Genomic DNA, 288,358 nt, shown 5'->3' on the forward strand with positions numbered 1-288,358 from the left:
TTAAAATGTTTGTCTGTAGACTGAAAAAACACACACAACGAACCACAAGCGGCACACAATAACAATTCAACTAGAAATGCAATTTCACTTGTAATATAACATCGCTTCCGCTATGTCATTTCGGCTCTGTATGCCGCGGAAGTCCTTGCCTTTATCCGTAACCTTCTTTCACTGCACATAATTGGCTATTTACAGGTCCTGGTAAGTTTGCCGAAATCCTCAGATATAGCTCATACAGGACGCGGTGATGCCTGCTTCCTTGAACGTCAGTGATACATCAGAAGACGGTAGTAGGTAAAGCCCGATAGAATGACAGTGCCCGTGACAAACAAACACTCTTTGCATGTACTTGAGAAGCCAAGTACCGTCTGTGATTGAGCTAAATAACTGTTGGCTCATAAACCTATGACAAGATCTTTTTACCCAATACAGTTAATAGGACTCATTAAATATAGTTTAGTTTGTGCCGTATACTATGACTGGCAAGTGTAATGCCGGTATCAACAACGAATTGCGGCAGCTAAACGGCGACAAACGAGGTGTTACGTCCGTAAGCACTTCATGTGAATATGCCAAATAAGCTCGGAGAGTCGCCATTTTGATTTTTGCCGCCAGCTTGAGCCGACGTTCTCGCCATTGTTATGCTACAGGACCATTCGTGTCGATTGTTGACTGGTGCCAACAGAAAGAGATGATTCCATTGTGTAGACTCAACGTGTATCACGTCCCCTGCGGTAACAATGATCATCGTCAATCAGCCATAACTAATGTGCATTAGCGTGCCCGGAGCTCTGTTGATTGATTATTACAACAATAATCAACTTCACAACGATTAGTAAGACAAAATCGCTACATAGCACATTGAAGTCTATGCAGCACTGCTCGTAACTGTTACTATAGTTCCGTTCAACAACGATGTGTTGACGGCCGACAGACGTGACAGCGTGTTATAACCGTCTTATGTATGTTAAGTGTATTCAGGTTCGCAAAAGTGCGCGGCAAAAGAAGAACAGGCCAAGAGCCAACAGGATATCGAACGGCGAAGATCGCCCAGCCGCTTGTTAACCACGGACTCGGTGGGGATGATTGAGTGAACAACACTGTAGGGTCCGAGGAGGGACGGAAGCTAAGATCACGAAGCTAGAAATCGTGGCTTGCTGGCTAAAAGAAAGAAGTACAAAAAAAAAAAGGTGGTAGATAGACACATACAGAAGAGAGGTGACTAATTCCAGTTGCAGATCCCAGCAATGGCCGAACGACTAAATAAGCCCCGTAGTCGCGTCGAGAATAACAACAAACGCGAGATTCGTTTTATTTTATCTGCTAGCATGCGTGAATTTACCGTCTGCACAGTAGTCAGTTAGACAGTGAACAGGGGAAGATAGATACACAAGAGGCAGAGACCGTTTTTGGCAGTGCAAAGGCGCGAGAGGAAGTGTCCATGTTAGTTATAAGGAATTCGTTCTACAGTTTATTTAAACACAGAACGTTATTAAGCGTATTCTGGTAATATAAGAGATGATGAAGCCACTCCTGATCATGGATGACTTAAAAACGACAACGCCCCCCTGAAGGGACTAACAGTGCAAGATATCTTATCAAACCTGCCGGTAGGCGTTACTCTCCTCCTGCGTAGCAGTGATGCTATTGCAGTTGTACGGTCAGATATCGGTTAAGACCACCCGCAACAAGTAATAGACTAGGAAAGGAAGCTTGCACAAAGTACGGTCACAGGAAGCTTCATAGACAGCGCTTCGTTTGAGATCACTTTTAAAGCCGTCAGCAGTCGCATCAAATTATGGGAGGCAGGGGTTACGCTAAATCTGCGACATAGTGATTAGGTTAACTAAAATCACACTTGGCAGTGGGGCTACGTTTGTGGAGATTATCCGCAAAAAAACATACTCAAAAGTAGATACTCCAAATACAGGTTCGTCGATCCGCAAGAGTAATTTTGCCGTTTCTTTCTCTGAACGTCAAGTAAACAGAAAAAGAGTTGAGAAACAGGCTAGGATTGACGAAGTGAGTCCAGACTGAAAGGCAAGACCCGAGAATAGGGTATAACGACGTCTGGAACTGCCTCCTTACTATTCCACGCAACGCAGCTGAAAAGCTATTGGAGCACAAGATAGCCTTTACAGGAGACTCCAGCTGCCGTTTAGAACAATGAGCATCGCGCCTTACATGCTTGAAGTTTGCTACGAGTTATCCTGTTGCTACGAGTGTAATGCGGAAGGACATGCAACTACTTCAATGTTCTGCCGGAAGTCTAAGGGAACAACCGAGATACGGAAGAAAGCGGTACAGGAAAAATCAGTATGAGGCAACAGCCAAATTAGGACAAGCGAGATAAAGCGGCAAGAGGGAAGCAACTGTGAAAAAAAGCAAATAGAGTAACGTCAGATAAATATTGGCGGTCGACCATAAAGCAATCCCTCGAGGGCAATAAAAGGATTCGCAAATGACCGGCTACCTCAAAGTGATACAGGTCAATTGGCATCGAAGCAGACCCGCCCATGCAATGGTGAATTAAATAATCGAGAAAAAAAGGTGTTAACCGGGCAAAAAGATGTCAAACTAGGCTGGGTCGCGGACTGGGAACATAATTTCTGGGCAGTTCAATTTCGATATCTCGATAAAGACAAGGAACGGATTTCGCTTGGATTGATATGAGTAAACTACGCCGTTTTTATTCGTGATATATAAGCCCAGATTGTACACAGGAAAAATTTACAACGTTTTCAGCCAGCATAACAGAATTCATAACATAAAGACGTGCCCACTTCAACTAGAATACTTATTGAGGAAGATTTCAGCACAGAAGTTAAAACCTGAGATTCTATAAAATCGACCGTTTGAAGAGCAGATAAGATGTTCTTTTTAGACCTTATCCTTATCCGCGCAGATCTAATTAAAATTAAATAATTGAATAGACTTCTACTTAGTAATAGAAGAACACAGATAGACTCCCACAAAAAAAGATTAAGACTAGTGAGCTCAAAAGTCTCTAAGAAAGTCCTACAAAGCTTACTCACTGGCTACTACCACACACCCTAAGAGGAGAAAGCTAAAACAGTAAATCTAAGGTACTTAACATTATAGTCATTTCCGGTGCTAAAAGAACAGGTTTGAGAGCTCACAGGGCTTTCCAGAAGATTAAAGAAGATAAATTAGTGATCTCTGAATTGGTGACAATATACCAAGAACAGCTAGCTATCGTGGAAAGCTCGACCGCTGGCAGTAAGAAAAGGTGCTGGAGTGAACTACTCGAAAAAAATCAGCGAAAACTTTCGGGGCCGCCTTTACAAAATCATCAGAACCGATTAAGCGATGAAACAGGATTGAAATCGTTAAGCAAGGGAAAATTCACGTTCTGTGTAGGCTACTGTGAACTTCAAATGTGAAGCATATGAAGGCATAAACAAGCCTTGATTTGGGAGATATGTTGCCCATTGCAATCAATCAGGTAGAAAAAGCGCTGCCAACCAAATTAAAATGGAAAAGGCTTTTCGTTCAAATGATACTCCATCCAAAAGTAAATTGAATTTTAGATTCTTCTGCAAATCGAAGGTAGTTGCGGACATAGAGATAAATTCTCAAGGCTGCAAGAAAGCGGAAACTTTACCAATAATAAAGGGCAGCGAGGTACACAGACCCATGTGCTTAACTAACACGAACGATTTAAAGCGCTAATAAAGGAACTATTCCGGAAATTCGCAGAAGAGTTCGGTCTGTCTCAGAACGCATTAGTCAATGCACTCAGCAATACATCGGGTGACTCACAGGGTTAATGTGGTACACAGTTGCACCTCAAAAACCCAAATAGGCTAATTGGCTGTGCTTTAATATGCCAAAAACGGTTTTTATCGTGATCAAAAAAAGGATTCTTTATATCTGTTTTGGATACCGTCAAATTATCTGCAGGACAGGAAAATCACTAGCACAAAGACCTGCGAGAACCTACAAGAATCTATTCTCGAGCCTCTCTTGTAAAATATAGCGTATGACGATATCCTTCGTGTCCAAGGACTTCTCAGGGTAGTAGAGATAATAACGTACGCGGACGATTTACTCCACGATTTACTACGATTCACTCTCCAGGTCAGGTCCGGCCTGGGGGCCAAACTTCTGGCAAATAAGACTCTGCATGCCATGTTGAACTCGACGTCGAAAACAGGCGTCGAATAGGACCCAGAGAAAGGAGAGGTGATCCTATTCACGGGAAAAGGAGTCGCCAATTAAGCTTCTTCTAACTAAATCGAAGTGGTAAGGCCACGAAATCCGCAATTCGGAATATTGGTGCAGAGGAAGAAAGCATCCAAGACGATGAAGAAGATGAATCTACTTTCCAAGACTCAGTAAATAGCCTTATATAAGTAGCTTGTACGGTCAGCACAAGAATAAACGGCCGTACCAAGGAGTAACTCCAGATCACTGGTCAGGTAGCTTACCCCGGGTATCAAGGAGTAACTGGATAGCGCGGGCGGGATATCAATTACCATTTCTTCCAAGTCGTGTTAAGACAAGGAAATTTTCAAAGAAAGCAAGGTTACTCGTTGGGAATTGGAAAGATCTTGTCGGAAATTCGCTATCTGAGGACAAACGTCGACTCAGCCCACATCTTGTTGGTCTGTCCCAAAAGAGGCCATACAAGAATTCATTGGACGTCGCATGCAGCACGTTGGGCGAACGGAAAATTAGCTCCGCGACTATAGCAGAGGTATTTGAAGAGAAAGGTCGTCAAGAACTGACGAGAAAAGCCAGATTCGGCGTAAAAGATGCAATTATCGATAAGACGTAGCGCATCAGGTAAGCTAGAGAATCTAAAGGGTGACCGCGAATTGATAGAGCCAATTGATTTCCTTTCATCGGGGCGTAGTACTGCTTACGGAAATCCGAGCTTGAATGATCGTTATAATGTGAATAATAAAAATGGAAGAAAGTTATTATTTAGTAGCTGACATTATTATGACTTAAAAAGTGGTCGCAGTTAATACAGTAGATTTTCCTCCGTCCCGTCATGGTGACATATTTTTGATGGTGAGACGTGGGGTGCGGTCTAACAGCTCAAAAGTTATTTTCCAGTACAGAAACCAGAAGCCAGTATACAGAAGTTCACTGGCTTCTGACAAATCGCCACGAATGAAGTAGCCATTCTATTTTTCAGAATCGCCGATATTGACCATACACCCTTTTGGAAAAACAATGTTTGCGAAAGCGACGTATAGTTGGCCGTTAACGAAGAGGGGTTTATTTAAATATATCCCGACCCAATTAAATGTTTATTGCTAACGCTTGTAGATTATCAGGGAGAAAACAGGGACAAAAAAGCAATTGCGTCATGGTGAATTTGAATAGTTCGCTGGCGTCAGCAGTGTGACACAATGCAAAATGCGTACGTGGAGTGGAAACTATAAGAGTTCTTCTACAGTCAGTTAACTACCATTAGCGAGACTTTAGTTGAGATTGAAGTTCCGAATGGTATCGCAGATTGTTTTTTTTGTTTGAGACGTAGCTTGCGCGGACGAACTCCCCATATCATATTTAAACTATTTAGTTAATTCAAGTGCAATACCTGCGATCTGATCTTCTCTTTCTGAAAGCTCCAGTCGGCTGACGCTTGCCAAGGTATGCAGTTTTCCTTCAAGAACGTTCATGATCACGTCATCACTAATCTTCAAAATATTTACGTGTTCGAGATTTCGAAGGGCGTGATCAGTGTGTTGATTGTTTGGATTGTAATAAAGCGATTAGTCTAATATAGCGCAACGACTGCACGGGTGTATACCTAGTACTATCGTTGTAACTAGTGTGTTTCAGAGAACGTTCTGTGTAGGTATACGAACCGTCTGTCGGATCTTCATCTATATCAATCTCGTCGCCTATCTAGGGCAACCATAGCTGAAATGAAAGCGTGTTAGTTGAGAACTCCATGTACCGATCTTGTTCGAGGAAGAAAACGACGTCGCACAATTAAACATCGACATCAAAATTCGACATTAATCTGTGTCAGCTGACGGACATCGCCTCTAAAGACAACTATTTCGTTACCAAAAAGAGGGTCGAACACCATTAAGTTTTGCATCGACCTTTCAATGGTGCGCTTAAGGTGCCTTGTAACCGATGCTGATCTCATCAATCAATAGGACCGAAATCTTAAGCGGTCGAAATCCTGACAATCTGGTTCTATTGTATTCTTTGTCATTATGTGCACACTTTAATGTGCAGGTAATCTTTAGTTGTTTCACCTGGTCCATTAGCAGGGAATGTGTGTTCTTTGTTTGTTCGTAAACTCACTGTATCGTCTTGGAGAATGCTCTTGCTAGTCGTTCAAGTTCTGTGATCGTTTTTCAAGTTCGTTCCTCGAAACAAATACTGTTTGATCATCTGGCGCCACGTAGGCGTCGAGTGCTAGAAGAGCTGGGATGGTTCCGCCTGGATGGCGGACGATAGAGGTCGCTGTTGTGCCCGTCAAAACCATAAGTAGGTGTCGGATGTGAGGAAGACTGATTTGGTGAGCGAGTTCGCATAATAAACTTCTCACAGAAATGATCGTCAAATCTATCCTATAATTGATATGCTGGTCCAGGATTGTCCGGGTTCGTAACCTTCAATACGAAGAGCTTGCGAATTTCATGCAACAGCTTGCTACATTACTGGCACAAAGCATACACAACTTTTATATACAACTGTGAACAATATCATAAATAAGCTTTAACGATGCACAAGTCATCCAGTGACCAAGGCCTGCAAGCAGCCGGAGACAATATTGGTCTAGCTCTGTCGTACTAAAATAGATAAGATGTGCCTCTAAGAGTTGGTACGTCGTATGTATCGGGCTCACCTATGGTCCTTTAGAAAATCCTTGTAGCGCATCTACATCTGCCGGGGGGTTGTAATAACTAATTGTGGTCTGACGCATACAGGGCTGTACGCTATGCACTTGTAGTGCTTGACGTGTTCAATGAGCTCATTCCGTAGCAGGGAAATCTTTCAGTTTTTCGCCCAGAGCACACGGTGTAGATGTGGGGCTGATGTGATGGTCTTTCATGTCAGCAAAATGCCATGCGAAATGGATGTATGCGGAAAAAAGAAATATTAAACAATTGCTACGTTCATCGATGAATAGTTCTGATTGCTGAATGATCGGTCTATAATTGTTACTCTAGCGCTTATTCCAGACGTGGCATCATCAGATGTGGTCGGAGAATATTCCAAATGGGTAAGTCTAGCAATTTTTGTAAAAGATTTGAGTAATATGGATCATTACTGTTGGGTTGAGTTCTATGGAAAGATATTTAGGTTTTAACCGGTGCTGCCTTGTGGGGTTTCCTGACAAATTTTTTCCTACAGCATTCAATACTTTCCTTTGAAAAATATCATCGTACGGCTATGAATCGAATGAAATGTAGTGGCTTTCCATACTATGTAGCCTATTGATCGTTGTACGAAACGCTGCTCCGGTTGCTCGTCTCATCGTGCTAAGCGTGCTGTTATTTCAGGAATGTCATACGCATTCTCTTCTCGACACTGGAATTGGTACGTGCTGCACGGTGAGCTGTGGCATTCCCCGTGCACTTTGAATCTTAACATTGTGTATTGTCATGTGCTGGTTCACTCACTCACTCAATCAATCAGTGTGTTTGCTGCTCAATATAAATTCACAAGGGATTTTGTTTGCCAGTTCGTCTCGAATTGATTGATAAGGACATTCTGTGCTTTCTGGGGAAAGTCGACATTATGGCATCTGTTAATGAACATGTTCTGTACGAAAGTAATAGTCGTGTTGCGCAACGGTGGGGCCAACCCGGTCTGATGCACCACCTATCTTACGAATTTGATACGCCATAATATAGCTATCATCATCTTCCCAACCGGAAACAAGCTGTCCGTGATCGCTTAACAACAGTCGTTTTGATTTGAGATCATTGGGAACTTGATGAGCGCACCGGCTTTGCACCAAAAATACCGATTAAATTTCTTCTATATGTCAGGATTGCAGTCAAAAGAAAATGCTAAATTTACATAAGAGTTTCATGAATTGATGTTACTGCCCGCTTATGGTCAGCGTCTAACTTGGTAACATATTCCAAGTCATAAATTGCCGTTAGTCTTATACGTCTTTTAATAGTGTTTTTTCTTTGTCTCTATTATGGCATCGCTTGCCTCTCAACATAACGTATAGATATATCTGCCAGCACTGCAGTCGGTTAATATTTATTTCAGTACTAAATAAAGTAAAGATCTAGGTAAAAATTTTTGTGTGTTTTTTTTGAAAGCACATGGATGTTGTTTGACCTCTGTATCCTTGATACCTGGCTTCTTTCTGGTTTTTCTCCCAATGTGATATTATTACGATATTAAACAAACAGAAGGGGCACAAACAGTATTGCAAAACAAATGTGTTGAAAAAGTCTCGATGTTAAACTAGTTTCCTACCGGATTATCAAGCTCTTAATTGAATACGTTTGGCACAACGTTGAGAAAGCTCGAATAGTTTGTGTTGGACATTGTTTCGAATCTATTACTCATTAAACATTCGGGTATCTCCCTTTGAAATACTCGGTTTTCCTACTTTGCTTATGGCTTCGTGTCACCAGCTAGAAAATGGCAACGGTGGCTAGCAAACGAAGGTGTTGATTCTTCTCAGTGCGAATAATCATGTCGGTTCGCATCATTGTTAGGGAACCCCTCGAAAGTCTCCGTTGACTTGACGATTAGCGACATTTTCTCTAGCGCAATAGACCTCAGCTTCAATGGGAACCTGAAGTCCTTCGATTTCTGTTGTTTATCGTAATGAATAGTGACAGTGTTGTACAACAATAGCTTGATCTGCGGAAAGTATTTTGGCGATGTGAGAAGCTCCCATTTGAACTTCGATGCGCCAGTCGACAGCAATAGCTTCTGGTGTCTAGGCTTTCTTTTAGATTAGAGCCCGTAGAATTGTTGTAATGATCAATGCGATTAATATCGTTGATCCTCTTCAACAATTACCGCTGAACTTCAGTGTTTGAATAAGTTTCTTCCAGTACCGACTGACCCAGATTCATTAAAGCTAACGTCCACGTGATCAGCTTTTTTTTTTTAATCATTAACATTAATTGTCTTAAATCACAAGAGCATCTTGACGTTTGTCATAGAAACTGCTGCCAGACCTGATGCCAAGTAGGTGTCATTCCGCAGGCTCATTTCATGTTAAAAATCAGCGTCCTTTTTCTGGCTAACTGGTCAAGCAGATAATGCGAAGGCCTGCTACGGCTGCAGCTTAAGTGAAGGACTAGCGCACTTCTAAGGCCGTCCTACTCTATCGGGAGAGAAGCTGTTATTCGGCCTTCGATGTCTCCTCCTGTCCTCCTTTGCGCTCGCGGCATCTCCGAAATCATTGTAACCTGTGGCCTGCTTTATTGAAGTGAGCTGAACCGACGGCTTGTTGGTGTCTGACCGAAGCTACTAACCAAGAAAAGTAATTTACTTCTATCTGTCGGCGCCTTTTGTTTTTGTGTCCTTGCACTTCTCAGGATCATTATTATAGCAGACAAGCCGTCCTTATTGCATTCCATGAGATCTGCAGCGATGACAGCTCCTCAACGTGACCGCCTGGTCAGTGCACTCAGACGATCTGTGGTCAGTCTTCAGGCATCACAGGGAGCATGGCACGGATCCTCACCCATTCGAACGATGGGCAGTTCTTCCTATACATAGCTTGTGCCGTGAAAGGATCTGCTGATAGCTGTCTTATAAGTAAACCACACCACATATCAGCGGCCAGTAACCTCCTGGCCAGATTTATTGACCACAAAGCTTTTCCTGATATCTCAGTCTGTTTGATAGTCGTAAAAACCGCCTCCTTCAGACTTCTAGGCAAGGGCTTGTGGTAGGCCACATTGATAGAAGTTGTCACATCGTCTTGTTTCTCGATAGTTTGTATGAAAGCCTGTGAAGTCTCTGCGCAATATTCCCTAATGCTAATCTGAGCTTCGCCGTTATGCAGGAACTTGGTTTCTGTAGCGGTGACGTTATGCCGCGCTGAATCAACGTCATGTTATAACCTACTGAGAGCCGTTGCAAAAAACCATCAAAAAATGTTACAGGACTTGACAGCTTCTCCGCAAACACGCGCTCCCTTTTATTGATTGTGATCGCCATGGATAGTACTTTGTAACGAGCCCGTATGTCCGAAATACTTCTCGAGAGCCCGTGCCTTTCTGTGCTCAAAAAGCATTAGATCGGGTCGCACAGGGTCTATTTAAAAAAACCACTTACGAGACGGACAGTTTCATTAAGAAGCTATCCGGTCTCAGTCAACGAGGCGTTCGGGATCATACAAGCTGTCACCACAACCCTATTAAAGGCACTACCACTCTTTTATCAGCACTTTATATAAACCGGACAATGGGTTGACTCACGGTTGTCTCCGCTCTAAATCCGCTGATCTGAAGGGCTGTGTCCGCCCTGACCATTTCATCCTTTTGATCACTTTGTGTCATAGTCTGAACCTGCAAGGGCTAGGGATGAAATATATCGGCGCCAAACCACCTCGTAGCGCTATGCGCTGCATCGGGCCAGTGGAAGTCCCTGAGCTGCCTAAGCGTCTCCTTTGAATTACACGCTAATAAACAAACATATCTTTAACAAAATTACCCTTCCAAACATATCGCGTCTCAGCCCTACAACGCTCTGCACACACACATACTACAAATAATAAGCAGAATGGCAAAAACAAAAAATAGATCGCATAATCGCACAAACGGGAAAACATCCACAACGCTAATAATTAGTATATACAGCTGATCGGGCTCGACAACACTAGAGAGTGTGTTTTTGTTTAACTTATATATTTGTGTACGTACACACAAGTCCTTTGCACCAAATATCACAGTGTTGTAAGATCCTGTTACATAGGCGCCAACAATTAAAGTAGAACCAATCCAATAATATGTATCAAAATATAGCTTACCTCAGCATCCACAATTCTATTCCAGTTTTTAAACGTTTACGGGGGATAATGGACGCTAGGCGGGCAAAAATTATAAAGCACCCCACTCGGCTCCATATGGACGCTGTAGTCGCCCAAGCGTGACTGTACGCACGTAACAAGTGCGCGCAACAACTTAGTGTCAATGATCTAGAGTTATCATAGCTGAAGCTTTGTCCAAGTGTTAATGTTACAATATTAACTACTAATAACACTTTTGCATCAATTTGCCTGGGGAGTTACACAATTGAATTGTAGAGTACGTTGAGGTGTATACAGTCAACGGTGATGGCGGTCCTTGTGGGGTTGTCAATCGATTGGGCTCAGGAGCCAGTCTCGAACCTTAAAATATTAGCGTCGACATCTCATTACGTGACTTTATTTGTTAGCAATAATTAATAGAAAAAGATTATCATGTTATATTGTTATTTCTGTGTATCACCTTTTCTGTAATAGCCGTGATAATCATCATAGTCTGACTGATAAAATGTTTGATTAAATATCGTGTAGTTGCGCGGCTGGCACATTGATTCAACTCATCAACAGCCTTTAATTCTTGCAAGAAGGAGCCATGTACACGAAAAAAAAAGACGTAATATGGATCGGGAAGAAATTGTGCCCAAAGGTTTCCATTAAAAATAGTTTACCCCTACAACTCGTCTACGAATATCCCTAAAAGATAATAAAGATAAGCCGGCTAAAAAGCGAGAATTTCAAAGTGACCATGGTAGGACATACACCTAGATGCTAATCATGAAGGCTGAACGTGTTTGTCCATCTAAATAGTTAAAACATAGATAGAGTTGCAAACGGCCTTGGGGGGCCAGCTCTAATTGGCGTATTTTTAGTTTGCTTGTAAATCTGTGTGCGAGTTCATGAGAGTTTTGTACAAATTTCACGAACGTGTTAACACGGCCCACATGTCAATACTGCTCTTATGTGTCTTCAACATGTGCTAAACAGTTATTCTCGACACACGCACACAACCGAGAGAACGTTATTAAATAGTTTTCCGTTTAGGGAAAGTAATACCATTTAGTTAGGAAAACAGAGTGTGCAGAAAAAATTCGCACAAAAGACTAACTTACTTCGGCCCGAACGATGTGAAACGAATTGCTACCGTGCGCCTCCACTACCGCGCAGTGACAGATATCAAATAGTTCCCTTAAGTAATCTGTATTAGCTCGCTTAGGGCAAAGCTTGAGCGTTTCTACAACAACAGTTAACTGCACGTGGATCAGGCGAAGAAGTTACGCTACCAGATGGCAGAGCACAACAATGCTCAGAGATGCCGTTCTAATACTTTTCAATGATGTCTCGGGAGAGGTCTCACTATATTTTTCAACGCCATTTTAAGCGGCCGAAATCGACTGCTGCTGCTGCTACTACTACTGCCGGCTCTGCCCCGTTTTAAGCATGAACGCGTTAATTTAGACACAGTATCATAGGGACTATTTAGATTAAACTTATCGCGAGCTTTCAACTGGCATACAGAAATACCCTTTCCACATGAATCCCGTTGCGAACGAAACGATAACAATCCGATAGACAGAGGAAAAAAAAAACCCACGAAATGTAACCTACTCTAGTTCCTACAACTCCCCCGAATACATCCCTGCAGCAGAACAACACGCGCTCTATACTCACATAGACATATATATATATAAATGAAGAAGTAGAAGATAGATAAGTAGAGAGAAAATTACGTGGGATTTGAAACCAACTCGCAAAACTCAACTAGAGCGTCACTGTGTATTTGCTTAAATCCGAATGTGCCATAAATAATAATATATATTATCCAAACACACTAGAAACAGACTGGTTGAACGGGTACGTTTTTACTGTGATAGGTAACTACATCGATTTGCTGTTAACATGAGAAAGCGCTATTTCTGAAACATTCCGCTATATTATCTACCGAACAACAAACAGCAATTTAACGAATAACAGCTTTACTAGATAATAAATAGGTTTGTCTTCAACATGATCATCCGAACTCACCATGCAAATGACACCCGTAACATGAATAGGCTATAAAAAAGGTAAAAAAAAACATTGTTCAATGATTAGACATTAATGTTTATTTTTTCGGTTTGCTTTCTTCATCTAAGCCAACATACAATTGTAGTTCTTACCCTGGCAGAACAAGAGCGGATCACCAGAGATAGTCGACTAGGCAACTTTACAGTTTTCAATGACACTGTAGAAGTTTTAGCTCGGCCTGACTGACGGCTTTTGACACTAGAACTTTTTCGCTCCTCAACTTGATAACATAAAATATTTCAAGCCTCTCTATTAGGTCAGCTCAGATCCAACCCCCCAGAATACACCCTCTACATCAGACTTATTCCGCCATGCTTAGCAACGGAAAATAATACTAAGTGTTATATATAGTTATGTAATGCTATGCACAGAAGAAGAGCTGCGCCTTCGCAACAGATGCAAGTTTTCTAGCGCAGTTTCCTAGTTTGCAGTTAACATAAATGCATGTATAAAGTTAGGAAGAGCTCTCGACAAATTCCTCTACAACGAAAGCTAGTTCACAAAAAAAATAACCTGGGCGGCGATAACTTCAGTGCACTTCAATGTATCGTTAATGCGCCCTGCGAAATTATAAAGTCTCGTCTGTGGCTAATATAAGACCCTCAGAGAGTCCTACTGGCCTATAGATGGATCGGAGGACATAGAGTTATGAACAGTCATGGAAAGTTCCACGCCCTGCAGCTCGTATCAGCATTTCTCTACGGTGCATATGCAGTACTACTCGAAATAGTCTTAGACAGTGCCAGTTGTCACTGTAGCTGGGAAGGGCAATATATTGCATAGAAGATTCTACGAGAACGAATTATTTCGGCATGCTATTAACTTTAACAACTTAAAATATCCGCGAACGCAAGGAGTACCAGCCAATTCTTATGTAGGCTCTTCGAAGGGATTCTTGGAACTCACCTTTCCAGCTTTTTTTTTCTGGTAATCGTCGGCAAGTATAGTACGTGTGCAAGGTAAAATATGAATCACTGCTAACATTAACCAAATACGCAGAGTAATATTACTGCATAACTGGTCAATTAATTTTGAAGGATACTGTGGATGTAGAACCTTCCATTGTAATTTTACGCAATCCACGAGAGACCTTTATCGATTTACACGTGCTCCTCAGTATTTCAGTTTGGCATAGGATGATCCTGCTACATGGTACGTTCAAAGGGTAGTTACTATAAATCGCATATATTATACTGAGATGTACGAATGTTTGCAATGAATCCCTTTGATATAGCGGCGAAATGGCTTAACTGCTTACAGTGCTGCTTATGGAGGTAACAAAAAAAAAATTTTTCATCTAATATACATCTGGCGTCCTCTGACGGGCTTCAATCGAAATTTTATCTGGAACTAAAATCTTATTATAAATAGCGTACAACGTGACGATCAGTGGCGTTGGCCTACTAGCTAACTAAAAGTTATTAAATTTAACAATACATTGGTCATCACTCCTCAAAATAGGCCTGGATGCATATTTCGCTTTTTCTGTAGAACGGGAACAGGTTAGCGGTGCATACAGTTCTCTGGCACCGTTTAGCTCTCTCTAATTCCCCACTTTCGTCTCGCCATTCTTATTTAGTAGAGACGTCAAGAAACCGCTTACCCTCAGGTTACTGATGAAGATGCTAAAGGGTAAATTTCGTAGCGCGTTTAGGACTTGTTTTTTTTCTGCCCACGCTATCGAGATGGCCTATAATTTGCAATTCAGTCAATGAAAGCGCATTTGGATGGCGTTATTAGTACAAATCAAGGTCGTCGATCCCTTCTTAAGCATGTCATAACGTTCGCTGGAACCTCCACGCCACAAAGTAGTATGAGCTGGACGCGAAATAGTTATTTAAAGCTATTCGCCACTTAAATTGACGCATCGCGTTAAGCGAACTTACAATAACAAGGGTTTACGTGAAACGACGCCAATAATCACTTTCACTTCCGAAGGCCATAGGTGACGGAGAAGGTGCTGTTATATTTTGAGCTTGAATGAGATGACGCCTCGTAATCCTTTATTTTTTCTCATAATAGGTTATTCCGTAACTGCTGTGGCCGCTATTCGAAAGCCGTCTTGATCTACTATGTGGCAACTGACTTATTGAATTCCAATTAGAAGTGGCGGTACCAGCAAGAGGAAAATCGAGCTAGGGTCGAACTTAAGGCTGAAGATAAATAAATTAGCAGTTATTCAATAGAAATATCGATATTTAGAATACTTGGTATATTGATTATTCTCCAGTCTCGTAGATTGTAATAAATGTTATTATTGGCATGGAATTGCACGTTGTTATTGACCGGTTGATATGTGTGTTTTTACATTTTCGAGCACAATATTATTCATAACAATTTCAATTGTAGTTTCTAGTCTTCCCTCAATGCCTAGAAGAAACATTTAATTTTTAAGCGTACCTGAAAGCGTAAAAACACTTAAGATCTACGTATGGCAATACCATAATAATCTTAGAAGTTACCAGGTCGCATTGGAGAAAATACATCTAGTAAATTTCACGATTTTTTTCTATGTAATACGTAATCAAACCTGCGCCAAATATGCGCCACCTATGCAAAACAATAGTACGCATATCTTGAACTTTAGGTAGGTTTCTATTAAGAATTTAAATTGAATAGATGCACATATTCATCAGGATAGGTTGTGTTCGATAAAACGAAAACATACACTGTGATAGTCAGGCCTATTGGTCACTTATGGTCGTTTATGCAACTATTGTCGGTATTTTGACATTGTCCTATTTTAAAATAATCAGAATACAATGGCTAACGTATGGACTCACTGCTTATCTATAGTAGTTACGCTTCCACATACGTTTTAGTGAAGCCTAATTGTTTCCTATTTGAAAGTTAAGGCGGGCCCGTTTCGTCACCTCAGCTTGAACTATAACCCAGCCCCCACTTCTGAACCAGACAGAGAGAGCGAAAGCGAGAGAAAGGGCGGAAGACAGGTTGCCTAAGAAACTTCTCCCGATAGTTATTTGCAACAGGTGGCGCCCACACGCCTTGTTGCTAGCCCAGGCGTAGTAGCCTTCCCTCTTGCGTCGTCCACTTATAAACAGTTCTAGTGCTTTAAGGCTGTAGTAAAGCAATGCTATAATTCGATTTAACTTGCTAAACTTCATTCGAACTCGGAGGGCAAACATTATTTCATTTTTACCAATTTGTGTAGGTATGCGTTTGAAGCGGTTCAACAGGGGATTTTAGCTGTTCATAAAAATCCTCGTTAACGTCTCCTCAGAATGTCTAGGTCTAATTAGCATTTAAGGGGATCTACTTCATACTATATCTTTCAACATGTTTCTTTTATGGTATCGCCTTTATTTAAATAAGCCTCACTGGTGGTTTCTGGCTTTCGGGCCAGAGAATTCGTTCAGCAACGCATAATCGTTGCGTTATAAATCGGTAGCTATTTCTCGCGATTACCATTTATCTACGAAACAAACAGACCCGTCGCAATAAGGTTTTTTAGTCACCATCCAATTGGGAAGGCACGCAGAGAACACACGGGCTTTCATAATATGGCAGTCAAGTACACCTTGTCAACATTTGCCTTTTAGGTGGGGCGTCCACGAGCGTCTGAGAGACATTATGATACTATACTATTTAACATAAGCTGGCATTTCGTCCAGCTTCCCCCGTTGTCATGGTTTCCACTACGTCAAAAGAATTACTGTAAATAGGGGTATAAGAACATGGGATCATTTATGCTGCTAATGGATGCAGGATCTTTTCAGCATTGAATACTAGCAGCGACCCATTTTGCTCTCTTGAAGTGATTTAAGTTCGATTAACCTAAGTATCTTTCGTTTAAATTTCAAGTTTTGTACGTTAAGGCTCTTGCTTTGGTCTAAGTTCTGGTAGCAAAAACTGACAGTACGTTTAACTTAAACAGAAAACCCAAATCAAATACATTTGTTACAAACTGCAGTTTAATTTCTCGTATGGATGATACGACGTAGTAGAGGAAATCGAATAAAAAATTGCACACTTGAGCAGACTACAACTGGATAAAAAGTAAGGCATCTTTGTGTCATCGAATACTAACTTAATTGTTGTCCTACGCCGACGTTTGCTTGTTAATTGAGCATGAAGTGAAATGGAAGTTGAGATTTTTTTAGTTGGCGTCGGCTCAATAGTTCTGCGCGAGGTTGGCTTCCAAAATTAACTTCGTTCCCGCAGAGGATCGTTATAACTTAAAATGGGTTGACCCATTTCACTTTCAAAAAAGTTGAAATTTACAAAATGATTTAAAATAAAATTAAGCCTTTACCTACTTGCGCAAATACAATTAGCCTGCTGGTTTAGGCCGAATCGACATCATGGACGGCCAACCGAGACCAGAAGCCTTATTTAAGTCACTCATGTATTCTGAAGCCTCCTCTGATTCATTTGCGTATAGAGCCCGAAGAACACTTAAAGGTTTATTGGCAGCTGTAGAAAAATAAGCTATCATAAGGGTTTCTGTGGCAAAAAAAAAGCACTGATGTTACTTAACATTCGTTATCATACGTTATAATATTAAAGGTTATTTAAAAAGGCAAGGGTTCAACGTTTGGAGTCGAGTTGTATTGGTTTTTATGTATAATTTTTTCAGTGCTACACCGGAGGGTTGGAATAGGGTCGGGTACAAGTCTAAACTTGAGAAGAAGTAGGCGCTAGTAAAACAAAATTATGCTTGTTATTTGAATAAGGTCTTGAAATGCAGATGTACATTTTTACCGAACTACGTTTGTGCACCCGCCCTTTATACGGTACAAAAGCACAAAATAGAAACATACAATACAAGCTGATCATATGGAGCAACATCATTACAACTTATAGATATTTGCTTTATCTTACCTGATATGACCATAGGCATAAGTTACGATAGCCATAACGTGTAATAATTCATAATTCAGTCGAGGTTTACTTTCATTTTTATGCGATACCTTCGATAAAGAATCTGACGAAGGACAGACCTGTGGCGGGCAATGACGGCTACATAAACAACGTAACTGCTCTCTTCGCTGGTTCGTGGCACTTTGCTTTTGTGTACACGCAATAGCGGACGCCTCAAGTAGCATGTGGCATGCCAGAAACATAGGTGAAGACTACTCCACAAAGTGCTTCACGAACACGTTGACGCTAGACGAGCTGATGTTACTACGGAAATATAAATATGAGGTGGTATTATCTCGTTACGGCATTCCTCTACACACAGTTTCGCGTGATTTACTATTGTTTGATATGAAAATATTTTTCTTTTAGAAAAAGCTTAAGCTGCATGAAAATAAACAAAAAGAAAAAAAAAGTAAATTTCTTCCACTTGGAACGCTCGAAAGTGAGAGATTTACTGCAGCATTTCGAATCGTTTGCCTGGGATAGAGGGGACGCGGGGGAAAGCCAACGCCTTGTAGATATTTAAGGTAATTTCTCATGAGATGCGCGAAAATGACATCTTTTATAGCTGGCTGAAGCGGTGAGCTAAGCATAAAATGCTCGCTTACTTAGGCTATGCGTGGGTGTGTTTCGCAACCTTGGACTCTTTACCTAGGACAGGTTTAGAGAGACTACCCAAAATTGACAATATTAGGTCAAACGGATTTAATATTATACACTTACAAGCTGTACATTAGTAATATGACTGGAAGAGATGAAACGAAGGGTAGACGGTCACCTTCCTGCCATAACAATTGTGATATAATGCAGTAATATTATATTACAATCGACGAAACTATTAAGGGTATGAATTCATCTAAGACTATCGTTTATATCCTTAACGTTGTATGGAAAACAATTTGTGTCGAATTATTGTGTAGGTGTTGTAACAGCCTTAATAAAGTTTCTGACACGAAGTTTAAATAATATAGTTTTTCTAACTGGAAACAAAAAATTCCGTATTTGAGTTCGACCGCTATTTTCAATGACGACGTTGTAGTGATGCCGTGAACATTGTCATCAGCCGACTATTTAGTGATTATTTCGCTTAGCCTATTTTCAAAGCCTCCCGCCTAGGCCTATTGAAGAGGCCTATGATACAAACTTGCAAATTTTAGCAAACAAAGCACAACATATCGGCGTGGCTGCACGTCAAGCACCTTCCCTAACAGGTCGAGACGAAGCCGATCTGGACGATGTTAAGTAAAGTAGGTTAGGTTCAGCAAATTTACCTGTTAAAATCAATTTATATATTCATTCATTTATTTATTTATTTTTACTTTTTTTAGGAAGATTTCGACATGGTTCGACAAAGATTTTCTTCGTTATACCTTACGTTGATAAAAAATGTAATAATTTTTATAATAATAATTTTATTGGCATAGTAAATATGTAGGCAAATATTTCGGATATTTTACAATCCACAAAAGGCATGTTGAAGTGTTTAACGATGATGCTAAGTAGAAATGAGGCAAGAACATTACATTGATTAAACTTTACAGCTGTACATCTTAAATTGTTTAGGTGTCTAAAACTCTAAGGTACATACTTAAGACAGGTAGAAGATTATAGACGTAATATACATTGTCCAATGAAGATATTAAACTAACACGTGAAATGTATGTGAAGGTCCCTTATGACGCCCCTATACTGATAGATAAAGTTTTTGTCTAAAAAAAAACCATTATAGATACTGTATATACTGGGTATTTTTTGACGTTTGACGAGCAGGAGGCCGTGAATGCGTCAGTGCTAAGGAAGATGTAGGATGTAATGAGCATTATGCATCTGTACGTCAGCACCGATCTTCTTTCACTCGTTCTGCCATTCAAGGCCTGGCGAGCCATTGTTACCTTGACATTAACCGCTTTTTCTCATAATTATCCTACTCACGCAGAAAAATAAGCGAAGCAATTTGTTTTTGATCTTTTGTTAAATTCAGTTGTCGGAGTTTAGAGATATTACACAATGACCAAGTCGGTATTTTACAACGCTACTTTACTTTAAACTAAGCAAACATATTAAGTTAATGATTAATTTCTAAATTGTATCCACAAAGCAGAGAAACTTACTTATAAAACCTTAGATATTAACAATTGAATACAATCACTAACAATTTAATACTAGTACAGTATGAACAAGCGATAATAATAGGTTGTTCAAAAAGTTATGGTAGTTTTTTTTTTCATTTAAGAGGGTCCAGCATTTGTTGCACTCCAGTTCTACCAACGAATTGACCTATTGATACCCCCCGTCGCTCATCAGTTTATTCTGTGTCGCTGCAGTAGTTCTAGATCGGTGTCGAAGAACTCATTCAGCTTCATTTTTTGAGAACCTTCTCATTGTCAAATATGCTCCTCTAGGTTTGACTCGAAAATGAAGAGAATGAGTGGAATTTGTTGATCCTTCGTGACTATGATTGGCGTACAGATACCTTCCACTCAACATGCTCTTGCATGTAGGTTTAACGTCAATCGCCATGTATAGATTGCTCGTCATTGTTGTGAGTCTGCCCGATGATGGTCCTCTTCGGATGGAGATTGAACTTGACTTCAGACTCAAGCACTTTTTTTTGGAGCCACATATTTTACTTTCAGTTGCATATCGGGGACTATTTCTTATTACCCGCAACAACCATACCAAAGAATCTGCCATTATGACTTTGTGCTGTTCGATGCCGGGCTAGGCCTCAAGAAGCAATGAGAAACCCTGTTTCTTTGTGCTCTTCATGGGGCGACCTGGTTGTAAATTGTTGAATTAATGCGAAATTAGTCGATTATCATTATTACAATCACGGCTCATCCACTCGCTCAGTTTATTGGTTTTTTGCCAACCGTTTTTTTAAAAAAATCTCTCCAGTCCCTCTTCATTGATTTCGCATGACCAACCTGGGCAGTGTATACCCTCTAGTTTTAGGATGCCACTATTGAACTCAGCCGTTGAGCAGCTCCTTTAGGTACATAGTCTTTGGTACGGATGCCCCAGGCTGCTTCGGCAGCTTCTTCACCTCAGTAAGGACTAAATATAAAGGCGTTATAATTGGAGTTTTTTCTCCCACCAATTCTTGGGTCCTAAAGTCCGTGGATCGTATAGTGAATTAACAATGGGCTTACGTAAAATAGAGAGGGAACACTTGCCGATCGCACACGACAGTAAGCAAACGCTAAATTGGCTACTCGTGGCTTACTTACTGAACAACCTAATATGAGTGTAGCTGCTGGCTCTACCTTAATACTTGATCTTGCTTATTTGTATGTAATTGAAAGCTGAAGGTTTTTTTTTAACCTGTCATCTGTTGAAACATTTTCCGATAGTACTTCGGCCTATTGGCCGATGTTGCACATGCACCAGCGATAGTGTTGATTGGCAGCCGGAACTTTGACTAAAGCTTTTTATAATATAGTTATCTGCATTAGATAAGTAACTGACGTTAAAAACAGACAACGGAGTACGCCCGATGATAGCTCGCGTAACAATCTCACCTTCTATAACCGACAATATTCTCATTGCTTTTTAATAAATCTGGCAAAATTTTTGACAAAATATCTAAAACCAAAAAAAAAAAGCTCGTCAGAGCTGCTAAGCTGTTTGCTAAGTTTAATACTTGCACTTAATAAACATTATTGATACATACACTCTCCCATCGTAATAGTAAACGTATACTTCAATAGTGTTGAGTCGGCATGAGTCGTGTCGCCAGTGAAGATCAGTTTGTAGTTGATACCGAAACGATAGTCATGCGGGCACCCAAGATTTACACCCAGAATTAAACTCATTCTAATTTTTTTTTTGCTGCGAATACATTATAGCTACCGTCGTCGTGAGGCAAGCCAATGAAAAGAATCATAACGCAGATCAGAAAGTATCGCGGATTGACTATCCGGTAATTTACAAACGTGGACCATTAGCGGTGTATGTAAATCCTTAAGCCAATGGTTCCGTTAACTATGTTGAACCGTCTATTGAATATAAATAACCGTCTATCTCTGAGGCTGATTTGGAATCGATCTTTGGTAGACCCCGTAAGTTTTAGAGATCTCAACAAAAACATTTTTTTGGAAGAGGCGCGAAACTTACATAAAATAAACTAATTTTATTATAGTTAATTAATACGAAGTCTTTCCGCGATTTACATTATTGTGTCTGTTCCCCTTATTGTTCTGCTACAACAAAACCTCTCAACAGATGTTTAGCTGAAGCTGTTAAATCATATAGATCAAATTATCAGTGAGGGCACAGAAGCCCACGTTTACAATTTGGTTTGGACGTCCGCATGACCTCGATGCATTGGTTTCCTGAAACTCATAAAAGTTAAACACTTATTATTGTAATAAAATAATAATGTACAGTATAGTGAGCTCACTTATTTGTTTTTATTATTTTATTAAATGCAACGTATGGTTCTGTTAAAAAAATATTTTTTATTAAATGATTGGAGCTACCAGATTGAATTGAGGCTCTTAACTTTCGTGGAAAAACCTATTTCACATAATACATATTCTATTTTATGACAGAGGTCTTATCTTTTGAAGAAGTGGAGTACGGCACTTAAATCGGGATTTCCTCATGCTTTGCCTCTAATAAGGTATTTTAATAGAAAGTGATATTTCAATGAAATTTTTCGTATGTGTTGAAAGAGTCACTTCTGGCGACGATTTTTATTCAACATAATCGCCATTCAAAGCGATTAAAGCCTTAATTCGATACCTAAATTATTAACTGGTCATCTTCAAAACATTCCTGCAACTAGCTTATCAATAGCAGTCATGCGTCAAGCAATAACATGTAGAAAAATTCTAACCGAATTAAATTTTGCGCTGACAGCAGGCCCAAAAAGTCCCGACTTATAAGAGTTCAAAGTGACCAAAAAGTTTAGACTATGTGGAAAGTTCAGACTATGTGGAAAGGCTTAAAGAGGCTAAGCCTATGTAGATGAATATTTTTGTTCCTAAAACGCCTATATATTTCTCTAATTAGGTGTATCAAAAATGCCTTCTGGACTCATTTTAATGAATTTCTGAGTCTTTCATAATTCGACTCTATTAGGGATCCCCAGCATCGCTTCATGAAAGCATTTTTCGAATCTTGCCAAAAGGCGTGGAAACTTGCGATAACGTAAATCGCCGACTTCGAACGCAAAAAGGAAGTTTTTAATCTCGGAGGGTTGTACAGCACGGAAAGATTGGGTAATGGCTGATCTTGACTCTTATTTTGAAAACAGCGCAGTGTAGTGGATCGTATCGAGTTTGTTGTGATGTCGTCTAGGATAAACAGCCCGTTAAATTTGTGCCATACGCTGTATTTCCATGAAGATCTCTGAGGCTGATTTGGGATCGATCTTTGGTAGACCCCGTAGGTTTTAGAGATCTCAACAAAAACCTTTTTTTGGAAGAGGCGCAAAACTTACATAAAATAAAAAATGCGGTCGTAATTTTTCTGTAGAGCTGATATTTAAAATTATTACTTTTTTGTTCATTTTCGGTGACTGGCATTGCGATGCGTAATAACCGTGCGACTTTCGCTGAGTGTACGTCTGGCAGTTTTTGCAAGATATCACGTGATAACTTCTACCTTAGTGCTTATCGTAATGCACATAAGCTTCACATTAGGTTCTGCTTTTGGAAAGAATTCATGGCAAGAAGCCAATAACTTTTAAAGGTTACATATACTTTTCAGAATCTCGGAAATATACACGACGTGAACTAACTCTCTATTGTGTGCGATAAAGATAACATTGCAGAAAATGAAATACCATATTATTGACCTTTGTATGCAAACCACCTTCATCCTTGTCCTGCTGATTTCCATCTCCATGTAGCAGACATCTCAGTACTTGACTAAGGAAGGTCAACGTTTCCAGATTTGTACGGTAGCACTGAAATAATACACAGAATGTATAAAGTTGGCAATGGCAAACGTGAGACGACAAACTGTTTTAGTAAATGTACGTAATAGGCACTTAATATCTACCTGTCACTAGCGTATATTAATAAATATGAGACAATCCTATCTTTCAATGGCTGATAAAAACGAAAGAGCGAAGCAAATTCGGGAAAGAGTTATGTGATTAGCTTAAGGAAGTTTTGTATAGTGCCCAAACACCCATAGTAGGCTGCCACATTTCTGGGCCCAAAAGAAGAATATGTTACGTTCAAGATACAAATAGAAAAAGCCCTCTACATTAGAAATCGTTGTCAATCAATAAATCAATTTTCGAATATTATCTGATCGAAATATTATTCGAACAAAATGCCAACCTTCATTTGAGATGCTATCTACAGAGGAACTGAGCCAATAAAAGGCGTCGCTTCTAGATAATACCTTTTTGTCTTGTAGTAGTGCCACAAATAGCCTTATAATAAACGGCCTTTATTTTGAATCGTACACGCACTCTGCCAGGCCAAACACGTCGCATGCCAAGGCACAGGAAATAATTCCGAAAGCGGCCAATGTTTGATTTCTCGACGCGAACGTTGCGGTGTGAACGACCCTGCTACCTATAACACGATTCGAGACCTGTTGGACCGATTGGCGCTTGAAAAGCATGTTTGCCTGAGTCTCGCTCTGTCTGGATAAGGGGCGAAGGTGGCTGGGGGGATCCGAACCCTGCATTATTTAGGACAACTATGGAAGATTTGAGCAAAGATAGGCGAGTGCAACTTGGAAATTAAAATCATAATCCTGCTGAATGGCCCGAAGAATTTTAGAGAGCCACAAGACCATCAAAATTTAACATGACCACTGATAACCCCTACAGGTGTCGATTGTCAAAAAAATGTAAAAGAAAAAACCTGATTTCGACAAACAGGGCTACGCAGTTTGGCAAATTAAGAAGAGACCCATATCAAGATTTATGATCTGTCCTATACGGGTAACGGGTGAGGATGGGACTACCAAGTCTAGGAGGGCGGTGGTTGCTGTCGACGTGAAGCAAAAGACCTCACTAAACGAGAATAAAAGCCTTATCAGAGAAACCTTTAGTTCAACAGAACGCACTTCCGAGTATGCACCTGGGAACACCGTACTATGCTGCATAAATTCGAATATGGGAAACCATAGGCTTTTCTTGAAAATTGCTCATGTTGCGGCTTACAAGATACACCTGGAGCTGATGGAAAACACAAAGGCGGTAGCCGACACTGTCCCAAACCTTATACTACTGGGAAACGCTGACAAAAGCCCCTCTTTGCCATTGTCTTGAAAAAATTTCAACGGCATGTGGTTCTGTCGCTACACAAAGTTGGAGTCACGAAAACTGAATTTTCACGAGACAGGGACTTCAGGATTGAAGTAAAAGAAGTATGCGCGCAAATATCTCAAGCTTTTGCGAAAGCTCTCGAGGGAAAAGGGATGACTTGGTATCAGTTGATGTTACCTCCCACAGGCGCTTGCTAATCAGGAATCTTGTAGAAGGAACCTCCGCGGAGGCGGTCTCTAGGGCCATCGAAGATACTGGGGTAAACAAAGATTGCTTCGTTGTCAATGAACCAATGAAGGACACCACTAACCGGTAATAGGGTAGAGCCTCCCTTACAAATCCGTCAGTGGAGAACAGAATCCTAGCATAAGGCAAATTTTACACAGCATAGGCCACTCACAGGTAACCGAATGGGTCACGGTGACGTGCTGCCTTTGATGTCAAAAGATGAAAGACAGAGTGGTCTGATTAGACAGAAACGACGAAAAAATGCCACCAATGTGTGTTCTTGGAACGTGTTTTATAGAACTGCAGAGGTAAAACCTTTTGCTGCAACTATACGGTGGACTATCCTGCAAATTCTACAAACGACCCGAGAAACTAATCAACAATCGCCGAGGAACTGGCAGGCAGATGCAGGTAAATTATGCGAGCAAATTATTTGCTTGCAAGACCCCGACACCGAAAAACGAGCAGACTGCTGAGGGCGATTCCTTCGAAATGACACAATAACGCTCCTCTTCAACTGAAACAACAGAGATAAGAGAGCGTGAGCAATGATCAGAGTCCTTCAACTGAACTATTATAAGAGCAGAACCTCTTATGATCTGCTCGAGGAGCTAGCTGGAAAGAAGAGGCTGGCTTACTAATTATTAGCAGGCCTAACATTGACCTACCGAAGAATCGCCAAATGATATGTAGCTTCAACGGCACAGCGCACATGAAGTACAGAGAATGGGTTACAACGGGAAGCAAGAAGAGTTTCTTTCGGGTCCGAACCCAGAACCTAGATGCAATTTACTCTTATTACTCAAACCCAAATAGGACTATAGAAAATTCATATGGATCCTGTCGTGAAGTCGTTGATTGAATTTGGAAATACTCAAGTTGTCATTGCGGGGTCTCCTCGGGACATATGGGGCACAAGAGCAGTAATACAAACAGTGGTCGCTAGGTGCGCTACAAGCATTTCTCAGGCAGAATACAAAAAAAATCGACTTGATCAAAGGAGTGCTTAGAAAAGATACAGAAGAACCCATGGCGTTGATCCTATAAGCTCATCACGAAGAAAGCAAACTAGAACAAGAAGGTAGTCTTTCCTGAAGAAAAGGAAGAAGGAGTGATCAATTCCTTGTCTCCTTCTGTCAGGCTTTTTGATAGAACGGAGTTTAATAACCACGATTCCCGGAGCAGTGCAACGGATAAGTGAGCGAATCGAGCTAAACAAAGCTCCTGGGGCGGATAAAATCTAGCTACAGTTACGACGACGCCCTTTAGGAAGTTTCCAGATATCCTGACTGTGTGGCAACGCATATACGTAGTTCAGGCTGTTTCCCAAGAAAGTAGAAAGAAGGGAAATGCTGCTTATTCCCAATGAAAATGAGACTTACAAACCTACATGTGTACCAGAAATACTTATAAAGGGTTTCAAGGCCGTCGTTGAGCAAATGCTTAAAACATTAATAGAAAAAAGAACCTCTGTTAAAAATCAGTTTGGGTTTCTGAAAACAAAGGTCCGTAATGTCTGCAGTTGACAGGGTCATTAGGCTAACGGTGAAAGTGAGAGAATCTACAGTAGACTTGAGCGACTTACTACTAACGATCCTTTCAAATGTTGAAAATGCTTTCAACAGCATTCGTCAATGTACAGTGCTCACTTGCCTGATTACCTGATCCCTTTGGTCTCTGACTATTTACAGGATAGATTGGTAGCCAACGGGGAGATACTTTCAATATGATTGCGTGAGTTTAGCCTCGTGATAGCGAAATGAGTAACGCAGTTGTCTACTTACCTTAGCAACACATTGTTGTCTAGGTTCGAATCCACGCATAAACAAACTTCGTTTCGTGTTGGAAGCCAGGTGTCTGGTGGTATGCCTAGCGGTGGTACCGGTCGTAAAGCTCGAAACATCTATACTAGGTCTTCAAAATTTTCAACCGAAAGCATAAATGTTTTTTCTGCAAGTAACCTTGCTGTTATTATGCGGACCAAGACACTGGAGTGACTAAATATGTACGAAATGTTACTTATTGTCGAAAATAAATGTTTCCGTCTCATGCTGATACTGTATGACGAACGGATTAGTTTTGTTAAAGAGGCAGTATACTTGGCAATTTAGTTGGACCGCTCAGTAAGGCGAGTACGCCATATCAGTCATGCTGTAGCAAAAACAATCGGAATATATATGCAAATAGCCAAAATTCTACGGAAAAAAGGAAGTGGATGCCTCTAATAGTAGTCGCAGAATGTCTTGTGCTGTTTAGATCTCCCGCCTGCACCTTGTCGGAGTCTATGGCCAACATAGTCAAAAAATTACTACACAAAGCCTAACAAGTCCAATCGTTGAGGATCGCTCGAGTAGACAAGCGTGGTCAATATAAACGCGGTCATGGTCTTAGTAATGCAACACCTAGAGACTCAAACGTAAAAGGGATACGTATATTACGGGACAACCCGACAGAGGACGTCGAAGGAAAAATATCGGTATGTGGCAAGACAAATGAGATGCTATACGAGAATTGGCCGTGGGGCCAGCATTCAGGGGCATTATCCCTAACATTGAGGCTTGGATTATACAACGTGACTGAGAAATTACCTATTGCGAATGTTTACAAGCTTTAGAGCTTTCTAAAGCCAGCTGCATAGTATAAGTAAGCCCCCTTGAGGCAGCTGTGAACCGCACATGGCCCGTCACACGCTGCGGGCATGCACGGCGCTTCCTCACATGAGGGAGCGTTTCGGAAATGCAGACATACTGCGTGCCTTCGGTGACGGAATGAAACATTTCGTATCTTACATCATCCAATCGCGTAAGGGTTAGAGTAAGGAAAGGTTTTGACTAGGGAGGTCTCAAAGAAGAAGGATTGCCTAACCAAAAAACGCCTAACCAACGTCAAAGAAGTCTTAGACGATGCGTTTTGGATCAGCTTTAGAGCATGCATTGAGAGAATATGTCATTATGCAGTGAACTAGCCCTCCTATTGGGGTGGGTAACCAGCTTAGATGCCTGCTGATCTGGCGGCGCCGGCCATTCTCTCCTATCAACTTGTAGCATTGCCAAATAAAGATATGGCTTGATTCGGAATCAAGTTTTAGAGAGAAATCAAGAATTAGTAATAATGATATAGGAAAAATAAGTGTAAGCAACGCGGCTAAGCACCATATTCGGTTTACATAAGATAGACTTGCGCTCTGATGCCCATTCATACCTGGCCTACCTTACTCAAGGCCTCTTAAAACATAAAGAAAATGTCCTTAATTGGAACTGCATCCACACAGCTGTACTTATGGAAAAGAACACGTGACTTGGCAGTCGGATAACCCAATCTCATATAAAATGTTCGCTATAATGGCAGAAGTATTACAGTGTTATCTGTCTAACACCAGTAATTATCGGCAATAGCAACTCAATCTAGTTCTTTTCTTACGAACTTGAGGTACGATCAATAACATGCTTGCTTACCCGACTTTTTCTCTGTAGGTGAACTTTGCCTCTACCTATACATCTTACAATCCGATTTTACTCTTCAAATAACGTAACGTAATCTAAAATATTTTTCCATCATTTTGATAGATAGTTTTTTAAAATTTGTTGTTTTTCATGTTAATAAGGTAGCTATTTGTTGCTCATTTACAGAAAGCAATTGCAGCCGTTTCATTCAAGTTGACTGTGTGGCTGAGTAGGGCGGCTTAATTTACCGATCGATTTTCACAATCCGAGATTCAGAACTTAAGCCCCGTTGATGAATCAGAACATGTTCTGAGCAATTAACAAGGCGCTAAAAAGCAGAGCTTTATCGTGTTTGCATGAGCAAGGAACATATTCGGTATTTCTGTCAAGTGGAGGACAATTGCCGCATACTTCGTAAATCTGGAGTCCCATGTTAGCTGTCTGAACAAAAAACGTGCCATACCGGTCAGCTTGCTATTCAATCAATGAAATTTATATTAAAAGGATCACGTACCTCGGAATCTCTCTGAAATAAGGATACGTTTTTCCGTATTCTCAAAACCTGAACAGTGTTCTCGGACGGGGTTGTGAAAGAGTACTCAAGAAATATTATATCAAGTAGAAAGATATACATGATCCATGTGTGTAATGCCCAAATAGCAAACAACTGGTAAATAGCGACTGGTTTTTTTTTCTATCCTATTGGGAAGGACTGTTGTATTGAGGACGAATTTTACTGTCTGATGTAGAATGTTTGTTTAGGCAAAAAGCCGGGTTGGTAAATGTAAAGAGCAGAACTTTAATATTTGGCTCATATCACCCAATGACCATTCCTTACCCATTCAGCCATTGTAAGTAAACTCGCAATTTAACTTAAGCAAGCAGACGTTTCATCAATATGGCGTGTGTTCTAAGGCGTACTAATGCATCCAAGACTTGTGATTATTATTCATAGTTAAGCTATGAACATGATGGGAAGTGAGCTGAACGCCGGCCTACGAAACGACAATCAGTTGGCATGAGGTGTGGCGACGGTATCTATGATGAACGCGAGGCTGTTCATGACAGGCTTCCATTTTCTGTTAGGTAGCCACGTTCTCAGTCCGTAGTAGTAATGTTATATGAAGAGTCAGAATAAGAATGATTGATTAGAAAAATAATGACAATGGAAAAGCTTACAAGAGGAAAAACTCCTAACATGGATAGACTATTAGTGATCAATGACTGTCACTTGAGCCTAGACTGGCCGTCAGTTCGCTGCCTGAACATTGCGCCGATAGTGATTTAGCCGTTTTTTATATATTATCGTGCTGTCTTCCTACCACTGTCCTTTCATACTGTCCTAGTGTCCAACCGGACATAGGTTTTTTTCACTGCACTTTTCAGTGAAAGCCACAAAATCAATTTGTGGTTCAAGTTAAATGTAGCTGACTAAAGCTAATTTTCTTTATATTCAAAAATCAAATATATCATAAATTATTCTTGACTTAATTAGACATTATCATTCAAGCGTTGCTTACTATGGCAGGTAATTAAAAATAAGTCAAAGGTTTTCGTAGGAATAGGAATGATGACTATTGGTATTTATAGAAGACTATCGGTTGTCCAATTTTATGATCTGTATGCTGTAAATCTGTACTTGAGCTGAAATTCGTAACCTAAGAAAAAAAACATACATCTATTAGAAAATTGTAGCTTTACACTCAACCAAGTACATGTTATGGTCAGTTTCATTTTATTTTATGACGCTTTTATGCAAATATTTGAATTTCCTTTTCAAATGAGAAAGTCGATTGACTCTTAATGAACCTATGCCATAGTACCGAAGCACACTTATTAATCTCAGACATCTAGAACTAACTGAATATTGTAAAAATTAAACACCATAAAAAGCGTCCTTTAAATTTATCTATCACAAAGTTGTTACGCCTTCATCTACTACTCAGTAGTGTCCAAAAACTCTGAGGGTGATTTCAAACGCGACGATGAAACGATTTTTCCTCCGGTCTAACTCTATCTTACGCGTTGTCAGTTGATGATTGATCGTTTCTACTATTTTGTACATTTAATGCTAGTTAGAGTACCGTCTGCATTATTATATTGGATAGCAACGAATAAAAAAGCAGCGAGAAATCCAGTTCACGTGGTTAATTATACACATTAACTCACAGCCGTAGCTTTTTCTTTTCAAAGACAGCTTCCTGTCCAAACTGGTTTCGGTTGCGGTGAACGGACCATGGACCGTTATTAAAAAATGGGCACCAGAACATGAATACCTAATAATTATAATATTCTGTGAGTAGATTGCGTTCATCACACTATATCCATCCATCTCCAATATTGCTTTAGCCGCAATATTAATAATAGCCATCGTACTGGAGGTTATTACGCAAATGGGCTACAACGGTTAGACCTTTTGATACTTTCTGCGCCGTTTAACCATCTTGTGTTCCTGTAATTTGCTACTTTTGGCCCCATTTTAACCCAAAAATGACCAGTTAGTAATTTAGGTCTTGTACTGGGGCTGTCATTGTAGTAAACGGAGGGTAATTGTATAGAATATGACTTGTAATAAACATGACTTGGAAATTACATTTTTACCACATACAAAAAAGTTCGTTGAAGTACCTTTTTTTTTTATTAGATATAGCCTTAGAAACAAGCCATAAGGAAAATTTTCAATTTAGACACGCCACCATATCTGGTTCATTTGCTTGTACGTTTTTCGAGTAACTATGGTAAGCACAGAAATGTGACTACTATCAACCAAGTCAAGTCAACATCGTAACTAGTTACATGGACATGATTTTATGTATTTTCTCAAAAATCGGTGTCTTCAAATTAAAAAAAAAAGACAATTGACGAGAATGGGAATCAAATGTCTGTATGGTCATATGGATTTTTTTAATATAAGGCTGTTATAGGTGAATCCGGTAGAGTTCAAAATGGAATAACTTTTAAACAACGCGCCTCTAGCAGACGAAATTTGCCTGCTAAATACTCCGATGTTCTAGAAATCTATGAATGCAAACCGGCTGAGTTTTTTTCTAGAAGAAATTAGTTCGCAAGTAAAAACATTTTTTAGCGTCGAAAATCAACTCTCAGTGGTCGAACTTTTTGTTTTTTGAAAACGACAGCGCTAAAAGTCGTCGAAAGAGGGCGAAAACATTGGATAAAGGGGTTTTAAGCGAAAGCACAGTACGCGAATGGTACGAAAATTTCAAGAACGGAGATTCGAGTGTCGAAGGTTAGCGAGAAGATGACCAAATATTGGAACTCACAAGATAAGAACGCATTGCCGTAATCAAGGAGGTTTCTTACGAAAGCATAGGTTGGAGTCTGTATGGGTCAAATGTGGAATTTCACATGTAACCTATTATAGAATTAAAATCCAAATACCAAAAACACGGAAACTGAGTAAAAATGAGTCCCTTGTAAATTGACTTTAGACCAGTTGTGTGTGGTGTATTTTACATGCACTCTGCGAAATTTTAACCAATGAAAAATACACCTGAAACCTACAATTGCCATAGGCGAGACTAAGCAAGAGAGTGGCATCACCCTGGAGAGAAATCCACTTCGATGACAGCATCGAGTAGGTTTGCGCGTATGATGGTGTTGGTACTTGCGATGGACGCTAGGAGTACCTACTACTATGAAATACGTGCCGAACATGAAACAATGAATGCAATTCCCTATTTAGAATTTCATGGGAAAGTCATAGACGTCTGGTACAGCAATCGAACGCACGAAGTCTAGTTATTCGGTGAGAACGCTAGATCTCATCGCCATACTTCAGTTGTTTGTTGGATTGAACAAACAAATATCTAACATTGTCGTGAACCTGCCTATTCGTCCGATCTAAGCCCATGATTACGGGTTTTCTATGGGCTAAAAAGAGCGATTGGTGGCCAGGCATATCCCACTATCAATTTACTTCAAGAAGCTATAGATGGAGAAATCACAAATGGGGTCGTATATGGTGAGTATATGACCCCCCAGAGACCGCTAAAACACTGGAGCCAGTGTATAAAAAATGAAGAAAAGCAGTTCTAACATACGTCAATATTCAAACTAGTTCAAAAAGTTATTCAGTTTCAAAGTTTCTCGGATTCGCTAGTAACATTCTAATACATCAGAATAATCCCAAACAAGGATAGATGTGGATAAGCTTCTAAAGCTTCATAAATAGGGGTAGTGCGCTAAATGTTGGACGTGCTAACGTTGGCGTCCTGTGTTCTTTCCCTTTTTTTGGCGGTTTGCCACGTTTGTGTATCTCTTTTGTCGCTCCTTTTATCAGTAACTAGAACAGTAGCTATGCGATACTACATTTTCATCACTACCAATGCATTTTACCTCTGTGATAAAAAAAAATGAGCGTTATTAGCGGTCTAATGCATCTTCAACTAGACAGATTATCAAAAATTAAATTACTGGATTTATATACAAGTATAAAATAAGACTACAGCAATACGGTTTTAGCTTGGCCCAACTTGCTTTCGAGTATCCGTTTCATCGCTCCATTTACAGCATCGAGAACTTCCCCGCTGATAATTCATGGGAAAAAAGATTAAAACCGTATGTAAACTTCCTGTCGAAAAAGTAGCAGTGGCTGTTGAAGCCTAGTTTTTTATTAATAGGTCATAATTATTCCATATTTGATTAAAATGTGTGCTCTACAAAAATAAAGCAAGATCCTAAATATTTTCATGAAGCATACTCAAGGTTTTTTTTACATTTAACCAAGCCTGGAACAAAAATTAGCAAAGAAATTCGCTTATTTGTTGTTGTATTCAGATCCGATTGCATATATCAGTTTTATTACAATACAATATTAAATTTTCAATGAAGTACATTTCAATGAAGCGATGAAGAATACAAAAGAATGTTCGACATAACTATTGGACATAAGCTCTTGCCAAATCTCAATTCCAAGAACCTCTGAAATGCCTTTCCCTGAATTATATTATTAATGCTACTAAAAAGCCTCTGGTTGAAAGAAACCAGATAGCGTGCCTCAAGTCTCCCCAATGGCAGAAACTACACGACTTGCATGCAAAATAGGAGCTATTTGAAAAAATTCAACCAAATTTTTTGGTGTGCAGTGAGCTCTTTGCCTAAGCATTCTAATTTTTGAGCGGTACTTTTACAATAACACAGCTTTTTTCTTCCTGATGGCCTCACATTTTACATGAGAATTTGCTTCTTGAGCCCGTCATCTCCTAATCGACGGTTATACGCCTTCGAAGATTACATCCAACAACCTTGGAAAAAGGATATCGTTTTGAATGAGCTCCGTGAAATTCGTGCCCTAAATACCTAATAAATACAGGATCATAATTAAACTGAGGACACCTCTATTTTTCTAGTATTTTTATCTAGATCTGTATGTACGGAACTAATCTGTTGAATTAGGTTTCATGTGGTAACTAGCCTTCGATTGAAAACATCAACGAGTAGCACAGTGATTATATGTGCGCCTGTATATTGACATCGCAGCATAATAAACGGAACTGAATAAATGGTATCTCATCCCCGATAAATTATCTTAGATTACCCCGATAGAGTGGATGCTATTCCACATTACGCTTTGGCTGGAGAAGGTACAATTCAAAGGTGTGCGTGTACGTAGAATCTAGAAGCCGAAGAAGGCCCGGCCTTTCTAACATGAATTTGGGCCGTCGCTCTAGGCACTTAAACATCGTATTAACCTCCCTGTATTTTGCTGTTCGTCAGGCTGATCTCCTTCGCCTTTGCTACTCTTGAGGACAAAACTAACGTTAATCATAGATGGTCAAGCAGATTTCTTAGATGATTAATGCTATCTAGTCTTATTGGAAAGCTCGATTCTATCAGACCAATGATGCCCTAGCACAAGAATATATGTCGCATTTTACTACGGGAATGCTATTTGGATCTGTGCCATTTACCGATTAAAATTGTCTACCGAGAATCAATAATTATTGTTTAATTTTTTTTTAATCGTAAAAAGCACAGAAGTGTAAAAAAGCATTCGGGAGTATCAGAAATCGTATAGAAAATCCGTTTACTGTGGAAAGCTGGCTAGCTTCAATAGAAACTTTACAGGCCTAATTTGTATGGCCTGATTTGAAAGAGAATCCAGGCAAAACGTCTGATCGTTCTGCTCTGGAATCGTTCGATTGCTGCATGGCGTAGTTTATATAGTGATTTCCCAATAGTAAGCCTTAACAAAACATTACTATAAAAATCATTGTAAAAACGTTTCGAGGTTAATATAAATGCTTTTGATAACTGTTAACATTGTGAACAAATAGTGATACAGACGCTATTTTCAGTTTTAGGGTGTCAGCAATCGTCAAACGCTATGTGAATTGAGCTGTCCATAGGGAGTAGAGTCTTGATACAAAAATGAAAGTGTTTATCTACCTTTCGCAAATGCTCATCATAATTGCTTCCACTTTTATACGAAATTTTCGTATAAAAAATACAGTTGAAAGTAATTTCGTACGAACATAGAGGTACCTTTTTAAGTCTTGTACCTCAAGTCTAAACAGAGAATATTCTCAAAGAAACGGTAGTGTTCTGCAGTGTTAACAAGTACTGAGCGATCCACCAATTATGTCCGAAACGAATAGTTTCATTATTTTAACTGAGATTAAGAAACATGGATTAATATCTATCACAGCAGATAGCACCTTTCGATCTTACTAGGAGAAATCCAACAATCTTTTCATACGTAATTTTTATATATACACAAATATATTATCTCGAAGCTCTCCTCTGTTATTTTATCGTCATAGGAACTGAATTCATTCATCAAACGCGTACAATATATACAGGCGCTAAAATGTCGAGTTTAGATAAAGTTGGAACTATATTAGGTAAGTGTTCCTTTTCTATAAATAGAATATTAGTCCTCAAAGACTTGCATCATTCGTAAAATGAGGCCGTGTTTAAAACATTGGTGTATCACTGGATTTTTCATCGATGATATTATAAACAGTAAATTTACCTAAGACGATTCAGAAATTATTTTCTTATCGAATATCATTTCAGCTCAGTATGAAATCTTCGAAAACATAAATATCCAAACGTATGATGATTAATTAAACAGGCTTCCGTGCGCCTTTCTTCCACATTTTTGAGTACGTTGCTATGGCAACTACGAACATGTGACCATCGCTGGTTCAAATGTCAACGTCCATTACCAAATAGAAAGCGTAGCATATAATTACTATGCCGTTTCATAGGCCTGTCGGAGAAAACCAAAATAAATGCAGAAGGACCCAATTCGGCTAGATCTTCTAATGAGGGAAAATTCTTAATGGTATAACGAAAAGATTACTCCAAGGATTTGCTCACAAAATAGAAATAGCCAAAGGTGTAAAAAAAAAAACACATGGAATGGTATCCAGATAGCTATACTTGTTTACTCGGTTTCTTATCGTTCAGCAAAGCTTCACAGTGACCTTTATAGTATTCACTTCGTATCCCGTTCTATCTTGTGGATTAGATATGATAAAAATATAAATAGATAGCTTTCATTATCAAATCTGTAATGTTAGTTAATCGTTATCAAGCCATCTCAAAAGGCAAAACCAGAAAGCTTTCGAAGTTCAAACTAATAATAATATTTGCTTCACGGATATTTTAATGCCTTTTGCTAACCGAACCGTGTACGTTGATGACGATAAGTTAAACCATGATTTATGTCCTTCGCTTATGGATTTGCCAAGGATAACAAAACGCTCAAAGAATTTCTTGAAATATGCCTTTTTAAAATAGAATAGTTCTAACAATGACTTGAATTTTTCATTTCTCATACCCCCGAATCTATTTGCTTGCATCTATAGAAAAGTTGTTTAAGCCCTTCTACCTATCCTGCGAACAAGCGGCGGAAACCCTTTCTTGTTTTAGCCTTATTGCGACTCGAACTTCTTTTCGTTGCCTGGGTATACCTGCCATCGACTGCCTGTAACCGGCACCTGCGCCCGCTTTGCGCTTGGGGCATGTGCGCCATTATCACTTAACCGTTGATTACAAGAGTGAACCATAATAGCACCTTGAAAACCCCGCCATGTTAACGCAGAATGGTGTCGAGACGCGCCGTCTGGTGGCTTGGCGCCGCCAAGGGACCAGAGAGATGCGTCGCAGGACCGAATAAGTGTTCATTTTTTTAATATCTAAGACAAATTAAGATAGTTCTTTGCCTGATCCGTCCGCCCGACTAGCTAGACCCCTCTGAGTGCACGCTCTATCGACAGTACACGGCGAACCGCTTGTGCCTAAAAGGAAAAGTACGCTGCCGCGGGTAGCGGTTGCACGAGCGAGAACTTTTCAAAGTTCCAATATTATTATCCTTTGTTATTATAATTACTATGATAAGCTACGATAGTATTTGCTGCATATTTAATAAACATGGTGCGTTTCTTGTAACCTTCAATCGGAACTTTTCATATTTTTGGTAGTCGAGGCCTCAGGCCTGTGAATAGCTAATTTTTGTAGTTCTTATTTATAAGCTAATGGGGAAGTAAAAAACCTATGATTCTTTACAGGTAGATTTTCCTAGTATCTGACCTTACGTATGTTGTACTTTGCGAGTTAAATAGATTTGTAAATAGGTTGGAAAGCAGGACGAGCTCGACGTTGCCAACGTAGTCACACACACTCAATATTTAGTAAAGGTAAAAAGAAAGACATACATATTTACGAAATATATCTCTGCGCTTATTTTATGTAATTTGATGATTACATAGACAGATATACAGATGAAACATTCATGGAAACTGTGGTTCACAGAACAGTAGATATAGATTGTTTTGAGCCGTGACGTCCACACTTTAAGGCAGCACCGATTAATTACACTTAAGATGGCTGTTCCCCTTCTTTCGAAACAGTTTGTTATTACCTTTGGTATCGTAAACATCGTTCAGAGCATTCCGCTGAGTTGCGAACACAAAGTATTATACTCTGTATTTACTCGTGTCATACTTATACACCTTTAAATATAGCTCCGAACCAGTTGTATCAATTTTATCTTGGACATTAACCTTAAAAAATAAAAGACAGATTTTTAGGAGACTTTTCATATTAGAATCCAATATAAAATAGAAGATTTAAAGACCCTAAATCTAACAATGTTTGTCTGTATAAAACTTACCATTTCATAGATGATGTCTAAAAGAGGCAGACAAAAATAGTCAACTATATTGAGCAACGAAAAAAAATGCACGGGGCAACATATATGTATTTATGATAACTTGGAAATGCGATATCTTAGAGTTTCTCACTCGCCAAAGTCATTCACCGTGCCGAACGTACCAGGGCATTTTGGGACCACTCCAAGCTTTATTAAAGGAACAATCGTCCACATAAAATATCAGAGACAGCGATTGACATACACGATAAGATGTACCATAAGCTGTCGATCACGTCTACAGGGAACCCAGAGCGTCTAGATTTTCAACCATCTTTAAATTATGAATTATTCCCAAATTGAATTTGTCTTGTAGAAAAAGACATGCTTCGTTCAAGTTTACCTGCCCGCCAAATGAAATCATTTTCAAACAGTCTGATTCGAAATATTTTTTTGTTCGCATTAAAACTTTTCAGCGCTGTCAGTCGTTTTCCATAACCGTGGTAGCGAGCATCAACTAATGCCGGTTAGATCGCTTCATTTTGTTTCCATGCCAATGATGGCATAACTAGAGGATATCATGCAAGATTTAATTCTTTTATTAAGTCTGCATCTAAAAAATCAGCCGTTTCTTTACTAACTGTGTACAGGACGACTATCGCAAACAGGTCTTCATAGCAAGTTGAATGCCCTCGTACATGCATATAGGGGCTCTGAGCAGTGTATATAGCTTTAAACAATCTTCACTAAGGTTTGAATATTATTAGTATTAAATAGTTTTTCGAAACGTGGATACAGAATGTTTAGAACGATGACACCCATGCTTCATATCAACGCAGATGAATCATAAACAAAATTAAAAAACTATCGACCGCTATTGTGGTTTAACAAGGTACATGTTTTTAGAGAACAAGATCCAGTATACATAGATCAGCACTCTGATCTGCCGTCATGCAATGCCCTTTCATGTTCAAATTGTCACTCCGAAGCCAGTGAAACATACAAGTAGTTAAGTTTCTAAGGAAAAGTGGGTTCATGCAAAACCAAGACGGGCATAGCTTTTAGGTAACAACTACCAGTCGTATATTGGAAGGCTATATTTGACAAAAATCTTTTTGAATAGCATACGTGAGTGATCTTATAGTCAGAGTCCTCGCGGCTGGAGGTTTTCAGCAATGGCAAGCAGCGTCTTTTATATGGAATCGCCTGCAGGCGCAGGGAGGAAGGTAAAGAACCGCGATGTTCGCGCTTTGAATTGCCCATAACGTGGAAGAAAACGTAAAACGCGTTTTCTTTACGCACTAACAGGCAAGACGACCCCTTAGAAACGCTCAAGGCTACCATCGTGGGCGCATATTATGGCAACTGCATTAAAAGGCCAGTTTTTTTTAATTAAAGACTGCGCTAAGCTTCGGGGTCTAGTACAAGAAGGATCCATTCATGAAGACATCCATTGTGCCTTCGGTTATGGCAGGCTAAATTTAATTATGGTATTTGGTCTATTATTAGGCCATTCAAGGTATTCCTAACGTAAGTAGCGTAGGTATTGAAACGGTCAGACAACCTCGAAACTAATTATCTGAATCAGTCCGAGCTTTGCAGCAGACGATTGCGCCAACGTGTACCCTGCAAAGATCCTTCCCTTAATTCAACGCATATGCTATAGTTCCTCCTTCTTTCAATTATTGATATATAAAGTAACGACTCGTTTTGCCTTTTGCACCAGGTTTTCTTTCCGTTTGTTAGGTTAACAGAATCAAATTTTGACGCTATTTTAGGTGTATATGTGTACATATATATGTATGTATTGGAACCTCTTGAGATGGAGGTATACAAATTTGAGCAAGACAAATAGGTGCAGGTATCGTTCCTCAACTCCAACAGTATTTAGCACGATCTCTTGTGGTTTATCAGATTTCTATACATTGAGACATTCATAGTAATCATAGATGGATACTCTCCCTTTATATTCCTCTGTAGGAGATCGATATAGATATAAAACAATATTGTTCTATCAGACGTCAAGCAAGAGCTGTTTGACCGGCGTTGCTACGATTCTGACCGTTTATCACCTACAAATAAAAACTTGCGGTTCTAATACTATTTTGAAAAATAAACTGTTCTTTACTTATATAATACTGAAATTTGCATACCTACGTAGCCAATAGAAATGTCAGATTTGACGTCCTGTAGTGCAGTTAAGAATTGCTCACGACACCATAATGAGATGCCTAACCAGCTTCGCATAGGCCCCACTGCATCATCTGTTACATGCGAGACTTCTTTTTACAGACTGCTGGGTGCTGACAGTAGCTCATTTAGAAAATGAATATTTATTTGTGGCCATGTTAAATCTCAAAGGTCTAACCTGCACATCTCTATAATTTAGCTTCCGTATTCCATTTTTGCGTGCGTAAATGTCACTGTTAACTGCTCGCTTCCTCATTTACTATTATCAGATTATAAGTAGCGCCAACATCGATAGTGATGATAGTATTATAATAGAACCCACTTTGTCGTTCGTTCACATTCGCGATAAAAGTTAGAGCGATGGTCAAAATTTTTGAATGTTAACAGGGTGATAGAATATGTTTAATGTTACCTGTAGCGTTGCTTTTCTCTACTTGATGGTGGCTCCGCAATCATAGAACGCTTCAAATCGCATAACTAGGACGTACATTTAGGACGTTCCTGTGGCGGTAGTACCATAAAGTTGGTATATATAGGTAAACTTCTATCGTCATTCATTATATCAAATCAAACTTCTACTTGTACCTACTCCCATTACAACCCGGTTAGTTAAGTTTCAATGACGTAATGGGGCCAGCGTACTCAGGACGTGTCTGCTGTCTTTAACAAGGCCCATTTTCCGTTGCGTGTCTGGGGGCCGAGCTCAGAGTCGCATAGCGACGGATCCAATAAATCATTAATTTTTGAAATATAGCTCTTGTATAATATTAGAGGTATAAAAATTTGCCGTCTACCTATACCGCAAGATATATGCGAATGAGTCACTTTCGATATGATCAATGCCTCATGCATTAAACAATAGAGTCTCCTCAAGTGGGTGGCGTTTGGTGATCGTAGTGAGCCCACAAATCTTCCTTATACTTGTGTCATAAGCGAATGATATACGAGGCCATGTACGGAATCCAACATGGTTATACTTTCAGTTCTAAGAAAAACTTTCGTGGGGAAGAGGGTGCAGGCAAAGAGATGTCTCTGTGAGTTCGACATTAGTTGAAAAATAGTTGGCCATTTATTTTCACGTTGACAACAGTTCGGCGGTGAGTGCCGGACCATTGGCGAACACAGAGATTGATGTATTATTGACGCAGTCGCTGTAGAGACAACCTAAGTCAATAACGGGTTTGGCATTTGTGTCTCACCGAAAACGAAAGTCGTTCGATTGCTGCCAGTAAGATGCTCATAAACATTACTGGTGTGCTTGTTTACCGCCTTATTTAAAACATAAAGTAAATTTCTTACGGATAAATTTGTATCGGCAAAGAATGAATCTAGACTAAGCACTCGCTGCATTTTTCCGAGGAGGATAAATGCTTAAGACTTCACTAAATATTTGTGGTTTTTTTTAGTACATGATCTTTGATACTTTCGCCAAACGAATCTAGAATTGTAGCATGTGCTGCCTAAGTACACACAGGCGCGCCCGAAATTCAACTTGTAAATTATAGCTGGATTTCAGTGTTTGTCGGCGCTGTTACATATCGATCGAATTTACATATGCCCGACCTTTCGACTCTTGCAAACATAAACGTACTGTTTGTACATACGTATCGTTGCTTTAGAGTACTGTGAAATTGGGTATATGCTTCATGTATTTTACAGTGGTCACGGCTATAGGCATACGATTGCAAATATAAATTAAGATGTTGCTCTAGCGGTGAGGCCGGTGATGAGTTGTTGAAAATTGCACATATTCAGCATCACTGAATTCTAGCGACATTGTCTACTCATCTGGTCCAATGAATATAATTAGTTGTCGTGTACTCAGGTAAGAATGGTCATAGCGAAAACGGCCAGCTGGGAACCTTCCCGCGATGGTCTACTAACAAGCTTAATTTAATTTGGGAAGATGTATTAAATTTAAGTGCTGAATCCCGAGGCATGTGGTGGTTTGACTTCGAAACCGAGCGTAGAGACCTTTTACTTCGTGCTGAGAGTCAATTGTTTAAAGCAATGCTTAATGGCGGTACCGCACGTAAAATTCATCAGCGTACATTAGCGCTTATACGTGCACCTGGCTTATAATAACAATGCTTGCCAACCTTTGATCAGGTAGACGCGTTCGATGATATTTCATACAAGAATACATAGGATAGGGGCTGGCAGATGACAATTCTATTAAACGAATATTACCGACTGTTCTCGTATCTTTATTTATAAACTTAATAACTCGCCAAATGAAGCATTGCGGATATATATATATATATATATATATATATATATATATATATATATATATATACACACACACGCAAGCATTCGTCATAAAGAGGGATTAATAGAAAAAATTTGAGATAATGCTGTAAATATGGGCAGTTCTATTGCACCATTAGGGCTGCTGACATTTTTCCTAACATATCAAACCCTGAAAAAGACACTTTAATTAATCTACCAAGTTGTGATTTAAGGACAAAATTTGATATCAAGAATCTAAATCCTCTAGTTTAGCCAGAAACGCTTAGTGGAGCAATAACGTTAGTAGATGTTCAATGCTGTCGAATGTAACCCAGTGCAGTCATTATCATATTGGTATAACAATTCAACGTCCTCAGTTGTGGTCGTTTTATACTACACAATTAGGAAATGACGAAAAGGAATAAGGAAAATTCACTAGATGCTAGAAAACAGGGAATATATATATATATATATATACATATTTTTTTTTTAAACAAGAGAGGTACTTATTTAAATGTAGTCATTCTGACTGATTGCGGTTATATTCTTTACAGTAAAATGTATACACGCTCGCCGGATTAAAATTGTACTTGATATTATGGAACTAACTAATGTAATGTATCGTCTGCTATCGCAGTGCGTTAGTAAACAAAGTAAATAAATTGATTCCGTAAAGCAACACAATGAGGCGTAGTGATGTGATCCAATCCCTTTAGCAATATGTTGTATATATATATATATATATATATATATATATATATTAGTTAAAATCAGTTACGTGAGGGCTTAATTAATCTTACTATCGTGTTTGTTCTGTCCAACGACGGTAAATAAGATAATTTTTCGTTGGTGAAGTAAGCTCAAGCAGCGCCACACTGAAATTATGAACATTCTCTTTATGTGTGAACAGTGAATCATTGTCGATATCAGAAATAGGTACATATAATGATGATAAAACTCTTCCTATCAAAACCTCCGGATGCTGCCAATAGTTTGTAAATGTTTTAGAAAAACTAATGCTAAAAACAAAACTCATATCCAAAACGCACACAGTTTGAGGTGTTCGTTAATGAAGCCAAAAGTGTCTAAGAAAGTTGTTGATACCTATTTACAATGCAGATATAATATATTACATTAGAAAATGACTATAAAGTGATTGTCGCCCAGTGGTAGACACATCTTTGGCTCCCGTAGACGTTGGAGCTGAAGCATCTTATTCCAATAGGAACACACATGCCATTCAGTATAAAATGTGACATAGTTAACCTTCAACTTCTTTATTTCTTTCCAGCCCTATTGTGGATTCAATCGAATGTTGCACCATTATTATCTATGAAAATCTGTCATTTAAATAGTATCTTATTGATTCCGCTGCTAGCTAAGTGTCGTATACGAAAGCTTACAAAGGCTTGAACAACAATTTTGACATGCTGAAATCGAAAGAATTTCTTCAATAACCGGTCGAAATTCTAGAAAAGCTATTACCTATGGAGGCAGTGTCTAGCTGGTACGCTGACCGATAGAAAACCGTTAACTGTTATTCCGGCACTTCGACTACCTTGATTTTAACGTTGTCGTGCAATTGAAATGGTCTACTGCTCCTATTGTATCCTTGTTCATCATTCTGTCCTATTTTAGCGAGCCTTAGCTTTAATCGACAAATGAAAATTCATTAAACTATATTTGATATTCGACATAGATTTGCTTGAGGAGGCGCTTGACTGCATCCACCCACAAGTGGAACCGTCTACGATTTTAGTTTTTAATCACAGTTCTGCGATAACAATAGACAGCCGTTGTAACGTAAGAGCACAGTGAAGCAAAAGTCTCCACGTCTTTGTCTTTGTAATCCATACTCATATCAAGCGGCGACCTCATTAATTATTATATATATAATTATAGACCTCACTCATTTGACCAAGCTAAATATGTATAGTATTTAACATACATCAGAGCTGAGTGTCAACACATTTACGCTTACAGGTAAGTCGGCTTCTAGTACAACTCTTAACTTTCCGGTATTTACTTTCGCAGCGAGTTTCCCACAAGACTTATTCTCAAATAGGAAATTTCCCCGCGTTAATCTGTGCTAACTAGCGACTTACGTTTTTTCTGACAACCGAAGCTTCGCGAAATACCAGGCTGTGGAAGCCTTGTATCCGACAAAGGTTATCCGTCGCTATAATTCAAAGATCAAATCATGTTTGTAAACGATCCTTATACTCCGACCTTCAATGGCCCACTGTTAAATGTCCGAGTGAACGATCCCTCATCTCGACCGCCACTAACATCGCTCCGTCACAAAACAACGTCAGCTTGAGACATAAAATGACCGTCTGTCACGTTTCACACTGAACGTCTAATATTATAATTGAGCCAGTGTACTGCCTTGATAATTGCCACTTAGCTTCTTCCAGCTATTTTATTACTGTTTTTGATAACCCAACTGTATCATTTCATTACCATTACTTGGATTATTCCAATTTTTCTATGCCCTCAGGCCTTTCCTATTACGCAACGCTCGGCGCTCTGCTTCCGTTAACGTGTTATCATGTTGAAGGTACCACATTAGCGTGCTATGGCACTGCAGCTCTGCAATCTCACAACTTAGCTTTGGAAACTTTTCACAGAGATTCAGCCCCTGAAACAACCGGTGAAGTAGACAATATGCAAACGCCGATACGTATCGGCTCTGAGTCTGTGACCGAAATATGAAGAAATATAAGCGTTTTCGAAAATTAAATTGCAAAGGTTGAAAAAATGTTTCGTGAAAAAGGTAGATAGTACTATTAAAATCGTCAATTCGAAACCGTTGTCGAGATAAATTCAGCACACGCATACGTAACAATTCTTGCTCGTTCACGAGTATTGGATAAGATTAATTGCCGATAACAGTAAATAACTCGTGTAAAATCGTGTATTTTTTGGTATTGAACAGTGCTAATGCGATAATTTATGTTAAATATACTTTCCTTTTATCTCGATCGCAGTACTTTGAAGGGCACTCCGTTCACTAAGCAAAAGGGAATTGGGGTACGATGTGTCAAAATCAGATAAACTGCCAGTTCAGTTTACCTATCTAGCTGTAAACCCAGGGTCGCGCTCTCATTTCATCATGATTTGGTCGCAGAGATTCGGCAAATAGGGCAATAATAAAGAACACAAACGAGTCAAACTTGTGAAGGCCAGGAAGTGTGCAAGTTCTGATCATCTAAATAACTGTTATATTAAGGTTGTACCCTTAGCAATTATCAGAGTACTTTATACGGATACTTACGAATGGCTACGAATTGCGCACATAAATCAAGCTGACCTATCGAGCTTTCAATGTATGGTGGGCAGATTCTTTCCGAATATCCCAGTGACGCAAGGCTCATCCTGTTTTCGTCACCTTTCCTAATGATATAAAAAAAATATGATAAATTGATCAGAAAGAGGCAACTGAAGAACAAAAATGGCAAGAACCCAACATCCTCGAGTGAAAAGAGACCACTAGACGGTACTACGGAAAGAGGGAAAAAATCCTAGCCCAGCAAACTAGAGGTGGTATGCCCTCTAGAAGACAGTAAGCGACTAATCGTTAAGTCAAACTGTATCTGAAGGTTAATTTATATGATCTGTCATTTGCGTAGGTAAAATCATGGTACTTGACGGTATTAAAAGTTGATCGTATGTGTATAGTCAGGACAGTAACGTCCGCAAATTATATCGACAATCTGCTTGAAAAACAGTGACGCGGGTGCTACGTTCGGAAAAGCAGTATTTAAATACTTTAAATATTATCGCAGGCGCGAAATCGCCTCAATCTGTTCTTAGGTAAGAGTGTATAATGCTGGCCGGGTTAACGTACTACAATTAGGCAGTCACCTAACGGATTTAGCTAACGTCGTGTAATGGCCGAGAGTGAAGTCCTCACCGAAACATCCAATGACAAGAACAAAAATACCAGTGAAGTAGTAACCAACTCGATAAGCTTTTTTTCCGTGTACCCTTCCTTTTTCCTTGAAAGCTAATTAGTGACAACAGGTGTGACGCCAATGTGTGGTAATTAAAAAGTCGACTTTTTCGACCCTATATGCGGTTTGTGCGACAGAAGCTCGTCTTTGAATTCAAACACTGTTTGTCTCTAGAGATTACGAAACCTTACTTAAAACTTAAGAGGTTCTCTAGAACAGCAGACAAGTTTCAATTTACAGAAGGAGAGCTGTCATCGCTCTTTTTAATCATCTCCACAGACACGGTTATTAATGACTGTTGTGGAAATATCCAATTGTGCGATGTATTTGAATATTAATTTCCTACTCGCACATCAAAATAGCAGTGAGTACGCTGCTCGACACGTAAATTTCCAAAGTGTTAATGTTTGGAGTTCTATTAGTAATACCACTCGTAGATTCATGCAAATCTATGAGCAATAATTGTTTCCAGTTGTTTCGATATTTATATACGCCTGCGTGAGTCATTTATATATGTAGCTGGTCATATTGACTACTACAGCCATATAAACCGTCAACTGGAGAGCCGCTGGACACTGATAATACGGACGATGATGGTCCGTTAGGTGCAGACGCTTCACGCAAGTGTTACTGTGTGCATACATAGGAGATATGTTTACTTCGAGTGCATCCTTCTGATAGGATGCTCGGTGAAGTCCTTCCGGGAAAGTTAGGGGAAACAGCACGCATCATAACCTCCGAAATCCTTAAAGTAGGTCAAGATGTGAGTAGGTGCAGCTACTACGACTGGATGGGTTGACGAAGGATGGAAGGAGCAAAGATAGGACTCAGCTACCTAAAAGGAAAGGACACATATCAAGAATAGATCAAAAGAGATAAAGCAGTGGCCTACCGAAACAGAAAACTCAACATCTAAAAAAGCTTAAATTGTCATTTTTGATACGCTCCTCTCTTGTCTACGCCGAATTTGGAGAGGGGAATATAAAGAGAACACGACGGCCCCGATTGCCCACATCATAATACACAGTTTACCTTAGCCCCTGGTCGCCTGCCTTAGTTTGCCTGATACTCGCACGCCTCGCCCCAGTGACGCCAGGCGGCTTTCAGCGCCATCGAGATTATGAGGCAGCGAGGTTAACGATACAAACAACAGCAGTGGCGGCGACACCGACTGGTCTTGCTAAAAAAAAGGTGAGCCCTGAAGAGATATGAGAGGTTCTTTCTCTTTGGCTATGTTTTATCTTTTTGTGTGGTTATTTTTTGAGGTCAGATGCTTCGCGAGTTGCGGTTTTGTAGGATGTGAGATTTCGGGAAAGGGTGAACCGCTTGCTGCGGCCTTGTTCTGATTTGCTATACGCCTTTCTGATCAGGCCAGATAGATTACGAGCAGATGTAAACGTGGAGAGTAAGAGAAACTGGCTTCAGGAACGGTAGACCGATTCGGAGAAAATCGCTTTAGTTGAAGATCCAGCGAAGCAGTAAGTACTTACATGAACGACCTGCGTGCTAGAGTGTACGCTCAATTTACTTTATAAACTTGCTACCTGCGTCCTTTCAAGTCGTTAAAGATCATAACCAAAAATCATGTCAGAAGCTGTAGTGCACCACATTGGTCGCAACGGTGTCAGTTTTGACGTCGAATAATCAGTTGTTGTTACCATGAGCCACTTTATCAGGATAAACTAACAAAAACATATTCGAATCCGACTACTCAAGATGAAAATTTCAGACACGATGAAAGACCCCAGTCATTTCATGTGCTTTAAATAGTGTTTCTTTATTTAACCACACTTATCATGGAGTATACGAAGTGTACAAGGCTTCAATCAGGTATTTTTAATTTTTTCTAGTCAATTTTTTTCAGGTAAAACTTTTAGATTTACGTGCTTTTATGTTAACGTTGTATCCAATGTTCTGGAACGATATACATATATATATATAAAACCAAATGTTATTGTTTATGACTCTCCGGCGAACAAAACTGTGGTTAACGGAATTAGGGGACGCGAGCATTGGAGTTAACCTCATAGCTTCGATCCCTGCAACCCTTCTTAGTTATTACTATATTAGCAATTTCTCTAATATTTACTACACTTATATTACTATGGCCACTGAAAATGGTTGTGTAATAATACATTGAGTGGTATAGGCAACGAAAAACCTAAACCTTTTCACTCATCATTTCTCCTGCTTCAAAATGAAACCTTATTGATGACGGTACAGGGAAGCAGTTCTCATATCGATCGGAGTAAAAATATGTAGACACTGTGGAATAGATAGGGACAAGGTGTTACAGCGCTTTTCGGTTTTCGTCTAAGTCGCAACGGTTAGGTTTCCTGGGTTAATTTTTCTTCATTATCCTCAAAACTAATTCCTAGTGGTAGGACATTAATGCGAACAATGTGTGTGCTCGACCATCCACCTTATCTATCTAGCGACCTATGGCAGTCCAACCATTATAATCACTCATTCGAATATGAATGGCATGCCAGGTCTGGGCTTTTTATCACAGGTGCAACAATATGAGAGTCCATTGGAAACATAGACTGCCTTTGTGCAGCAAAAAGATACGGAAAATAAAGCGATTATGTCCCGTGCCATGGCATCATATTGACTTCACTCAAGATCTTACATTCATTACAATAAACGCTAGTGCAAGAAAGAATTCATCATATGAACAGTAAAAAAATGTATAATGCGCGAGTCTGCGGTTCAAATTGGTCACTTGTTAAACTACAGACGACAACTTCTATAAGTGAATTCATAAGGATTTTATGTAGCTAAAATCGAACACCCGCATCACCTCCGCTGTGCGTCTTTATGCACATCTATGGCACTACATGTTACACGTATATGATGCTCAGTCCTACTTGCGAGGCTCAAACTTACCGCTTAAGCTTACTGCTACTAATACACATAGTTTCAGTTCATAAGACAAACAGCTGGATTACTTGTCACATGAATGACAAGTTCAAGTTTCGGCTTGGATACGCCCTGAGAGAACCCATTCTGTTAGGGGGCTGCATCGGCTTCTGTCGTAGACAGCCCTTTTGGTATACAGCACGACTAATTTTTTCATCATGTCTGCCAAGTTATTTTAAGGTCAAAGAATTTTCCGATAGGATTTAGCCACCCCAGATGTTAGGTTATGCCTATTACTATTTACGTGAGGATTTTTAAATGACACATAGTTCTAATATGTGCTTCTGGTGCTTCCATGACTGGTTTCTTCAGCCTTAATATGAAAAACATATCGACTGCCGACAGATTTCTTCAATAAATCCCCTTTAAGCTCAAGAATGTTCAAGACGGTACCCAAGACAAAATTCTATATCGAGCTCTTTATTTTGTGGAATATAAAGGGTATCGCCCATTATAAAAATAAGAAAACGTTAGTTTTTCAAAGTTATAGAATAAGGACCGAGTCATTTGTGCGACTATTTTGAGCAAAAAAAACAATCAGTAGACCGTAGATAATAGACTGTATGTAAAAATGAAAAATGTTTCGCTAATTATTCGCTCATTCCTGTTTGGGTTTAACTCGTTTACCTAAAACTTAATCAGAAGTTTCAAATATCCCGCTAAATTAGCGGCCTGTCTTATCTCCTATTTATCAAACAACATGTTGCGCTCAACGGTTCCTTTTGAGTCGTTCATCATTCAGTGTTCGTCTGCGTCCACTTCCTTCCCCGTCAATTATAGCTCCTCGTCCTTTCATATACATAAATTCGCGTTGTCGCAGTGCAGTGCAAAACCATTAATTTATTCGAAATCGTTGGTAAATATGTAAGCAAACATTCATAGCAAGGTAACTCTAATTTTAGCTTAAAGCAACAGTAGTTTGCCTGTCATGAATCAGTCAATTTTGTGAAATGGGCGAAAACTGGTGACACGAGCGCGATTTATTCAAACATCACCCGTCGAAAAAATCCTAGTGTCAATTAATTACGTCCAGCAAAGTTATGGAAGCATATAAAATAAAAGCCTTGACTGTGTATACCATTGCGAGTATTAGGGCAAGTCTAGATGCGTGCAGACAACGTTCTGCCTTGCGGCTGACGTACCTTTAAGCACTCTTTAAAAAATCAATTTTTGCGCTAAATTATTATGAAATTACCTACAGTGACAAAAACATATTTGAGTCACATGTCACAACAAGAAACGGTAAACACTTATAACGAAAAATGAAATAACGAGCAGACTTCAAGTAAGGGTACCATTGAACGTCTTATAACGAAGTCAATCACGTGTATTATGAGGTCTAACACGCAGGTAAGTAAAAGCACACTATCTTGTGTAATAATGTATTAAAAAAAAATATCATAATTAAGCGGTATCCCGACCACCAGGTAGCAAGATGCGCAAACACTACTCATAGTTTGTGTAAGAGCGTTTCCATGTTGACATGTGGAATCAAATTATGTCACCTTATCCAAAAAAATACTTATAATAGCATGTGTTGCGATCGGCTAAATTTAACAGGCTGCAAAAAACCATCTGTAAGGATTGAATCTGTCCAGGTAATCCGGTATCTTCGAAAATATTTTATCTTAAAGTAGAGGCGGAGGCATCATCTTTCCAGGAGTGAGAGGAGTGGAACTAATTTATTATAGTTCCAATACAGTCTAATAGAGTTCATCCCATTCCATCCAAGCCATCTTCTGCAGCGGCTCATAATTTAAAATGAACGGCCTAGGGTCGCTTGCTAACTTCTGCGAGAAACGCAAAACGAAGATATAGATTTTTAGACGAAAAGTAGAGTTGACACATTCGAAACAATGATAGATGATATATTAGTCTCTTTGCAGGTCATAGTGCGGATAAAATCTTATATCCTTGTTCAAGTTATTAGTACATTTAAGAAGCAAGTAAGCATACGGCTAGAGCTTACCGCAAAACAAGGTTAGGACAATTTTTTTTACATATATATATATATATATATATATATATAAATATATTTTAACTCTTGTGATAGCTTCGATAATCTGAAAGTGTACTTCAGATAGTACGTAACATACATATTTTAAAGTCATGCATGTATTGAAATACTAAAGTCCGCACCAAAACATAATGCGATCGTAAGCACTATAACGGCCAGATCCGCCAAAAAAAGAGCTTAGGTGCACTAATGGCAATTCTATTACAACTAAAACAAATTAATCTTACTTATTACTTACTTTTTACATGAACTTCAAACTAAAATAGTCTTAGCTCCTTCAGCAGAAAACGTTTCGTATTACAAACGATAGTAAATTTAGGACTGCAGCAAAACATTTCACACGTTTTAATATGGGGCTCCTCGTTGAGCTGACAAATCATACGTGACAAAATGGCGAGGTTTGTCAGCTGGTCCCCCTGGTACCAGAAGTAAGGGCTGGAAATAGAGTTCAATAGTTGTTACCACAATTACCACAAACGTCACTTAATTCATCACAAGAGCCGTCTGGTATGTTCAGGCGTACTCGATAGGGCTATAGTACCTATACTTTTTGCTCAATTTTTACGCAGTATTTGGTGTAGATCATATGAAATGATTATTTCGGCATCTTCTGGACATGCTAGTTCTCATTCTGGTGATCACTCATTATTGCGCGACAAATTGATTTGGTGGACCGTCGTCTATTCAGTCGGGTAATCTACGATCTACATGCTGATATCCGTTACAATGTCCCGTGCTATCCTAGAAAAAGTACATCTGTTCAATTTCAAGTTAGTTATTGTTTTTTTTCTTTAATTCTGTATAAGTCAAGCACTAACAGTAGGATCTATGATAATTACACATTCACACAAGGGAATGCTTCTTTTTACTCAAGGCGATACTTAGCGTCTACTGGTGCAAAACATGGTTCATATAAGATCCAAACTAGTTATCAAGCTCTCAATATTAACTATTTACATACAAATTCGTCCACATAACGTTGATACTTTACAATATATATAAAAAGAAAACTAAATTTACAATTGAACAATATTTCAATCGAACAGGTAGCCGTTCCCTTAAGAATAGTTATCCCTCATCATCATTATTAATTTAAGTTCAAGTTTATTAATTCAATTAATAAAAAACAATATTCGTATGAAATACGGACGTAATTTTTAGAGCTATAGACGCTATGAGGCTTCACCTCTCTCAAAAAAAAAAATCGATTAAATGTCTCATTAGTCCCTAATATACACCATATATAACTAAAATCATTGCACGAATCAAACACTGTCAATTTTAGCAATCAAATGTTCCTTCATATCGGCTTTTTGAACTGTTTTCTATGAAGCCTACACACGTACCATTTACTTTTCAACAAACAGGAGTCGTTCCTATATTGCCTGTTAGCAAGAAGAAAAGCATATAGACATCATGAATGAGGAGGACAGTGTCCCAATCGAATCGGTCCTTCCACGCTCGGATTTTCCGCGCATATTCCCTTGAGTCATGGGCTCTTTTTTCACAGACAGTTTTGCACCGCCACAGAGCAGAAGAAAACGAAGTAGAAGGTATTCAGGACCTTTTTTCTGAAGTGAAGCGAAAATAAATGTGAACGATTTTATTTTACCTGTCTATACGTGAGCTTAGTGTATATCTCATAAAGCGCTTATATAAATCTGAATTTTTACAAAATAATAACTTATTTAGTTTGTATTGTTTCTTGCTCGAAAACATCTAGTGGAACATGTAAGTGATCGATAAAACATTTTAATTGATATCGCGACACCGTCATCGTGAAGTTGTTGGCCGTGAAGCTCAACCCGGTTGGTTCTAGGCTCGCCATGTACTTACTTTTGTGCTTCGGTGCACAATTTAATGAAAATATTAAACGAAAATTGGAACTCTGTTTTAGAAATTAACCAAAGCAACTTCGTCAATTCGAAGCCATCTAAAGCTACTATGCCGTACAGTTAGATAAAAGTGAACCCTCTACAAATTTGCTCATTGCGGCTATATATTACCCTACCTAAACCCAAGTGGTTTGTGCTAGAGAAACCTTCGTTGCTTTTATAGAAGGTATACATAGAAACGGTGAAAATCATGATGGAAGACCTACTCAGTGTTCATAATGGCGCCTAAACATTTAATTTAAAGAAAGACAGAGCGGTAGTCCTGTTTCGAGAGCTAGAAAAAGTTATCAACAGACGATTATCGTGCTAATGTTGCGGGACCAATTCTCGCGGGATGTTGATGTAAAATATTCCACGGATAGACTCAGCGTTCCGCTGGCAGGCTTTGCTCGTAGTCAATATAAACGCAAAGTAAATGAGGGAAACCCGGTGCGGTGACATAGCATAAGTGCGGGTGACAAAGCTTAAGGTTGAAAAGAGTTTTCAGTAAGGTACTGAAAGATTGCCACTTCTTTGCAAAAATTAAATATATATAGTTTAGTCGGTACTTTTCAACGTCATTTGCCAAACTGTTGTTACTCAAGTTGTGTATTCGAGTACAGGTAAATTAATTATATCCATATCTCAACAACAATCCATACCTGCGTACAATAGACGGTACAAAAAGCTCAGTAGCGAATTCGTTTTCAGTAATCGTTAGTTCAAAGAGATTCAGAGAGGGTGTGAGTAATTCGTGTAATAATGTGAGTAAAATTATCGTTCTTATCTGAAACGTTACTTCTTTTGATGTCTATTTTTTGAGGAGAACAACTAGTCGAAGCTTTCATGAGTACCGATATCTGCGCTTGATTTATGTGAGCAACCATCATTTGTCAAGCCAGTAGAGCAGTCAATCATATAAGGCATACTTTTGTGAACGGTATCAGGTCGTCTTGACCCAGTAAAACAGACTTAACAAATTCGCTGCTTCATACGATATTTTGTCATTAAAAATCCGGTTATTTCAAAGTGTTCTACTGACTCGGGCCAATATGATTAAATTAAACAATTGGAGCTGATACCTAGAATTAGCATCGGACTGCCAAATCATAGCTAACTGAAACTTTCCAGGATAATGCTTTCGACTGTTGGACATGCTCTGGACACGGAAGATGCTAGAACTAGCTATTCGGTGCGTTCAACTATGGAACTCAATAAGATCAGATGTTGTCTTCTTCACGATCGCGGTAGGAAAAGCTCTGTCAAGATAAAGACAATCGTCAGAAGTCCAACGCAAACGTGCAGTAAGCGTTCCTGCTTGTCAGTCCTGATTCAACCGCATTTTGAAGCGGACATTTTAAGGTATACAAATTACGTAACCCCACACGGCTACACGACGACGCAAAATATGGTGCAGTCGGCGCGAGAGCTCTCTGCCCAGCTAGAAGTAACCCAGCCGACTGTTCTCAATCGTTTGCTCGCAGTAGAAAAGATTCAACAAGATGAAAAGTAAGCCATGAACTCACGGAAGGTGACATCGTTAACTGTCTGACAATATGTCTTTCGTTGCGATGAAAAACAAAGTAATTTCTACAAGATCGTTTCTGGGATTTAGTTGGATCTTTTATGATACCCTGAAACCCGGAGCATATAAACTGAAATGGCGGAAAAACAACAGAATCTTTTTTGTAACTTAATAGAATCGAGCTTTCACCCATGTAAGCTCAATAAAAGCGATCGATATTTAACCGGTAGCAGGCTCTTTCAATCACCTCCCGTTTTTGTCAGTACTACTTGTATATATAAAAGGAGCGTGGCTTGCTTTGTGTTCTAGCTAGCATTATCATGGCTCTTCCCCTAGTCTCTTATTTTATCATGAGTTATGTTGGCTCTCAGTTCATCCTTGTAGAGACTGGAGAATCGTTGCTATCCAAAAATAATAGCACAAACTGCGAAATAAACAGTCTAAAGATTATACAATCAATTTACTAAAGTTTATATTTTTTGCCTAACTAGATTGTTATGTAACGATAGGCTGTGTAACGATTGTTTAGGAATTTTATATTTCGGACTTGTGTTGTAGTAAATCGTGACACGTATACCGCTTTTAGCCATTGAATGCTGGCTTATATGAGCTAGAAAGCATCATATTGACGTGAGCTTATTCCAAAATCTGCATTTATTATAGCCGTCTGCTGAATTCTGAAAGATAGAATTCGTACGATTATTGGGGCTCTATGAGGGTAGTTGAACGCAGTCAAATGCTCAACACTGAACCTCCTCTAACTAACAGAATCTACGCTCTTACTACCACCATCGATCTCCACCTAAAATGATGGCAACCGGAGAGGCTAAAAATCTCTTGATTTCTCTGAATGTTGTCTAAAACTATTATCTCAACGTGACGTTCGAACTAACTTGTCTTGAGCCGTCGACTGTGGGCCACTCGTCGCCGATCGGACCACTTACCTCGATGGCATATGGGACTCAATAGCGATAGTACCGCAATGCTGCTTGTCTTCAATCAACTGCAGCCGGTTTGTCGATGTTTTACGTTCACTTCTTTATTTTTTGGTAAGGTGAATGAACATCAGCTACGTTTCAACTGGCTATAAGGCAAGAAGATGAACGTAGCAGAAATGATCACAGACAAACGTATTCCCACATAAACACGCCGTTTCTAAGCCGCTAAGTATAATGTATATTTGTTATCAATATTAAAGATAACTAGGTACTGTATTTTACGCTCAACGTGCGAAAAACGGAATATTCATTATTAGTATTTACTCATATATATATATATATATATACATATATACCTTAAGTATGTAGTAGTGAGTGGTAGAGTATGAGAGGACATATATGTACATGTCTTCGTAACTCGGTGACACGTATCTAATCTATAACAGGGCAATGTAGTTACGTACGTTTTTAAGTACCACATATTTGCTCTGTCGATCACAAAATTGACACTTATCAAATCTTCCTTCTCATTGAATTTCCATTATTTATTATATTATTATAATCTATTTATTTATAATCTATCTAGCTATTATTATAATCTAAACAAAAAAAGAAGCATATTAGTGTCGTAAGATTTATGAAAGTGTCACACAAGCTAATTATATTGTTTAGCATTAGTTTAAGCTTTAAGCGAACACGTAACTTCAGTTTACTAGTTTTTTTTTACTCACTTATCGATTTTCTTCGAATTCAAACACGACGTGCACCATCAGTTCTAAATTGGCCTAAAAGCTATTTTCTATAGCCAATGATAATTTGTTATCATCATATTGTCACGTTTCATCGTGAATATCAAAACACCGCTCGCTTGTTAAAGAAGCTGTTTTTTTACTGGTTTTTAAAACATTCAAGACGCAACTTAAAATTACTTACTTAAGCTTCCGATAAGCCTATTTATACCGGCGTATAGATCGTTTCCACTATGACGTTTTGGAGGGGACCGATCATTTTAATAATTATAATTTTAATAAATAATAAGTGTCCAATTAGCAGGCTAAATGTGGTAAATATGTCAGCCTCGCCTTTGGGTATCTAGGGTTACAATCTCATTGGGTGTCATCAGTGTGCTTGGAAGCAAGGATATCGCTTAGTGATAGAAAGTTTTTAAATTACTGTTCTCATTAGGTTAGTATCTCGAAGATGACAACGCTGGTAGGCTTCATCAAAGACTGGCGAAGATATTGGAAAATCCTTTAACAGAATAGCCGTTTGTTACTGATATGACATAGCGAAAGTAGGAGCGTCTCAATGTCTCTAACGGAAGAACGAGTTGCTGTCTTCTAGGAGGCTTACAAGCAAAGCGAAGCGTAGAAAAACAATACGTCATTAAATTACGTGTTGTGTAACGCCAGACCAGCCTCCATGTTTCTGACTTTACGTCCAGTATTGCCATTAGATGTTCCATCAGACGGCTGACGAAAGGAATATGGCCATGTCCGGTTCGCACCTACACCACAACGTATTCCTAAGATTAGCAAAAAGCAAACACGTTTCCTATTAAGCTATCATGGGGACACGCAAGGCAAGCTTTGCATGGGGCTTTGATGCTCCAGAGTTTCGTTATTCATTGTTTTCCTCTTTGAACAAGAAAAAAAAGAGAAGCCTGCAGCTTACCTATCTACAGGACACTGCAGAATCGGTTCTCCCATTGGTGTTTGCAGATTACATTTTACTGGAATCATTCTTCGCTCTTCGAACTCTTCAAACAATCTTCAACCAGGATTGCAGTAAAATCGTTCTAATTATTTTATTGAATAATTAGGTTGCCACTGGAGTCGGAGATCACCTTTTTACTTTAAAGTGCCCGTCGGCGCGATTTTTCATACTGTATTATGTACACGAATGGACAGCGTGTATACTGTAGTTATTTATTGATATATAAGTATTTAAAGTTGATAATTTGTTACGAAACAGTCGCCAACATTCTATGCCTTGAAATGCTTCCAACATGAGTATCTACTATGCCAGATACGTTCCACAACTTCAGACGATTTCCCATTAGTTCCCTTGTATTTCTCTGCTTCGATGTGATTCGAATCAATCGTAAATAAGAGCTTACGCAGCTCAGGTTAATTCTGCGGAGGAAACAATCGATGTATAATGGTTCATGCATGTACATTGATGCATTTTTAATTTAGCCTATCAGGCCCTCAAGTCTGTATGCCTCAACAACTTAGCGACAATCAAGCTGCAAGAAGGGCCTCTAATTAGACATTTTTTTCATGAATAATCCTAAACAAATTTCACTTTGGCCTATAACGTACGTAAAAACGGCTTATTACTATCTAGCCTTATGCTGGTTTATAATTATATTAATTTTGCTACGCAATAATAAAAGCGCTACCAAGTAAAGACTTTGGTGTTTGTTTTTAAAATTACAGTAGAGATTACTACAGACGCTTCGTTCTAGCCGTTTAAGAGACGGATATCTTGCGTATGGCCTCCGTGGAATCACATGTCCATCACATCGCACTTTGGAGGACTCTAGCCAGATAGCCTAATTGAAAACACATGTATTTTTACTTGTAAACGGTTCCTTTCATGATACCGTGACGTATCTGCCTACAAACGTACTCGCTGTCGACGCGTGGCGACCAGTGAAGTTCTGCCTATGATCATTTGATAACACGTAGCTTTATATTAAATAGACGCTAAACAGAGGGAAGGGCGTGAGACATTTTGCTCGGGTAGTACCAGGGAACATCTGCAGGAAACAACCGAAGGCAACGGCAGTCTTACATTTTGATAGTACATAGTGCCTGAAAAAGGACAGGGTAATTTCGCCCCGAAAAACTTTGATTGAACGTTCAGCTTTGCCGGCAACGTTTGATGCTGCTGCTATCTTCGCTCGTTTCGTATCGTGCAAAGTCGTATCTATTTTTTTCACAATATAATATCACATATCGTAGTTTGGATAGGTAAGATACATTCATTCAATGCTGAATATTGAAAAGATGGAGAAACTTGTATCCAGGAATTTACGCAAGGTTACTTAATGGCTATTTACCTGCAAGAACACCTGTAACAACGGTCGGACCGCGTCGGATCTTTATAAAATATCTGATATACCCACTCGCTCTTACGTTGTGGTTGCTAGGATAAGTCGACTGACTACGGAAATTACTAAGCCTTTCCACTGCAGGTAAACCAGCTTTGCTAGACGCAGTTAGTATCAGCTTATATTTCTACAGCTTCTCAATTGGTGCTCTAATATTGTATTATTTCAAACAAGAAAGAAACTTTGCATAGATAATTGAGCCTTCCGCAGTTGATGAAGTTACATGAAGCTTAGTTAGTACTTTGATAATTAAACACTAGATAAGAGCGTTAACTTTTTCCAATGTTTATAGTTTGTTCTAAAGATTTAACACGTTGATAAAAAAAAAGCTGGTCATATTTCTAAAAGACGACATAAATTGTACAGTAAAACTTTATTCATACAACGCAAAATCTTTAAACGAAATGTACATAATTAGAGCGGGTGTCGTTTTTTGCTCACTACTCTCCGGTCCTATGTCCATACGATTTGATCACGGGCCGATATGCAGATATATTACTCGCTGTATAGTAAATACCATGTAGGTATAAACCGTTAGGTCCAAGGACCAGCCAATAGTGTATAGTGAGACATGTTTCGTTTTGCCTCTAACCGTCGACATGCGGCTAAAAAATAAAGGCTCGAAAGTTCGCCGAAGAATCCTGCTGATTTCAAGTGTGCTTCCAGCAATTCATCTTAACGCTTACCACATTTTCAATCCATTAATGGCTAAATGTTTTACTTGAGTGGGTTGGGTGTTCCTCAAAATTTTGTTATTAAAGCTACCAGTTATATTTTCTAACGGCTATAAAATGCTATGACGTTATTATTTTTTAACTACAAAAATCTGGGTATTTGAACCAATGTTCTATCAGTCTCGACCGAGTTTATGCACTGCACTTCGTTCCCCTGCAACTGTGGAGACTGTTCTCTTTATTGGGTAGCTTTCGTTTAGTCCCTTGGCGCGAAAACCAAAAAAGAGTAGTATCTCGCCCATTTTGCGTCCATGTTTTCCCTAAGAAAAAAGCACGAGTTCCATGGCTCGCACGTTAAGTATCAGGGTTCATTAACGCATTGCAGATATTTCAATCAAACGCAGATTGGTCTCATCTAGTGTTTTTCCGTTGGAGATTTCGCATTATTGGTAACGCCAACAGTATGGAAAAAAAGAAGATGATCTAAAGTATATTTTAAATTTTGCTAATCGAGGGCCGTACCGCGCATAAATCATTTGACGTCAGTGTCGCATTGACGAACGCATCGGCGTTAGACAAAGCACTTGACGCTGCTAAAAAAAAGCAATCGGACTCGTACAAGTTAACCTGTTCCTGAAGAATAAAACATCTATACTTCCGAGACATAACGTCTCGGATATGGATAGCCTATTATATATGAGTAACCGAGATCTGCAGAATTTTTGAAAATTCCGAACGATCAACTGCCACCATCTGTATGTATATGTGTAAGTTATATTTTTGTATTGAACGTTACATATTATGTTATGAATATTATTAAGAATGTGTAGTTTTATCCGTTCTTTATGGGTCGGTACTGTACGAGATGACATAAACAAATAATTAAAAGAAATTCCCTCCTCGAAACAAGGGCAACGAGCCCCATGAATATTCCATGTACGACACTCCCAATCTAAGTACAATACATTCCTAATAATTTCTAATAATTATGTCAGGTGTAAGAGAGCGCCAGGACCGTGGGCGTTCATTTAATGAGCAGTGAATATTATAGTGCAATTTGGTCAAAATTTACGATGACATTGTGGAAGCCCTTTTTTCAGATCCTACGAAAACACGTAAACGATTCGGTGTAGCTAAGAATTTGACTGCACAGAGATAAGTGTTCCTAGTTAGGTCGCAGTTGGCCCCTGGTGATACATAAAACCTATTTACACCCAAGAAGACAAAGCCCTATATGCCTATCAAGGGCATTCCGCAGTGTTGCCATTGCTACATTGTGATTCTACAAAAAGGTTGTCTACGGTGGCAGACCAATCAGTGTCGAAGGCAGTTATGTGACGCGTGGTAACAACAATACGACCCTAGTAAACGACATTTAACGTGTTGTTACTCGGTGTCGATGCCCTCGTCGACGCTCCCAAGCGATGAGTGGCCCAGCTGCGCTGAAAGTGACGAGTGTGTGTTTGAGGAGGCTATTGCCCGCTCCCGCTCAATAGGTGACACTGGACCATCGTCCACGTACCGCAAATTAGGGAAATGACGGATGACATACAACCTGCAATCGAGCGCAACTAGTCATAATAATTCGTTATACATTGAATGATGCTATAAAACAAAAAGGCGCGATAGAATTTACTGTAATCAAAGAAATAGGTGTTCGATAAGTGTGTGTACTAAAACCAGCTTGATCTTCTCTATGTAGAAAGATACAACGCTCAGATGTATAGCGTAGAACGTATGTCATGAGAAACACCTTCTTCGTTGACTTCCATCCTTATATCTTTCGGTTCTGAAGTATTTTATGAAGACAGAAGTATCAATTGAGCACAACAAAAATTTAAACGTATTTGCTGATGAAATGGTATTGAGCTTTCAAGTTGTGAAGTTTGCGGCCGTTTTATCTGCGTGTTTCGCGCTATACGCCTATGTGGGCTAGCAATTAGAACTAGTTCCTATGGAAATTCAATAGTGACAAGTATCGTTCACGCACGTCACGCACAATAAGCAGCAATGTCTTTTGATTGTTAAGGTTAACATTTCTATATATTCGATTGTCACAAGAGTAACCGAAGTGTTTATCCATTGTCCAGCTCCTTATTTGTTCATATCGGGTGCTACATACGACTGAAAAAGTTCATCTTCTTTGCTCTACAAGGCTATGTTAGTCGTTTACGTTAGCTGATACTATTCTACTTTGACTTCGAAGATGGCTGTATCGCAAAAGATTACACAGTTCCCTCGATAATTGTTATTCTTTTTTGCAGAAGCCAAAATACGGCCGAAACCATCCGAATAGGGGTGGAATGTCCGACCAGGCCGTTAGACTAAAAACGTTACCCAAGACGGCTTGGTAAATGAAAGAAGATTCATTTTTGATATAACTGACTGCATTTACGTCAACTTTTCAAGTTCGACGAGCATTCCTTTGAACCATATTTATAAGAGAATTGTTGTTAGGTTAGACCGTGTCCTTCAATGTTATGGAATCATCAGCGTTTGGACAACAACTCTATACTTTTATATTCTATATTGTTTCTGCAGCCGTTTGACGTTGCCAAAAGGCTTTTAATAAAAATTCGCTATATTTTCGTCAGAGACATCTTTTTCATGCTGAAACCCCGTTACCCGGACAAAATAGCGGGACCTGTGTTATAGCGATATGTGACGCTTAACCGCATCGAACAGAAAATGCAAAAATAACCCAGTAAACAATCGATACGTACGTACCAATATAATGTATTTATGTTTTCAGATTTTTCCCATGGTATTCCAAGGCCTAATTGTGAATACAGCTGCTCGCAGTGCGTTCTCTTTATGAGGCAGTCATGATTGAGTTAGCGAGAGAATATAAGAATATCTGATGATCTTTAACACACCTATATAGCTCGTTTTGCTGCTCGGTTCCACCGTTGAGGTAGTTTGGACAGAGCTCGTTGCCCATCATCGAGAGGAAGATTAGTCTGGGGCATTGCGTAGCCAGCGATGTCACGAACGGATGAAGTGACAAGATTCGGTTGAAGTTAAGTGATAGAGAACGTAGTCGTGGAAGACGCGGAAACGCAGTTAGACATTCTAGACGGTTGTGATCCAGGTTTACCGATGCGAGGCTCTCGAACTCCGATAAAAACTGTACATCTCTGCTAAGAATCGCAGTCCGTAAATTATCATCTAGACGCCATTGTGCTTAGGGAGACGGGGTGCCGGATCATTGTATGTATCATTTTCCAATAGCACTTCCCGTGTGTTTGTTACGTTTTTATGCCAATTAAGTTATTCACGTCGATTAACGGTAATCAAAGGAAGGACTTCTATCACACCACCCCCTTTTAACTTGACACTATGGAAACCTAAGTTCAAGTTATTATAAACTATCCGCTTTTGTATTTTTGCCTGATTTTTATGCAGATTAAACAGTGCGACGCACATCAAATCCACGAAAATAAAGGGGCCGTCTAGCGCACGCGACGATGCGTCACCACATAAAGTATTCAATGTTTTAGGTGAACACAGATCTTTGTGCTGGCAGTTGAAAGTCAAGGGATTCTGATCGGGATAAAGCATTGGCTAGGAAGGCATTTAGCCTGATCAATTGATTTCTGTGGAACGTTATGTGACTCTTCCTCTGGGAATTTAGGGTCATACGTTTTGATTAATGTACTGGGTGGGATGTACATTAATGTGACGGGCACCGATGAACCGGCAAAGTCCTATGCACGTTCGTAGCGCACCAAGTGCTAAATAAACAATGATTAAGTAGTTTCCTAAAATTCTAGATTTCGAATAACTGAAAATGACTGGCGTCGATGATTAATATGCAGCTAAGTCCACCAGGTAGGGTTATTAACTTATACAAAGTAATGACGAGCATTCAGTATTTGATTCTCTATAGTACAATTTTTACACCCATCCATTTGAGTTTCTATCAAAATTATTACACAATATGGGTAGAATAAATATATACCGGTTACCTGAATCGATTATTACTGAGATCAAGCGACTGGACAGTGTTGAAAAGTTGGTCAGGAATCTCTTGGATTGGTAGACTTGTTAATTCCTCAAACGCTATACTCAGGAACGTGACTGGTGAATCTGGGTCACTATTCATTCAATGAAACAAATCAACGCGCATTAGATCGTTAACCTATTATGTATTAGGTAAATAAAAAGAGAGCCCAACTTAGTTGTCAACTTTTACGAAGTATTTTGTAGCCTTTTCTTTAACAAACTTGAAAATGTTAGTAAATTAGGTTATTTGAGGGAAGTTCTGAATTATGTTTGAAGCCGTAATTAAATGTGTCGGATACGGTTGGGACCATCTGTAACAGAAGCTTTGACATTATATCTCAGAAACTGTGCAAATAGAGAACGCCGTGCATCAGCGACAGATATCGGTCTTTATACAACAGAAAGATCGCCGTTATTTACAGAATTCCTTTTTCCCCATACAGTGTATAATTTATCCCAGGCTACTATGTCGTATCGGCGTACTATTTTAGTCGAAATTTTGTATAATCAGGGGCCAAGCAAGTCGCAAGAATTAAATTGCTACATTTAACGAAAACTTCTATCAACTTCTGTGAACTTTTCGTATCCCGACGTCAAATATTTACTCCTGAACTAATATCTATCATCCCACATAAAGAAACGGCCACTGTAGATCATTGTAAAGGCAGATGATTTTGACTAACCATGTTTACGACTAAGTCTGAAAAGTTAAGCTACGTATCATTCCGCATGACCTCTCATAAGATTGGGTCTGAAAAACTACGTAGGCCTCCTAAGCTCTAAAATAATATATTTTACAAATCGTGCCATGTTTTTATAACTAGGCTGAAAGATATTGTTAAATATGTCTCATAACTAACAGGCTTATGTAGAATCGTACTATGCATTTTAAATAAGATAAAATATATAAAAGCTATGTTGAATTTTAGAAGGCAATTTCTATGTAATTATAACAGGATTAAAGAGATCACTCCTATTAAGGAGTAGCGCGAAATGGTTGGGCACTCACTCGGTTTGCCGTTCCAGCGTATAGCAAGACGCAGGGCTGTTTTCTGGTTTGCGACAATCTGGAAATTCCCTTAAAACCCTACTTGACGTGCTGAAATGAATAATAGCTGTCGAGTTATATAACGTATGGGATCGGCCGACTTACATTGAGGCATTCCTATAGGCACACTTACGTAAGTTTTAACTTCCACTGTGCCCACTATCACTAAGCGCTGCTACTTCGTTAGGTTCATGAACTTCGGCACCCAACCAGCATATATTTACGCGTGCTTTCGAACCCATAGATGTTTGGCAATTGATACCAACATTAAAGATTAACGACATCGTCATATGTTATATACGTTAATACTGTTACATGAATTGAGAAAAACGCCCATTATATTCGAAATACTTAAGTTTGTCATGAATATAAATTGTCATGCCTTACCGTTCGCTATGCAATACTTTCTAGAAATTAACACTGAAAGAAGCAACAAGCAACGAATCCATAGCTAAATTCATACGTCTGCGCTTTTCTGTTGTGGTATTGGGTTCTAGACTCGAAATGTCCTGGTTTTACATCATTTTAATCCTGGTTTAATTGGATCGTTAGCTGAGCTATATCGCATTATTTCTATGAGAAATCAAAATTAGATCACTACAGGTCTAAAGTTTGCGAGGAATTTTAATTTCATTTTACTGAACATTAAAACTGCTAAACTTGAAAGTTTGAGAAGGTATGGTCAGCTACATTAAGAGGCTTACAAGAATAAGAAAACCTATTGAGTTGAAGCTGAAAAGCATATACTAACAATGAATAGCATATCGAGCAATATTTGTCTTGTTTTATTTTTCAGAGACCTTGATTATCAGGCAAATTATGCGTTAGTAGTTGTGTAGCAAAGTCGTTCGATAGCTTATAGTACAACATGTGGGGGCCGAGATGCCCGCGAATTATTAAACGCGACATTCAGTAGATTGCAATGCGCTCACAGGTGACAGTCAGAATATCGGCAATGCTTTGTACTCGAAAAGTATTGCAGGATTGGAAGGATTATTGCTTGTTTACTCGTCACAGCTCAACCCTCCCTGTCACCTGTTTTAGCCCCATGCCTTTTTGCCCTTCAGTTTGAGCTCTTTTGTGTGTGAGGTTGCAGCATATAAAGTAGAAGAACTTTTACGCAGCCCAACTGTGTGGCGTCCATCATATTCAAGGTACCGATCTAAAATGAACATGTTTTACAGATGGGACCCGAGCTTTGCAAGGCGTACTGTATTTAAGCGAGGTTTCAATGTATTTGCGTCAGTAAACCTGTATACTTTTTACTAAGATTGGTCCGCATTTCGAAGCAGGGCTTATGGCCTGGACGTCTCCCGAACTGGCTGTGTTTCTTTGTTGATTCATGTGAACCAAACATTTTCTCACTTCACGTTCACCGTGTAGTTGGCCATTTCTGAGGATGTCTAAGTAACGGCTAAAGAACGTAGCTAAGAGTTTCTCCTATGAGAGATCCAAGGAAAATCTGGCACATATCATTCTAAAGGGTCGTTTCTTGTCTCCCAAGGATACGAGGCCAGACCTCTTGTGACACCAGTGCACTACCTCTTAGGACGAAAATGGAGTAGCTCGTTATTCTGTCCCTATGTAGGAAACACACCCTAGCCAATTCGTCTTCCGTCAGTTGACGGCTATCAGTTATGGTCGCAATACCCACAACTGTATAGGCATTGAGATGATGATGTCCTGTGACGTTCTTATTGAATGTCTGATATGAATGGCTGTGCTGGGCGATAGCAGTGCCAGAAGTACGCGAATTCTTGTACTGCCAATATATTATTAACATGTTTGTACATAGTGCTACGTGAAGACCAACACGTTGTCGAATATATGTTCGAGACAGGCGGGCTTAGAAGACGCTACAGATAACGTTTAGCTGGCTTTCGTACGTCGTTATGGAGGCGATTTAGATCATACATTTCGGAGGTTAGTAGTCCAATCCTCGAAGACAGTGAACGATAAGGCCAATGCAAATTGTCCTTGTAACACGTTTGCTAGTTGGCCAAAAATGCGGAGAGGTTTGACACGTAAAATATAATAGGCAGAGCAAAGCTCTCTCGTGGCCTAGCATACCTTTCTCCTCATAAGTGCTGAAGGAAAATCGTATGGAAGCGAAGGTCTTTATTTCATTAGATCCATTGTTCTTGTAATAATTCTTGATGCTTTACCAAGTCGTCGAGTCTTTAACACAGCGCGTCGGACAGAGGCGAGAAAACTTACGCCTGGTTTTCAGTGTTGCTCATATTAAAGTGCACTATCGCTTTCAACTGTCTAAAGTTTTAATAAATAATTATTATTCATTCTTGATACCTACTAGTAAACAGAACATCAATGTTGCTGCCTTCTTTCAGTAAGCGTGGAAGTAGATTGCATGTCTTTTGCGTTTAACTCTTCGAATTTTCCATACCGCCTGTTTCGTATAGTAAAACCCGACAATACTTATACACAAGACTGAATGTCCTTTACGAACTGTCCTGTTAGGTTGTTCCTGAGCTTCATTGTTGATACGAGCATATACAAATCGAGACGCTTCATTGGGCGCAGTACTACTCAAGGCTCAAATATGATAAATATCTTTGATGAGGACAGGCGTTGACGTGTGGCAGTGCTCTTCTTAGGGCAATATCAAGAAGATGCTGATCGAGCGAAGTTTACCTTAGATCAATGTATAGGTTAATTTTCATAACAATGCAATAACGCGGGGTCATCGTGTCGGAGCCCCATTGTGAGAGCTGAAAGGCTACAGAAAGAAGAAAACGGGCATAGGCATAGGCTGGTGAACGTAAGTAGTAGCTGGAACACCAATAAACTAAGGATTTCTAATTATCCTTCTTGTTGAAAGTATGACAGTATTTCATGGACACTAGTTCGAGATTAATTTCTACATGATGGATTTATAATTCTTTATGTGTTAAGAGATTTTAGATTTAACTAAACATAGGTCAGGACAGTATCCTGACTTACCCCCCTTAAGCGCGCATAGATATCGTAAAGCGATTTGCCACTATTGTCCGACTAACAAAAAGTACTTATATTTCAAATATTTAAGTGACATAGGGAAATTGGTCGTGTCGCAATCAGCCATTAGATTATAGGGTCTGAGCAGCGTTTCGGCCACGTAATCCGATCAAGCATTAAACTCAATTTCTCGTTGCAATGGGTGCCTGTTCCTGAAGTTAGTTCAATTCGACTAGTGCGTCGCAAGCATCCTTACAGCTCCATAGATACCTGGGATACTAACAAAGCTAACAAGAATCGTTTTTAAAGCTTCGTCTAGATAGGACACTATGCATCACATTGCAAATCATCACGATCATGGATCAGAATTTTCTATAGATAATTAGTCATCGTATAATTATGCATAATCATAATAATTATACAGGCTTCAGTGCGGTCAAATTGACACACTCCAGTCGGCCCGTACCAGTTCCTATTGTCGCTCCTTTTTTCTCGAATAAAATACAACTCCTGTATGTGCCACTACTCGCTAACTTTTGGTCTACCGCTGCGCAGCAGAAATTTATATACCTGTGATAGACAAATCATAATTTTTGACTAGCTTTAATGATAAAGCGTCGTGTTTTCTAGCGAAAGTGAAATAAGTGTTCATAATAAAAATAATCCTCTGAATGACCAAGTCCATCGCACAAAATCATTACCGACCCTAGATTATATATACCCAATAAATAAGGTTATATGAGCCAATGATATATCCGTCTTAAATTGGTATTTTTTTCCAATAATATATTAACTGTAGTAAGTTCATGTAGGCCGCTAAATAGAGCAATTTTTGGCAAATGTACGGGTATAACGTTTTGTCTTTGTGTCAGGGCTTGCTTTCAAAGGTAGCGTTAAGCAAATGTTGGTCGTAGCAGGTCGTAACCTACTTTCTCTTATCCAATTCTAGGTAGCTTATTCTTTATTAATTTGTAGTTTGAAAAGTAGATGCACTTATTTAACTTTTTACGGTTATTTATTGCTGAGCTGTTTTGAAATAGTGATAAACAAATTATTTTTTTTAATGAAACGGGCCTTATTGCTCATCCAAGGAATGTTATCTTACATTTTCCGCATTGTATGCTCCTAATTAGTAATATAGTATGTCCTAATAAAGTTGCCTGCCTTGAATTGAAGAATTGTCCTGCTACTGAGAACCTGATTATATAACTTTAGTGCAGGGCCTAAACACGCAACGTTGTGGACTTTATTATCATTATATGTTTTTAGATATATGTAAATCCAGATTTATAAATCCAATTATCTTTATAAAAGCGAGGTAACGGTCTGAGGTAGTCAGCTCTTATTGTGTTTTATTAAACAATCATTTCATCATTTTTGAAATAATAATTTTTATGAAACATCGTTGGAAACATGAAACGATACTGGAACGTATGGCTTGTATAAGCATAACCGTTATATTGTACAGCGTACAGATATCTTCTAATCTCGAATAGTTCTACATCTCTAAATTGTTTTATAAAAAATAAGTAAATACTCAAAATAGGCGGATAAACCGACCTTTACGTCGAATAACACTTAGAAGCTCTAGTTTGTATATGGTAATTACTATAATTTTACTGTTGAATGTTCTATATATATACACTGAAAATAAACTGATTTATATGTATAAATCAGTTTATTTTCACCTACCTACAGGTGCAGGAACTATCGGTAAAGTTCTACATGCTCTGAAGGACTAGAAGCACAAGCTGCTGTTTCGTTTACTTTTTAGTCAGTAGCATTCTACAAATCCAGCAAATATGAGCACTACGACCCAGATATAATAACAGACGTTTAAGAAATACCAAACCATCAAAGCTGAATCCTTCCACATGCTTTACCATGTTCATGCCCTCTGACATCTTTGTAGCCGACCATATGCGTTTTATTAGACAAACTCAACGATTGTTGCTGGATCCTACTGGTGGAATGCGTGTCGTAAGATTTGTGCTTCACAAAATAAAATCAGATACGCCAATATTTTGTAACATCCTTGAGACGGTACGTCCAATGTTCTGTCCATATTTAATGATTTCAGTCAGCACTCCTTAGGACTCCATCGATTCAACTATTCCTGAATCAAATTTACACAATCGATACCTATTATACTGCTAAAGAGAGTGCACCTTAGATATCTCGGCTCATTTTCCAATTGAAACGATGGTTCAGTAATAATAAAGCATTCGGGAAACGCCTAATGGGTTTTTGAACGAGGCAACTTCTTCATTAAATAATTGGGTGATTTATTAACTAAGGTAAAAACGGCACAACATCCAACATCAACTTAATCGACAAAACTTCACTGTCCATCGTAGTTAAAGAAAATTCCATAATTATGGCTACGTTGTATTTTTGCGACGGCCCACTGAATAGGCCATTTTGCAGGACCATTATTTGCTATCATCGGTGGACAAGAGGTTTTCACCAGATTGTCTCTTTCTTACAAACGAACCAAGCTGAATATATTCGATTAAAATATGTATTAGAAGAAAACCTTTAGGGTGTGTTTAAATAATTGGTACTGTGCAACCCCTTAAAGCTTCTAATTAACCCTGATAGAACATAAAAATATTTTTATTTAGACGTTACGAGACTAACCTTACAATATCTATATATTTTCATCATTATTGGTACTTAGGGCTTACGGTAATTAATGTTTTTCTCACCTTGTAACCAATTCCGTCCAGCCGAGTCGCCCATGTTCCGATGAAATACACTCTTTCTCGTTGTCCTTCTTTGATCTACTTGATGATGTTCCCATTGCCTGTAACCGATGCGTATACGCGATACGAACGTAAGTACGCGTAACATATCGATCTTCGCCATGACGGATGCCACGTTATCCTCCGAAATAGACGATACGAGCGATCCCGATAGAGCATGCACATACGCTCAGCGAAGCAGAAATAGTTCAGCATCGCACCTATTAGCTTCAAGATGTCTGAGTATATTTTAGTTTAATTTGAAATAAATACGCGGTACACTTGATGCTACAGACCTTAAACCCAAATAAAAAGGGTTCAGAAGATACAAAGCCGAAAATATTTGCGTTTTTGGTTGTGAATATAGCTCTAGTTATTGTTTCATAGACGCATTTATTTGTAGCGTATAATTTGCCACAGCTTTCCTTTTCTTTCTGATAGCTTATTAACATGTCGTCCATCTGACAGTAACATAATAACCCGGGAGTGTTTATATGGCTAGTCGTGGTAAGCACATATTATTTGGAATATTACTTATAGTAAAACCGGTATCCTATAATTGTAACAGGTGTCGTATAGGTGGAAACTGGCAAATGTATATTGCTCAGTCCGAATCCCGCACCGAGATCAGTTCCATAATATCTTTGTCATGTCAGGAGTGGTCTGGAACAGCTTCTTGGCATAAAAGTTATATGAAAGTAAAAAAATCTCATTTCTGTTGAAAGATACACGAATGAATTTCTACGCGGGACGTATGTTAACATTAGCCCTGATAGACTGTATAACGTTCAACATTGCTGTGCCTGATGGATTAGGCCAACTATAAGAATGGAGGCACGTACAGCCGCGATACTGCGTAACCTAGATCGGACCGTTGACTGTTAAGAACTCCAAGAATAACTGAATACAAAGCTTATATATTATGTGTTGGTAAAGAGACGACTTCGGCGATAATACTATTCATTTCAACAGCCTACAATCACTCTGAGAAAAGTTAAAAATATAAAAGTCTGAGTCGCTTTCATTTCGTGTATATTCCAGAATGTAGAAAACGATCGCCTTACGGTTCCTGATATTTTATTTTCGTGGCCTAAAATCTGCTTCGTCAAATCGCCTCAAAGTTTGGAGACTATATTAGGACAGTTCAAACAATCAGCTTGATCTTATATTCTGTTCCTAATAGAACGGTCTTCAATGAGTTAGCGATCTTAGGCCATACTATGAGACAATAGACGTAATGATGATTTGACCTCAAAGTAGGTATCCTACGAGTGCATTACTAGCAATGCCGAAATCTTTACATTTAGCTATCACAAGCCGTCATGCTAGCAAATCAAGTACGTAAAAATGATATCACTAGCAGACAAAATGGTCCGTAGAACTTTTTGTTGGAGTAGTGGGCTCAGGACTGTTTTATACGTTTTAACAGTAGCATTAATTTTTTTTTATTGAAGCCCGAAAAAAAAATGGTTTTGTCGGCCTACAAGCCATCCTTGAGCGCAAATTGTTTTAACCGGAAAATTATTTTGTGTATGTGTCGTGGAATGCAGAGCCTTTGCGGAGACGTGCGCGACGCTACAGCCGTGGAATTGGCCACCAAGACGGTGTTATTAAAACAAACAGCTTGTCTATAGATAATCATTCTTCTCCAGAAAACAGTAGTAGTAGAAGTAGTATTTAATTTCGTTGTTAACAATGCTTGTTTTGACAATTGTGGTGTTCTATATTTAGAACGATTCAATGATAGGACTGCGGTTCCCAAAGGACAGATCCGATAATTAGTGTCTACTAAGACCTGATCATGAAAAGCGTGCTATCTTATCCTAGCAATGACGCATTATTCGCTCATTTGCTAGATGGCGTGATTTGTGATATAAGTACTTTGCCATGAACCAAGAATCATATATTGTAATCAGTAATCCGTCTTCTACTGCTTGTTGCTACACGGTTTAGCCAGCTGCATTTAGATAAAACAATCACCTACTGTCATATATATATATATATTAGACGGAATAGGTTACAGCATAGTTCTGTATAAATTTACGTATACGAACGGCCTGAGGTTAGTTTGTTAACTGCGCAAGTTTCTAGCGCTGTACCTAATCCACTAGCTGGATAGTAGATATTTGAAAAGTCGTCTTAACTTAATGTACCACTTTACCAAGCATCAGCAGATAGAGACGAAATTAAAGTATTCCCAGCGACAGAAGTAAACAGTACGCTCTAGCCGTAGTGAACATCGCCCAATCAGGTCTGGCGCATAGAGAAGCGCAGGTAAAAGGAAAAATCACAACAGGCTTTAGGTGTAAGTAAGCTTTTCTTCCATCGGTTAATGCGTCGACGGCTTGTCACTCTGCCAAGAACAACATTAACTGTTGTTCCTTTTGAAACGTTACGCCGTCGATGCGTCGCCAGGATTCTGCGTTGTCATAAGGATTACCGCCATCATTTTCATTGAGACAAGAGGGCAGGATTTCTTCTAGGCGAGAAAAAGAAATGGTAATAGCGTTTACCACTTACGGATCACTGAAACAAAGGCTAATCGACATTAGAGTTGGCGGTCGTTACTGCTAGGGTGTTTACTACGCTTCATAGGTAAAACGAAACACGCTATTTACACAGAAGTTTACAAGGTACGTAATCTTCCGTTCTCTGTGAGTGCTTTCTTTACTGACATTTAATTTAGTCTGTTTATGTAGACTATTACTGCTTTAGATGCACGTTAGTAGATGAACCCCAAGTTAACACGAGCTAATTAATGTACGTAATCTGAATTCTTCCAACCCCGGACAACCGATTAGCGACTGACATTGACTATCGCTGTTAGAGGTTTGCTCCTCGAATTTTCGGTCTCGTCTACTTGGCTATGCTTTATATTATTTTGTTGTTACTAAAATCGGTTTGATATCTTTTTGATGCATACTAAAGTTTATTTTATTTCGATGAATACGCTGGAATCGTTTCTGTTCGTAGTCGCGCAATACTCGATCTCGTCTTCTCAATGGGGACTTTCTCAGTCTGCTAGCGGAGCGGGAAAATATGAACAGCAAACGTGGGGTCATCGGATGGCCGAAGGATAGACATCGGCTATGTAGCAGGATTATTTGCCTGTCCAACAAAACAAGTATCGATTAGAAACTCCTTTAATGGTGATCTGATTTCTCGCATGCCAAGCTTGCGAAACGATGGTGGTGCTACCGCTGCTTGCCCCAGCAACGAACGCCTCTCTTCGATGCAGGAACGTTTACCGCGCTTGGTTTTTTCGCCTCGTATAAACAACGCCTTTCTGGGTCACAACGTTGGGGATTACGTTCGGGTCATTATGGCCTAATTTTTGTGTTTTACTTCACATAAAACACTAACCGAACAAATTTGATAATTATCTAGGAACTAGCAAGATAGGCTAGTTCACAAAGATCAGCCTCATGATACAGGATTGTAACAAATACATTTGAAGACGTACCCTATTCTCACCGATCAGAAGTGACTCCTAGTTACCTGGAGTATCATGCCGGAAATAGCTTGCAATTGAAAAGTTTTCTTTTTTTATTGAAAAGGCGGTAATATGATGGAAATTAATGGCCGTCTGTATATCTGCCGTACATCAGACGAAACAATGACCGGTCGTATTGATAGTCATTATTTAGGATAACTAAATTCGAAAGTATTTCTCGGATTATTTTGCTAAACTTCATAAAGGTTACGAAGTGTACCAATTCGAATGACACTTCATTATTAAAACTTTTTTTTTGGCAGATTTAATGGACCGTCAACTTACTTCATTTTCTCTACACTTCCTATGGGGTCATTCATTCTTTGAGTCACGTCCCTAATTTTTTACGCTAAGCAATTCCAGTTACATTATTGGATCTACTTACTACAACTATATAAATTTATTGATTTTAATAAGTTTTTCAAATATTTACCTCCTTTTGTAGGTTTGGCACATAGTAAAAACTCATGGAAATATAATTGAGCCCAAGGCAACCAAAGGCAATAACTTTCATCAGCTAAAATAAGGAATGCTCTTATCAACAGACTTTCGATATGGGTAACATTTCAACCACAACGTATGTTCCCGTAAACGTAAAATAGGTTATTAAATAAAAAACGTAAATTCAGGTTATTTCTAAAGTTAGGTTTTTTAACTCTTTTTATACCTATCTATCTTTACCAGTCAGAGCCACTTTTAAGCCTGATGCAAAAAACTTCAGACGAGATGTAGACGGTACTAGAGCTGGTTAGCATGGGTGTTTACCATTCAATTCAATGGTTCTTGTTATGATTGTACCCTATTTTCTCGTTCGCCTTTGATATCCATAATCAACGCAAAAGCCAATTCGTTTGTTAGGGTCTGTTGTGAGTGTAGATTTGCCGGTAGTTTTACTGTCGTATATCCGTAACGGTGTAGTCAATATTATGGCACTCAACTTTGGCACTGTCACCTATGAGGGCAGATGTCAAAATAGAAATGGAGATCCGATGTAACAAGATAGCGTTTTATGAGATGTGCTTTTTATCTATTGAAAATACTCAACGAATCTCACAGACGCAAAACTGAAGTAAAGTCCGAAATAGCTGTTTGATAGATTTCGCTCAGTGTCACACTAGTAGGAGAGAAACAATGCCAAATAATGTACTTAAATGGCAAACTATTCCGTATTTTTTTTTTTTTTCGTTAATATCAGGGCTATTGATTTACTTTGTATGAGGCTCATGACAAAGAAGCATGATGGTTTTCTTCATTAATAATATTGTGTGGAAGAAAACAGCTTGATCATGCACATTTTAAAGAGACGGAGGCTTAAGTTAACTTCGCCTGACAAAACCTCTTGGTTACGAAAAAAATTTAGACCCAGTTCTATTTATAGTATAAGTTAAATCCGCTTATTAGGCGATCCTTAACGCCTCTCTCGATATTACCAACCGAGCACTTGCAGACAACAATATACTTTCCAAAATAAATAAATAAAGCTGTCACTTTGGATCTGGAAAGGGTAGGCTTGTTCTCAGTTTCACGAACTAAAATCTATAGATAGTCGAATTTATCTTCGAATATATCTAAAACAGTAGCAATTATAGTTACAACTATAGAGTCCGTAAGCCCGACTCATTATTAATCACTGATCTTTCATTCGAATACACCGATCTGTAATTTCTGCGTAAACTCGTGATGCAAGCGAATTCAGATTGGGACCCTCTCGTTAATGAGCTTCCATTCAAACATCTGATAACTACCACTTCGTAATCTAAGCTAAGGTGGACTAGTCTCCGCTACAGCTTCTTGCTCTCGCAAACAAGTAATTATTCTTCTCTGTCATAATAATATATTACGCCCTTAATGTCCGGGCTGCAGGATATCATTTTTCCAGAATAATACTGTATGCAAGATCAGGTATCTCTAGGTGGGTCTCGGTTGGGCATTTTCGACATCAGGACATCATTTTCTTGACATCTCTCACATCAATAAGCTGAAATTCTGTTTTGTGACAACAAGAAAAACAAGGAACTGTTTCTGTGAATTCCCCCTAATTGGCGTATGACAAATCCCAAACGATAGGTGTCCATTGCAATGGCATAGCTACGCTTACCAACCACGACTTTCTTGCTACTCTATATTTGGATCTCTTTAAAATATTAACTTTTCTAATTAGTTGAGACACCGACAGTCAACCGATATTTTTTTATTAATCCCTTTTCCTTACCTCCTTTATGTTATAGAATTTTGTATTCTGTACAGATGCGGTAGCTAAGGCTCTGCTTATCTTTTATAATTCTACGTTAATAAGTAGCTATATTCTGACAAAGAAGTATTTAAATTAGCCTTGATTAAGAGAAGCCATATAAGCCTGACGTAGCTAGTGACGATATTAAAAATTGCAGGAAAAATTGTAGTAGCGTGACATTCTGTAGGTTCTATGACACCTGAGGGTGTGAGGCGTGATGGCGCCCATTTGGCGACCCAGTATTGCCACACAAACGACGGCGTACTCCAGAACTATCGGTACTGGGGTGAGAGGCGCGCTCAGTGGACCGAAAAACGGATGTGACCCTTGTATGCCCACTTCTATGTGGCGTCGCGTACACAAGTGGCTATAAGAGTGACCTCAAAAGCTGATTATCTTTTGTAAATTCACACATTGAAATAATACGCTTCGTCACATTTGAATTACCACAACGGTTCTCGAGGATGCAAACGTCAGCGCTTCCCGTGCATTTGACCTCTTAGCCCGTAAACATTTTCATTACCTCGCAAACACATTGCCTACTTCCGAAATAAGTAATTAAGCTACCATCTACCATTCAAATAAAAACCAATGATATCCAAACGGCCCTGAATACGACACTGAAAATATAGGATAGAATTAGTAAAAACGTGAGGGCTTCCAGCTTGCATGAGCTTTCTAGTAACAATCTTAACAGGTCTCCATAACAATGGTAATATTATCAGATGTCACTAGAACAACAGCCCGCTTTTTCTCATATATTGTAGGAGGTGTTTCCTTGCTTATTCGTACTGCAATAATCTTCAAACATGATGACCTGATAAACTAGACCCTGACAGAACAATCTATACACATAGATGCACGTCTATATTTAATAAGCTAACACTTATGGAACAACTGCCCCAAACACAGAGTACATGTCCTTCTCTTTTTCTGGTTCTTATACATTATATACATGCACCTTTCGAACAACTGAAGGATGCAAACGACTCTACAGACAAGCAACATGCGCGTTCATCAACTTAGTAGCATAGAAGTAACATATATATATATATATATATATATATATGTTCTAATATAGTACAAGTGGAATATTTGTTCTAAAAAGTAGAATTAAATAATCCTATCGCAATGTCCTATATTTTTTTTGAAAGATTCTACTAATTCCAAATTGTTACGCAGTTTTTTTTTGCGTGAAGTACTACCACGGCAGTGCTATGGTGGACTCTGAACAACCATAGTAAGTACTCAGTGGAAAAAAAGCCGAAAAGTACAACTCGTGAATCCGGCGATTTTAGCATCGAAAATTAGAAGATTATCTTCGCACTCACACGTGAGTCGTAAGTGGGTTTTCCTTTGGCTTGCGCTCTAAGAACAGAAAAGGCACCTCGGTGCACTACACTATCCTACGCTACGTAGGAGCCAAATCGCATTAACCATGTTAGAAATGGGTGCTGACCCACCTTTGGAATAGGAAGAAACTTGAAGACCACAAAAGCCTGTTTTCAGGCCGACGAGGAACGGGACAAGCTCGATAAAGAACGATGGTAGAACATAGCAGACGAAAATGAAACATCGAGTATGTAAATAAACGTGAAGTCTAAGTGTTCCATGATATCGTCGGCGGCCTACGATAGCGGACGATTATTATCATGGTAAGATATTAAAACAGGTATATTATTCAGTTTCATGCTAAATAATTATTTTGAGTAGCTTGATTGCACTCGACGAATAGCCCTGAAGATGTTGTTGCGATATTGAAAGCGGATATTCAAAGCTAAGGAACGGTAGAACGCAACTTTGATGACCTCAAATTTCTTGTTGAGGCATTGGCTTTAGGATTACGTAACTTCTCAAACGGAATGTATCGAGTTGAAACCTTTTATGATTCAAATTGTCTCATATATTTGCGAAGATTCACTCGTCGTCAACTTCAGAGACTTTCTACTATTCTATGATAAAAGATCCGCTCTAACGCCTAGCATGAACCGGCTGCCAACATCATGACGGCCCTCAATGGTTTATTGGCTGCTTAGTACTATTATAAGCACAATCTAGATATAGCTGAATAGGAAAAAGTACCATAAGCCAATTTTGCTGTCACCCGGTACAATTAGCAAATACGCGTCTTTCTCGATTCGCGACGTAATCAGGTTGGTTCCCTTTCAATTCTAAGCCTGGCGCCCACTGTTGTTACGTTACGGCTCTTCCATCGATACCTAATAATGGAGTTAACGTATATTGTTAGCGATACAAATCGACAGCTTTAATCGCTCTAGCCGTAGCTGAGTGAAGAGCAAAAGGAAAAAAGACTAGAATAAAAAGGGAACCCGGCCCTGAGCGGATAGAGGAAAAATGGAAGAAAAGGACAATGCGATCGGCCAACGATGCCTTTACCGATAATAGGTAATAAATACCTATAATATGAATATTAATAGTCTTGATGAAAATTAAACAAAGAAAGCATTCCGCTCTGTCGTGTTTATGTGTCTGTCTACCTGTCTATGCTATGTTTGACATCGATGTAGGTAACACGGGCTCCTCTACGTTGTCTATTAGTAACAGCACCGGTAGGCGTAGTGCAAACCAATAATGAAATCCGGAATGATCATACGAAAACTGTTGGGAACGCAGATGTGGTAGAACAGACAGACCATCACATTACTACCAAAGCCTAATAATAGGACAACCTATGAATGATAACGAACAAGCGCCAAATAAGCAGATGTACTTTTCTGATAGAACCCCGTTATAGAATATCCATTTAATCCTGCATTTTGTTTTGCTTCATAAAATTGATGAAATTGTTGAATCTAGGAAGTTAATGAGTCAACATGAAAAAAGGCCGATAAGATAGGCTTAAACGGGAAAAGGCCTACTAAACAAATCGAAACTCAATGCATAGAGATTGTTTGACGCTATTTGTTACTTTTGCTTTTTTCAAAACAGCTTTAGAACGTGTCTTTTTTTCCTTGTTCGAACATCAAGTGACAATTTTGTCACTCCTGACATTTTCTTGCCATATACTATGTAAAACCAGGCCAAAACACAAACTTAAGCTGTTTGCTATGAATTTCACTACAACGTTGAGCAGAAGATACTGCAAACTGTCGCTAGAATTATTAGAACGTTCTATGATAGACCGTACCGATCTAACGACATGTCTATCGTGTGGAGGTAACAGGCATATGTGTACAGGTAGTTAGCTTTGGCCTTTTTGTAGATTTTGCTAAAGTTTGCCATTGGCAACAGGGCGACAGACGCAGTAGCCGGTTTGGCGCCAATGGGACCTCTTTCTCCCCTACGTAATTTGCAATCTCTAGGCCGACCGAAGGAAATTTGTTGAGATAAACAGAGCACCCCATTGAGACGTAGTGAACAAGCCAAACTCGATAGTCGCCTTTTCATTATACATGTTATGATTACAGTTCGTTGAATACCGCCAACAGCAAAAATCGAGATCCGCTGACACTTGCGGAAAAACAAGGAACTATTTTTCAAGCTTAATTAGCAAGCATAGCCTGGTGAAATCTGAATATAACAATATTTGACATGAACCGATATAAGCTTTGTCTACAAACTAAGGCTATTGACAAATATTATGCTTCGTAGTGTGCAAATCTATCCGAAAACGGAAAGCAAGGAGGTTTGAGTTCTGGAGAAATTTATCATTAAAAACCATGCACTATATCTTTTAAACGTGTGGTATTAGCTAGACAGCAGCTTTTCGATTTCCAGCTTTTGCCCAACTCTAGCAAAGGACGATGAGGCTTACCTCAAAATCCGTGCAACTTGGCAGGCCTTCACTAAAATACAGCGTAAATTGTAGCCACCTGGGCTAATCCACCGTTGCGTGAATTTGATCGTCACTGATAGCGTCCCTTTTGCGCTTTCTTTTTTTTAAACATATCACGATTCGTATAGATTTATGAGCAATGGTAACAGTAGTGTTCACTTAAAAGCTAACTAAGCACACTGCACTTCTCCGACAATGGCAGATTGATTTTTAATTCGAAAACTCGTGGAACTCAACGAAGTCAGATACAGATCAAAGCTTGACATACGCACGTATCGCATCACAACCACAGTCGACCAAGCTACTGCACGGGTAGAAAAATAAAATCTGCCTTTCGACAAAAGGAAGCAAGCCTTGAAAGGCTTGCAACTTCTATTGTTAGCATGAAGCGTGTGATGAACCTTTGCCTCTACATAAAGGCACTCACCCCTTATTTATATATCTATTGGGCGTAATTATCAATGTAAAAACAATGTATTCGTGTGCACGCGATTGGTGTCACTCGTTGCGGAGGGTCCGCAAACAAGGTTCAGAGGAACCGGCTTGATACCCCAACGAAACAAATGCCATTGTAGATCTCACCGATATGATGCGCTAGAGTCTCCGGTTATTCCAGATGTTGGTCGGAATGCGACTAATCGTTACATCGTGCCAGCACTGTCACTCCTAATAGGAATTTAGCCCGGCGTGGAGAATGACCCCGTAGTCTGCGACGTCTAAAGCATTACTGCTGATGGAACTACTGACAACGGCTGTCGTCTTGCCACTGCGAACGACGGCTATCGTTGGTTGGCCGTTTTTACGTCGCCTTTACCGCAACTAGGGCCGCCACTAGGTTTTTGCAGGGCCCACCGACGTCTGCCATTCAACACGGAAGAGCAAATATATGGGCAGCTAGGCAGGCGATCGGTGCAGGGAAATCTACTGGAATAGATTTTTTCTGTGCGAAAAATGTCTACATTTTTTTTAGCCGGCTCAATCAACTATGTGCTTGTCTAACTCAAGGAAACCGAACGATGCATTATTAACTAACGACGGTAACATTTGACTAAGGCTGAATGTTGTAAATGTTATTTTTTCTGTTCTATTACATTTCATTATTCAGCGTTAAAGGTGCACTTAGTTACGTGCCGCTTGTATCACAATGATTACATGTTACGTAGGAACGCTCGAATCAGTTGTTTGCTGTACTGTTAATTGTACTGAAAAAACGTTTTTATTGGTAAGCCCCCCCACAAGCAGCAAAAATTTAAAAATGACACGCTACGTAGCTTATGGACAAGAAGAATCACCCGTTTGCCCCTTGCTTTGGAGTCGCTACGACCCTTGATTTATTTGTTTTATAATGCGTTTTCAAAGAAATATGTCTGCTCAGCAACGAAATCCGGGACGTTGTCCATGATTATGCAGCATGTAATGTATATAATAAAAATGAACAGATGACGTTTGGAAGTATTGGCTATAGTAACTTTGATTTGGTTTGAAAATAATTAGGCTCTTTGAGATATCACATGCAGGTAACAAACATATCGTTTATGCAAGAAATCCGTATTTGTTGAAATGTGCCGCATATTAAAATTGTTAGCCTAAGTTTTATGTTAAAACTTTTAATGGTGAATCAGAAGAAATCTAGTTGTATTATTTTCATTCTAGAATTTTTTTTTACTTTCATTAGAAAGCTGCGGAGATCTTTTTTTACCTCACTACCCCTGAAATTGGGCTGCTTCAGCATTGCTAAAGGTAAAAAACAAACAGAGCCGCTCCAGAACTAGAGATAGCGCCGTAGCCGTTGTAGGTCACACGAGCTCTCAACTCAATAGAACAAAAGCGCGTAGAAAGAAAAAAGAGAAAGGATAAGAAGATGCGTATAGAAAGGAAAAAAAAATACGGCTGAGTGGGCAGTCTGCTCGAATGATACAATCTCCAACGAGAGAACGTGAAGGGCTATTTTGATAAGATGAGATTTAGGAGAAAGTGGCATTTACCGCTTAACTCATCACATCCTTTCCTAACATGCTACTAAGGTCTACACTTACTTCGTAGCTGTCATTGACAAACGGCAATCGCTGAAAGCATACTTCTTTCATTCCAATTCAGGGCTCGCCAGCGACGCCCCAAGAAATCGTTCTAAACAAAAGCTACGTGGGTATGGATATCGACAACAAGTGACACTGAATATAAACCCTAACTCTGCAGGAATAATCACTCCGGTAAAAAAAAATGGTCGACGGGCAAATTCTGCTTTCGTCGTGTATATTTTGACACTGCCTTTGTCCCTGGGGGGTCCGTAAGCTCTAGCTATATGTAGCTGGTCAATAAGGCACCAGGTGTAAAAGTAACCTTCACCTATCAATGCTGCCTCGGTCACCCTATATGCAAGATAATTCATATAAAACATAAAATATTTAAAGTAAGACCAAAATACTTAATCCTTTATTTACCTACTGTTGAGTACAAATTAACAATACATATGTTATAACATGACATACTGTTGTTACTATTATTATTATCATTATTTCTCTCTCATTTTCCTCTATAATTCCTTTTTTTTAGTTTCTATTGTCGACTGTTCAACATCATATGAAATGCAGAGTATCAGTACATGTTTTGAGTGTGGCTTCCCTTTCAGATCTATATATATAGATAGATAGATAGAGAATTTGGGCACATCTAATTATATAATCGCAGTTACCTTTTGTTTTCGGGTCTAGCTGTTAAGTTCTTCAATTTTAGCCAAGAACAACAACCGATCATTTATGACGAAAGTTAACTGGGTTTATATATATATATATATATATATATATATTGAGAGTTCTGTTGTTCTGGAGTTCTGTTGTTGTTGTTGTTTTGTGTATTCTTTTCAACGAATAATAGTTACCCAGTATCAAGTTGTTGTAACTTACCAAGCTATTTATGTACATCATATATCACATTTGTATAACATTATCATTATTATAGATTTAGTGTCGTACCTGTAATAACATATTTAATTGTTTCCGTCTCTTTCAATGGGTGCAACAACAGTCATCTTGTACAGTTATAGTGGTAGTACTTTTAGTAGGTAGCGAAAATTATGCGATTTCTACCTTACAATATCTGAGATAGACTTTCAGGAAGAACTTTTCCACTCCCACCTATAATATATCTACGTAAAAATAATACTACCGTCGACGGCTTTCTACCTATAATAGTAGTAAATGCCACGAGGCTTTGCAGCGACTACATAATATGTATTATTTCCGAAATAAAAGGAATAACTTAGTACAAGACTTTCTTCATTGTGCTTCAAATTTTTCATTCAAGTTGTTTTAGCATCACAAAGCAGGAAATGCAATAAATACTGCCAACAAACAGCACTGTTGAATGGTTTTTCCCTGCGTACATGGCAAAAAGTCTATGCTTCAATATTGCGTTCTTTATTCAGAAATTATTTAAAAAAAAAAAAAGCGAGTGCGGTCTCCTTTTGGACGCTAGACGAAAACAAACGACGAAGTTAAATTGAAACCGATGTCAACTGAAAACTCCTAATTTACAGCTATCGTTTTTCCAAACACTGTGTTTAACCCCATCGCTAGTTAAAAACATACGCGAAATACTATTGTCAACTTCCATATGGAAATTCTATTGGCCTGTATTATATGACCTTAAACATGAGAGACTGATTTTGTTGCGATTGATGGACCTGTCGTACGGGAACTATTGGGTTGCCTTAAACTGGAAGGTGATCAATGTAACGATGGCGGCTTTAAATAGACCTAACACAACGTCTAGTCCTTTAATCTACTCAGGACTTTAAGGCAGCTTGCTGATCTTCTGCTAAAAGCACCTGTTAGAGGTCAGTATGATAACAACCAATAGCAATACGTGATGAAAGCTGGTCCCATGAGATATTTGCTTACTATACCAATGACGCTAACTATTAAACTCTCGGATTTATGTCTTTGTCTCTTCAATCATTTTTCACTGTTTATTACAAAATGGTTTATTTTATAGAGAATCGCAACAATGTTTCGTACGAATTCAAATAGTACCGCGTTCTAACTACGTTAAGTTCAACAACTTCTTCTAGAAACGAATGCGCAGTTTATGAGATTGTATATGTATATATATATATATATATATGCGTCATATACAAAATTATATATATATATATATGTATATATATTACTATATTCCGGAGGAAGACAGATAAACATGTAAGCACTTGTCTGTTATGTGTTGCTTGTAACTTGTATGGAACAGATCCATGTGATCGTTCGTACATGATTGTGATAAATTTTAATAGAGAATGTGCTATTGTGGGTAGCTGTTAGACGATCTCTGTTCGCGCAAACGTCATTACTCGTATTCTAGATTATGGCAAATGCTTTGTTGATTTGTATTCTCTTCAATCTGTAGACTGTTCTGATCAACTGTACGGTCAGTGATTATAGTTTCCATGCCCATTTCAGTTTAATGTGGCCAATTAATAGGACAGTTGGGTTACTGTCGTTGTGAGGGTCTCTTTTGAGAATGGCTGGACACGAGCTGCCGGGTGCTCGGGATCTCATCGACTCTCTGAATGCCCAGAACGCACACCCGGGTTGCCCATATAGCCTCGCTAAGTTTGTCGGTAAATTTCTTCTCATCGATCGGTGCCAACTGACGGCGGCGTCTGCAAGGCTTTTGGCGAACCTGGTCAGAAATTTCATAAAATACAATTGTCTATTTAAGAACGGAAGTCATTTGAATCAGACGGAGCCTTGCCTAGAGCTAATGGGATCAGTTTTTATTTCATGGCTCGTATTATTATTATCGTCCCTCTATTTTGACGCCTTACAGACCACACACAATAAATACAAATATGGGTCTACAATGATCTGGGTATAACCCAGTAAAACAATACCTCAATTTTAAGTAAATCCATTTCGTATTCGATGCTTATAGTAATAATATGATAAAAACAGCAACAATTTTAGCAATTGCTTTGATAGGAACAAAATCTACATTAAAGGCCAACACATAGATCTGCGCAGTCGGGAACCAATCGAGGGAGAATAAACACGCAAACAAACTTTTAAAAATTATACCCTGCATTCTTTTCTATTTACATAAGAATATATCTTTATATCAACTGATACTATAGTTTGAAGAGCTGTAGAACTATCAGGTTATTTAGTTAAAAGTCTATTGATTATTTATCCTTATTGATGGTCGAGACATGAAAGCGAATCGTTTACTATAGGTAAGTTAAAGCCAAACATTCTGAATCTTTACCTTTTCGAGACAAGCAAAGAACGCCTTGCGGAGGGCGCATTGTGCGTTGTAGTGATCCATGCCATCGAGGTAGTCAACCAGGTTGAAAATTTTCATGAAGTTCTGTCCGCAACGACGTAGCGCTACCTTATGACAGGCGCCTGTCACTGCAATACAACAAATAGGACAAAAACAAAACCCCAGTTTTGAATCCTGGTATCCTAGAAGGCCTGGTATAGTGGCACCATTGGTGTTACCATCAAATAGTGCAAATCGCAATAATTACTATTATTACAAGTACCGAAATCAATTAGTGATTATTTCTGACTACCTTTTTTTCTTCTAACCGAAGCTCTCCAACTATCAGCAGGGTAGACCAACTGTGGTGTACAATAAAGTGGCGATATAAACGTCACTTTATTGTACACCACAGTCATACTAATATACTAACATGTATTATATATTCAGTTCACAAGATTTGAGGGTATTTAGGACGTTTGCTTGCCCTTTACTTGAAGATACTTACTTGGCATAAAAGGGTAAGGAACGTGAGTAATAAAGATACTGCGCCAATAATTAGTCGGACAAAGTGAACGAAGCATTGCTACTGTTTCTTACAAAATCACATTGAATATGTGGTCTGCCGTAGGTAAAATTATGGGGCCGATAGCGCGTTTTGCTTGAGGAAGGGTAAAGCGTCAATACTTGTGCTTGATAGTTTATGCTAGCGATGAACACCTTCCCTTGTGCTTTCTAAACGATCATTGCAAATTTCCGACGGACCATCGGCAACCTTGCCTGATGCGTCCTAGTATGCAAGCTATTCGCTCGTATCCATTGTTATTCAAAGAAAGGAAACTTCTCAACCGGATTTCCTTCTATTTTTAAAATATTATTGTATGATGATGATAACTTCATCGCCTTCGACTTATTCAGTAGCATTATGATGGTATTTGCCTTAAGTACTAATTTACTCGGAGCAGGATGCCAAAACTTTGCATATTTTTGACAATCTCTGATCTCAAAATGCTAATAAACGTTGTAGTTTCCTAACAATCTACTGGTGATTTCTGCGTTAATGGCGGTTATATTTTTATTCAATAATGACTCGATGCTGCTATGGCCTAAAATCCTTGACAACTACATAATTATGCTGCCATTGAGCATAGTTTATCCAACTAATCCTTGTCTTACAGCCGGAGCGACAAACTGAACAATTCTCACTACCAGATCTGGTGGATGCTAAGCAAGTTCTCGTACAACGGGATCGTCTTCAGAAATAATTTTCGATACATTAGCTTATGCTGTCTTCAAAGGAGTATTCTGCGTAATATTGGCTTGATACGGGGAAACCAAGAAGATTGGATTTGGAAAACCAAAGAAGTCCTATTTTGCAGCCAGATCGTTATTCGGCTATACCTCGTCTTGCGTTTTGGGGATTTTTGGCCTGCTCTCAGCCTAAAATATGATTCTTTTAGGATCTGTTTGTATTTAGTGTAGTTGAGAAACAGAGTTCTTAACTATCAATATCGTTTGGCGCACAGTTACTATTAGATAGTACAGTCGCGGTGAATGGTGGTGACTGCAGTGTAAATGAGAACGGTAATTATAGCACATTTAAAAAATTCATTTGAAATATCTGGTTTTATCCGAATACAGTCTCAGAAACAAAGCCTAAAAAAACACTTAATTTGCCGAAGTATGCATATCTTTACCTGTTTAAGAGAAGGAGATTATCGTTATTTTGCCTATTAACGGAATCACAAATATAGCATATGACAGTCGGCACATTTTGTTCTGGTCTATTATTTTCGACCACGATACAAATTTGTCACATATCTGTTTACATCTATCAACGAAGTACATCAACAAACATGTGTGTTGTCGTTAGGCTACCAAAACTGTCCTCGAACGCATCATACCGAGTTCGTTATTAGATCCTGTCTCGTTGTCCATCGGCTCGAGCGCCTGCTTCCTCTTCCTGCCTCGTTTCTCCTTAGCGGCGTCAACCGAGAGAGCCATGCAGGCCACGACAATTACCAGAAGCACAATGACCCATCTCGGATAACCTGACGACATTCTTCCTGAAGACGACAGCCTCATTCTCGTCCTGCCAAACAAAAAGAAGTGCGTATACGTAACTCTATTCTGATCGATCGATGTCCCTATCACTGATTTTTTGGCGCAAGAAATTCTGATTTCAGAGAACCATTAAGATATATCGATAGCTAACGGTCGCAATCAAAATTTACGACTAACTTGGCAAAATTCTGTATTCTGGGCTCGAACACTTATTTAGTAGATCTGAGAAACAATCAATCATCAACTGCCAGCATCGTCTGACACACAATTTCGGTAACGTTATTGGCGAAAAGAAGGAATGCCTTAAAAGTTTAGGTCCTGAATAGAAGTTGCAGTTGTGCTGAGTCGTAACTACAGTAAATCAAAATGACCGTCGGGGGTGACGATTCTAGCATATTTAGAAATTTCCGTTCAAATAACCAAACTACAGCCTGCCATATCCTACCGAAGATCATCAATCTATATAATATTACTGTTCAAACTTTGTGTATGTTTGCTTGATTACCCGGCCTAAATCGATTCGAAACCTATCTGGTCGAGGTGATTTTTGACACATCGCTAGAGCATCGTCATTTTTTTGCCGCCATTTTTACCCGAATGAAATTACGTGCAAAATCAGGCACTTGCTTGGTCCATTTCGTAATATAAATCTTGACAAATCCGTCGCAAATTTTTTGGCTTCTTTGCAAAATTTCCTTACACAGATCTGTGACAAGACTAATGGCGGCTGAGGTTAGCTATATTTTGGTGAGATTTTTCTTGCGATTTTTTCCCACTTTCAAAATGGTAGCCGAGTGTTAACACTGAAACCACTAGAAGGAGGAAAGCCTTCCTAAATACTAGAAAAAAACTTCTGATGCCTTGAATCGAAGTGCGGTACATGTCCATATACAAAAATCCCGAGTCCTCGAGTCGAAAGTGTCCTATTTGTGGATATATGTATTGGGTAGGGTATGTCACTACTTTTTAATAAAGGTAAAGAAGCCATTCTAGGAATAGAATGAATAGCCTAACCAACTGAATGAATGGCAGTACGTTGAACGCCATTATTATTTACCAAACACAGGATCAATTAGCGGTCACTAAAAGGCCCTGAAATACAGTTTAGAAATTTACAGAAGCTTACGTAACAAACTCTGGATTTGTCTCCTTTAGAATTGGTTGAGTTTCCTAGCGAACATATTCAGACAAGCTGATTAAATATAAGGTTAGTATGACAGGGTTATTTTAGGGAACTCTACGCGCTCGACCCATACTTTACGTTAGCCTAGATAGGTTAATTGTAGAAAGCAATACGATACAAAGCCCGCAGGTCCATTTAATAGCCATTAAGAATAAAGTTGCGATTGATTTTTGCACAACAGTGCGCTTCAAATTCAACTCGGAAGTGATAGTGAAGTAAACAATTAGTCTAAAAGGTCAGCAAGCCCAGAAGAGTTCGAGATCCGCCACTATGCATATTAATATGGATATTATTATATGCGACGATGCATATTAAGTAGTTTACGTCAACGAAGCTAGAATACCGCCACAGGGGCCATTTTAGCCATTAGGTAACAACATTCTGACGCTGCGTCTTGAGCGTCGAGGTTAAAAGCAGCTTTGCTGTGAGTACAACCGTAATCAGTGACCTTTCTCAGGTGGCGGGTGCCATAAGCAGCCGTGTTGTGGCAGCCATCTTCGTCGAGTATCAGACCTAAAGTGGTTCCATTCAATTCCGTCAGAAGGGGCCACGTGTTTACTCACTGGCGGTGCTCTCGACGAACAAACTGTTGTCTTGTACCTTCGACTGTTGTAGTCCTACATACGGGTCACTAGCCTCTTTAATGAGCCATAAAGGAAGCGTTCCTTTGGCAGTAATGCCATTGGAAGCTGTTTGGGAACTGCAATGCTCGGGGGCCTACCTAGCATGCCGCAAACGAGCCCCAGTATAAAGTGGGACAAAGGGGTGTGGTCTGAACGGCTCCTATGGTTTGGCGAACCTTTCGTTAATTTCGCTTTTCCCTCTGAGCCTCTGCGAAAATTACAATAGCCCGGTGGTTATACAACAAAAACATAGCTTGTTGCCTTATACAGGGCCCTTTTCAGGGCCTGCGCCATGAGAAGATCGAAGATGCTGTCAAGAGCAAGTCATTAAAAGCTAGGCTGGAAAAGGGTATCAAGGCCGGCATTCGGGGCTATGTTGGTCGACTGTCGCTCCGACACTTGCTCAGTTCCAGCCTAAGAGTGAAATAGGTAGCTGCATCAGGGGCTGTGGTTAGGCGTTATTCAAGTATGCCACAACTTCAAACCTTGGGCACAGTTGACCTTAAAATTGAACCGAAGCGTATCGTCCTAGTCACGAGTTAACCATATTGGAGTCCTTTAAAAGGAAAAATATGCTACCTATTATTCAAAGAAAGTGAAATATCAAGAAGGATCTCCGAGAGTCCACTTAAAAATCATAATACCCATTCAGGATGACAAAGTTCTTAGCGGCGTCTCTGGACGAATATCTAGGGAACACGGACGTTCAACTGAAAAGAGTAGGGAGATGCAAATTTACAGGGTGAAAAGGGATTATGTACAAGCCTTTAACGCGCGGTTGGAAAAAGCGAATCAATTAAAACTAGCTAAATATTTATAAAAAAAGAAATGCTCGCTAAGGACCGAAGAAATGACCGCTAAGGAACCACAGGCTATAGATTAGCTCTATGCATTGATTTACCAAACGGTAATAAAAGTGTTTCTAGGAATAAGCAACACTAAAAGGCTGTCCAATTGTAATTAGTATTATAATATGATTAGTAGCTTACAGTTTTAGTAAATATTGTTTCCACGCTTTATATTAGCTCTCGTGAGAAAGACAATTATCCAAATGGCAATTATTCTAATGCACAAAGTCTTCGCACGCTGCTAGATACACATACGTGTCTCATGCATGGCTTCATAGTTAATCGTGGTGGTGCGTACACGAATTTTTGCATTTGTTTGTTCCTTCTTCTATACACTTGGCGCCCTAACGGTTCTTCCCATTTCTCCCCCTTGCATTTAACGACTCTGTCGACTACGCGCACGATCATACCTAATATGATCGTGGTCTGCGTTTTCATAGCCATATGATTTTCTATACAAGAAGATGCATCTTGTAACCAACAAGTCAGTTTCTACTGAACGAGCAAGCTGTTATCCCTATTTGCCAGAAGCAGGCCGATACCGTAGCCAAGCTCGACCTTCACGTTCGCTGGGATAACTTTTCTTTAGATGCCGAATTCCAAGTAACTGCTGGCAGCTGCTGTTTTGCTGCTGTCGTTACGCCCAGTGCCGCTGTGTCCTTAAACACAGGCGGGTAGCAACGACGATAACAACAAACACTGCAATGATGTAGCGTCCATCCTGTCGCGCTTTGCACTGCCAAACGACAAGCGAGCCAGGAAAGAAGTCGACCATGGAACAAGTGACAGGAACAGCAAAAAAATCGCGGCACATCTTCTAGTAAGCTTCCTGTCCTGTTGTTCTCTCCGGAGCTTTTTTACGGTAATCTCTACGACTCTTGCTAGCCTCGCTAACAGCCGTCGTCTCATTCTCGTTCGTATAAAGCAAGCAAAAGCCCTCCGTTTCCAGTTAACTCGCATCGCAATACTTTGGCACGGATTGGAGTGGGCTTAACTGGGCTCATTAGATCAGCAGAGCGAAATACGAATTGGGATCGTCCAAGGGAAACAATAATGCTGTGAGCGTGCTGTTGTCCTCACATCATTATCAGAGCTTATCTAGTGTCGGAGATGCTTTTGTACCGGATTCCTTGGGAGCCGTTTATGTTATGCATGTGTCTACACTAAAGACTACATTTTGGATAGCTGATGGTAAAGCCGTCGTTATCTTCTTACGCTATCTTCTCAAACAAAGAATGACGGGCGATTCGAAACCCGATAATGTACTACTTTAGCATAATTAAGGCCTGTCTGGTGTGGCAGCAATCCGTCGAGGAAGCAGGCCTAAGCATGCCAGGCTCCAGTTACCGCTGCTGTAGTGAAATTCCGCTTAAAATTCAAGTGTTTTTTAAAAGGTATTCTCACGTTAAACAAGTTCCGAGGTTCAACAACCATTTCCTAGAAAATCATCGTGCTAACTACAGCTCTTTTATTACTTTTCATACTCGACGTCTTTGCAAGTCGTGTATTTATAGACCACTGCTATACATTCATGAGCCTTTTTGTTTTACTTTAAAATACGGTATGTACCTGCTGCTTTACTTGGTATAAAACGACATTGTCTAGCAGGTACTCTCATACTGTATGTTTCTATATACTCCGTACAACAGGATGCAAAATCCTGCATATTGTATTCCTTCACTTACTCAGATTGGGTATCATCTCTATTTCTATTTAAATTAGATTAGTCAGTCCTATTATTTGCCACCGTCAGGTCCAGTAAACACTACCAGAACCAAAAATGCCCGCTGTGATGGTCCCTCCTGACTGAGGAGTTATAAACGATCACCCAAGGTCCTTCTACTGAACACTATTATTTGTGCCGCTACATTGACAGGGACTACTATTTCAAGCAGGATTCTCTGAACCGGTGGAAAGGACATCACACATTGGGGACACACATCGAGGAGAAGGAGGAGGACAAACTGGACCATTAGATGTAAATAGCTTTCCTAGAATATCTCGTACTCAAACCCACGGACCCTGGTACACAGGGCAGCCAAAGAACACGAGAGGGCGACAAACGTCCCGCTCCATCTTCCGCACCAGATATAGCGCACCGCGTTATATCTGATAGTGTGTATCGGGTAACCATGCAGGCGTTAATTGTGCTATCTCGACAGACATATATATAGGTGGACATTATCACCACAGTTTGCGAAATTGTCCATAAACCAGTTGTTGGCTATTGCTTTGTGTTATCGACCGCCGTAGGCCTAATAACCATTAGTCAATGGCCATAGAGAAATCTAACTTAACTTATTCGCTTGCTTTCATCCCGACAGAATTGTAGACACGTTTAATTACGGTAACAGCGAGACCAATGATACTGTTAGAAACTAGGGTTGCACTAAACTAGGGAGGCCCGTAAAAGATATTTGTTGTGTAACAAATATCTTACCTTTACACAGCCCATTTCTAGAGCAACTCGTTGTATACGCGCATATTGAAATCGCTCATTTTTAGTTTTATCAAATATTTTAGAAGGAAGTGTTTTGTAATATTCTTTATCTTCATAATATCCCGCTCCTACACTGCAAGGTAGATATATAAATGCTCCTCGGGTCAGTAGACATGATTGTTAGAGGTTAAACCCTTTCAAATCAGTACATATAGTCATTGCTACTGTTCATTATGGAAACGTCAGATCGTGGCTGTAACCGGCAGAGTGGCGGGCGCCTGGTGACAGTTAGTTCGCCTTAAGTTTTCTCCTTCAGGAGAAAAAGGATAGGATAACTGATGATAATGACCCTGTCTTCGCTAACATCGCTGTCCCTACATAACTCTGACAATTTCCGCTAATCATTTTGCTCGGCGGTAGTTCATGGCACTATGAGCGAAGGATGGTCAGCACTCCTAGCCAAGATCGCGCTCGAGACAATTTTTCAGATAGAAGACTAACTTACCCTATGCTAGCTATCCCGCCATGTGCCATGCATCAAGAGGTAATTGTCGGGCCAATCCTTCAAACTACAGCCGGTCGACCATCCCTAATTATTGTCCTATTCTTGATCGCCAATTTTTAGAGCAATTAAGGGTTTTCATGACATCGACAATAAGGGCAAAATTGAACAACGCCGATGTGTTCGCGTGTAGCGTGTGTTCACTTATGGAGAACAGGGCTCCCCCTTATAGGGCGACCAATTTAATCGTTAGTCAAGGTGACGTACTATATGTTAGTGCCCATTTCCGTTACTCGTAAACATACCTATGCGCTGGCAATATTTAAAAGGAAAATGACAAACAATACTGGCCTTCTAGCGGACATTTTATAACGCGCCTGGGTGCTCGATGATTTTATCTCTGTTTCTATTATGCATTGTCATAACGTTGGACCTCTAACATTTGGGCTAGACAGTTAAATTACTGCAGTGTTTAAATAGCAGAATATGTGTACGGTACGAACTTCAATTTAGGCCCATCTTCGGCAACACAACCTTTCCGCCATTTTTGTTTACCGCAAACATTACGACATAGTCATCCCTTTATAGCATCAAGTAAAAACGAGTCGAGAACATAACTTTTTTACATTATCCAATCCAACCTTTATCTTAGCCAATTCGTTATCGAGGAAGTCGTACTCAAGCTCCTTATCGCAGATAGTTTAAGCTAGTGAAACAAGATAAAATGAGGACAATAGGATTCTTATAGTGCCATCGTTAACTAATATATGTAAGTGCATATACGATTTCCTAGTATATATGGCTAGCGACAATGCAATGCAGCAATTCACGCTCTAAAATTATCCGACTCCAGCTTAGAATAACAGACATCGAGGTGATCATGAACTTGTAGACTATATACCTTCTCTTGTAGACTTGTAGACTATATATATATATAGACTTGTGGACTATATACCACTTATTCAATAACTGGTATATAGTCCACAAGTCGCCTTCATCAAGAACTGCTATCAACGACTGCTTGTAAATGCGCCGAAGACCCTTCATCAATGGAATAGAAGTAGAGCTTCTGATACACTCAGGTTCACTTCAAGGACCCTTACTAAGAGACCAAGCTTTATCTCACTATTCGAATGCTTACCGAGAAAGAATTTTTTTGTCCATCGTAATGGTCGGCATTAGTTAATGATAGCAGTGCTACGATCTAACATAGTTACATAGGCGACATAGTGTGACTTAGCCCCGAGTCCAGAGCCAGTGAGTCAGATCTTCAGGGAAAATTACTTTGGGGCCTACTCGAATCCATGCTCCCAGATCCCCCTATTTGGCAATGCGAGGAAAACTGATTCATCGGTTTACGACTGTATCCTGCAGGAATGAGCCTAGTGAAGATTTGATGATTATGCTTCCATCTGATAAAGTCGCATTTACATATGTATACTCTACGCAGTCTTTGTCTTTTTCTAACATTTATCTTCCCTGTTCTAAAGTATATTCGGTCTTCTTCATCAGAACGATTATCCGATGGACAATGAAAAAAGAAACGTAGAAAAACACATACATCTTCTTCTGGAGGATGCGTATTTAGGTCTCGAATTTAGTCTTAAATTTAACATCTTTCAAGAAGCGTGTCTGCTGCTCACGTAATGTGTCATTTTTAAACTCTCACGATTAATAAACACTCAATTAAACGTGCTGGGTCGACTTCCGGAGTGGCACACGTGGAACCATGCCACATGTCACGAGCGCATGATATTACCACGTAAGCCGATGATAACAATAATAACAATCATAAGAAAGTCAATCAGCGACCAGTCACAACGAACTAAGGGAACTGATTTCTTTTTAATTACTGCTGAAACGCTTTCTTTCATTCTTGAGAATGTTCGCTCCCATAAATCGCGCCAATTGGGTCCTCTATTCATACGAAAATAACGATTGCACGAAAAACATCTTACACCTCAAAAACAATTGTTTAGGAACTGACTCCAGCTCCATGAACACTAGCCCATATAATAGTCGTTAAACTGTCACAAAGCCAGCAATGTCAACTACTTCACCCAGGAACACATGATGGCCTGGATTCAAACCCTGTTGTAGATGGGCTATTTTGCGTTCCGATTGAGGTGTTGGAAGCAAAACCTAACAGCCTAAATACCAAGCGTAAACCTCGGAATTCATAAAATCATTCCGATGGGAATTGTCGAGTGATGGCGTCCTGGATAAAATCGACAATAGTTCACAATAAAATTGCTTTCTATATTAGAAATCAGGTAGACGATAATATTGCCTATACGTGCATTATTTTCAACCATTTTCGCAACGGCGGAATTGTTTGATTGTTTTCAATTTGTTTGATTGTTTTTAATCAGTATTTACGAAAACAGAACCATTATCTAATGTGATATTTGCACGGCTAACGTTACAGTGTTTAAAACACCTGCTGTACGTTTTGCGTCGTTGCAACATATTACAAAGCTTGCAATAGGTCATCTAAACTAACGGCTACTAGAACTACAGTTCTGTGCGATCGGACGCCTACTTTTCATAGGCTCCTGCATCTTCCCGCATGTTTTTTTAGTTGTCGTCCTTGTTCAAATATTACATAACACTACACAAGGATTCTAGTGAGGTAGTGAACAAATAATATACATGACCTAAACAAAAATTATCTTTAACTCTTCTCTTCGATTCTTGTCCATGCGGCATGATAAATCCAACATGTAAACGACACATCTTCATGGCACACGGCTGATGCCAACAAAGACAATATTTGAGAACACATTTTAGATATATCGAGCAAGAGAAACAGCACCATAGACTTCCCCGACAATCGTAGAAGTAAAACGTCCAAGCGGAAATCTGCACGGCGGTTGTTGGATCGTGTTGATCGTAAAGGCAATATTAAATAATAACAACGACAACGAACGCTTCCTCCGTACCAGGCGCTGCCGAAGCTACCGCACGACATTTGCTTGATAGGTTGTCTAATAAGTAGATTTAATATTTCTTTATAACTTACGACACTGTTTAAGCATGTACATCTATAAGACGTGTCCTAAAGGGCTTGATCTCTAAGAATACTACTGCGACACATCGCCCGAGGCTCAGCGACTGATACCTTCAGTCATTTGTTATACAGGCAGGACTATCGCCGTTCAAAGTGACAATTCTGCTTGGGCTGATTGATGATATTTGCTCCGACACTGTGAGAAAAGTACTTTAAGTCTTCTAATCAAAATGAGAAAGAGTAACTTGTAATCTAGGTCATTCAACGCCCTTGGACGTGACAATCCTGCTGGTGCGAAGTCAGGGGATTAAATACGAGTCTAAAACAGCCTCGAGGTGCTGTTATGGCCTGCCAACACTCAACTATACACAGGTTCGTATTGGCTCGATGCATGCGACAAAAAAGGACGTTCATTAGAATATCAGCCAAATCTGTCGGCATCCCAAAGCAGATTACTAATTCTGAAATATGAAGTGTGAAGGCTTATTGATTTACTTGTGGCAAAAGTATTATTTCGCCAAAACTTACCCACATTGACTCTTCATCATACTATTCGTCCGGTAAGTTACCGCAGACCGATAGGCTCGTCACGCGTATATTAGATGGGTGCCGACAACTGCCATGTTATCGTGGTAGTTACTATGGGGTTCGCCAAGAAAATCACGACTGGGCCTGCGTACCCTAATATCAATGGATAAGCTCAATAGCGTCTCAGCAAAGAATCCGCTTAGCTGAAGACCTATAAAGCTTCGAAGTGTAAACGGCGAAGTTAGAATGAAAGTCCCCTCGTAAAAAAGAAAGCTCGGTTCGTTTAAGCGACCTGGCGAGCCATAAACGATGATGTATAGTGAATCGAATGTTTGGCGTTCCCGAGACACCGGTATTGTCCGATAAAGCGTACATGCCTGCCCAGTCATCGCAAGATATACATACAATCTATCTCGTGCTGTGTTGATGTGTTCCGCGAAGGAACGAAGACGAATATCGAAACAACGGAAGATTCGCCACTAACGGGGAGGAACCTGATCGGACACGCTAGGTACAAATGCTAGAGTAATATCCGACCGGTCAGTGAGCAGTCACAAAACAGAGGTAACATGCGGTACAGCATTAGCCCTCAACACGAGTTAGAACCATGAAAACTAAACAAAGTGGAGGCAACAACGATATCTAATTTTTCCCATTCGTTTTCGAAGAGCGTAGACAAATGAACGTTACGGATTCAACTCCACACGTAAGCTAGTTCGAAAATATCATTCTAATAATCCCACAGAAAACATAGACACATTCTGTCGACTGGAACATAAACAGTATTTTTTTCGATGAGAAAGACCTGCTGAAAGCCAATGTGCGATCTCGAATTGAAAATGTTATAAGTTATATTTAAGTAGAAGATATTATTAAGAGTATCCTCAATAACACGCAGCAATCTGGCATCATTTAAAGACATTGCGTCTTCGCTTCGGAGAAAGCACGGGTATTAGAAAAATTCTTAGCTCATCACCGACCATCGACCATGCCGCTATTTTCAATGCTGGAAACCACAAGAATTTGCGTCGTCTGATAACAGTAACTGAATAGAAGGATCGCACGTGCGCGTAGTATCCAGCCAAGAAAGACGCAATCGAGCTCCCGAACGGAGGAAGATGTTGTCGAAGGACGAACAAACACTTCACGCCATTCATCATTGCTGCTGTAGCTTAAGTCGATTGTCGTCCGATGTCAAAGACTCATGCGACAGATCCTTTCCAAGATCAAATGAAGCAAGAGATTGACGACATTACTAAACTGTGAACATATGCATAGGCGTTCGCGCAACGACAATTTCGAAAACAAATCGTGAATTTGGAAGTAAAGTAACGTAATTGGTGAGCATCTGGTATTTCATAAATGTATAATACCGAAACGGCCTGTATAAAACACTTCATATCAGAGGTAATTAGTAAATAAATTCCCATGAACTAATTTACTTGGGAAGTATCTGCTGATTTTACGAGTCGAGCAGAATTTCGAATTTCGGTAGCCGCATGGCCGTGATAAATTCATCACCTCGGCAAAATAGAGAATTAATAGTTGTGGACAAGAATCAATCCAAGCTACCACAGCAACGCGTCCGGGAATCACTTTGAGAATCATTAACGACAAAACGACTTTCTTTATTACTGCAAATATCGACCCGTTGTTCTTAGCAAAGTAAAAGTGTTCCGTTACGTTTATCTTACATGGAGATGTTCACAGGTTCAAATAGGGCTCTGAAAAGTAACACGTCGCCAGTTTATACGTAACTGACCTACCAACTAGGCAGCTTTCCACTTGGCCTTAATTAAATATCCAATAATTTACCTTCGGCGCAGTTTATCCCAAACTTAGAAAATTACAACTAAGTTATTAACTTGAAAATCATTATTGTCATTTAAACGCGAAACGCCAGAGTTGTGATGTCACGTTTCGTTGCTATAAAGTATAAATTGATTTTAAAAACGTATGTAGACTGAAGTTACCTCGCCTATAGACTTAACGTATACTTCATGAGGCAAATTAGAAATTTTACTCACTCCTTTCGTTGGAAAAGGCGATGATGCGTGATATGCATAAATCACATAGAATACGTTCTAAGCTTTGCAGAAGAATGAGCTGGGCTGCTAAATAGGCCTTGCCTTGCGGTAATAGTGCTGTCCATTGCTGTGCGGAAGCTCTAGAAAATGTCAACTGAATTATCACACTTTTACATATTCAGGTAACGCATCTGCTTGACCTCTGCCACGACTAGTTAGCTGGCTGGCTAGCTAAGATCCGTTTCTGTTATACAGATGAATATCTTTCGTACCTGTTTTGGTAGACATCAGAAAGCAAGATGATAATTATTTTCGTCTAAACGTGACGAAAATAGTTGTAATCATGAACGAACAAAGAGAATGAACCTCAAAAGGTTTCTACTATGCTTCGCGGTACGTTCAGTGCTTTGCAGACAGAACCGTAAGCTTAGTTCCATTTGCTACTCGTAGCACTAATCAAATATAAGAAGCAATCGATCATTGACGTACCAGGAATTAATTCCGACACCATATAGACAGAGGTGAGTTTTCGCTTTAGACACATTAAAATCTCTTCTGCTTAGCGGCCCATAGATTTCGCTGTAATTCGTCTGCTTAATCCAACAAAAGCTAAACAAACTAAGCCGATATCATCTTTATCTCTAACTTTCAGAGAGTAGATGGTCCAGTTGGTCGAAATAAAAGCCTACCCGTTCTTTTCAAGCCAAACGACAAAAAGCATCCGAAGTCTTCGAGTGAAAACGAGTCCGTGCTACTTTAAGTCGTACAAAGAAGCAACGCGTCGAAGTGTATGACCGTTTAGCCTTCGCGGAAGTAGAGGTGAAGCGTCCAGCGAGATTAGAATAGAGAAACAGAGCTCGATCGCTTTGATCAACAGCGAGGCCCCAACAGGAATTAGCATACAGTTTTTGAATCACTGGCAGGGCCGCACTGCGAACTCTCGCGTTTTCAGTCAGAGGATAGAGGTGCGTAAAGATGACAAACGAAATAAGTTGATTTAAATGCAGAAAGTAGACAAACGCGACACAGTAACGCGTGAGACTAATCTGACAACAGCGACATAGTACTAAAGTTGCATAGCAAACGAACGTTTTGCTTTTATAGTTTCGTCAAGTGCAGGTAGCTAAATTAGTCAAATGATTCTAGTTATTCAACGTATTTCTACTTCCTTGCTGGTTCATCAGAGTGGCAAATTAACGCTTCGTGATTGCCGTCAAAAGCTACGCCGACGCTATCGGACATTTCAGTTGTGCACGTATAATTGACAATTGGCTAAAGGAATTAACGTATAATTCCTAGGCCATATTAGATTTCGCTGGTCGTTTGTAACGCAGCAATTAGGTTAAGAATGGCGTGACTGGGTTTACTTCTTATACTTTTTCCTATTTGGCGCCCATGTAACGAACAGCGTCATGCAGAACGTTGTCGAAGCAAGCCACAATCTCTAGGCCTGTCACGGAGGTTTACTGAGGGTAGAGCTTGTCGCAAACAAACAGGAACTATATATTGTATATATACATATATATATATAGAAAACTAGCTATATTGTTGTCGTATGGGTGGGGTACATACAGTGTTAGCTTTTAGCCAATGAGCCACCTCATGGCGCCATCGGTTCCATGACTCACGGCGGCAGTAAGGCTTCGAAGATAACTGTGTCAGCGTCAAGATACTCGCTGTGCCCAACAAATAAATAATTGAAGATAACCAATCAGACATAAGAAATATTTTATAATAAGAGACGTCTATGAAATCTATAAATGAACAAGGATTGATAAGAGTTTAGTGGAAAGTATACGACGAATTTCTCTTAATTTTACAGTGCGTCCAGTTTAAATCAATGACACGAAGCTTCTATCCTGTTGATCAACTGATGCCAGGACACCAAGGCATGGAATTGACACTGTAGATAATATTATTTAAATACTTTTCAATAAATCGACATTTACATGAATCCCGTTGTAATAATAATACTAATAGGTTTGCACCTATGCATGTGCTCACAGGTATTTCTATGCATAACCTAATAAATACAGGGTGTTATATACACTATAAAAAATATATATACTGTATTTCAAGAATCTGTTTTACCATACAGGCGGGAAGATTTTAGGAAAAATGATAACTTTACTCCTAACAGCACTAAGCCCCGCGATAGCTTAGTAAGTAACGTATTTGCCTCCTAATCTTAAAGAGACGTTGTGGTCTAGGTTCGAACTTGGGCACAGGTAGACATTGTTTCGTGCTGGGAGTGCGCCAGCCGTCTGATGGAATCATAACGCCCTATACCGTACGTAGAACTCGAGAAACAAAGGACAGAGCGCATGTTCACCGCTGTCATAAGGCGAGAACCGAAAATAGACAAATAGGTTGATCGAAAAGGCCCGGTAGAATACGCGGATCCGAATGTCTTTCTAGAAAGATAGTCTTTTAGATAAAGTTTACAGTATAAAAGCGGAAGTCTAAGAGCCGCCTAAATGCAACACGATAAACGAAAGGCTCGTTAGCCACCAGCATCGACCATAACAGCAATCGGTACAAGCGTCTGCGCCAGGACGAAAAGTTGCGCACCCTTTGCGAATTTTTAGATATATGAAGAAGAACTGAAAGATTCGAACCGTGTCTACATTTTTTGGGACACCTATGTATGCTGGCAATAAATATTATTTTTTCATATTATGATCGAGTGCTTTAGAAAATACAAATTACTCTTAGTCACAATATGGAAGCCGGTAAATGCCCCTTCGCTTCTAGCTTCATTTTAGTGTTGTAGTTCTGACGTTTTTTTGGAAATGTTCGCCGGCGGTATATTCTAACCTTGTTCTAGGTCAAACCTCTAATTAGTTCTGCTTCGCACTGCAGGTAAATTTTGTCGAATTGGTTTTCGACCTCAATCACAGGTCATTATAGCACGCTATGCCGACAGTTCTGCACTCTAGGTAATCACGTATTATTTCTGACCAGCGCCAGCAAAATACTGCGCACAGAAGGCCCTTGAAATCGTCATCAGCTCTACTCCTGAAATATCATGGCTGGATCGATCAAAGGTTAGCTACCTGCAGTACGCGCTCTGATTCGGATCGATGATGAATCATTTGAAGTACATCGTCACCACTCATGCTATTTCGATTGGATGTGCTTTCTTTAATTTACTCTGAAGCTCGGATATAGAACATTTACCTGCTTATGTATTCTGTTGTTACTAACCGGATACAAACTAACGAACTCACAACGTAGCCTGCTTGGCCAATCTAGCTCCAATTTAGCCCGCTTGAAGAAAATACACGTGTCGCCCCACCTGTCATCCATTATTCGCTAATTTAATGTTACGAATCACGCAACCAATGGTAAATAGGTGAAGTTGCTGAGGCTAATTTAGCAAGTACCCAAAGTCAGTACGGAAAGCACTATGGAAAAACGACGTCCTGATCGTAGCTGTGTGTACTTTTCCAGATTCATATTTGTCTTCTTTCCAGCCATTATTGGCTCGTTTCATGATGACCCCATTTGAATATGTAGCTGCCTTTCCTAGCTGAATAGTTATAGCATACTGCTAATCCTATATAGCCAATAGGGAAATGAGAGGTTTAGCAAGGATGTGTTCCCTCCGCTTATGCACTGAACTACACTGACCGGTAGTTTCTTTGCCTAAAATCAGCCCTGCACCGAACACAATGATAGGCTGCTTGTTTTCAAACTTCAGACAACTAATTGTTCGTACGTTCAGTAGCAGGACGCATCCGCGTCAGTAGAAACCGGTGACTGGACAGCCACCGTGTGCTAAACACTGGGTGCGTCATTGTCATCAGCGGCCAATAGCATATATAAATTGCAGGTTTTGTGAGTAAGTCCGTGGCAGATTTCGCTGTCGTTAACAGGCAGCTATCTTTAGGGCTTGCAGATCGAAGACTTGGAGGCCATTGACTTCACTGAGAGTAGTCTTTAAGTGTACAGCACTATTTGAGCATGAAACCCCGAATCCGCCAGCCCCCCACATTCACAAAACGCAGAGCTAAGAATACCAATGGAGAACTAAGTTTGGCGATGGGCTAGCGGAGCAATAGAGCATACGCTAGTCAATACCTTTGTATATCACACACAAGAGTTCATAAAGTTCTCGCAGGTTTCGACGACCACTTTTGACTGTTAGCTCTGATGCTTCTGCCGCTGCTGTTGCCCTAAATTTAGTCATTCGTGCGCCGAGCGGGTACGGGATCAGGACCACCATTGCTTGTGCATCAATGTGAGCCTACCTAACATAACGAGAATCGCCCTAGCACTGAGCTGTCGTTGTTGCAAACAATAACGTGTGCTTAGACCATGGATCAGAATTACCAAAGTGGACAGAAAAGCGTAACCGTCTTGGGGACGATGTTGTAACATATCATTAATAAGTATGCCAGACAGATAGCTGGCCAAGGAGGTTTACTTTATATAGCGACGATATGATATGCGTAATAAACATTTTCAGTAAAAACGAACGGAAGACTATTAGCAATTGTCACAGTAAGCCTTAAACAGTAGAGGCAGCATAATGTGTTTGATAAAAGGACGTGGTCAGCTGAGGTATCGCTGAAATCTACCTCAGTGGAGGCATGAATCAACATCTAGTAGCGACCCAGCCTACAACAAACTATTTCTCTTAATACGCCGCAGTATTGCAGAAGCCGAACCAGCAATTGATGTCGCACCTCGTCCATATACACACATCATAGATACACACGCGATGGTTTGTGCAGTAGTTGTGTTTAATAACGACTATGAAATTACCTAGACCTATATATCACTTTACTTTCTTTTCGTTTGAATTATAATGAAGCATACGTTTGAAAAAATGCAGGACTCGACTTGACAACGACATATCGATTAGGGAGTTCTGTTAAATTTAATACTACGTCATGAGAAGAAGGTCAACCGGCGCGAACACGTCTGTTCTAGGTGAACAAGCGGAATCTAATGGTTGTACACAAGTATCTGTTGAAGCCGGCGCGGGAAGTGTATCCCCAGTATAACACAGAACTGGCATTAAAAAAGACTAGCACCATGGCAGAGCCTCAAATTGTAGGACGACTTAGGGATATTGTCTATGTGAGAAATGCAGCTAGGGCCTAGGAGGTCCTTTTGAAATGCAAGCTAGCGCTGTACCTATTCAAGAACATTAGGACAGTGCTTCGGATGGAAAGGATCAATATAGAGCTCTGAGTATTTGTTTGCTGATTCTGAATACCTGCCTCGCGACTAAAATTTTATAGGCTGCATTTTTAATGGCCGGTTTTTTCTTGCATTTGATAAATGGCCGTGGCGGCAATTTTAATGTGCTATCATTTTAATCATTGATGTGAGTATTCAGCCTTGAACCATTGACGGCTTAAATATTCTAGATCGTCAATGTATTCCTTAGGGGCCGTTTGCATGTAGCAAGTAGTTTACATAAAAAAAAACGAGAAGATGACATATCGAAAGTTTGGCCGTGTTAACCGTGTTTGCGGATCATCCTCAAGACTGCGAGGCAGACCGAGCGAGAATCATCGAAACTGGGTCGTTCGTACATAAGTATAATCGTATTAGTTAATATCAGCTAAAATGAAAATGGATTTTTTCCGTGCCCATATTGCATCGTGTGGATGCTGTTTATTGGACCAGCTAAGATTCATCTAGGAACTAGGTATTCTTGTTAGTTACTATAAATTCGTATAACCCTATTTTGAACAAAAGCCTAAGCCTACAAAAAAAAAAATGCTCGTTAGGATTTCTACTTTATGTGCAGTTCACCTACCGCTGACGAGAGCTAGCATATGATTATGATATACGATTCTACCAATAAACGTTCTCATCAATATCTTCTTAGTTCGCCATCGTTCCGTTAATTGCAACATGAAGATACCACTGATAATGCTAGCTAGCATCAGGCGCAAAGGAAAAACCAATATATAATCATTCCAGCAGATCGAAATTAGAGAAAAAAAAAAAACAACTAGGCCTGTAGCTAGATTGAACTTAACCAAAAGGTGCGGCCTTTTTTTCCTCTTTCTTGTATTTATCAATAGCAAACGGCATAATGAGCTATTCTATACATGTTCGAACACTGTCTTTCGTTAACCTTACGAAACCTTATCATAACCAATTTCCAACAATAATAGCGTTAAGGACGACATCAGTAACAATAATTTCCGTTGACAGGACATTAAAGAAATGCAACGTGCCCCCTTTGGTTCCCAGCCCAATCACCTGAACTGAATATTGTTGTAGACAGCAATGCAGTCAGCCGGGTAGACGACTCGTTTGCTGCCACCGTAGTAGTTTACCACTTATATCACACACTAATCACTGTAAAACACGAAATTAAATAAAGTTTTCTGTTAAAAAGTTCCGTTAAGATACTCAAACACTTTCACAAGTATCATATACGCTTCGGTGCCGTTGAGAAGTATATCTGTGATGCTGTGTCAATTTGTAAATAATTGTGATAGTTCGTTAGTTTTTAAAGGTCGAGCTAAGCTCTTGCTGTTCTTATACGACTCGTTGAACCTGGCGCGCCCACATCAGCTTTCTCGGAGGTATTCAGATTTGCTCGTTCTCTCTCTCTCTCTCTCTCGCTCGCTCTCGCTCTTAAAAGCAAAAGGCTTCGTCGCCAAACGGACGCCGCGCTCGAAGCACGTTTCGAGAAATCGAAGCGCCGAGGATGGCTTGACTGAACGCTGCCAGTCGCAGCGCGCGTTTCCCTCACTCTCTAGCGAAGAAGAGGCGAGGACCAGTTACCCTTGCCCTGGAGCGTCCTCCCCAAAAGCGCAGAATGTGTATAATCGTCGCATTCAGTAGGTCTGGCCGAAAATGGCGTCTACTGGAGAATCACGAGCTTCTTGCTGAACGTCAGATGTACAGCGTATACTGCAAGAGAAAATGATTATTTCTAGTTGAAGCAGTGTGGGATGAGATACCAAAAAATAAGTCGGTAACAATATCTCGAGACTTCAGAATCCGGCAGCTGGCTCCATTAGCTAAGAAACTAGTACCCCCATAAACTTACGAACCATAAATCGACATATGTGTGAATTAAAACTTGCATTTAAATAATTCGAATCATTTGAACATCCGCAGATCTCTCTCTCTCTCTCTCTCTCTCTCTCTCCACTAGTGACAAGTAAATACCGAAAAAAAAAAAGCTTTCACGAGCCTATAATAAAGAAATTTCATATTGAAGGCTAAGAGCTTCGGAGCGATACATTATTAATATCGAAAAACGCGTGAAAGCAACTGAAGAAATATTGCTTTCAGACAAACTAGGGCTCTATAATAGTTGCAGCCATATGGTAGTCGAAACGGATGATTCACCTCCTTAATTTGAGAAGTTCCATCTTAAATGTTTACTATCAGGTTAAATATTTGTTACTCTAATTTCTCCAAACTATGCTGTCATACAAAATAATAAACAATAAAAATAAAAAGTTTCGAGTTTCATCTGTCTGCGTCTCGAACAAATCGTCTTAATGCCACCAGATAAATCATCTCGTTTTTATCTGTTTACAAATGAACGCTCTCAAAAGGTTTCACTGTTTGCGTAACGAGAGCACTTCCATTTTTGACTGAAATAATCCCCATGAGATAGAAAATGTATAACAAATGCATAAGGTCTGCGGACGCATTTTATATTCGTAACAGCTTAAGCACACATTTAATCCTTCTCGTTTATCACTGCTTTTATAGCGGCCTTCCAACTGGGCCTTCCAATGAGCTCTTATACATTCGAGCAATTTTATAATTAAACATTAATTAGTAGACCCCAAAGTATATAGTATATGAAATATTTGAATTTTGGTGAATAGAGACAGTTGCATGCCAACGGGAGACCGACCACTCTTTTTCGGCCTCTTGCCTTTAGCTGTGAACTTAGCCAAAAAACCTCAATCTGGCTTATGTAAATTAATTAATCGTTAGTTTGTGTTGTTGAAGCTATAGGTCATTAGGCGATAGACGGGTGTCCTTAAATAGAAAAGGGTACGCCATGAAAAGGACGTCTCTATACGCTCGGCTAGCAACATGGGTAAACCTATCAATCAATATATTAACATATCTACACGTATGTGAATGTAAACTTTGCCAATATTATATGTCAGTGCAATATGCTAAATAATTAATATCGCATCTTGAATTGGCCGATAGGCACGCTTGATGTGGGTTTGGTCCTAATTAGGTGTTGTGCCTTGAGGTCGAAATTCAATTGTTATTTTAAGCGTATTCAAACACCATAACGATAGTACTATATTTCTTCTATGCAGACAAAGTGAAATTTGGCTCACCATTGACTAATCATTCACACGAAAGGCACTTTTATTGAATTTCCGCCTACCCGTATTTATTGGCACTATTTTTTAAGCAATTCTAATACCGTCGCCGGACAATTCCTTTTTTCGTTGATAACTCGCGAGAACCCGCCACAGTGGTGAGGGTCCACGTGACCGCGGCGCCACATTTGAAAGCATGCAAGAAAGTGACACGTAAAAAAATTCGGCGATGAACGTATTGAATCTACGGTCCCAAATGGATTTCGTAGCACACAGCTACCTACAATATATTGAAAACAGTCTATATTCAGTTCGATAATCTATTTCAAGCTTTGAAGAGTTTACAAAGAAGAAACAAAAGGAGACTGACCAAATGTCGACAGTTTCATAAGTAATCTTTCGTGGTGTTTGACGTGGTTTTTTTTTATATAAACGTAATTTATTATTATCGGATATAGAATATCGCATGTATAAAAGTAGAACACGAAAAAGAGATCAGCAATAGTTTGATCAATCAATAAGCTTGATTTTCCACAGATGAAACATCTTGGAATTATTTGTATTTCTAGGTTATCCATGAAATTGTTTCAAGAACGAATTTCATCTATAATCTTAGCTCGAAAGATTGCTGTGTAATTTTAATACAATTTTCTGATAACTTTGTAACCTCCACGAGGCCTCTACGAAGGCGTGCGTCATAACTATACAGTCGAACGTCTATAGTAGTGGGAAGTTGGCTGAGTACCGAACACGGAACGTCGTACAAAAAGGGTCGGATCATTTGGAAACTGGGTCTTCGTTTTTTTTTTTTTTTTTTTTTATATATGGGTAGGTTTACTCTCTCAACGAACAGCCCATTCATCGTAACAATTTCAACTTATTTTAGTATGATCTCGCAATGTGTTTTCTAGCCAGTTTCACTACGTTCGCATGCCAAACTTCAATAGAAGATATATATAACGAATTATACACCCGACTATTTGTGGTTTACCCTTTTAGCGAAATATACTGCTGTATAGAAAATGTTTCTGGCTAAGACTCCTCCATGCTACTGTGTTCGTTTTCATGCAGCGGCATCATCTTATGTATGAACACTATTTTCATACCTAAAGCACTAAAGATATCCGAAAAAAGTAAAGATACCTCTCTTTACTATTCTACGTATCTCACCATATGCGTTCTTCAGCTGCGTTTGGATGCACGAAGGAAAATGAAAGGTTAAACCGTTAGGCTATCAAAAAAAAAAAAAAAAAAAAAAAGAAAAAAAAAAGAAAAACAAAAAAATGGTCTTTGGGGGCGTTGTATCGATCTCGTAGATGTTATTTACCAATAAATAATAATAGAGAGAACTGTACATGACATACATATGTGTACATAGACATACGCACAGAGCTTGACTTTGAGGCCAGATGCCAGCGACGTGTACGCATGCATATGTATAGATCTTCCTTGCTTCACATAAGTATCTAAATATTTAAACACAATTAGCAATTGCTATTTATAAATTGGGCTAAAATTGAGCATTGTGTTTTTTTTTTCTGAGTATACCTGTATGTCACTTCTGTTAAAAGTAATATGTTCGTGGGATACATGAAACCAGTATGAGACAATAGGGAACATCGTTAAATGCAAAGATGAGTCGTATGTAATATCAATTAAGCCACACATGATCGAACCGGCGTTACGGTCTACAATTGCAAAGTGCAATTTGTAAAATCGTAGCTCTCATTACCCTGCTAACATATGACACACTGTTGCACATTTAGTAATGTGTAAACCTTCAATCATTTTACCCACTCTCAGTATATTGAGTATACGTGAGCTATAATGGTACGCAGTACTGACCTAACGACAACCTCAGTCACGTTTTCTACTGTATTTCTAGTCCGGACAGCTCACCTAAACAAACGCATGGTGTATAACGTATGTATAATGCATCCAATGGGGGGTGCTCCTTTGGTCAAGGTTCAGCGAATCGGGGGAATATATTCAGCTCAAAGGGTGTATATATATATCTATCGGCTAGTCTGTGGAGTGCCGAGTAAAGCTTCCCGTTCACCCTCTTATTCGAAATGTCTTAACTTTTAGACTTGCGCGTGTTCTTAACGAGTTATAGTCGCCGCAAGAACAAGAGGATGTTATCAAATCATAGAACTGTTTCCGATAAATTGTCGCCGTAAAGTAAATGCATATACCAAATAGCTGAATTAAATTGACCAGATTGAACGTCTCGTAGTAATATACAAAAATGCCCGTATACGATAAATTATACGCTAGCAATCTTTGTTAATATGAAACGTTCTGTTATTTACTTGTTTTTACTTTTGCTATATTTGCCTATTCCCTCTCTGACTATACGAAAAACAAGCTAAGCTCAGCGATAAACGGTTTTCGCAACAGATGAGGTAGCAGATCAGTGCTGAAGTGCTCGAAGACCTGTCCCGACTTGACTCGAATGTTTTTTTTGCTCTTTTTTTTTTTTTTTTTTTTCATAAGTTACCCTGAATCGTCACTCTTAAATTCGAACTTCTGCACAAGTACGTGCTGTATGGAGTTAAATGCAGCCATCGATATAACAGAAAAAAATTTACACCATCGGATCGTTTTTACAGCATTGAAAATATGGAAGGCCCAACGTTACAGGCACGTAATCTGAACAGGTCGTACCGTTGTAGATATCTACCAGTTTAAAAACTATACGCTAGACTATTGTCTTTAAGGTCCTTATGACAACTATGATTTTGCAGTCGTAAATGATCTTTCTTCATTTGCGTCTGATCCTGTTTGCAGGGTATTCGGGGCGCCATCCTCACGATCGCCATAGATATTCTTCTCTAATTGTATCTCTTTTGGTGAATAGTACTCTTCAGCGAAAGGGTTTCGTTTTACACCGAAGTGGGATCGAAAATCAATGTATAGACAATGAAGTGCCCACACGACAGCAGTCACTACCGATATGACCGACATGAACAAATAGAGAGGCCAATACGAGCCATCTTGAGACAAGAATCCTAGAAGAACACAAAAAGCAGTCAGTTTCAGCTAGATGCGATATCCATAGTCATATTCTTTCTATATATACAGTAAAAAGACCGAATGTGCTTTTGGTGACCTATTACAGCATTGTACCAATGTAAGCAGCAAGAACTTCACGATGAGGAGCGCTAGAAGCAAACTTAAAAAAATGTATTGATTTCTATTACTTACACATGTCATCGCAAAATTATCAAGCTTAACAAGTTCTTAAAATATGAACCAATCATAAATTCGACTACTGCGAGTGGTTGAAAATTTACATCTTTTGAATTCATAAGACAGGTGATATTCTCTTTGATATTAAAGAAATAGCACTTTTAAACCCTTTTTTTTTCATTTTGCATTCTCATCCCTTAAAAAAGTCCTTTCTGTGATCACGCATCAAATAGGATGAATACTTACGTATAAGCGCATGTCGCGGTAAAGCAGCCAGTCCGTTAACAAGACAATGTACCCCAAGGGCAAGCGGAAGATTGGCTAATCCGAGATATTCGGTAAGAAGCACAGAAAATAGGATCATCACTGAGCCTGCCGATAGGCCAAAAAGCAAGCAGAATACAAAACACGCCTCCTGAAACGAAGCATGATGGAAAACCATGAAATACCTATATCCTTAGACTTGAAGCCGAGGCTGAATATCTTATGTCGGAAGCGAGAAAATAAGCCCCAAAAATGTAAGATAAACCATGCTAGAACGGTTAGGATCCTACGTATGACAATAATCCCTATATCATTATTAGAGGCATGCGAAAATTGCATTACGTAAAGACCTACCCGATACGAAGAGATCGTCATGCCGAAGGTGGCAACGGAACCTAATAAGAAACCCAAAGCAATTACGGTACGCCGGTGAAGCCAACCCCGATCTGAAAAATACGATTCAGCATTGAATTTGGGTCTTGATCGTCTGGGATCGTGCGGTCTCCGCACAATAAGCTGTATAAAAAAAGGTCTTCATCCAGTGCTCCATGCTGATGAAGAGACTACTACTTGTATTATGTGGCTGTCACAGTTGTTCTTCACAAGGCCTGCATCTCTGTATGTTGATTTTGGCACCAATGTAGGTTCTGTATTTTCTAAAGGCAACATGTAGAAGAAAAGATTAAAAGTACTCTTATATGCTTATTATATGTGCCTATAAGGCACTGTGGGAGCATTAACCGCTCATTAGATCTTCAGTAGGTAATCTGCGAGCATTCAAACTAGCTAACTTACCCCGACTTCATGGAACCTACGTTTGCAAATGAGTCTACCGAGTCTTTAATGTTTCTACTAGAACCGTTTAGCTTGTGTAAAGTTGAAGTACTCTATATTTCTATACCGTACAATGGCAACGTGTGTACCTACCTAAGTTAGCAGCTTACGTTCATGCTGGTGACCAGCCATCAGACTCAACCCGAATGCATAGTTTAAAACATGTTTTACTCTAAACCTCTACAACGACGCAGATCTTTATTAGGAAATAATCAATTTTGTCAACAACTGTATTAACAACTGAAACACGTATACCTATTAAGTCTCGTTTGCATCTATGTATCAGTTACGTTTTTATTATTTGGAACATATGGCTTTCGTAAATATACACTAACTTTGTTTTAGAACGATTCTGGTCGTAATCCGACCCAAAGGATAAATTGTTTTTAACTTAAGACCTTTGACTAAAACAATACTAATGCCCTTACCGGATAACTGCCCGGAAAATAGCCTGCCGACGAGGTCACCCGCTGCATAAAACCACAGCGTAAGTTTGGGCTTGACAAAGCTCTTTTCTTTAGCGAATGCCACTACAGTAACATTGAATAGCACAAGGACGTATGCGAATACAATACCTGAAACCTAGAGTAAATAAACTAGACTGAGTGAAGCTACCTTGATCCGACAACATGTATCCAATTAAGAAAATCATACAAATTTTTAGTTCAGACTAATAAATTTTTCCGTACCGTACCATAATGAGGTAGAATATTGGCCGTTTCATGAATGCCAGCTGCTTGTGAGGGTTTTTCCAGATTTCAGCAAGCTGAAGAGCCGGTCTAGCTGGTTTCGACTTACCATCAGCTGCAAATTTCCATCACAATACATCCTACTATTAGTCATTAGCTCGGCTTATCGGCAGGGTACATTGTACGCAGATCGTTATATCGTTTATACGTTAGAACCACTCCTGTTCTATGAAATCGTAGAGTACGAAACGTGGCACACGTTCATCTCGTCTTTCACAAGGCGCTTTTTTTTGAATTCGCAATGCGTTCGTAATTTTTAAAATCTGAGGCTGTTCACTTGGATATCGTCATTCGGGGTTTTAGCAGGCGAGTTGTGTGAGTTAGGAAAGATAGAATCAAGTCGTTTCAACTGCAGTAGCGTTTAAGTGTTCAAGCTTTGAATTTGTTGAAGGCTCTACTACCAGGAGGACGAAGCGTTATTTCAAGGCGTCCAAGAAAATCTTGGGCTGAGAAATGGGTCTCGCGGATGATCTTCTACGAATCTGAATAAAGAAGGATTGAGAGCTATGGTTGAGGCTGGCCCATTTTCTAATTTATGCGCGTACAACTGTCAGGGCAGAAACCATGGACAGATGAATGGCGGGTGCCTTAAGCGGAAATCAAAAACCGATGTAGCTTGCTTCACGTTACAATAGTGACCCGTTCTATAATTGAAAATGTGCCTTCTGCAAATCAGCAGTTGTCAGCTGGTTACGGGTGAACCGGTGAGGCGTTACCCTAAAAAGTGGCAGCTGCTGGAGTCGATGGTGCCTGTTGCTGGCCTAATTTACCTATTGTCTACTAGAGCCTAAGAGATGAAGAAAACGCTCCGCATTACGAAGCCGGGATTAGTAAACATAAATAAGCCATTTCTATTGCACTGTGTGTAAAGGAAATCTTAGAGTTTACTACTGTTACGTTTCATACTAAACTATTTCATATATGTACATAGGCACACTGGAAAGGAATAAGGCTGAAGATAACTGAGGCCCTTGTAGATTATGGCTTACCTAGTACAGAAGTATTATTATTATTGCATAAGTTGACGTCGACTCGTTTAGGTCGAGCCGGAACCTGTAAAATAAACGCTCCGATCAGCGCGTTGAGAGTTAACCCTCCGATAATGGCAAGAGTCACTCGAAGACCGAACCTGTTTAAATGGAAGCAGGAATATGTGCTAGTAGGCCAATGGTCCTTAGTCTTGAACCAGGCGTATACCTACGTCTACTAAATAAAAAACAAACAGAATTACATATCTACATAATCATAATGATGAGGATTTATCGCATAGGCGGTCTTTGGACAACGAAAGTATTGAGTCACTTGAAAATGAGCTTTTACTGCGAAGTGAGCATGGCTGTTGATTTGTCGTTTACCTCTTCACCAGTGCCTCATATACGTCTGGCATAACAAAGGACACGAGGGTGCCTCCAACGTAGCTGACGCCCGAAGCGGTTGTACGATGCTGTTCGAAATAGGTATTGACAGCTACCATATTTGTCGGAAATATTAACGATTGTCCGATTGCTGCAACAATTAAAGTTTCCCAACTTTAGCAAAATAATGTAGACGTGTAGCATCCATAATGAATGTATATCTAATCAACGTAATTCTTTATTCAAGTTAGAATAGGGAGATAACATACATAGGTTAGATAAGTGAACGGTTAAGGTCCCTCTGAAGGTCTCAAGGCATTTGCCTTCACGAATTGAAATATTGAGTGGTGTGATTACTTCTCCAACTTTAGTCAACATACGACAAGTTGTTTGGGAGGGAATGTTTCAATCAAAGTTTATAGATGATGTTGGCGTCAAGCTTTCTTATAATTGGCGAGTGCGTCTGCTCCAAATATTAAAACACCGTTACCACCTAACGCAGTTTAGCTCAGTGGGCCTTTAAACTTTTCTAGCTGCTCAATCAGCCATGATTATTCGGTCATATATATATATATTGTCAAGGAATTTTCTCTTTTGGGAGATTTCCTACTATGGAGTGCGCGCAGCAAGAGTGCACTGTGGCGCGTCATTGCCGGTACTATTTCAGCAACGTATTTCTGTAAACGTTTTTATGATCCCCTATAAATTTCTCACTAATCGCTAACGATTTTATTGGAACGATGGATTATTATAGGTGGTTAACTAACAACTCTATATCGTCGAACGTATTACGAATTGTATACGGCGGCTTAATTGATTGTGACTGGCGTCTGATGGAACGTCTAACGGCGATACCAGATGTACAACTCGAAGCGTAGAGCGATTGGTTGTCACGATCGGGGCACTGACCGAACGTAAACTAATGAGCTGGACGAATTAGTTCCGACTGCTCGATAGGATCTATACATATATGAGTAGATGTCTATTTCGAAGCGCTTCAGAGAAACGCTTGACGAAGTCACCGTTTAGATAATGAATTAGTTCGACGACTGAACGGGGTCGTGTGACATGGACCGCTTTAGATTACGCTACAAGCCTGAATTCTCCTGCGCCTTAGGTCCACAGTGTTTTTTCAAGTCGATGTTTTATTCTCCTGTTTATGTTGAAAATACTATTTTGAGCAAGCGATTACATCTGTCTATCCTGCATCAATATACTCGATGCGGCCATTTTCTCTTCTCTACAGATAATAGTTTATCTTACCCGTGATAACTCCAATGCAGTACTTGATAGCTAACCGGTTGAAGATTGACGCCGCCAAGACGATGCCCAAGCTCGTGAGAAATGTCCCTAAGGCACTAACCCGAGGCAATGGCAACAATCGAATAAGCAGACCGCTCACAACCGCTGCGTTTAACAATCCCCATAGCAGATGCATAGAATCAAACAGAGAAAATGTATATAAAATTAATTTATATTCAGCTACTCATTCCATTGGCCTTACGTATCGTCGCCTATTTGCCAGCCCGCTAGTCACTTTCGTGCGATAAGTATTCGTATTTCTAATTTGCGTCTACTCAGTGGCTTGCAATTGAAGCAATGTCTAATCAATATTTACTCCTCGTTGCTTTATATCTATTAAAGGAAAACGCAACACGACATAAGCGTCGAAAACGCACCAGACGAAGCAGATGTCTACGTTCAAATACAAAAGTAAGTGTATTTAAACGTGGACCCCCTATAGCAGAAGAGCACGAGGTGTTGCGAAATGGATCTTGAACCATAAAGAAAGACGTTATTTATAATATATTTGAATCTACAGAAGAGTGGAGCGAACAACGATAATAAAGCAACTTTGTTCCCCTTTATTTCTCAACTCCCACTGTGCCTTCGGTAGGACGCTAAGTCTGCTTTCACTACAGCTAACGCATGCACGGAAGGGGCACGCTATTAAAAAAAAACATGTGTAAAAATTACTGATTTTAGATAGAGACAATTCAGATGAAACCTAGTAATAGATACTTTTGGAAATTGTTAGTTTTTGTTTTGTTGGAAACTTTTTTTACTGCTATAATGTATATATAAGGAAATCCATCTAACGATCGATTGACGAATGTTATCCTTTGACCTGTCCCTTTACCAGCATAGCAAAGAAAAACCACCAGTAGAATTCGGTGCGTTACGAAGCGCCATATCATTCATGTTTCGCCTAAATCGATCGCTTTCAATGTTTTTGTAATGCTAACAAAATAGGCCAACACCAATGTGGCTAGTGTATCATCGTATGTCGGTACTGGATTGCGTGGTGTCTTTAGTCAATCCGTCGAACAGTTTGGATATCTCGGATTGTCATGAACCTGCTGTAGGCCTACACGACGCGTCAAGATGTGCGACCATCTTTGAAATACTGAAATATTCAAATATGTCTTACGTTTAGAAAAATTACTTAGGTTTGAGTCGGCACACTCTTCTGTTGTCTAAATTAGAGCTTCATATTGACTCTCTGTCACGTGTCAAAGCACGATATCCGTTTGACAAACATGCGATGATCAATAACGTACATGATTATAGTATATGTTCCATAACAGTAAATCATTTTATTCGAATTAACGGAATTCTCTGGGTGAGCGTAGCTGGCCCAGAAGTTGGCCGTTCGAACTCCTCTTCACAAGTTCGATAACTTACCAAATATATTAGATACAGCTCCCAGCATAGAGAAGGGAGTGGCAGCCTCTTCTCTAGGCATCCCAAGTTCCTCATTTAGTGAAACAAATATTACACTGAAATCAAAAAAATGAAAGCCTATCGTTGATTTTGTGCAACGAAAAATTGCTTTTAGCATGACAGCGTTAAATTAGTCAGTCAGCTAACCTGTTTTTGGGCAGAAAAGACACACGTGTGATTAATGCGGTTTTAGAGATAAAATACGCAAAAATCAAAAACATTTTTCATCTAATGAAAAGGATATGTGAAATAAAAAATCAAGACCTATCGGTTTTCATTAATCATAATCATGACTCTTCTAATATCTACAATGCAAACTTAACAGCAATTCATTAAAATTCACTATTTGCTAAATGTATCCGTAAAGACAGACTAAATTCAATGCTCGGAGTTTTACTGATGGCCTTCCCAGACCCTTGTATATATCTAGGTAGGACCCTTTTTTTTTATATATATATATTTCTGGGGCCTACCACAAGGGGTTATAGACAAATCGGGATAATTCTCGCCCACTCGAATTCATAGCATCTACAATTTTTTTTTATATTATTCCTCTATTTTCAAATTGAAGTAGTCGCTAGAACAATCAAAGTAGCTAGACAATTTATTTACCTGCTAGTTCTGTTGACAAGTAACGTCCAAAACATCACCCAGGCGCAGATGACCGCAACGAGCCACGATCTCTTGCTGTCGACCTCAATCCCTCCGCCGAAAAAGCAGCCATCTTCACTGACATCACTTCTCAACTCTTTACAATTGCGAGATCGTTTCTCGCCAGCTTCCGTGACCTGTAGCTTCTCGATAACCATTATACTGCCATTCTGGCTGTCGCCCTTTGGTGTTGACAGTGGCTGGGCACCGTTTTCCTGGGGGTCGCCACATTGCGTACTAACTGCAGCACTGGCAACAGGATCGCTTAGAGGCGTTATCTCCTGAACCTCTGGTTCGTCGTCTTCCGACGATACAACAGACGGCGCCAGTGATAACTTCTTAGACATATTGTTGCTGCTGGCGCTTTCTACTTCTCGTAACTAGCTAACGAGACCTGGATTCTGAAATACAACACAATATGTCAAATGTTTAACTGCTTTCACAGCATCCATATATATATATATATATTACACTGTTCACTAGGTTCCTTGCCAGTTCCATATTCAACGTATAAGTAAAGCAAGGAACGCAAAGTTGTTGGATTTGTGGCCTACGTGTAACGCCGAAAACAGCTAGGAAGTTACATGTGCATCATAATTCAGCTAAGAAAAAATAGATAACTGTCGTCAAATCGTTTAAATCAATTCAATCAAGAGTATGAATTTATTTAAACGACTAGTTAAACTACAATTAAATAAATATTAAAAATAGTTTAATAACTAACAGTAATTAAAATTCCCATCGGCTGACCCGTATATGATAGAGTCAATTTTGACGATGTAACTTTTATTGAAGGGTCTTCCGGGATGGTCTAACTACGTCTACGCGTAGTCTTTACGTTTACGGTTTACGCGTGTAAGTAAAATTTTTTCTTTTTTTTTTTATAATAGTATAAAATAATATAATGTCCTTTGATTTTAAAAAGCTTGAAGATTAGAGCTAGACCTATATACCTCATATCAATACACTGCAACGAATATAAGTTAAGTTGTGATTTATAGGTATATAAATTAATCCAAACTGTTTCATTTTTCACGTACGTTCTTATAAACGCTTGACAACTTGCACTTGACACAACGGACTCGTCGACATGAATTGGACGGCATCGACAGAACACAATTTCTACTAGTTCGTAAACAAGCCCATCCCATGAATCAAATGGGGTACCGCGCTGTTTCCGTCGCGTAATTATTCACGAAAACCGCCGTCTTTTTTAAATCACGAATAGTTAACACAGACCTGAGCCCTAGCTTCACCGTACTCGTCAATCATATATAACTGTTTCTGACTCTTTATCGAATGCTACGAAATCACCCGTCACATCATTATGTGGTATAATGTACCCTCTCGCAGAATTCCACACCACCAGTGGAGACGTCCCTCGATACAAATGGAGAGATTCTTCTCGAGGGTTCACCGATGAAGAGATAACGCAGTGTTCGTCAACGGCGGTGGGACTCTTTGAACAGTGCGTATCCACTCGTGCCGACCAGATAACCGGACGTTTCCAAAACGTGTGCTTTATTCTACATACGTGCGCACTTATCGTACTATTTCGATGATAATCAAGCAAAAAAAAAATATATAAATATAAAAAATAATTAATCTGGAGTACACGTGTCGATCTAGTGGACTAATATTGGATTTGTACGAACCTATTTGAAATAACTAGCATGCCAAACTTCAACGAATAACTTCTTCTGTTTTGTATTTTGATAGACTACGTTCGAACTTGTCGAGCGACCGCTGAATAAAATGAAAACGAACTACTGAATAATACCAGTGCCTTCAGTGAGCAAACAGTTTTTATTCAATTTTTCTTCGAAGCGAAGCATCAGTACTCGGAAAGGTATCGTCCACTTATGTATTTTCGAGAACACATTGGTATCCCTTGGCTGGTCCACCCTTTCGGTAATACCTAGTTGGCCTTACGGAAACGTTGGTATGACAGCACACTAGATAGGTGCTAAGACGCTTGACAAGCCACATATCGTATAAAATGGAAAAACCGAAAAAAAGGCAACCTAAGTGAAAGCGACACCTAAGCAGGACCCTTGACCACGATGGGCCTGTCGCTCTTGCTAGCAGTAGCGTCTTAGCAAATTAAATAAAATAGAATGTTAAGAGATAAGGTTATCAAAGGCCAGTGGCACAGTTTGCTCTTTCCTGGTTTGATTCTGTCATTCGCCGTATCGCACACACACACACACACACACACACATAGACGGATACGTAAGTTTATGCCATAAATGAGCACTAACAGGTACTATGATAACCTAATAACCTTATATTAGCCTAGCAGCGCTTTTGGATAGCAATTTATACTGTTATATTAAAATTATAAAAACATCCTGAGCCTATAAGAAAATTCGCCTTTCAAACATTCGCTTGTTTAGAACCGACTGAACGGTTTTAATAAAATTAAGCTTTTCTCCGTTTCAGATGTACATTAAAAAAAATAAAATAAAGAAACATAAAGATCGACAAAATAGGCGTGCAGAAAAGCGGTTCACACGCTGAGGTATTAAAAATCGTTTAAACTCTAGAGGTACCTCCTCTTTGGGGTTCACGTCCACCATCCTTAAGAAAATTATGGCAATACTAAATATGTGTCAGTAACCACGAACAGCTCACCTGTGATAGATAAAAACAAATGCACAAATGATTTTACATTGAACCTGTTATATAAAAACAGGCAGTGCGTAATATAGAGCCGCTTATTATCAAGCACAGTGAATACAAATAGAATGAATTGTAATTGTTAAAACTGAACTTCAAGAATTTGTTATTGGTGCGTTTTCTAGGGAGACTTGGTCCATCTTGTTTAGGCCATTATTTGGCCATAGATACGGTTACTAGGACGATCAAAGTACACTACCTAGTATCTTTCTATATTTACATGAATAAAAACGTATTTGCCTGGCCGACCAAAACGTCTTAATGATTCTGCCACTCAGATCAGCCATTGGCAAAATCAATAGGGTTGGATGAAAGCAGGCGATGAGCCTCTTCACATGCAGTGTATTTTACCCCACGCAGAGTTTCCTATATGTGTTCCTTAAAAATTTGCCTTAATACCGATACCGATATTTAATAAATAATCACTCTCATAGTTTTGGTGCAAATGAACGAAAGCAAATTGTGACAATATTTGTTTTTAATTAGATTAGGTTGGCGCAGCTTCATAGATAATCTGGTAGTCTACAGCATCTTACGCCATTGCGCGTCAAATTAAGGCAAGGATGGCATATTATTGCTTGGTGGATCCGCATCACACACGATGCATAAAGTTCTCACTGAAAACTATTTTCTACTTACAGAATTCATGAGGATCACTTGCGAAGTAACGAGGCGCAGGTTATGGCCACTCATCCACAAATCGAGACTGGAGAAAGCAGACCCAGTGCTGTAGATACCTTAAAAGAGCTACAAAAATAAGGACAGTAAACAAGGCGTCGTCTTTTTTCTATCCTATACTGTAATGTTAATCCTTACATAACTGTTCATCTGAACCAGCTCGCTTCTGCAGCCTGGATGTCAACTTTGGAGTCCCTGCAGTCTACGGCCAGTGCATTCTGCTATTACGTTTTATAATACTCTACATAGATCGTCCATTTTTTTCGATCTTATTGGAAAAAAATCAAGTCCGGAATTTGTGAATCTTCGATGTCCTTAAGCGATGTTTAAGGGATAAGTTAGCGAAACATATGGATATTAAAGCACTTGTTACGATTGTACGAAGTTGTTGTACGAAGATACCAATAGATTATCTAACTGTATCAGCACTCAGTGCTTATTATTATTATTATTATCAATGTTCACTCATTTGTTAAAAGAATACGTAAAATCATTTCTAAAATATGACCTAAGCGAAGTCTCCAAAATTGATAGGGTAGAGACCCTAAATCCAAAAGAAGTCGGAAATCTTCGAACCCAAAAACAAGATAACTTTTTCCTTAAGTGAGCGAGTTCGAAATACAGCACAGATTAAAATCTTTCTTCATTAAATGTCATAATCAGGCAAAGATAGCCGCAATAACTGAACTCATTAGGCAGGCCCCCAGCTCCGACCTATCAATTAGGTCTACGCTAGTTCATTAGTAGCCGCGCGATAATCGCCAATAGCACCTCTACAGTGGCCGGCAATGGGCGTCTCTTAGATCATTGTAAAAAATCCTTTAATTGGGCGAGCAGCTTTACGTGGACCCGGACAGAACCCTACGGGTCCTGAAGGACAACCTAATCTAGCTCTTCGATTCCTAGGCTAAAGCGACAAATTGAGTTCAGTCACGCGACTTGCATTAACAGCACTGCAACATCAAAGAAAAATTGCAATCGAGGGAACCTGTGTCTGAAGTCGTACTTAGGACAACCCATGAACGATAGGCTTAGCAGACACAAGAGCGCATACGATTCTTGCCAAAAATATACTGCTAGAGAAGCCTCAATGTATCGTAAATGAAGGTCTAAAGCATTTGGAGAGATGTCACTTTGAACAACCAAAAATAAGGATCCGCATAAATCTGCTAAAAATCGAACAAATGTAGCTGCTGGAAGCAAAAACAAAAATCAAACCGTTGCGTTCAAACCATCCTTTCATTCTATTCCCTTGTGAGCACGTATTCGAGGCAAAAAGTTGGTAACATTTGTCGTATGTGCAGTGTCCTAATCAAAGGACCGGCTTCATTTTATTTATTCAGCTGATTTATTAGGGTCAGGTGAATGTCTTCTCGTTTAATTATGTCGGTAAGGTTGTTCGAAATTGACTATAGTCCAATTTTGAAGCAAGAAACGAGTTTAGATTCGGTAGAAGACGGCTGTGTTGCCACTAGGCAAGCACTTCGTGAACATCAATAAGTGTACTGCTTTTTAAATAAAGATTTATAAATAATCATATTCTATGGTAGACTTGTTCGTGTTTTTCCTCATAACGCCTAGTTCCAGATACTACGGTCCGTCTAAGTGACTTGAAAAGGTTTGCCTAAAGAAGAACTATGAACATATCCCTGTGCTTAAGGTACATGCTGAGTTGTAGGACATCGCCAGCTGGAACAGATGGTATCTTCTATTCTCGCTATTCATACTGGAATATAATATGACACACAGACACACTAGTTGTTCAGCAAGTTTCAATGGAGGCCAAACGACTAATAATTTACCTGTGGAGTTCAGCCTTTCGCGTGACCGCACATAAATCACACGGATCTATGTAAACAATCCCAATCCTAGTGCGTACGTAGTTTCACATAGCACCTTGAATACTATACGTAATTTATTTATATATAGAGAGAGACGAGTATGGCTTAGGTGATCATGAGATCAGATCTACGTACATATTTTATAGCCGCCCTTATTCTTAGCCTGAATATCGAATGCAACACATTATTTAGTTGAAACGACCTGAAGTTATATTTAAAAATTGTCTTATAGCTATTTTCTATTATGTTGCATCTGTGTTAGGATGTTGCTATTGGCGACGTCATCGTCTCACTGTGGTAGATCCATCTGTAACTATCGTCATCTTTGCATCGTTAGTCAACTCATTTACAAAACGCCCGGCCTACAACTGATCATATTGATTTCCGTATGTAGTAGTCTTCCTAGTTCGCCGGTACTATCTAGTTAACGTGTCGTATCATTGAAAACATGCGCATTCTGAATGGGAAAAAGAGTATGTTTCTATTCTTCTAACGCACCTTATTGCCGTATATGTTTCTACAGGTGAGTTTGTTAGTCTTCTAAAGCGCAATCCAGATGTACATTTTTGATCATATCTATTTCTGACCGCTAGACATACACAATGCCCTGGACTTCAGAAAAATCGTAAAAATTCTGATAAAAATTGGGGATTATCTGACTTTTTATGTCATGACTGTACCTATCACACCTATACCCCATCTGGAATAGGACTATTTATGCTTCTCCTTAGAGTTTTTTTTCCTGAGTCAAGAATGTCTATGGTAAACGACGTTTGCCTATTAGCAGTTTGCCTACCCGGATAAGAAACGTTACCCTTAGGACTAAATTGAGAGAATACACGTTATTACTGTGTAGATAGACGTCTGTTTGAATGTTTTACTCTCTGATTATTGAACCGTTGTTTTCCAGTCATCACACCATTGTCATCATATTCGGCCCTGATGTGATCAATACAAAATTCGAACACAGGATCTAAGCCTGTTGTTAGCTGGCAATGTTCGCTTTGCCGCATTTTCCTATTGTATATCTATATAGTTCCCAGATTTTGTCACTATTTGAAATCAGGCGGGAGGATCCTTTTTCGCTCACAGACAGGAACGTCTTTGGGGGCTGATAGGGTAATTTCCAACGCTGAAGTTCAATCGAAGTAAACAGTTCTACTGTGAATGTACAAATCTTGTTAGCCCTGTATGAAGTTGACTGTTCCCAACATGGATTCCATCTACTGTGCTTTTGTTTATTCAGCGCATTTATTTATCGTAGCACTCAAGCGTGCCATGAGCATGTGCTCTTGCATCGTTGGACGCTTCCTATTAGTCATCAAGTAGCCTTTTGCCTGTTTCGATGTATGCACATTCACAGTGTGAGAAAAACACTGGCACGTGCTGTTCATTTTAGGGATCATAATTTCTAAATTCGCTAATCCGTGCATCCTAATATAGCCGTGCATATATTTGTGATAAATCATTTATCAGAAGCGTTGAGGAAATCAGCTTCTGATTCCATAGTTAATGATTAAGGAAGCACCCAAACGTGCATCCATATTTGAATATGGCGCTCAGCGTATTGCGTTGAATTATACGTACATATATGCTGTGCATTATTATTACTTTTGCAGACGTATCTAGTGATCGATTTGCTATATTCATTGTTTCGAAGCGCAGTGTCGCAAACACATCTCGTGTTGGTTAAACCATTATCGGTAAGACACGAAATGGGAAGACGGGGACAGGGAACGAGTTGCCCGTCGGTGGGCGAGCCAGTACGAAAAATGACAACCCGTTTGCAACTCCTCTGTACGGCGATCGCGTAAATCCACCTTATTTTCCTCCCGTAGTTACCGACTTCTGTAGCAGTTCGCTTAAAACTCAAGCGCACAGACATCCACTTCTCGTCCCCGTCAAAAACGGCACTAAATATTAGATAAGGAACTCTACTAGAAATCTTAGTTCCTACTGAAACTAGCTTACCGTTCCAGTAAAATCATTGTCTAATAATAGCTAATTAAAAAAATATTTTAGAAAGTGAATAAATATTACCTATGTATGTGTGATAGACAAGAAAATTTTAAATGCTGGTTGATTTCATATAGCATTAGTGTTAGTGAACAAGCCTCCCTAGTTGGCTATGCCAGGATTTTTCCGCGACCGTTTTTTCCTTTCTTACCGTTTGCATTATAAGGTGTATGAGATAATTGAAAAACTATTGGTACCCTCAAACTACTCGGCAATTCAGGCCCACTGTATCCTTATGTGATTACATAATTTCTATACATAGACATCGGAAAAGTGGTGTAATGCAATTGGCTTATGTTCGTTTAGGTGAAAAATAAGGGCTTACGCTAAGCTGGAACGGCTCAACGGCGTTTTCGCCTAATTGACTATAACTGTTAACGGGGAGAATTCAAATGAAATGTATCAACAAACAACAATGATGATGACGATGAACAGGAGTAACATTATGTTGTATTAAAGACCTTATTGCGAGGTAAAATGTTTTAATAAATAGCTGCGGCGGTCACTGTTATCATATTATAGATATTTAAACATAAGATAACGTCTGTTTAGAGTAAGACCTTATTATAGTAGTAAATCTCATATATGAGTAATTTTTTTTTCAAATAACTGGTCGCTGTCATCTAAGTTCATTTAAAACTATTGTATTTTATGCTTATTTTGTTTGTTTGCTTTTGGTTAGGCATTTGTTAAAAGGCAACCAATCAATGTTGGTTATATTCAGAAGCGGTTTTACTTATTATATGTAATCGACCGCATTCTTCTAACAACGCTACATTCTTTCTTAGATAATAATATTTAGCTAACAAGATGAGCAGTGTTACATCAGCGATAATTAGATCTGGTTGACACATATTCAGGCACAACCTAATAATGTCTCAAAAATTTAAGCTGTCATATTAATATCAATGAAGGTACTTAGGTTTATCGCTTTATTTGAATATTTACAGTTTTTTTGTCGGTCCTCAACCATAACGTCTAAAGATATTTAGTCAAATAAGAGTCATCTGCTAGACTCATACTGAATTTAGAGACGCAGACTTGAAGAAAAATGTAAGGCGCGAGCCTCACAAGCGAAGCGAGCGCCAACGTATTTAAACTCGACCAGACAATTACATTTATTTGCTATATTTATATGTTCGTGAATTGTTGTCTCAAATATTTACTCATACACAGGCCAGCCGCTGGTGTTATTTCGAGAAGTCGCCTGCTGAGGGTGCTGAAGCCGACAATACTTCAGTAGTTAGCCTTCGTCGGCAAGAGTAATAATTTTTTTCACATATTTGCTAATATTTCTCTAATGATAGCTTTGAGATTTGGTTATTGAGATGTTATGAAACTGTGTACTACGCGGTCGAGTATAGAGAGAGGATATGTGTGGTGTTGAAATCTTTAGCTCTACTGAAGAATTTCAACACAAGTTGACTGGGGAAGCAATCTCAATATTTCTTAGCAAATTCGCAGATATAAAGGGTAGGTCGATTTATACCATACCGTCCTTCCGAGGCCGGAAGCAAGTCGCGTTGGTGGCTCTTTATCTTTCACAGTCTCTCTATCGCTATCGTTCTCTCTAGGAGGTTAGCCGATCAGGGTCAAACTCATCGAGATCTAAGTAGTAGAAAATTTTCAGAAGTGGATTATGTTAGTAGATAGTGTTAAAGTCAATGTTTTTGTGAAACCCGATTGCGGGTGTCAGCATAATGCGTCAGTTAATACATCAGCTTAATCACAATCTTCCTTTTAGTTCGGTCCACAAAGGAATAGTACAACTTTGCTAGTTACATGCAGTGGAACTACGGCAGCCTGTAGGGTTTACCGTGCCGTTGCGTCGTCAGCAGCCGAATTCGATATGTATCGGTTGTTAAAGAAATTCAATTTCCTTTAGAAGTTGTTGAGTATTGCCCCAATATAGTATTGCAATTTTATGTGTTAGGCTGAGCCTCATCACGATCGGTTATATTGAAACATACTTTCGGTAGGTATATTACACTGTGTGTGTGTTTGTGTAATGGTGGCCTCTATTGAAGGCATTTTTGTTCAACTTTTGCTTGTGCCTATTCGACATGAGTTGGAACGACTAGTATCAGAAATAACAACCAATAATTCGTATTAGGATTTAGAGTTTGGGCTTGCTCATACTCTAAAATGCATACGCAAATTGAATGTGACCCAATACGATGTCAATGAAGACACTGTTGAGAAAAAAAGTTCTGCAAAATAGATGCCTCGTCGTGCATCTATTTTGCACACACCTAAGCACGCTCATCTGATAATCTCTTGAAGTACAACGTTAAGGTTCCCTAATCTCTGAGATTTAGTTGTCGATCAATTAATTTAGTGCCAGAACTGACATATCCTACTGGGTTATCGCTCAGCCAGACACATCACAGTAGTATCAAACAGTCTTTCCTCAATTACGCTAATTAAACTGTAGTCCTTTCACGTTGGTCCTTTAAGGACAGTGTCGTAACCTGCTTCATAATAATAGAATATGATAGGATTTTCGTTCTGGTCATCTCGTTCGTCTTCTAAAACACGGCTTTGTCTGATGGAGGTTACACATTGATTAGCATTATCGCTCTGGTAGAGTCCTGATTTAATTCATTCTTTCCCAAAATATAACATGTATAGACAACGTTTTTCTCCAGAAAAGTGCTATTAAACACCTGCGTTATCATTGTTGGGCAATTTTTCCACGGAGACGGCCGATATGAGGGCGGCCCAGGTGTGTATACGGTTGGAACTACTCAATTAAACACGCCAACGCAACTGTTTAGCACGGTACTGTAAAAACGATCCTGTCCTTCTTTGGCGGTTACATTGGTACGTACCGATTTTAGGACTTCTTCGCCTTTTCAGAAGAACCGCGCAGGCCATTGTAAAGTTTTAGGCATTTTTACCGATTACATACGCAAAAGCATACACGTACTTTACACGAGAAAGACAGGGTTGACATGAGCCGTGACCACTTTTTGATATTAGCATTTATAGTTCGTATACCTATATTGAATGGCAGCTCAGTATTTTACAGTAATCCTGGTGCATTTATGGCAAAAGAGTCTTAGTCATAGTTAAACCTATGTTAATTTAGAGACACCGCAAAAAATTTACTAGAAGAAAACACTCCTTGCACCCTCTTCTATAAATTTTATTATTTATATTTATTATTATAAACGTATTGCTTTATGCCTATTTTTTCTTTCTTAAAAACTGCAACAAAAGGCATCACAGTGTATATAGAACACGTGTAGAAGCTTGACATGTCGCTGTTCCCATTTGGTTTGTGACAATCATAAAAACGCTTGATGCTTATAAACCGTGCACACAGCACGTACGCGATGCTGAATGTCCTTGTTCAAAAAAAGTAACTGATCGCTATGCACAAGGCACTTTGTAATCTAAGCTTACTCACATTGTGCCGACGTTTCAGAAACCGCTAGAAGGCTGATCGTTTTCAGTATTAACAAAGCAGAGGAAATCATTATCATAGGTTGACTAAGTCATCTTTCTCTGACTTCTCAGACGTGTTTCTTTCTTTAGGTCCAAACGATTAAATATTTGCGCTTCGTGTCGAGATTATCAACGAACAGCTGCCAGAGGAATATATGACTCGACGTTTACCGCCGCTGACTACTGTCGGGTTTTCGCTGAGTACAGCACCAAGCAAACGCAAACAAACAAATAAATGGCCGACTGGTGGACATTACTCCACGAACTCGGCAACGAGTGATCAGAAAGATGGCATATCTCATTTGTTTCAAAAAAGGACGTATTCCCTTCTGGAAACGGCGACCTACGACGCAGATCGATGGATTTAGATTACCACGTACATGTAGAAAAATTCGAAGTTAATCTAGCCGTTTTCGATCACAGAACCAGTCGAATCATTCGCTGTTTCATGTGTCATTAACCATCTGGCTGATTTCGACCAGTTTAAAACTACTTTAAGCGTGAAATACCTACTGCCCTGTATGGTACTAAATATGAGACACTGTGTCATATATTCTTAAGAATGCCATTGCGTTTCAAAATGTCACCACGATTATAAATCGTCTTTGCTTCTATGGTTGCGTACACGTATGTTGAGTGTGTTCCCTAAAAGCAATGTTGATACTGAAATTAGCTCTTAATACTGTTTCCAACACATGGCGTCACGAATTTGGTAGACTCTGGAGAAATAAAAACAAGCACAGCAAGGAATTCTTAATGAAGATTTGGATTTTGGACGCATTGTGTAATGAACTCAAAGCGACCCCACGATGGTTGGCGGGCATGATACGATAAACTTTCTTCGGAGAGCAATAGAAACAAACTAATAGCATCAGGGCTATCGATCTGTGGGCTTGGCACATTCCTGATAAGCACGGTAGGTGTTTCGAAAGTGTACCCGAAAAAACACGATTAACCCATTAACTATAAGTAGTGCCGTCTAGTTAAAGTCGATGAGTACTTCTAAACCTGAGCACTATACAAAATACATGTGTTCAATAAGATTCAGAATGTATAGTACTGGCTATTCTCTAGGGCTGCTATGTTGTATGTGGTACTATCAAAGGACGTGGGGAATAGGGTTACAGTTTTTGAAAATTCACTAATAATAATAATAGGGAATGGTAAGTCGTCGATACCATTGTAGAATAACAAACATCGCGTCTGAATGAATTCAGATAGCTCTATATATCCGTATTTTTGACGTAAATAACTTCTACATGTAGCTCTACTTCACCCCAATTGTAATCCAATGTAAACTTCTAAGAGAAAGTCCAAAAAGTGTTAACGTCACTCAGCCACATTTCTTTAAAGACGTGTTTTGTATCTATCTTAGTATTTGTTTCATTCTATGCTTGATTGACAACGGTTCTATAATATATGGACAAGCTAGCTTTTAGAAATCAGCTGTAAATGCTTTTTGGATATAGCATTTTACTATAGCGTACCTGTTGGCTTAATACATATTCCGGCCGGGAACGAATCGTGACTATTTTGTAACTCAATGGTTTAACTTTACAAAAGTTAACTGTTACAATCGAAGCCATATAGTAGCTATGCTAGAGGTCATTTAAGAATTCAGTGTATTGTGTTTCGAATAAAAGAACGTTGGCGTTCGTGTGACAAAGTATCGACGTTGACAGAAGGGGCCAACTCGAAGAGTGATCGATCGATCTACGTTTGTTAAGGCAAGTACTTTGGACCGTTTTTCTTTGCTCATTAACTGTGTGAATACAACCTATTTTGAGATCGAACGTTTTTTACTTACTCTTCGTGTGCAGCCGCGTCAAAATGGTAGCACTGCTGCCGGCCTCGCACGTACTATTCACCGTCACGAGCAGCACTGCAGGGATGGACGACCTGGAGAAAAAGCGTAACCCTTCGCGCGCGTATATCTTAAGCACTTTTTTGGACCGTGAATTGCTCTAGCACAAGCGTTCGCGGGTTTATCGTTACTTATCGAAATCAGCCCCACCACAGTGGCAAATTGCTTCAGTGCCTAAATGACTGTCGGTGGTCAATTTTGGGATTGTTTTTTTCGTCCCGAAAACTACAACACTAGAGGTCGAAGACAAACGTCTATGATGTTCGATGCTGTTTTCTCTATTGGCAATACGAACACTGTTGTACATCTTAATAAAGCAATAAACTTTTCCTCACATAGTCCGCAGTTATAGCACGACAAGTTTCTCTACGAATAGCTTCATCACGGGACATTCCACTCGCAGCGAGCAAAAATAAGAATTCGCCGGGTTGCAGCAACCATGTCCTGCTAGTGATCCTTTCTTCACTAACAATAAGCACAATGTCATATACAATACACATCTGGCCGTTGACATTGATCAACAGTAAGTAGTTTGATGTATGCGCTTGCAAAATACTGTTTCACAATACATACGAGGCTTTTAGCAGCAGCGGCAATACAAGTGCGGATAAAGATGTGGAAATGGCAGGCGGCGAACTCTCCGTTCAGTATCAGAACTTGATGCTGTTGCCCCACGGCAGATGTCGTCGTGTAAAGGTCATCATTGAACATTACCAGCATGCCGCATGTAGGCACTAGAGGCCAGCAATGCTATATCTACTGTAGCTCGACCGAACCGTCGCAACATTGAGGCAGACGGTTTACTCACATAAGTGCACACACGAAGCCCGACAGAAAGACACACACGCAGAGAACAATGTACGATATACGTTTATATGTGCGATGTCGGCGACGGGTCACTGCACATCTTCGAACGCTGAATTGACCGAAGGCACGAGCGATAGAAGCAGGCAACGGATGCGCAAGCTCAAAGGACTAGAACAGTTTCGCATACACTCTAAAGCCAGTTCTTGCGCGATTCGCCCGCCCTCCAGCGTCGAACAAACTGATCAGAGTGTTTGGTGTGGCCGATACGGCCTTCGTACAACGTTGTCGTAAGACGGTGTCCGCGACGACGGCAATACCACGAACAGTAACCACAGCGGCGAAAATGGCACCATGTCCGTTAGTACGCTGGTACACATTCATAGGTTATTAGGCAGACATACTGCTCGATCGGTCGATTACGCAGTTCGTAATTACGTTAAGTTCTCAACTAGCTCGTCATTAGCGGTATTGCCGACTATGGTAAAAACGGATGCATTTCGATAAATCATTAACATTGAAAGTTAACAGCGACAGAGATAGCGCAAGCCGCGTGAACGATTTATGTGTAACTTTGTACTGAGATACCAACGAACGTCGAATGTAGACAGCCAGCAGAAGGCAGTATACGTTGGATTGGTCGCCGATGTCACCAGAGGAACGTTCATATATCCCTGTTACACCGTCGATATGTTCTCGTTAGCTGCCTGTTTTGGCGAACTTTTCTTTTTCAGCCGAGAGAAGCAAGAACTAGTTAAACAACCTATGACTCGGCCATTTTCGCGAACTTTCCGTTTCATTTTTCCCGCACGTGTTGTCTACATTTGTTGTTGTTGGCGGTCACCACCGACTTGCAGCCAACTCGATTCGAACGGACACACTCGGTCGTTCACTCGACTCCGTGTCCGTTGTCCCTTAGTAGAAAAGCATTGATCGATGAAGAATAGCTTCAACCCGCTGCATCGTAGTACGATTGCCGTTCCTGCCTCTGGTGGTATTTATGGCGTACGTACTCCTGTTGCGGCCACCACTGCTGCTGCTGCTGCAGCTGGAGTTGCTTCCGTAAGGTGAAGCAAAGCAGCGGAAACAGCGGCGATGGCAAACACTCAGTCAACGAAAGCACTGGCAGCATCTCGTGGCAGACCGTGCCAGAGTACTAGTGCAAGTAAAGTGTAAAGAGTAGAATAGAAGGATCGAGCCGAGAGACAGCAGGCGACGAACGAAGCATCACCGCTAGACAAGCGATTCATGTAAAAGGCCAATGGCGAAGGAATAGCATCAGAACAGTATTAGCAGTAGCAGCAGCAGCAGCAGCGGCACTCAGAGAGAGCGCAATGCACAAGCACGAGACGGCTCAATATCGGTGTACTACAGTATTGCGATCATAATGTAGATACCTGGAGGGCGAGAGAAACAGATGGCGAGTCAGAGAGAGACAAAGAAAGAGAGAGTTCAGGGCAAAATCATCGTGGCCGCTGCGGCTACAATCAGAGCGCTCTCATGTTCGGTCTTTCTAAGGGAAAGGGCACTAATCCCGTGAGTGGAAAGGGAGCCTGCCGCACGGCAGGCCGAAGACTTACTCAGGCTCACGAGGCGACAGGCAAATAGCAGGGAAAAGATGTATAGTCGAGTGGGTGACTACAGCGCGAACGCCCAACTCTGCAGTCAATCGTATGGAAAAAGAATCGTATGTGCCAAAAACGTCGATAACATTGCGGGCCAGAGCCCTAAACTCCGCGGGTTACTAAAGAGGCCGAGAGTCCCTTAATAAATATTGAACGCTACGTGTGAAATCATAAGTAGCTCGAATGATGGAAGCTTTGGGCAACCGACCAGATCTGCAATAGAAGGTATTGCCATGCCGTATGCTATTAGAGCCCCCGCACTACCGACAGTGATGACATATCACCCCTTCGCCTTGTCATTCGTGTCGTGCGTCACCCGGACCAACGGGGAGATTTCGTCAGCGGATTAAGACACAGCTGACACTCAGCCAAATATATCGCGATGACAACTCAGTAGTGATCATGTCGTCTGGGCCAAAATAGGCTTACTTATTTTGGCGCGACAAGCAATGACTGGCATTGGTGACAACAATGTTGTTTGAAATTTTCTCCTCTCGATGCTCTTTGTCCTGCAAGATTCGATTCTAAAAATCTTCAAGTTTGGAAACGTCTGTGCCACTCTCCTTTTTTTTTCGCACTATGTCATTACTGATATTTTCAGAAGGTCAAGTTTACACGCGCAGAATACATATGTACTGCTACGCTTCTCCTAGTTTTCGAAGTGAAACCCAATGACTCGCCTCGTACATCTAAATTGTTTGTCCATAAGTTACATATTACGATATCTCCCTTTTTTAGCTCCATATGGCAATGCATAGAGCTATCAAATATCTAATGCACTATGTAAAGGGTTTGATAAAACGATTAATTAAAAAAAAATTATATAGACGTATTACAGATTATTGCCTGACATATACGTAGTGACTCAGTTTTTGTGTTTGCTGCTTTCTTTTATTAAAGGGAACATTTAATAAGACATATTAGCTCTGACATCAAATCATTTATGTAGAAAATAAGCTAATAATATGGCACTCAGTTATAAGATGCCGCAACTAACGTGGGCATCCGACACATTTGAATTCAAGCAAACAGCGTAACGGTACACTTAACGTAAGCATAAGATATACGACAAAATCTTGTCTGCCAACCCTATTGCAGCAATGTAATATTTCTATATATTCCCAGGAAAACAGCTTCTCGAATAACTTAACGGTGAAGAAAATTAATGTGAGCGGATTTATTGTAGCCTATAGGCGTCCACTCATAGCTGCACCCGCATGCAGCCCACCGTTGTTTGATATTCTCACGTAACAAATCAGGCTACGTGTGTCATCACCAATTAAGAAAAAATCATTATTTTTTGTCAAAGCTTTGTGACATAAATATGATAGTGAACTTTTTCATTTCCAGACAAATATTAAGAAATCGAAATATACTTTCGTACTCGTACTTCATTAACACAGATTACTGTCCAACCTCGTCACGAAAATATCACCCAATGAACAACACAATTTATTATATATAATATGGGAAACAAAAGACCTTCACTAATGTAATTCCATTTGGATGCGATCACCCTCGTTACGTTTCAGTCAGGGCGTGCAATGTCTTGTATTTGAAGGGAATACTCACTAAAAAGAGCTGCGTCAGACAGTAACCATGCAAGATAACCAAATTAGATATAAAACAATTGACAGCAAAGCCCGTTCAGCGTCATTTGAGAAGAAGTATTCTAATTCATTATACGCACGAAAGTTGTATTCAGCGGTTTTTCGAAAATTCACCATAAAAGAAATTCCCCTGTGTTGATGATTTTTGCCGATTACTACCGTCATAATGCGTCAAACATATTTAACAGCAGTTTTCTATAGAATGCGTGTATTCGGAAACTGTTTCTTTCAGTTGGATCTGATTAGGCCGACCTTGCTGTGTATGAAAGCTTACCCTAAATAAGGAGGTCTCATGAACGCGGAAGCAATTGCGCAGTTCTATAACGCCGCCACTTGGGAAATTATAGACCAGCGGTCAATACAATAACCTGAGTCTCTGTGAGAGTACTGAATATTCATAATCATCTTCAGTGGCTGCGAAAAAGCAACCTGCACGTGTATGATCCAAGAACTGGGCTTGGAAAAGTGAATCCAGTTGCTTTCCAAATAGTGAGTGGCCCACTATCTGTGTCCCAATTTATTTTTACAATGTCTCGCGCTCTTTACATCTAAAAGTGGGATGACTTCTCCGTATTTGTGTATTTACTTACTGAACCTCTAGTGTATTATACAGGCTGTCACTTAATTTTGCTATCGTTTATCAGAATATGACTTGATTCTTATTACAAATTTATAATTATTGAAAGATATCTATATATAAAACTTGGTTAGCTATCGTTTCCTTTTATAAGTAGATTCATCCGTAGTAGTAATAACAATAATAATTATGCCACCAGGGGATTCAAAAGATACATACAATTTCGCTATGAAATATGAGGGTACGATATTCACGACCGCCTAAACGCATATTATTCCTATATTTGTTTTTATGACTTGAATGCCCAGCTTTATGAAGGCTTCCTTGATTGAGGCGCGACTTTGATGCCTTATCAATCGTACCATAAGGGAGCATTTACCTTGCAAACTAGATTCTACCCATCTTTTGATCGTTCATTTGAACTTCAAGCCGCATTTTCGCTAAACCTAGCGGGTACTCCCATTATCATCGTTCGAGAAGTAAATAGGCCTAGCTTCATAGAACTTAGCTTTTTGTCCGGTTCAGCGTGAAACGAATAATGAGCGACCTGTTTAAGTTAAAATTTCGTTTGGATACATCGGAGAGGCAACACTTCTATAAAAAGCAAAATTAACATGAACGTATTTAATAGTATGGCGCCAAATTGCAAGTATTTTTTTAAGAAGACGGTATAATAAATGAACGAGCAGTAACGTATCTAAGCAATATTTTCACTACATGCATGTTGCCGTTACACTATAAACGCCGTGGTAGTCGTGTTTTAACTACTGGATTATAGTAAGATGTGGATCTGATGCGGCTTATGTATTGCGAATTGATAAATAGTCATGATCCCTTCGCTGGCCTGCCTTTTCCTTAAGCAACTAATGTAATATAAATTAGTCATGTCGTATATATGGCAGAGCCAACGGCGTTCGCAGTTTTGCATCAAACATAGCCAAAAAATATCAAGTTGCTTAAAAGTCTACTATGAGTTTATCATGATGCGTGAAAGTAACTTCGCTGGTAAGTACAACGATAGGGCTACATTTGCTGCTATTTGGTCAAGGGCAAATGCACTATTGAACATTATCGTGATACGCTTCATCTCTGCGACAATTACTGTATATATAGGAGTATCGACTGGGTGAGAACAAGTGGTAAGGGAAAGGTCCGCACTTGTAAAGCGTCGAGGTTTTATATTGAATACTAGGCACTTATTAGACAGGTGTCCTATGAGGACCTAAATAACGTCTTCCTTTACATTATTCAAAGGCGACAAACGTTTGCAGTGGCCACATAAAAACAATAGGCCGGGTTCCAGAGTCCACCTATTGGGCAGAAATTACATAAAATGTCGCAACATGATATGCTAAACGATTTTCTGAACACATTCTCTGCATATAACGGGAGCTATATAATGTTACTAGATGCTGTCCGAAGATTGTAAACTTCAATTCCAAAAGTTAAAGCCCCCGGAGCCTTTTCCATTTTTAGTTGGGAAAAATATATATTAATTATATGTAGCTCCAACTGGGACAGTGAAAATTGCAGAAATTCTACCGTAAAATTTCAAAGTGCATAGTTAACAATTTGCCTAAAGAACTCACAAGCAATCAGGATTGTATAGACCACCAGCTCGAGCGAGCGAATTTCGTTGATTCATTTGCAATAGGAATCGGGACTTTCGGACTATTACATATGCAGCGTATAATATGGGGGGTAAACAGATCTTCACATACGATAAAAAATAATTATTGTATTAAATAAAGCAATGGACTAATCACAGATGATTTCATGTTTCGGACGAGAACGAAACTGGAAATTAGTTGATGTGTGGGGCAGTCGAAAGGGAGTTTAGACAGCTGCCTTTCGACACTCTAGAGGATTTCCTGCAGCTTCTATCCAGTTTAGCACTAATGGAACATATAAACCATGTTTCCATTTCGTCGTTGTTGCGGCACTAACAAATTAACTCTTTAACAGGCAATCCGCTCGAATGAACATACTGAGGTAATACATTACTATATGTACATCATAAGATATTGCTTTCGAGGTAAATTCTCTTGAAGATAACCTTGAAAAATCCCAAGTGCTCCAGTGCGAGCCGATTATTGTAGTACAGTATAGAGTTATTATAGAGTGCTGAAAACAATTCTGCTAAAAGAGCCATTTCCGAATCGGTACAAACTACTCTTTGCAGAAAGTCTGCTATCCAATTCCAGTTTTTTAAAATTTCGTGAAATATTGCGAAGATTATAAAGGCAAGCGTACGAAATCATTTGTAATTTTTTTTTTATAAAGTATATTGGAATATAACGCGGCATCAATAAATTTCCATGAGCAGTTAAGTATTTATATATAATGTGATTTATTTGTACGCTGGAGGTTTGAACATCCTTTTTTTTCTATTTATCGAGCTATAAATCTAGTCAGTCTAGATCTTCAAGTAATAAGATTGTCAAATAGTTTTGGCTCAATTTATTATATTCCTTTAGTAATTATCATAAGGTTATTTAAACTGTCATTCAAAAAGCTATGTTTCTTTATTATCTACACTTTCGATGAGAACAACAACGATAATATTAATAATTAAACCCTGAGCGCCACCGTACCGAGTTTTGGTATTGTTATAGAATATAGACAATTTAATTAGGAAAAGATCTCGCGACAAGCGGCGTACCATTAGATATACGAGTAACGGCATCCACAATAGCCGCCATCCGGCTCAGGCTCTTATTGCCCAGCATACGCTGCTGTCAAATTCAGATATCTTCATCTCAGCATCCCCTCCCTATGTCTACACAAACTGAAAACGCTCTCACCGGCCTCATTTAACCGTACTATTTTCCAGTCTAAGCCCACAAATATGAAAGCTTCCCTAATGGTTTCAGGCACAATGAAAAGAAGTATTATGTATATATAGAAGAAAGGCTCTGTTTCCACGTTCGTCCTATAAACACTCAGGCGCAGCATTGAGAGTTGCCGCGGTGGGTGGGAAATCATTCATGTCCAGTTCCAGACAGCTTTGAGCGCGCAGCTTTCAGAGGTTATCTTGCAAAAACGATAGAAGCGTTGTCTCATAATGCTCCGAGGTGGCAAGATGGCGCAGCGAGTGTCGCTCCTGCGGATACACCTGTTAAATCAAAACAACATAAATATTAGCGAAAAAAAAAACATTAAGAGCAGTGTTCCACAAGGAAAAATATAAATTTTTTTTTGCACTGGCTCGTAAACACTTATTGCTTTGCACCTAAAGTAGGAATTTCAAAATTGAGACTGCCTATTTATATGTCGCTTGTTTATTTTGTGACAAAATCGTAGCAACAAAGAAATGCGTTCCGCATAATCTTATAGCATCTACTTTATGCTCTGATTTAGAAAAAGCGAACTGTACCTGTAGTCGATACGGCTTTCCGGCTTTCACAAGCGCCTGAACAAGTGAAGTGGTATGTGTGAAGTGGACATTCTCATCCATCAGTCCGTGAATGAGCAGCAGTCGACCCTCCTCATCAGGGAATTGACTCACATGACTTAGGACGCTACCTCGATGATAGCCTTCCCGGTTTGCTTCTGGTAGACCCATGTAACGCTCCGTGTAACCAGTATCGTACAAATTCCATTGCGTAACAGGTGCACCTGCATATTACACAAATCATAGACGCATAAACACAAGGTGAAAAACATCAGGAATGTCGGATGGTTATGATGCAAGTCCTGAGTCATAGGAACATCTAACAATGAAAAGTCATATGGCTGGAATGAGATTTCTATTACTAGTCAAAACGCAAAAACTTCACGCTCATTCGATAAGCAATTATAAACATATCATTATTAAAAGGTACTACCCGTATTACACACTATGAGAAAGATGCCGGTTTTCTATTACTAAATAGTAACTAAGGGGTACCTGCGACGGCTAATTTGAAAATGTCGGGCCTTTGCGCTAACGCCATAAGACTTAGATATCCTCCATAACTCCAACCATGAATGGCCACACGACTCATGTCCATGTATCCCCGATCCTCAGCCAGCCATTGCAATACTTCTACCTGTAAAATGTAAAAAAGAAAGTAAATAAAAGCCAAACTAAGGTTATTGATGGTGACGATGATGGCGATGATAATGATAATAATTCCTATAATTTCCTTTAGTGAATTTTATGTATTTAACATAGGTAGATTTTTCCTGACCTGATCCTGTATTTCCACTTGTCCCATGCGACCCTTCAAGTGACTTTCGAAAGCCACACCACGATTCCGAGAACCCCGGCAATCCATAGTTACCACGCAGAAATCCTCTGACGAAAGAAGATGCTGCCGTAAATGTCGCATACCCTATTGAAATGGTTGTGCCACATCGTGTGATTAGTTTCGGTCGAATAAGGTTCTTAGAATTCTTCTTAAAATCATATGCAAAGAATTAGTCTTCTGTAATTCTCCTGAGCAGCTCCGAGCGATTTATTCGTTATTTGGCGGTACTAACTAACCTTAAAACTATTTGTGACTAGTTGAACCTCCGGGCCGCCGTAAATCGTTAACACTGTCGGAAATTTATAGGGCCGACTTTCATCGAGGCTACGTGGCTTAAAAATAACTCCGAACACCGTATCTCCCGAACTGAGCTGGTGCTGAAAAAGCTCTGGAACACGATATCTTTCGTCTACACTTGCTGGTTCCATTAGGTTACCTGAGGAAATTATTTGAAAATTTTAAATTGTATACCTCACCGGAAAAAATTTGTTTCTATCCAGAATTAATAACCGATTCTATTTTTGCTTTTACCTTCTAGCATCATTCAACTTTTGCTATGCTTGATCACTCCCAGAAAGCTCACTAACCTATTAACTGCAACTGAGGCATATATTCTCGCAGTCCTCCTGGCCTTCGAATGCTGGTTGCCTCTTGCTGCTTGAGAATTACTGTGTCAGTGTCCCCTCCAGCGCAACGAACCCCGACATCGCTGTCGTTCGTAACAAGTCGATACAGTCTAGCAAAAGGTGGCTGGGCTAAATGGCTTTCAATTGTCACGACCAATGAGCATTCAGGATTTACAAATGCTTGGTAGGATGCTCCGAGCGAAGTTAAGCATTGTATTTCTCCTAGTGTTTCGTCAAGACTGACCACGTATCTATAACAGATACACGCAATCAGGGAAGCATGTAGAACAAAAATCAGCATTAGAATTCGTAATATTTAGAATAGATGCGTACTCAAAAGTAGTACAGAGAGATAAATGCCTGAGGTAATAACTACGATAATTTCTTAATTTCCAACAATCCAACAAGTCTAGAAAGTGATTTTTATTTTATTTTGACCGAGTTAGTTAACCGCTTTTACACACTGTGTCACTTACAGTTGTTTTTCCAAAGGTGAATCCTTAAGTCCGATAAAATAGACAAGTCTTCGCTGATTATCTATCCAGACGTATTTATCACTAACTTCCCAATCTCCTCCAGTCAATGGTCTTCGCTCAATGCACATCCCTGTTTCAAGGTCAATACGATATAGATACAGGTGCCGAAATCCCGTTGCTTCGCTAGCCCACACGAATTCAAGTATTTGCGGGGAAGATGATGTGCGAATCTGATTGGCTCGCTGGTGCTGCTTCTGCTGCAATTGTTGATAGCGGTCGCCTTGATCCTGGCAAGGATCTTGAGCCAACGGTGCCACGTTTGCTGTTGAATCCCAGTAGTGTTCGGCACCTAGCCCGTTCTCCATTATGGTGTCTCCTCCGTCGCACAATGGCACATCTCTGCTGCCTTCACTAGTTGGCGAAGACGATACAGTTACTCCCGACATCGTGACCGTTTGTGGCGGTAATGATTCGTTTGACAAAAAACCCAAAACATCATGCACATTTATCCAAACAGAACTTTTCTCCTCGAGTAAGAGAACCGCATGGGTTATTAAACCATCGTCATTGATTTCGGATGGTAACAAATTCATTTTTGGCTCTGTCTCCATAGCAGAAGCTCCGTAAGATGCACCAGAAGATGCCAGTTTATCGTAGGATTTCCGCTGTACTCGCACAAGCAATAGCTGCAGTGTATCCTGTTGTCGATTTAAAAGTTGAGCCCAAATGTGGCGTGCATCCGGTGTCCACCCTGCTCTAAGAACGTACTCGGCTGCGTCAATAAATGGATTCGATATCTGGGCATAGGAAATATCTACAAATGTGCCGTTCGAAGCGACTGAGAATGATACAAGACGTAAACTTGATTTGGCATTGGGTGTTCCCGCCCGCGGGAAGTGATACTCCTCAACCCCACCTGTAAGATATCATGTGGAAAAAATTACAGTTATTGTAAGATTTTAGTCGCCACTGATAGTAGATCCTGAATAGGATTCAAGTATGCTATTGAAAAGATACTACATTATCGTATGGTATATATATAAAAGACATATTTTAGAACATCTGATGAGTAAGTGCGACGCTCCTCTGTGCCCCAACCCCTCTATGATTTCGCTAATTCAAAGTTAGTAACGAAATAGCAGCTTGTCTCACATCACTTGCGTTAATGTCGAAATGTAGCAAAAACACTCTGTAGCGAAGAAATGAATTCAGTTAAATATTGTCAAAACACAAATTTGTTAGTAAACGATACTTCAGCGACAAAACAATCATTAGGGGATATGCGACACCGAAAGGAGCATGAACCATCCATCTTTTTAGGGCTTACCCGTGACAAAGCAGTTGAGGGAACCCTATTTTGATATGTACTGAACAGAAATGGGAACAGATGAACGAAAACATCAACAAGGAAAGACCGGCGCTAAGACCTCAAGAGAGTTAATTGAAATTTCATATATACAGGCAAATACACGCCGAGTCTGGAATAATATTCTAGATAATAATTTTTCAGTGCCTCATTACAATTTTGATCGTAAAGCAAACAAAAGCAATGAGAAAACTGCTTCAACCTGCAGATGTTTTCGTTAACACCAAGTTGTGGAAATGCTACGGAAAACAAGTTGTTCTAAGAGTGCTAGTGAAAATGGATGTGCCACAATAAAAGTCTTCACAGAGGCTTAGGGTCGAAAACTCTGTGTAGAGTTTTCGACCCTAAATTTTGCGTAAAAATCCCGCTTCCTCGATACTGCATCATTATAAATACAAACTATAGTTCCTGCAGCCACTGGCACAACATCTGTATAAGAAAAAGAACAACGACCATGTTTCGAAGTTTTTATGCCAGGTTTGAAAACAATGGATAGACATCAAGCCTTTTCTTTTGTTTTAACTGAAAATAAATCCCGAAAGCAGCTTTTATATGATATGAGAATAACTTTTGTGATGTTCCTAATTGCCGCTCAAAAATTTGAAACCCTATCTTGTCTTTATCATTCGATGGGAAAAAATTTCGCCGCTTTATTAGTCAACTTGCATTAAGAGACGGATGACTAAGCTAACTTTTGACATACACTAATATAATTGATACACTGATATAACGAATTTATAAAAATAAGCCAAACTTTAAAGAATACTCAATCGCGTATCGGATACATGCGCAAAAAGGCGCAAGTGCTACAGAAAGGCAAAGTAAGCGGGCTTTTGTTAACGTCAAAGGGTGTTGCGATTGACCACGGTCATCTTTTGTGACAGAATACATGAACCAGCGTAGCACACGAATGTTAGAAAAATCTGCGCTTTACTCTGTGAGCACACTATTAGATAGCTTAAGGGAACCTCAATGTTCAAAAAATGGCGAGGCTTTCAGTTTTGCTGTCAGTAATACTTAAGCAATCCAAGAGATAAAGGATTCTGGAGTATGTCAAATAACAATAAACAACCTTAGACTAAAAAACTACAACGTTGCAAAAGGCCCTTAACATCTCACTTTCATCAGATCTAAGAAATTATCATATATACTATAATGTTTATAAGGAACGGGTGACTTAAGCAGGTTACGTTTGATTCAACAGTCTTCCCTCAATCAGCTACAATTCGGATTGCAGTTTGGTGATACAAGCGCACTCTCTTACCTGATGGGCGTTCGGCATCTTCGAAACACGTTGATACGATCATACCTTTAGGAAAAAGGATCCTACAGGGACTTTGTAAAGTTGCGAAAAAAAATTTCTATGGGCAGTTCGTAATCAATGGAAGCAGGCTTAAACTATACTATGCAAAACGTTAATCTTCAACGCGATAATACATAAACAAATGGACATGGCCAGTAAGGGTGGAGCTAAGGCAGCTATTCACATAGCAAGAGTCTTCGTGATAGTTAAAGGTCCGTTTCGAGTTATAATTGAATTCGATTTTCACAACGCATATAACCTTATCCGTCGTAACTTCATGTTAGAAAAAGTAAAACCAAAAACGCCAATCCTCTTTCTCGTCGTGCGCCAGAGCTATAAGAATTCTACTCCTGTCTTAGAGTCTACATGAACTGCTTTCCTCAGTTAACAGCAATTGGTATAACAGTGTGACTAATTAGAACTAGCGATTTCTAACATTGTTATCTAGAGCTTGGTTAACATTCTTAAAGTTTCGTTCAAGGCATACAGTTTCAGAAAGGCCAATAGATGGGCCGCTACCGATATATTTAGTCTGTTTATTTGAAGATGCTGAGATGGTTTCTACATCACTATACGTGAAACCACAGAAATCAAAGGATGCCCACAGGAAAGATAAAAGGCACACAACGCTATAACAGGCATAGTCTCAGGAGATCAAGCGGCTCGGCCCAAAACGACTGGACTACCTAATAACAGCTATTGCCACATAAAATATTTTGTGGCAGAAACAAGTGTTGCTGCAGGTGCATACGTCTTCCTTTGATGGCTATTCATTCATGAGCAGCACTATGCGCTTGAAGATACAGCTTGGGTTCGCCTAAATTTATACATACATTTTCTTGGGATGAGGTAACAATGAACATCCTTAGTGAAATACTTAACGTAGGACACACATATCAGGCAGGTTTGCCTACTAGAAAAGGTAATTAAGAGTTGTCTTTTTTACTATTCAGAAAATCAAACGAAAGCGACCATGCTACATGGCTTAATTTAGTACAACAACGCGATCGACGCGATTGACGCGATCAAGACAATCGATAACGTTCAGCAGGCCTCTGTAGTGGTCCTATATTGAAGAGTAATTCCGCCTCTCGTGCTCACAGCTTTACGTGTCTGAGTTCTTGAGAACACAAATCGATTTGCTGCTTACTAAATACGACTGACAGTTGTTTGTTGGTTTGTTATAAATCTAAAAAAAAAAAACAGACACCAAGTAGTGCAGCTTATGGAGGTGGTGTTGATTATTTCATTATTCGAAAATATCTTTGGCGTAATTATTAGCATTATTTATTCTTTTGACTTTCTCATCTTCACTATTTTGATATGGAGACTTTATTGCAACAGTCATAATATTCTGCATGCTCAAAAAGTTACCAGTAGCGTTGGGGAGTTCGACGACTTCGACATCTGACTCGTCGACGACTTCATAAAGAATTGAGTACCGAATGGGTTGGTTTTCCTCCCTCGATCCTACGGGTGATCTTGTCCGTGGAGGACTTGTACTCCTCATATCGACACTATCCGCTGTGGAACGGGGAGCCCACCAGAACCCAGAAAATCTGTTGAACTCCTCTTGTGTTACATAACAGGGAATGCCTGCGCTAAGCGTTGCATCCGATTCGTGAACAGTGGTCAGACGGAGTTCATGCCCGCTCGCCCAATTATAAACCTAAAAAAAAGCAAACATTACATTAAATATATTTAATATCTTATAAATATATATCCTGTGCATCTAAACTCATTTTATAATATTAACAACGATATGTACACCTATAACCTGGCTGATCAGTAGTCCGCATTTTATTCATCCCCCGTAATAGATAAAAATCGTTTGGATTTCAATTTGGACTCAAATAACAAGTTTAACCTATGCATGTGTAAAGTTACCAATCTTTTTCAAGTCATACCTGTAAGCTTCGATCTCGGTATCACATCACTATGATGAAATTTTACACTCCTTCAGTTCAGGTTATTAAGAATAAATAATTAATTTACTTATTAATTTGCAGAAACCACTCCTTTGATTTGCACAAAAACTTACCCATATGTCATTATGTGAAATATAAGCAGTGATGTTAGGATCAAAAGGGCACATTTGTGGATCTAATCGGGTTCGTCGATTTTGTTCAGTGATTCGTACTTCTTCAGGAAATACACCCTGATCTGCGCATCCTAGGGGGAACTCATCGTGGCACCGAAACACCGAACCAGAAGAGCTAAATGCGAAATTGCCTGGAGCAACATAGTCAAAAGCTGCGATTCCGCACATCATGACACGTTTCCGTTCCAATTGCAGTTGCTCTTCCTTTGATGATCGCGCATACGAACACGACTGCGTAGAATGAAATTTGCTTTCGAACAGCATCTGACACTTCGACAGCTCGCTATAATACCATATGGAACAGAAGAAATTAACGGTATGAACTATCGTTCTGATTCAGTCCCATGCGAAACTGACAATATCCAATTACTAACTTGAATAAGAAGCTCAATTACATATCTGGCAGTGAAAAGGTCAATGTAAAGAGATAGAAGCTGAACCTGAAATCTGTCACCAAAAACACACGTGACGTCCTTACCCTTTGTCGTTGACATCAACGTAATGCAAGGTCATCTCGCGTCCGGTAGCAAGCGAGCACAGAAAGTAGATTCGAACTCCATTTTGTTTCCTACAGAAGACGACAGCCGCCGGGATTCTGCATGCTGTGTGATAAAGTCGACATCGTACATCACGCACCACCTGACGAAGTTCCGACCAAGTTTTTCGACGGTGACGCACAAAACGTGGATGCTCAGGAACGGGTGCCCCGGTGTAAATTTCACTTTCCATAGCCAACCGATAACCGTCTCTGAGCAAGACAATTTAAATTATTGTCTGTTTTGACAGGGACTTGCCTCGCAAACGAAAACCAATAAAAAAATTATTGAAATAAAATTCAACGAGCAATTCACTTCTGCAGTTTTTCTTTTTGGTTAAGTACAGAGACAGATGTCAATCCTAAAAAAAATTCGAAATAATAATATTTTCAAGCATGTTATAGCATCGTGTGTTTCATCATAATTTATGTGAGTATAAACACCAACGTAGCGTGGCGTAGTACCTTCCTCATCGACATAACCATTATTCTTTATTTATTGTCTAACTGACGTGAGAAAATAACGCATAAAATAAGACCAATGATGACATCTTAGAATGAGCAACATTTCTAAGAATACGACAACACTACCGTGGATAAAGGATAAAGAAGGTTTTATAAATTCCCTTAAAATATTAGAACAGTATTCCATATGCCATCGGATACATGAGATTGAAGTGGGTATCTCACCTTGAAGAATTCGCAACCGACATGGAGATAGTTCTAATACTACAAAAGACAATCCATTATTTTGCATTTATTCAAGTAAGACATTCCGGACAAGTACCTGAATAGTTACCAAGGTATCAACTGTCACGGCATATTATGTCAGTCATGATTGACTAATGGTGCACGCGAGTAACGCAAACCCCTCTATACTTGGCACCTACAAAATGCATAGGTTTATACAGCGAAGTCTATGCAGGCTTTACAGTTTGCCTCCCTATAAAACCCTCAAGGTAACTACGACAATTGCTACCTTGGAGGCACGCACATTCTCTGCAAGAAGTAATCATAATATATATCTAATCAAGTACAGTCAATTACCACTAAGGTGGGCTAATACTGGCAACCTTTATATATGGTGCCAAATGATTTATAACCTTGGCACATATTGAGAATCAAAGAAGCATATTGGATGATCGAGTTGTGAAGAGGTCAAATAAATATATTTTAAATAACTCTTTGGAACGTGAGCTAGGAATCGTATAAAATCGCATATTAGCACCCCATTTAATCGTTTTTCCCATAGCCATAAAGCCATGGCCGCGGTTAAACAAGAATTTTACGCCGACCTCTTTTTATAATGTCAACTGGGTTCTGAATAAATTAACTTGTTCATACAAATATCCTATTGATATGTACTGTATGGGTTAGTGCTGATTATTTGTATAATTATTTTATAAGCATGGTTCACATTCATCGCTAAATGTTAGCAATTCGACATCTCCCGTTATCAAATGTGACATGTGCTTCATTGTCGTACTTCTTCATATTAAATTCGTTGATGAAATGGCTTTTCGCAGATATCCGGCTTGTTGGTTTCATTCTCCGTATTATGTAAGTTTTTGAAAGCTATCATCTTCGCCGTAAAACCACGATATCATCAAAAAACCAAAAAGTCACAATAGGCCATGTAGAATTAAAGGCAAACTAAGCCTCAAGCTTGAATCCTACGACTAGCAAGACCGTAACAACCTTGGTTACATCGTAAAAAGAAATATTTGTAAGAAAATTGCCTGTACCAAAATTAAAGTTGTTCAACTTATACATCTTCAAATTTCGCATTTATTTTTCTGCAGGGTCTACAACACCTTCAAGGTGTGAATATATCAATGTCAAAGAAAAAAGTGGAACGAGTAGTTCAGAGCTGAAAATAATAACGAGTTCTAACTAAATCCTGAAAATAACCGGGACGAAATCTGTGCTGGCTACAGGTCCCTCATACAACTGTTATTCGTTATTGCCTCTATAGCTACCTGTGAAATCGAACCTTGCATTAGCCCTAAGGACTCATACTTGCTTTTACGGCCCTCTCACAGCGACACGCGATTTCTGGAAGATTACTTATAAACCTGTATGACCTTTTGTCTGCGGTAGTAACAAATTAATGCGAATAAATACTGATATTTTTTATATGCTATATAATATAAGATATGCTACATACAAAAAATTTCAGCGAGTTTAAGTACTGGGTTGACAGTGGGCCCACTGTCCCAGAAATGCAAAAGCTTAAAGCGGCTAATAAGTTCAAAAGGTGCAGAAAGTCTCAAAATAAAAATTGTACGGGCTCGTCTAAACGACCCAACTGTGAATTCATATTCTGAGCTTCAAAACTGCAATCGCTTCTCTAAAAAATATCAAAAATGGCTTTCTGGGTCACCTTCACAAATTTTCGATTCTTTTAAATGAAAATTCTATCAGGAGCATCCTGTATTACCTGCTAAAAATCTTTATCGGATTTTCGCATAAGTCCGCAAAAACCGCATAAAAACTGCAGTAGCGTGGACAATCATTTGTCTTTTTTTTGACATCGTAACGCTTCGCAGAGCGCGTAGACACTAAATAGTAATTGATTTTCCCTGAAACTTCGAAAACGACGTACTCTCTTTCGTTATGAAAATTTGTCTGGTTCTTAAAAAAACTGGTTTTCGCCTGGTACCAGGAGCAATAAATGGATGCATATCCGTTATGACAAACAACCCGCCAAAGTTTTCGCTATTCTAAACGCACCATCCTGTGTGCACTCAAAATTATTCTGTTTCAGCGCCTAAAAGATCACTTATTTTGCATATAAGCTATAGAGAATATTCTGTTTCACTAAGACATCACTATAATTTGCAAAAAGTCTGAGTACACCGACGGAAATTTAAAAACGAATATTATATCATGAAATGAAGCTCGTGAAGAAAAACGGTATCATGGAAAGAAATTCTAGTATTTGTATACAATGTGCCTTGACTTATCTTTTTAGCTGATAACACAAACACTTGTGATCTGAAATCAATTCGATTCTTCGATTTGGTCCAATGCTATTTACTGCTGCAGACTGACAACGTTTATTATTCAATGTATTCACGTATCAAATAATAAAAATGCTGCACTTTTCTATACATCTGGCACAATGTTTCGCTAGCGACTCTCTGTATCAACTCTGTATGAGCCAGCTTTTTCAACCTTGCCCTATGCGTAAATAGTAACTAAATTTACATATAACATACTGACCTACAATACGAACAGCAGTGTTAGTCCAGATGACCGAAGTTGATTATTAATGTGATAGATAATAGATAGTGGAGGAACGGTTTACCTCAGCTAAAAGCGAGCACACAGGCCTCTCAATTTTTGTCGAGTTTACGTCATGAGTGCAATTTTATGAATTACGAACTTTGCCAAACCAAATTCAGTCACATTGGGCACAAACTTTATCTCCTTTATACAGAGTGTGTGCGAATCTAGTCAAGATTGGCCTTGGTCGGCCACATTCATTCACGCCGCGCTCGGCTGAATCGGTCGAACACTATTCTTCAAACTGTATTCCAACTTTTCAGACTCTACCATGTAGTACTACAATTGCATCTATTGATGATATTGCGTCACGTTATTCCAATACACTATCGGGCTACTGGCTATTCACGCCACCGTTTAAAAGCGGCACAACATCCCACCAGCACCGGATCGCACAAATCACTTCTCCTCGTCGGCGCTCCCGGCTTTGCGGTAGCACCCCTTTGGCTTACACAGTAGACGGTACAACAGCTAGTAAGCGCAGTAAAGCGGCAGTAGCATTGGGTTCTTTCCATCCCGTCAACATCAACTCACACCTGTGTGTCGCCATCTTTCTTATTTACAAACACTGATGACGGTGATTTATCGGCTAATACTGATAAAATATTTTTATGAGTTCATATGTCCAACAACGTATATATACATAACGTTTTACGAGATATTCAATCCCATTCGTTAGGCTTACTGCTGGATTCCCTAAATTTTGATTCACGACAACAGGTGACCGCGTCTGCTACTAGTAAACAATCGGTCAGCACAATAACACAGTTTGCGTCGACATGATCTCATATCCATGAGAGTTATTGTGGTTACTCCTAAGACTGTCTGAATATTAGCTAGCGCTTTTCATTTGTTTTCACTGCGGGTGGTGCACCGGCTCACTGTCGTCGTGCTATTGATTGAGCTATTCAAGCCAATCGTTACCTGCAATAGATGCTATAGTTATCTACTCGGTAATTGCTACACAGTAGGGACTATAAGCTGGCCTACGAAATAAAGGCTACATTCGTAAAAATTTGATTATACCGGTGAGAGGTAATATTTTGGAATGAGCTGAATCTTTAAAGTACACCAAAACTATGTACATTACGTGCATACGAAAAAGACAAATTCGAAACAAAATGCACGTACATTCTCTAATAAATATTCTACACAGATCGTAATATAAAGGAATATAAAGGTTGGTATATCGTTGATCAATAGAGGCTTTTCTTAAATAGAATATCGTATTAATTCAACTTGCCTTAGCATCTAGACGCACTGATTTACCTCAATCACGGACAACCAGTGAATATCGAAAATCATAGTTTTATATAAAACCTTATATATAATATGACTTCAAAAAATATGATAAATAAAATATGAGCAATATGATCAAAATGCATAACAGCGTTATTACTTGTTATTTTACGAATGGTGCGTGATCAACATATTCTTTTGAAGCTTAATAAGCTCACATAAACTTCATTTAATATCCGCTTTATACCGAAATTATTTATTTGGCATTTGTTTGATTGGCCTAGTGAACTTAAACTCGTAAGATGACCAAGTATCATGCAATATGTTCCTTAAGTGTGATAAGGTTGGTAAGTGTGGTAAGAACCATCGATTGTTCTAATAGTGGCAGAAGCGGGTGCTTCAAACCATCCGCATTGTACATACCTCATTCAACTATCTATTTACTTTAATTCACAAAGCTAAAAGGCTGCGACTATCGAATAATGTACAGTTAAAGCGTGCAGGTTATAATATACGATTAACAGATAGGCAGCCACCATAAATGTAGTCGACAAATATCTCACGCTGTTTTTTTTGAACCTGAAGGTATCGTAGTAAAATGGTAAAATGTTTCAGTCTCAGAATTGTCTACACAGGTTTGTTTTCTAAATACAATCTGATCGTTAAGATTTTAGTGTCTCTATACGCCTTGAGTTGTTTCAGGTTAACTGCGAAAAAGAAGATATTCTTCGGATTCCTATCACGTCCACACTTGTAAAAGAGATGACTGACACTTAACGGTTTAATTCGTTGAGTTGAACTAAGAAGTTGTTATAATATGGCAAAAGGGGCGATGTGTATTCATCCCTTACAAAATCTACAATTCAAATCTTCAAGTGTATAATAATTTAGATGAAGGTCTGGTTCAGTGGTTTCACTTAAACAAACCTGCAGTAACGTTATATTGGCCAATTCGAAAGTTGCTAGCGTTACGCATTTGAGTTTCTCAGCTTCTTTCTATGGACAAAGATTACATTCAGAGTTATAAAACGAGCTCTTTATGTAACACCAAATAAACGTTCGAAAAAAAACGAAGATTTGATAATACTGTAATACACGCGGACTACACGGATAGTTTCCTGAATCAAATTTAAAAGAACGACTGTCAAATACTGTTTTTCAAACATCTCACTACACACATAAATGTACCGATTTATTCCGACGCTGCTTTAAGACGCACACAGCAATGAATTTTTGCATAGAGAAATTATTAGGTTGTTAAATGCTTCCATGGCAACACCCCAATTCTTAACTGTCTCAAAACGAAATAATACGATAATTGCAAAATCAGAAAGAAGAGAATGTAAAGTAGTTTTCCACACTGAAATAGACTATTATTTTTTATTTATTACTTTTTATTGCCTTTAGATTGGCTTCCGCTTCCGCCTGCAAGGGGTTTGCCATCACCATGTGTGACTCTCGACCTCAACTCGTCTTCGATCTTTGCACGAATGCTTTTCTCTAGATTACTTTTGATTTTTTGCCTCACCGTGATAGGTTTTGCCTTACGAGGTCTACTTCGATCATCTCCTGAAATAAATATTTAATACATTATTTTATCAAAACCTTCTTTGATTTTCTAATCGGCATCTAATCTGTATAAAATCGAATGTTACCAATATTAATAAACGCATTTTGAATTGAGCTAGCATGAGACGTTGACAACATGTATAACAACTGATATTCATGAATAGGTACATAAGTGCTGGTGCTTTTCAAAATATTAGATGAGGCGGATTTTATTTAACAATAAGGGAGAATCAAAGAAAGTAACAACAACTATTCAGTGTAATCATAGCGTTGTAAATGATTCGATAATTATGTAGTGTTATTTAATGAATGATTTACAAATGGATTACAATTGAAACTTAGTTTCACTGCAAAAATCGAGAAAAATGTTGAGAATTAAATCAATTGCTACGAAAAAGGTTATTTCAAGCATGCTTTGCTCTAGCATGCCTATTATTCTAGCACTTTTTTATTACCGGGAATGCACACGTAAGAGAGCTGAAAAAATTATTAAGTTCGTATCGTACTACAGAACCTGTGTGCGAGTAAAGTTACATAAACTTTCAAAGATAGCAACTCACTTTTAAGGATGATCTTTTTCTGCGCGCCTTTCGGAATCTTCGTTTTAACCTTCAGCTTCCCCTGCGACATCTCAGCGAGGCCTAACTTCACACCTATTTAATGAATAACACGCACTTATCAAGAAACGGCCCGCCGTTGGTATCTGCCACGTTAATTTGCACGTCACGGTCTGTTCTGAAAAACAATACGTTCCTTCTTTCTTGTTTACTATGCGAGCCAACTCTCGAACGAAGACCTGTGATACTGTTAGATTAAGCTCTATTTGCGAAACTTATTCCTAGCTATTTGGTAAATATTCCTTATAACCTAAGTACGTATTCGATATTAAAAAAAATACTATTTAATTATTCAGTGTCCACGTTTTAACGCTTCTAAGAAAAGAAACGTTTCAACTGTGGTGCGCCGGCGCTTGGTTATCATTTATTGTGGCTCCGCCAATCTAGCTGCGTGTCAACCACGAAAAACAATAAACCCTGTTGTGCTCCTACCGCACAACAAGTATGGCTGTAATTCGTTAGTAGAGGACACAAATTATGCACCGCGGAATTTCTGTGCTTGTAGAAATCTAACGTGCCGTCATACTAGGGGGTGAGGCAGGGGTATTCTGCGAACACCAATGCAGCCTTCGTAGCAGGCCATACAGCTGCAACTGGCTCAACTGGTTAGTGCTTCTCTACGTTCTCATCCTCTTCAAATTGTCCACTTGCGGCATCTTGTCGTACCTCCAGTACGTTCGTCCATCCGTGTGTTTAGATGTGACATATCCCCTGTGAACCGAAAGGAAGGCAGCTGCAGACGTCTATATTTTGTTAGAGCAATCTAGATCGATAGTTCAGGGCAGCTGCCTATTCTCATCATCTACTGGGTATTTCTCCTGTGAAACCAGAACGCTATGGTTCGCAGTCGATCTCGAAGCAGAGAACATCGACGGGATCGCCGAGATCGCTCGCGATCCCGCGAAGACCGCGAACGTCGGAGGCGAGAACGAGATCGTGAACCTCGCGAAGGCCGCGACCGCGACCGAATTGAACGCGATAGAGAGGAACGTTATGGCCGTAGACGGTCGCGTTCCAGAGATCGTGATGGCAGGAGAAAAGACAGGGTCTTGAGTCGTGATAGGCGTGAACGAAAAGATAAAGACGGAACTGGGCCGCCAGGACCGAAAAGAAACGCAGTACCAGACTATCTGATGGAGAAAAAACCACTTACTGAAGCGGACTTTGCCGGCAAAGACGACGAAGAAATTGAAATGATGAAAATGATGGGTTTTGGTGGGTTTGAATCTACTAAGGGACGGAAGGTCCCGGGGAATGACGTAAGTGGTGTACATGTAATTCAGAAAAGGAAGTACCGCCAGTATATGAATCGAAAGGGCGGATTTAATAGACCGCTAGATTTTGTCGTGTAAGAAATTTTTGAGACTACACACGTGGATTTCAAATAGTTAACTATGCTCGCGGAAACATTTCAGTGGAAACCGCAGGAGAATGCAGAGAAATAGGTCGGGCGGGAATCATGACAACTTGTATGTATTGTTTACACAACCTCTGAACACGTATAATAATTAATAAAGATCGATTATTTATAACGTATTTTGGACGCGTTTTAAGTACGTATAATGGGTACTAGCTTTATTCATTACCTTGCTAATTGTTGTAGTACAATATACTTAGCATTTATTCTTAATACACGTTTATTATATTAATAGCAAATGTATAGGCATAAACGTGAGCTTCTGTGTAGTGTTAAGACATTGCTGCCGAGTTGGTTCGGAATACGCTGACAAAGATACCTGTAATTGTACGGTAAAGCACAGAAAGAAGGCATGGAGTGCTTAGGTATTCCACTATGAGTACTGTGTAAGATTGCATTTTAGTTAAGTTTCAAGCATACGATTGCTATATATCCAGTAAGCCTCTTCGTTTGTAGATATTGTTTGGATTAACGATTCAGTTGTACAAAATGGCTGTTACACTGAGCGTCGCTTGCCATTCTTAGGTTTCGACGCAGGATATCTTCTGGCACTTCTCAGCTTTTCTAGAATTGTAGCATATTATGTTATTATTGTCAAAATCTAACACTAAAGCGCTAAGATAAGATTATTCTGTATCTCATTGTTCATGCAGCATACAAAATACGTGTTGGAAATTAAAATAAATTATATTTCCCTGAATCGATGAAAGCTCACACATTTTGTATAAATAACGAGTTGATTTTTACGCGCGTTTTGTTCTCATTCCACTTATGCTATAACTGAACTTGGTAATTTTTTTGGAAAAAATTACTCTGACTTACATTTCTATGATGATTGCAGGAAACAATACTGTGATAACTACTGTCTTAAACGCGTTTCTACAATTTATTGTGACGTGATAAAAGGCCGCAAACGTAACGGCAGCATGGCTGCCTCCCGGCCCCTGACCGCAAGTTGCGCCGGGGTTGGTGCAGGTGTAGTGGGAGGTGCCGGAATGGCCGAAACCCCACCGAATAACAACGGTGGACATCATGGCGATATCGAGTGCTGCGGTGGCGGCGTTGACGCGGCAAATGGTGAAAGCGGCGAGGCGGGGTGGCTAGCAGAGGGGTCCGAGTGTCTTACGCTTGATTTTGGGCCATTCGAGATAGCGCATCTTTGGGTACAGATGCCACCTTGTGAAGAGTTCGTTGGCGCCAGGTAAGCCCTGAAATTGTTTACGCGCTGAAGTTAGTAACCACGTAGCAAGCAACTTTACTAGCAAACCTTAAGGTAGTAAGTCTTTTTTATATGTCAATATCAAAAATTGTTCCAGGTTACTATTAATCGTTATGGCTTTTATTGTCTTGCTTTGTCTCATAATTGTAATTTGATTCAAACCCCAAGACGAAGTAAACATACGGCTGTTGCGTACAAAGATGCGATTTACGTATTCGGTGGAGACAACGGGAGAGAAATGCTGAACGATTTGCTACGTTTTGATGGACGAGACAGATCGTGGTCGTCATGTAGAGCGTTCTCCACTGGAGCAGCGCCAGCGCCGAGGTATTTTTAATATATGATGTTCCCTGAAAATTGGTCTCTTTCTTTCACAGAGAAACCACAGTGACTAATGATGATTACTTATAATTAATTAACATTTTAACTGAACGATTATTTCTAACAGTCGTTGATCGTATTGTTTTTTGGATTATAGGTACCATCACTCGGCCGTTGTTCATGAAAGTTCGATGTTCATCTTTGGCGGCTATACCGGTGATCTTCATTCAAATCAGAATCTCGCTAATAAAAATGATCTTCACGAGTTCCGTTTCACGAATGGTCAATGGATTGAATGGAAGTTTGAAGGGAGGTAAGTGTTAATGACAAGAACCATGAAACAGGTATAGGAATTTGGGCGATAGAAAGATCTATGGTTAAATTGATAAACGTGTATGGTTATATTAAGTTTTGATATTTTTATTTTCTACAAAGAACCTATATTGGCATATTTATTTTTTAACATTTGTTATTTCTGCTTGTAAGTGCTACCTGCTTTCTAATCCGCTTGCAGAAATGTGAGATCTTCTGTTTGCTATCTTCTGTTGTGTTAACTTTTGGGTTTGCAACCCTTAGGACTAAATAAGAAAAAAAAACATGTACGTACTAGGGTCAAATACAGAGATAAAGTAAAATTCGGATATAAAACGGAAAATAAGGAGATTTTGACAGCTAGCTAGATAGTATTTACGTTGCGCGAAAATAACGTTAAAATCTGCCAATCCGTATGTACTGTACTAGGAAAGTATTTATTTATTAATATACTAAAATACTGACGTTTCCTAACTTTAAAAAAAGCAAGTATGAAGATTGATTCTTCGCGAAAAATCTCAGGACAGTTTTCCTTATTTCAGGATGCCTGTACCACGCTCCGCTCATGGAGCGGCCGTGTACGACAAGAAATTGTGGATTTTTGCGGGTTACGATGGCAACGCTCGCCTAAATGATATGTGGTGCACATCACTCGCAAATAGCGGTCCAGGTGGTAGCGGCGCTGGGGGTCAGGCCGATCGGGGTCTTACAGAGAAAAAGACTTGGGAAGAGGTATGCACTCGATTAATTTTTGTAGTTTTCTTCTAAAATCTATTTAGATGTTACTTAAGAGATGTTCGTAATAAACAAGCTTGAACAAGAGCCTCTGAAAACTTTGATTTACACCGAAGTTCTTAGCATCAAACTGTCTAAATGCTGATTTCGGGCTTAGCTTCTAAGTTCTGCTTGTATATTCGGAAGTGAATTACATGGACAAAGTGACGTTTTAAATTATTCTCCTCTTGTGTTATAGGTTAGCATGATGCTATGTTAATGAGTGAATGCGCGGTAGCGTATGTATATAGATGTATAACAGGATAAACTTTTCTCGTCGGCTGCTGCAGGTAAACCAATTAGGCGAACGTCCGCCCACATGTTGCAATTTCCCTGTTGCTGTGGCTAGAGATTCTATGTTTGTATTCAGTGGACAGAGTGGCGCTAAGATCACAAATTCCTTGTATCAATTTCACTTCAATGAGCGCATGTAAGTTCTCTTATTATCCTGCATTTTAAGCTGTTTTGCCAAACTCTTGGTGCAAAAAAAGAACGAAAGTGATTGCTCCTGTGGCTAGGCATTTCATTCACAATGTTTTGTCTATCATTTGTAACTTGACTGAAAATTCACAGTAAATACGCGATTACAAATGCTGCCGGTACTAGGCATACCGCCCTATACTTATCGTTGAATAGGTTACAAGTTAAAATATTAACGTATTCCTTTGGATTGATTTTCGAGTTATTATTATTTTCGTCTTAGCAACTAGAATCATTGTTGCTTATGGAGTATAAAAGCGTATATGTGTATTAAACATTTGGCTGAGAAGGTGGACGAGGATCTCAACAGAACATATTCTTCGCAACGCTCCCCCACCACCGACGCGAAGATACGGGCATACGATGGTCGCATATGATAGGTATGAGTGAGCTTGAGGATATTCCAATTTGCCAACAATAACTATAGAGAAACTTGTGTAAGGAATAGTATGCTATACATGGAAACATATATCACTTGTCCCGACTATGTTTTTACATGTAGCGTATTGGTATCCTATATTCTAAAGCGTGTAGGGGTTTTTGTGTCTAAATCCGTATCATCTTAAAAATAGTTTAAACTAAAAAAAAACTTTTATATGCAATGTGGCGGGCTTACTGGAACAGTATAATGACAGGAGAACTACAAGTAGTAATAGCAACGGAACAGCACGGAGTGCTGTAACTAATAACAGGGAGTAGTGCAATAAAATTATTAAACACCTGTTACGAATTGTAGGTGGGAACAAGAACTTAGGTAGGACGCGTTTGAATTCGTTGCAAAAAGCAGTAGGACAGTGTAGGGTAGCTCCTGGTGTGAACACTCAATATGTTTAATACCTGTAATATGGATGGATATATCCATAAGCTTGTATTTGTTGGTAAAAATTGTTGCGTGTTGAACCTGTGTAGTTGCGCACGTTGTTACTTAAATGTCAATATATGTATGGATAAGTTTAGGTAAGTCGGTCTGTAGAGGAAACGCTGGAGTGAATACCCCATGGCTAGAAATCATTTTCATGTTTAAAACTACAGAAAACTATATTTATAATGAGTGGACTTTTGATGTAAATCGTACTACACGCGCTATGTGGATAACGCTGCCACTTTATTATCAATATTATATATTAAAGGGCCAACCAGGCTTGCTGCTCCATAAGTGACATGTGCGCTTAGTATTCATTTACATAGTGTAAAAGATAATATGAACACTGGCTGGCTCTCGTTGAAAAGTATGAAAACTTCTTTTGGAACAATATAGCGCATATAATATGTCGTCAATTTCATTGCTGTAATTTCTAGACACCTATACGTGTTTGGTGGCACTGCTGACAGTATTCAAAGCAACGACCTGCATTCGTTTGATCTGGACGAGAAAATGTGGAGCGTGGTGGAACCTGCCACTAGCAGCGTCGTAAGTAGCAGCGACTTAATCCTTCCGTTAGCATCAAGTGTGGATTGAAAAACGCACTCAAGTCGTGGGCCGTTTTATTGACCCCTTATAATTCTGTCTGTTTACTTTTCGATCAATATCCATTATACAGACTCTCTAAGCCCTAAAGGCTAACACCACTTCGATTTGCGCGTTAGGTTCCCTCGGGTCGCCTCTTTCATAGCGCAGCAGTTATTGGCGATGCTATGTACATCTTTGGAGGAACTAAGGATAACAATACCCGGTATGAAAACTTTTTGAATATATACAATAATAATAATAGTAATAATCACAGTAATTATTATTATATTGGGTAATTGTGTTTAGAAAGTAAATGTTATAAGAGCCTTCGAAGTCTTGCTAGCTACAAATATCGTGTAGATGATTTTAGTTATTCAGAATGTTGATTACCTTCTTGTTTACCAGTGATATGTTGTCAGTCAAAAAGTTTCTTGAAAAAACGATGTCTTGAGGTATTTGAAGTAAGTTTTAAAGGAATTTAGGGTAATCTGCTGAAATCTGTAGAGTATAACAGATTACAAATAAATTAAGTGTAAAAATTGATATGATTGCAGGTCGCGAGAGATGTATCGTTTTCAATTCTCGTCGCATCCGAAGTGCACCCTGCATGAAGACTTTAGCCGTCTTTTGCGGAATCGCTTGTTTTGCGACATTGAGTTTTTGGTAGGTCAAGAAGGTATCGTGGTACCTGCCCATATGGCATTCGTTGCAGCGAGGTCCACTTTCCTAAGGGAAAGAATTCTCAGGGCAAAGGTATTTATTTTTTTGTTATACACTCACCTGTTTTTCACCTTGTTTTTATTCCGATACATAGTAACTATACATATCTCATATAATAAAAGTTATCGATGCGTTTATCAATATGCATATAAATAGACCAAAAACTGTGTATTTTCGGTCTGAAATAGCAATCCGTGTGGATCACCTAATTTTTGCGATCTTTAACTGATTTTAAGGAGGAACAGGAAGAACGGGCTTTGCTCGAAGGGAACGGACCAAGTGACACAAATACGTGTTCGATGCTTTCGGTCCGCCTTCCGGATGTACCCCCGGAGGCGTTTCAGCTAGTCCTTACGTACATTTACACTGACTGTATTGATCCCACTGATGGTGACGTCAGTCACAAATGGGAGCCAGGCTCTAACCATATCGTTTTGCTCATGATGCAGGTACTTGTTTGTTGAAACAGATTAGTCTTTACTATTTTGTTCCATATGATATGCACCCATATCTACTATACAATAGATACCATTCAGGTGTATGGTAGGGTTTCCAGGTGATTACATGCCCTCAAACCATCTAACTCATATACGGCTTTATCGTTTTGTGATATAGGTATATCGCTTATCAGTAGAGTTTCAGATGCGACAGCTGGAACAGCTCACGGTGCAGTACCTTGAAGCAGCTATCAAGCACCGTAATGTTCTTCTAGCATTGCAAAATGCCTCACAGCTTAAACTCGACTCGATTAAGGTTAGTGAAAGCGTTACAGTTCAAAAGTATAGCTTATGCTGTTCTTCAAGGACGTTATGGTAAAATAAAAATATGTTGAGACTGTTATAAACTCAAACCCTTCATTTTACGAGCTGTCGAATCAGTTGGACCAAACTGATCCAATACACAGATACTTAATCAAAACGCACAGATAGAAACATATTTAAATAGTGAAGGTTAATTATCTAATATGACGCTAAGTGATATCATCGGTGCTGCTCTTGCGTTACAGGAGTTTTGTTTACGTTTCATTGTGAAGGAATGTAATTATAACCAGATAGTTATGTCCAAAGAGTTTGAGACCATTTCACAACCTCTCATGGTCGAAATTATTAGACGGTAAGCTGCTTAATACAGAATAGAATACTACTGCTATAAGCTAACAAGTACTATTAGTTGACCTTTAGGATATTTGTACATTTTTAATTTACTTTATTTTTCTTAGGCAGTGTATGACTTGAGTTTAAAACTGAAATGTAGATGTAGACTTTCAAACGAAATTCGTTAGGTTTTGGAGATAAATTGACTAAAAGGGCTTTGTGGCAAATTTTAACTAGCGTCTTCAATTTTTTTTATTCGTTTTTTTATTACTTCCAGTTTAATTGAATGTAACTGTCGCGTAGACTGTTGTTTGCATGAAATGAGGAATTTCCGTTTGATTTTCAGACGTCAAGCACCTCCTCATCGGGGTCCTATGATAAGTGGTGGAGTTTCGGGAAACAGCCTTGTAGGAGGAGGAAGTAGTGGCAGCAAGGGAGGGCCCGATGGGACAGTGTCGTCGTCATCTACTGCAACAAGTGCTGCTAGTGGTGGTAGTGCGGCCGGAGGTGCTGGGAGCGGGGGTTCGAACCTGGAGCAGGACATGGCTGCCCTTCTTCGAGAGGTGGGCGGGCCTGGTGGAGATTTTACAGACATCACCCTTATGCTAGATGGGCAGCCCGTTAGGGCTCACAAGTGTATTCTCGCCGCCAGGTTTGTATGGTTCTACACATATACATCTACGATAAGGATGCTATCGCTAAAAAAAATTGCTCAAGGGTCGTCTGCCAACAGTATCCAAGAGCTGGAGGATGCCCCCACTCCGGCTGGCTGAGTGAGTTTAATGACGAGCACCTGAAGACATCTTTGAGGAAATTTTGAAGAAATAGAATTTAACCAAAAGGTGTGCTACAGGCATACAAACGTCGTTGACCACCTAAAGTTTTTTTAGGTCTACACGAAGTCTTAGAGCTTGGATACCCCATTGATTCTCTCAATTCAATAAGAAATTACAGCTTTACGCTACATTTCAACATCTACGTTTTAAGTATCATACAATCACAATTACCGATTTTTGCACGGAATGGGTGGCTCCTGGAGAAACCAAGGCGCGGGGCCTAACAGGACCTTTATTCGAACGAATCTTTGCTGTCCGTTTGGGGGATTGGAAGGACCTGATTCGATGGCCATTACTTCCTATTAACCATACAGTTGATAAAAAAGTTTATTTGGTTTAGTTATATCAAACTATCTAAACTAGTCAAGAGAAGAGACCTGAAAAGCGAGGTCAGATTATTTTGCTTCATGACAATGCAAAACCACACGTTATGAAGATCGTCAATGCTCCTGAATTTCACATGAAAGGCTGTTGCAATTTTTGTATTTTTAAAATCATTCCCGTCATTTCCACACAGTCACCTTTGTTGCCTTACCTTCGACGCGGGCTAAAAACTTAAAATGTTGCTAGAAAACTTCGAGATAAAATCCGCTACTTTCTAGTGAGGAGGTGTGTATTATTAAAAGAAAAGAAACCAGAGAGTCATGAATAGTAACAGTGGATACATAACGTTATAACTTACTGTTACAAGAATAAAAACGTGATGTTATATTAAGTGATTTAAGCTTCTATCTAATTTTTAATTAATTTTTATTTAATTTAAGTCTAATTTTATAGTGGCTTATTTCCTATTATTTACTTACCATTGGCTCGGGGTAGCTGTTAAGCTTAGGTAGTGATTTTAATAATGATTGTTTGTTTCATGTTGGCAGGTGTTCGTACTTCGAAGCCATGTTCCGCTCGTTCATGCCTTCAGATAACGTTGTGAATGTCGCGATCGGCGAGATGGTTCCTTCTGCGCAAGCGTTTCACACTTTGCTCAGGTTTGTAACGAAGACTATGCTGATGGTAGGAACCTATTTATTTCGCCAATGACTATGTTGCGTTTAAATGTTGTTGCATTGCTAATCTCTTGAATGATCTTCACATTCATCCTTCGCGCATCATCAGCGCGGCTTCTCGGGTAGAGGTAAAACTTCGCTTCTGTCGCCTATGTGCCAGTAAAGAAGCCATATTAAATTCACATTTTATAATAAATAATCATAATTACATTGCAGTCATACTACAATTGAATAAAGCAAGTGCACGATGACATAACACGATGCGCACATTAAATCATGACTGATATTTAGCTGTTTTTTGTAACCTAGTCGAGTAGAGTAATATAGACGTTTGTCTCTCGATAACGGCAACTCGATTTTAGCTTAATCTATGTTCATATTCTTGAATCTCATTGTATATTTCACATTCGTTTTTGTCATGGCATCGTCTAAAGGTAGTCTATCAGTTAAAAGGGCAGATGTCTTTATATTTAACAGATTTATTTACCATGGATCGGTGGACATGCCTCCGGAGGATTCGCTTTACCTCTTTTCGGCACCGTATTTTTACGGTTTTGCGAATAATCGCCTACAGGCAGCCTGTAAGCAGAACCTCGAAAGGAATGTCACTACAGACAACGTCATTCAGGTTGGTTTGTCGATTCGTGAATTTATTTATGATTTTAGGACTCCGTTTTGTCCTTTTCGTCAGCTATCTTAATCCATGTGATCATGATGCAGTCATCTTTGGATGAATAAAAGGACATGTGGGAAAGAAACATAATTTATTATCTTACTTAAAGCTTTGTTTTAAAACTGACGCAAAAAACAAGCGTGCGTTACATTGTACTAAATGATTACTAATATGGTAACGCAATGGGCATCTTTATGGGTATTGCTAGGTTCTGGAAGCCGCCGATAAAATCCAGGCGGTGGATATGAAAAAACATGCTCTTTCGCTGATCGTGAAACAGTACCCGCGTGTGGCCAAGGTAAGAAGAGGTAGTATTGGATCGCCACTTAACGTATCCAACTGTTTGCATCATTGATGGGTACACCATTTTGATTTTTATTTATCCCACATAAAAAAATGTGTGCATCTTAGCTCTTTTTTCAGTTACTGGAAGCCCCGCCTACCTTAAGCCATTACTGATAATTTTCGACGTGCTTGGTTTTGCTTGCATTCTTACTAGGTGTCCCGCCTGCGTCAGCTGTCGCGCCATTTACTGTTGGCCATTCTCGATGCTCTGGCCGACGATATGGCTCGTTCAGGTGGCAAACTCCGACCGGACATCAGCTATTCAAATCTATGCGGAACGGAAGGCGGAGTTGGAGCCAGTAGTAACTGTGCCAGTAGCGGTGCAAGCGTCAATGGGAGTATAGCATCAGGCTCCAACTATTATTATTATACGCCTCAGCAGCAAGCATCGTCTGGTAGCAGTGGTGCGCACACCAGCTATTACCAGTTGGAGCACCTGGCTAGCAATCGGGACTGAATTATTGCTACGACGCCTCCCTGTATCCATATAAAAACTTTATAGTCGATTGATTCATCACCGAGTGCTGTCGCTAAACTAGCTCGAATATAAGGCCGTTTCGCTGTGAAACGGCCCTTAGAGAAACGTAAATTCAGTTAAGACAATAACGGCGATTAGCTACGAACTCGACTCAATTTTGCGCGTATAGACCTCGGACAACTGCTAATTTTGTTTTTAGGCATATTTCTACAAAAATATTTAGTACTAAAAGTGAAGGCGTTGGGTCGCTGTCTTCCAAGCAGATGAAAAAGAATGGGAACTGGCCAATATGTGGAAAATTCAGTTGAAAAGATAGCTGAATAGTGGTCAGACAATAGCGTGCAGGAATAGATTGTCTAACGCGACAACTAACAATTATATCGATTACGTATAAAGGATGTTGTGAAGAGACGAGGATAACATCAGCTCTGTTCGGTAGTTTGTGCTCTAGACATGACGACAAGAACAGGCTACGCGAAATGTTCCGTTGCATTTTTCGTGCATTTGTGACCTACCCTTTTGGACATCAGTGGGATCGCCGTCAATAGAGTAAGCAATAGAAGAAAGGCAGCAAAGTATTTTGGCTGGATGACTCTGCATAACGCCCATGGGAAACGTGGTGCTGCTCTTGGTTTTAAATTGCTCTTTTGGTCCACGGTTTCGTTAACATAACCACCGAAAAGGAAATTAGAGTTAGTGTCTTTAAAAAAAAACGTATATATACAAACATGTATATGAGGAGATAATTAAAGGGACATCAATAAAGCAAAGCAACTGGAATGCTGGTTCTAACATAGGGGCGTACTTCATGTGTGCACCTGAACTATTCGAGGCAGCAGTCAATAAGACGAAGCAGTTAACCTTTGCTAGTATCATTGCCATAGTATTACGAACTAATTTTGTGCAGTCTATTTTTAGAGGCAATGATACGCCATGGTTGAATCATGATATTTAAACGGTGACCTACACAGCGGTATTGGTAAATATAAGTAGAAATTAGATACTTAAATTGTTATGTTGAATTTCTAAATCTAGCATCACGTAACATAACAAGAAACGAAATGAAAAGAACAAAAAACAGAGGCTGTTTTAAAATGATAACTGCAGTGATCTGTATTGCCAATAATTGTTGTCTGTTATATTATTGACATAAACAGATTTAGCTATAATTATCATATTGATGTACTTTGAATAGGAAAGTTATAAATAAAGAAAGTTCATGTATTTATATCATTTACATGTAGCGTAATCTTTATCAAAATTCCAAAAAAGGGGAAAAGAATTGATTCGATCTTATTTGATTCGTTAGATTAACACTAAACGTACTGGCACTTGCAGAGCTATACCAATCGTGATTAATGATCGTAAATTAATCGTAGTTTTAAATTCAGTGCCGATAATATCTGAATCTCTAGAAAAATAAGAACAGTCAAAGTGACCACCAGTGGTAAGTTGTATGTTTATAAATAAATATTTAAGCTCATAACTTTATTAAAAGGTCTGGAACGAGTCAAAATTTGTAAATATTGGGTCGTTCAGTATACCACACGCGAAACCCTAAGCTCATATGTCCGAAACACGCTATTTTTTAGTGCTGCGGTATTTGGTAACTTTGCTTTGTTTTCAATTCACACTTATGTTTAGATATCGCCGAATGAGCTATGCATCCGGTGAAGTATTAAATATTAAAAACATCGTGAGTCGGTTTCAACAACTGTAAAAAAGGATTTCTGAAATCCATATTGAATCTGGTTGAGGCTTCGATCAGAAGGTAACTGTGACAAACATGCATAAGTACACGGATGTTGGCACTCAGATAGATGTGAAAATATAAGCCTTTTGTCATCCATTATACTGACCTGACATTGCTCTCGTCAGAATTTTTGTCAAGATGTTTTTCATGAGAAAATTGTTTAAATCTCAACATAGTAGTAATTGTTTTTCGACTCTATAAGCTCTTAGCCTCCAAATCCAGACAATCGTGGAGTAAATAAGTTACCATCGAAGTGGTAGAAGGCCATACATAATAATGGTGCTTATTCCAATTGAAATGAAAGTACAGTGTTTTCGAAAAATGAGATTATTATGTTCTATAAGTGCTGTTCCTTCCTAGACTGCAGATTTAATAGAGATAAAACTTGTAAAGCAAAACGTTCGCTGTGCAGCTCTGCGTATGATGGCGACGTTCAGCACACGCTTGAAAGCCGCATAACCGATTTCGAGGCCTTAATACCTAAGCACACTTCTGAACCACTCCAATTCCCTTTCATATCATGATTGGACATGTCATTTTATGAAAAAGCGCTTCTTATAGAATCTGGCCAAAAAATTTGCCAGGAACTGAATGTGACAGAGCGGCCAGTCAATGCAAGTACAGGCTGCGGCTGAAGGTGAAAGCACAGAACTGGCTATCTTGTCGTATCTCATTTCAAAGATGGAAAGTGAGCAGAGGTATTTCAGTCTTTAAAATGCTGAAATTTCACATTACAGGCAAGTATCTTTGTCATGAAACCTATATGGGCATAAGACATTCCTTCTCCAGTAAAGAAAAACATCCTGGAACACGGCTTGCACATGGTCGAACAAACGACCAGTAAAATTTCGATTTACCTCTTTTAGTCAGTATTATTGAATAATCGGAGCAAGGTTATAACAAAGATTCAAATAATGTGAAATAATTTCTATTCAAATACTATTTGTTTATTCATATAAATAAAGATTTTTATGTAAAAAAGTTGCTAAAGAAGATAATTGTTTCTTTATTTAATCATTGCTGTCATATCCTGTATATCTAAAGAGGTTAATGAAGTAATACTAAAAAAACTGAAAAAGTTGAAGGAACGTAGACCGTTTATGAGGGTAAAATGACTGAAGTGAAGTTCAATAGAACAATACAGATGACTAAAACTGGAGAATAAGGGCAGGTCAACGGCGATACACTAACGCTGGCTTTAGACTGCTACTTCAGGCCAAGCCGGTTTCTCCTCGCTTTAACTTAGATCCTGAAAATGATCAAAATAGTGTTGGATAGCGTCCAGTGTATGCAAGCAGTATGGATTACACCCGATAAATATTTATTATTGTCAGCGCGTATATGTAAAATAGGCGAATATTACATATGTGTGGCACTACTCGTCACCGAAAGAATTAAGTAATAACAACCTCCTTGCTTCGATATGAATTACTATCATAGTTTTTTGACAGTAATTTTAGATACACTGCTAAGAGAATGGCTTTTGTCGGGAAGAGAAGGCTATGGTACTGTGGAAGCTTTCTTGCTTGTCCCGATAACTTAAATACAATAGTCCCGGCTATAAAACAAATACACCAACGGGAAGTTAGTCATTGGGGTATTTAGCCTAATACAGCACAAAAACTCACAGACCTCTTTTATCAAAACCGAATCAAGTAATTTCCTCAACTTGAATAGTAAGTAAGTTTAGGTTTTTGTGAAGTGACTAAAAACATAATGATGTCATATATTCGTGCGTTAGGCATATTATGTTTAAAACAGGTGCTTCATTAGCCAAGTTGTATTCATTTATATAAGTTGTACTCCATTTTATCTTCAAGTTGCTAGCCACGCTGGACATTAAGAGAAGTCTGCTTGTGGAGCTACGATTTAAAATATAAGCTAGAGATTCTCTTTAATTAATTTTTTATTTATTATCAGTAGCGTATCGTCCAGTAAAACGTAATTCCTTTTGCTGAAAAAAAGAGTTTGTCATAAAGTAGCCCAATTGGCGATTACGATTCGCTTCTGTCACCCATTTTGAAAAAATCTATATAGCTGGTTGAATAATATTAAGAGTGGCTATTTATTTCTAACTGTTTGACGTTCATAGTATTAGAGTAGCCTGGTCATTTTGTTTTTCATATTAAAGTTGTCTATTGGTAAACGTGGTGTTTTAGATTGTTGAGTAGATAATAAAAATAGTTCCTTACTTATGTTGTTTGCTGTAGTAAAGGCGAGGAGCGTCATTTTCGTCCGGGTGCTTAACTGGATGCTGTGTTTTGATATGTAAATCTTTCTGCATTATTGTCTTCGCTTGGCTCTGCTACGTTTCATATAGCACTCAAACAGTTATATCTACTGAAACCATGAGGGTACTGCTAGGATCTACTTAGAAGCTGCAATATGTTATAACACATCGATTAACCTCTTTAAGTTATTAGGCATTCCGTGTATAAACTTGCTCAGGCGAAATTTCTGATTTAACATAAGCACAATGATGTCATAGGTTTACAAGCCTACTTAAATTCGTGGAATACGGCCCTGCACACAAGGATAGATTATACTAAGCCAGCGCAGTTTTTTTGGCAAACAGCTGGGGAATCTTATTATCTAATGAATGACATGCAGTGATGAGGGACGAAATTAGGTGACAGATTTGTATATATTAGGGATCAAAATTAGCTTTTATCTCAGCAACAAGTAAACTCATATGTACGTTCAAGATGAAGATATCATATCGATATGTTTTTTGAAGCTTACCTTTGCGTAAACAGCCTTATTGCCCATTTCATTTGAAGTCGATGAATTATAAGGATACGATAGAAGTAAAGCATAGGAAAGGAAATTTAGTTTTTTCGTGTTATCTACTAAGCTCGGAAATAGATGAATTTTTAAATAGCTGCCTTAGGTACTAGCCATGTATGCTTTCATTGTAGCACGATAAAGTTAGAACACGTATTTGTGTAATTCTGATATAGAACTAAAGTATTGTAAATAAATAACATGACGCTCGCAATAAATCTAATAATACGTCGACAAATCAAGAAAAGATCTAGAAAGGCTGGACCAAACTGGCCTATGCACTACTATACAACTATATATTACTACCAAACATGGAATAGGCTTCATCTTATTTAGCAATGACTGCTACGAACAAACAAAGCGCCGTAATACAGCATCTGTTAGAAATACGCTTTTACAATAATACTAATCTATACATTAGCTCTAGGCTGTATATGGCGCCGTGCCAATATATAACTGACTCACCATGATTACCTTGGAAAAATTTTAGATCAACAGTATATATCGTCTAGCCGGATAAAATGAAAGGTTTCGCATTAAGAAGGCTACCCACTAATGTTATTGATTATGATTCTTTGGATATGATGTTTACTTGTTAATAGGCTGCAGTAAATTGCAACGGTTCCTAAAAAACAAAGCGATTAGCGTTAGTCAAAGCTAGCTAATATGCGGTATATGCATTGTTAAAAAGTCAAAAGGTATGTATTTCTCTTTGACGACTTGAATCGGTATTAGTTGAGTTTACAAATGAGACAAATAAAATCAGAACAATCTTTATCAAATTTTAGCGGAGGTTAAAGGGGCTGCTACCTTTGCCGCCTTTTTCTTGGCACTTGATTACCAGGGCTTGTATTCACCGTTTCTTTGAGAAATCTAATTCCAAGAGGCCCAAATCAGTGACTGCTAATAAATACTATCCAATGCAAGTAAAGAAGCAATTTTAAATTTTAAACTGCTGTCCCGTAGTATATGTTTGTGTTCGGAATATATGGTTGTGCTTGGAAGTTAGTTGATCAGGTTGTATCGTTAATTCGAGTTTAAAAGCGTCGCTAATGGTATTGCTACTCGTATTCGTGTGCTTTAATCGTCGCCACTAACTTGGTAGCGTAAAATAATTAATGAATAATATAGATAATTTTTTTTGAAATAGTACTACATGAATAATACAATATAGGATTTCAAAAATAATTTATCATAATGCTTATAAAATTGAAACACGAGCACCTTTTTTAAATCCTTAATGCTTTTAAATCCTTTTTTATATCCTTAAGTCCTTAATGTTACTTTTTTTTTTAGTTCTCTACTTTTATCTCTTAATCGAACATTCTCCGTAAATGCATTGGAGTTTCATTGTGGAGTTAATGATATTTCATATCGAGCTCAGGTTTTAAAGGTGCATATGAAAAGGGTGCGTTTTAGACGCCTGCCCTACTACGCATTTTACCGAAATAAAAACAATACGAGATATTTATACCTATACAAAAAGGTTCGTTCAAAATTGTGCAAAATTAAAGGACAGCATCTTCGAACTGCGGGGTGCACATTTGTCTGACCAGCCGTGTGAGATCGATAAGGATCGAGTGAAGGTATTCTAGAGGAATATAGTGTGCGAACAATTTTTTAACTTGGACGAACTGCAGTCATATGATTATCAACAAGCACCTTAGATCTATACCTACTCAAAAATGAGGTGTCTAAGCGCTAAATAAACTAAACGAATACCACAAAGAAATGAGGCTTCCCAACATTTCGCTCGGCACTGAGACACGGACACGAAGAGAAGTTTCTCCACAGCGTGTTCACCAGTGTCGAGAAGTGGCGCTTTCACGTCAGTATAAAGCAGATAATAAAGGACAGCTTTAGAAGATACGCCAATAACTTAGCGAGATCTTTATTTCAAGAAAATTATGATTTGTATCTGGTAGAGCTAAAGGGTCTTTCTTCTCTGTTGAGAAACGTTTGACAAGACTGGTCCAGTTATATGGTCCAGTTATGTTGGGTGACCGAGGCTAACCAACACAACAAACCCAATAGACGGGGCTAAGTCATTCTTCTCAACGACAGTGCCAGGACTGCGACAGCAGCTCCGCAAAAACCTGAATGGCCAGTTTTGTACCATCCACCAGATTTTCCAGACATGAGTCCGATAGATAATTATCTTTTCGAATCAAATAAAGTTAGTAATTACACATTTTGGAGTGAAGAAGTTCTTAAAGGCTGGCTGGATGAATTTTTTAGTGCCCGACCTTAAAATTTCTGGCGGAAAGAATAAATCAATAAATGGTTTGGAAGGTGACAGATAGTTATGAGGAGTTGTGTTTGTTTGTAGTAGAATTTGAATGAAATGTTGCCTTTTTTATGACGTAAAATGAACCAGATTTTCTATGTATTTATGCTTTAACCTAATAATCACGTTACATCTAAATGAACTGTTCTACCAATAGCGTTTATTAATGATGAAGTTATTCATTAATTGTTTGTTTAGGTGCCTCTAGCAAGTCCAGTTGTGTGATTGGCGGCTGTACCACAATTGAGTGCACATCGATCCTCACAAAGGTCGTGTTATATCAACGTTTTGCGAAAACTTGAAAACGTGAGGCCATACCCACGTATTTCTGTGATCTTTAATAGGCCAGTAGAAATGTGTGAGATTGTCTGATAAACTGCTTATCGATCTCAATGTCTACTGTACAAGCTCTATCGGGCTATCAATTAATCACTAATGTGTACAACATATTAAGCTAACTCCATCAGCAGTTAAGTAAAAATTATTTAGGAACATACATACAGGTCTGAGGTCACTGATTCATACCTATTCGACCCTCACTCTCCAAAATACCTACCACATTTGTTTAACTTGATCTTCTTTAATGTTAGCAAGGTACGCGGATAAGCCTGTTTAGTACGTTTCTGCTTCAGTTATTTGCGATGTGAGATCTCATGTTTATCCAAACTCTATTACCTATAACGTTAGCGCTGTTTATAGAACACTCAAAATGTACGCTCCCTTTCCCATCTTACTTATGGGATCTTCCAGTGCTTAGCTTTACCTTCTAATTAAAAAAAAACAATTCTTAGCAACTTATAAAGCAATAACGATATTTAAGTAATATTGCGATATATATAACGATTGCGTAATATCTCCGTCCAATTCTTGTTAATGTTAGGGTTTATAAGTCCCTTTTTACTTCAGGACCATTGACCTCGATAAGTATACTGCTAGCCTTTTCCCTTTCAGTAAGTAAACTTCGTGCGAAGGCACATATCAACAGAGAACATAATAGTAGGAGTTTTCCAAGTTCATTCTTTCGTCTTGCTTTTGAATTTGCTTTCGAACAGAGTTTATCACTACGCATGATCATCTACTTGGCTACCTCCTGGTTCAAGTTGTGAGCGGTTGAAAACTTCTTATTTGTCTTGAGGTTGTTGCTTTTTTTTTGAAAAACCAGGACCGAGTGGCTCCGATAGCTCAGTCGAACCATGTTTATCTGTCCGATTTCAAGGCCTGCTCCTGCTATTTTTCGCTTTCCTGCTATAAATCAGGATTCCGCTAAGGGAGTGAATGCTTCTTTCTGCACAGCTTCGTTTCTTTCTCCCTCGTTCTTTGTCTGGACTGCCCTCTGATGATGAAATGATTGGATATAGATTTATCTGAATCGGAAAGGGCGAGTTTCCTTCTATCCTTTCCTCACAAAAGAAGCTTGTTTCGACTCACGCTCTGCAACTGCGCAACGTGTAAAACGGCCACGAGCTTGATAGAAATATTGCACATTTCGTATGCATACATCTCCCTGCCTGCCTTCACACTGGCGTAATGACAGATATTTATATGGATGGATATACCTATATATATGGAAGGACAACTTCTACGAGATAGATATCCCCTAAAAATTATCGGTTGTATTCCCGTGACTACCCAGATAAGCTAGAAAGGTGGAAACTTATTATGGGCGATATAAACATTAACGTAAGCGGCTCAGCTCGAAATTAGCTTGGGCAATCTGACCATTTAGGCGAGCTACAAATGGGCTAAACTGATGCTATCCAAAATGGCTGTCACAGCACATAGTTCTCTGTCTGCATTTAGCTTTTAATTAACATTACGCTTCGCAAGGCACCCTTTTCCATGAATAGCTCTAACTAAGCGGAGCATAGATCATTGTAATATCATGCCAAGTTGTAGCCAGCCATCTGTTTCTCGCCAGTGCTGTACATTATCATGTCAATAATGCACACTTTTAGTATTTTACCAATGCAACATGGAGCTTCAAATAAAAAACTGTGTCAACCTTTGAAACATAAACGGTTGGAACGGTTATGGTTCCGTAAAGGGATATTTATTATTTATTAAAATATAATTTATTGCATATATCTAAATATTCGTGCTGAAGTAGGAGTATTTAATGACGTATATACCTTTTGTTCCCGACTCATACAATCTAAAAGATATTCATTATAGTAGCTAAATTTGAGGATACGATCATATCAATCACGGTTTATCGGTGTTGTTAATGGTTTCAAACATCTACGTATTATATTTAAATTGTTCGATCCGAAATTTTGGAGGTAGCATGTTTGTCGTTGTTTAACAGCTAATGTTGTAGGTGCATGGATCCGCATAAAAACTTAAGAGAAACCTTTAGAGACGTGGTATAACGAATTAGGCGTTCATGCTAGCTAAAAATAGGTGAGGCATTAATATGCCCAAACACAGTTAGGTATAGCAGTTCCACTTTATATTTGATCTATGCACTCCTACCGGGCAAAATTTCCTGCACCAAGATCGTTTCGAGTGTGGAGGGTCATGATTCGCGTGATGATCGAGCTCCCAAACACGAATATTTCAGTCATTTTTAACTTGCCAGTTTATTCAAAGCAACAAGCACTTATCATACATGCTGCTCTGCTTGCTACAGTCGAGTCGTCATAGTAATGTTCTATTATGGCACTGCATAGTCATTCAACGATCCACTTCTCTGTACATGCGCCTGGTTTATTTATTCAGTGAAGTATTATTACCGTGATCACTCTAGTAAATTCCTAATTGTATCGTCACAGTGTCTGGGACAAGTTAAGGAGAAATTATCATTGCTTGTTTAGAGGCTGCATGAAGCAAAATGTTGAATTAAGCGTTTTATATATACTGACAGAGGCATCCCTTATCGACGTGTTTGGTTAACGTGACTGCCATTCATGTCGATCATGCTTTTAAATCATTGTTCAGCATTGCTTGCCTTAAACTAATCATAACAGTGGGAAAAATAACAGTGTAGACCCGTTAAGGTTTGGCCAAAATAAGCCTAGCGTAAATATTTAAATCAAACGGATTTCAAATTTGAGCTCATAGTGAGCTAAAGCTCTAAAATTTCAAGGGTACAGAAGGTGCGAAAAGGCGCATAAAAAATCTGTTGATCGTGTGCACCATTTGAACTCTTCAATTAATGATTGATACTCCCCTCTCAAAAACAATTCCTTGATCTTTGCATCGACACTATCACTACAAATAGCGTTTTTTTGGCCATTTTTAAAGGTGAATGACTTCAATCGTAGGCTTCGGGCAATTAATGAAATTCATAATCTCGACGGATAGTTCGTCCGGCGTGAGAGCACTAGACCATAATGAATCTGCGCTCATGTCCGCGTTTAGACGCGAACCTTCTGCCTTCGGAATGGTGAACTTGTGATTTTGTTTTAGAAACAACTATCTTTTAATGTTAAGAATAGCGAGCGAGTGTTTTCTGCTACGACAAATGATATGATTGCCAGTCATCTGGTCATTTATTCTACACATTCTATATATCTGTTGGTGGCCACTTCATTAAAAACGAATTTTCGAGCAATCACCAAAGATTCACCGCGTGCGATTTTATAAGGCATGGCGCAACGAGACGCTCCACGCTAACACGGGCTTAGAATTTGCATTAGTAGTTTATTTTTGCGATTGTTATCGTCAACTAAATATAGTTTATGGCCGTTGGTCTACCGGAATAATACGAGACCGATGATATATGGACAGCTCATTCAAGGGCAGAAGAACCGTTTTAATTAGCGAGATATGTTTCAAACTTGTAGGGCAGTGTACCGTGTGGAGAGACACGCAGTACAAACTACATTATTTTAAAATTGTGTAACGTTCTTGACTGAAATAGTAACAGGCGCATACTTAGAAATGCCCGTACGCTTCCGCATAAATAGTGTTTCCGTGCTAGAGAATGCTAGAGAAACGTAAAGAGCACCATTTTTAGCCTTTCGACTTTTTTAAGGTAGGTTTTTTCTAGCACATGCGAGTATTTTCTTGGGCTCCTTCTATTGAAATTCAAGTATGGCTTGAATTTTTTTTCTATTACGTAGGTAGTGTGTGCATAAGTGAACTATATATATGTGATGAATTCTACAGCTATAAGGTGACAACCGAGCTGACTTTAACAAACGAGGTGAGTCGGTTTGAGGATCACATATGAAGGCTTTCAGCTTCCAAGGATTCTTATTGATTCAAATGACCTTGACCCTGCGACGCCTCAATCGGTCCTGCATATAGCAATATGAAATCGACGGGCGACCTCAATCCAACAATATAACCATAACAAACTTCCTAATCAATATTGGGTACTAAACACCAAGACAGCACAACTGGATGACTAACTGGTTAGGTTAGGTTTGTCCAACGGTATTTAGGAATTGTTATAGTAAGTCGCCGAAATCATATTATCATTGGTGAAACTTTACGAAGGGTTCAGTCGCTGCTCGACAAGAGGAATCAGGGCAAAACAAAGTGATTCCAAAAGTTTTTCGTTTCGATCGTCCGGAACTACAGACCATGGCACTTCCATAGGGTAGCACTCCTCTCTGTAAAGCATGATGCAATCATATTCTAAAAATATATTTTCAAGCCTAATATAAAGCTGGTATAGTTCATATATCACGTAGTAACTAAAAGATTCTATAATATTAGGTAATTAAAATGCTGCTTTTCTCACTCGTTTAGACTATACGGTGCAGAAGGGCTGCACTTTGATCTCTTTCACGATGACACAAAATCAAAACAGCTTGAACATGTCTCGTCTAAGAATATTGTTCGCATAGACCTTCCGTGCTATAGAGTGTGACGATGAACCGAGAAGGTCTACTTATCATCATAGTAAATTACTATCTATCATGCGATAGAAAACGGCGCAATTTCTACAGTTCATACAATCCCTAGGCTAGAATTAGCAAAAAAAAAAAAGAAGAAACAATTAAAAAAAAAAATGTAGTATTCGTGCTATCGAGCCAATTAAGCAAATACTTAAACGAATTCATTTGTTCTAGAACAATCTATATTCTTCGGAAAAGTATTGAAAAAAAATCGCTAAATGTGGTTTGCAAAATTGCTAAGATCAATTATCGAGTTTCGTAGTGCTCATAAGCTTAAGAGCTTTAAGCTAGACTTCATTTCTCCATATGCCTATCCGGCTGTATATGTACTAATTAAGTTCGACATCCTTCAAGGGAACAACGAGAACCGCCAGTAAGAATAAACGCTAACAGAACAATGTCTAATCGGTTTTAGCGTGCAACATCAATCGCCAATCAGTTGGTAATGGGCCGAAGTTTACGGCTGTCTCTGTGACGGCCGTTTTTAGTTCTTGAAACATTTCGTCCTAAATTAGTTACAGATAACAAGATATAAGACGAGGCTTGTCTATATTAGGCCCTACTACGTATCGCTGTTTTTTAAATTTCAATCGGGTTACTTCTGTAAAAATATCCTAGTTTCTGAACCTAACCTACTTCTCAGCTCGAGTGTTTTACATGCCTCGTTTTCCAATGGATCGTGATTAAAACTATGAAGTTATCATTGAATCTGGTTGAGCAATACAAAAGGCGGTTCTAGGAACCGCAAAATGAGTAGTTCAGTCTAGATGAATCAGCGGAGTGAGTCGTGTACGAGCAGGCCGATAGCTTTCTGTTTAGGCCTAGCTTTTAGGGCAGTAAATTTGTTTCATCGCTTTTCGAAAAACAGCCACTGTTCTCCCGGTAAACGCGATTAGCCAGTATTTTTGCTTATAATGTTGGTCTTCGATTAAAGTATCGTATATGCCCACTATATTTACAAAACCTACCATGTCCTTAATGCTACCTAAAACCTCGAGAACCTCTACGCTAGTCTTACGAGTTTCTTAGCTTAATAAAGGACCTTTAAAAGGCCGAACTGTCTGAAGAACGCCAAAGCTATCAGTTTGGAACAGAAGTAATGGCGTTTGTCTTCAAATGGTCCTTTTTTTTCCTCCATTGTCTGTTTACGTTTACATCCAGGATTCAAAAGCATCCTCCTTCTCTCGCTTTCCCGTAAGCTTGTTGTTAATTTTATTGCGCACTGGGCACACCCGAACTTAAGCCTCAGAAGCATCTTCAGCACCAACCATCTGTCTATTTCGCCTTTTGCCGAAGTCGGCAAGCTGCTAAAATATACTTGTGTCATGTAAGGTGTGGACCCCCACGCCTGGAAGTTCCACTGAAAGGTGGGTTATTCAATGAAGTAATGTCGTTGTGACACTGAAGGGTGCGCCTTGCCCCGGTCGTTCGAAATCAATGAAGACCGTTTAAAGGCACTTTTACAGGAGGATATACAGGAAAGAAGATGAAAATTGCCCAAAAAATCGAGTTTTAGTCATCTGTCTATCGGCTGGCACCTTAAATCTTTGGGCCTTAGGAACTAATTTAGACATTACGAGCTTGAATGCCGCATAAACTGGGCGAAAAGCGAAGTGAAACATAACTTTCCATTGACTCTCATCTCGTCTGGCCAACAATCAACTAAAACAGGCTTATACACACACCAGAAATAGGCTAGTTTTTTTTCTTCGCAAACTTCTACGTTTAAAATAAAGATATTTACGTTTGATGTTGGGTTTTAAGGTTGCCCGAAAGTATCTTATCAAATCTTTTCATTATTCAAAGTGTCAGGTAGCAGAGAAGGCGAACGGACAATGTATTGCCAAGTTGATTATTTTCATATATGCAGAAGCTTCAATAAAACAGAAAAAATCATGTTTCAAGTTTTACTTATCAAAGTCTTAGGAATTAAAGTACACTAATATTCCATGTCGTATAACTATATAGAAATACTTAGACAACTTTCCCGTTGCTCCTGGAGCACCTAACGTGTCTCATTTTGCATCCAAGACATTACAACTTTGATTGGAACAGGTATATATATATATATATATATATATATATATATATATAGTATAACATTAATTAGTGTAATTTGTCGGTAGATAAGCACATTATGAATTTTTTCTTCATCATGATTTTGTTGGTCTATTTGTTTTTTGCCCAAGTATAATGAGCTCAGACTGCACCTAATTAATGTGTGACTTTCAAGAGGAAGTCCCCCGGTCATTTATACTATAAAACTGTTTCGTTCTGACACGCTTCTCAATTCACTCATGCGCTACGAAGAACGAAGAACAGTATTTAGGAGTAATTTCCGTACATATAATAGCGCATTTCAATGCTCTGATAATAATTAAATATAACCGCGTCGTTGACCTGTGTATGGCAAGCGTTTTTTCATTTTCTGACTATAACCTAATTGGGTTCAGGTCAGAGGATGCGTGAACGCGACCAGACCACCCGCAAGTAATCGTAACATCGCCAATGTACAGATTAATTACAAGAGTCGTCTTTTTTTTTATGTTGAGAGAAAGGCAAAAAACAGCGCAGCCGTATGGATATAAGCACCAGATAAGACGGCCAAGCTAACAAGGCTAGGCCAACGATTAGGGTTTTTTTGGCTTTCTAAGCCCTCACCATAGGCAGTGTTGCCTGTATCTGGCTTGTGCTTGCATGTATACATGCAGCGTCTATTTGGCGCGCTCTACACCCCCACTAGGGACCCGTAGAGATCTGCGCCATCTGCATTGTTGCGTTGTTGGCTGCATACAACAGCCACGGTTGATAACGTCTCTTAAACGAGTATTGATCTAAGAAGATTATGAGATGGCAATGTCTTAGGTTAACATTATCATTGCTGACATGAACGTCCTTTACGGAAAGTCTGCACGCGAGGATGTTTCGAGGCGTACCGATATAATTTAGTCCTGATACTATATAGTTAGATTACCTAGGTTACATAAGCGATATAGGAGGGATAAATTGAATTGATGTTTTTTTACCCTAATTCGTTTTCCATGTAACAGATGGCATGACATTCGCGAATAAAAAAAAAAATATTATTTTGCACCCGTGAGTGTGTTAGAGAATAAGCAAGCTAAAAGAACCACTCATTCAGTGAAATAGTAAAAATACAAAGTCATTAATATTTGTTTCCAGCTACGCTTCTACCAGGAACTTACGTATCGTATTATGGCGGAAAAAAGAAGGTGTTTCTTTTACGAAAACCGGTGCGCCGGTGACTATTTGCTTTTTCATCGAGAATGATTAGATTGACCGTTAAAGCACAAGGGTATCATTTCAAATTTGTCGTGCCCTTGTTATATAGCTTCGACCTAATTAACGAAACGCCTTGGATGAAATAACCAGAAATCTACAATGTATCTCACTATTATTTCTGAGGTTGTCGTTGGCACCCTTTCGTTAGTTCTAAGGTTTTGATCATATATGTCTACGACATGAAACGTACTATGCAGCGCTAATGAATGTTTTAACCTTAATATATTTAAGTCTCTACCTTACAATTGAGGGAGAGTGGGAGAATTTCTAGAATGCGTGTCGTAATCATCCTGTGATTTCAAATTTTTACATATAACCTTTGCTGCAGGAAATGTTTTTGGTTGCGAAAACTATAAAAAAATTGTATTATTGTGCCTCTTATGTTGTATTCATATCTTTATCTACTGATAGACCGCTTAGTTATCGAATATAGACTCGTTTCCAAAACTGAGCATCTGAAACTGAAGACCACTGAGCATCAATTGCAATACCGTATACAAACTCCTCTTTAAGTAACAAATACTTTTATACTACTGGCGAAATGGCCTAACAGTCTTGTGAGCGTTCTGTTAGCATGCGTATAGAACACGAGAACAGAAAATCTATCTATTTATTAACTATTAAATGTCTACGGTAGCAAGTCTGTCTGACACAAATAGGCCTGTTCGCGAGTGCAGATTGGACTGATTTTTTTGGTACAACGTAGTCCTGAAAAAACGTCCACAATAAGGACCTAACATAGGTCTATCTCCCCGCACAGACCACTCCTTACATCTACCACGCTATTTAACTCCACTCGATCTGATACCAGGCAATGACAGACAACAAGGCTGATCAACGTCCTGCCTACTGTGAACGTGAGGCGACGGTTGTAAGGTTGATTTTTGTAAGACTATCACTATATTGCACGGACAACTGTGCCAACTTTCGAACGCTTGCGAGAAAACTATACAGGTAGGAGTAATAGTATGTTATGTTTTGTACGAAATTTTGTTTAAAACACAGCACAGCCGCCTACATCTTCTGTCATCTAGACCGTCTAGCCATCGCTGAGCCCTTACAAGGTATATTTCATAAAGTCAATTCATATATTTGGCACTTAGCAACAGCTAAAGTCTGAGGAGACACTCGCATCATTGTTGATACTAACCGACGATTACTAGACGAGGTTGGAGCTGATCTTCTACAGAGATCCCATAAAAAAAACTTGGAGCAACTGGGAAAGAGTACTAGTTTTAACTAGAGTATGGTCCTAGGCTAAGGTGTGTAAGGCTGGAAGCTATCATACACGCACAGGCTGAGTGAAATATGCACGCTTTCTAGTAAATATGTTTAAGTTAATTTGACTTATTTCCTTGAATAAGAAGATATATGCAGTGCGTCAATGAATTATTTGGAAAAAAAAATACGCAAAAATGATAGGAAAACGACATCATTGCAGCTAGGTACCCGTTCTCTGCTAGTATAGGGTGCTATACAGTAATATTCTAGCTGGAAAGTTTCAACGGTGGACACAATTTACACAGTATGTTCTCAGGAGAGCTGGAATGTTCGATGTAACTTGTACTAAGCATTAGAGCATGTTATGGCACAACTGCAGAATCGCAGTAGGATGTTTCAATAATACAACGAAAAAAAAAGTATACGTGGAATAACTGTCACGGGATGACCATTGGTAAAAAAAAATTAAGCGAGATAGACAAAGTTGGCGTAACAGGATGATGCGTTCGGTATTGCGGGATCTCAGGAGATTTGAGCAGAGCTGCTGTAGGCTAATTTATATGGTACATACCAGATGGTGTCCGGCGAATCAGATCCGTTCAGATTACAACAGGCTGATGAAACAGTGGCTAAATACCAACGGGTTAAGCGGACAAGATAAGTGATATAGTTTGCACCAGGCTGGCTGTAGTACCAGTCGCTGACCTTTTTTTGAATTACCAGCATAATAGGCCCGACGGGAATTCGACTGGCCCGTCGAGTCAAATACACAGTCGATATTACGCTCTACTAAGTCTTAAGTAGCAGGTTTCGCCCTATTAGAAAACGCATTACGCTGATACTTCTCTTAGATAGCTCATGCTAGACGTACTTTTACGCACTCGCAGCTATCCCGTTGCATTTATTTTTCCCGTCTAGCCCATTACCCTGTAGTGTAGTTAGTAGCAGGTTAGAGTGGTCCTGTTGGGATGAGCTTATCGGTTTCTAGAGTTGTAACCTAGAAAGGTCTGCTAGGATGGTAAAGCCTACTGGATATAGCTCGCTTTTTCGTATAGCGTAATATTAATTTGGTTGGTCATAAACCAGCAACTTTTTGCCCATTTTCATATTTAAAAGCAATGACACATCAGCGTTTGCGCACACCAAGGTAGCTATCAGCATCGTCCGCGCTGATATATCAGGTTGGAAACAAGTTATTGCGTTAAAAAACTTTACCACTTTTCCTCACTTGTTATATATTTTTGGTATGCCGTTTAAAAGTAGATCTTGTGTTCTAAGTGCATTTGCGAGTCGTTTTGTACTTTGCATTTCGTTGAGACTAAAATAGCCCGGGACATTTGTCTTGTCTATGGTGATAACGCTGTCTCTAAAAGAACTGCTTAAAAGTGGTTTGCTAAATTGGAAAACGGTACCCGGGATTTAGACGGGCGGACATAATCTTTGATTTTGATGACGATCACCTCCAGTGTGATCAGAGTGATCAGCCAGGTCACTCAGGATCTGACTGATTAGATCGGCTGCAACCAAACGACAGTTGCTAATCGCCTCGAGTCCCTTGGGTTTACAAAAAAACTTAAGACTTTTATGCTTCATGAGCTCTTTGAATTAAACAAGGAATTACGCTTTAACGGTGGACACCAGCATTACATAAACGCCCGGTATTTTGAAGATCCGGATTTTTGGGTCGCTCTAAGAAAGAAGACAAAGTCTAATTAGGTCTTCCTCCAAGGAAGGTTATACTTTGCGTTTGGTGAAATCTCAACGACCTGATTTTTCTTATGAAAATTGTATGAAAATGAACCAGCAGTTTATCGGCGAATTTATTTGGTCAAATTGCATGAAGTCAACTAAGTATTTAAGAGAAAACATCCGACGGACGAATTAAATCATCCTGCTCCATGACGTCGTTAGGCCACACACAGCAAATGTTATCAAAATTGCCTTCCTGGCCTTCAATGGTAGGCAATTTGTTGCAACCTCCATATTCTTTAGAGATTACGCCTACGTAGTTCTACCTTTTCCGTTCCGTCGCCACACATCAAGAATTCAAAAGGTCGCGAGGCAACTTCTTCGAAACTAAATTTACCACCTTTTAGCGAGGCGGCACAATTTAGAAAAAAATATGGAAAGAGCTATGAACAATGACCGGAAGTACAACCATAACTTAATGTAGCAGGAATAAAAAAAATGGTCTTTTCTATTCAATAGAAGAATTTTCAGTCTTTAATAACATGATCAAACGTTTAGTGATATTATCAAACGTACAAATGTATATTTTTGTGAAAATCTGTGGTGCAAAGCCCCCAGGTCCATCTAATATATTATTAAAACTGCCTGTTCATTTGACGGTCTATTTATCCGACCCAAACGGACTACGTAGAGTGGTCAGCTTAGGCTGATTTTTTTCTTGCCGGGGGGAGTTTTTTCATTTTGTAGCGCGTAATATTAATTCGGGCAAATTGGTAGTTTTTTTGTGTATTGCTTTATAAGGATTGTGAATCTGTGAAAGGGTAAATTATCCTGCCCTTGTAGGAAAGACTTTGCTTTTCTTATAAAACGTAATGTTAATCCACTGAATGCGGCACCAGGCCGACTGAAACAACGACAATGATAAACGTGAAACGAGTTGACGGTTGAACTGTTAGATCTTTCTGTCCGTAAACCCGATTCGTGTGAATTGGGTACTCAATTGTGATCATTTGTCAAGTATCTGCAGTAGTGACGAACTTGTGTCTCATGCAAAGTCATGTTTGAATTATGCTGCGTGACCAGTTGTTTTAAGCATCCGCAGGCTATGAGGCGCAACGTTGAACTATACATAAGAATTGCTTTTGAGGAGGTTGATTATATTTACAATTGATGATGTACAGCTGCCCGCAGTAACAACATTATGTACAAGCAAAACACCTGCCGCAAAGGCTTTTCGGAAATGTATTATATAAGATAATACTGTATTTCAGATTTCGCCTTTTGGTGCCTTTCTTCTGAGGGAACGTATCCTGAGAAAATGCGTTAAGAAATTATATAGAAGGTGGTGTTTATTTTAAAATCGGGTCACTTATGCCACAAGACAAGGCGTAATTCCAATTGCTTCACCTCTATTCTATTGATAAATAAGACAGTATTGGATTCCGCCAACAAATTATCCGTCGGATAAAGAAATAGAGCCACCCTGCCAGGGTATTTGTAACGGAATGCTGGAATTAGTGTTGCAGAGTCCCAGGAGAAATGTCATGGCATACGGTAGGCTTGCAATCGGACTATAGTCCTCGTCAGGTTAGATCTGACGCGAATGAAACTCGTTTCTAATAAAACAAACCGATAAAGTAATTACAGAATGCTGCAGGGTTAGATAAGTCAAGGCACTTATGGCAACAGTTGGTGCGCAGGTTTTCAGCTGAGTGTAATACTTGACAATGGAATTAGCTAAACCAATAGTAAAAATAACGCGCGACAAGGCCCGCGAGGAAAATTTATATACAAATTGACCCCTTTGAGTGATCGGGCTGGCGAGTCGATATAGTTTCGTCAACGAAGTTTCTAATAGGTGTCAACTTAAAAGTTAAAACGGTTAATGAGGAGAATGTGTTAGCAAAATAATCCTCTGGACTACTAGAGATTTTCCGAAAGAAATACTGAAATATCAAACATTTTTCTAAAACATGTACGTTTGCTTGGCGTCAGTTATTTGCGCCACTCGACGAGCTAAGTAAAAACAGCAACACATTCTCCCATGGATAGAATTAATACTGATTTGTCAAAAAGGTCGGAAACCGAATGTACAATCAATCCTATGGGAAAAAGACACCGGAATAAAATTTAACAGGGAAACTGACATTGAGGCTACGTATTTATTGGTATCAATTAAAAGCTTTTGAAGAACTAAATCAAAATGCAGCACGTGTTCATGTACCCAAATTTCAGTTTTTAGGTCATTTGTGGGATAAAATACGCGTTTTGATGCGTTTGAAATACGCGACGGAGTACGTCGAATTTTTGATAAGTTTCAATTGGAAAGTTGAAGCGGGTAATATGGGATTAAGGTTCGAAGAAGAAAAAAATCTCCATTTTCAGAGAAATGCCAAAATTCACAAGATGTAAATATTTATTTGAAAAAAGTAAACTTTTGAAACGCCTCAGCCACAGAATCCGAAAAATATGAAATAATTTTGCCTTTATTCAATGAAGTATAATACGTAATTACTTACTGACAGAGAAAAAGTAAAAACCTAGAGAAACTGTTAAGCCTGGATCGCATTCTGAAGACAAGATCCACTCATCAATCGATGCATTTTTATCAGTGGACCAAAGCGTTCCAGGGGCAGAGTTGGTCGCCATTCTATATATTACGTAAATATTTTTTGTAACAATTATTAAACAATACTGAATGAATTTTTAGTTTTTATTAGGTTAATCAGGTAGACTAGGTCAATCGACTCGAGACTAATAAAACACTACAGGGTAATGGGCTAGATGGGAAAAATAAATGCAACGGGATAGCTGCGAGTGCGCAAAAGTACGTCTAGCATGAGCTATCTAAGAGAAGTATCAGGGTAATGCGTTTTCTAACCTGACAAACAATAACTGGTTAAATTAGTGAACTACGTAGAAATACATAGCAAGTGATTAAAAATCTGCCGAGTAAGTTTATGTACACATAACGTGATAGAAATTTTACCAAGTCGTATTCTGAGTTACTCCACATCTTTTTCGAGGTGTCTTTAGGCATCGTTTAAGGACGCGTCCCGAATTAATAAACGGGGCTTGATAAGTTTAGGTCGCACAATATCTTCTCCATTAGTCGACCGTCATTGACTGTCAATTGGGTTAGGTCAACGTATATTTAGCCAACGTATATTTGATCTACTTTAGGTTCAATATCTATAAAAAGTTTGTTCCTGAACTTCAAGATATGTGTTATCTAATCGATGTAAGTTCTGTAGAAGTCTAAGAAAATTATTTCTTTCGTAAGTATTGGCATTCGCCCTGAACCCATGGAATTCAATCCCGTTAGCAAACGACGGCAGTAAACTTTGCTGCTTAATTATCGTTTTTAAGCCTTTTATACAATCTTTTCTAGTCTCAACACAAGGACTAAAATTCCAATATAATATAGCAAATAACCTTTGACTATGTGCTTAGTGTTATACTATTTATAGAAAAGTGGCTATGCAAAAATGCAAGCCTGACTTGTACCAATGTCAATCCAGGACCTACTACGATGATTTTACTCCATATACATGTGTATATAAATTCAGCAATTGTTGGCCCATAGCTAATTTTGAAGTTCTTACGGGCGATGATTGCTTTCACAGTAAAAGTTGGGTATTGGCTTTCGTCCAATTGGTAGCAATGGCCATCCTAAGCCATTCCTTAAAACCACTCCTACTGAAAAATTTACTCGAACAGTTATAAAAACCTTCTAATTACTTATAATAGGTGATATCCTCTGGTAAAGCTGGCAGACACTCTACCCTTACAGAATTTTACCGAGCAGAAAATTAGCTTTCGAGTTAGAGGTCTTCGACGCGGCAACATTTGCGATTTATAAATATTCCTATATATATATATATATATATAAAACAGGTTTATCGGACGAATCCAGGTCGGTAGAAAACGCATTGCTACGTCCAAATGAGCTATATCTAGATTAATGTCTTTTAGTATTTGATTATATTTTGAAAACGCTGGTTTGACCATGCGATCTTCAATTTATGAATCTCTGTTTTTCTACTCCCATACATTTAATTCAATTGTTTTCATTGGGCACAATCTTTCATCAACAGAACAACACGCTTGTAAGTGCAAGACTGTTTGCTTAGATCTACAAGTTACTATGTTCTTTGGTCCGAAACGTTTCTTCTTCCGAACGACTATATACATATATAGAGGTCGGCAAATAAAAACTACAGTAGTTTTTCAGACAAACATCGCTCTTCAGGTATCGTATTAGCTTAGAGCGCTTTCGTGTTTCAAAATAAAGTACACTGAAGTCAAGCGTTCTGATAGTTTAGGAACACAAATGCTTAGATTCTTTGAAATAGGGAGGTCTTCAAGTGAGCGAGTCACGTGTTGATAGATACCCTGCATTATATCGTTGCTCTTGCACCTTTGCCTGCACTTTCTGAATACAAGTTTCGTAACTAATCGCATCACAACAAGCTCGAGCGAAATCTTACATGCTCAATTCAATATCACTTGAGCCTGTTATTCATATAGGACTCATTAGGTTGCTTGACGTGACGAGCAGGCTTCTTTATCTTAGCCTCTCACAGACCGTTTTAAGGACACTTAGGTGTCAATCAGAATCGTGTACGTTATGGCAAGGTTCCATTCTGTTAGCAAAAATTCAGAACAAATTTCGGAATACAAGGTTTATCGTTGCAGAAGTAGATCGATTATGGGAACGTTGCTGTTTCCAAATTGGACATGTATTAATATTTTACGAAAACGTAGACTTGGGTCTTACACAACAGTTTGGCCTTTTTCTGCTTCGCCCTGTAAAGCTGTAGTACATAGGCTAATACTAAAGAGCAGTGACAATTCCAGACACAATACCTCTCTCTCCCTCTCTCTATATATAGATATATCTATGTATATATATATATGTATGCATATATATAGTTATGCGTATCCACATGTATCTGCTGGTACTTTGACTGACCCTGCGCGAAAGCAGTAGGAGAAACGAAATCGGACGATGATCATACATAAGTACAGATGCAGCCGCACGTTTAAAAGATCAAGGTCCTAATAATAATGTAATTTACGCTACCTATAATAGGTCGATGTTTCCATTTTAAGGTGCGCGTTTGTCATGACCAAATACAATCGAGCAACTGTTAACGATAAGGCCACCTGTTTTTCTTAGCTGTGATCACCAAACACTCAGAGACTTCAATATCGGTTGTACTGGCACAGGTAGTTCATTGATACTCAATATGTACCAATTTTATTTGGATTCGATACAGGTATGTACATGCATGCACGATGCACTAGATTGTAGCTGATAGCAACTTGATGAGCGTTGAACGATCCATTCAACAGTTCAAGCCATAGCGCGTAAACGGTGTCTCTTCAAATACGCTAATGCCATGCTACTGACTTGTCCACTTTCGCTTCATCGAAGGACTAGTAAAGATGGCACTTAGCCATCGTGCGAAGCACGTGTATCATCACTGTACGATAGAGCAAACGTGAGTATGGTTATTTTGGCAGTAAATTATCAAATATAATATGGCGGGTATTTATCATTCATCAAGCAGTGTTAATAACAACAGGCAGCCAGCCAGCCAGCCAGCAATCGACTGATACTTGGTTGACGACAGAACACAGATCTGATATTTCAAATTTCAAGGCCCTCTCAAATAATTGTTGTTAGGAATACGCATTACAGGTTCCAACTAGCTAATAGTTGGCCGCTTTTTGGTTTAACATGTCCTGCCATCCACCTGCGCCAAAGACTTCATGCTAGTTGTTACATATGTATATGTACGTACGATAGAGTACGCTCGAGAATGTTATTAAATGTACTATATAAGATTGTGCTTCCCTGCACGAACCTGTTGTATGCCGTGTGCACATCTTGTACAATTTATTGGCCAAGTATATGACTAGTTTTCCAAGTAAACAAACATTGTAATAGTTTTGTCTTTCCACAACCGATTGTGTAGTTCGTTAACGGTTCGTCAACGTCTGCAGAAGATGATTTGTTTTATATAACATTTTTCTGTCTATGGGCTATGCACTACACAATCAAGTCATCAGCTTTTTTAAAACTTCCCGTTTTCGCCGCCTTTCTTTGCTTGTCACTGAAAAGTCCGCTGGCTATCTATATATCTGTAAGACCATTGCATGTTGTCGCGGCCCTTTGCCAAAGTGATCGATCCCCGGTCTTTGCAAATGGTGCTTATTTTTGTCACTAGTCCTTTTTGAACATATCGCGTCATTTGACTCGCTTTTCCAGGTCTTTTTTATAGCGCTTTTTTGCGCTTGACCCGCGCCAAAGTGTCTTCATGTTCTGTGTCACGTCCTTGTTTGAGAAACCTTCTTTGGTTGCAGCCTATTTTGTTGACTGCGGCCAAAAACAAAGAGACAGGAACTCAGCCGTTTCAGCTTTTGTGCGTGGTCAGCTTGGAAAAATATCCCATACATAGTTAACATCGTCTAACGTGATACTCTATTCTTTGCGGCACGATGATTAGAAAAGTGTTTTAGCTAAGCTGGTCAAGTTTAGATTTGGGTACCTCTTTGACAAAATCTACAGGAGCGTTTCGATGTGTTATTACTTTGGAGTCATGAACTTATTTTTGATAAACCTTAACGGTGCGAGTCAGTCTTTTTAAAAACCAAAAGCTCTAAAGAAATTTAAAAAATTTATTCACGTATCATTCATGTCTTATCTAGTACAAGCTTTTGAATCCGTAAAAACCGTTTTCGACTGAGACAAGCTGGTTGTCCAAGCAAATGGAAAGCCAAGTAAAATGTCTGATCATTCTGAAAAGATAAAATGGATGATCATGTTTAGTCTTATTCTGTGATCTAGCTACGCGCAGTATTAAGCTTGTGGTGACTACAAACGAGCAAACTCAAGGCTCCTTTTCCCACAGGCCTTGGCCTACCCTGCACCTCTTGGCCAGCAGTGGTCTGTAAAAAGCAATGGTTATCTCTCTGTGTCGGCTCTATCCCATTGTAATTTCGATCGTGCTTTTCCATAAAGCCTCATTTGCTCTAGATGCAAATGCAGTTGGCAGTTGGCTCAAATTGGCAGTTGAGGATAAACAGCACGTATTAAAGCGACCAGATATTAAGCGATGATTACGTTCAGAAGGATCGTAAAGTGCCTCTACACGTGTGCGTAAAAAAAAATGTGTTTCTATAAGGTTCGTCTCGCAAGCGTTTATTCGTAACTGAGTGAAATGGCGGTATTTTTAAAAAACGATTTTTCCTCGGCGCCTTTTTCCTTCTTGCCTGCTGAATGTCTCCTTAGTAAATCACGCCTTCGGACTTCTACTTACACTAAGCTATGTAGTAATATGTTAACTACCCAACTATGGAAAAAATGCATTAATGCGCATGAAAAAGTATCACTCGCTTTAAACAATTACGATTTGTCGTCACCTTGGATAAATTCGCTTTAAAAAATTACACTTGTTACAAGTTGTTTTTTTTTTTTTAATAACGATGAGCTATTAAAGGCGTTTTCTGTTACCTGTTTCCAACGCATAGGATTTTGGAAGTTGACATTTATTCCTTAAGATACCTAGCTCTCCCTAGTACTAGTTAAAAATGCCCCGGCGAATTTGAGCCTGATGCCGTCCGGTTACGACTATAGAAGAGGTTGATTGCTTTTATAGCGGTAGGTGATATATCGGTTTTTTAATAGCACCGATTGAACGCAGAGTGCAGCTTGGCTTTCGAAGTTGTCAGCTCCAGTTTATCAGTTAATATTTGCCACATATATCGGGAAACAAACATTGGCCATGATGTTTGTTATGCGACTGCCCGAGAAGTTTGTTTACAGTTATCGGTTCGCGCCTTTAACGGCGCGACAGGGCAGCCGAGCTAGTCCAACAGGGCATCTGCATCGAGGGTGCTCACGTGTGCAATCTAGACAAATTGTTCTCGTTAAAATAATGAAATTGTAAGGACCCACTTCTAACGTGGCGTTTATAGCGAAGCTCTAGTAGTTTTTTTAACCATATATAAATAAACTGTATAAATAGAAAAAGTTATTTACTACAACACCTCATATATATATATATATATATATATATATAGTGATTTTGGTAAAATCACTATCGTCATAATAATCTACAATACTTAGAATTGATGTTAGATAAACACCACGGATCTCGATAATTAATTTTGGCAATGATCGATACGCAGATATGCTTTGAACTTCCCGGAACGATCCTCGTCCGCGTTCTTTCCAGGATAAAATATATGTTTCCCAATTTGACATTCAAATTTCCGTTTCTCCGTTATCGCTTCATAGGCATAAGGCGTTCACCTAATGAGCCATAGATTGTTATAGTTTTAGAGTTGGTCAATACTTTACCGAGACACGTCTGAAAATGTCTGATAAATTATTCCCTCTACTTTTCATAAGTGAGAGTGTTTTTTAAAGTAGTTCTGCCTTACTTCTGAACAAATATATCCTCTTCGGTAGTGCTGACCTTTAGCTTCTTCTAGCTCGACTAGCAGGTCTCAGAAAAGGGTCCATCGACAGCATGCCACATGCCTCTTTTTTAAATTTGATTGTGTGGGACAGTTCATGCGTTTTACTAGATTTGTGTTAAAATTAACCGCTATTCCGTGTGTGTTTTAAAATATTTGCTAAAAACAATGACGGATATCAGCTGGCTTGCAGTAGAATGTTCAGAAAGCTACCGTTACGCCGGAATTTCTGGGCTCTAACGAATTCATCTTAGTCCCTATGTACGCCTGTTTTTCGTGGATAACTTCGAAACACTCTCTATGGAACTGTATAGGCCTTAGCTTTGAGGGTGTCCACTGACGCGGCAATATTCTCTCCGTCGCTCCGTTCGTTTTTAAATTGCCATAAGAAGAAGCACTGTCATTCACCAATGTATAGAAATTGGTGTATGGACGATGTAATGAAGATTTACAACTTTCTCGATAGCGAAGCCACGCGGAGAGTTGCTACAATAATAAGTTATGGAGTTTTGGTAACTATGATGTAGATTATAAATTTTAGAGGACAGTCATTCAGATCATTTGCCAGTGGGTGCCATTTATTAAGCGCTATTTAGGTGTGTTACCTCGTGGCCTATGTTGAATGTATAAAATGAGTAATCTAATTACGTAGATTATCTTGTAGGGCAATTTTTATACATGGGTGTTTGCAATGGGCTCTTTGCATCTGGGACCAATCCACTGCTGCACTAGGAAATAATTAGAGATAGCTATTTCCTTGATTGTGTAGTTTTTCAAGGATAATACTCGGCTTGAGTCAGATAACGACGGCTTGCCTAGCGCCTGTTACAGACGGGCCTTGATAGACATCATATTACGTAGTACAATTATAACGTTCGATTATTATAATGTCATTTTCGCAGATGTCGCTGGCACGCTCGGAAAGCACAGACCTTCCCGAACGTGTTTGGCTTGAATCAGCTGTTTAATTATTTACGAAGATAATCACCATTTAGCTTGACATTTAATAGTTAATATAATATTATATTCGGATATTTATGTTTGTTCCTCATGAACTTCGGTCTCTTCCGCCAGATTTGGTGACCATTCATTACGCGGACATTTGTTGGGTACTAGCGGTAGCACCAAGGTGTGCGTCTTGCATCTGCCAAGTATACCGCACCGGTTGGTTTATAGCTAGTTTACACACACCTATACGCGCCTATATATATATACATTTGAAGTTCTTATATTATTATAATAATAATTTTCAATAACAAAAATGCTTGACGGCCAGAAGTTTCAGCCCGACTGCCTGTGCAGTAAGTGGCCAATAGCAGCGTTGCGTAACACATAAACATGTCAGTCTAATATACCATAAACGGAAATCGCAAAATTTGCTCATTGAAATTATTCTATACTCATCTAACTTAAAAAAAATTAAGGTTCCGATATGAAGCAATTCAACGGAACGCATTTGCTATACCATTCTCTAACTTACCAGGCACTCACCATAAGCACACAGCAAAATTGGAACGAAGAACAGACAGTGAATACTTGACAATGGCCAATGGACGCATGATGTCACATTCGATGGGTGATGTCTTGAAGCGAATATAAATGAAGTCATTTTTTTTGTAGAGGTTTCACGGCACATTGGCGATTTATCGTTGCTTGTATAGACAAGACATATGATGCATCAATTGCTATTGCAGTCCGAGTTAACTTATTCCCCAGCCGGGTTTTTGTTGATTGAACCTCCACCAACTTGCGTACGACACAGCATAAGCATTCTTAACTGGTCTCCACTTTTTCACTCTGTTCTCTCATTTTCAATGTTTGTACTACAACTCTGCAACACTCTATTTTTTAGACCTTTAAAATACCGTGTTACTTTTGGCTGAGAAAGCCCTTAGACTGGAAGCCTTGTATCAGTAAGAAGCTCTTCGGTTGGAGCAGTGAGTTCTGCGGGTATCAACATTTGGCCACCACTTCGCGGACCTTGAACACTCCAGTCTCCGTCCTTAAAACGTCTGGATCATTCACGTTCTGTGTTCTCGGTTTTCCTCAAGCCCTTCTTGTCTAGTGTTTTCAGCAATCTTTGATAAGTTTCCGCAGCGCTGTGGCCTTTGAGGAAGAGAAACATGGCCACTCGGTGCTGACTCGTCGGACTAAAAATGTTTTCTTCATGAACTCATTTCTGTGGAATAAACGCAACCGGTTTCTGCCCATAAGATCGTAAGAGGCTGGAATATCTACGAGCCAAACCTTGTCTGGTAGCAGTGTAGTACAAATGTTACTCAACTTCGAGGTCCGTTGAATTCGATTGTGACTGTAAATGTCGCGCATCTTATGAGTACATAAGCAAATCATAGAAGAGTGCCTGGGGTTTCGCAGCAAAAACTTTTAAAACCGTTAATTTTTAAAGTTTTTTTAAACTGCACAGTATAACAAGCAAGTCTTCACCGGTGAGCGCCTGTAGAAAATCAAGTAATGGCTACGTTCAGTAATATAAAGAATAGCTAGATCAGCGATTGTTGTCGCTAGGAATTTAGCCCTTGAGAAAATAATTCAGTGGTTGCCTCATATCTGACTATCAATGATGCATGATGTACAGCCAGCATCTTTTTTATTGGTATCGACAGTTCTTTTGTAAACATATACATAGAAATGGAATATGTGAGAGATCTGTAATTATTTCGATAGTAATTCGAATAAAATTACCGCTTTGATTTCAGCTAATACCAAAACAAAGATAAGAGCATACAGTGCGTACGAAAACAGATGAATGCCCGTCCGTTTAAGGATATCGACTCGATGGATAGAGAATCGGGTCCCCATGATGGCTTCGTGGTTAGATTGTTTACCTGCTAATCTGAACGATGCGTCGTAAAATAGGTTCGAACTTTGTTTCAAGTTACGAGCCAGCCCTCCGCTGAAATGTCTGACAGCGATACCGCACGTGCAATTCGAAGCATGGATTATAGACAAGCGGAACTTAAAATTCTGCTGGGATGTTCATCTCTATCCGCAGGGTGTCTTCTTTCCCATTAGGGCAACGTGCCACACTATATTTTTCGGAAGGTTCGCCAATATGCCACTGTTTTTCATTAGTGTAACCTAAATTAACTGACCAAACTGAGACCCGGCACGAGTTAAGGTAACGACGTAAGGTAAGGACGTGACCATTCGATTAAAACTTGAGCAACAATCGTAATGTGGAAATTCCTTCCGGTCAAACCTCTTTGAGATAAGCCTGTCGCAACAGATCTAACTTATGATGTAACTTGGCTCCGCAAACAAATATCCAGGTGATATTTGTAACTTGACATTGCATAATTAGTTAACTACCGTTCCTACAGCAAGACAAAGATTCGAATGAACTTCGTTCGCCGCATCTACTTCAATACGGTTCTATGAAGATATTAAGTAAATCGTATATATACTATATTGACAATGGCAGCACAGAAACGATCTATAGTGTACATCAGCTACGTTCACCGTGTTAGCCGTAAAAGCAACCACAGAATCTTACCACAGTAAAAACCTTGTTAGCAGGATGTTTTTGTTCTTAGCTTTGTTTTCGCCTCGCGGAGATTGAGAGGCGAGAAAAGGTCGAGGAGATCCGGCAGGTTACTTTATGCAGGATCATCTGCAACATATACTCTTTGTTAAAATGTACGCACGTCACAGTGTGAATCCGGCGTGAAGGTCGGTAACGCCTGCCAGCAGAAACACAAATCGACTTCGGTTTCCCTATACTTCTGTTGGCCTTTCACTGCTATTATTCTAAACGTATATCCTCGATGAATGAATAAACAGCACAGATTATTGAGTATGATGGACCAGCTAGTCGCTTCTGTATTGGAGGAACAACTCGCGAATATATAAGCTTAGGTCAGCGGGCTCAATATAATGTTGGCTGATGTCGACGAGAACCGATGCCCTCAAAATAGACGGAACGCTGATTAGAACGTTTGTTACATATTACAATCTGATTAAACTTAAGTGAGTTGAATTGGACGTCAGGAAACAATTTGCAGATAGTAAATCTATAGTATAGAGATGCATCTCTTTAAAATTAGATATTTGTGCTACTTTTATTGAAAACAATACAATTTTATCATATAACCGAAAGTAACTTCTATTACATTCGTCTGCCCTAAGTCTATCAAGTTAACTATCTTCGACCGAGTTCGTGGAGTCTATAGACTAAGAAAGATGCATTTGAATGAGCATACTGTTTGCTCATGTAGCTTATTCCAGCTCCAGAAAGGCTGTCTGGGAAGTATCGATAACCGGGTCGTTTTCGATTTGTATAACATCTAAAAGCTAAATTGGAAGAGGTTTGTCATTTGGATAAGACTTTACCCCCGTAAAAGCTATAAGAGCCTCAGTTCAACGATCTATATCTCTGCCGTTTCGAAATTTGTCATAAATAAATTTAACAACTAATCTCATATAACACAGCTGCCTGTTCTAACAAGTACATATTGCCAGAATGGCACATGTTGACATAGTGCAAAGTTCCGTATTATAACATACTGATATTTTTGCCTAGTGCTGACGTAATATTTTTCAAGCACATACTTGATTTCTTTCTTTCATATAGGGAGGAATACATTACCGACACCTGGCCTTCACGACGGCGTGTGAAAAATCCCTAGGCTGTAGCTTTTTTTTCCGGACGTAGACACAAAATTCTGTGAATTTTGTTTTTTTAACAGAGCCAATTTGCTGAGATTTAAATGAACAAGCGAATTTCACAACACTGTCCAGATACGGCTGAAATGAAAAACAAGAATAGTGCGTAAAGGTTGTAGCACACGCGCAGATCAGATCAGTCTTGTTGAATTTTTCAAGTTGTGCCACGTTTTGATGAACGAGCATGGCATGCTGAAACGGCTGCGACCTCTACGTGGTGCCTCCGAATGAAGCGGCATACTTCCGGAATTTGGATTATTCAATAGTTTTAGAAACGCTGTAAATAAGCAGTTAAAACAGAAGAACTGTGGTAGCAGGAATACGTATGTACGTTTACGAACGAGTGCCTCCGGCAACTGATCTCAATTTTTATTCTGTGTAAGGTATAGTTCAGATAGAACAGACATTTAAGAAATGTGTGTTCAGAGTATTAAAAACATCGAAACCCCTTATCGAATAAGAACATTTAGCGGTGCCTGTTTTTTAAGTAACGCTTTGTAACTAAGAATTACCCGACGCTCAGTGCTTCACTATGTAGAACATTTTTGTTACGCATGTTAGCTTTGTGGGCGTTGTAAAAAATGGCATAAACAAATGATTACCCCCCCCCCCCAATGATACTTATTCCTCTCTATTTAATCCAGGTACAGGCTACTATTAATATTGACGAAAATTCGACCAACCGTGTTTACATAACCATTAGCGTTTCATTCACATGTTGAACTATTAGACCGTTGTGGAAAGTCTCAATTATACGGACCGACAATTCAGTCACGTATAAGTAAATGAATTGACGAGGCTGATATATGCATTTGAAATAGCGCGCCAAAAATCAAATAAGTATGTCAGTACAAAGAACGAGGGGCTAAAAGGAGATCGTTTCAGTTCTTATCGGATCTTTTTGACCTATTGTCGATTTGGCTCTATTCTTTAGCCTCTGATAAACCGTAATCGTGTATGGTCATTAACCTGCACAGCTAAATCATCGATTTAGTCAAAGATCAAAGGAGTTAGCACATATAGTATTCGTACAGAATTACTAGGAAATACTGTCGGCACCTCTAACTCACATTGTCGTACGACGACCGAGAAAAGGACGAAGGCACGCATTAGAGATTTTTCAGCATGAAAATTCGCGCGGAAAAGTTATTTCGGTGAAGGCCTGCAGCGACTAACCTTTATACTATGACATACTCTTCGAGCGTTCGGCCCGTTCGTATGCCCCAATAATGGCCAACGAAAATAAGCAAGCCTGTGTGGTAAGTAAAGATGCTTTTGTGTGCTCTTTGCGGCGTTGAGAGGTTATCCAGAGGCTTCTAACTCTACTTATTGCAACATGTTTACTACATAGTTTATTAAACGATCGCAATCCTGCGGTCGTTATACCCTCGAATGAATGCTTATACCTTCAAGATTGCAGGCTTTATTTAGGCTTAGCAGGCACACCTTTATGTAACAGATTAATACGTTCCTAACAGCTTCTGGACACCTAGAGGTACCACATATAGTTTTGAGACGAATCCTCTTTCACTGTTGATCTTTCTGTAAAGGTAACTCTTCATCTTCGCGTAAATAATCCTTGATGTAATATATAATAGTATTTCGCGTACCGAAAATATGCTGCGTCCCGGTTATTTGAACCGGTGATAGATGTGCAGCTATTATAACGTTTTAGAAACAATTTTAGCTTGCAAATTATGAAAATAGATAATTTTTTAGTCGATTCCGTGTACGCTATATTGTAGTAAACGAATGCGTTTCCTCCCAGTTCGGGTACTACTTAGAGAATATCAGCTAAATTACCTATTTGTCAACTTGGAGGCATTGACTGAGTTTAAGTGTGATTTGTTTTTATTGCGGGCAAACACTAGAGTACCTTTCAACTGCAGATCGGTTTCGTTCAATTGTACAATTTGACAGATCCGTATAATTACATCATTATAGTTAATATTATGATTTGATATAAGAAAATTAAAATATTGTCTCGTTCTTCTCGAGAGTCCGCTGGATCCTGTGCGAGTTGCAGTAACGGTACAATTGTACCCGTTATTTTGTCAACATAAATATATAATATAAATCTTTATCTTTCAGCTTACGGCTACCGCAATGATAGTCCCTAAATCACTGATCAACGTGAACATTACTTTGTAGGCCCGCTATTTTATTACTAATCAGTTAACTTTATTAATATATCCACATTCAATTCTATGTATAAGCAATTCTTGGGAAGCTAGATGTTTCAAATTGGGTCGCAGTAAGTTTATAATGGTCAATTACGCTTCTTCTCTAGTCCGGTCAGGGTCTCGTTATAAAGCAAGTATTTTTCTTAGCTATCGTTATTTAGTGCGACTCGTTTAAAGCAGACCCATTTTTACATCTGGGTCGAGTATCGGTATAAGACGCAGTCTGGCTGTGCCGGCAGGCGGTGGTATTTGTGTGTTGATAGCTTTTTGCACTTCATTATGCCCTATCTTTTCTACAACGACTGAACTGATAATAGCCACCTGCCGTAGATGCGGCGATCACAAAGCGACGCCTACCGGCTGATACGCATATGTATGTATACGTATGTAAACAATACCATCTGATACGTTTGATAAGTACATATACGCACACATATAGTGACGCGTAAACACACTCCCCCACATAGACAAACAAACGCGCAGGCACATGTACACACGTACATTCGGCCTGAGTACACATCTCTGACTGTGAAGTGTGAATATAGAATAGAGCAGATTAGTGATACAGAAGTAGATATACAAACATAGGTATATAACTAGTGCGGTGCACATGGGCGAATGCATTTGGATACAGGTTTCTGATTGCCTCTTCCTGCCTTACCCTGGACCTCGGCGCATCTCCGCGGCGAAACTACTTTCTCAAGCCAGTTCATGCAGCATTAATGTAGCAGGTATATATAGGAGTGCAGCATAGTTACACATAGCCAAAACAGTAGCAAGTATATCATGGTATGCCCAAAGATTATCTACTTGTGCGGGCTAGTGGCACAATTAGGAATCCGCTAGAGGGGAGCCGGGTTAACAAGCGATATAGAAAAGGACACTGCGAACGATACATGAGCAATCGGCACAAGGCAACCGCAGGCTTTTTGCGATTTTCGGCGATGACGGAAACCGCTTTTCGTGAGACGGGATAAAGATCCTTTCGAGACTGAGTAGGATCATTTCTCTCGATCAAAAGCTCAATGAAGGAATGTTGCTGTCATGTGAAAGCTGGCGTATGTCAAAAGCCTGAAGGACCTGCCGAGGTGTTGTAGAAGCATATATCATTTAGTGTCCACATACAATTATTTGCAGACTCGTACGAGGTTTATATACAAGGATGTGAGAAGACGATAACTGAAACCTAAATAATCAACATTTCTACTTTTATTGCAGGTCCTATATAAACCAACGGTGGAAATGATAGGGGCAGGAAGGAATTACTCTATTATCTATCTCATATTGACCAAGTACTGGAGATTGTTGTAGGCGGACTCAGCGTTGGCATTTTTCGATACAATCGAAAGATTGATGCTTCGTTGAAAATGTTAAAGATTATAACATCTGGATTCGCTTTTCATTTCATTTCATTGTATTTTATGCTAGTTGACATATGTGCGCCACACTGATGTGTCCTGACGGCTAGAAGCGCCTTCTGCAATATATAGTGCATGAGCGACTCCACCCTCATGGAATCGCGGCATTACCATCATTAGAGTAACAAGCATAGGCATCGCACGAGAAAAACAGTTACAAGTTTTTTCACTGAAAGATCCTATCTATAGTAAAGGCAAGTTTTGATTTGTATTTAAGGTAACTAAGTGGCAATCTACTTTGTTACTGAAGTCCCGATTGGCTACCAGCGATAATCATACTACTAATTAAGATATTTTACTCGTTTCAATTAGTTACTTCACCTACGTACCGTGTACGGGCGTTCCAACTGTTTAATCATATTAATAGTCAAGAAGTTGATCGCAGCTTTGATCGATCGCTCAGCTTTGAGCCTTAGTTGGGTGACGTCCTGCGAGTCGCTGCCTCGGAATTAAAATATTTTATCCAAGACCGATATTGCGCTTGGTAAGCATGTGCATTTGTATGCGCCTCTAAAATACAACGTACTCATCGTAGACCCAGCAGCAACAGCATCGATCACATACATTCCCTATATCGGTGTCCAACGGCCTGACTACGAACACTTTTACAGGGCCAATTTGAAGCGATAAACTATTGAGTTACTGTTTTTCTAAAGGCAGTCACAATATTGATCACGATGTTGACCTTCATGCTCGGGTTGACTATGGGCTCAGATGGAATTTCTCTATCTGACGATCTCTCCGGACAGCCAGTATTAGCACCGCGGTGGTGACTAGTAACGCCTCACTTATGATACATTAGTATCACAAACCCGTACGCACGATTCACTTTCTATTCGCTTGATTTAAATCATTATGAACCTTTGAAGATCAAATTTAGTATGCTTTGAAGCTGATTGGAATCTCGTACAAGATTTTAATGTGAGAAAAACGAATCTTCGAGATCTAACTAAATAAGGTTCTAATTTCGTTTTTCGAATAGGACCACTCGAAGCTCTCAGAGGGGTGCACCACCGATGATGTTCGAAAACAGGAATAACAATCAGTTTAATCAATCAGCGATGATAGGTTTTGTCCTCCGCTCAAATAAGCTTCTTCTTCTTCTTCTTTGAGAGTTCTACCTTATTCCAGGTAGGATACCTATAATCCAACGAAATGCGCATTTCGCAATGTTGTAATGTCAAACCTTTACCTTTTTCTCTGGCCGTATTATTATTTGTCTCGCAGCACAAACATGATATAGACACTTAGAAATAGAGCTAGTCTTTGACTTTCTATTATAGCAATCTAACTTGCTGGACATTACTCATGTAAATTGAATCCAGCATCTTTTTTGCCGCTCGTACAAAGTTCAGTCCAACCAATCGCGTCAAGAAAAGCTTCATTATTCATTTATTTATTATCATGTCTATTGCAGTGGTGGGCGCTGGCGGTGCACAAGGGCGCGCATGTGGGGCCATGCTAGCCCTAAAATTTCAAAGCAGATGGTAACTGGGTTTCATCAAGTCAAGCATATTAGTTTACTGTCTATCTAATCTATGTGTGTAACTCACTCGTGTTTGCTCCCGTCTTTTTTTCCTAAAATACTACAATGTGAATCGTTGATTCAAACTCACTGATCCTGACGAGCTAACAGAGGTTTAGGTTTATGTTAGTGTTGGCCAGCCTAAATTTTCAATACAGTGTTGCGTTAAAAGTGCATCCCAATTGTATTGTGTGACCTCAAAACTGTGCTTGAAGCTTTTACTATTTAACTATATCCCCCTATGAAAAACTTGTAGGGGTTAATAACATGCATGAGTAACGAAAAACAAACATGAGTCTTGCCGAACGTTATTTAGATATATACGCCATGTTTCTCTCTTTTCTGTTTAAATAATTGTTGTTTTACTTGTTTTCGACTGGAGAACGCTGTATTCGCTCGACAATAAGTTCGTACCTTTAACTAAAGTTCATTGTCTTACCTATCGAAGATTGATGCTGCATGTGTAGCACGCTAAGGCACCCTCGTTCGTATGTTGTTATTAGCGCTTTACCTAACAATATCCAATCGGTAAGTTCAACTGGCAAGCAATAGGCGGTCAAATGCCTCAAGCCCAAATAAATACATAATTCTTGCTATGATCGCCGGATTATGTTTTTGCTGTTTGCAGTACCATCGTTTCAGAAGATAAAATGTTACGATTCGTATGATGACTTAGCAGATAGTTAACATGTTGATGTCTATGGCGATTGTGTTGTTTCTGCCGACGGCATCAAAGAAAAAATCTCCATCTTCTCTTTGTTTTTATCTTCCATGTCTTAGGTGGACAAATGCTTGATTTTTTTCTATCCCACATTTTCAGCGTGAGGTACACTGCAGCGTTCCTCGGTGGGTATATCATTCCAGGGAAGCACTCGAATCGGACTGATCTCAACAGCGAACATAGGGCGCCTGAGCTGAGATTGTGGACGAACGCAGACGAACCTTCTCAATGGCAGCTGTGTCGTTTTGAGCTTCAGCGGTGCTCAAGAAGGTAGCAGGGTCCCCCATTGCCATCAGATCATTTGGCTTGCCTGCCTTGTGAGATCTCGATGCGTATAGACCTGCATGCACTGTAATAGATATCATTTTCAGGGATACACAATTGTTGGTAGTGCGGTTCCGAAAGCAGTAATCTTAGTTTTTTTTTTTTTCGATATCAAAATCAACTTGAATGGAAATGAAAACCAAAGGGTTAACACGAGGCGTAAATATATATGTTTATGTATTCTCGAATTGTCAACCCGTTCGTAAAGCCACTTGTTTTTGCAATCGTATTCTTCTAAAGAAGATTAGATTTGTCAAGAATAAAATTATACTGAAGAAACACAACATAGAGATAAACAAACAAGAAGAAACGACTAGTATTCGGAGGTTGTCCTGCTCGTAGAATTGGGGCTTAGTTTGTTGCTGTGATCATACATCGAGTTTATTAGCCTTAATCTGCGTTTTCAGGGTCGCCTGCAGGTTATGCGTATCAGCTTTGTTCAGGCCCGTCCTTCAAGATGAGGTTGAGACTTTTTTTTTTTCTTATCTGCGTATCGTTAGATCTACATAGCTGTCATTCTAGTTCACATACGCATGATGACCATTTACATTATGAGTAATAAATTAGTTCCACTAATCAAATAGGTAGGACTTGCGTGTGCTACTCGTGAAAAAGCGGGAAATTAATTTCTAACAGCGTTTTTTTAAGGTACAAGAAAACTGCCCAAAGGCGTCTTCACGAATAGCAGTCTGAAGAGGTTCGGCAACCAGCAGTATGTAAATACTTTTATATATATATATATACAAAAAACATTAAATTATGAAAGCGTCTACGTAATAAAAAAAATTATTGCTTATAACACTGTACCAAACGAATGCTATACGTAAAAGGCTAATCTGAAATCCTTAAAATCTGCGGTTACTTTCTAGTTGTGACGAGATATGTTTAATATATAACTGTTACAGGCGCAACAGTCAAAAGGCCAATGAGCGTCTCTTCAAAGGCCTTCTAAGTGCTTCAATAGCTCTTCATTGTGCTTCTGGTTTTTACCTGCATCGTTGTTAAGGCGGCCGCGATACTGGTATTAACGATCGCCGTGATGATAAAAATGGCGATATTGATAAGGACACTCTGAGAATTTATCCTCATAAATTTCACTGAGGTGACGGAAATGTTCATCGGCCTCGTATCATTGCTAACGGGAATCACTATAATGATAAATATGTCCTAAATGATTGTCAGCACTCTCAGGATTGCCGATTACAGCAGGATCAGCTTTGGCGTCAGCGTTGGGATCACGGTGAAGATTTATGTCAATACAAGAAATTTATCATACATCGTGTGTAATCTTTTACACAAAGTGGCGTTAGCAATTTTAAGCCAATCCCAGAATTGTGTTGGACAAAGAAGAGAAATTACGTTTAATTTTTTTTTAAAGTTGTATTATTTCACCTTGATCGAGAACTATGTTTAGGCGGGGGTAGGACTAAGTGCACAACCGTGATCGAGATGCCAAGTATCAAAACGAGTACACGCGCCATAGTTTCTCAGCGGCGTTTTTTTCAATATCGCTGCCGCAAGAGTTCAGCTGAGGCGTACTTAGGCTGACAACTGTGAGAACGGATTGCGTGCGCCAGTAGATATCTATCAGACCATTTGTCTTGAAGTTACTGCCATTAGCACAAGCGGAGGTGAACTGGCCGTCTAGGCTTGTGCTTACACGAAACGCAAGAAATTAACGTTCCAGCACGAAAGAGCCAGTAAACGTTCGAATTAGTACTTTCATAGTAGACATTGTATTATAAACTAAGCCTTGCTGTACGGCCTGCGTGATGAAGCTACATAGAGTTGAAATCCTCCAGAAGGAAACGGATATAGCTTTAAACCTACCTTTTCGTTTACTCGATTTATATTTCAGAGAGCACCTAGCGAAATAGAGATTGGATGAATTCAGTGCTTCCGCGACTGAAGTTTGTCGCCTTACATCTCTGGGAATTAAAGAAAATTAGTTAATAACAAAATGTATCGATTCCTTACTTGTGCCCAATGCGTGTAAAATACTGTATCCTTATTAGTTTTAACCAAAATCAGGTAGTGCCAACAGAATCTCGAGAACTGATGATTTTGAGGTTCTCCAGGAGTCACGCTATGCTGCAGAAATATTTCTGTGATTATACTTACGGAGTATTTACTAGAATACTTTTACTTTTGGCTGAAATGAACTATTAAATTTAACAGTTTCTCTGTTTCACACAGACTATGTAGTATGAGTCATTTGCTCTTATTTTTAAGTTATCTATTATCGCGGCCCTCCAGGCCAAAGCCTTAAACCTCCATTGTAGTAGGTACGCTGATACCGTTTAAAATAACTCTCAATCGAGAGGCTAGTGTTCATATCTAACATTCAAAAACCTGTCATATGAAAATATTGTATTAGCAGTGGCGCACCGATTTCTTTTAGTATGTATATTTTCAACATGTGTTACAGTCCGTAATAAATTTATCACCGATGGTCCACTGCCTAGCAACATTTTCGAAGGGAAGTGTCGGTATATCAAAGAGGTTCACTTTCAAGTTAATGGCACAACAAGCTTATACAAGACGTCTTTTGAGTTAGATCATTGTGGAAAATAGAACGCATGCCGTCACATTACAATTATACCTTGTCATGCTTATGCCATTTATCGATAAGTTTTCAGCGTACTGTTGCTGTTTATCCGAATCCTGCGAAATTTGTTCGGGACGTAACAACCGTCTGTATTTCACAACAAAGGAACCTGGCTTCGGCTTCTTGCCTTGGGTAAGTTATCGGTTGAATGAAGATAACAAATCTAGCGCTCTAAATTGTGGTGTATATACCGTCCAGTAATTAAAAAATCAATGATCGGATTCATAGGACTCGTCCTATATAGCCGATAATCCAAAGTTTAGTATATTTTAGGATTCGATATTATTATGTGCATAGATGTTAAGCTGTAGATTAGTGCTTTGCACCTTAGATGCCCTTCAACTCGGGGTATGCTCCATAGTCGGAGTTAAAACTGCAGGTTAGTCGGCGTAAAGTTAGCGAAGCTAGTATACTAACGAGCACTTGATTTTCGCTGTTCTTCTACTACGGTTAACTTCTAACAAATTGTTCTATGGTAGGTAAAATAACAAATTAATTAACCAGTATCACACCAAGTATCACACCAGCTACCTGATAACAACTATCGGTGAGTTCGAGGATTTCCTTGAGCAGTCGCTGTAGGCTAGATTTACGGTCGATCTCGCCATGCACGTTTACAGCATAGAGTAAAATCTATAGGAATTAGGGTTTCGTAGATTTATCGTCTGCTAAATTCGTACAATAGACCGCGTCGACGACTACAGTTCTACCTGCAGGATGGCAGACACAAATCATTGTACTCATTTGTCGCAAAGGAAAAGCGAAGTCCTGGAATTTACATTGTACTACGTGTTTGACTAAGGAATTGCGGTTCATGCGCATGTTAGAAGCAATAAATACTCCTGTAACCGACAAGCAATTGAGTGCGTGGTTGTTACCTGTATAGTCGCTGCGATGAGCCTATAATGCTATTTTTCCGTGAATCCCGGACAAGCTTCGTGGAACTCGCTGTTCTTCAAGTACATCGAGTTTCACGGCCGACCGAAAGTGACCGTAATGCTTAGCGCCGACGACCACAACTAAACAAGCCAATATGGGTAATAATTCATCGCTTCAAACTTGTGTTAAAATGGTGTCAACTTATTTATGAAAATGTGCCAGGTCATATAAGCGTTTTGTGGAGTTGCATTGAATTTTAACAATAAAAACCGCAGATAAAATTCTTTGTATTATATTGTAGCCATACGTACGTTTCTAAATAACAAGGACTAATTCGACGTAACCAGGGGCCTTTCAAGAAAAAAGAAGGTGTCATATGCTTCAGGCATTGACTTTCCCGAAAAAAAAAGAATTTCTGGATCAGCTATTATATTATGGACATCCATCAGGGCAACGCGAATTGTTACAGCGGTTGACCGGGGGCTAAAATTTATTAGGCTCTAACAAATTTTATTATTATTAACTTGATTGAAATCTGTGGCCACTACGAATATTTATCCGAATATTGAATTTATATAGAGCGGGAACATCGCAGTGTTGCGCAGATGCATCCCATTCCGTCTAGTTTCTACATTATAGTTATACATGTGCACATATACAAATATATTTAGAACCAGTTTATGCGTTTAGAATATTACTATGGCAAGTTATATAAGTTGCTGTAATATATAACTTTGTATTATATATTATATAAAATAGCTGTTATATGTAACAAGCATAAAACTTATCCTTCATTATTCTAAAACTTATTCTTCATTATTATAAAAAATTCTCTATCGTAAACAATACAAACAAGGCGCTAATATTAAAGACACGGCTACCTACGCTTGAATCTAGAAGGTCTATTGAACCTTTTTCATAAAGCTGTATAGGAGTGTCTAAAACTGCATCAAGGAACTGACATCGATGCAGGTTGTTAACTTTTAATATCATCATAGGGAAGTACGGAATCATAGGGAGTAACATAGATGAAAGGGGAGTAAGCAAATTAAAGGTGGTAGGAGATTATTCTGCTGAACGTTGTTCTCACAAGATAACATCTGCTACTTTAACCGATACATCTTCCGCATAGACATTGCTGATTATTGAATTATTCAAATACTTGCAATAGTCAGCCAATGATAGATGCTCTGCACTAGAGAATGTGTCGAACATTATTGGGTTGGATCTGAGACCTCACTTCAAAGAAAAACGTTGTGAAGCCTATGGGCTCTTCGATGGCCGCTCGTGTTGGGGAGGGTAGACTATCGAACTCTAGAAGCAGGGCACTTCCGCCAACTCTCTAGAATTTCTGGCAACATCAGCCATAAACTTTTAGTCTGCTATTTACTTGTGCTGATAAAACCACTTAGGATCTGTTGGTTTAATTTCTAATATATGATGGCATGGCATAAGTTACGGAGAGGAGAGTCATATATTGCAAGATTTAATATCTAATAATATTTGTCACACTTTTTCAAAGAATATGTACGATGTATATCTCGTACGTAGCGTGTTTCCTACGGCGGACATCACGTAAGTGTAATGCTAGAGTCGTTTGTGAACGTGCAGTTTCTGATATATCGAGTCCAGGCTCTGCTGACACCCCCAAGATCCAGGTACTATACCGCATGAAGCAACAAATAGACATATGGGGCGAAGATTCCTTCAAAATTACGTAGAGGTACGAATTAAGCTATATAGTCTGCCTGCAGGCAATAAAAGAAATTATAAGTTGCAAGGTTCACCCTTTATGCTGTAATCATAATAGATATTCCTTGCAAGAACAACATTATTAGACTAAAAAAAATTAAACTCGAAAATCTGGGAGAAAATATACATCTATCCGAGTCAGACTATTTTTATATGATTACAATGGACGAAGCGTCTTCAATATCGAGGAGGTTAGTGCGGATTTATTCTAACTCTACATTCCCACAGTAGCAATTTCGATTATTAAATTGTTATTATAGGTATAAGATTAAAAACATTTTTTATTAAAGCGATCAGTTTACCATTTTGGCTTAAGTTATACTGTCGAGACAAAAAATCAAAGATCTCAGATTCTGACTTCTGCTTTTTAAGGATAAGATAAAAAAAATAATGCCTTTTCTAATGTCGCGTGCTTTTCGAATGATCGATCACTGATTACATCAGAGATTCGTACGTAAGCTTGACCTATAAATTTTAAATTTACGAATATAGCCATTTGCTTTGTAGCGGAGAAACCAGTAATAACGTACCATTTTCAGTTGACTTAGTACAGATGGATAATAAGCTTCTAACATCGAGTTCTATATTAAAAAGTGAAAAAACCTCAACTTCATTTATTATGGATTTGGTATTAGATGCTATTGTATGTATGTCTTTTCTAATACCGCGTACCGTTACATCAGATTCACATTAACCAGACTGGAGCCAATACGGAAGACGGAATGCGAGGAACAAGACATAAGGCAGAGTAGTAAAGGGTCCTGACCTGTCGTAAAGCATTCTTACTGTGCTACCTAATAATTGGAGTTAGAGTTAAGTACACAGGATGAAAGGCGACGAAAGTCTATTGCGATTATCGATGCCCACGGTAAAATCCATTGCATGGGTTAAGTACGTGTATTCAGGTACATACAGATCGAAATATAATAAAGGTCTTCGTCAGACACCTGGTTATCTATCAGAATAAGGACAAGTTGAAATGTGTAGTTGTGTATCCTACAGTTAGCACAAACAAATTCAAAACTTAATTTAGAGGGGTAATTTTTTTCGAGATCTTCTGCTTTCTATTTCCACACACACAGTTCAAAGCTATCGACCAAAAAACCGTACAGTTTGGAATAGCATTAATGATTTTTCAACAAACTGCCCGTCGTCACTTCTTCGATGACTTATTGTTGCAACAGCAAATCGAGCTACAGAAACTAGACTGACCCGCCCATTCGGGAAGAACTTCTTTCCACTAAGGAAATCAAGCAAACCCTGTAGAGCTCTCTCTCTATCCAGTGGTATGTACATATGACAGCAATATCATCGAAGTTGCAGCTAAACTTCAACAGGTAGGTTAAAACAAAGCGTACTCGATTTCCCTGCTTCTTCTGAAGGGCATTATAGAAAGCGATGGAATAATTTCGAAAAAGATGATGGTGTTGACTAAGATTGTTAACAACGAATGTGTCCGATGATGTAAACGCTCTATTTAAATCTTAGTATCAATTTCTACCCGGAAATTTTGCAAAATATCTTCGGGGCTTAATAGTCTGAAATATCGGCGGCGTGCCATTCTACTTTCAACACGAGCCATTGATGACACTCGTTTCTTTTGGATTTTTTTTTATTTTTGGATCGAACGATACATTAAAATCTGTGTGAAAATCTGTGCTATCGGAACGTGTGGATATTTTCATGAAAAAATATACAATCGTGAAACTCCAGCACACAATCGCTTGTTGTTTTTTTATGCGGGAGTTAACTGTATTGAGCTAGACTGCCAATCTATAGGAACGTTGCTGGGTAATGGCCGTCCATTTTACCCATGTCAGGAATACGCACATTAGGACCAACAAAACTTACTCATGGAAAGACGCCCACACAATTTGCGTAAGCTGCAGGATAACAGGTTTGATGAAATATCCTAATTGAATATTTTCCATTGAAGATGACATTTGTTGCGGAACAAACAGTAGAACGATTTCAGCGACAGTTGACTACGCGACACAAAAATAAATAGAAAAATAGAAGCATGGCCAATTTGACTTTTAAATTTTACGCTTCCCGTGAGTTTTTCCGATGTTTATTTTGGTCCAGGAATTTCGGATTGATTTACATACACGTGCCAAAATTGGTCCAGGAGGCAGCACAAGACAGCCCTTTTTTATAAACTATTTTGGAATAAATATTCTGAAGTTGAACAATAGAAACAATAAAAGGGCCCCTGAAATACACCTTTCTTCTTGTACTGGTTCAATATGGCCAGTCGAAGTGTGTTATCCCTTTTTTATTTTTCCCCATTTTTCTTTGTTGAGAAATCTTTACAGTGAACTAAAAACTCTTTTTTTTCGTTCGTAAGCTGTTCTCATAGCTACGTGAAGAACCTCGGTTGGACGTACTTTTAGCCAAACATATAGCTAATGTTGAATAGAACAAATGAGCTAAATTCAAGTGAGCGGTACCCTAAGGACTCTCTTTAATGCATTTTTAAAACTTCGGCAAAAGAGCCTCTGTACCGCAAAAAGTCAATCAGTAATTTTTATATATTCATCCATTGCAGAAATGGTCTGAGTAAAGATTACCTAGCGATTAAAGACGGCACATACGTCATCTCATTGTTCAAGCTCCGGCCGTAACTTACACAGGACCTTCCGTGCTTCGCCATAGTATCTCAACACAAATCGATAACTCAAAAGTAATAAGTCTTTGCTTATTGGAGCGCGGCTAAGAAACATAGTATAACAAACCAAAGATATTGAAATGGTAATATATTCATTTCTCCGCGGCACCGTCGTTAAATTCTGAGCTGGCGTCTGAATTGAAGGTCTGAATTGGCGTAATGGTCACTTCCTGAGTGCGATGTATTTGCTTAACCCATCTAGACAAATCAAATACCTTAAACGAAGTATTTAATCCAATATCACTCTTAATAAGAAGTAGACCTTTTGTCAATGATAAGTGGTGAGCATATAGAAAAGGACAACGATGCAGGTGTTGCCTGAAACGATATTTGCATCTGAAGATGGTTTTTTGATAACTGACGGAAATAGAGAACTTAGCCGTTAAAAGGCAACACAATCACAAGAGAACCAATTTTTTTTTTCATTTTTGTTTCCACTAGAGCACATTATACTTTTTGTATTTGCAAAGTAATTTTCTACTTTCTTTCTATTCAACTTGAACACCACGTTGCATCAAGATAATAGTGACCCTAAATCCAACGAGTGGCTCTATATAAAATTATAACCGTTCTCAGAAATTTAGTGTCGATGATTGGCAATAAGTGGGGATGACTATAGCAGAGCTATTTGGGGAACAGGATGTCTGCTATGCACGTGATAACGTAGTCTATTTTGGCCTCTCCCATATACTAAAAAATATTGACTTCGTGGTAAGAGAGTACGACAAGACTATATTATGCTATGAAGATATGTCTTTGAGATTTTTGTTATCGCGACTTGATGACGAAACAACCAAAATACGCATTAAACTAATGTGAAAAATCCTCTGTTATGGACTTTTCCGATCTTCAGTCACAAATTTCACACGTTTGTAAATATGACTTGAATGCGCATTAAAATTAACAGTGATTTATAATGAGAAAATGTGCGTTGAGCCGCATCAAACTGATCAAAGGTGCGCTGTCATAGCCTAGGATGAGGATTTATGATGAGGACATAACGAGGACGGTCGCCAAAGTACTTTGTTTTCAACTAGTAATAGCATGATATTCTATTCCAGTCTTGTAGTGTTTTACCATTATCAAAAAATATTACTATTATTTGTCATTGGCAAGCTATTGATCCAACGAATGCAGTCCAAAACACGACATTTTGCTCGTGACGTTGCTCTAAGTAAAGTCAAGTAAGTCAAACTACCACCGTACTTATGTCTACCCATTAACTAGTCAAATTTCAGGGGCTAAACGGAAGAGTACATGAAAAAATAGAATAAGAATAGTACCGACAATAATACTATCGAGAAAAAAGTCGGGCAGATTAATTTAGACTAGGTAAGCAGCTGTTTAAGGAAAAAAACTGGGGCCGAAGGAAATAGGCTTCATAACAAAGGTAGTTCATACCAAAACTCTACTAAACAGAATGACACGATTTATCGAAGAGACTCAAGGAGAAAATTTTAAATGATATGAAGTTTATAATCAAGACTCTGGCGAATTAATCGTTAACGGGAATCAGGGGGGTGAGAAGAGTGAACGATGTATGGAAATGTAGGAAGTGGACCAAATGGTTATCGCCAGCGCGTGATGCAACAGGGGCCTTAGATAAGGTGATTAGCAGGCTAAAAGGCAGAGGCGAAGTTGAAAAATGTCGAGAATAGTATGGAGTGAGCTATGAGGGGTGACCGAAAGGGCACGGGAAATTCCGGCGATAGCACATAGAGCATAGCTTTGTGAAACTTGAAGCTGCTTTATTACATGGCTATTGCTTGCCCTCCACAAGCAGTAAAAAATATAATGGACAATTGTGAGCTAAGGTTGATGTTTTCGGAGCCCAAAGGACTTGGGGTGAAAAGGACTGGAAACAATACGGAGGCGTCTGGGGTGAAGACAATTTATGTGAAGTTGCTAAAAAGTGGCCGTGTAAGAGGGGAACGATGTCGCTAAGCAGAAGCGGGCGCTTATTAATGGAAGGAAAATATGGGTGCTGGAAAGCGACTGGAGATATCAAGTAAAAGTTTTAGGCAGTTGTAGACATCGAGATAAAGCTTAGCCGGGGCTAGATCATTAGTGACAACATTTTTTAAATTCTAATCAGTATCGTGTTGTCAGTAACAAAAGCTTTAGTCCAGACGCAGCGGTTTGAGTTTCCTCTAAATGGCAGTAGACTAGCATGCACGAGAAACAGGATGGAAGCAACGACAGCGCCCAGGCCGGTGTCCTTAAGACATTGCTCTAGAGTAGACGACACTCCCGACAAGCTGACATTATATTCTTCGGGAACGATATTTACGTACCCTCGGAGAATTGCAGCTAAAAAAAATCATTAGATAACAATAGCGTGATCTAGACGGTCGAAACTTCGGCAGCGCTGAAGAATATCTCAAGCATCGATGCCATCTTGACATTTGGGGCGCAGTTCAAAGGACCGCTTTGATGAAGAAGCCCATTCGAAAACTAAACTGGTAAAAAGAAAGAAAAGAGTCAGTCGAGGTGGGACTGAAGCTGACCCCTTCTGAATGCGTATACGTTGCTTTAAAATTCTCATAAGAAAAAGGCAAGAGCCATAGGCTGATATCGTCTTTAGTGTTTTTGATTTTGTGCAAAGGCAGCGAGCAACGATGACTGTTTTGAAGACTGCCGAGAACAAACAGGTGAAACGCAAAAGAGTTCTATATTCGTACCAGAGGTGCTGCTAGAAAATATATGTTATGCTTAAGAAGGTCGATAAGATGGCATACCATATAACAGCCATCGCGACTAGGGCTGGTCCTATTCCTTATCCATTCAGTCATTTTCTTAGCTATATTCGTACAAAATCTTGGACATGTAAACACATACAAGCGAATTGTTTACATTATCTAAGTGAAAAAACCGACTGGCCGTGCTCAGCAGAGGAAAGATTGTGGTTGGCCCGAATTTACGGACAGAGTGCAGACATTTTGCGGATAGTCGCCTTGTAATTATCTATAAACGTTAGCCGAAATACAGGCAAGGTCCTACGCCAGCAATTTGTGCTTCTTAGCGATTTACCAGTTATCATCATCTACACGCACCTGCGATACGTTCATGTCTGAATAAGCTAACCGGCTGCTAACGTTATCAGGTCAGATACGGATAAATTTGATTGGCATGATTACTTAAGATCCGTCAAAAGGCAAGCTACGCACCGTCGTAGATTTAAATGACAAACAAATATGTAGCCAGAGTATCTGTTTCGTTATGGGGATTGAATAAAAATTTTTGTAGCGGCCCTGTGGACAACGCAGTCGGCTGTTGAAGAAATTATCCCGGAGTAAACTAATAGAAGACCTCAAAGATTACCCTATTGGCAAACTGAAGTGATTGACTCAAACGTTATTGTGTATTGTTGATGACAGTGTCCGAAGTAGAGATCGTTTACCTTTATGTTAATAATAAAGATTAGAAAGAAAGATGAACTGTGGATTCGCCCGAAATATGGGTCTCGAATTTATAGAATGTAAAAAATAAGACACCAATATATTGTAGCAATATTTCAAAATAACAATGGAAGCGTACGTATATAACAGACGGATTTATTAACTAGCTTATAAATATTAGTTTAAGAAATAGCAATTTATTTATATAAACAACTGCTATAATAAAATCAATATATACTAAAAGGTTAATAAATGCAAAAAACAATTTATTCTACATATTTTACGTTGTTTTTCCGAATTAACGTTTTTTTTTTTGATTCCCTCACATATTTTTGCTATCCCTAGTATCTTGTTTATATGAATAATTAACGTATAATGTGTTATTTTCTGTGCTTTAAAGCGATGAAAAATTGTCACACATAGCAGATATATTTTTTGTTGTTTGATAGCTTTGCCGCACAATTACAACGCTGTATGTTTACCTAAATTTACTTGGTTATGCATTATGACCCGGTATTATGACTATGCATGTTTGCAAAACGGCCAATAAAAAAATGTAGCAATTATACGTTTTTGAATTTATTCGTTCATCCATTAACACGGGAAGACAAAATACAGATCAGGCAATTTGATTGATGGAAAATAAATGAGGACGCGCTAGACAGGACACCATTGCGTGGGCAGCATTCGATAACGGCTTTTCATAAAACGGCCGCGTAGGTACGCGTAGGACGTATGAAAATGTCAATTGATGGAGATATTTACGAACGATCATGCTTGTCAATTAGGCAGTTGTGGAGATGGTGTTGACTGCAAGGCCCTCGAGAAAGTCCTTGTTGTTGACAGTGACACTCTTCCTCTGGACCGTGAAACGTGGACGCTTGCCAGACAACATGACAAAACCTATGAAGCGCGTATCAAGTGTCGAATAGTTCCTTCGCTTTTCTGTCGGGTGACGTTAATCTTCGGTCTGATTTTTGTCAACATACAGGCTTTTGCCGCTCAATTTTAGTTTTTATTTACAGATGAACTACGCATAAATTTCCATTTATTTTAGTTCGAACCATAGTCTATTAGTGATAAAGCTATCAATGGTTAATCTTCAACATTGTTGCTTGGGGGTTTCAATGTTACATGGTTAGCATGAGTCTGGTTTGAAGATGGATGAATGTCCCTGGTTTGAAAGATTACAACAACTGCCTGGTAAAGCAAAAAAAAAGTCAAGTAACTACCTATCGTTTGAAGGGACTGACATGTACAAAAGCACAGGACACAAGTAGCCTCATCAGCATGTGGCATAAAAGCATCATCATTATTCAGCTCCGCTATTATTCTAAAGTTTTGGTATGATACCACTTCAACATGATTCATCATGCCAGAATACGATTTGAATGTAAAGGTTGCAGGCCATGCTCACCTACTTTTCTATAGAGTCTCTAGCATTTCACAACTTTTAGCTATTTCTACTGTGCCAAGAAGTTTTTCGAACCATCTCTTTGGTATAGCATCAAAAACTCGTCTGCGGAAAGCCGGAAAGGGTCTTGATGGACTTATCCGACCGACTTACGAAACGAAATAATAATCCAATGCTATAATTGCCATCCCATAGCTATAGCTTACCAATGACCACGCATTCATGGTTAGCATGGCAGGGTAATCAAAGAAATGCACATTATCCATTTAGACCATAGCATTCAGTTCCTCAGAAATGCAGGAAAAATAAGGTCACAGCACGCTTTTAGCCTCCCTCTTACCCTATGAGTTGTTCGTCTTCATATTTGTTTTGTTGCATAGGCCAGTGCAGCTTAAAAGTAGCAGGATTACCACTGGACACAGCTTCAGGTAGAGTTTAGAAATGCCTCATCAAACATCAACTCACGTCTGGGCAGATACGTCTATCCAATAATGTCCTCAGGGGTTCACCGAGCACAGTGAACGGTCGCTTCAACTTCTTTTCTGTCTTGTGTATCAGATATATGACGTAAATATAAAAATGATACATCAAAATGGACCGCGTAGCGTATTCTTCTACCTAACGAGGTTCTTGAAGAAAAGCAAAACCTTACATTGCTGATGCAACTCTTGGAACATTTGTAAACACAAATTTTGGTTAGATTGTCTAACCCAGAAAGATGTTTATCTCGACTTTCGATACTGCTAAGATCGACAGCGGTCTAAACAACGACAAGTTATTAAATATTCTGTTTTGAACTTATGCGTAACGACGCTACCAAACGTCGTTCAACGTTACGCCTTTCTATACGTGATAATACCTATATCGAGTACAGACTTCTTTTATTAATCTTGACTCTAATGAAATACTGCAAACGTTCATGTCGTCGATCTGCGCGTTGTACAATAATTGTATTTGCAACTTTCTCTACACAGGCGTTTTTGTCTCTAATTTAATATTGAACGAAATTTCGTGGGAATCTACTATAGATTGTGCTCTCCTTGGACAGCGTTACAGACCTCAACGCTAAAACCCACATGCATATACCCAATAACGGGCGGGCGGACGGGCGGGCGGGCAGGCAGTAGGTGCGTGCATAGTGAGAATCTTTTCCGCCCAAGGTCGACGCCGTAGAAAGATCGCTGTAAGGTAGTAATGGTTGCTCAGTAATCTTGTTTCAGCATCTTTCCGCTATCATGTTTCTACACGCTATTCCTTTAAACATCCTTAACGAGGTTTCGTCGCAAAGACTTTAATGCAATCAACCTATTTAGGTTTTGATCTGAGCATACCTCCTAGGACAGAAACTACGTTTAGGTGTTAATACTGAATAAATTAGTGCTTTTCCCTAATCGAGCAAAGATCAAGTGCATCGTCTTTAATACCTGTGAAGCTTAAAATTACCTTTATTCAATGCAAGCTATCATCTAACCGGTATCTTGCAATGGCACTTTTCCTCTGTCTGCTGTTCTATTAGCATTTGGTCAAGCTAGAAACGGGTCTGACCTCGCTCATTTTGTTAGTATTACCAGAGTAGTAGGTGATTTTACGTGTTGGCTGTTGGCGACATGAGCCATATTAGAAGGATGCTAGTAAGGAAATTAATGTGCTTACCAAAACTCAGGCTTGTCGATTGTTCTCACCGAACCTTCCTGTTTGTAATAACCATTCTGCATTCATTTATTAAACCAGCGATTGTTTGTCTAGATCCCACATAGTGCTGCTTGCTTTGGAGCACCGTCTACACAAATAAGAAAAAAAAACCGGCAGAATTTGTTCTGGTTTTTTTCGGATCGTATTAATATCCCGTGCACAGAAAGTCGTAGAGATGACAACAGAAAATATTATTGTTACTCTTATTAGTATTTGGCTGTTACGGGCCTTCTTTGTTAGTTCTCCCTTCCTTCTTCCCTGGTTACTTCTGAATCGTCGTTCAGCTTTGCTCTATGTACGCTTTCCGCTATTTATACAAGGTCTATTTATGGGTGGCTAGATCTTTTCCTCAAATCAGTTGTGATTTGTATGTACGTCCAACGTTGTAAATACGACCTAAATGCGTTTTGGTTGCTATCTTTTTACGCCAAGTTGGAGTTTATCATATTATATATTATTAGCTTCATCCAGAAAAGCTAGTTTTTACAACAACATACCGACAAGTGGCAGTGAGGCTTATTCAGGCTCAAAAAAATCTACGACTTTGTCTATGTAACTGATGGCCTTCTACAACTCTACGGCAAGCTAATTATGTGACTGGGCAAAAAAGTATCAATAACTTAACATCAGATGTAAATGTGTTTGGCCTTTATTAATTAATTCAATTAAAACTAATATATATATATATATATATATATATACAGTGGAGAATTAATTATAACGAGTGTTATCTGCTTATGGCCAATGACATAAATACATTCCAAGAGATAAATACTCGAAATAAATCAGGCCTATGTTCGTTTCATGCACATGTCCGATGTGTAGGCTCCAGCGTCCTTGCGATCAAACAGGAGCCACATGAGAATGTCCCGTTGACTATTCAGTTTATTCAAACTCGGGACAAAAGCTCAAAGCAGCCTGTCACCAGGTCATCAGGGCCTTTCACCAAAATAATGAGAGCAGGGCAAGAATCGAATAGTATCTTAACGTGTCGCTTTGTTTGAGTCGCAACGGTATGCATAAAATAAGCTTGATTTCAGCCATTTTCGACCAAATCACTGGTAAGCCATTCATGAAGCTCACTCCCACCTCCCAGTCTGACACTGAGCTAGCACGGTCAATACTAATATAAACAATAATATAGACAATATATAATAGGTAATATAAAACAACTATTCGGTAACAGCAAGGCTTGATCTTCACAGAACTATTTGTGGTGCGATTCATAATGCAAACCCGACGACATTTTAAATAAAAAAAACCCACATCAACAGGAACTGGCTTTCATGAGTAGAGTGAAAGTCTGCGGACCCCAAAGAGCGAGGTCGATTTGGTAATTGACATGAGCAACGACAACGAATTGATTGTCGCTCTGTCGTCGTGAAGCCTAACATAATTATACTTAAGAGTACTATAAAAGGCAGGCCATGTTCCATCTACGGAGGAATATATCAAATATAGATTCAATTTTGGTTTGCCCCGATACCTCAATCAGACACACGGGCAAATGGAAAATAAGTCCGATATCCTCTCTACAACGCCGACGAAACACTCTAAATGTTAAATGCATATTCCTTATGCAGGATGCAGATGATTCCGGACAGCTTGGAGAAGGTCTCTTGACAGTTGGAAAGTCGTAATTTTACAGGTGTCAAAGTAGCAAGGGATACGCCAATTACTGCCTTAAATATCAGACTGTACAAAACGTTTGTAACCCAACTGCCATTTCCATAATTCCTAGAATATTATGCTGCAAGCAAATGCTATTGGTCAGCGTTTAAGCAGCTTTTCAAGCTAACCGATATTGCTTGTCGAACTTCTTAGATACGCGTCTCGGCGCGTACGTCGTTCTATCCAGATTCAGTTGAATAAAATTTATGTACTAAGCACGGCCATAAATTTCTCGTTTGCCATAAAACTCTTGCTCTGGTTTATCATCAACCATGCCATCCATAACGCTTTGTGCAATCGCTTATTTCAACAGAGTTCGAATAGAGCTTTTAGCGAATCGAGACGAAAAATAGAAATAAAGATATCGAAGCTTCTTCGGACAGACACTTCAGGCTGATTATAGTTGCTAAGCTGACTATTCTGCGCTATTGTAAAGTTCGTGCAACAATCGTTTTAACGTGGTTCTGACTAATGGTGAACGGGAGTGGCCTATTACACCATACCTAAACACCAAGCTTCTTCGGTAAGAGTGAACTTAAATCTCTGAAACTTCGCCAACGAAGAGGCAAACGATCAACGACGATCTTGAAGCCTCTGGATTTAAAAACGCAACATCCCGAAGAGCGGAAAATGAACACTGGTTATCACCAAGAGAATCAAGCGTCAATAAACCAGAAAATCAATTGAAAACCCCATAACACTTACATACAGCGCTTGTTCTGGGCTAAATATATCCCGAAAATTATCGCGTAGTAGACTACAGCTATGTGTAAATAACGAGGATCGCCAATTCGAATACTTCGGCACGAAACTCATATTATTCTAATATTTGTCAGTTCAAACAGTTTCGATGACTCCAGGGGTCATCGTTTTTACAATAGTGTTTTGGGCATATCTCTGCCACTTCAACAGCCATCAAATGAAGACCCTCCCACTGTCTGAAGAATTGTCTAAGAAGCTTTGGCTTATCCGGTGTATGTATACTCCGCTCCGCGGACAGTGACACAGCCGACCTGCCAGAGTTCTTGAAGAAGGCTCAAAAGCCTGTGCTTTCTCACGGTTTAGAGCCAAAAAACTGTCTTACACCTATTCTCGAGTGCCCACATCTACAGCTATACTAACAGCTTCACAAGTAGACTACTCCGATATCAACAGAATGTCGTCTACTTTAACGAAAGGTACTGCAGCCACCTAAAGCTAAAGCTGGCATATCAGGCGTCTTGAAGAACGTTTATTCGAGAGGACCTAAATCCTGCGGAAAAACGGCCCAACATTGACGATCTTTCACATAACAATATACGAACTTATGCCACACGGTTATCCGATAAATTCATCCGAAGCACCTTCCGAAGAGCGGTGATTAGAGCAGTATGTTGAAATTATGCCTAAGGAAATAACTAGGGCCATCGTACGACGCCTCCTAAAAGACGTAGCTGTAGATTGCCTTCAAACTGACAATTCTCATCCTAGAAGTCCTAACGAAATTCTTGAAAAAATCTGGGTCGATGCTCCAACTGGTCAGATTGCTTCTAACATGTCCGGCACCGCAACAATTACAACGTCGGTTATCATCGCCTTCTTTTGCCATCATGACTTATACCGCTCTGCCACTTAGCGATTTCGGTGGTGTCTAACAAAATCTAGACGACAGATGGCCAAATGATTTTCGTCTCGGCACGTCGATGCTAGGATCGTATTTCTAAGGTTCCGAAATTACTACCGCAGCAGATGCCTTTCAAACAATAGGAAACCCTGCGGTCATAAGCGACCAAACTATACGAACGCCATAGACGACCCTATTTCCGTCGAAATTTAAGCGCGTCCACTGCGTTCCTCAAACACTCCTGCAGTTAATTGGGGGGAAGAACTCACTGAATTCCTGCGTCTGGTCGCGGTTTGAAAACGGCCTTCTAAGGCAAAGTAGTATAAAAGTAGCTCAAGTCAAGATTCACAAACGGTGCAGGATTTATTTGTATCTAACGGGTTATTAGCATATAGTGCACTAAGCATCATTTCAAGTTTGCATCAAAGCTTTCATTTATTCATCTCACGATTTCACAGCTTCTAGATCAAAAGTCCCAAGATGAATATTATGAAACCACAGCAATGACTTCAAGGCGATACCTAAAACATCGAATTGAAATTAATAATTATTAAGTTCTAACAATATTGCAACCTCGAATGCGGCATAAGCATTCAGTCTTATTTAGAAGAAGTACTTTTAAAGACTGTATATAATCTTTTTTGTTTTAGTGTTGATTCACCTGCATGCTGAATAATGTAAATCATTATTTAAAAAAAAAAAAAACACCTTTCCTTCAATCAACGACTCGAAAGAAAACGAACACTTCTGAAAAAATGTTTGTAATCATAGCTACTGAAAGCATATGTGAAATATGTGTAACATAGTTTTTTTTTTCAAAACTTGTACACATTGTTTTCTATTTATGTGTTTCATAGTATACGTTGCAAACAAACCACCTTTAATAGGAAACAGATCGGGATATGTACATACTTTAAAAATATTATCCTGTAAAGTTAACGGTTGTTTCTATCGATAGTTTCGCATTTAGAAGCTGTGACGTTATACTTAGCTTTTTGTTCAACTCTATTTTCTCATAGCCAAGCGTCGTACCAGATTTTTGAGTGCTCGTTCAGACCGTCTTCAGGCACCGTCTAAGGGGCCCGGTATGACAGAGGGCCTGTGCGTATACCTTCCATTCCCTATAACTTTTTTTCCGCCAGCTCGTTCTATACCTATGGTCAAAGCGTGTCATGCACCTCGACATGCATGAACTACTTAAGGCTATCAGCTGTGTGCGGTTACGAAATAAATCAATTAATTTAGTGGTATCCGTTTTATGTAGACATAAATTTGTCTAGGGCTTGAATACTGCGTTCCTTAAACGTGTGCTTTTCTTTAAAGCACGATGTATGGATCGAGAAGCGTTAGAACCACACCTGCCTCTGTCGGCTGGGGCGGATCATTCATAAAACGATACGACTTGTAGAAAGCCAATGAATAACTAGCGCTCGCTGCTAACATCAGTAACCGTAACAGTGTAACGCCATTTTAAAATAATAGAATATCGTCCAGCTACTAATAAAGAGGGATCGTACGTACGATCCGTCGTTTATGATCTGACGTTTAATGCGTATAATTTAGCTTCAATATGTTACTATTACATTAATCTATGGAAATAACTTTGTACTATTATAGTAAATTTACAGTTGACCGTCGTGCCAAACGATATAAAAAAAATAGTAATAAAAAAATTGGCTTTGACGAAGACAGTTATTTTGTATCACTCTAGACATCATCCTGTAGGGTACTTCTCGGTGATTCCTTTAAACCAACGAACGACTTTTTAGGTGACGACTGACAGATATGCCTATACAGGTTAAATCATCTTACTTTGTTTGGGTTTTTTTTTTTTTTGTTTTAAAATCAAACCTGACTAAGAATGCAGAATCATGTAACCTGCGCGAAGATTCAAATCTGTGAAGATTGGACGAAAAGCCAAAATGTATTTTGCTAAAAGAGGACGATGTTTGGCTGTTCCCTTTACTAAGTAGGCAAACCATCTTCTGGATTTGGATATTTACGCGTCAGGGCAAAGGGTAATAAAGAAGCTCTCTTAAGGGTAAAAAACGGTTCTATATCATGCATTGCCTGTGCTAAAGTCACTACAGAATATAGTATGAATATTGATCTCTTACAAGTGTTTATCTCACAAGCCCTTTAGAGGTGTGCCAATCGCAAATAGGCTTTTGTTTTTAGCTGACCTATGACCGAAACTGCAGGTGACGTTGAAAATCAGTGAAAATGAATTTTTCTTTTATATTGAATTACTATAAAGTATAAATATCAAATCGATTATAGTTTACGGACGTTGTTTGATTCTTGAATGAAAGTATGCGATTATTACGGAGTAATGCAATCGTACAAAATTGCCTTTTCCTTATTTTACTATAGGCCACATCCGAGACCTAATATAATTTATCCCATCCACTTCAACACAGCGTGGATGATTGCGCACTGTAGTTACTCAGTACGGTTTAAGTTACATACCTATCGTACTATATTTATCCGCGCGGTGAACTCGTTCTCCTCATTTTTCCAGTATCATCGTGCAGAACTCGATAATCGTGAAATAGATGGTTTTCCTTCGTCCGTGAATTTAGCCTTGCAATGGAATTATATACCGATATCTAATTGCATCGATGGCGTTTGTCTGTGTTTGGTCGCAGTAATCTAATTTGAGATATAATCCAAAAATGATCATCGAAGAGTGTTAAATATCAGGCGGATAGCGATCAACTTAAACCAGACTTGGAGTCGGGCCGGACTAAAGTGCAAAGGACTATTGTACTCTTTAGGACCGTCGTCCTTTTGCGATTGACGACCATCTTAGTTTCCTTTCGTTACCGTCATCTACTCGATCAGTGTTCGCTATTTTGTCACCTCTCCCGATAACGTGTTGTATTCTTTCTTTTACACGTTCATTGTCGCGCAAATGTAGTTTGCTGTCGTTCACCATTAGGTTAGGACCATTCGGTTGTTTTTTTCTGCTGCGCAGTTAGGGGTTCGCAAGCGGGACAGTGGGGAACGAGAGGAGGGTAAGAAAGGGGAGCGAAGGCGAAACCAATAGAAGAAGAAAGCGAACGCCCGCGCTAAAAAGGGATCCCCTAATACCACTTTGCGCTGAACGGAAATTCGCAAGAACGAGACAAGAGACAGAGAGGCGAAGGGTCGCTAACGGATGACGGTGCCCCTTATCCACTCTTCAACGTGCACTGCAATGGTTTAGCCCACTAATGTGAATACTCTACAGAAGATTCGCTCATACTAGATACGTAGCAGTTCATAAATAATAATAACGAAAAAAAAACTTTAAGAACTAGCTGCTACTCGAGCCTATGTATTGTATACAGAGCTGTACGGTTTTCCATGCATGACTAGCGTAAAATGCTGAGATGGACCTAGCAACAATCCAGAGCTAGTTTAGCTGATAAAGATTAAACGTCTTCGAGTTCACATAACCCGAAAATTATATGCAGTAACTAAAAAATAGAACAATAAAAATTGAAAAACAACACGAAGATATCAATGGGAGTATTAAATTGGATGCATGGGAACAAGTACGGAACGCAGCCATTATCGACGCTGTAGGATAGATAAGTGAGCAATAATGTACATTAATTAATAATCATCAACAGAAGCTCCAGAATGTTTTAAATTACGAGAGAGAAATTAACTTATAGGAACATTGTTCGAAACCTCGAGAGGTGTGGTATAAAATTTTTTTCTATATAGAAATGGCAGGTTTGTCTTTTTTTAGCAAACCTTACGCTTACATCGTTATGTTCGCTTGTTTTTCGTTACCATTTTGTTAAATTTCTATGAACTACGCGAAATTTTGTGCACTGCTTCGTGGACAACCTAACATTGAACGGACTTATTCCTTACTATAAAACAAGCTCTGGTTTGAGCTCAGAATTTCATTTTTCGCACGTACAGAGGAAAAAAAATGGACGTCTGCTCGATCTGGGTTGAAATTTCGCTGGTGCCCACGTGAGCCAGAAATAGGAAAAAGGACTTGTTAATTTACCCGATCGTCGCGTTGGTAGCTTAATCTGCCTTTTTACTGAGAGAATCGGAACCTCGTTGACTATACGACAACCTATGTTTCACTTATCACAAGATATGTATTGTTTTGAGCATCAATGAATATGAGGTATCGCAGGGCTGTGTGGAGTAAGATTTGTTTAGTGCAGCTATGGAGATAACTGCTACGACTTCTCGATCCTGAACGCGATTTTATGGCGACCTATTAGATGTTGAGAATATATTAATTAAAGACATTTATATGTGTGACTGGCCCATATAGTCCCACGTGAAAGGGTTAAGTGGGCCAGAGGACATGTCAGCCATTTAAGAAAATTTAGAAATTTTCGGGGAAACAGCTGTGACCTTAGCTTAGAAACGAGGTCCTTAATGACTATTTTGTGGAAAGATAGCTAAGTCAAAGAGTGTGATTCTTCTACCATAAGTCTTCATCATCTTCTGTTGGTCAGTGTTAAGCTGGAACAAGAGTAAATGCTCATGTCATTACTTTCTAGGACAAGTTACAACGTCACATGCATCACACATTGTTTGAAAAAATATGAGGATAATAATGAACGGCAAAGCAAACAAATAAGATACGAGTTAAGGGCTATGTTCATCTATGCCCCAGGTATATGGAGACACGCATAGTTGACTACGATCGTTTACCGTTATTGTCCGGAATTAGTGCAAAAATTGGCAATTCAATTTGGTCTCGACGATGCCCTATGGCAATACGATTGTTACTATTTTGGTCAGCAACAACCGTATCTGGCTCGTGGTTGAACAGAAATGGCATATGGCAGAACGAGAGCAAAGACACAATGTCGTCATTTTGCTTGGAATGCATGTTTGCGCATATGTATGCGCGCTTTATAGAAATTTATCTTCTATCTGTTGTGTGTATGTACTATAACTTCGGAATTAACAATGCTGCGGTAAAAATCTGAACTTCTTACTCATTTTGTTTCTTTACAACTCAACAGGCACTGCATAACAAACAATAAAAACAATTAGTTAACTGCCTAAATAGCCTTAATTTTTTACACTTACTTGAATTCAGTAATTGAATCGCATCCAACTTTCAATCCATGTCCTTTTCGTAACTACTCAAAGATTGATACTTTTTTCTTCAATGCAGCGTTTCCTTGTTAGAGTAACCTGTATAGCCCTAAGAATTGGCCTGGGTGCCTTATTTCTATAACTAGTCTCCGAAATACAAGGTGATGGAAATGGCGAAAGCTATACGACTGTAGAGAAGAAACGTTCGCATAGGCTGCAGATAACTGGCAGCTAATCACTGTGTATATTTTTCTTTCGGCTCGATTGGCTTTTATTTCAGTGACGTTTTAATGCAGCAGCCTACGGCTCCTAGTCCAGCTGCGGACGGCGATACGGTAGCTTTTAGCTAGCCAAATGAGCGAGGCATGGCAAAATGTAGAGGAAAAATTTGTTAGCATAGTAAAATGTAATTCATTATTCTGCACAAGTCGTTGGTGGGCATTGTTAGGGGCTTCGACAAAGTTCAGAAGATATTCTGGCGAGTTGGCAGTTCAATCGCAATAATCAGCTAGATATTAGCTATTAGCACATTTGATAAATCAAATCGAGGATCGTACGAAGTACTACTATGAGGCGGAGCGTGCAATTGCGTCTTCAGGCAACTAGGGACAAAAAAGGGTGAATGGACGCGATTGGAGTATACGCGCTGCTTGCAAGAGGTAACAGTTATGTGAGGCGTTACAGGATTATTAATTGCTTTGTCTCATTCTGTTTGTAATCGTCTGGGTTATAAAGTGGTTGAAATACTCGTACACTTGAAAAAGGGTCAAAGAAAATGCGGTGAAGCGATGTTACCGTAAAGTGAAATATAGGTTTAGGCCCTGAACCCTAAGAAACAGACCAGTGGAGTACGCGAACGCGACAACACTGGCCGTTTTGGCATAAAAGGAAGCATGCGAAAAGCTTTCTAGGGTTTGCTTTCGACGGCTGACTACTAGCAAGTAACAAAGATTTTCTACCCTAGATCGCCTCACGTTTCTGTACGTTTAAACAGAAAATAAGCTAGCACTTGACCATTACGGAAGGCGAAGGTAACGGCTATGAGCCATAATCCGAGCTGTTAACTAACGGCCCACTACAAAGGTAGTTCACCTTCTCGGCACAACACGTCTAAAAAAACCCTTTCAATAGCACTACCATAGTATAATATTGCTATACTAGCCAGTGGAGCTTTCGAAAGACGGGGGCTCTAGCGGGACTACGGTACGTCAGCAGCCGACCTGACATATGCATTCTCAGCGCTAGCTTATGTGTAATGCTAGCAGAGGGACGAAAAGAGAAAAAGTAATTTAAATGAAGACACATTGAAGTTCTGCCCCTGGAGCTTGAAAAGATGTGCGTATATATGATCCTACATGCTTGACCTGAAGGTGAAACGCACGTTTATAGCCTAGACGACCGATTTTGTCGCCTAATATACAGACATGCATCTTAGCTTAGGACATATATCATTCACTTGTAGTGAATAAAATAGCGGTGGATAACAACGCAGTGCGTTGTGGGTGGTAAGCTAGGTCTCAAGGTACCAGAGAACGTGTGGTTCACCTAAATAACCTAACATAACACGCCCTTCTTGAAACGTCCATCTACGGAAAGCAGAGGTCCTCCTGCTTTTTCCGTAGAAAACTTGTTCGCGAAGGTAACGAAGCGGCTAAATACAAACAAATTATCAGCCTAATTAATGTGATGGAAATTTTTTTGTGGATGGGCCGAAACCTGTCAGCAGCCGGACCCTGATGACAATGATGCCTGTGATACCAGGAATAGCTAATTTGCATATATAATAAAATAATAAGTAGGCTGAGTGATGCTATTAACGCCGATCAAACGTGAGCTAATAACCTGAACAGATTTTAAGCCCTTTACATCATATAGCTTATTAACGACGATTAGTAAAATGTTTATTATATATAAGCTAGTCAGCCTTCGACACAGCATGTAGTTAAGCCAGTCTACATCTCGAAACTACAGCGACGGAGACAGGTTAGGCCTTGTATTCGGTGAAGGTTCTGCCATTGAAAACAATGTAAGCCGCTAGTCCGAAAAGTTTCGAAAAGGAAACTTTTTGAATTTGAAAATGAGCCTCGTAGAAGACTACCTGTGAAGAACGACGAAGAGCTGAGAGCTAAGGTAAAAGCCAGCCTATCCTATAACGCACGGGTGTCAACATTCAGGTTTAGTGCGTGTAAAAATGTTAAATTGATAGGGTAAAAAGGTAAGCGACATATGGTTTGAGCTGGAATCAGCAACAAAGCTATGGCCCATTTTTGTACCATATCGTGAAAAAAAATCGACTTTCTACTATAATCACAGGCAATCATAGCCGTGAGCGGATGCAACTCAACTGGCGGGCATCACCCTAACGAAAACATACAGGTGTTGAAAACTTCATAGATTCTGGTTCGTTTATCACCGCTAGATTCTACTGTCAGCAATTGGAGAAGATCTTAAGGAGATTGGCACCAAGGAGTCAAAATTAGCAAAAAAAGATTAGTCATTCCTACCGCATGACGACGCTCTGCCTTAGACCGTGAAAAATACAGGAGTCACAGTTGAAGGCTCCCTGTGACTGACTGCCAACTATTATTTCCACAGACTAGCAGTTCTGTGCTTAGATCTGGACAATTTCTAGTAGGAAAATTATTTGAATCGCTTAAATAAATTAAAACACAGTTTAAAATGGGGTTGAAACTGACTTTCGAAGCTTTCAAGTTTCTCGTACTCCAGATTTCTGCAGAAGCGTAATAAGTAAATGACCATTTGAGTCGGAGAGGATTTTACACTTAGGTTCAATATGTTTATTCTTCTGTACAAAGGATGCTCTTTTTCAGCGACCCACTAGAATCATTCTATTGTTTTAAGCTCAGAATCATGTAGGATGGTGGATGCACGAGGCGAAAACGTCTTGCAGAGATCAGCTAATTGAAAAAAGCTAGTCAGAACCAATGGGGCTTTATATTAGACGGTGTATACTTTTTCTAATACATCCATACAACTAACTCATTATTTATTGATATTGACTCATATTTATTTGATCTCTCATTTTAATGTCTTTTATCATTTATGGCCAGACTTTTACTTTGGCTTACCAAACGAATGCATGTAGTTTTGTTCCTTTTAATCCTGTGCCTGCATAGAAATTGACAAGACATACAAACTCGAGTACATGAAATAAAAATACCTTCAGTGATACACGCAAAATCTCTAAGGTCTTAAAGACAATATCTATCTACTATATGTTTTATCAAACGGAAGCTATGGGGGACGAGACCTGAGAAGGATTTGATCAATTTTACGGACATGTAGTAACGCGTTAGGCAGTGCACCGTTTCCACCAGCGCCTGTGCAAAATTTCGCCAACCTGAAAAATTAGCTGGGTTTATAATGGCTGTAAGCAACCAAGTGGTTTATACCATGCTTCTCGCTGCCACAAGTCAGATCGTTGACAATCTTAGCTGAGTAACTAACCGAAAAAAGGTCATAGCATGGTATATGGCGTATATGCAGTTGTCGGCAAGTGCAAAATAAGCCCGCGATTTTTAGCTCGACCATTCTAGAAACCAGTCTATGATATCAGCTGTAGCCACGCTCGTCAAGTCGCTATCCGTGTAAGATAACATGTAAAGCCTAGTTTCGTACAAAATTGTAACAATTTTGTACGTAACTAGGCTTCAAGTGACAAACAAGGGTAAATAAATGAGTTCAGAATTTATCATGTGCCATACAACGCCAGATTTAGGCTTCGTCAATTGAGCCTGACACTTCCCGTTAGGTGATCGGGGATTTGCGCAGCGATTTTCAGCTGAACATAACATGGAACGCTGTTTAAAAAAAGCATCGCACTATTCGCTCTTGTAACAAAGGTGTTTAAGGGACGGGGGATGTCAGAGAGTTGCTAACTGACCTTCGAATAGACGCGATGGTTCACTTCAATAGAATAAAATAGTGTCCTCGACCTTCGGTCGTAGTCACCATACGTGAAAGCTAGATAAGTAGTAGTCAACGAATTGTTACACGAATAGGTGTTTCACATGTAACTTAACTTAGAGGACACATAAAAGACAACTTAGTCAAGAAACCCTAGCGCGGAGTCGACACTGAGTGTAATTCCTTTTAGAATTATTATCTCTGTTTGATAAAGAAATGTGAAGCTACAGACACACATTTCAAGAAGGTTAAGCAATGCGACTTCGTCAAACCTAACCTTATTTTTTCGTATTGACTTTGCGACCCGCCCCCTTTTTAGGTCTTTCTCCCTGAGTTTGATGTAAATTTTTCGTCATTTCTACCTGGAACCTCAATACTAACAAATACCTCTCAAGCGTATATATATATGCATAATGAATTTGTAGCACAAACACTGTTAAGGTTGGGTAACGGGTGTGGTTTCCTTTACAAGAAGGCCCAAGTGCAAGCTATATTTCCATGCAAAACAGTCTAAGCCCATTCACGTGGCCTATTCCTTTCGAATGGCGAAGTCCTTTCACCTGGCAACCATACATGTGTGTTCTTAGCCCCTTCGCAAATAAGTGGCGTACTATCTTTGTTGCCCTTCGATGAAAAAAGCAGTAGGATCAAGATCACGAGATAAGTCGTGTCATTTCACCCTATGCAACTCGTAAACAGCGAAAACACTATACTACCATTGCTTAGCTCTCATCGATCCCGACAACACACTAAAAGACCTTTACAATGAAAACAAGCTTACTCGTATATTGCAAATTCTGTTTATATGTAGCGAGCTACCACCTCTCGTTCGGGTCTATGATCTGTGCCTATACATAGCTTCGGACGCCGCCATCGTCGGTGTTGGTACAATCGCTTCCGGTAGCTCGGTTCTATATTTCTGAGTTACTAGAAATTTGATGTGAAACATTGTACAGATTGCACTTATACAAGCAACAATTGTCCTTGAAAAACATATACTAACATATAAAGCTCCTGCTTGCTTTGTGTACAGTGCGTATAGTCTTTCTGAAGTTTATATTTAAGCGTAGATTCTTTGCTTGCAGACATTTATAATTTAATATATGATAATGCTATGCTCGATCCGAAAGTATCGATCCACCTTTGCCTCCGTGTGAAAAGGGGAAAGAGAACTCTTTGTTTCAGAAAAAAAGCTGAGGGTCTTCTGAGAAATTTTTGATTGAATTAATAAAAGCAATTTTTTTACACACAGGGAGTAAAAATGTGCCAGTTGCTGTCTATTTCCTCGTATCAATAGATAAAAATCTCGGTGTACATACAAAACGAGCAAAAATTCAGTGTATGCCTGAAGTGAATCTTTTCAGAGGAACTTTCTCAGCTAAAGATGTGGATCGCGAAGAAGAAAAAAGGAACGGAGTTTATCTAGGCATCAGGCTCACTCGCACAAGCCCGAATCTAGATCCTACAATATCAGCAAGATACCAGAAAACATTTGCTTTATAGCGTCGACAGCAATCGTTTATACATTGCTTGCACTTGTAAAGCTTCCACGATTTACCGGATAGTTTTTTTTTTTTTTTTTTTTTACGAAAAATAATGTTTAGTTGTTGGCGTTGTGGCATGATGATAACTGGTGAAAAACTCGAAGACTTTCTTGTGACCTCGTTGTTGACTTCACCAAAATCATCGTATTCTTAGACCCAGCACGGAAACCAGCCAGTTGTTCGAAGTATGTACTTTATTGGTTACATAAAATGGCTGTGAAAAATAGACGTTTAATACACTACTTTTACGATTGATTTAGAATTACAAATTAAACGTGTGTACCCGTTGGCGACACGTTCTGTGTCCTCCATCAGAAACGATGATATGGTACAGATGAAAAACAACTGACGGAAAAATTCTGAACATACGCGGTTAATCATAAAACATATATCGCTATTCCAGCAGAAGAAATCGTCCCATCACGTCCGACAAAATCTGCCTCACCGGGAATACGTACCCGGCGTGCTATCCATGACAAAGATCCAGCGTCCCATTGTAGAAAAATACGCCGAGTCTAACGCTGGGCATCGGGTGCGTGTTGAATTTCGCCTTCCGCTTCGGCCTATCAAAAAAAAAGAAACAAGGCTCAGAAACGAATTCAGTCGCGCGATGGATAGTCAGTGTTATATACACAGCGTACTGAAAAAGTGTACAGTGGTTTTATGGTTCAGCCAACGAGAAAAAGGATAACGAAGTAGTGACGTTATGCTCTGATCTTACGCAGAACCCTTCTTTGAACCATCATAAAAAATAGTACACAGTCAAAGAATTGAGTTTGTTTTTACACTCTGGGCGAGTACCGAAATTTGGCATGGTGAAAATGAAAGTGCAACTGAGGTAGCGATGGGTGTTTTATTATTGAAGGAGTTCTTGACGAAAAAAGACGTTCATTTGTCTAGCAATGCCTGGCCGAGTGAAAAAAAGACGCCGATTCAGTGAGGTCTTCGGCTTTTTTTGCAAAATCTAAAATACGGATCTTTTGCTTTTCAAGGGCCACTAATATTTGCCTGCAGATAGACTAGTCGAAAGAACTCAACAAAGGTTGCACCATATCGAGACCACTTTGCTTTCATAAAAACCCTTTATACGGACGGTAATAGAATACTCTAGTAGCTGGTAGATCTTCAACCTAAGATCTTGTTTAGGAAGTCCTTTAAGAAGTAGGTAAATATTTTACCTACTGATATCCGCTATATTCAAGTTGGTAAGGGACGGATCAGATTAAACAATTTGCTTAATCTGAACGATAAGTTGGACAAGGTATCTGTGCTGAAAACAGGCGAGGGCCTATGCCGGGTTAACCCGTCGCTGATGTGATTACGGGACCAAGTTAAACCGGAAAAGAAAAGTGAAGCCATGTGATGCCTCAGGGAAATTTGAATTTTTGGGGGCTATGTTGCGTATTCATAGCACTAGCAAATACACATTTACATGACGAGCGAGATCTTATCGGATGATGGAACATCCGATGCTGTGTGTTTAGTGAACGCTTGGTATATAGCGCGGTCAAAAATGTGTTGACAGTTCGTTTTGATGCCGACCGCACATGTAATTCGTCCGTTAAAACTTCAATCGTCGCCTTCAAAATAAGCCTCGCCGGATTAGGTGGACGTATACCATCGTTTCTTCTAGTCTTTAAAACAGTTTTCATATTCAATAGTACGAGTCGACATCATTTCCATTTTCGTTTTTCTTAGATTTCCTCATTCCTCAAGCTTTTGTACGAAAATAAAGTCACCGAAAGCTAAATCTAACGATTACGGGGCTTTAGGTAACAGAAGCGCCGAGCTTTTTTCTTTGCAGAAAACGTGATTCCAATAGTATAGTTTGAGTCGGGCATCATTGTACTGATAAACCCAGACTTCGTTTTTTCCAGAGTTCGAATCTGTCTTGACAGATAGCCGTATATTATATTTTTAGAGTTTTCTGGTGATGTTCCCTGCTGGCAGCAGAACCATTGGGTATGGATTTTTAATGCGCAACTCCTCGATGGTCGACAAGAACTATAAGAAGGAGCTGGGTTTTTGACCTGTACCTTACACATTTCTTAGATTTGGGCTCGCTTTTAAAACGATATTCAGACTTAAGCACCCTTGTGAAGACGTTACACTCAGACACCCACGTCCCGTTACCTGTGACGGCGCATTTAAGCAAATCCGGTGTTTTCAAGTGCGTTTAGGATATCTTAACGCAGGGATTATCGGTTCCGCATTTTGTCGAAATTCAGCTTCTGTGATAAAATTTCTTGCTTGCAAACGGCGTTTTGAAAATAGTGAGAATAAAGCACGCCTGGGAAATCTAACCCTTTTGCGAATGTTCTAAACGCGATTCTCCGATTCTTCAACAGGAACTAGTTCGCTTCTATAACGTTTTGGTCCTACTTGCTGTAACATGTCACCTGACGCAGGGGTTGCCTTCAAAGATCTCCCATCCATTGCGAACTCATTTTTCCACTGTCTGTACACGAGGAGGCATCGATTCACTGCCTGGTCCTAAAAAGCACTGGCACCACTTGGGAGCGCTTCCTACTACACAGTATGACGTTTATTTTTTAATGTACCATATTTTTCCTGCTAGAAAAGAAACAAAATACGGCCGGAGGTTATTCGCTTTCAAACATTTGATCGGGAACTTCGAGCGAGCCTGCCAAAACAAATTCGCAAAGGCGGACACGCGATTGGTGCAAACGTGACGCGCCTGAATTACCATATTCAATGAAATATTTAGCCGCCCGCACATAGTGATATAAACAATAAACACTGTAATACGCTATATCAACATATCAGACATTGCTTTTTACAAGCATTTATATTCCCAGGACCGATTCTATACAATATTCTATTATGTACAGTTTACGAAAAAATGCAAAATACATAAAATCTAAAATATTGTTTATACACACGAGGAAGCTGCGGAAGTGAGGCTAGGCTAATTCTCCTTGAAATTCAATTCGGGCTCTAGTAAACAATAAACAAATCAACTTGATCTGTTTTTTAACATATAAACAATTATAATCGAAATTCTTTATTTATGAGAATACATTATAGTAAATATGTAACATTAACAATACGTAAACACCCTGTTTTCTATCGGCACATGTAAACAACTAAAGTGTTATTGTTGACTTTGTTTTGGATTTTCTATTCGAGCTACCATTCAATGGAACGAAAAACATACGACAAAAAAACAATTGACAAGCTAGAATTATTTAGAAAATTCATATTCTTGACAAACGATCTTGTTAGTTACTAAAACTAAGATAATATTATTTAGATTTGTTCATTTACGTCAGATGTACATCGACTAGCCGGCATAATGTACAGTGCTTTAGCATTTGCTTGCGTATTTTGCTGTTATTACAAACGCTCGTCCGCCCTGCACCAACTTCTCATAAGAACAATAGGTGTTATTTACGTACGTTAGTTATCTGGGCTACATGAAAACAATTCCAACAAAGCGACAAACGTTCGAACAATGTTTGTCCTTATGACGCAAAGTGCGATGCCTATATGGATCCCTAGATCATACCATATACCATTGTACAGGACGGTTCGTACAGGATCGGATTCGGATGGGACGCTTATTAAATCGTGCTCATTGATCGCTTAGAAAATCCTGCTTAGTGCCCACAGTCGAAACATAGCCTGTCGTTAAACGTAGTGACGTTGTGGGGCCTTCGTGAGGGATGGGCCAAATTTTACAATGTACAGATTTACCCATGGCTAGATCGCTTTTCTCCATGCGTTTTCAGGATGAGGTATTGGCTCATTTTTACTTGTGCCAAGTGTCTTCCATGAGCTACTGATAGATATAAAGTAGCTGTTTTAATATTTAAGACGAATTTGCTGGTGGATAGCAGTGAGTCAATATGAAATAGACAAAACCTAATCAGCTCTCTCGGGCCTTGCGGAATCAGAGATTTGATCGCCTAGCAATATCGAATTCTCTATATATTTTATATAAATCTGGAATTTAGAATAAAAATCCAGCATCCACATTAGAGAAGCAATGGAAGATTTTTTGACTGAGGTGATTTTAAACAGAGAATAGACAGAAAATACGAGTAACACCGTGGTCTTCTACCGAGCAAACGAAAACTATTCATTAAAAAAGGGAAAACCTCTATTTGAGCCCGTTCGATATCTCTCTAAAACCTGCTCCAGTCGGATATATTCGAAATGTTGGGTAAAACTCTATTAGCTTACATACAGAGCATCGCATTATAGATTGGAACCTGAACTAAAGCTGTACATGTGGTTTTTTTCGACTTACATGTATCCTCGTTACTGCTCCTATTAATTTCCCAATCGTCAACTTCAATCGTTAACTGTCAAGTGAAAACCTCGTCGATTTTTCCTTCCAATGAGGGCCGATGTATGTGCGTTTTTTGCGTCGAAATCGAGACAACGGTAATTGAAATGAATAAACTAACTTTATTATAGGCTGCAACGCGAAGGTTTTACGCTTCCTTAGGAATTCACGCCAACGTGAGCACTCCGTTAGTTAACGGACAGTCTTCGTTCTCTATCAAAGGCAACTTTACCAACAATCCAGCTATAGAAACTACGATGGAAGTTATTGTGGCTTGGCTTCATCAAATGATTGCCATACAATGGACAGCTTCTCGACCGATCTAAAGCCTTCAGAAGCAGCTGGAATCATGCTTCAAACTTCGTCATGCGTTATCTACGTGCGTCACGCAATATGAAAACAACAGTAATAACGATCATTGTATCTTCTTCGCGAGCTGAAATGCGTTGTGTGATCCTGCTTGCTAAATCTACCTACCTAAATCTAAGTACACCTCCTATATAAATAATGAAAACAGGGTATTTTTGAGCCGAAGAAAATATGGTTTTATTATCATTTGACGATCTCCACCAGCATTATTAATAATATCGTTATATCATTTCACCAGGATCGCAGTTCTTCTCATAATCGTCTATTACCTCCTCGCCTTATAATTATAGTAATTATTATAATACTAATAATAATAATAATAATTATTATTATTATTAGTAGTAGTAGAATATTGATTTGATAAACTTGTTAACATTATTGTTAGCAGGAGCGTATTAAGTTTTTTTTTTATCTTTTGGGCAATATCTCCTAGTTGTTTCATGCTCCATCGCATCTTGTGCTTTCCTTTAGCTTGCTTTGTAGTTATCGGATTCATTTTTACCGTGTTAATTCTTGGTACGAGTACCATTGTGAACCTTTTGTTTTGATCTACGTCCTCGTCGATCTCCGCCCTGCATTGGACCGAGTTCCGTTCAATATGTTTTTCTTGCCCTTTGTGATTTTATTCCGCCCTGAATTCCTGCCTATCGTGCGTTTCTCCTTCTTGCCCATGGCGGGTGGCGTTATCACCTTTTCAAAACCCATTTCGCTGGATCATGTCATCGACGTTTGGCTGTTATGCTGTCGTCTGTATCAGTTTTGTGACTATTCATTTTGCCTTTATTATTGTTGTGATGAAGCTTCATTCCATTTGGTAATAATGACTAGTAATTTTTTTTTTACTGTTTTAGTTGAAGAATTCTAGAATCTTAGTAGCAGTAGCAGCTACTCTTTACAAGATGACAACTCGTTCTGCCCGAAACAGGGTACCTCGGACGCTGCGGCGTCCCCCCAACATCGATTCCTTGCTCAGGAATCTTCTATATTGGATGCCTAATATTTGGTATATTTAAACCGTTTGTCTATTGATTAGACGTTTTAGAACAAAAGTATGAATTGGCCTACCTCATCAGAGGCTCGAATAAATCTAGCACTTCCGAAATTCGATTGTTTTACCCAAACTTCTATTTTTTGTATTGCCGCGACGGTGTCGTTTGCCGTAATATTGTTTCATCAATCGATAGCCGGCCTTGTACACATGTGGGAAAGATCATTTTCAGGTTTCTATTTGTTGTTACCATTATTATTGTTTCTACTGTGATTTCTATATGACAGTTGTATGCTGGTAGAAGATTAATGTCCATCCTAACTTTTAATCGGTCACTGCATGAGAGCGCATGTTGTTGAGGTTGTTCATTGAATTAATGAATATACAGACGATAAACACTGCCTGGGGGCTCGGAGGTACTAAGGTTCGAAGGTCGGAGCATATGAATCATCGAATGATTGTCCTCTAGAACCATTACTCAGAACTGTATCTACAAAGTAGACAAGTAACGAGATCGATGGCTAGGGGAGCAACCGACGATCAACTAATACTAATTGATTCGGTATGAAGCGGGGATTGTACACATAGCTCTTTATGTTCATGTAAACTCATTGTTATATATATATATATAGATTTATCTTCTTTCATATATATTTATATAGTGATTTTGTCAGCCTTATCTATTATTATTTTCTTTTATTTAGTTTTGTGTGTATATATATTTGTATAGAGGTGGTATATATATATATATATATTATATACTGGATACAGACGGAGCGCATTTTATTTACAGCTGAAGGCCTTGCAGAGTTCCTGAAGGCCATGGATAAATTCGAGGAGTAGAAAGCACTCCCCATAATTACAGCTATTGTCTTTATTGTTATGGTAACAACGATACAATATGATACTTAACGTAGAATATAAAGCACAAAACTAATTTTAAATTAGCCTAATATGGCGTTTAGCTGGGAGGTGCGCATGGTGTACATAGGTGGACTGACAATGTTATGAGAGATAAAAGAGCGTGTCGGTTTTCTATAAAGATAATTTATTTTCGTTAGTTTTCCTGGTGGTTATCAATGGCAATTTCAGATTGAATACATGATACGGGGGCGACGAACCGCAAACAGCTATCATAACAACAATAATAACAAGTAAAAATAATAGTAACAATATGAAAATATATGATGCATATGCGATATGCTCAATTAGCAGGGGAAGAGTTCCCCTTGTGGAGATTATCCATCGTCTGGTTTAATTATCAAGCCATTATTGCTGGCCCTCATCGTTTCACTACATACCTCTTAGCACTCAGGATATCGTTATCTAGTATTAGCATCTTGTCTTCGTTACTTCCACTCATTTTCGTCGTACTTTCAGCATTAACATCATTTGAAACATCTTCACTGCTCAGGCAGGGTTGTTAGGTCGTGAACTTTCATTAAGGCAGGCTGCTACGCAATCTTCGCAGGCACAGAACACAACGCTCAGCGTCACAGATTGTGGGGCATCCCGTTTACGTTTCGTGATTGAGTATAATCCCATGACGTATCAGTTATACTATATGCGATGAGACTGCTAATCTTCCTGTTCCATAGTATATGTCTATTTAGATACAGTCCATCTCGATATAATATCTATATACTCTATGTACTATATATAATATGACCGTTGATTTCTATTAGCTAGGCAAGGTCCGTAGGACATACTGTTTAGGCCACTTTGTGAACGTTGCGGAAAACCTTGTTGATTTTTTGGTTTCGATATTTACGAGGCGAAATTTCTACTTGTATGTCTTGTCTGTTGTTTCCTTTTTTGACCGATATTTATCATACGTCAGATCGATGAGAAGCCGTAGGCGTTTTCAGATCGAAGAAGATCGGTTGCCGCGGGGATCGGCAGCCAGCTTTTTCTTAGATAGAAATAATAATAAGATTGGTCACGTGGTATAAATAATGCAATACTCGGAATTACAGTCGCGTTTCGCAAGATGCAGATGTGCGACTTCTGAGTAACGTACGGTTACCACTGTCTATATTTTACTGAATTAATTTCGTCAAGGAAAATAACGTTAGTTGTTCCGCAAGTTTCTGTGGAGGACCCATGTACCGCGCATATTTGTTGTGGGCCTTTTAGGACTGAGGTTGTTATAAGGACAGGTAATGGCGGGTGGTCGCGGGCTGGCGAACGAAGATTAGATCATGGCTGTATTTGAGGATGAGCGGATGCAATATGATGGCTATCTATCTGAACGTGATTCTGTTGTACTCGATTTGACAAATTTTCCTACAATAAGTGTTCATAGCACTTTAATACATATATGTATATGTATGCCTGTCTATCAATGGCCTTCTAAGATAACATAGAAATGTAGCTGGTGTGTTGTATTGGTACGAAATGGTAACGCCAAGTGCCTTTCTTGCAGCAGTCTCTTGCGATCGTGTCCGTATTTGACGTTTTTTGCCGTGTATTTATAGATGCAGGATGTACGTGCATATAGCTTGTCTCAGGCGAAAAGAAGATGTGCCACCTGAAGGCTTCTGCTTCGGCGGTTCCCCAACATTTAAAGGATGACGCCAGCATACCCCTAAGGAAGATTCCGAATGGGCCTTCCCTCAGCTCGCACCTCCTCCAATTCCAGCTAGCAGCAAATCAAGCGTTAATTCAGATGTATATATAAATGCGATAGCTACGTAAGTACAGAACTATTTCCAGTGATATCCATAACCGGCTTTTTCTTAAACCGTGACTGTGAAATTAAATAAATGGCCAACTGTCATGAACCGATTCATCAAGTCCGGCGCCATTTTTTCTGCAACACTGCGATCAGCCGGAGACCCAATAGTTATACCTAGTCACTCTGTAATCGAAAATTGTCGGATCCGAGTGTAAATTGATTGTGTACAGGTTCTTTACATAGGCAAGGCGGCGTGTTCTCTTAGGACCTAAGCAGAACATGTCTATGCGCTGAAGTCAAGCTTAATCGATAAAGTCTAATTGGAAGTGATGAGTGTTGTTTTTGAGTACAATATATTTGAATTGAGGATTATAGGGCATTTTGTTACACGGTAATATTTGGGCTGATCGACCCATGATGGTATTGTTGTTGTTGTTGCCTTTGATGGTGATCTCACAATGCTATAAGTTAATGTAAAGTACAAATGCTACTGTCGCAGTGACTATGTACTGGACGTACAACAAAATATTGCGACATCGAAGTTGACTTTAGGCTGATCCTGGCACCTTAATACTTTACGCTAACATCGCGCACTCTGCTAAACAAAGGACGCAACCATATAAAGAACGATTCAAAGCTTAGCAGAAGTTTATATGGAACTTGAAACGGTGGGCCAATAAATACAAGTTAATGCTTATCGTTCCGCCACTAATTTGTCCTAGTATTTCTTGTGACACTTCTCGAAACAAAACATGTACTACTAATCTATAAAGACATTAATTCTCTCATATAGAAATAATTGCACATTTTAACCCTCACGTAACGTAAGTTATCCACTCGGGAATTACTATTTTATTATTATTTTCGCCTCCAATAAAGAGAACAAATGGCAGATTTACATAATGTAACCCGCTCGTTGGGCAAAGACAATGGTGGTTGCGTCACTTGCCCCAAGCCTTTGCATAGGGACTTTTGCTATATTGTCAGGTTATAGGTTTCTCAATTGTGTTTAAGCGGCCGATTACGTCCGCCTTTTTTTCTATTATCTGTTACAGCAGGTAGTGTCACGTAGGGTTTATAAACCAGTCGATACCGAGCGTTTTTACCATATTATTATTATCTTTGAAATTTGCTACATCCTAGACGAACAGACGATGACTCCTGTTAACAGACTATCCGTCCAGGGAATATCAGGGAGCGCATTTCACGAACAACGAAAAAAAAATCGAATCGTTATAAAACGGGCGTTGAGGTCGAAATGGGGTGAACGTATCAATCATACTAATTACCTTAAAGGTTCGTTCGTTAGCAAGGTACTGTATCAACCGTCTCTTCGCTTCGGGGATTATCGTACGGTCTTGTTTTTTCGGCTTTGTTTTATAGTCAACTATATCTCTGTTTCCTGTTGTGTTCTTAAATTATCGTTTTTGCCGTCGCTGGTCCCGCCTCCTAAGCGGTAACAGGTTCCGGCAGGTGTGCATGGCTTGTGTACGATTCGCCACATCGACCGAGCACGCCTCTAGTCACGTAAGGTTCGGTCAGATGCGTGACCGCTTCTCCAGTTGAACTGTTCGCCCATGTTGTCAAAATCATGCAGCTATACTACTGCTTTTTCTCGTGCTAGAATCAACACCTCGATCATCACATGGGTTTGTTTTTCCTTTCCAGCTATTAGGTCTCTTCTTAACGTGTTGTTACCGTATCGTGTGATGGCCCCGTTCTGCCTACGCTCCTCCACGGCTCGCGGCAGGCCCAATTGACCAACAAAGCAGTTATCCGAATAGGACAATAATTGGCATAGTTTGTTTAATTGACTACTTTCGGCCATCATTTTCACTGGGAATATTCTTCGTTACAGCAACAGCCCCTCAACATGTATCACCATTCGTTCGCTTACTTGCTATCAGTAGATAAATAAATGAACCAAATGTAGATTATACAAATTCGGACCTCGAACACCACTCGCGAGAAAGCACAGAACTCAATAGAATAATTCAGGACAATGTTACCATGTCTTCGGCCCAGAAAAGCCGATGCTGCCATGATGAGGTACTTTTGCCCATTCTCGTTGTCCTCTAAACGTTAGCCGCTTATGCTGCATACTGCTCATAAAGCTCAAATGTGTGCTTTCATATATATATTGAATAGTATGTTGAATCATCTGGTGTCCTGTTATCGATGCACCTTTGGATAAATAGGCCAAAGGAGCAGACTGTGGCGAGATGCTACCTTAATTGGCGTTCATTATGATCAGGAGATCGAACGAACGAAAAACAGAATTGATTTGAAAAGTATGATGACCACTAGAAAACGGAGATCAAATACACTCCAGAGCGAGCCTTTCTATTAACTAACAGAGATCCAGCTATGGCTTTTTGTCCTGGTTCAAGCCGTTCGATCTGTGAAGCTTGAAGTTAGAGCAGCCTACGTAGACAGTCTGCGTCGAGCATACTACAAATCCCATCCATATCCCCTTGTCTACGTCCAAACGAACCGCTTCGTATTGGATTTTCTACTCAGTCTCCTGATAAAAACCTAAATAGTGTACTGCAATTCGCAATGCTCACTCTCGAATGCCATCATATCGCATTCGGATAGTATTTAAAAAAAAAAAAACAGAGCAAAATAATTGCGACGAACTAAGAAAGACAACTTCCTTTTCCTGTTGTCGATTATGACCTTGATCTAAATTCTCGCTTATACGTTTCTCTGGCCTTACCAAGTGCCTAGCTTAATACGGGCGCGATTCTTCGGCAGGCCCTGGTTGCCGTCTTTCCAAAAATAACCGAAGCAGGGAGTCGGAGAAGGCAAGCCGAAAACATTTCTCCCATGCAATGAGTCATGACACTGGTCTGGCTTTGGTGTATCAGATCATGCGTTCACGTTTTCATCACCATTATTACCGCTTTTAGATTAATATCTTGTCGTTTAGCCTAGCTCCTCCCTAGATGCATTGTCGTCACTCTAACTACAAATGCAGCATCAGATCATTCTGTACTCGCCGATCGGTTTACACGTAATAGTACGTGACTTACTACTTAAATTTAAGTTCGAAGTAGCTAGTGACTTTTTTCCCCCGTATGCTTTGTATCTATCTATTGAAGAGGCGCAACTTACAATAGTTACGTGTCACAATTAATCTACGTAATCTGTGTACGCATATATTCGTACGTATGCCAACAGGCGATATAGCTATTTGTTGCTAATTACTGTTAACTGTCATAATAAATATAATAACAATAATAATTATTATTATCACAAATACAGATTGGACAGTGTTTAAGATAGCCAATATCGACGATAGGGCTGCTGCTGCTGCTGCTGTTTCATCATGAGCCTATTGGACTGCTGTTATCACTGACGGATAGACCGACTGGCTACTGAGTTTGGTCTTTGACTGATTGGCTGATCGATGTAGATACGTTAGCAGACTGATGCACGCTAGGCCAACAGCCGAGCTGCGGAGGAGCGGCGTGTCTCTGCCGTTTGCACTTGTTATCAGGTGAGCTCTAAACGGTGAAATAATCCATCAGCCTTGTTTTTGTTTTGTTTCCATCTTACTTTTTATATCAGCCTCTCTATTCGTCTAAGTCATACTCTCTGCGTTTCGTTAGTTGTTAGTTTTCTATGGTTACTCAGTACAATTGTACCTACTTGTCGTAACCCAGCCTCGTACTTCTTCGTTATCTTACATTGATTGTGCTTCAACACGTATTTCCTGTCCTCGCGTTCGTTATACAAACATCATAAGGTAGGCATATTATCTCACCTTTAGATCTTATTTCGTCTATCTGTTCTTGAGTGCGATAGGTTACGTGCTGTTCTGCGCCACCCCGCTAATCTGTTGCCCTATGCCTTATGTCCTATGCTCTATGCTCGCCCCTTACGTTTCCGTTTCGGCTTGACTCGAAGTGTTATTTTGCGTTGCCCGTGCCTTTCTTAGTTGCTCGTTGAATATTTTGGATTTCCTTGCTTAACTCGCATATGCAGGCAAAGCTTTACGCCTGTATGATAGCTCTTCCCCCTTAACAGCATCGATTTTTGTCTTTTTCCTTTGTATGCAGTGAATTTAGCATCTATTTGTTTCTCGTACTTGCTCGTTGTTGGATTTGTCAGTTGTTTTGTTGTGCGTGTATATGTGTGGGTGTGCAATATTGCTTGAAGCAATAATGTCCTTCTATGCTTTCTGATTTTATTCAAACGATATTATCATTGGCATTACTATTATGGTCGTTATTTGATCTCTGATTTGCCGTGGTGCTATCGCTGTGCTCTTCTTCGTTGGGATCTGTTTTGCGTTCATGTGGGGCCTGCGGACGACAGTTACCATCCCAATCACGGTTTTTACGTTCAGTTAGCAGCTCATCCCTTCTTGTAAGCCAGAGAATTTCGCTCGTATCTCGTGCTAGCCCTTGATTCTGGCTAATGGGTACGTTATCCATTACTGTTTATCTGATCTTTCATACTTTTCAACTTGATCTGTCATATTTGATGCCAACGGTAATCGCTTCGTATTCTATCGCTAGTTGTCGCAGCTTTTCAACTGCTGGAACTTTGTTGTTTCCGTTGTTGTGCCTATAGTTGTTGTCGTTGTTGCTGTTATCATTTTGCTGTTCGATTTCACTTGCGATGGTAACAGTGATCCTTGAAATAAAAGCAGCCCGAAAATGTGTTTGGTTATACTGCCTTCAACTAAAATCAGAGGCATGACAATACCTATTACACGACATTTAGCCACACAAATATAGAGAAAAAAAAAAAAGCCATCGGCAATTCGACATTACAACAAGTCCGCCATTCTCAGATGCGTATTCTAAGGGTGGCCGCGTATCTTTACTTGACGGAGGTGACGGTGTTGTTAGCATAAACTTTATTTGCTGACCGCTCCGTAAAAAGCCATCGCCTTCATTTCAGCAAATTAGCTCCAACTACCGTCGAACGACAACCGTTTAATGCTTCTATAGCCATATTCTCCCTTCTACTATATATGTACGAACTACCCGTGCGTGTATAGAGATATAAATAAATTTTATATATGTTTATATGCATGCGGTCGTCTTCACTGTCATAACGTAGCATGCGTACAATCACGTAACATCCAGCGCCGTGTGATGCACTGAAGTCAGAGAGAAGACACACTGAGCGGGGCTTTAAATGATCATTTATAAAAATAAAAAAGAAAGGAAAAAAAAAAAAAACAACACATTTTTTGACTAACGGGAATGGTGAGCACTTTTGGCGGTGGGCAAAGCGAAAGACGTGAGTTCTGGAAACGGAATTAATCGTTGCGTAAAACAGCTGTAAATTAGAGCTGAATACGCCGGGTTGTGTTTGTATGTGCGTATGTAGATATACGTGTGAACATTTGTTCTAGTGAATGGGTGCATTTGTGTGCAGGGGATATTAAACAAACATTACTACTGCCGTTGTTATTGTTACTATCTGGATCTTTATTTTTTGTTTTCCATATTGTTTTTTCCCCATTCTTTCATATTTGACACATTGAGGAGCTCTGGTGAATATCGGCGCGTATGCTGCCGCATATTTCTTCCACAACACAAAAAGAAAATAGTCCTCGCTTAATCGTTTTCCTCTAAGCTCCTTAATTAGAGCATGCGCCTGCGGCTGATACTGCGGAGATATCTGATGGGGGCAGAAAAACCCCAGGAAAGAAGGTTAAGCAGGGAGGGCTTGGCAAACTAAAGGGCTCTGATGCAAACGGTGGACATCTTTATTGCTTTCTATCTAAACATTGCGTTTGTGTTTTTTTACTGTTTTTTTTTCCATCGATCGAGGGTCTTCACTTAAAGCAAATACGAATACGTATCCTATCGTTTATTATCATTGTCACTGTTTTTTTTTCGTGCTTCACGTCGTCAGAAGCACGTTAGAGATTCAAGTATTTTTAAGGCGATGCTTCAGACATTAATTTTTAACGGGTGTATTTCATTTCACAAACATTATCTGCAATGGAATTATAATTTGTTGCGCAAACTCTGCACTTAACTAGGCTAAACTATTCCTTAATAATGTTCGTTGCTGGTTTATTGTGAACGGCATAATACCGAGGACCTTTATAGCACTTGCGCTACTTTTTGCTTGCTAGAAACGTAGTCGTATTTATACATAACAAAGATACGGAAAGACATTTTGAAATAAGTCACCGATTTTAGGTTGCAATATGGCTGATATGGGAACGAGGATTAGATGATATAGATATCAAACCCCAAGATGCCAACCAACAAATGAAAGCCTGTATTTTCTTCGCGATGTTGAAAGAGTATAGCGGGTCCTCTACTTAGCTAATATGAAATGATATGAGATATCATCTTAGATGCTCAGGTCATGTATCATTGATGGAGCAACCAATACTGCGCGACGGTCTGAATGGGTAAAATCCAATGTCCAATTTCAATCCATTGTTAACTATACGACTATGAATGACGTATTCATTTCGAAAAAAAGCTCGAACTGTTAATATGCGGTAATAAAAACATACACTCCAGAAGGGAGCAGCTTGAGTTGGCGATTTGATCGGTCCGTGATTTATTACAAGAACGAATTTCTCATCAGGCCTCTGAGATAATCACTAATAGGCAGCGGCTGGCTTGAATCAACTGCGTATGAATGAAACAAATCAGTATCGTTCGTAAAAAAGCGTCCTAATAAATACAATAGCCTTTATTTTATTTCGACCTATCAGATTTTCAGCAGCTGATGTCTTGTGTCTGTTTGTAATGTGAGTTTTTACATATTTCCTATTAGTCTACTGTTAATGCGAACGACTTGGCTCTGTCGAATAGGGTACAGTTGTTGTTATTACCTCACCGAGCCAGTGAAGTCTCTTTTATATATATATATATATATATATATATATAAAAACTGCTGTTTTTCGACACCGACACTCATCTCCTGTACTGCCGCCGTACAGCTGTCTAGGTACAGATCATAGATTAGTGTGTAAACACACGTCATCCGTGTTTCTTCGATGAGTCGGCATGTGGCGCTTCGTTAGCTAAAGAGAACCATTATAAGAAAGGTCATCCCAAATCCTGCGGCCTGTCATCTGCCCATTGTTGTCACTATGGTCACTACCGTTGACAGGCTGATATACATATATATCTAGAGAAAGAGAGCTATATATTTTTTTTAAGATTGGTAGTATATATATATATATATATATATATATATACGTATTCATGTAGTGGTTGATGCCTAAAGGACGACGATAGGATTATGGTTAAAGACGTTTTTCTCGTATACTTGATAAAACACGTTCTCGTTTTATCAAGTCTACGAGACGTCTACGTTGCAGATAAAGCGAAAAGTCTACGTTGGCGACCTTTCGCTTTATCTGCTTTATCGATTGCCGTCTTTGCGTAGACGAGCATCATCACTAGTCGTTTGTCATTATTATAATTAGGATTTATAGTATGTTCATAATTATCATGTATCAATCCATGTATATGGTATTCTAGTTTAGCTGATTGTCATCGTCTCGAACAGATGCAGCAGTAATAATATCAGTGGTAGGATTATTATTAGGATTTTCGTGCCAGCTCATGGAACGCTCGCCAACTTTTTCTTCGGCGGTCTTTGCTTTTTCTTGCGATCGATATTTATTCTGTTTTTTGCCCTATGGTCGTCATACTGGTCGTCCCGCGGCAGACGACTGACATTGCACTTACTTCACAGCTTTACCTGCTGTCTTTGCTTTGAAATTTGCCATCGCGAAATTCGTATTGGTTTATAATACTGTCGCTTAAGTACTTATCAGTTCGACGGGCTGTTGACTCTACGTATCCGTTATGCAGTCTCTTGTTTTTTTCTGAGATAAGTATCAGTTTATATTACGATTGCCCACCTGTTGTTCTCGTTTGATTGTCGACAACGGTACGTTGTTTTCTGATTAAAGGTACTGTCAACTCTGCTAATTACTTACGTCGAGCTAAAGTTAAAGATATCAATCAGCTTAAGTTTTACCTACACGGGCGAGGCTGGAAACAGGAAATCGATCTGAAGGGACAGTTCGGACTATTCTGCTAGTTGAAACAGGTTCAATGAAACAGAGTGGACGTTTGATTTGCTATCGCCTATTTTTTTTCTTATTGTCTTTATTGCAATTGTTAATTATTCATTTATAGTCCTCAACACACCCTCATCATAGTTCACGTTGGCCTTTAGGTATATATATATATATATATATAGAGCTGAGCAAGAAGAGGAATAAAAGCGTGATTGTCTCATTAATAGGATTAGTTTCACTAATATATCTGCTCGATAGAATGGTTAATTAATCATTCGCACGATTTATCAATCAAACAAGCAGGTAAAGATCATTATTTCGATCGTCTCCCTCATGATTGCTACAATTATTGGAATAGTATTCTTGCTCTTTTTCCCTCAATTGTATTGTTGTAATCAATTATATATTGTTACTTGTCTCGACTATTGGCTATCTATGTCCTTCTAGTGCCTTAGGGGACACCGAAGGTTCGTTTGCATCTCAGTTGTCCACCTCGCGAGCTTCGACACCGTAAATTACTACTGTTAACAAGCGACCTTCGATCAGGCTTCTTCAGTGCATTCATTAATGCCCTGTAGATTTCTGTCTAACCTGCGTCAGATTTTTGCTTACGTTTTTAGCAGGTTCTTACATAAGCAGTAGAGTTCCTAGCTATCCATTAGTAATCACCTGGCCGTACGAAATAGCCTTTTCCGCGATGCCTCATGACAGATTGTCTTGCTTGTTTGGCGCATTAGGTCGAATTCGCCACACGATCTGGCGGCATTATCTCTTATGTCCATATCAGGAGCATACATTTCCGTTTCGTATGTTTTTCTGTTGTTTAAGGTATTTACAAAGTTGTTGGTTGCCACCAACTCCGGTTGCTGCCAGGGGTCGTATAAATCCAGCGCAGCTATTTTAATCCTCAACTCTCTGCCTGCGTTTGACTCTGGCCTATCGGACGTGGGAGTTTCGTCTGTATGGTAAAGTTCTCAGCACCCTGGATTGCTCAATGTCAGTTTTCGTCGTCTCTCTCATAATGCATGGATTAGCTACCACCTCCTTTACGGCGAGATCGCCGTCAGGTCGAATCGGGCACTGCGTCGACTTTACTCCGCCGTCATACCGCTTCCGTCGCATCATTTATATACATCGATTGTTATCGTTACACCGTAACAGCTTACTATAATGTGTGTGTATGTGTGTGTGTGTGTGTGGGTGTGTGTGTGTATATATATATATATATATATGTATATATATATGTATATATAACTTTATGTATGTGTGTAGATCGTCATTTGCTTTAATGCTGTAGCATTATTGTTAGTATTATTATTCTTTCTCTCCTTCACAATCACTCTGTCGTCACTTTTTTTTGCTTAGCAGTCAGAATATTTAATCGTTTGGGCCCTAGGGCCTCCTTTTTACCGAGAGGTCCCAAGAATATACCCGTATACATTAACGTTATCATAATTATTAGTCACTTCTATGTTCGTCCTCATCTACCGAACATTGAATTGAAGATCATGAAGATGATTGTCTCATTAGATTGTCATGTTCACTCTTCCGCATCATATCCTAGGTCCCGTTATTATAACCTTAGCTCGTTCTTCCACATTACGCTGTTCTGCTTTCTCACTTGTCTGTGTCCCGTCCCTGAATGCGAAGTCCTGTATTTTACCTAGCATTTATTAGTTTACTTGTGTCTCGTGAGTAGCTGTGTATGATTGTCATATATTGCGTTCGTCTAACATCCGACTGTTATTGTCTACCTTCCTCTAAAGCCGCTTTCACCGCCTTGTCTCACTCGTTTGGTTTTTTTTTCTCTTTGTTTGAACAAATTTGTTCTTACAAACAGAGTAGCTAAGCAGTTTCTAGCTCGTTTAGAAGTGGCTACTGCTTGTTTTCGTTATTCGGTCGTTTCCTTCGGTCACTCGTAACATCTTTGGATGCCGCGGCCGCTTTGATTAATTGTATCGACCACGTGCCCACCGCAGCAATGCGTCTGCTAAGACATCGAGGTGCGCTTTCGTCTGCAAATATACCAAACACAAGAGCTTCCATTGTTAATGAATTTTCAGCTTTTGAATGTGTCTTAGTGTTAGCTGATTGGGTAAAGTATTTGTTTGCTAATTTTAGGGACACATTGTGGTTTCGATTTAAATACGGGCATAGATACCCTTTGTTTCGCCAGCCCTGGAAGCCAGCCCTCATGTAAGATGCCGAACGGCTATCGGAGGTAAAACTCAATCAGACTGGAATTGGATCAAAGGATTGGACTATCTGTAGAACTGGTTTCCAGTTTGCTAAAGCTTTCTTCACATCTACTGGATATTATGCAGATTCCGTGATGACAGTATCTTGCAATAGCCTTCAAGCGTTGAAGTTAGTAATTGCACTTCATCGATGTTGTGCATGCTTTGATTTTAGTTTGTCGCTATGTTCGGGTGAGGTATGGCCTAAATAAGGCTACATGTAGTAGAATTTCATTAGCAGTTGTTCATTATCTAAACAATGAGGAGAAAATACATCTCAACTAGTAAAACTAAGCAATATATGAATATGACATCATTTGTTTTGCTTCTCCAGAAATGGTATGTATGTTAACTAAATAAATAGCCTACTTTACTCAGAGTAGTAAACAGTAACTCGAGATAAACTAGTCTGACATAATACGTTTTTTTTTTTCTTGTATCTTTGTTCCGTCGCTTAAATGACGTACGTCTTTTTTTGTACCAAATTTTTTACCTAATTTTTATACCTAACGTTTCGTCTATAATGTAATCAATTTTATCAGAACCTATAAAATATTACATAACAGATAACAGCTTGCGAAAAGTATAAATTCATTATGAGAGCTACAAGCGAGTTATTGTTAAAATTATAGTGGATCAGTTGACCTAAATATATGTATTGAGCGTATCGAGTATCCCATGACTGCATCGTTACATAAACAATAACCCCTGAACATTTCATTTTATTTTATGAACGACATGTTCGGCACAATGACTTTGACTCATTATCAGGCCACAATTTATCATTCCCTATAACAAATCCAACTAGACTGACATAGTATGAATATTATAATAGACCTATAATATCAAGAAAACTTTGCCATTTATATACTTTTATCTGAGAAATCCCAAGGCTCGATCTACAAGATTGAATAGTTTATGACTGCAGGAATCGGCCGGCTAACCGTTTATCTTATGCGTAATTCAGCAGGAATACTCGTTTCTCCTCAGTATACTTTATATATATATATATATATATATATATATATATATATTTTTTTTTTCATATAAAGCGCTTCATATAAGTATCTATTTTATGGAATAATGGTTTTTAGCATTCTCTTTTTGTGGCTTATCGTTACAAAGAGCCTTGCCATACTTCCAGAATTCTAAGAAATACAAAGGAACGCTGCTTGTGGCACTTCACTCCAAGGTAATTTTCGACCAACCAGGCGGCAAACTAAAACGTTCTGTCCCCTCGGGCGATACCTGTCTGATATTTACAACTGCTCGTAACACGAAATATATGTCTGTATATATATATATAAAGACATACAAAAGTGAATTTTGGAGATGAGCAAAAAATCAACTGTCGCGGACAATTTGAATAGGCGCCACTCTGGTCGCTATAAGCTCACGAACGAATTTTTAGGGTAAAACAAGCAACAGCAGTAGGTAAGTGGCATAACTCTGAATTTTACAACAAGCCAGATTTCCATTGAATTTGAATGACATTAGCAACTTTTAGCGATATTTAAGAAATTCCGGCTCATACCGTCTTGTAGAACATGCAAGAGTGTCTGTCTTCATCAGATCCATCGGGGCAATCCAAAAATCCATCGCAAAGTACATGATCATCGATGCATCGATAGCGACCCAGTGGATCTGGGGTTGGACAAGCGAATCGCTCCATGCCATCCTCGGCATTCGGACATTCTGCAAACCAAAACATAAATATAATCATAAGCTATTTAGTGGCAGGTTTACCATAAAAGTATCGGCGCTTTTGTTTGCTACTACAGATACGAAACTGCTACGACAAACTTCCATTCAGTACGTGTGTATAAAACGACAGGTGACGTTAATCACAGATTTCTGTAGGGCGCAAACAATCTTTCGCCCATTTCGGGTACAAGCTCCTATAAACCTAACGTCGTGCACGAACGATACTACAGGATTATGAACGTATCCTAAGGTTCGAACAATAATAGAAATTAAATTTATGCACGTTTTTGATTTGCGTGGGCTGATTAGCCCCTGTGTAGTTTACAACAACAGAGAGCGGAGAAGTGATATGCGCGAAGTTACGATATTGAGGATGCAAAAAGGCTCATTATTAACTATGCGAAGACAACAGGAAGCTGCACTCGTACGATACGTGTATGCTTGTCCTTCATGTTCTATTTAGATCTACGCAGTGCTTTGCTGGAATGTTGCCACTGATGGTGGTGATAGCATCGGCTAAAACGCCGGCCTATCCGGTGCGAAGAACTTGTTCCATTCATTCCTGTTCCCCATCGTAGCAACGTTATGCTTTGGCGCTTTATTCCCGTGCGTTCTTCTTTACTCTGGTTGCTTGATTTCCCCACGTCAATCCTTGCCCCTCGCCTGTCTCCTTTCTTCCCAGCCCCCCGTCGCCCCGCGTTTCTCCCCGTTAAGAGGCATTCCCGCATGGGGAAGCCGCTACTCGTAGTCACTCAGTCGTTGCTGTCTCGTAAAACGTGAGACGAATGTGGCATTGAGGAGCAGTTACTGCATTGTCGGTCGTCTATCAGTCGCGTCCATCTCAGCCGTCTTTAATGACGACTAAGACGATTGTCGGCTACAGTTACTTCCGGAGTCACAGCGACCGTCTTAATGCCTCGCACTCGATGCCTCAAGAAATGTAGCGTTGTCCTATTCCGCATGTTTCCTCTTCGCTCGGTAGGTACTAGGTTTCATCCTTGTTCATTCACATGCCATTGTGGACGTAACTAGCTTCAGCATTACAATCGACAGCTGTTGTATACAGCCTCACTTTACTATCCCTTCCAATATTCGTTTATTTCTACTACATGGATGGTAGCCCTGTCACATACACTTGGCTATATTGACAACAGCTAGCTCTTTCTTAATCTAAATGCAACGCACGCTACTGGTTTGAAACAGGCTGTGAAAAACAGATACGTACAAAAGCGCTGAAACATGCTACATAACACGGCTAGCAAACTCCGGGTTAAGTGCGGATGCTAAAGTTTGTTGTTGTTGTTGTTGTTGTTGCTGCCGCTGCTAGTGGTACTGTTGTTGCTGTTGATGTATCGCAGCGCAGAAGCTATAATTCAATTCACCCTACGTGCAGCAGAGCTACTACGTATCCGACATCCGAAGGCTCTCACCAATGGTAGCCGTTATCGATATTTACAACTGGGAATATATTGTTGCATTGCAGCTAGAAATCCAATACTTCGTTTGGCTTTGGGATCGTCAGTTCTGGGCGAGTAAAATGCACTCGTTACTGCAATATAGCCGCTGCTGTTCACGCTGTCGCTGCTACAACTGCTACTTGTCATTGTTTTGCTGCAGTCTCAATTGTGGCGGCAGCATAAACGAATCGATGTGATGAAAGGGTGGCAGGAAATGAAGCAAAAGCCTATCGCTAGAGATCACATGTTTTCATCCCTTTCGGGCATCATCTGCTGACCGAATTGGTACGGCCACCCATCGTTGCTGGGCCGAATGCGTTTGATCACTGGCCTCGTTGCATGCTGGTCGTTGTTTGTTTTCGCCTTATTTACGGAGGCCCTATGCTGTGTGCTCGGTATTTCTAAGAAATGACCAAAATCCTTCTTCAGGATGTTAGTAGCAAAATGGCACACAACCTCAGGACAAGGGAATAACAAGATGTGAATCATATTCTTCGATGCTTTGAGCGTATACTTGCACGACCTAAAAGTATGTATGTTTATGTACGTACCTTTATGTTAAGATATATTATTTTTAAATCAAAAGTTGGTAACTATAAAGCACATAAGAATCGTGTGAAAAAATAGTTTAGTTTTATGTTAAACGTACTACTAATTGCGACTAAAAATGACTACTAAGTACGTTCACCTGCTTAAAGTAACACGTACGATCACACCGAGAAGTTTTCAGATGCTAACCTTTAAATCCTATAAAAAAAATTGCAGTTAGAGTTACATACATGGTCATTAGATACATGTGGGTACAAGCAGTGTTTACGATTGGATTCTAGTACTTGATTCTAGTATTTCTTTTTTGGGGAAATTTATCTCATGTACTACCCGTTTTTGGCGCTCTATCGTGTTTATCTGCGTTTGAAACGTACTTACATTTCATTCATTTAGCACGCACGAGTATGCGTCCCTATGCCTAGTCATATTTGCGAGCGACAGTACTTTTCTTCTGTGCTTCTTTTTCCACCTTTCTAAGGTCCGACACTTTGTGGCTACTTAATGTGTGAAACATCGAAGGGACTCCCTTGCGGCCGTCCATTTTGTTATGTTTCTGAACATACTATGTATGGGTCTCTTGTAACAGAAACGGTGTTTTTCCGATAGTAATCGAGTAACTGTCTTATTCGTGTCTCGTGCCTTCTTACTCTCCCGTTCATCTATAGAAAAATAGCTAAAGTCTGAAGTTTAGCGTCCCCATCTTGTCTGCACGCCGCTCTAGTCTGTCAGGTATCTGTCTGTGTATGTCCAATATGTGCGCGTATTTGTGTATCCATGTGCGTGTCTATGTATTTATTCGCTTGTTCATTGGCTAAAAACGATATTGACGACCACATTCGTAGTTTCGTGTTTTGCCGTTCGTTTCCATGGTCGCCGCTGAAATCCGAAGAGCTCGAGCTTGAAACGCTAGAGGTGAGCTAACGTTAAAGTCATCGTATCGCTAGTTAGAGCAAGCAATTGCGGCAGACACAGTAGTAGAACTAGCAAGTACGTCAAAGTTGTGGTGACAGGCCAACCATCATCATCAGTCTGGGCTCTCCGTTTGTTCGGCCACACCGTCCTCCAACCACTATAACCCTACTTGCTCCCGTGACAACTAAAAAACATGCGGCGTGCGGGGCCGGTCACGTTCTTCGCACTGGACAGATTGCGTAGCAGCAAGCAGGAAAAATGGAGAGAGATTGCTCCTCTCAATTTGATAAAGTCCGCTAATTGGCATCAGCCATACATACGAAGTACCCTAAATAATTTATGACAAGAGAGACAGAAACGCATCGAAAGAGGAAAATCAGATGAGAAGAAATGGCAGGCCACGTCCGGCCGCGTCAGCAGATGTGCTACTGCTGCCTTTATTCGAGAGTAAACAGGCGGATCGGTCCCATCAATTCGGTCTAATAGCAGTTAAACTGTCAAAACCAGCTGTACAATGTTAAAATAGCTTTTATTTGTAGTGATGGACCCACGCGCTAACTGGCCGCTTGTACTTCGCATTTACAGGGAAATACTGTTGGGCTACTTCCACACAAACAAACATATATATAGCCTTGCGACTATCGGTGCGCCGTTTTCTATAATTGGCGTTACGCTATGTCTGCCCTGTCGTGATCCAGTCATATTTGACCGCCAAACGCCATTGCTGCAGCTGCCTCGACGTGTCTTAGAGCGTCGTCGTATACGCGGCGTTACTTATAGTAGCGTTATTGTCTTTAGTAGGGTAGTATTCACGGTAACGTAGGATAGCGCAGAGGCGACGGTGAATATTGATGTTTTGAAGAAGCCTACTCCTCGTATAATGAGCCAGTCGAAAAATTTTTGAATTGTGTTTACTAAAAACAATTTGTAGTTATTCGGATTTCTTATTAACCATAATTTATCAAGCCATCCAGGTCAAACCGCTGCGCAAATGGTCCTACACAAGGATTCAAAAATATCGCTAACATCAAAGAACCATGAAGTTGCGCGCAGTATAGAGATGCTTGCTACGCTAGAAGAAGATTAAACTTTCGCTAAACTGTCATTTTGATAAGATGGATCAAGTGGAATATTTTATTAAAAGGATAATTAACATTTGGTAATAGCCTGTGTGCCAGCCGAAGCTATATTAGAAAACACCTAATTATTTCAACTATGGCTTACGGCAGCTGTGATAGACTTCTATACATTTCTAGGACAGATTTACGTTTAACGTCTCCAGGCTTTATCTTCGTTTCATAGGACGCAATGAATGCCCATTGCTCGAATGGAAATCTACCGTTAATCATCAAAAGATATATGCAGAGATATTAATTTTAACTTTCACAGCTCTGCCCAGTTTGCTAGATAGTCTTACTACGACCTAGTGGTCTAGACTAGAGCTTAATGTTACTTGACTCTGAAACCTAGGTCTATAGCTAAACATATTGTTAATAACCTGTCTCCTATTCTGCATTTTTCCCTATACAAGAGACTATAATCAGAGAAAAGGACACCATGACGGTTCAAGTTATTTTTTTTTGCATACAATATGGAGAGATTTAAGTGGCGTACGTTTAGCCGGCCTATTTACTTTACAATTATATCCCGCAGATACACCTATTTGTTTAGGACTAATAAATAGTTCACCAAGACTATTGGTGACACCTAAACTATCTTACTGCACAAGTATGGCTGCTGGGTGGCCTCTCAGGCACACTTAAGCACAACTGCTATTGTAGAAAAGCCCCTTTGAGATTTTGTTTACCTAGATATTCGTATCGGCCTATGTAACGCTCATATAGTTGCAAAACCTTATGCAGGAGTTAAGTTTTAGCTAAATTAGGTTTGAGTTGCATTGTACCAACTTAAGCTACCTCGGTAACCTGTTTTCTATAGGGAATAAGGGCAGGCGCATGAGTAGAACACGTGTTAAGTTCTTCCTTCGAATTAAAAAGGAAACCCACTGCGGCAAACAAATCTGAGATGTTCGTATCACATTTTATATTCAGGAATGTAGTTTATATATTTTTTTCAGCTCTCTCTAACCATTCCTGTATGTTAGTCGCATTAGTAGATATAACAAGCCACAATCTTCAGCGTAACTCACTAGATTTTTTTAAATTATTTTTTTTTTAACTGTACGTTTCTTTTGACTATTAAACCATGTGCCCTTGCGTGTGTAGAGGCCAAATGCACCTTTTGTCCGAAGGTGCGCCCCACACCGAAGGATTCGGTCATCTATTAGTTTACGGTGTACCCTCATCGTTTTATCTAGCTATTATGCTCGTTATCTGATATTTAGAAGCCTCTCGTAAAGCGCCTACAACCTAAAAAAAATCGTACTATTTTCAACATAACGAATTGATGCCAGCTTCGCTATCTTAAAGTGCAATTTACCTCTAAATGCGTAAACAATATTAAGGCTGTTAAAGTAGAACGCCGTAGAAATAACCATATTAGTTTTATATCTGATAAAAAGTTCAACTAGGTACGGCCTAAGTTGCAGAAAAACTAAACGAGCGCGTCGTGTTTGGGGTTCCACTGATTTGACTCGAGGCGTGCGCCGATCTATAGCGCTCTGATGTGTTTACCATCGTAAGGAAAGACAAACATGTTGAGACAACAACTCTTCCCCACTTGTCCAGTTGAATATTGTCTCGGCATCACCAAAGTTCAGCGCTATTGGGGGAGACTGACCGAATTGTTTTTTATTGGATTCGGCCTTTTTGGGGACTGGATGATTAATAAGCATGAAACTACACAAATTGAAAAATACCAAAAATCTATATAAGATTCCCTGATGACCTTGAATAAATCGAGCTTTCGTAGATTTGCCTCATGTCTTATTGCTAAAAATTTGTAAAATCCCTCTGAGCGCCATATTTATGTTATGGTATATGGTACATTTAGGGGCGGGTTGCAAATGGAACGGGAAAGTGGAACGACAAGCTTACATATAGGAAAATTTGTGATTTAGACCATATGTCGCTTAAATTGTATACTGACATACGGCCAAATGTAAAATAACCGTTTTGTTTTTGAATTAATTCTGCTTAATTCGTGTGCGGGTCTTCGGAAAAAAAATGGAGCACGCCTGTAATTGCCTAGTACGCTAACTGTCCATTAATACACTTCATATTGTATCTATGCTATATATTGTACCCCATTCTTTGATGGAATCAACTTGGCTTGTCATACACCGTGTATAGGGGGTATCGTAGGTTGTCGTGCATTGAATGTCTTCACTCAGATATCAGGTAAGCAACCTCCGTTCGTTTTGCTATCGTACTGGAAGAAGCATCATAAAATCGGGGTAACGAACTTTCATTGCTATACTTCTATGAATGCTAATAAGTTAAAGTATCTCGATAAATGAAATCAGTGAATTTTGTTGCTTTTGGAAAAATAAGTATAATAAATATGGATATGTAGTAGCTCGGCGTATATTATAGACACGGCGCTGATATTTTCGAAATTATAAAAAAGTCATTACTATTTTTAAGCGCAAACCTTTTACTTTAGGTTCACTGATGGGAGGGATATTGTATTCATGAGAAATTCAGCGTCCTCCAATGGCGTTATAAATACATGGGAATAATATAAGGATAAAAAGCGGCTTCAACGGAAATAACCTGACTAACGCCTCAAAGGCAGACGTGCTTAATTTCTTTGTCGTATTAAATTGTAATAGATGACTCTTGGACCGTTCAGGAAAGACCTGGGCCGGATAGGTAATGTAAACATACTAGTGACCTGAAGAATCAAAATTCTCCTTAGTACAGGAAACCTAACCTGCCAAAAGAAGCAGGGCTGAAACAACTGTACTCAAAATGAACTACGCCCGATTAATTCACTACGTATAAAATACCGTTTGAGTTTCACTCGGCTACGACCCTCGTCGCTATAGACAATATTGCCCTTGCGAATCTTCGTCCCGGTAACGAAAGGTTGAACATCACTCTATACACATGGTGGCGGAGGTTTGGCCATGGCACAGAAAATTGGCAGGCACCGTAATTATAACACAACGTTCTGATAGCGACTGTCTGATAGGGCGGAGATCAAAAATATTCTATTTTATATAACAGCAACTATATATGTCACTAACCGCTGTAATTCATTCAGTCATCAAACAACCGAAAAGTTTTTATAAGGAAAAATAGTTTTAGTTTAAAGTTAAAGTAATCTACTGACTAATAATGGTGACGGTGATTTCTCATCGTAGATATGAACGTGTACCCGAGTAAAACGGTGGCTTGAATGGGCACATAGTAGAAATAATTACAAGGTTGTTATTAATAACTTAAATTTGTACGTGTTTATCTTCGTAGCACAGACAACCAGGATCAGCATTTCAACTTGATTGACGTCAATCGCAATCCTCATTCAAATAATTCTCACTGCGTATCAGATCAGTGAGCATCGCTTGTAGATCAACGATAACGTGAGTGAATAGAATTTACCGATGGCAGATACCTCTCACTAATGCCGAAATTGTTACGCCCTTGTTGTCAATTCGACAGTGAAAATGGCGCGACGTTTATAAAAAAAACAAAAAAATTTTAAGCAGTATTTTTATTTTACTCAGCGCGCTCCTGTAGTACTTTTAAACTGGGAAATCATTTTTTCAGAATGTGACTATTGTCTATTTTCTAGTTGACCCAGCACAAAGAAATACTTCAGTTTCTGTAATCAGCTTAATGAACGTCGCACACAACTATGCTCTTTCGACTACGAAATGATGCTAAACTTTATTGAGAATTGACATTACTTTTTTCTTTTACCTTAAGATTACTATAGGACATGGCATAAACTCTTCTAATTATAGAAGAGATATTCTGAGCTGCACAAAGACCCCGAATCAAAGCTTGGACCATAGCAAACGCATACCTCTGAACGGCTTGTTGATCCAAATTAGCCCAAGAGATAGGCTGCTTTGACTCCCCTACATCGGAGTGCACCCTCATCGTCTAATGTCTGAAGCGTCCGAGCGCTGTCAATATCCTTCCACCGAGTATGCTGCGAAAAACACGACAGGGGTGCCGATTGCGTGCATTATTCATTTAATGGGAATAAATTGTGCTAGAAATTCACACGCTCCTGTCAGCAAGCCCATACGGTGCGCAACCCAGTGCAGCTTGTCGTTGCCAAATGCAGTTCGACGCATTGACGTAATGCGTGGTAACCCAGAAAGCTTTGTCCACAGGGCAATGCTGTGAACTTGATTAACGGAAGTTTTTATTATAACGTTATAAATTAACGGAGGCCGTTCTAATCGAATAAATGTACTACGGGAAAATGCTTAGTATTTCAGTTTTTGGGCTTTGTTAGTTTTTTTGTACATCTTGTTCAGACACGAGCGTTTGCGGCCCCGTTTTATTGAACTGGAATCACCTCTAAGCTTTTTGCTCGTTGGCGTAAAAGCTACTTCTCGGGTATGAACTAGTAGTCTTTTGAGAGACTGGAGACTCGTTTTCTCTACCCTGTTTCCGAGTACCGATGTGCCTAGCCAAATGAGAACTTCCCATTTTTCTATCTTTGGTAGTTTCAATTATGCCTATGAAGACCATATTGACGTGACGACCTGTAGGTGCGAAACAAGGCAGAGTATAATATACGTGCCCGTATAAGTTGAATATATGTAAATGGAGTTAATAACAACTTGCATAGAAAAAGAAACGGAGACAGGTCATTACCGCGTAATACATTGCTCAAAAAATTATTCCATAAGCGGCTAACAGCAAATGATTCTGATTTAGTTGTATCTTGTGTCTACGACTAATTTCTTTAGTAGACCACGTGCATTAATCAAAAGTTAATTAAATATCCAGAGAAGCGTGCACATGCCACGTATACCTACGTCGTACAAAGTTACGATATAAACACATCGATCGTGCAATGATGACAAATTAATTGCGGCGCGTTACTCTCATGTCAGCGGCGAATTTATCAGCGAAGATGACCTATGCCAATTAGCGCCGCCATTGTGATCTCTGCTGGTTAGTAGACATTGCTAGGAATCGCAATACCTCTCTCCCTCTCCCTCTCCCTGTCTCTCTAATATATTTTTTTGTAAAAAAAAGCAAGCGACAGTCCTAATAGATCGATTGGATCGAACTGAAGGGGTCGAGGAACCGCTTTTTCGAAAAGCGGCTTCTAGATCGAGGATTCAGTAAGGAAACTCTTGTGATAAGGCGAGCGTGTACTGATAAATTACCGAAACCCGAATTGGTTACCTAGCTGCCAGACGAATTAAGTGAGCTCGTTTACTCCAACAGGAAAATGCTAACGCATCGACTGATCCGGTAGTCTATCGATGTGCAGCAAAAAAGATACCCCGGGGCAACTGTTTTGTCGACAAATAGTTACCCGCAATAGACAGTTACATTTATTATCGACATTGTTATTCCCTTTATTGCTGTCCGCTTCTGATTTAGCTGTAGATGTTCAATGAAAGCTACTAGATTTCTTTTTTATTTCTTGCAGCCTACGAACTTCCCTTCGCCTTCCCCCAACTTGGTTCCTTCATTTCGTCGGTTTTTCTGTTTGTTTTTTTTGGGTTTTTCGTTCTCTATACTACGTACACAGGCGAGAATGCGTTGGCTCGCTTCTAGCGTTAGGTGTTATAACCCCATTTTTTACTCGCAACTATTAGGAGGTCGTTCGTTCGCTCAAGGTCGTTTTTAGATTTGATTTAGTCATCATTATTAGACGAAATGAAGTCACACACTAGCTTCAATGAACTTCGTAAAATGGCTACGCATTATTCTATAATAGCATCGACAATGGTAACACAATTAACAATGTAATTGTCTACAATGGAAAATTGCAGCCAGAGGCTTATGTCTTATTGTTCTGCGCGGCAGAAAAAGGGAGCCGGGAGGACAAACGGGTCAAGAGAGGGATGGCCTACGCCGAGTAAGCCAACAGTCAGTGCCTGCCCGTATCAGTCGCGAGAGGTAATGTCGGCTGCAGCTTGTAATGGCAGCATGTAACAACTCAGACAACCAAGCGTTGTGTTGTAGATAGATGGATAAGTGATACATAAATGATGATGTGGCGGATCTATTTTTAGCGTCGCTTATCCGGACCTCAGTCCCGATTCCCCAATAGCCATGGTCTAGCTACGCGTTTTCCTAAAACAGGCAACAAAATAGAAAATAACAATGGCAGCAAAAACACAAATAACAAAAGCTGATGAAAAACCTCAACAGTGACCAACAACAGGCCCGAAACCGCGACGAACAATTAAAATAAGATCTTACTTGCGTCCTTTTTCCGGAGTACGCGTAGGTTTCTAATGGCTTCAAGAGAGGGCAAACTGCAATTGAAATCATGCGCAAAACAACGGTTTTTTGCGTAATGTACATGAGTTAGTACATTCATGCGACGATGTTGACTTCCAGTATCATCAGCACAAGCTCACAAATGATAGAATCATTTGCGTGTAAAAAAAAACTGTTAGGATTTCACGAGTCGTCGAAGCGTTATGGAGTCAAGTGTATCGCGTAGAGAACGCTGCGAGCGGTTTGTTCCCTATTTCTCTCTCTCTGTCTCTTGCTCCAGTACCTACGTGTTGATTATTTTCTAGTCGGCTTGACGAGCAGAGTCTGTGCTTGATCACTTCAGCGGTCTTCCAATTTGATTTGACTAGAGGTCCTCAGCTCAAATAGATCTCGACGAACGATATTTAGTGTTAATTCGCATTGGTGTTTAATCTCCTATACGATCCTAGTAGCTAGCGAGGCAATGTCGGATACGCAGCGTTGCGATCGCATAGAAAATTTGCGAAAAATGAAACAAGTGCAGCAAATTAAGGACCATTTTGAAATATAGCGTCTTTAGCTCCAAAACCAACAACTAAATAAAGAATTACTAAAAAAATATTAAAATTTCTCTACGATCAAGCTACTGTTACGTTATAGGTTTGAGCTTCGGTAATTAACGTCAACCGTTAGATTAGCTTATATTTTCTGCAAAATAGATGTAAAGCGCATTATATTCATAAGTAATTTGAAAAAAAAAAGAGCGCGCTAGCAACTATGCTCGATAACGTTTTTCTATCAGGCTCGTTGAATTTCTAAGGGCATGTATAGCATAGTATCTTCGATAATAGAAATAACTGCAGAAATTTTATTATATTTGATATTCACGTGGACTAATACTCAGCTTCATCGCAGGTCTCAAAAAATGCGGTCCTGGTACTCATACCAACTGAGAGGTACGACATTGAGAGATTGTAATGCAACATCTATCGTAGTTGCCCCTATAACCCGGTTTATTGAGTTGTTAGCTCGTTTATTACGCCTGTTATATATATATATATATATATATATATATATTATGGTAAAAGAGTGATTTAAATTAGACCCTGAATCAAATGCCCCTACATTGTAGAAGTGTCCAAAACGATGCTCGCGTGAGCTGCCATGGGTCAAAAACAACCTATTACACAATTATAAAGGCCCCCTTTGCCTGACGCAACCGATTGCAAAATTACTGAAATCGACCAGATTATAGGATCCGTTCTTTCACTTTAATGTATCTTTGCTAAATTACAGTCATCGAAGAACACTACGTAATAAAGCTAAAATAAAGCTCACGATTGTTTCCGAATTGCTAACATAATCTAACTAAGCGGATCATTATTTTTAAAAAAATTAAGCTTAGCAAATTTTCTATTCAAGATATTCAGGCTTCTTTTTACTTTAGATTACTGCTAAGATGTTGTTCTCAATTTATTACCACTGCATTACACGTATCAGTCATATATCTTACTATAGGAAAGATATTTATCACCGTTAAACAAATGCGAAGTGAAAATAATAATGTTCTTAATCACTGCCGTCGATTGGTATTTGTAAGGGACGCACACGGTTACGTACTTAGCCTGGTAGTTATTATCTTATAGAATGTAGTGGGTCTGCTTCTGCTAATGGTGATTTTTGAAATAAAAAAAGACTCAGCTAAAGGGTGGCCAAACGTGCGCGTATAAAAGCGAAGACTCTTCACTGACGACGCGGTATTGGCCCGGGTCGTTCATTCGTTAGACCTTATAAAAGCGGCTGACAGCTGTTACATTCGTGCGTTCTCAACGGGCCCTACAATAACGTCCCCTTTCTTTATGGGTATCGCTTCGTTTTGTGAGTTCGCGCGCTCGTCCAGAAACTGAATGCATAAAGGGCACCTTTACTCTGCTACGCCACGCTACACAAATCCGGTGAGACTGTAACAGCGATTCCCGCAGGCGGTTCTTAAATCCCGTCTGATATACTGATCTATAAGCAACCGGCATCTGAGTATGCGCTGGCTGGGTCAGCGTTTGCAATAGAGAAGGGTACGCACGGCGCAGAGCTGGTGGCTTCGCAACCAAGACGGACGACGTGACTCCTGGGACAGGATCGAAGGAGAAAAGCCATGCTCCATAAGATTATTTTTGGCAAGCGAAATTCTGCAGGACATCCGTCGTAGCAAAACTAAGGTTCTCATTTCCTTAGCTCTTTAGCCAAGCTGTGCGTTTACAGTCAGTTAATCCTTGCTCAAAGATCTATCTAACCAGGTCGCGGCTGGATGCCTCTGCGATCCAGAACGGTTTCTCGTATTAAGGCCTACGCGAATAGTGCAGCTTAGCCTTTAACATGTCTGTCTCAAGGTAGATAGTACATAGTTACCTACAAGCGGGACCTCGCAATGGCTACAGCGATCAACGGTGACCTTTCTGAACTCTGATACTGCTCGGCGAGCTGCATAGCAAACCGGACAAGGTGACAATGGCCAGTGTAGATAAACATGCTATTATAATAGAGCGGTTTATATACTTGATGAACATTTTACACCGGAAATATCCTAGGGTCGATGATCGCTTCAATCATGAGTTTGGCAGAAGCTAGTTTATCTCCATGCCTAAATCACGTAATCAGCTGAGGCCGAACAAGCCTGTCGGGACAGATAGAATCTGCAATGGTAGTGTAAAGCAGCTTTTAGCGGTGCGTCCGGCCACTTCTCTCATTTCACTGGCGACTGCTTCGACACGGCCTGGTAGGATATAACATCGTAAACTAGAAATATGTCGCTGCCACATCATTTAATTCTCTTCATCTATCGTCAGGCATGCCGTGTTAGGGATTCGTCCACGAGTCGCATTTATTTATAGCTTCTTCGATCAAGCGACCGAGATGGCCTGGCCCATTTTAGCCTTGCGGCCCTAAATGTGCCAACGAGACCTACAATATAATATAATGGATACGTTAAATTGGAAAGAAGGCCAGACAAATTCAGATGAATAGGATTATGCCGTTAGGAACAAAATAGCGCATTTGCACAAATCTAGCCAATATTTTTGTGGCTGATGTTGGCGATGATGATGTTGACGACGACAACGACGACAACGACGACGACGACGATGATGTCTGCAGTAGCATTGTTGGTGGCGATGAGGATTATTACAAGAGGAATTAACCCTTATCTGCGTCTCCGTTCCCATACTTTATATCTTCTGAGGCCCAATGCCCTCCCATCTTTCCTCAACCTCTATTCACGGGTTCGCTTGTTCGCTTTCGCGCTCGTTGGCCTGCGCGTTCGTTCTGATACGCCGCCTATGTCACCGTCACCGCCGCCGTTGCTGCCATGCGTTACTTAGACTAGGTGACCCACTTCGAGTCGAAACGAACCAACTGAATCGAACTGACGGTGTCTCAATATACCAGCGAGCGCCGGTTGAAGCGAGGATGTCGTGGAACCGCCAAGGGCGATGGGCCAAGCAAGTGATGAGTGATGGAAGAGCAAATCGCCGCCGTCTGCCAGTCCATTGCTGTCGTATCGGCGGTGGCGACGGCCACGACAGCAAGAGCAGCAACAGCGGTGCTGGCAGAAACTGAGGCAGTGGTCCTCAACGAAAGAGGAAAGGGCCAATGTTGCTGCTACTACGGCTCCCTTCTCCTCAACAACACACTGTCACTTCGACTCCATTGGCTCCTAATGCTCTGTAGCGTTGCGGCTGCTGCTGCGCCGTCAGCGTCGGCGACTTTAGCTCGGCTATAGTTCGTTCGTCAGTTCTTCGGTTTTGGGAGTAGATGCTTTTGCCCTCACTAGGTCACCTAGGTCAACTTCGAAGTGCTACTGTCCAACAACGTGCGTCCCACGGTGGCCACATGTTACACTGATGCGCAGGTGGCCGACTAGCGATCAGTCAGCGAGGAAGGCACCTAGCAACGACGTCGACCGAAAGTGCTTAACTGTACCGTTCTGTGTTTCAGCTGCTGCGGCGACAGTCGTTTGCGACTCCTTTCGCTTCTTCCTTGATGACCAGTAACAAAGCGAATGCTTAACGAATTCAGCATCGAAGGAGATAATAGCAAGGCTTCTTTCCATAACGCAACTGTATGCAAATCGCCCTGTATTATAATCGACACCGTTGCACAACAATAGCTATTTAAACGAGTAGAAGATATGGCACGAGGTAAGTGTGGCATGGCAGGACGAGCCTACCTTATTTGTCAACTGATGATGACGACTAGGGCGAGAAGAGGTAAGAGAGGACAGGAGGGGGAGGGAGTGGCCACGATCTGCATTCGGAAACCAGGACGTGCAGGACTATGAAGAAGGAGATGAGGAGGTGAGAGGAGAGGAAGTAAAAAACGTAGCATGCGCTACAGCCATACGTATATATCACTATAAATAGTTAAACCGACAATCTAGCTCTGCAATGACAATGGTTTTCCGGCTTTTGCGTTTAATTGTTAAACGTAAATTGTACTTTTAATTAGATCAGACTCAGCGGGCAGGTAATTAAATAGCAGAATGGCTAGTACTTCAGGGCGCATACCAATAATTCGAAGAAATAGTTCTTGGCGTCGGTGCAATTTGACGACTTTCATAAAAGCTCTAGCATTATGCTAGGTGTATTTTGGCTTCGGCCATTGCCCCTTCTTGAAGTTACACTATGAATCCGCAATAGACGAAGTAAAAACAGACGGTTCTGGCTGAAAGTACTTTGCAAATATTCATGCTGCACCAAAGTGCAATATTATATGGTCTGATGTGATTGTGCCCGCTGGAATGAAAGCTAGATACAATATCGGACAGTCAGCGTTGCAAGTATACGTAATTCTTTAACGCCGTCACTGTTTAGGAAAACGTGCAAAGATACGCCATAGCTTGATACTGCAACCGAAACCGTAGCGATAGTAATAGTGATGGTCGCAGCAGCCGGTAGCGGGAACAACTCTAGAAACGGTGAATAGGGGTTTAGCGCACGTTCTCCGTGATCGAATCCGCATCGAAAAGTCAGTAAAATCCAGGGTAGTTAATGGTTGGTACGTCACTCTGCTGCTGTTTCGTGCCATGCCATATGAGGCTGCCTTAGGCTGCTGCAAGCAAGGCAATGGTTGAGGGGACTGGCGCCGCCCAAGAACTGGTCTGGTTGGACCCGTAGTAATAGTAGTGGCTCCGGACGCTCAGTGGCCCTTGATGGGATTGAGGGAGAGCGCCACCTCCTTTTCGACATCCACACACCTGGCGGCTAGACGGAAGACCCACCCGGGGCCCCGCCTCTCTCCGTGCTGCCGCAGCGGCAAAACCCTCGTGGCACTATAGCAACAGCAGCAGCAGCACTGCTCTGAAGCTAGTCCGCACTGGTTGACTTAGCTTGCCTTAGTTTGCTCGTTGTCTGCTGCTAGCGCCTTGTTCGATTCGCAAACGCATGCATGCGGGCCTACACGCCTATCTGTAAGCTTGTGTCTCTGTGTGTGTGTGTGTGATGACGATTGTGGGGGCTGTATGAGAGCCTCGCAGACGTACACAGCTCCTCAGAGTGTACCTGTCTTCAGCGATGTGATGGTGATGTCTCCACTCAAGAGCTGTTCCTCTCAATGGTCTCTCTCCCTCATCTAACGGCCTATCCTCTTTCCCTACTACCATCCAGCGCCATCCAGTGACCACAACAATAGCAAATGTGTGAACGGCAATAACAATCGTCATGTACCAATGCGGGTAGCGGGATTCACGCCGCTTCTGACGGTCATATTGGCCGTTATGACGCCCGTAGTGTTCCTTGGTTCTCGCTTAATATAATTTTCTCTCCCTATCTCTCTTATATTTTTAACTTTTCTTCACGCCTTCATATACTTCTTTTTTCGTCCGGGATCGAATCGGCAATGACCGAACGAAGCTGATCATGTAGCTATTTACTTCTGATCGTTTTCTCTTTTTTCTACTACTACCGCTGCTGTACAGAATAGAGCATTACCAACACCACAACCAGCGCCACTAGCTCTGTCACAACCCCTCTGGAGCATCTTAGCTTGCCTCAAGGGCCACTGTCGTCGTCACCGGTGCAGCACCAGCACAGTAAAAAGGCTCACCAGATTTTAAAACGGGCTTACGGGCCAACTGGATGACTGGCAGAAAGCACAGGGAGCAATAACGGCAACGGAGACTCGAGGCTACAGCTGAACCCTTTAGGTACTGTTGCAAATCGTGACGACTCGCTCAATCTTTCAATCCCTGTAGCGTTTGTACGTGTGAATGTGCACATCTAATGACTGATCGTCCGGTCAGCCGATGGGCTTGTGGCGCTCTTTTGCAGCAATCCATGAGAACTACGGAACAAGCGCGTTTTGGGATGGATTCACTGGTAGACTTCTGTCACTGCACGTCAGAGTATGACGGCGGCAGCTGCTGGAATCCCGTTTCTGGCATTGTATAGTAGCTAGAAAAATCATCGATCGTTTTGCGGGTATCTTCAGGGGTTTCTCGTAGATTCGATGATGGAAGAAGTTAGTCATCTTAATGTACCGTAGAGAAAATGAAAACACTCCTTTTAAATGGCATGCAAACCAACCGCCTTGTTGTTCCTCCATGTTTTCCCATTGATAAAAAGACAACGTCCTGAGGTCGAGAGAAGGACCCACTTCAGGAGTCAGAGACTAGTATGTCCAATATCGTTGGCTCCATGAGCAGTTAGGTGCAAAACGGCAACGAACTACAGTTCGTTAAGTTACTTGGCATAATGATGCGCGCGTTTCACAGATATGATTGATTGCACATGAGCCTTATAGACAGATATCCCAGGCTCGCTGCGTTTAAAACAAAATATTGGATCGCAGCGTAGTCCTGCTTTTATTTAAACAGTATTTTTTTAGACTTTTTTACTGACTTATGTGCACCCTGTTCTTACTGTAATTCATAAAACTTTGCTATCGCCATTTTTGCTAATAAACGGAATTGCGGATCGGTTGATTAGAGTAAAATGCCTGCATCTTCTTATGTGAAATCTGTCTTCAAAATGTACAGGACCCAAATAACGGAAGATCTTAAAATCTCTAGCTGATGTTAGGGTATTGGCGTGTGATAAGCCGATAACGGCTTATATATGAACGCAATTAAGCATAGGGGAGCTCTATGCATAAAGTTCCCGTATGCTTAATTAGTCTAGTCTTTGACCTCTGCATATATGGTCAATATGAAATTGATAGCGTTTGGAAGAAAAATATAATTTCGCCTGAATATAGAATAACCAGAAAAATCGAGTGGCAAAATCAGAACGAGTTGTTCATTATTCTAGCTAGCCTCACATAGCCAATTCTTGATGGATTGCTCCACGATCGTGGACCGCTTACTAGACGAGTCGATGACGACATCTGCCGTAGCGGATAACTCTGGAACATTTATAAAATAATAACATTGAAAAAAGTTGCCGAAGTTCACTCGTTGGGAGATTGTTTGGCCGTTATCAGAGATACTCAAATAGTCTTGCTCTCATTGTGTAGTATGTTGGATTAGCTAATCCGTGCTTAGCGCGGACCACCATCTATTCAGCACTTTAGTATTTCTATCTATGCGCTAGCGTCTTATAATGGACTATAATTATTTTTTTGTTATCATACACGGGCTGGATATTCCATTCCCGGTTATTCAAATTGTTTGCCTGAGTTAACAAATCTGTTTCAAATATTTCAAAGAGTTTCAGGTTGTTTGTTCCATATATTTGAGAAATTGAGCGACAGGTTCAAGTCGTTGAAAACAGTTAAAGAAAAATATCTTCATCAACACTAGAACTAGGGTGGATGCATGGAATATAAAGTCACAATTAACTTGCATCAAATTAGGCCGCAACAGTAGCTTCCTGTAAACACTCACCCCCCGCCCATCTAGGGCAAAGCGAATGAATTAACTGCGTCTGGGGACTGTTTATTTCTACCAGTTGGAAGTGTTAGCATAGCGCGACCTTTAACGTATGTATCTAATAATCAAAAGTTACCTCTTGCCCCATAAAAGTACGCGCAACAAGTGTGTTTTTAACTCATAGATACTCCGCGATACAGAATCGACCTCTTGAATCAAAGACGTCCCCAAGATGAAATGGAGGTCTCATCTGGTGGGTAACCTTCTTGAGACTTTGGAACTAGCTTGTGATGACGTTTGCTCAACATCTTTGCAGGTCATTATATATATATTTCCAAGTTTCATTAAGGTATGGATATTATGCTTCAAGGTTATTCAAACTTCCTACAAGCCACTTACCCGAAACGTTTATGCAAAAGATCAAATTAGGAAAAGAAAGATTTACCCTGCAAAGTATATAAAAAGCTTAGAGCCTAGTGAGAATACTATGTCACGTTTCGAAGGCCGTTCAGGCCTAGTTGTAGTACAGGACAAAGATCGCAGTGCGAATAGTTAATGTTGCGTACTGAGCTAAATTTCGTAACCATGTTACCTACAGCTGTTTTAAACCGAGGTAAAAATCTTTGATAAAGAGGGTACACATGCGAAATATAACCTGTTGTTACACATTACGCCAGAAGTGGGAAGACGTTAGACTCGTGCTCCGGCGCCCAGGCAATCGTTCTGGCTTAGTTCGTCCCGTTCAGCGGATATGAACGTATTCATTACGCGCTAGAATTATTGCTGATATTTGTCTAAAACGCAGATCTAACTACGTCAGAACTCGTGAAATACAGAAGATTTCATTATCTTTTCGTTGCTTACACGGTCTAGTGATAATCGTTAAATCTGGATAAAATGAAAAAGGCCGAAGCGACAATCATCGGCTGTACACCTTTCCGCTTCTGAGGATCGCTTCTGTTTGACACGAGTTGTTGGCACCTGTATAGGTTCTTTGGTTCGGAGCATGTACTGTAAGATTATACGGGCCAGCAGGCCAGTACATTTCACAGGGTTGTCATCGATCAAAATCAAGCGGACGGCGTGTGTTTTGACGGAACATCGAAAGAGCGAGCTGATTTTTGCGGGACATAGGCCGCTGATCGAGAAAAGTTGGACGAACGACCTGTCCCGGTAGCTTCATTTCAGCAAGATGGCTCTGCTGCAATGATACACAATATCCTGACGATTACCTCGCACAATATAATACTTCTATAACTGTCAGTTCGCCGACGCTCAAGACGAAATCGTCTAGTATATGTAATATTTCTAAACCCTCTGTCGAATGACAAGAGCATAGGATGCGTATTGCATAGGTTGCCATGCAGACTTTAATGGATCTTGATTGTATAGAAGAGTACCTTAATGCTTTCGGCAATGACATAAGACAGAAATGAAAGTGAATGACAGAAGTGATACAAGTGATTGTCTCTTCACAGCCAGTCACGAAGTCATTCACGGATAAATTGTGTGTGATTGAAAAAGCTTGTGCTACCGCACACTTCAGTTGACGCAGCCTTTGTTGAAGTTCGTCTGCTAGTTTGCTGGGTACACTTCGTTGACACAGCAAAGCTTTTTTTCTTTCCATTTAAATTGTACCACATAACTGTACTTTCGAACTCAGATGTTCTATACAATTTTATGTTTTAAAGCTGGACCGTCTGATTTCATTGTGTGCATATATCGGAATGTACATACTTGCTTTTTTTTACGTGCACTTATCCATTGTGGGCCTGGTAATCCGATGTCTCGACTGCAAGCTGCTTTGTCTGTTTCTGCTTTTTTGAGCTTTAATCATCTCTAAATATTTTAGATTGTAGAATTATCGGATATTGAACTGACGTTATGAACTGGTACTTTTCAAGCAGCGTTACATTGCTAAAGCTACCACATGTATCATCTCTATACCATATTACCCTATACAATTAAAACGCTTTACCCGTGATTGCTTTGTTTAGTGTTGGTTTACAAGATATAATTGATCGTATAGTCACTATATCGATATGCTGTGCTTAGTAAAATATACAATATAATTGTATTACACATTTTTACGTTGAATCTATTGCTTGGTGGTCAGCGATCACGAAGGTATAGGTTCGGGGTCTAGCGTACAAACAAGACGGTAACATTTCGGCATTTACATTTCTCTTTTTGACTATAGTGGAAGGTGAAGATTAAATCTAGATCGAAGTGAATGAGTCGCGTTAGCTGCTAGCATGCATGCATGCATGCCTGGCTGGTAGCATGATATCGGCCGGTGCCCTATGCCTGTAAAATAAAATAGGACCAATAGCGAAAGGCCCAGATACCGCCTATGTTCCAACATTCGTCGGTCTGTTTTCCAATATATCTACATGCGGTCGACTCTGCTTTCTCGGCTGGCGTTTTTGTTACAGAGCGCGAATCGAGCACTTTGCGAATGGAATCAAAACTCGTACAAGGTAGAGAAAATACTACCAGAACTAAAACTAGTACGAATGAAGAGCAAGAGAGAGGATAAGACGGTGGGGTCCGACAAAACGCTACATTCACGTTTAAACCGCATCCAGAACACAAGCTGAACACCGTTAAATAAGGCGACAGCTAGGCTGGAGTGAACAATACTCCGCTCCCGTAAAAGTTGCAATCGGAATCCTGAACATCTCCAGTACAGTTATTTTGCTTCAGCTGGTTTCAGGTCTTTGTCTGTCAGGTTTTTTTTCTAGCCCTTCATTTTTCATCCTATGTCTCTTTGTCTGTCGACCTTTTTCTCTGCGTTCTTCCGACTTCGCCACTAGCGTTCCCTCTACGGGCTTCAAGGCTACCTCATTCTTAGCCGCAAAAGTACCTCGATGATTCGTCGTTCAGTCCTTGATTTTCAGCTTTTTTTCGGGGTCATGGTTGTAGGACTTATTAGTTGTAGCAGAATTCGTATTTGGGTCTACATACAATACCTTGGGTGCATTATTGAGGTTGGGTTTTGCCAAGGGTTATTCAAACGTTACAATCGCAAAAAACATTCGCTTCTGACCAACTGCCAAAGCCAACATTTCGCTTACAATATTTACAACACTTTAGGAAAGTAGATTTTTTCACTAAGCTACGACAGGAATCCTCTGTCAAAGAAAACTAGGGACAATGTCATGCGGCAGACACGCCAACGGCTTTTTTTTTGTGTTAACTTTTTGTATTATATTGTATATGGCATCGGCGGCGTGACGGCCAAACATGACATCTTTGAGTGTACCCTCTTAACGACCAAAGCGTTGTGTGGATGGGGTCAATAATAATTTCTAGCACGTTACAATGGTGGCGAATATATCAATCTTATTACTACTAGATGATATTAACAGTCAATATGGACAAAGTAAGTATGCTGCAGAAGCAAACAGGGGGAAAGTATGACAGGGGTAAAATTTATGTGAAGTCTCCTCACAGTTATGTGACAGACAGAAGCATATACCGGAGCTACTATATGAGGGGTATCCATTCGTCCGCGGCCACTCGTCACGCAATAGGTTAGCCAGTGTGGCGATAACGACCTCATTTGATGTCATATATATATATATATATATGGCAGATCTAAGCAGAGAATTTCGCAAATGTTCCAAACTGAGCTCTCAGCTATTGCTGCATTGCTGATGAATTTTCACTTAGTGTCATTATATCTGTTGTATAATGTCTGATAGAAGGCCAACTTGTATTTTCATACTTCGGCGAGTATAAGTCTGAAAAGTAATGGAGGAATCCTCCGCATTAGAGGTATATTTAGCTTCACCTTCAAGGCTACGTTCACGTGATTTTGCAAATGATATCGCGTTACTGTACGTTTCCCATCGCTCATTTCTAGCACTAAGAGCCTATTACGCGTACGATTATATTAATGCCATAAACTTAGGCCATTTATCTATTCATTACGGTTCGTCAGTGACGTCTGCGATCACTTCCCTAGCAGGTAATGTTCCTCAGGCACAAAAGGCTAAAACGGAATGAATATGAAGATGCGAGTGATTGAGGCTTGAAGTTCAAGTTTGCGTAAATTAAAAGGCTGTTGTAAGCAGTCTCTTGAGGATCAGTGCGGGACATCTACATATACCGCCAAAAATAGTGCGTTCCCGAAATATGACGAAGACAGTATAAAGTTTTTGAAGGCAGTGCTGATATGACCCTTGGGCCTACTAGGGGCACTTCTGTATCGTTCAGGCTCTTTTCAAATAACTGAATTCAACTTTGGCATAAAGCTGACTTTGTAGTTAAAATCTATTTGTGTTGATCTAATATTCGGAAAGGCACTGTCGTCATCCCGAAAGCTATATCTACAAGCCGACGAGTGGGGTATAGAAATACGTTCCATACACCATTAATGGCGGCACTAGTTGTCAGCAAGCCCCTGCTTCGATCAAGCGGTCAGCATCAAAAGCGAAATAACCGAACTGAAAATTGTCCTAGCTGTCGTTGCTGCCGCTACCGTCCCTGTTGCCATTGAGGACAATCGATCGAAATCTAGCGACGGGCGATTTACTAGAAACAAGTGCGTCGGACAAGCACCTTGTTTTCAAAGCGATTCCACGCCTTCTCGGTTAGGCAGGGACAGACGCATGGTTGCCCACTGCCGTTTTCCCGTACCCACAGCAAGAACAAGTAAGTACCGAGGTTAACCAACAAAGTGTTATTGGTGCTGTTCTTCGTTGTCTTTGACTACCTTTTGTTTAACTGATCGTTTTAGTTCGAAAAGTTTTGTAACCGGGGAATTCACTTAACTTCAAATTCGGGCTTTTTCGTGGACGTAAGTAGTTTATCTTCCTTGACGGGTCCATCTACAGCAATATGTATGGCTTCGGACTCTATTCGGCTTGAAGCTCTTATACGCTTTCCAACGGATGCTGATTTTCAACGCACTGTTCAGTGCTCAGATTTAGACGGCCAAAACATTTATGTAGAGAAAAGTCACAATGGTAGAGGTCGTTTGAGTTTAAATTGTGGAAAAGTGTGGATCAAAAGTCAAACAGTCTGATTAAATTTGTCTCGATCAGTACATCAAGACTGACAAGAACGCGTATAATTTTATCGTCTACTATAGGAACAAAGGCACGCATCACACAGGAACAGATACACACCCCCAAGTCGGAATGCATGGCGTTTAAGCTCAAAGTGTGAATATCCTGAGCCTGAAAGTTACATACGCGAATTGGTGACGTTAGTTATATAATTGGCAGTGTTTTTTTCACGTTCGACAATAGATATTTGTTATCAATGGCAAAAGAAAAGCACATATTTTTTTTTAAGAAAAATCTATTATAACATATACGATGTTCGTACTGTTTATGCGTAGAGTACTACTAGGACTGGTTCAAGTAGTCAAATTGAAAGAACTTGAGAAGAAGAAGAAAGAAAGAAGTTGAAAGAAAAAGAACTTATAGTTTAAGTGTTTTGCGCAAGGTACGATTTGCAGCAGCGTTTGAGACCTGTTGGACGGTACGCAAACGTTTTTTGCTTTTTTTCAGAGCACATACACATATATGTATATTTGTTCCATGCGGAATTTCATCGTTGTCATTGTACCGCTTAGGAAACGGAGTATTTTTTTGCCCTAATACGATAATAGTTAACCTTTCACAAGTTCAGGTAACGCAAAACTTGATCAGCCTCGATTGAGTTCTAGTAAGCGTTTTGTTCCTTCTAAGAAAGACTGTATTTTTGCTATTATATCGTATTAGTATCTGTTTTTCGTAATGATTAACCTAATTAAAGTAATATAGTGGACGCCTTGAGCTAAGCTGTCGATCATCGTCCTAGCCTGGCAGACTATTCTTAGATTAGTTATAGTCAACTATCTAGATAATGTTCCTTTTTGTTGTTGCTTGTTAGAGCGTTATAAGTATACGAGTAAGTACGTTATTCTGTTTTAGTTGTCTGTGTTATTGCTAAAGCTTTCGGTTGGAGATGGAGATAGCGGGTCCGCGTCTTATCTATTTGATGTAGTAATTGCTAAAAGACCTTACTACGACCCCTATCGTGATACTTGAGCTAGCGCTCGATACCCAAATTTGTATTGTTTTGACTATAACAGTTAGACTGGAAAGACTCGTGCACGTTTGTCTATTTTGAAGACAGGAAACATACATTTGCCTGGTCGAGGTAGTTAACGAAGTCCATGATCTCTTTGTTATAGCCTTTACAGACTATTTTTGGTAGTTCCGAATATCCGGTCGTCGTGCAATAGTGTACAAACTCGCGTGCAAGATGTACGTTAGACGGTGGCCTCAGTATTAATAATGTATATACCTAGTTGGGCTATTAACACAAGAATAACTTCTAATGCAGTACAGTATCTGCAAGCTCATATCTCTACGATCTCATTCAAATTGTATATCACGACATTGTAAAGCGTTTACGCAGACTGACTGACGTATTGTTCTCAAAGGAGAGCTATTTTATGTTTAATGTGTTGCATATATTCTGAGCTAGGCTTCGTAGAAGAAGTTCGTTAGTTTCGTAGCTTCGTAGAAGATTTAGCAACTTAGAGAGAAACTATCGTAGACGCGAACTGGATCTATTGCGTAATACGTGTACGTACTACGCATTTTAGCCTTTTCGTCGTTTAGCATTCCTTTAGGCTCAATTCTTAGGCCTTATCTGAACATGGTCATAGGTAAAGGACATAAAATGTTTGATTAACTAAATAAGCGAATACTCGCTGACGTTTGGGAACGAAAAGTAAGCAGCGTTTAGCTGTTACAATATAGGCACAGTGTGCGTTGAATTCTAATCATAGACACTTGATTTGTGGAAAAAATCATGAAATTCTAAGTTTAAAATTTGGGGACTTTAATATTTGTCCTACGTACAAATATGTGTCTTTATCTTTGGGCGTGTTTCTGTTTAGTCCAATGTTCGCCCTTTAAGATACGACTCTATGCTACCCTTTGTTCCGTCTGCCGCTCATCTTCTTTGCCCTGTGCTCTATGTATTTCTGCCCCCTTGGAGTCGATTGCTTATTGAATCATGGACGAGCAGCGGTAGAGGCTGCTCCCGTCTACGAAGGGTCTATTTAGCTTGTGTTTGTAGTTTGCTTTTATATTTATATAGTGTCCCTGCTGGCTCCTTCTAAATTCGCGCTTGCTTCTTCTTCACCCATATTGATTTATCGTTTCGCTCAGCATTCGAGAAAAACATTTTTTCTCCTGTCTCGCGCGTTCTCATCAACGAAGATATAAGGTATCGCATTTTTATGAAAGCCATTGAACAAATTAAAAACAAATCAAGAGTAGACGCAGACCCACAAACAAGCTGTCTTTTTAATAGTATTATTAGGAAAAAACATGCTGTAGCGTATATTGTATACAGTAGGTTGCGATAGCAGTATGAACACTGCACCGATGTTTGCATTGATCACCTGGTGGATCATCGCCTCCATATTCCACGTCTAAGCCCTTTTTGCGAACGACGATCTAATGCCTGCCTGTATGAGTACATATGCTGGCTGATTAACTACGCTGTGCCGTTTACCATCATAACAAGCAGTATCTTTATCGTTATTGCTGATGTTGTCGTCGCCCTGGGGGGCCAAGATCGTCGGGAAGGCAGCGGGGTGGTATCAGATAGGGGTATTATGGGACGTCGTCCACGAATCAACTCGCGTACGCTATTGTCACGATTGAGCGTCACGCTGCTACTACACACATCGGATAGCCATAGTCGAGATTAGGCCGAAGAGGGAATAAGATATTTTGCCGTAGTCACTGCTGCTGTTGCTGACTCTCAGCGAGCGGCGACCCTTTGCTGATTTCCATCAAAATGCGACGACTGTAGCCGCAGCAGCAACCAGCTACGCCGCGATTTCGACCCACATCATTGGGAATGCGCGGTTATTTTTAGATCTGCCTCAAGCTTCGTACTATTTGTGGGGGGGTGGCAGCGGTTGCGGCCTAAGGATATTATATAGGATTGCGGACGACGACGACGACGACGGACTGCGTCTCGAAATTGACTGCGTCTAGATTTATGAAACTGGTTTGCTTATCTTGTTGTTTCTACCACAGTTTCAATTGGTAAAGTCAGTAAGAAGGGGAGAATGTATCGAAGATGTGAAAGCTGCTCGCGATTGCGACTGACAAAATCGGCGATGCCAGTAACGCTGACAATGCCAATAGAAACGTTGTCTCTAGGCAGTTATCTCCGTTGACGTAGGCGTTGGGTTAAACCATACGATTCAGAGATTGCATTTCAAGAAAATGAGCGCTCAATTGGTCATAGTATGGAGCAAAGACCTTACCAGAGGACTAACAGTGATCAAAAGGTGTGCATTTCAATGATATCTAGGTCTAATACTGGTATACATGGCTGATTTTGATATATAACCTCACTGGGGTTGGCGCAAATATTTTAGCGAGCGTAGTTGTAGTCTTCGATTCAATTAAATTTGAATTATCACCTATAAATCAGGATCAAAAATATTTACGTTCCGCTCTGTAGATACGCGCTCTTCAGGTTCTGGCATCTCTACTAGGGATTGTATGTTTTTTTTGTAAAGGAAAAAGGTGCGATACGGGTTTGGGCCTGAAGTAGTGTTACTTCTGTGAAGAGTACCTTCTAAACCTATTATCATATTTTCGATAATGCATTTGTGTAAAATTCACCTTCAGGCAACTTAACCTGCATTCAGTTCGGTGCGTCGAATACCACATTGGCTTGGAAATTCAACTATCTCGCCCACCTCTGATCCCATCCTATCCTATATTTTAAGGCAAAGAAGTCGATGTCAAGAGAAATTGAAGCCCGCATCCTCCTAATCAAACATCGACATTAGTTTGGATTAGTTGTACCCTGAAACTCCAGTAACAATCTTAACCGTAAGCCCTCATGTGTACCACACAGGCCCTTCGACTATGACGGATACACCACAGGCATATCCGGGCAGAAGGGACGACAGTAAAGCAACGTCAGTTATCTATGACGATACTTGTTCGAATCTATGATCAGTGGAACTCTGCAGAAGACCATTTTTTTTCTTAGATAAATAGGCAAAGCGATAGCAGTACACCGTGGCGATCCAGGTCGTGTAGACCAAGGTTCGATCTCATAAAATCCGTGTCGTTTTTACTATGTACATCCGCGACTATGTGCCTGAACTTTCGCCTAGCAGTGTAAAATGTAGCAGCCTTAATGAGCCGTTTCTCGTCTTCGCGCGTAAGATGTTCAGCAACATAAGACGTCAGACAACGAAAGGAATGTGTGACGTTTCGTTACGTGGTGACACCGAAAAGAAAAGGAAAGATAACAGCACACGGTGGGTCCCCGCGACGGGGACCCTACACCGGTCTTTCGGGAACGAAAAGTTCGTTACATGTAGCTTCGCTTTTCCTCGGCGTATGCAGGTATACTCACATTTTTACTAGCCATCGTGCAACTAGTCTTGGAAGGACAAAGGCGTAATAATTGTACCTCAATAAGCACGCTGCCGAGGGCCGACTATCTTTTTTTTTCACACCTGATATGCGTGACAAGAACCAACTTGATTCTGAAAACGTTACGAGAATGCTTTTGAAATTTGGCTTAGTTTCGTACTTATCCACGCGCGGAAACGGAAAGCCCCCAGGAACCGTGATGGCGGCTAATGTTGAATTGACGATAGCAATAAAAGATCTTTGAGAAGAATGGAAAGAGTCACTTGCAACCAAAGTACTGTCTTCCTTCCTACGAAGAATGATGACGGGGATTAAACGCGGTATCAGAGTACTCCAAAAAAAAGCCGCTCAGTCAGACACAGCACGTGATCTCATGATGCACTGTCTAAGGAGATCAGAACTACCCTGATGGAGGGCAATTATATACACTGAAAATTAAATCTGAGTGTATTTTCATTCATGTCCGAATTTCCTTACTCGGCAATATTTCTATTACAACCTCAATAACCAGCACATCAAGACTGACCTGGTACAGTCCCTTTTTTGAATGTTATTATCGTTTATAAGGAGAAAACAAGGATCATGGATTGCCAGTGGTCCTCGTGCAAAAGGTATCGGCAAATGGGGTAATACCAGCTACTTCATCTAGCCAGTAGCAAATTAATAACGGTACTATGCTTTAGCGAGAATTTAAGACGGTGTCTAGACCGGTAGCACGTGTAAACGGGGCCGGGATAATGTCTGACAATAAGACGCAGTCAAACCGAAACTACTATTTGCAGAAGAAAAAAAGACCCAAAAATAAAGTAGAAATCCACTCGTAAAATATTCTCACTTCATACAATTTTATCGAGACTAATAGATCAACAATACTGAAGTTTTTCTATCGTTCCGGTGAAACTATAGATGAAGCGGAACTCGTATCCGAGGAATCAACCTCATTCAAATAGCAGAGTCTTTCTTGAATCGTTTGTTGAACGTCGGTGAATTGTTTGTCTTCCATAGTAATTGCTGGCTCACTCTGAATTATATAGGAATTTTCAGATTAAGCCATTGTAGTTTCTCCGAGAGGGTAGCAAGTTATCTGTGGACAACGGCATATTGGGTGCGATCAGATTTTACTAGCTGTGCACCAGGGATCTCGTCCGGTGCGGCGTTTCCCTAATACAATTAGCCAGCTATCGCAAGTTAAGCACGCTTTTTTTATTCTGGATAGAGGTCTCGGCCTAAGGGTTCAGGTCACAGCTTCAGCTAGCGACATAAGGGCGAGAAAATATTCATTTTCTAACTCGTTAAATGATAGATGCCGTCAAATACAGTATGGCTGTGCGATTCAAAATTTTGCACTAGTGCGTATTACGATATCAGCATGCAAACATTTCTAGGAGTGTATGCAGCTAGAGGGTTGCTACATTGCCACGCTACAACGGTAGCACTAATCAGATTTTGATAAGGTGCAATAAGCTCTATCAGCTTGTAGCTGGCTGGAGAAATGGAACGCTAATTATCAGTGTTGAATACCTCATGTCGGATAAAGTCATAGAGAAATCACAATAGAAAAGATTCAATATTAATTTTTCAAGGATCGTTTCGTATTATCGAATCTAAAACATTGTACTAGTCGAGCTGCGAGGCAGGATTCAACGAAAGTAAATCATGATATATAGAAGTCATAAGATGCTTTCCTATAATAAGTTTTAATAGGCTAGAACGAAGACAAATATAGCTATACACTTGCTTCTATATCGTAGATTGAGCACTCTTCTTTAAAGTGACACCATTCAGCTCGACAGAGGTGATGCGACTGGACGGGTTCCTGTGGCGTGTCTTTTTTTTCCACCCACATGCAAACGGGTTATGAACATTCCATCTGTACAACCTATGAAGAGCGACGCAGGCAGCCACCCGATAGTTATTGATCTATCTCCAAGAGGGTCTCAGCTCTACGTGGGCGGACATATTAGCCCAGCTAGCCGCTAGATAGGATTTAAGTGGGCAACAAGCGTTGTGTTGAGAAATTCAAACCTTACCACGCCGTGCATATATAGAAGACATCGTCCTTGAAGCTGACGCCAGAAGAAAGCAAGGATTACCATACTATCAGATCTATATATTGGATAATCGGCTGTAAGTTTATAGACAGTGACAGGGTTTGAATGCGGTAATGGCAGTTTCTGTCATAACGTTGACTCGTTGGGTGTAGTTTTTTTTTTTTTCGTAGAGTTTGAACGAAAATGAAATGGCCATTATTGAACTAATTGAACGATACTTTGTAGATATATTATAACAATACCTATCTGTGCAAAAGTCAACCGTCAGTACGGCTACAGCGAGTAGGTCGTGCTGAAGCTTTATCAGAAGTTGAACACAAAGCGCAGCTTACCATACAATTGAGATCGCTCACTCACGAATGATGCAATTAACTGGGGAATCGATTAAAATTTAGGCTTTAATTTTAAGACTGACACAGTTTACATGGCTAATATTTCTAATCAGATACCATATCCTGATTTACATAGATAGGATGTAAAAGTTCATAATTATCCTGAACTTGTTATATGTTAGTGTCATTTACAGCTGTCCAGAACTGACGACAGTAATAGAATCGAAAGATGTTGGGTCACGTATAAATACGTACGCATATACATCTGCACAGACGCGTTTTGAGCCGATGTTAAAAACGGATTTTCTTATCGGTGTTGCTGTTTTTTATCTGGCTTTTCTAAAATAGCAAGGCATCAGCGTGCTTTCTTATTCATCGCGTAAGCCCACCGCGCATCTGGTTCAGCCCAGTTTAGCTGCTCGTTTGCCGGTCTTTGTCCTTTCTGTCCCATCTATTCCCGTTTCCGCCTTAGCCCAAGTGAAAATGCGCAGGCACGAGTGATTTGCGGTGGGGGCTTATCAGCTCCTGGGAAGCTCCTAGCTTCATTTAGCATAAATAAGTCCAAGATGCAATCAATTTACAACATTTTTAGCTGTCCTGCAACGTTTCGCTCGTTTCACAGTATCTTCGCGGAAGGAAATGTTTGATAGCCTTCTACGGCCTGTGTACATATCTGCTACGCATAGCAGTAGTAACTTTGGTAGCTTTGTGACGGATAGTGCTGTTGCTTATTATATGTATGTTGACAATTATCTGGAACGACAATGCAACAGCGATCGTTCCTGCTGCTGTTACTGCATTGTCTTCACTGCACACACCACCGCAGCTGTACGTTAATACCACATATGATAGGAAGCCATAGTCGCTGCTACCGCTGTGAATCCTTTCTATTTCTCGGAACCTGATCTGACGTCTCCCCCATAGGCATTGGTGGCACCATTATCAATCTCGCCCTTTTTATTGTTTGCCCTAAAGCTTCCTGAAATATACGGAAATAAGCGGGTATACGAGTAATGGCTGACGTTGAATATACCGTATAACTGCTAGGGTTTACGGTATAAAGCGTACCGCATTGCATGGAAAAGTTAACAAGCCTCGTTTCGCCTATTTCGCTATCCGAACCGACGGAATAGAGCTAAGGTCGTTAATTGACCTGAGAATAGCAAGACCTAAACTTCTGCCGCTTGGGATCCAAAGAAAGGTCATCCATGTTCATTGTTTGCATCATACGCTGTGCCCGATAGAGATGGTACCATGAAGCGTCGTGGCTTCGAGGCGCCAATGGGGAAAAATCGGCATTGAAGAGTTTAACCCTGAAAACGGTCATTAAAGAGACAAAATAGTTACAAGTAGAAGAAGCCAAGCTGGTTCAGGCAGTAAACTATTAGCGACTTGCGAAAGCTATGTCGGCTACAATGCAATCGAGCTAAACCAGCCCGCGTGCATTTTGCGGGTGTCCATAAGACACCATAGAGTGCTTAGATAAACGGATCGCTTCATATAAAGGTAGTCCCGAGAAACAAAAGCCTCGCGTATAGCCGACTTCAAGAGCACAACCTCACTTTATAAACCTGTCACCCGTTAATAAAATAGTATCCTTTAGAAATACAATATTTATCGCAACTACAGCTGGACCTTGAGTATGCGTACTTTCCGGTTTACAGCCGCTAGCGCGCTGAGTCGCGATTACTTATTTAACACTCATCGTTTGAGTGGTAAATTAAGCCCATGTTTACTTTTGAAAAGCTTACTATGCACGAATCAAACGATGTGGCTTACACGTCGTAGCAGACGGTGTATGTTTATTAACAGCTTTTGGTTATATAATCTGGTAAGAAAAAATCTGCTGTACAAAGTATTTGCAAGCGGATAGCGCCAAACATGACACATACAATAAATCTACAGTTTCATATTATTGCACGGACTGCATCGTTGTATCTTGAACTTGATAAGATACTTGAATGAATAATAAGTTCCAATTGCCAATGAAATCAAGGATCTCTAGACGCAATCTGCGTATAGCTAACGTTAGCAGACGAGTGAGTGGGGCCAAGCTGAAATGCCAACTTCTCCGCACGAAATATGGCTTTGTCGTGAGCGCTATGTTCGAGTATACTCTCTTTAAGCGGATCGGTCGGCTGCGAGACGACCCTAGAAGTCTCATTGGTTTGTTGCCATGACCAGTTAGTTACCCACTCGTTCATGGATTGCAGCCTGCCATCGGGCTGCAGAAGGCTGGGAACCATTAGGGCTGCGAGAACAGTTAATGTGGATTTGGGTCCGTTTTAGGAGAGCGGAGGCGCAGGAACAAGTGGATTGGTACGTTGCGTCTACGGTGACATACCCGAGGGTTTCAACGGCGCTTGGCAGGTGCTTTTCGTCGCCGTCCTGGCGTGCCAGCGGCTCGCCGTCCAATTTAAATCCGCCTTTTTATTAACTACTTTCATCAGTTCATTCATTACTCACGGGTGTATTCGGGGACGCCAATCAATGCTGGCCTCTTGGCAGTTTAAGAACGTGCCTTAACGGCTAATTTAACTTGTTACTTACCATTGAACAGTATTCATTGTAACAAAATTAAATGCAAACTTTTATCGTGCTAAAAAATAATAATAACGCTGTCGCTGATAGGTATCAGACAAACTAACCACATGCCCAACTGCACCAACTCGTAAGCCTGGATCAATTGCTTCAATTCCTTGATGATCGCTCGTTTGAGTACTGAGTATTTCACTAGTAGAATATAAACTAGACTATCGTGGAATCCACGATAACGCTTGCCTTAGGAAGGCGTCCTGACCATGGCTGAAAGGTATTAACACCGGGAATTCGTACCTATCTTCGTCTTGTTTAGCGCTGGGGTCTGCTGCACACACACAATGCCGAACTTTCATTTCGTAATTGTGTTTTCAATAATTGCTTGTGTAAAAAACCCCTTTGGCCTAATTGTCCAGCTGGGCAAAGCGAATCAACCATCATTCTTTTATTTGTTTAGTATTTGGTATTATCTGTGCTTAGTATTTGATAATGAGATGATGCCTTTACTCAACACTTCGACGTGGACAATTGATGAATGGACCATATCAGCATGATGTGTAAGGCTCACAAAAAAGCTGGCGAGACTGAAAATGACGAGATCATAGCCAGTTTCTAATGGTTGTCATATTTAGTGATTCGTATTTCCTGAACGATTTATTTTTTAATCGCGTGTTTACTAAACCAACTGTATGTACGGTATGTAATACGGTTTATATTGGTGTTTTACTTGAACATGATCAGAATGGTCAGTCGCAATAACGGGCCTAGTACTCTAACGATTGTTTCTGTTGGTATGTGCGTAAAACAATTTCCTTAGTTATCTGCTTCACATCTGAGAGTTGAAAGGACTTTTTTAAATGACGGTTGTTTTATTCATTCAACTAAAGAGGATAGATGTGACTCGAAATTTTCTATATGATACATAGACTACTTAGGACAACCCGTGTGACGAGAATCGTGCACCGTTTTTCTGTTGTGCCCTGGTCTGAGCAGCATAATGGGCGGGGGAGGGCGGTCAAATTCAGGAGAATTTTCTGATATAATTTCTAGCAAAAAACATCGCCTAAGCCTCTTTTTGCGTGTTTTGCTCGTCAACCGTTAATGAAGCCTCTATCCGCTATAAAATTGCCACGATAGTATAAACGTTTCAGAAAACGCCTGTTACGTGTGGATTAGTATTCAGAACTCAGGCGTATGTACATAGGTGCCTAGGCGCACAGAGCAAACGATGAGTCTGGCTTAACTGCGGTATTGTCCTCGGTGCCATCCTATATATGTCTTCATGAAGTCTGCGATTGTGGAATCGGCGTTCAAAGGCTTGTTCCGTTTGAACACGACAAACTAATTTATACACGGCTGCTACACACGGTGGTGATGTGCTATTTCGTTAGTGTACACGCCATCGCCGTTCGCGGCTAATTTGATGGTCAGCGTTTCCGTGCAAAACGAATGGCTAGATGCGCTTTTTCAGCAGCAATAATCAAAAGGATTACAGTGGTGCACATGAGGCCTGTACATCAGGCACCGCCTTTGCAACCTGCTGCTTCTCTGCAAGGCTCTGCGCGGTCAGCTCTGTGATACGTCGCTTTTGCCGTCGCGGTCGTCACAAGCAAGGATAAACGAGCCAAATTGTCCGCTTATTCTGGCAGGCCGCACAGTGTCCTAAATTCACCTGTCTGCATCACTAGCGTCGTTTTCGTTCGTCCGTCCTTCAGACAACATCAGAGTCCGTAATGCCTCATTATTTGTAACGCTTCGTCCGCTCTCCTTTATTAACCTTCTTTTCCTTTTGTTCTTTTGCCTGCACTTATTGTTGGGTGATACACCACAGTGCAAAACGTACTGATATGATGAACGATAAACAAGCACGAAAAAAACGTTTAGTAAATACCCCCTCTATTACAAAGTCATTCAGAGCAATCTAATAAAAGTCTCATTTGAATGGATACCTGCGCAAGAATAATCGACTCAATTTTCAGCCCCGTATATCCAAAGCAATCCAAAGTCCAAAAAGCAGTCAATAAATAGAAAATCGAATAGGAACAAATAGCAAATTGAACATTTGTTTAAGATTCAGGCACAATCCAGATGATACCTTAACGAAGAACTAATATATTTGAACAAATGTCTCCTTGCCAGGTTTCTGTATCTAATGCCTGCAAGCAGGTATGACACTGAACGCATAAAGTGCTATAATATAATGACGCCCTTCTCTGTAACAGTCTACCCCTTCCATGCTCTCTTTTTTTTAGCCTATATATTTACTATTTCGATGCATTAATCATTATTATTATCACCATTTTTAGAGGACCCTGACGGCAAAAACTAACGGGAGGTAGAAAGCTATTTCTAGCATCATATTCGAGTGTTGCTGTTTTTGCTGCTGCTGCTGCTGCCGTTGCCTCCGTTATCGTCTGGCCTTGGTATCGTCGCGGCCACAGCTGCTGCGTCATTGCCATAACACGCGCTGGTTTCGGCCACTGCAGGAGCCAAGTTGCAGTTTATAATCTCACTGGGCCACCCTACAGGCTCTCGCAGAGTTCGCTGTCCTTGTAGCGTGCTGCTCATCGAGTCTAATTTTAGATAACGCTAAGGACAGTGCGCGGTTTCGGCATGCGGTGATGCCGTGGGGGGGGCAGGAAGTGACTCGTCGCGTCGTAGCAGGCTGGCGTATGACAGCGCGCGGCGGCGGTGAGCAGCCGAAGTCTACGTGCGTGTCTGTATGTAGGGGACCGGCAGACTGTTACTGTGTGGCCGTGAAGCTAATAACTGTTGTCTCGTTCACCGGTTCTTTCGCCCAGTCTGTCTTGTGCATCCATCTGAAACTCGGATGGTAGACATGTGAAGGCCCTGTTTTGTCCCTTTCGTCTACATTTGCTGCTGCGGCTGTTCAGCTAGCTTGCGAGCTGAATGACATACACGGTGAGCCTGAAACGCGATTTCATGCTTTTCGTAGCTCGGCTCGCTTCCACCAATGATACTTTATGACCCTCTTCCTTTCACCCCCAGCTGCAGTTTACCCCATCATCTACCGCTTCTTGTTAGACCACTGCTGGAGCCATAACAAAAGCAGCAGAAGCGGTCCGCGCCTCTACTCATAACATCATAGTTCTCTTATGAAGAGAGAGGTAGCGGGACCACCAGCTTTATTGTAGCCATAATGCTTTTATAGTATTATACTTGCCACACATAGTAGTACTGTACATATCTCTCAATAGAGTTGTCGTCCTTTAGGTCGCTGCGGTGTCAGAACCTTGGCCCAGGTGAGCAGAGAGGCAGGTCGGCGAATGGCTTCGTATAAGTTAGAAGGTAAAAACTACTGAGAGAACGAGAAAGGCACATATATATATAAAGCAGTACCGCCTTCGTATACTAAGTTGCGATAACGACGGCTGCTTACCATGTGTCGCATATAGAAGCAACATTGTGTACGACTTTTTTTACGTGACTTTTTATATGATATATTTTCGTACTACAGCATCACATGCTACCATAGGCGCCTCAATATTCGCTCTCGTTTCCTTATAATTGTTACCAGGAACTTTCACAGAACGCGCGACGATTCATAAATGTGGGCCAAATCCTGATATTAATGGATTTCCATTTTCATCTGTACACTGTTGATGGCAAGAAAACTGGCAACGGGCCTGGCTAGAGATCGTGGTGTGGGTCATCCACGGCCTGAGTGATGCACCCAGTCAGGCGCCCTGCTAGTTTTTTGCCTCTCGATTTCAGATCAACAGAGCCTCACACACCAATGCATGTACTTACAGTGATTTGTCCTTAGAGATCTTGGTTACGTGCTCTTATGTAAATTAGCCCCTTCATTATAGTTGTGAACTTTTTTCCTAGTTCCAGTTTGTACAGCATGTTCGACCTTGGAATCATTCTGAATATTCTTACGGACTTCCTTCTGTGTTTTAATCAAGCACATTGCAATCAACCGTCAACAATCAACTTGAAGGGGTTACACGCACCCAGTAGAATAAACTTAACATAGTGACAATAAGCTGCATGTATTGCGCTCTCTAAGCGTAGTCAATAGCGAGTAGACGCAAATACTAGGAATGAAAGACGGTATCGCGTTCTACAGTGTCCTCGACGAGAGCCTTTTGACAAGAGCATATTTTTCTATGCTTTTCAAGACAGACGAAGATACTATACACAGTTATACGTTCGGACACAAGTAGTGTTACCCTACTATAATATGACTGTTACTCTAACTACAGTTTAAGTAGCGTACTACACAGATGATCTCTCCAGAGCTTTTCTCTCCTTTCTCTTAGACACGCTTTTGATAGCTATAATGATCAACCTATAGAGTCGTGTTTCGTTTTATTTAACCAGACTCCCTTAGGGTTCTCGTCGCTGCGATACTGAAACTACAATGGTTACACGCCGTTTTCATCGACGCTTAGGGCGAGCTGAGTGAAGCTGCGTTGTAGAGATTAAACGAGTCGTCGAATAGCGATATGGCCTCCGGCAATGGTTCAAAGAACAGCAATACAGCAGCGACGGTAGACGTGCCGTGTCACGATGTAACAGGCAAGAACAAGTTCGAACAAGAGTTGCCTTAAGTCTTTCGCTCTCCATTTTTCTTAGTGCCGCAGCAGAGGCACTGCCCAGACTCATAGCTATCGCCGGCCAGTGCCTATCCGTCGAGTGACTTTCTGACGCGGCAGGCAACGCGATCTGCTTATCGCGTCGTCATTGATCGGCTTCCAGCGCTCCGTCTATCAGGAAACGAGGGCCATCGAAAGAACGTAACAACGAGCAAGGAAGCGGACAGATCGGGCACTAGCAGATCTGACATTCTTCATTGGTCGTTGTTGAGGAAGTGATCTGTTTGCTAAGGACGCCATCCTTCAGCTTGCCCCATCCTTAGTCCGTTGCTTTTCCTCTTCGTTATATGCTTCGCGTCTTCTTTCCTTCCAAGGCCCTTCTAAGCATACTTTGACTACTCAAGCCGTATTTAGAAGACCCCGGGGGCCGACCGTATGGGATTTCTTTACGGATACGGCCAAGCCGCTTGGATGTCTTCGCGTTTTTAAACGAACCAAAAGCGAATCTCCAGAGCAAGGCTTTTTTACCACTTCGCCCGATGACCACCAATAAATCCAAGTCTAAATTCAGGACAACTAGGGGTACTAAAAGACAAAAAACCCGTACATATAATAAAAAGGAAATACTTCTTCACTACTCGGAATTTGTTTTTGCTGGGCCTCAAGAGATTATAACGACCTCTACCAATCAGTGTCACAAAAACGACCAACTCCGTTACTTAGTGGTGGCAAAGATACGATCAGTAATCTTAATTTCTAGCTGTTTCTGCGCCACCTAGTTTTTCAATTTTTAATATTTCAATTGTGTGAGAATTTCTCTTTTAAAACGTATATTATTAAAAGCACTTAATTTGTCGTCCCACCGCAATTACTATCAGAAGAGTGATTACTATACGATACTCACGAGAACTCGCGTGTTTACTCGTGTAAAGGTCGCTTAGCGAGAAAACCAAGAGCATTCGCATGGCTTAACCTATCCGTTTCCGCGGGAGAGCTGGATTAGATGTCGCTCCAGGGGTTATCACTTTCAGGACACAAGGCTTCTGCTGTAGAAACGCTTTTCGAATCTTAAAAAGGTCAGAAAATCTGTTTAGCTAGCCAGGAATCGCTCAGATGGCTACAGCATTTTGTGCACACGGATGCTATACCGCCACCATTAAGGCTATGTTGACAACAAATAGGACTCGTTCGTATGTTCGAATAGTTCAGTGAAAGATTTTACGTGAGCGGATGAGATGGATTGTGGACGTTGTTTATTGCCTTTATATATACTTAGATTTTCTACTACTTGTCACTATTTTTATGGTACCGCAACTGTTTAAAGAACGTCAAATATAATTAGATCAAGTTAGTTCTTATTCGAAAACGTTTGGCGGAATCTAAAGTAGTTTGTCTATTTAATCAATTTGTTTTTGAAGTTACTAACCAGCCAGATACTTCTAAGGATGTATCGCTGATCTCTCCACACATGTGTGTTTAAGACAGCAAAGCTATATTACATGTCGTTATGGAAAACGCACAGTTTTCTGGAAGGTGTATGAGTGAGCACGTGGGAGCCTAACGTCCTACTCGTGCCGTTCGTGTACCGAGGTTAAATGCACTACTACAGGGGAAGTGGTTTTAGCTGTTGTGTTGTACCATGCAAATACTGATACAAAACAGACATCGCACGGCGATAGGAGATCTCACTCAATGTACACTGCCATGCCAAGCGTGCTTTCTGAAGTCATATGCCCTTCCCACTATTGCACCACTGCAACGTGCAGTCAAACTTAAATCTGCCCGGCCCTATTTACTTGCACAACTTCTGTACATTACTTTCACAGAAATTGGCAGCCGTGGAGAAGTTTACGGGTAAGAAGCCTGAATCCGTTCTCACGTTTGTCACGAACATGTATCCTACACCATACCTCGCCATACCACTTTTCTAAGATCATATAATTCTTCATACGCAGCCTGCTTGTAGGTCAAAGCTATCCTTAAAAAGAGACGCTCGCCATTTAATAAGCTAGGCCAATATTAGCTGAAATAAGATACGCCTTTTCGTTCGAAACGCCAAAACGCCTATGCTTTTTTTTAAAATTCTTCATCGTCGTCTCGTAATGAAGGTCATCCTGATAGAAAGAGATCAGCTTTAGTAGCATGTGTAATCTTTAATCTGGACAGATGAAACATGATTTTTTAATGAAACAACTCCGTATCTTTTAGTGAAAATGTGTACTGGATATTTCTACCACAAATTATATACCAGTGCTTTGCGGCTACCAAGGCGACGCTTTATCTACCTTGCCGCTAACGTAGTCATCTGAGGCTTGCCGTCTTCAAAACATACTGATTATCAGATCCTTCCTTTCGCCAACTATACAGTAGCTAAAACTGACCTCGTAACACAAAAATCACAGTTGGTATTCAAATTAATTGTCCGCCTTTACCTGTTTACAATAGTAGAAGATTGAAGCGTTCTAGTTGATGCTATCCTTCTAATTCTTAAGTCACTGCTTCTTAACTATTGTTAACCTGTACAACCATGTACCTATTTTTTCCCCTCCCGTCTCCACGTTTTTCCATTCATCATTTCCTCGACACTCGTTTGCTAACTCGCTGAATAAAAACATGCCGGCACATGTTTAAAAAACTCGAAAGCATTTGCTGTTGAAGCAACAGAGAACGGAGTCATGCAGTGGATCTGCCCGCTGACCAAAGCTTCAGTAGAACGAGGAAGTTAAAGCGCTCGTTTGCTTCCGCTGATTTTTTTTGATAAGGCAGAGATTTCCACATCCCGTTTGCTGACTAGTCGGGAAATCACAGCCGTGTCCCTGCCGGATTGTGATAGGGAAAATATAAGGTAGCGTTAGCTGCCATGGCTCGCTTGTTTTTTGTAGGATATATTCCTTTGCGTTGTGGATACTGCTGTACCTTTGCACCGTTGCCTCCTTCGTCGTGATGGTAACAGTTTGCGAGTTGTTTGCCCACCCTTCTGTCCCTGCTGCCGGGAACTTCGTTATTACCAATGTCTGCATCGTGTTGCTTTGATGGTACCGGTTGTAGCGAAATGCTCATACGGTTGACAGTGCCGTAGCACGTGCGCTGTGGACATACCTACTGGGCATGTTTGTCTTACCCCATAAACCCATTTTTTTTTTAACACACCTCCTGTTTTCGCTTTAGTTACTCTACTCCCACTTTTTCTCTGGCACTCGCATGCTGAGTTTTGCTTCTGTCCACCTCCCGTTTCTCCGTTGGCTGTGGTTGTTGTTGGAGAAGTAGCTTCATTCGCTAACATAAACATCATAGTTTACATACCACAGCAGTGGTACCCTTTGTGGGGAAAAAGGCAACATATTATTTACCTTCAGATACCTTGTCATCAAATCATAAAAGCACCGAACTCAAATGTCAACAATCAGTCACTTTGTTGTAGAGCGGAATCTAAATTATCCGTAAGTCACTATAATATTTTGCCGACCGATCAGGTTTGATCTTGGCCAATTACATGCGGAGTAACGATGTCATCTGAGGCATATGGGATCACGACGACACCTACAAGATTCAACCCGCGCATACATATATATGTATGCATATATTGGTAAATGTGTAACCTTTAGGCAGAGTTTGTTTAGGTCAAGAATATATTGTTGCGGTGATAGCTTAGTAGGTACCGTAGTCTTAGGGACACGTTGTGGTCTAGGTTCGAATCCGTGCATAGTCAAATTTCCTTTCGTGCTGGGAGCCAGCTAACCCTCCGGTGGAGTGCCTAACGGCGATACCACTGAAATTTACAGAGGTTAAGAATATATTGTGGATATAATATCA

At 39.7% G+C, this 288,358-nt stretch overlaps 8 protein-coding genes and 7 long non-coding RNA genes across 36 annotated transcripts in view; 6 read left to right on the plus strand and 9 right to left on the minus strand.

Moving 5' to 3' along the window:
- Positions 1–575, minus strand: part of LOC147757062 (uncharacterized) — a 7,000-nt gene extending 6,425 nt beyond the window's left edge. For both annotated transcript variants that reach the window (XR_015324994.1, XR_015324993.1), the window contains exon 1: positions 150–575. This is a non-coding gene — a long non-coding RNA (uncharacterized LOC147757062). The remainder of the gene's footprint in view (positions 1–149) is intronic.
- Positions 576–21,919: 21,344 nt separating this feature from the next.
- On the minus strand, positions 21,920–27,375 carry LOC147757063 (uncharacterized). 6 transcript variants are annotated; one of them, XR_015324990.1, is made up of 3 exons: positions 27,149–27,375; positions 23,703–23,813; positions 21,920–22,233 (listed from the first exon to the last, which is right to left on the minus strand). It is a non-coding gene; the product is annotated as an uncharacterized LOC147757063 (long non-coding RNA). The 6 variants fall into 6 exon arrangements; XR_015324989.1 differs by having other exon boundaries at positions 23,691–23,813; XR_015324991.1 differs by lacking the exon at positions 27,149–27,375 and adding an exon at positions 25,314–25,429 and having other exon boundaries at positions 23,720–23,813.
- Positions 27,376–46,870: 19,495 nt separating this feature from the next.
- Positions 46,871–55,109, plus strand: LOC147757064 (uncharacterized). Its single transcript, XR_015324222.1, has 3 exons — positions 46,871–47,494; positions 47,674–47,781; positions 54,248–55,109. It is a non-coding gene; the product is annotated as an uncharacterized LOC147757064 (long non-coding RNA).
- LOC147757065 (uncharacterized) lies at positions 48,064–52,812 on the minus strand. The gene is made up of 3 exons (XR_015324223.1): positions 52,589–52,812; positions 51,481–51,677; positions 48,064–51,015 (listed from the first exon to the last, which is right to left on the minus strand). It is a non-coding gene; the product is annotated as an uncharacterized LOC147757065 (long non-coding RNA).
- Positions 55,110–59,055: 3,946 nt separating the features above from the next.
- LOC111247564 (leucine-rich melanocyte differentiation-associated protein-like) lies at positions 59,056–80,502 on the minus strand. 6 transcript variants are annotated; one of them, XM_086985455.1, is made up of 7 exons: positions 80,228–80,498; positions 72,285–72,649; positions 70,088–70,185; positions 64,386–64,475; positions 63,340–63,468; positions 62,248–62,511; positions 59,056–60,926 (listed from the first exon to the last, which is right to left on the minus strand). In XM_086985455.1, exons 3-7 carry the CDS (start codon positions 70,180–70,182, stop codon positions 60,758–60,760), a joined length of 747 nt encoding a protein of 248 aa, XP_086841581.1. In that variant the 5' UTR covers positions 70,183–70,185; positions 72,285–72,649; positions 80,228–80,498; the 3' UTR covers positions 59,056–60,757. The 6 variants fall into 6 exon arrangements, with proteins under 6 accessions (XP_086841581.1, XP_022654377.1, XP_022654382.1 ...); XM_022798642.2 differs by lacking the exon at positions 72,285–72,649 and having other exon boundaries at positions 80,228–80,496; XM_022798647.2 differs by lacking the exon at positions 72,285–72,649 and having other exon boundaries at positions 62,248–62,508; positions 80,228–80,492.
- On the plus strand, positions 72,622–75,121 carry LOC147757066 (uncharacterized). The gene is made up of 2 exons (XR_015325052.1): positions 72,622–72,756; positions 73,097–75,121. It is a non-coding gene; the product is annotated as an uncharacterized LOC147757066 (long non-coding RNA).
- Positions 80,503–82,049: 1,547 nt separating the features above from the next.
- Positions 82,050–98,790, minus strand: LOC111246802 (uncharacterized). The gene is made up of 5 exons (XM_022796988.2): positions 98,613–98,790; positions 98,124–98,395; positions 86,803–86,990; positions 84,902–85,047; positions 82,050–84,319 (listed from the first exon to the last, which is right to left on the minus strand). Exons 2-5 carry the CDS (start codon positions 98,159–98,161, stop codon positions 84,128–84,130), a joined length of 564 nt encoding a protein of 187 aa, XP_022652723.1. The 5' UTR covers positions 98,162–98,395; positions 98,613–98,790; the 3' UTR covers positions 82,050–84,127.
- Positions 85,054–100,106, plus strand: LOC147757067 (uncharacterized). Of its 2 annotated transcripts, XR_015325054.1 has the most exons (4): positions 85,054–86,482; positions 86,772–87,007; positions 98,776–99,088; positions 99,946–100,101. It is a non-coding gene; the product is annotated as an uncharacterized LOC147757067 (long non-coding RNA). The 2 variants fall into 2 exon arrangements; XR_015325055.1 differs by lacking the exons at positions 85,054–86,482; positions 86,772–87,007 and adding an exon at positions 98,524–98,644 and having other exon boundaries at positions 99,946–100,106.
- A 7,588-nt stretch (positions 100,107–107,694) lies between these two features.
- On the minus strand, positions 107,695–130,862 carry LOC111246800 (monocarboxylate transporter 12-like). Of its 2 annotated transcripts, XM_086985453.1 has the most exons (11): positions 128,646–130,862; positions 116,136–116,575; positions 115,485–115,579; positions 114,063–114,206; positions 112,800–112,950; positions 112,434–112,573; positions 111,390–111,499; positions 111,124–111,277; positions 110,216–110,307; positions 109,844–110,012; positions 107,695–109,416 (listed from the first exon to the last, which is right to left on the minus strand). In XM_086985453.1, the coding sequence occupies exons 2-11, from the start codon at positions 116,519–116,521 to the stop codon at positions 109,139–109,141; spliced, it is 1,719 nt and encodes a 572-aa protein (XP_086841579.1). In that variant the 5' UTR covers positions 116,522–116,575; positions 128,646–130,862; the 3' UTR covers positions 107,695–109,138. The 2 variants fall into 2 exon arrangements, with proteins under 2 accessions (XP_086841579.1, XP_086841580.1); XM_086985454.1 differs by lacking the exons at positions 112,434–112,573; positions 112,800–112,950; positions 128,646–130,862 and having other exon boundaries at positions 116,136–116,521.
- Positions 116,570–121,082, plus strand: LOC147757068 (uncharacterized). The gene is made up of 3 exons (XR_015325053.1): positions 116,570–117,029; positions 117,528–118,023; positions 119,495–121,082. It is a non-coding gene; the product is annotated as an uncharacterized LOC147757068 (long non-coding RNA).
- Positions 130,863–135,644: 4,782 nt separating the features above from the next.
- Positions 135,645–150,932, minus strand: LOC111248467 (dipeptidyl peptidase 9-like). Of its 8 annotated transcripts, XM_022800900.2 has the most exons (12): positions 150,614–150,932; positions 149,876–150,053; positions 143,901–144,170; positions 143,363–143,705; positions 142,696–142,990; positions 138,653–139,568; positions 138,138–138,427; positions 137,787–137,986; positions 137,491–137,634; positions 137,208–137,349; positions 136,695–136,936; positions 135,645–136,433 (listed from the first exon to the last, which is right to left on the minus strand). In XM_022800900.2, exons 1-12 carry the CDS (start codon positions 150,681–150,683, stop codon positions 136,341–136,343), a joined length of 3,183 nt encoding a protein of 1,060 aa, XP_022656635.1. In that variant the 5' UTR covers positions 150,684–150,932; the 3' UTR covers positions 135,645–136,340. The 8 variants fall into 8 exon arrangements, with proteins under 8 accessions (XP_022656635.1, XP_022656639.1, XP_022656638.1 ...); XM_022800904.2 differs by lacking the exon at positions 150,614–150,932 and having other exon boundaries at positions 143,901–144,211; positions 149,876–150,017; XM_022800903.2 differs by lacking the exon at positions 150,614–150,932 and having other exon boundaries at positions 143,901–144,216; positions 149,876–150,016.
- A 118-nt stretch (positions 150,933–151,050) lies between these two features.
- On the plus strand, positions 151,051–163,027 carry LOC111248468 (leucine-zipper-like transcriptional regulator 1). Of its 2 annotated transcripts, none has more exons than XM_022800907.2 (18): positions 151,051–151,275; positions 152,929–153,288; positions 153,475–153,633; positions 153,785–153,940; positions 154,482–154,671; positions 155,004–155,143; positions 155,484–155,573; positions 156,493–156,604; positions 156,781–156,866; positions 157,198–157,396; positions 157,600–157,812; positions 157,979–158,116; positions 158,370–158,476; positions 158,804–159,109; positions 160,166–160,276; positions 160,772–160,922; positions 161,176–161,265; positions 161,467–163,027. In XM_022800907.2, the coding sequence occupies exons 2-18, from the start codon at positions 153,014–153,016 to the stop codon at positions 161,767–161,769; spliced, it is 2,826 nt and encodes a 941-aa protein (XP_022656642.1). In that variant the 5' UTR covers positions 151,051–151,275; positions 152,929–153,013; the 3' UTR covers positions 161,770–163,027. The 2 variants fall into 2 exon arrangements, with proteins under 2 accessions (XP_022656642.1, XP_022656641.1); XM_022800906.2 differs by lacking the exon at positions 151,051–151,275 and adding an exon at positions 152,000–152,139.
- On the plus strand, positions 151,272–152,206 carry ytr (U4/U6.U5 small nuclear ribonucleoprotein 27 kDa protein yantar). Its single transcript, XM_022800908.2, has one exon. The coding sequence runs from the start codon at positions 151,507–151,509 to the stop codon at positions 152,020–152,022; it is 516 nt and encodes a 171-aa protein (XP_022656643.1). The 5' UTR covers positions 151,272–151,506; the 3' UTR covers positions 152,023–152,206.
- Positions 163,028–198,113: 35,086 nt separating the features above from the next.
- LOC111247633 (uncharacterized) lies at positions 198,114–202,303 on the minus strand. Its single transcript, XM_022798814.2, has 3 exons — positions 202,158–202,303; positions 200,849–200,946; positions 198,114–199,043 (listed from the first exon to the last, which is right to left on the minus strand). The coding sequence occupies exons 1-3, from the start codon at positions 202,232–202,234 to the stop codon at positions 198,862–198,864; spliced, it is 357 nt and encodes a 118-aa protein (XP_022654549.1). The 5' UTR covers positions 202,235–202,303; the 3' UTR covers positions 198,114–198,861.
- A 29,771-nt stretch (positions 202,304–232,074) lies between these two features.
- Positions 232,075–288,358, minus strand: part of jeb (low-density lipoprotein receptor domain-containing jelly belly protein) — a 92,342-nt gene continuing 36,058 nt past the window's right edge. The window contains exons 2-3 of the mRNA XM_022799464.2: positions 247,385–247,545; positions 232,075–245,628 (exon numbers count right to left, since the gene is read on the minus strand). Of these exons, the coding sequence (XP_022655199.2) occupies positions 245,563–245,628; positions 247,385–247,545 (227 nt within the window). The 3' untranslated portion in view covers positions 232,075–245,562. The remainder of the gene's footprint in view (positions 245,629–247,384; positions 247,546–288,358) is intronic.

The sequence above is a fragment of the Varroa destructor genome, unplaced genomic scaffold (assembly GCF_002443255.2).
Source record: "Varroa destructor unplaced genomic scaffold, Vdes_3.0 BEIS01000003.1, whole genome shotgun sequence".
NCBI classification, from domain to species: domain Eukaryota; kingdom Metazoa; phylum Arthropoda; class Arachnida; order Mesostigmata; family Varroidae; genus Varroa; species Varroa destructor.

Excerpts from the sequence above, each read along its gene's own strand:
- LOC111247564 (XM_086985455.1), bottom strand. The coding sequence starts at position 70,182 with ATGGGAACATCATCAAGTAGATCAAAGAAGGACAACGAGAAAGAGTGT. Across the intron at positions 62,512-63,339 it reads CTCAGTAATAATCGATTCAG|CAGAGATGTACAGTTTTTAT; the intron begins GTAACCGGTATA and ends TGCGATTCTTAG. Across the intron at positions 60,927-62,247 it reads CAGCAAAACGAGCTATATAG|GTTGTATGTCATCCGTCATT; the intron begins GTGTGTTAAAGA and ends GCTCGATTGCAG.
- LOC111246802 (XM_022796988.2), bottom strand. The coding sequence starts at position 98,161 with ATGCATATCACGCATCATCGCCTTTTCCAACGAAAGGA. Across the intron at positions 86,991-98,123 it reads CGCCTTTTCCAACGAAAGGA|GACGAGAATGAGGCTGTCGT; the intron begins GTGAGTAAAATT and ends TTTGTTTGGCAG. Across the intron at positions 84,320-84,901 it reads TCTTTGCTTGTCTCGAAAAG|GTTCGCCAAAAGCCTTGCAG; the intron begins GTAAAGATTCAG and ends ATTTCTGACCAG.
- LOC111246800 (XM_086985453.1), bottom strand. The coding sequence starts at position 116,521 with ATGTCTAAGAAGTTATCACTGGCGCCGTCTGTTGTATCGTCGGAAGAC. Across the intron at positions 115,580-116,135 it reads CTTGTCAACAGAACTAGCAG|TGTAATATTTGTTTCACTAA; the intron begins GTAAATAAATTG and ends TTTTGATTTCAG. Across the intron at positions 111,278-111,389 it reads CAATATTCTACCTCATTATG|GTTTCAGGTATTGTATTCGC; the intron begins GTACGGTACGGA and ends TATTTACTCTAG.
- LOC111248467 (XM_022800900.2), bottom strand. The coding sequence starts at position 150,683 with ATGTCGCAGGGGAAGCTGAAGGTTAAAACGAAGATTCCGAAAGGCGCG. Across the intron at positions 142,991-143,362 it reads TTTCACATAATGACATATGG|GTTTATAATTGGGCGAGCGG; the intron begins GTAAGTTTTTGT and ends GCTTTTTTTTAG. Across the intron at positions 136,434-136,694 it reads GAAAGCCGTATCGACTACAG|GTGTATCCGCAGGAGCGACA; the intron begins GTACAGTTCGCT and ends TTGATTTAACAG.
- ytr (XM_022800908.2), top strand. The coding sequence starts at position 151,507 with ATGGTTCGCAGTCGATCTCGAAGCAGAGAACATCGACGGGATCGCCGA.
- LOC111248468 (XM_022800906.2), top strand. The coding sequence starts at position 152,102 with ATGCAGAGAAATAGGTCGGGCGGGAATCATGACAACTT. Across the intron at positions 152,140-152,928 it reads GGCGGGAATCATGACAACTT|GAAACAATACTGTGATAACT; the intron begins GTATGTATTGTT and ends TGATGATTGCAG. Across the intron at positions 153,941-154,481 it reads GAATGGAAGTTTGAAGGGAG|GATGCCTGTACCACGCTCCG; the intron begins GTAAGTGTTAAT and ends TCCTTATTTCAG.
- LOC111247633 (XM_022798814.2), bottom strand. The coding sequence starts at position 202,234 with ATGGCGAGATCGACCGTAAATCTAGCCTACAGCGACTGCTCAAGGAAA. Across the intron at positions 200,947-202,157 it reads TCACCGATAGTTGTTATCAG|AGATGTAAGGCGACAAACTT; the intron begins GTAGCTGGTGTG and ends TTTAATTCCCAG. Across the intron at positions 199,044-200,848 it reads TAAATCGAGTAAACGAAAAG|TGCATGCAGGTCTATACGCA; the intron begins GTAGGTTTAAAG and ends TATCTATTACAG.